Source organism: Leucoraja erinacea, chromosome 10 (assembly GCF_028641065.1).
Source record: "Leucoraja erinacea ecotype New England chromosome 10, Leri_hhj_1, whole genome shotgun sequence".
NCBI classification, from domain to species: Eukaryota; Metazoa; Chordata; class Chondrichthyes; order Rajiformes; family Rajidae; genus Leucoraja; species Leucoraja erinaceus.
The window spans coordinates 12,909,822-13,153,614 of NC_073386.1; the positions used below are offsets into that span (position 1 = coordinate 12,909,822).

At 42.9% G+C, this 243,793-nt stretch overlaps 6 protein-coding genes and 2 long non-coding RNA genes across 8 annotated transcripts; 5 read left to right on the plus strand and 3 right to left on the minus strand.

Moving 5' to 3' along the window:
• The first annotated feature begins 8,797 nt into the window (after positions 1 to 8,797).
• On the plus strand, positions 8,798 to 44,154 carry zgc:163022 (putative ferric-chelate reductase 1). Its single transcript, XM_055641493.1, has 16 exons — positions 8,798 to 8,923; positions 21,727 to 21,925; positions 23,579 to 23,727; positions 24,940 to 25,028; positions 25,867 to 26,074; positions 26,620 to 26,805; positions 27,356 to 27,457; positions 28,764 to 28,905; positions 30,998 to 31,108; positions 32,914 to 33,029; positions 36,055 to 36,141; positions 37,731 to 37,828; positions 40,251 to 40,309; positions 42,563 to 42,700; positions 42,816 to 42,835; positions 43,191 to 44,154. The coding sequence occupies exons 2-16, from the start codon at positions 21,727 to 21,729 to the stop codon at positions 43,278 to 43,280; spliced, it is 1,794 nt and encodes a 597-aa protein (XP_055497468.1). The 5' UTR covers positions 8,798 to 8,923; the 3' UTR covers positions 43,281 to 44,154.
• Positions 44,155 to 57,853: 13,699 nt separating this feature from the next.
• Positions 57,854 to 106,140, plus strand: cfap57 (cilia and flagella associated protein 57). The gene is made up of 22 exons (XM_055641492.1): positions 57,854 to 59,158; positions 61,299 to 61,612; positions 63,455 to 63,696; positions 65,938 to 66,106; positions 68,932 to 69,084; positions 69,359 to 69,498; positions 70,295 to 70,460; positions 72,365 to 72,478; positions 74,035 to 74,247; positions 76,895 to 77,068; positions 78,716 to 78,877; positions 81,707 to 81,862; positions 83,176 to 83,269; positions 85,121 to 85,311; positions 85,462 to 85,635; positions 86,017 to 86,175; positions 88,017 to 88,160; positions 89,932 to 90,048; positions 92,290 to 92,424; positions 96,454 to 96,597; positions 100,897 to 101,032; positions 105,353 to 106,140. The coding sequence occupies exons 1-22, from the start codon at positions 59,002 to 59,004 to the stop codon at positions 105,517 to 105,519; spliced, it is 3,621 nt and encodes a 1,206-aa protein (XP_055497467.1). The 5' UTR covers positions 57,854 to 59,001; the 3' UTR covers positions 105,520 to 106,140.
• On the minus strand, positions 84,316 to 110,065 carry LOC129700795 (uncharacterized). Its single transcript, XR_008724104.1, has 2 exons — positions 109,940 to 110,065; positions 84,316 to 84,881 (listed from the first exon to the last, which is right to left on the minus strand). It is a non-coding gene; the product is annotated as an uncharacterized LOC129700795 (long non-coding RNA).
• On the plus strand, positions 109,004 to 113,667 carry LOC129700794 (transmembrane protein 125-like). Its single transcript, XM_055641494.1, has 2 exons — positions 109,004 to 110,919; positions 111,038 to 113,667. The coding sequence occupies exon 2, from the start codon at positions 111,230 to 111,232 to the stop codon at positions 111,890 to 111,892; it is 663 nt and encodes a 220-aa protein (XP_055497469.1). The 5' UTR covers positions 109,004 to 110,919; positions 111,038 to 111,229; the 3' UTR covers positions 111,893 to 113,667.
• An 18,259-nt stretch (positions 113,668 to 131,926) lies between these two features.
• Positions 131,927 to 134,638, plus strand: LOC129700796 (transmembrane protein 125). The gene has a single exon (XM_055641495.1). It carries the CDS (start codon positions 133,546 to 133,548, stop codon positions 134,206 to 134,208), a length of 663 nt encoding a protein of 220 aa, XP_055497470.1. The 5' UTR covers positions 131,927 to 133,545; the 3' UTR covers positions 134,209 to 134,638.
• Positions 134,639 to 144,924: 10,286 nt separating this feature from the next.
• Positions 144,925 to 188,086, minus strand: LOC129700797 (AP-1 complex subunit mu-1-like). Its single transcript, XM_055641497.1, has 12 exons — positions 187,930 to 188,086; positions 175,438 to 175,594; positions 170,681 to 170,748; positions 169,018 to 169,148; positions 163,274 to 163,421; positions 159,306 to 159,432; positions 155,926 to 156,068; positions 154,539 to 154,610; positions 152,186 to 152,344; positions 149,905 to 150,030; positions 148,368 to 148,443; positions 144,925 to 145,532 (listed from the first exon to the last, which is right to left on the minus strand). The coding sequence occupies exons 1-12, from the start codon at positions 187,969 to 187,971 to the stop codon at positions 145,510 to 145,512; spliced, it is 1,272 nt and encodes a 423-aa protein (XP_055497472.1). The 5' UTR covers positions 187,972 to 188,086; the 3' UTR covers positions 144,925 to 145,509.
• Positions 188,087 to 202,481: 14,395 nt separating this feature from the next.
• c10h1orf210 (chromosome 10 C1orf210 homolog) lies at positions 202,482 to 222,213 on the minus strand. Its single transcript, XM_055641498.1, has 3 exons — positions 221,835 to 222,213; positions 209,326 to 209,468; positions 202,482 to 203,026 (listed from the first exon to the last, which is right to left on the minus strand). Exons 2-3 carry the CDS (start codon positions 209,354 to 209,356, stop codon positions 202,680 to 202,682), a joined length of 378 nt encoding a protein of 125 aa, XP_055497473.1. The 5' UTR covers positions 209,357 to 209,468; positions 221,835 to 222,213; the 3' UTR covers positions 202,482 to 202,679.
• LOC129700799 (uncharacterized) lies at positions 222,214 to 240,195 on the plus strand. Its single transcript, XR_008724105.1, has 3 exons — positions 222,214 to 222,344; positions 225,352 to 227,727; positions 238,951 to 240,195. It is a non-coding gene; the product is annotated as an uncharacterized LOC129700799 (long non-coding RNA).
• Positions 240,196 to 243,793: the final 3,598 nt, after the last annotated feature.

The window sequence follows — 243,793 nt, forward strand, 5'->3', positions numbered from 1 at the left end:
ATTTCATGAACACATCTCGCATCAGTGCTTATTTATTATGGAAAGCTTGTAACCAGAAACATTAATCTTCTAGCCCTGTGCTTCATTGGCCTTCTTTTGGTCATAGCTAAATTATATTTACATGTTCTTCTGGCTGTGCTGTGGATATTTTGCATTTATGTGTACACCATTAGGTACAGCCAGACTCAATTTTGTCTGTTTTTTTATTATTCGTTCTGCCTTCCAAACTTTCACATTGCTTTTCGGACTTCTATTGTTCCATGTTGCTTTTGTCCCGTAAGAATCCGTGCTCAGCTTCCCACCTCTATTTCACGGTGGATTACATTATTTCCAGCAGGACTAGCAAGCATATTTGCAGCGGTAGTAGTCCAAGCCATTTTAAGATGCAGCCTACCTGGTCTGTATTGGCTGCACCTTTCCCAGAACAGGTCCTAACATCGCAAGAATTTAAAGCCTAACTACTGTGCAGTCTTTCTGTTTCTGTGCTGACTGTATGTGACACAAGAATCCATTTGGTTCCTACCTTTTTAATGTAGTTCCTATCTGCTTAAAAATGTGCCCACTAAACTTTGTCTCTCCACCTTATCCTTTCTTTATCAAGATCATTGTCGCTGACATGGATCGCAGGATCTGTCTGTTAGCTCGAGCCCCTACAGAGTTAAGGACATGTATTTCACAGGTCTGAGGTACCCTGTCTCACCTCTATCCATAAGTTTAACTCGGGAGGGATTTAAAAAAAAAGTACCAGAACGTCATCTTTGGCCCACAAAAATATTAAATACAAACACCAAATTTCAGAAAGAGATCAAGCCCTTCAATCCCCTCTCTCACCAAAACGGCAGGTTGCAGATACAGGACTCTGGCGACGTGGATCACATTCTACTTAAGTAGAAGTGTATAATACAAATATATTTCAAATTCACTTTTGACATGAGACTAAATTTGCAAAATAGGGTATTAATTAATTCCCAAGGTGACAAATCTTTCAAGATGAGCTGTATTTCTGGTTTGCATGATTTGTGCTAAAAAATTGACGAACTACTAAGCGGCACAGTGGCACACTGCCTCACAGCACCAGGGACCCGGGATTCAACCCTGACTATGGGTGCTATCTGTACGGAGTTTATATATTCTCCGTGCCTGTGTGGGCTTTCTCCAGGTGCACAGTTTTCTCCCACATTCCAAAGGTGGGTAGGTTTGTAGGTTAATTGGCTTTGGTAAAATTGTAAATTGTCCCTAGAGTGTAGGATAGTGTTAGTGTACGGGGTGATCACTGGTCGGCGTGGACTCAGTGGGCTGAAGGGCCTGTTTCCACTCTGTATCTCTAAAATCTACTATTAATTTTGTCAGTGAACTAGCATAGCACGCAAGTTGTTCGAAATCATTAATGTTCATTGTGTTATGAACTTCACTGTGGGGAAGAATTACCCTGTTATAATTCTTCATGCTATTAAATGGGTATATAAATCTAATTGTTGTAGAACCAGTCAGAGTTGCTTGTGTATTGGTTCTTTCAGCTAAGTGATGGAAAATTAAATTGGGAAAGTCAAAACTAATGGTTCCCAACACAAACTCTGTTCCCTCGCAACTGATTCTGATCCTTAGTACCTGTTTGAAACATAATCATACTTCAATGGCTTAGAGGCACGTTCAACTTGATCTGAGCATTAGACCACAGATTCCAGATATCACTAAGGCATTTTATTTCTGCCTCCGAAACATGATCTGCCTCCTCCCCTCAGCTTGTTTGTTGATAAAGTCTTCAATAACTACTATAATCAACAAAATTAGATGAGCAACAGCAGTAAGTTGTGGAGTTGTGGGAGAAGCCAGGTGAATGGGGTTGAGAGGAAAAGATAGATCAGCCATGATTGAATGGCGTAGTAGACTTGATGGGCCAAATGGCCTAATGCTGCTGAGAACTTAAGGTGGCCCTCAACTCCACCTTTGTTTTGAGATTTAACTATTTCAACAAACCACCTGCCTGTTTCCATCCTGCCACCTCCATATACTTACCACCATCCAAGTCTCCATTGCCCCTGTCTGACTTACAACAAGTCCTGTTCCATCCATCACTACCATGCTTATTGACTTGTCTTGTGACACATTGAAATATATCAATGTTCTCTTCCTGGTTTTCAAAATTCAGCTAATGCTTCAGCAAATGATTTTTTAAAATAAATTAACAGAAACAAAAAATCTGCAAACAACACTCAGCAGGTCAGGCAGCATCCACAGAAATAGGCTTCCATCTGGAATGCACGCAAAGTCCGGCACCCTATCCAACTCATGAACCAATAATCGGCCATGAGGAGGGGTGGTGGTGTCGACGGTAAGTGAAGGTCCGAAAGTTGCACAGCTGGCCGGGCTGCCGACCGACGGGGCTATGGGTGAGGCGGGGCCGGATGCGGCCCTCCGACCCGACAGTCCCCTCCATCTGAGTAGCAGCAGTCAAATATGGGACAAGGGCGGTCCCGTATGGAACAAACCAATTTAGCCCAATATGCGAGATGTCCCGGCTAATACGGGACAGATGGCAACCGTAGTTGTGGAGGCCAAGATATTGTGTATTTTTAAAGCGGAGATGGATACATTCTTGATTAGTAGGGGTGTCAAATGTTATGGGAAGAAGGCAGGAGAATGGGGTTGAGAAGGAAAAATAGCTCAGCCATAATTAAATGGAAGTGCAGAGTTGATGGGCCAAATCGCCTAATTCTACTCCCATGTCTTATGGTAGGAGGAGGAGGCATAAATCAATCTCGGTGCCTCTTTACGTCTGTTTCCCTCTTAAATTGTTTTACTTGTAACTAAACATTTGTTAATCGGTGTTAACATCTCACAGGATATTTTTGTAGCAAACCAAGTTTGGTTTATGTTAATGTTTTATCTCACTAAAGGAGTTACATTTACACAAATGTTATTGTTTTTAGTATAAGGAAGTTAACTACAAATTAAATATTTGACTGTGAACGCCAATTACAACATATTTAGCTTCAGTGCACCGATGAGGCTTACATATATTTCAGCTCAAAGTGAATGCATTGATGTATTCACTGAAGCTTTTGAAAGAATTGGGCATATTTAACATCAGGAAAGTTAAAGTTCTCTTTCAATGAGGCTCACTGTACAACACCATCCTCTGAAAAATGAACTCCACAATAAGATCCTAGGAAAGATGGACCATTTCCCATATGTTGGGAACCACCAGCATAGTCCACCACCAGCATAATCAAGGACGACTCGTACCTCGGCTGCTCCCATCGGGCAAAAGGCATAGAAATGTGAAAACGCACACCTCCAGATTCAGGGACAATTTCTTCCCAGCTGTTATCAGGCAACTGAACCAACAACTAGCGAGCAGTCTTGAACTATTATACAATACTTGGTTTTATACAGCGCTAATTTTAATGCTGGAAAAAGAAAACGAATCAAGATAAACAAGAGAATCAGATAAAAGAATCAAGATTTTTTTTTTAAATCAACATTTCCAATCAACGCTAATTTTGGTATTACTCAATCTTCCTCTGCCAGCATTTAAAACGGACACACTCCAAACTGCATTGAAAACATGTTGCTCAGTTTCTGCTTTGTCATTATGAGAAAGCATGTCAGTAATTTAGGTGTCAATCACATTTACCTTTCACGGTTGAATGATTGCAAATGCAATTGAATGAGGTAATTTTTTCCTTTCTCCAGTTTAGTTGAGCGGAACTTCAGTATATAAACTTTCATGAAAGTGCGGTGATCCTTTAATTGTCTGTAGTTACGCATTATTCAATCCAGTTTTATAATAATTTTACGGTTCTGATTAAATTAATTCAATAATTTCTAATTACGCAACCAATTTGACAGATTGAGAGGAAAAAATATTTATTTTATCAAGATGCAAGAACATTTAACAATAAATGGTATTCTAGGGACAAAATATTGCAGATGATGAAAATTTGGGATAAAATCGGAACACCTTGTGACTCATCAGCAAATAATGAGCATCTGCCTGCAATTGTATTTCATTCTTCCCATAACCTTAGATATTCAGGCAGCATCCATGATGATAAATTTGAATCTGCACCAAATTATGTCATTATTGGAAATCGTCACATCAACACACAAAATAGCAAAAAAGAATCCAATAGACGTAAAAATTCAGCTGACAATGGACCAGCCAGGCGTGGACTTTATTCAACTAAATCGACTAATATACTGCATTATCATGTGAGTAGCAAAACTGGAAATGCTGGATTAACTCGAATTGCAAGTAACGAGACGTTGGTACATATTAAAAAGACACAAGCTTTGTGAGAAACTCAGCAGGTCAAACAACATTTTTTGGAAATATGGATTGGTGATGTATTGAGTAGGACATTTTCTCAGTCTGACTGTAGTGGGGGGGGGGAGAAAATTGAAAGAGAGGAGGGGCAGGCCAGCACCTGGCGAGTGATAGGTGGATACATGCGAGGGCTATTTTAGATAGGCATGTGTTTCCTCAAAGGCCAAAGATGAAAAGACAAAAGGCATGTGATAAGGATAGTAGAGATGCAAATTGTGGCAATGGAGGAGGCACAGGACATAAAGATCAGTATGGGGATGGGTAGGGGAGTAAGAGTGGTTAGCAACTGGGAGATTCAGTTGGCCTTGGCAGTCCGAGTGCAAGTGTTCAATAAAATGGTCACCGAGTCTCGCTGAGGTAAGGAGGCCACTTCAGGAACATCAAATGCAGTAGACGAGGTTAGAGGAGGTGCACGTGAACTTCTGTCTCACCTGGAAGGCTTGCTGGAGTCCCTGGACAGATGTGAGGGAGGAGGTCATCGAGTCATAGAGCATGGAAACAAGCCCTTTGGCCCAACTTGCCCACACCGGCCAACATGTCCCAGTCATACTAATCGCACCTGCCTGTGTTTGGCCCGTATCCCTCTAAACCTGTCCTATCCATATACGTCTTATTGTTTCTTAAACGTTGCAATGGTCCCTGCCTCATCTATCACCTCTGGCACCTCGTTCTGCACACCCACCACCCTTTGTGTGAATAAAGTACCCCTCAGATTCCTATTCTTTTCCCTTTCTCCTTAAACCTATGTCCTCTGATTCTCGTTTCCCATACTCTGGGCAAGAGATTGTACGTCTGCCCAATCTATCCCTCTCATGATTTCATACACCTTGAGAAGGTCACCCCGCATCCTCCTGCGCTCCATGGAATAGAGTTCCAGCCTTCTCAACCTCTCCCTATAGCTCAGACCCTTGGGTCCTGGCAACATCCTCGTAAATCTTCTCTGTACCCTTTCCAGGTATAGGAACAGGTGTTACATCTCATGTATTTGCAGCGGAAAGTACATGGAGAGAGGGTGGTGTGGGTGGGAAGGGATGAGTGAACTAAGGAGTTGCGGAGGGAGCAGTCTCTGTGGTAGGTGGAAAGGAGTGGGGATAGGATGATGTGAATGGTGGCAGGAACACGTTAAAGTAGTAGAAATGTCGGAGAATGGTGTGTTGGATTTGGAGGCTGCTGGGGTTTAAGGTAAAGACCAGGGGAACTCTGTCCTAGTTCTGTCAGGAGAGAGGGGGAGCAAGAGCAGAACCACGGGACACAAGAGATGCGGGCAAGGGATCCATCTATGACAACAGGAGGGGAAGCACATTTACTAAAGAAAGAGGACATCCTAAATGTCCTAGAATAGAAAGTCTCATCAAAAAGATTGATGTTGCATCGGCAGTTGGAAATAAAAAAAGGTCTAGAGAGGGTTGAAGGCTGGCAGGAGGAGTCATAAGGAAGAAGAATGCTGGAGACAGGAGATTGGGTGGGTGGTCACTGGGAGATAAGGACTGCTTACCAGCGAAAAGGGAATGGAGGATGAGGAGACGGAAGAGCTCAACGTCCTGACGGGCTCAGAACTCATTGAGGGGCGGGGTACAAAGGTAAGGCCTCCTTTGAGAACTGACCATTCAAAGTTGTAGAGGAGAAAGTTAGGGCCTGGCGGAAACCCAACAGGGGTAAGGGCTAGTGTCAGACTTGGGCTCTGAGGAGGGAAAAGTGGTGTGGCCGCGGGGTGGCAGTGTGGAGCCGGGTGTGAGGGGGTGGTGTAGTGGAGGGGGTGTGAGGGGATGGTGTAGGAGAGGAGGGGGTATGGGGATGGTGTAGTTGAGGAGGGAGTGTGAGTGGATGGTGTAGTGGAGGGGGTGGTGTAGGGGAGCAGAGTGTGAGTGGATGGTGTAGGGAAAGGGAGTGTGAGGGGATGGTGTAGGAGTGGAGGGGGGGGGTATGGGGATGGTGTAGGGGAGGAGGGTGTGAGGGGATGGTGTAGAAGAGGGGTGGTGGTGTAGGAGAGGAGGGAGTGTGAGGATGATGGTGTAGAGTGGATGGGGGTATGGGGATGGTGTGGGGGAGGAGGGGATGGTGTAGGGAAAGGGAGTGTGAGAGGGGTGGGTGTAGGAGTGGGGGGGGGTATGGGGATGGTGTAGGGGAGGGGGGTGTGAGGGGATGGGGGTGGTGTAGAGGGGGGTGGTGGTGTAGGAGAGGAGGGAGTGTGAGGGGATGGTGTAGGAGTGGATGGGGGTATGGGGATGGTGTGGGGGGGAGGAGGGGGATGGTGTAGGGGTGAAGTGTGAGGGAGTGTGAGGGGATGGTGTAGGAGTGGGGGGGGGGTATGGGGTTGGTGTAGGGGAGGGGGTGTGTGTGGAGAGGGGGGAGAAGAGGATGGTGGGAGGTGGATGGGGGGGGGGGATGGTGTGGGGGGAGGGGATGGTGTAGAGGGGGGGTGTGGGGGTTGGTGTAGAGGGGGAGGGGTGGTGGTGTAGGAGAGGGGGGAGTGGGGATGGTGTAGGAGAGGGGAGAGTGCGAAGGGATGGTGTAGGGGGATAGAGGAAGGAGCATGGTTGGCCTCGGGGAAGGACGGCAGGACCCAGTGATATATTGAGGTCCCCTGTGGCAGGAACGAGGGGAGCAATAGGACCCAGTGGAGTCGGGCAGTTTAGTGAAGCGGTTTGAAGCAGCAGCGTGGAGACCTGCGGCCTGGAGCCCAGTTGAGGCTCCGCCCCCCCCGGCCTGCTGGCGGCCGCAGGGGGAGAGAGAAGGAGAAGTAGGGAGAGAGGAAGAGAAGAATGAGGGAGGGAGGAAGGAGGGAGAGATGGAGGGAGGGAAGGAGGGAGAGAGGAGAAGGGAGAGAGGAAGGAGGGAGGGAGGGAGGAGGGAGGGAGGGAGGGAGGAGAAGAAGGAGGGAGGGAGGGAGAAGGAGGGAGAGAAGAATGAGGGAGAAGGAGGGAGAGAGGGAGAGAAGAATGAGGGAGGGAGGGAAGAATGAGGGAGGGAGGGAGAAGTAGGGAGAGAGGGAGAGGGAGAGAAGAATGAGGGAGGGAGGAAGAAAGGGAGTGGGAGTGCGAATGGGGGAGCGGGATGAGGAGGCGAGAATCGGCTGAGTCTGCGGCCCGGGCCCGGGCTTGAGGAGGCCGAGATGGTCGGTGGGCCTCGGAGTTGTAGTTGGAGGGAGAGCGGGCCAGGCCTCAACTGTGGAGGGGGGACCCAAGACTCCATGTCCCCCACAGATGCTGCCTGACCTGCTGAGTTCCTCCAGCACTTCGTGTCTTGCCCCAGTTCCCTGCATCTTGCGATCAAGAGTGTTTTATTGTCATGTATGTCCCAGGTGGAAGAATCTTACCTTGCAGCAGCACAACACAACATGTAAACATACTCTCTGTCCTGTGAAATGAAATGCCTTTATTTGTCGTTGTAAGCACTGCATACAACGAAATTGTTGTTGTCACTATCATTACCTTTTCCAACTTGGAGTAGATGGGACACAAAGTGCTGGGGTAACTCAGTGGGACAAGAAGCATCTGTGGGACAACATGGGTAGGCGAGATTTAGGATCTAAGAGACCCTCAATCAGTCTGGAGAAGATATGCTATAGGAAGGAACTGCAGATGCTGCTTTATACCAAAGTGCTGGAGTGATCCAGTAGGCCAGGCAGCATCTCTTCTGCAAAGATAGACATAAAGTGTTGGAGTAACTCAGAGGGTCAGACAACATCTCTGGAGAAAAAGGTTGGGAGAGGTTTTGGGTCAGAGACACCTGTCCTTTTTCTCCAGAGATTTCCGTTCCTTCATCCAGCAATTCTTACATCTGCGGCATCTCCTCTGCAGACTGATTGAGGGGCCAGACCCTAATCACCGTTCATCCCTTTGCCCCAGAGATGCTGTTGTTCCTTCATCCCACAGTTCCTTCATGTAGGCAGCATCTATTCTTTAGCCTGATTGAGGGCTCAGATCCTAATCATTGCCTATCCTTTTTTTTTCTCCAGAGATTTACTGTTCCTTCATACGTCTGTTCCTACATCTGCGGTTCCTTCCTGCAACATCTCTTCTTCAGATTGATTGGGGGCATAGATCCTAAACGTCACCAATCCATGTTCTCCAGAGATGCTGCCTGACCCACTGAATTACTCCAGCACTTTGTTTCCATCTCTAAAAGAGATGCTGCCTGACCTGCTGAGTTACTCCAGCACTCTGACCTTTTTTGTTTTGCAAGGCTGCATCTGCAGTTCCTCTTTTTCATCCTAGAATAGATGGGATTAGTCACCTTCAACTCGGGAACACGACCCTATCTCTCTCCACTGATTCCTGTTTTGATATGGATTTAGCAACAGGACGAGCAATGGTTTGCCTAGGTGGGGAATTTGCGCCAACCCACTTGTAACTGCTCAACTGATTTTGCCGCGGTGCAGTGGATGCAGGATTAAGTGTATCCATTATCGTTCAGACAAATCACATTCCACTTTTTTTTACGCCGATTGGTAGACAGATCAGACCACATCCGAGATGCACTAACAATAATATTTATCGTAAACATCCCTTTGGGCTGTAGTGGGTGGAGCCAGCGTTACATAAATCAGACACACCTGGCTGGCTCCGACACTGCTCTTGTCTCCTTGATCAGGTAAGGACTGTATTGGAGAGGCACTGAATGAAAACGTTTAACGGAATGAAACCAACTGGGTTTAGTGTAGTTTAGTGTCTGAAGAAGGGTTTCGGCCCGAAACGTTGCCTATTTCCTTCGCTCCATAGATGCTGCTGCACCCGCTGAGTTTCTCCAGCTTTTTTGTGTACCTTGGGTTTAGTGTAGGTCCTGTCCACTGAACCGCTTCTCTCTGTTTTTTTCTCTCTCGCTCAAGGTCAATACTTTGCTAATGTTAATATTGTTGGCGATATTTTTAACGCGAGTTGATTGTCTCGGAATGGTTCACTGACCTACACGAACCTTTCACTGATACACGGTTCGTATTGTTTACACCGAGAGGGCTGGTTGCTGATTGCCAGTGGGAATTGAGGGCTGCAGACGCTTGCGGGATATCTTCAGTTTATTTTAGAGATGCGAGCTGTGTCGAGGGATTGCTGAACCCTCCTGGTTGTCTTTCACAGAGGAAGACTTGTGTTCCGGTTACTCGCGTGAAAACATCAACAGCTACACCGCCTCCACTCTGCGAGGAAGTGTGTGTACTTTGTGGTGTCTTTCCATTGCTCCCTCTATCGACTGGGTGCTGTGTGAGTGGGAACTTGTAGAAAGAGATGGGTGTGGGACAGGGGAGAGAAACTTGTGACTAGGTGGATGAAATAGGATAGGAAAAGGGTAAAATTGAAGGAGAATAAAATTGAAGGGAGGGAAGTTTGAGGAAAGGAAATCAGAATGAACGAGTGAAATGTGGGATTTTAGAACTAATTCAGGGTGGAATTTTGGAAAAACAAGGCGGGGTTGCACTGGGATAGGTCGCATCTGCTCCCAGGATGAGGTGTTCCACACCAGGGCATCGGAAATGTCCTCATTCTTCAGGGAACGGGGGTTCCCCTCCCCTACTATAGATGAGGCTCTCACCAGGGTTTCTTCAATACCCTGCAACACTGCTCTCTCTCCTCATCTCCCCCACTCAGAACAAGGGCAGGGTCCCCCTAGTCCTCACCTTCCACCCCACTAGCCGTCACATACAACAAATAGTTCTCCTTCATTTTCACCACCTCCAATGTGACCCCACCACTCACCACATCTTCGCATCTCCCCCTCCCCCCGTCTGCTTTCCGCAAAGACCGCTCCCTCCGTAACCTCCTGATCAATTCTTCCCTTCCCACCCGCATCACCTCCTCCCCGGCACTTTCCCTTGCAACTGCAGGAGATGCTACACTTGTCGCTTTACCTTCCCCCTCGACTCCATTCAAGGATCAAGGACCCAAGCAGTCGTTCCAGGTGCGACATAGGTTCACCTGCACATCCTCCAACCTCATCTATTGCATTCGCCGCTCTAGATGTCAGCTGATCTATATCGGTGAGACCAAAGGTAGGCTTGGTGATCGTTTCGCCGAACACCTCCGCTCGGTCCGCATTAACCAACCTGATTTCCCTGTGGCTCAGCACTTCAACTCCCCCCTCCCATTCCGAATCCGACCTTTCAGTCCTGGGCCTCCTCCATGGCCAGAGTGAGAACCACCGGAAATTGGAGGAGCAGCACCTCGTGTTCCGCTTGGGCAGTCTGCACCCCAGCGGCTTGAACATTGACTTCTCCAATTTCCGTTAGGCCTTGCTATCCCCCGCTCTCCATCCCCATCCCCAGCTCTCCCTCAGCCCTCTGGCTCCTCCTTCCTTTCTTCTTACCGCCCCACCCTGCATCAGTCTGAAGAAGGGTTTCGGCCCGAAACATTGCCTATTTCCTTTGCTACATAAATTCTGCCCCCCTAGCTGAGTTTCTCCAGCACTTTTGTCCCCCATCCCCTCTTCCCCCCCCCCCCCCCCCCCCCACGCCTTCCATCGTACAGAACATTTGACAACAAAACTTTTAAATGTGTTTTAATTTCAAGCGCCTTTTGTTTTTGTTGGTAGTTGAAAAAACGGACAAGAAATAATCATAACATTTCCTGATTTTGCAAAGTCATACAAATTATGTTTTGCTTGTGGGAAAAAAATCTGAGTATTTTGAAAGTATGTGTTCTCCTTTTGATGTATATTTCATTTTGATTTGAATTTAGAATCATCAAACCATGACTTTAATAAAGGGGGTATATGTTTGTACTTTTTAAAAATAAGACTTTCGAGACATCTAAAATGCATTAGAATGCACTCTCTTGCCCAGAGTAGGTGAATCGAGGACCAGAGGACAGATTTAAGGTGAAGGGGACAAGATTTCAGAGGAATCTGAGGGGTAAAGTTTCCCCCACAAAGGGTGGTGGGTGTATGGAACAAGCTGAGGCAGGGACTATCCCAACATTTAAGAAAGAGTTAAACTGATACATGGATAGGACAGGTTTGGAGGGATATGGACCAAAAGCTGGCAGTGTGGCTGGGACATGTTGGCGGGTGTGGGCAAGTTGAGCTGAAGGGCCTGTTTTCATGCTGTATCACTCTATAACTACATTATACCTCCACCCCATATGAATGCTTCAAAATCAAGTGGCTGAGTTTTATTGCCATATACTCAAGCATGAGCAAGTTACATAGAAAATAGGTGCAGGTATAGGACATTGGCCCTTCGAGTCAGCACCGCCATTCAATATGATCATTGCTAATCATCTAAAATCAGTACCCCTTTCCTGTTTTTTCCCCATATCCCTTGCTTTTGCAAGCCCCAAGTGCTAAATGTAACTCTCTCTTGAAAACATCCAGTGAATCGGCCTCCACTTCCTTCTGTGGCAGAGAATTCCATAAATTCACAACTCTCTGGGTGAAGAAAGTTTGTCCTCATCTCAGTCCTGAATGGCCTATCCCTTATTCTTAAACTGTGGGCCCTGTTTCTGGACTCCCCCAACATCAGGAACATTTTTCCTGCAGTTACCGTAAGAATGAAAATCTAGCAGGCAAGCAGGATGCTTTCTCCAACCACCCCCATTTGAAGGCCACTATCTTCCACGGCTTCTACCCAGTGCTTGGTACCTGCTTCCAACAGCCACTGGTTGTCCTCCAGGATGCACTGAGCCGCAGCCTGGTCCATGCCGGTCACCAAGGCAATTTCGGCACAGAAACTCTCACAGCAGCAGCTCAACGCTTCCTCCTCGCCTTCTACCTGAGGCCCAGCCACCTCCAACGGCCCGTGAGTCTTGCACTGGCTGCACCATGGCAGGAGCTGCAGGAAACGGCTCGCCAACCCCGCATACACTCGCCAGCTCTGGCTCCCTGTCTGCATCTGCCGCTGCTTCTGTTTCCATCCGTCCCTCCTCCCCGGCTCTCCAACACCCGTGACAAGGTTGCTCATCTCCTCCTCCCCCCCCCCTCCTCCCCTCCCCCCTCCCCCCCCTCCTCCCCTCCCCCTCCCTCCCCCTCCCCCCCCCCCCCCCCCCCCCCCCCTCCCCCCCCCCCCCCCCCCCCCCCCCCCCCCCCCCCCCCCCCATATACCCCCCATATACCGGCCAAACTCTTCTGTCTTTGGCTTCCTTATTCCACACACTCCTGTTTACTAGCACCTCAAGCCCAAGCACTCACTTGGAAGGGTTTAACATTTTCTAAGGTAAATAGCAATTTTATTTTCCAACCTGGGATTGTGGTGTGATCAAGTAGTGCATTGACAATTTTGAGGCCTTCGTATTTGTCTGCAGGTAATGAACCAGGCGACCGTCTGGCTCCTGATCCAGCGCGCTGACCACGTAATAGTACTTGGTGTCATCTGCTGTGATGCGCCGAATATGGAACTGGGCCTCTGCCTGCTGGAACCACACTTGGGGCTGCGATGTCCAGAACATGGGTAGCTTAAGCGAGACGGCATACTGCTGGGTCGGATTGACGGCAAAAGCCGTGTTGCAGGGGTTGAGCATTGGCTGCTTCCATCGTCGGGGTCACCATTATAGCGAGCCGTGCGTTGTGAATCAAAGTGATCTTTATTGAGGTAATACAGAGAACAGCACACGCGCGACTAGGGAGGGTTTTTCCAGGACTCTCTATATATGCCAGGGCATACCCACTAACCATGTGATGACTCCTTCCCGCCAAACAGTCGCCTTACCTTGACAGCCCAAGTGCCGTGGGTTCACTCAGTAAGTGGCCTAGCCACTATGTGACACCACAAGGCATCCTTTAAATTAATTTTGTAAGAAATAATTTTATAGCAACTATTTTCAGGCAACCTTTGAAATATATCTTGGGAGCAACAACTAAAATAAAATTATAAGCCAATATTACTGTTTTATGATTTTGGATGGAAGCTTTGTAAAACATTGAAATCATAATTCATTATATCATTTGAGTGGAATACTCCTGCCAATTGCTTGCAATTCAAATTTTAAACGACGACTGATAAGGCCACATGATTTCTTGAAAGTTTTAAAATGACATTTAAAGTGGAGTTTAAATTTTTTTTAAATGATGTAAGACTCGGATCAAAGATGCTGTGTGGGAGTTCTCCCATTATGTGCATTCTTGTGAATTTTGAAAACTCCTATTTAGTAGCTGCACCTTTTGCCCTTTTGATCTCGCATGATAATAAGCAGTTACGCAAATTTGTGCTGACGGTTTTCCCCCAGCCAGAATTGCCATTTCCAATCCCATGCACAAGGTAGTCTCACTGGCTCCTGACATCGCAGGGAGCAGTAATGTGACTGGGATTTTAATGGAGACATGTAGCCTAAACTTATTTGACAGCTGGCAAAACTGGTAGTGGGGCTTTGACATATGTGAAGTTGTAATTTCTAACATTGAAACTTCTTGTTTTAAAAAAAAAAAAAGAAATAAATTTAAACACTAAATTGATTGCTAATCTTTTTAATTAGCTTCAAATAAGTAGAAGTTACTGCCGTTTCCTTTGCCATATGTTATTTGTATTGCTATACGAATGCTAAACGTTATTCCTTTACGTATCTATACACTGGGAGTGGTTTGATTGTAATCATGTATTGTCTTTCAGCTAAATGGTTAGTGCGCAACAAAAGCTTTTCACTGTACCTCGGTAACCTTGCAATAAACTAAACTGAACCATACAATCCCCATTGAATGACACAAAGTGCTGGATCAGGGGGTCAGGCAGCATCTCCAAAGAACATGGATAGGTGATGTTTTGTCTCCTAGCCGTATGCTCTAGAGATGGTGACAGACCCGTTCTTACTCCAGCAATTCGTCTTTTTTGTTAACCAGTATCTGCAGTTCCTTGTATCCCCATTGAAGTCAGTGGGTCTCCGATCCTTCAGGTCTGACCTAGCATAATTATTAGATGTTTGCGCCCATGCATTAGCCTGATGTGGATTCTCAAGTTAATTTGTAAGTCAAATTGGTAGTAAGGAAGGCAAATGCAATGCTATCATCAATTTCAAGAGGGCTAGAATACAAAAACAAGGATGTAATGCTGAGGCTCAATAAGGTGCTGTTCAGGCTGCATTTGGTGTATTGTGAGCAATTTTGAGCACCATATCTGAGGAAGGAAGTGCTGACACTAGAGGGGGTCCAGAGGAGGTTTGCAAGAATGTACCCAGGAATGTGTAGGTTAACATACGATGAGCGTTTGACGTCACTGGGCCTTTAATCGTTGGAGTTTAGAAGGATGAGGGGGACCTCTTTGAAACGTACCAAATAGTGAAAGGCTTGGATAGAGTGGATGTGGAGAGGATGTTTCTACTAATGGGAGAGTCTAGGACCAGAGGTCATATTCTCAGAATTAAAGGATGTTCCTTTAGGAAGATCAGGAGGAATTTCTTTAGTCAGAGGGTGGTGAATCTGTGGAATTCTTTATCACTGAAGGCTGTGGAGGCCAAGTCATTGGATATTTTTAAGGCAGAAATAGATAAATTCTTGATTAGTAGATCAAGGGTTATGGGGAGAAGGCAGGAATGAGGTTAGGAGGAAGAGATAGATCAGCCACGATTGAACAGTTTAAGGATAAGGGGGAAATCTTTTAGGACTGAGATGAGAAAATCATTTTTTACACAGAGAGTGGTGAATCTGTGGAATTCTCTGCCACAGAAGGTAGTTGAGGCCAGTTCATTGGCTATATTTAAGAGGGAGTTAGATGTGGCCCTTGTGGCTAAAGGGATCAGGGGGTATGGATAGAAGGCAGGTACAGGATACCGAGTTGGATGATCAGCCATGATCATATTGAATGGAGGTGCAGGCTCAAAGACCGAATGGCCTACTCCTGCACCTATTTTCTATGTTTCTATGAATAGCGGAGTAGACTTGATGGGCGGAATGGTCTAATTCTGCTCCTATCGCTTATGATGTGACATCTGGGGCAGAGCAGGCAGCTTGTTACTTGTGCATCTGGAAGATGTCTTGCACCACACATTTCATAATGGGTCCGTGACAACTTGGGGCTTGCCTCAATTGCAACAGCTAAACCTCAGTTCTGATCGGAACTGCCTGGAATGGGCGACACAATTTGCGTCAGAGTAAGACAGAGTTTTTATATAGCATTTGTTACTTTTATTAGCTTGATTATAAAACAAAAGCCTCATTTGGAAATCATTTGTGCCAAGTGATATCAGTTTTTAAATCTCTGGATTACTTTGACAATTTTTTTAAGTTCTGACTTTCTGTAGGCACGTGGCAGATGGCAATACCAACTAAACTAGCTTTAGTTTTGCTGATAATCATTGTAGCACTAGGTGTGGGTGGGTGATGTACATCATTTCTGGTAGCTGTATCTTAGTCACGATACACTAATTATATGGAAATCTAGTATGTCATTAATTATGTGCACAGTAGCTGTTTGTAGTACAGAAAGTCATCATTTAGTTCACTATATTCTCTGCTAACTCTTAAATCTGGTTATACTGGTATTTCTTGGTCCTGAGTACCAAGCAGCTTTTACTGTTTGTGCTCCTTTCTTAATCTTGTGACTAACATTCTTTATCCAGTGGAAGCACACAATACTTTTGCTGTTCAACGGATGATGTGGTAGAGATCAATGAAAATAATAGCAGGGCTCATAACATTGGGTGAGAGTTGGGAGTGAGGAATTGCGAGAGACCAAACCCGAGGAAGTGTAGCTACAGAGGGGGTTGGGGAGGGTGTGGGAGGGGAGTGCCCCCTCCTAATGGTACGAAGCTTTTGCATTTTTCAGCTTGAAATTATGCAATCTGGTGCATACTGTAGCGAGTATTTTAACTTGCACTTGAATGCTATATTTATGCTTTAAATTGGATTAGCTATGAATAAGATTAGGCTAAATTACATTCCACAGTAGAGCCAGGCTCTGATCAACAGGTGCAGCACATGAATGATCTTAGTATATTCATGTATGGAAATCAGATTATAATCAAACACTTGGCCCATGTTGACCAACCTGGGTCTCACTGCACACCTGGTACTACAGCTGACCCTAACTCCAGTTGCATACCTTCTCTCATTCCTGACCCTGAGTCCAGCCTTACACCTGCCCCCCTATTCTAGCCTGATCATCGCTGTTTACCTGCTTAGGTTCCCAGTGCTGAACACTCCCATTGTCCTAGCTTTGACTGCACACCTGGTACTATTCCAGACCTTGACTCTGGATGCACACTTGGCCTTGCTCCTAGCCCCTCTGCACTGACAATATATCTGGCCCACACATAAAGCCTCTTATCCGACCCCCTGGACTTAATTTATTACGTTCAAGTCCACAGGTGCTTATCTAATGTGGTAATCTTTTATAGGACACTTCACAGACCAAATTTTGTATACCAAAATTTGCTACATAATTTGTCTTCCTTGTTATCTAACATGCTAGTTACTTTATCAAAGAAGTCATCAATTGGTTGAACACAATTTATCATCCATAAAATTATACTCTCACAGTTGTATAAGTATTCTGTTACCATTTCCTTTATTTTCCAAACAAACTGTCCTGAAGTCATTTTCACCCACAATATGACAATAGTGCTACCTTCCCAATATTTAACTGAAGGAAATACTGGGTTATCGGGGCTGTATGTCGTGACAGACAGCCTGATACCTTGCATGTCATTTTAATATTACACTTATCCCATCCCCTCTGGATATTCTGGATTAATAAATTAATGTTTTGTCAACTAATTACAAATCGGGCTAATTATAAATCTATAACATTACCCAACTCCGGAACACGAAGCGCTGAGCATTGGGATCCAAACATCACGGACAACTGGCCTCAGTTCCCAGCTCACATCTGGCTTTGCTCTCCGTCTGAAAGTGGAGGGGAGGGGCTCAGTGGTCACTGATCACTGGCCTTGGGGGTACCCGGCGAGGCAGTGGAGCGACGGAGGTGTGGGAGGGGTTGCTTTTTGAAATTTGATGTATTAAAATCATGTTTTAGTGCATTGTAGAAGTATGATTTCAATGTTTTTTGTTTAAAGTATTTTTAAGAGGTAACTTTTTAAGGGATAACTTTTTCCACACAAAGGGTGGTGGGTGTATGGAACAAGCTGCCGGAGGAGGTAGTTGAGGCAGGGACTATCCCAACATTTAAGAAAGAGTTAGACTGATACATGGATAGGACGGGTTTGGAGGGATATGGACCAAAAGCAGGTAGTGTAGCTGGGCGTGTGGCAAGTTGCACCGAAGGGCCTGTGTTCATGCTGTATCATTCTATGACTACATTATACCTCCACCATGCATGACTGCTTCAAAATCAAGTGGTCTAGTTTTACTGCCATATACTCAAGCATAGAAACATAGAAAATAGGTGCAAGAATAGGCCATTCGGCTCTTCGAGCCAGCACTGCTATTCAATATGATCATGGCTGTTCATCTAAAATCAGTACATCTTTCCTGTTTTTTCCCCCATATCGCTTGATTTCGCTAGCCCCAGGAGCTAAATGTATCTCTCTTGAAAACATCCAGTGAATTGGCCTCCACTGCCTTCTGTGGCAGAGAATTCCACAGATTCACAACTCTCTGCGTGAAGAAAGTTTGTCCTCATCTCAGTCCTAACTGGCCTACCCTTTATTCTTAAACTGTGACCCCTGGTTCTGAACTCCCCCAACATCAGGAACATTTTTCCTGCAGTTACAGTAAATGACAATCTAGCAGGCAAGCAGGATGCTTTCTCCAACCACCCCCATTTGAAGGCCACTATCTTCCACCGTTTCTACCCAGTGCTTGGTACCTACTTGCCAGCCCCGGATCCCCGTCTGCATCTGTCCCCGCCGCTGCTTCTGATTTCATCCCTCCCTCAGCCTCTGCTCTCCATCACCCGCGGCCCATGCAGTGGATATGAGTTTCAAAATTTTTGTTGATCACAGAATTTCTCCCGACAGAGCGTGAGAAATTTGTGATCAGCATGAGTATTTGGCGAAATGCGTGATTCTCACGCTCAATGCGTCGGAGTTGGCAGCCTTGATAATAAGTCTTTCTTCTTTCATATGAAGAAAGACTGGATAGACTTGGATTGTACTTGCTAGACGTTAGAAGATTGAGGGGGGATCTTATAGAAACGTACAAAATTCTTAAGGCGGACAGGCTAGATGCAGGAAGATTGGTCCCGATGTTGGGGAAGTCCAGAACAAGGGGTCGCAGTTTAAGGATAAGGAGGAAGTCTTTTAGGACCGAGATGAGAAAAACTTTTTTCACACAGAGAATGGTGAATCTGTGGAATTCTCTGCCACAGAAGGTAGTTGAGGTCAGTTCATTGGCTATATTTAAGAGGGAGTTAGGTGTGGCCCTTGTGGCTAAAGGGATCAGGGGGTATGGAGAGAAGGCAGGTACTGGATAGCGAGTTGGATGATCAGCCATGATCATATTGAATGGCCTACTCCTGCACCTATTTTCTGTTTCTATAATGACTCAACCAAAATTGTGTCGCTTTTAGTTGCTGTGTCACTTGTGTTTGCCTCATCAGTAAAAACATTGCGTAATGCACTGTCGCCAGCCTCTGTGTGGTGTCAGTTCCTTGTCTGGTGCTTTCTGAAGGAAGCGGTGGTTTCGCAAAACTTGTGGAGATTGTTGTGTGTGACTTCAGACTGGCAGGAATGGGTGACTTCAGACTGGCAGTCTGAAGAAGGGTATTGACCCGAAACATCACCCATTCCTTATCTCCAGAGATGTTGCCTGTCCCGCATTTTGTGGCTATCTCCAGTTTAAACCAGCATCTGCAGTTCCTTCCTGAACAACCTCCCCTGGTTGTTGCATTGGATAAGGTGTAAGCCATTTAATAACCTGGCTGGAGGTTATTGAAAACCTGGTTGCATTGATAACAGACCAGAAGCGAACAGCGTGGTTCTGTTGTGCCTGGATGTGACGGATGAATTTGCAACCACTCGTGCCCCTTCTTTGTTTCCATTTGTGCCAGGTCTTTGAACAGTTGCTGAGTAGTTAATCTGCTCCAACAATACCTGTTTGCTATGTAAAAGTAAATCCACCCGCAGCTTCTCATGTTGAAGTGTCACAAAGCACTTTTGTAACATTATTTTTGAAGGCACTGTTCGTTCACTTATTTATCTTTCTATCCCCAAACATAGAAGCATTGAAAATGGGTGCAGGAGTAGGCCATTTGTCCCTTAGAGCCAGCACCGCCGTTCAATATGATCATGGCTGATCATCCACAATCAGTACCCTGTTCATGCTTTCTCCACATATCCCTTGATTCCGTTAGCCCTAAAACCTAAATCCAACTCTCTTGAAAATATTCAGTGAATTGGCCTCCACTGCCTTCTGTGGCAGAGAATTCCATAGAATCACAACTCTGGGTGAAAATGATTTTCCTCGTCTCAGTCTTAAATGGCTTGCACCTTATTTTTAAACTGTGACCCCTGGTTCTGGACTCCTCCAACATGGGGAACATTTTTCCAGTATCTAGCCTGACCAATCCCTTAAGAATTTTATATGATTTTGTAAAGATGCCCTCTCATCCTTCTAAATTCCAGTGAATACAAGCCCAGTCGATCCATTCTTTCAACATGTGTCAGTCCTGCCATCCTGGGAATTAACCTGGTGAACCTACACTACACTCCCTCAATAGCAAGAATGTCCTTTCTCAAATTAGGAGACCAAAACTGCACACAATACTCCAGGTGTGCTCTCACCAGGGCCCTGTACAACTACAGTAGGACCTCCTTTCTGCTGGACTCAAATCCTCTCACTAAGAAGGCCAACATGTCATTTGCTTTCTTCACTGCCTGCTGTGCCTGCATGCTTACATTCTGGGTTGACTGAATTATTTCAAATGTATTATTTACAAGAAGTAATGTTGTATTATTGATATTTGGTGGCTCACCCCAACTCTCCAGCCCAAAGGTTTCTCGATCCTCCACGTGGACTTGACACCGAGTTGGATGATCATCAAGAAAAGGTCTGCTTCTTGATACACCCAAAGTGGGTTTCCTGAGGCATTTCTGCTCGCCTGACTTGGAGCATTTGTGGTGACTGACCATTCTATCTACTGATAAAGTTCTCTGCCGTCAGATTTACCACAGTTTGCATCGCACCATGGGCAGACGTCAGGTTAGCACCGGAGGATTTGAGCATCATGATCCACAAGCATGCAACAGTGAACCCTGATACCTTCCTATCATCGTGGGGGGGGGGGGGGGGAGGGGCCAACCAGGCTAGCTGATGTCTCTGTCTCGCTACAATCAACATCTCATCTCAACCACTGAGCACCCAACAAGCTCAACCGCTGCTCTACTACCATCAGAGACTCCTACTGCTCTATTCCTTGCCTACACTTTGGAAAGTATGACCATTTGTCTGTTCTTCCTGCCTACAGATGGACATGAGCCTGGCATCAGTGAAGAGGATTACAAAGGGTAGAGAGTGTCAGTTACTGCCTTGTAAAATTTATGTTGTGTGCATTGTCTAAGTCTGGGCCATAGATGCTGTTACAGGCAAGGTTCATTGTACCGTCATCTCATTATTCCTGTACAAATGACAATAAAGTTGACTTGACTGCTCAACCTCCGATCCTGCCGTGGTAGGACTCGTGACATTTTTCTCATGATTGATGCAATGAATGTCTGAAATGTCATGCTCATCTTGTACTTGGCTTATTTCTTGTCCTTCACCTTTATCTGGTGACCTTCTAAACTCTATGCAATTCATTCAATTCATTTGGACTGATGTTGCTTTTATTCTACACATTCAGATTCAGATTCAGATTCAGATTCAATTTTAATTGTCATTGTCAGTGTACAGTACAGAGACAACGAAATGCATTTAGCATCTCCCTTGAAGAGCGACATAGGAAACGATTTGAATAAAAAAATAATAAGTGTCCGGAGGGGGTGGTGATTGGCAGTCACCGAGGTACGTTGTTGAGTAGAGTGACAGCCGCCGGAAAGAAGCTGTTCCTCGACCTGCTGGTTCGGCAACGGAGAGACCTGTAGCGCCTCCCGGATGGTAGGAGGGTAAACAGTCCATGGTTGGGGTGAGAGCAGTCCTTGGCGATGCTGAGCGCCCTCCGCAGACAGCGCTTGCTTTGGACAGACTCAATGGAGGGGAGCGTGGAACCGGTGATGCGTTGGGCAATTTTCACCACCCTCTGCAATGCCTTCCGGCCGGAGACAGAGCAGTTGCCATATCATACTGTGATGCAGTTGGTAAGGATGCTCTCGATGGTGCAGCGGTTTCTTGCACATCTTGCACATCTGGTTCCTCTTCACCCTTGTTACTCTCCATTTGGTTTCTTCTCTATCTCATTGTGGTCAACAAGATATTCCCCCAGTTCCCCCAGTACTCTGGCCTAGATTTCTCCTGTGACAAATTAGTAAACATAATACCATTTAGTTAGCCAGAATTTTAGATCTCAGGATTCAGAAAATGACTTGTGTCTGGGCATGTATGTTTGGCATTTGGGAACAGTCTAACTATTTTTTATTTTTGTTTAACAGATGAAGGGCCAGACTTGTTTTCTGGTGGCTTTCTTTACAGCCACCTTCCTGGTGGATGTTTTGGGATATTCGACTGGGGGAGTTAGCGAGGTGTGTGAATCTATGCTTCCTAACCATGGGGCCGGTCCACAATCATCTGTTGTTCCATATAGAATCACTACAAATACCTCCACCTTTACGCCAGGGGATATAATCCAAGGTACGCTTTTAGTGAAGTTCTCAAACTGCTGCTGAAACTTGTGTAATACGTAACATTAAATTGTAAATTTGATCAGTTTTTGTTATAAATCAACATTTTTTTTGTTTCATCAGCACAAATAATTTGCCGTTTTTTTTTTTTGTCTCATTACCCCTCTGCCCCTCAAACATTCCTTTTCTCCAGAGATGCTGCTTGACCCAGCTTTTTATCTATCATAGGTGTTAGTGAATGTTGTCTGGTTTGTTCATCGAGATCAATGACTGTACTTCCTCAGGAGACTGAGGAAACTCAGCATGCCTCTGATGACTCTTGCTAAATTCTACAGATACATTGTAGAAAGCATACTGTTGGATTGCATGTTTTTTTGTGAACAGCTCTGCCCAAAAACGCAAGAAATTGCAGAGAGTTGATTATGTTGTTCAGTCCATCATTGCATACCAGTCTCCCCACCATTGCCTCCATCTGCACTTCATGTTGCCTCAGGAACGCAACAACTTACTTAAGGACCTTTTCCAACTTGGTCGTTCCTCCTCCTCTCTGCTCCCGCCAGGCAAAAGATATGGAAGCTTGAAAGTGGATACTGCCTGACTTGGGAAAGGCTTCTTCCCCTCTGTTATAAGACTTCTGAATGTTCATTCTGTAAACTAGGGTACTGTCCCGAATCTCCAATCTACTTCATGTGGTCATTGGACTTTTCTCTGGAACTGTTATACCACGATGCTGAGAACTGTATCTTTCTCTTCATTCTACCTTTTGTGCTTGTGCATGGCTTGATTGCATTTAAGTGTTGTATTATCTGACTTGATTGGGTAGCGCATGCACAAAAGCTTTCACTGTACCTTGGTATACGTGACAACAGTAAACCTAAACTAAATGTTTGTTCAGTGAAACCTGTAATTTGGCAATGCCTTGCATTATCGATCCCATTTTCAAAAAGCTAACTGCAGATGCCAGAGATTCTAAAATGAAAAACCATGCCCTCTCCAGCTTATCACAGTCCTTTGGTCACTTTCCTTTCTCTACATGTTATAACTTGTTTGCTTTCTTAGAGCTGAACAATTATTTTGCTGAAACATTAATTATTTCCCTCTCTACTTACACAGTTTGATCTCAGTGCCATCAGCACTGTTTATGTTCTGTATTAACGCGAGTTGAAGTAGTCTTTTTTTACCCAATGTGTATGGTTGGCACAAAACTGATCAGGGATGAGCTGTGGAATAACTCAATCTCAAAGAGAGGAGTGGGGGGGGGGCGGCGGGGGGGGGAGAAGAGAGAGAGAGAGATTCTCCATGACAATCAAATTGCTTTTCTGGGTTTCTTCTATTTGCCTGCACTTGGCGCATGTCCCACTTAACTCTTCCTGTCCCTATATCTATCCAAATGTCTTTTAAAAGTGGTATTTGTACCGCTTCTACAACTTCCTCGGGTGGTTAATTGCAGATGTGGACTCTCGTCTGAATGGAAAAAATCTTGCTCCTGAATTCCCTCCTGAATCTCTCTCCTCACTTTAGGCCTGTGCCCTCTAATTTTATAATCTAGTCCATAGAGGTTTATGGCTTTGTGGCCTTTCTTATTGAAATCTAGTACCCATCTGAAATAATTGGAGCATATAACTGCAAATAATTAATACTGCATTCTGCCTATTTGCTTAAGTGACACTGGATGGCATTTCGGGTGGATCCTTCAAAGGATTTTTGCTGGAAGCTCGTACTCAGTCTTCCACAATACCACGTGGCACTTTCAAGGCAACAGATTCTCGCGTTCAACTCCTGACCTGTAATGTTGGTGGGAATCCCTACGAGGTAAGTCATTACACCTGATGATATTCTGAAACTTTTACCATTAGTAATTAAGTGTGATTTTTATCTTTTGTTACAATTCTGTGTACAGGAGGCACATTGCCTCGCTAAAGCATAAAAACTCGTTGCTTCCAGTTACTGTAATGGAAGATATTCAAGTCGTGCGTTGTCTTATTCAACTGTTGAAATAATTAACTGAAGATTGTTGAATTTGAATCTAATACTTTTGTTTGTCATTGTGCCGGCTCTTATTTGCAGTGTTTACTGACCCCACTTTTCCCCTGGTAGTGTCACAGCATGAAATGTAGACGGGGCTTTTAGCAATGCTTTCAATTAATATTAATTTTCCATTTGGCACTGACCTCTGGGTGGTGGAGAAAATGGGCTGTAAGGAAAAACAATGGGTGACTCTTACCCATAGGTTTTAATACCTGCCCTTGCCTCTTTTCATTATTTTGTTACAAAGCAAACAACGGAGCCCTTTGGCTCACCAAGTCCATTAAAATCTAGGTATAAAAGTCCCATTTACAGGCACTTGGTTTGTAGCCTATTATGGCCTTAGTAATTCAAGCATTTGTCCAAGTACTTAAATGTTATTCGAGTACCTCACTCCACCACCCATTCAGTGCCTTCCATTTTCCAATTGCTCTCCACTTTTTAAGCTCCTTGGCCGTTATCATGAACATAGTTTGAGATAATTCGACTGTGGGACGATTCTACTATGCATGGAGTCTGGATGTGAACAAGGTCTTAAATTAATATTTTACATGTGGATTTTTCAATGAACAGGGCATTGTAGTTAGAATAGCGGAGGAGGGGGAGACCTGTTAGTTGTACAAAATTAAAAGCCGTATGTGGTAAGACACTTTTCCCCAATGACAGGAATCTCTTTTGCTGTATCACAGTCGTAGGTTTGAATCCAGTTGCTAAAGGCCGGTTTATATTTTGGAGAAAAATTACGCACTTGTATTACCTTGTAATATTGATCTAGAATTCAGCCTTAAAGATCCCATACCGATGTTTTCAATTTGACAAAAAATGTGAGAAATTGATTTTTGACTTTCAATACACATCGAAAACTTCACATCTTGATTTCTGTAATCATCAAATGTCATTTCATCATCTAAAAGACATAAATGACAAAACTGAAAATCTTAGTTCATCTCTAACCTTTTATTGGCATTAATAATTCCTGCAAAAACCTTTTTTCCAAAGGACTCTGCCGTAAGTCACACGTCAAGCAATGACAAAGCAGAGATTATCGTCAACTGGATTGCACCAGATGTGGGCAACATTGAATTCAGGTAGTTTTATTTTATTATCTATTTTCTTTTGTTTCCTCCTAAATCTCTTTTCCCAAAACAAACTTGGAGAACTGTATTCTGTTTCCCAGCTTGCAACACTGATCCACTGTTCTTCCCATTTCTGCATTTTTCCTAGTTACAGACCAACTGAGGATTTGAGTTTTGTGGAGGTTTATTGTTTAGTTGAGAGATAAATGGTGGAAACCAGTAAGAGTCCGCATTAACCAATGAACACCCATACGCTAGTTCTAGGTTATCCCAGTTTTGCATCCTACACATCAGGGCAATTTACAGAAGCCAATTAATCTACATACCTCCACATCTTTGAAATGGGGGAGGAAATTGGAAACCCTCAGGGAGTACGTACAATTGATCAAATCGGGGTCTCTGGCACTGTAGGCAGCAGCTCTGCCACTGTGCCGCCCCTGGTTCAGATGTTTTTCCCCAGCATGGTTTAGATGCATACCATGACCATCCTTGTACTAACCATCTCTACATGAAGGGTGTCTCTTTAGTCAACAAAAACAGATCTCGGTGGTCCATGACATAGTGGCACGGTGGTAGAGCTGCTGCCTTACAGGGCCAGAGATCCGTCTTCAAGAGCTGATCTGTTGATGGTCATGCATCAGACTGCCGACTGCATCCTTTGACAATGTTGGCCCCATGTGAGCCCAGGCATTGTTCATTGTTATCTTACCCCCCTCCCCCCCTCCTCTCCTCCTCCCCATAAGAGCAGAAATCTTGACTGCATCGATAATTATTCTAGTGGTGGGAATTTCTTTTAGCCTATTTAAATGTAGTTGTATTAACTTAACCATTTTTAATTGTCCATGTACAGAGCTACTTTTGTGCAAACATTTACAAGATTATGGACAGGAGTGACATCCCAGAACATCCAAAGATCTGGCACCACTGTGGCTCCGCAGATTACCACTGTGGCTCCGCAGATTACCACTGTGGTTCCGCAGATTACCACTGCCTCATCCACTTCCTCTCGGAGTCGGGCAAGCAGCTCAATGCCTGCTGCCGGATCAAATGTGGATGCAGTAAGTCGTGGCGATTTTGCTCCTCTGTAGGTTGACCTTCTCGGTGTACATTGGTGAAATGAGTAAAATACACAACCAAGTGGCTAAAGAAGTATTTGTTCCATGCTGATATCGATTCTTTCATGTCCATTCATGTGCCTTTTCCAAATGCACCTTCACATATTAGCAGCATAAGTCAAAATTATTTAAGCTAAATCCTTTTTATTAAAATTAAACTTTTATTTATAATAGTCTCTTAAGCTATCAGTGCTTTGTGTTGGGGAAAGTATTTGAAGAATTTCTTGTAAATTTTTTTTAAAAACACTTCTCGCACTTTTGCGTATAACTGATTGTTGCTTGTTAATGGGGCAAATTCTACGTTGTGAACCCCTAAACCTTCCAAGAGATTGCAAAACTGTCCTCCGCACTGCTCGTGAATCTTAAACATAAAAATTGGAGTCTAAATGCTAGTGCACTGTGAGGAGCTAGTTGTGGGTTAGTGAGTGGAAAATGACGTATAAAGCTATTGTAACTATCGGATATTAATCACTTTTGTTTGGTTCCAGTTCTCGAGAGATGAATGTGGGAGTACTAAATTTTGCTTCATTAACCCTGAGCAATGCAATCCAGCTTCGGATCAAAGCTGTTTCTTCATGTCCTCCACTCAACTAAATAACCAAGGATTGCTTTTTGAAATAAGTGGAATGGCAAGCGGTTACATCGCCATTGGTTTCTCTGATGACCAAACAATGGTAAGCAATCCTGGAAGATGTATTGGAAAAACTAGTAACTTTGGGGAAAATTAGCCTGATGTTACTTATGGTTGTTTGAAGTGGTTCCTGTCAATATACATTGCCAGACACTTCGTAGCTAACTTACTGCATAGGTAATTTCCAGTGGCTATTCCATATAGGGAAAAATGTTGACATGGAAAGGACATTTTTAGTGGGATCTAAATCTATGACTAGCGGAGTGTCCATCTGCTAATGGTCAAATGCAGAATAGCCCGTTTTCTGCATTTACCAATAGAAGAAGTGAAAAGTTGGATTTTTTTTTTAATGATAATTTTACGTGGGCAGGTAAGGTAACAACGTTTGTTTTAACTTCATCTTTAACCCAATAGCATATGGCACTGGTTTCAACATGAATGTCTTATTTGTGTGATGTTGAATTGCTATTTTCAACCCGTTCAAAATTCCCAATGATTATATTGGATCTGTTGGACCTGAATTGGGATGACTAACAACAAAATATTAAGAACATCGTAAGCTATCAATTACTATAACACCATTTTGTTACTAGGGCAATGATGATATATACATTTGTGGCATGGATGACAGTGGAAGTATACAAGTTCGTCGTGCCTATTCCACGGGGAGATCACGTCCTCAAAGTCGGGAGCTGGTAATAATTTTTACTTTGTACATGAATGGGCCGTATGTAAATAACCACTGTTAAATTACAATGTGGCGTTGTGAAAGAGCACTTTTGTTCACTGGTGAAGATTCTGTAGGTTTGATCTCTCTTCCATGAATATGCTCTCTCTAAACTTGTACCATGCTATACAATAATCTGCATTCATGTGCAGGATGGGGTGTAAATTCTAATAGATTGAACTTTCGGCTGAATGGCCTGTTTCTGTGCTGTTTGATTCTGACCCTTTTGAAGGCACATTGGAACCTATCCCCCACCACAGCTGCCAGTGTGGCTGTTTTTTAACCGTTGTCCTCGCACAAATCTTAATTTTCCTCTCTTTTGGTCCATAACCTTGAGTCCTGCCCCTTTCATCCAAAGGGAGCAGCCTCTCATTCTGACCCCTCTCCCCTCAAGCCGTCGTCAAAGCAAACTGTCATTGCACGCCAATCTACCCTTGCAATTGTAGACAGTCATCTCGGGAAAATTGGGAACAGAGGGTAGTGATAATGGGAGGAAATCCACAGTTATGGACCCACCAACCCTTGGCATGAGACCATGGCCTAGTTTGTGAATGGGAGTAACAGCCGAGTGACCTTCAGAAGCTATTTGAAGCATAAATATTGACGTGTGCCGTATTATTTTCAGGCCAAAAGAAGCAAGAAATTCTGGGAAATATTGGAGGTTTCTGCAAGGCCCAGAAATGCTTTTCTGGTCTGACGTACGAATCTTGCCAGGAAGCAGACGGATGATGAAACAGGGCATCAAGTAGATCCAGCAGAACAGGCAATGATGGGGAAAGGCAGTGGATTGATGTCACTTGTGCTGAGCAATTGGCTCAATCTAAAAAAGGGCACCAGGTGATGGAGTAACTCAGTGGGTCAGGCAACATCTCTGGAGAACATGGATAGGTGATGTTCTTCAGACGGTTCATTTTGAGCAGACATGGAAAGGAAGTGGCAGTAGATGTTTAAACCTGGCAGGATTAAAACATCATTACAACCATGTAAGCTAACCATAAGTATATTTACAACTGGGGGCATTGAATGGAAAGGGTATTGGTGAGACTTTGGAGGAAGGGTAAACTGAGGTGGATGGGAAAGAGTTAGCAAGCAGTGGAACATTTCTTGCCCCCCTTTCAAAATACTTATTTTCCTCTTGCCTGCCCAATTATGATATGCACTCACATCAGCATATCTGCTTGAGATTAACCCGATTATGGTCAAGGGTGGATCATCTAAAGCATAGAGACATTATTTGTTCCATGCTGACTATAACATGCTAATTTATTTTACAGGGTCAAGTGAATAATATAACTGTGGCGAATACCAATGGAATTATTCAATGCTCATTTGTCACAAGAAACAATATTTCAACAGCCCAAAGAGCTGCCAACAACATGCACTACTTATTTTTTGCTTTTGGGTCTTCAAATGGCGGTAAGTGCTGTGCTGAGATCTGCAATATACTCAGTATGTAATACTGAGCAAATAACTTTTGGGAATAAATATTGACCAAGACATACTTGCATTTGTCTGAAAGAGCAGTTTTGGCCTCTGTCGAACAACTCATTTAAGGCGACACCTCTGACTGTGTAGCTCTTCATGGTATAACAGGACGGCATATTGGCGCAGTGGTAGAGTGACTGCCTTGCAGCACCAGAGACCTGCGTTCTATGCCGACTATTGTAGGTCCACACAGATGGCAGTCTGTAGTCACATGGGAAGGATAAATGAGGTTTGGAAGCATGAATCCTGATCAAATTTTGTTGAAATTGTGCACATCTGAGGAAAGGCCTGGTCAAGATGGGCAAGAAGACTTTTAGTGAGTGAGCTGGTCCAGAACATTTCACCAATGACGATTAATGGGAGAAGATTGTGGTTCATCCCGATTGAAATGGGAGAAGTTAGGAAAAGGAATGAAATTGAACCAAGACTGGACTGAAGAAAATGGATTACTTCAGCTTAATACCCTAAATGGCAGAGAAATGTTGTATGGGATTATAAATAGACAATAGGTACAGGAGCAGGCCATATGGCCCTTCTAGCCAGCACCGCCATTCAATAAGATCATGGTTGATCATCCCCAATCAGTACCCCGTTCCTGCCTTCTCCCTATATCCCCTGACTGCTATTTTTAAGAGCTCTATGTAGCTCTCTTGAAAGCATCCAGAGAACCTGCCTCCACCGCCCTCTGAGGCGGAGAATTCCACAGACTCGCCACTCTCCGTGAGAAAAAGTGTTTCCTTGTCTCTGTTCTAAATGGCTTACTCCTTATTGTTAAACTGTGGCCCCTGGTTCTGCTCTCCCAACATCAGGAACGTGTTTCCTGCCTCTAGTGTGTCCAAGCCCTTAACAATCTTATGTTTCAATGAGATTCCCTCTCATCCTTCTAAACTCCAGAGTGTACAAGCCCAGCTACTCCATTCTCTCAGCGTATGACAGTCCCGCTATCCCGGGAATTAACCTTGTAAACTTATGCTCCACTCCCTCAATAACAAGAATGTCCTTCCTCAAAATAGGAATTTGGAATATCATTGTCACACATGCTTAGTTGTGGTGGAAAACTGTTTTTATGCTATCCAGACAAATCATACCACACCTGAGTACAAACCATTCATCGCTACAATAGGTAGTGCAAAAAAGACTAGTTAGCACGCAACAAAAGTTTGGTACCTTGGTACACCTGACAATAAATCAAACTAAACTGAAACTGTGCAGAATACAGTTACAGCTATGGAGAAAGTGTAGCTTAAAGCAAATGCAAAGATTGCAACGAGGCAAATTGGGAATATGTCCTGGGTTTATGAGATATATATTCAACCATCTGAGAACAGCAGCAAAGAGGAAATGCTTTCAAGTTTTTGTATCTTTGGGAGAGGGGAGAAGAGAGAATCGCCAGGGTGCGAGTCATCCTTGATTATGTTGGTTGCTGAAGGCAGCAAGGTAGTTGGCAGTGCAAAGTATGTTATTGATCTTGACCTTATGCACGTCCCACTTAGGTGATTTTTTTTTTTTTGGCGACTAGGCTGTCGCCACATGGTCACTGGGGTGTCGCCTACATAGTCTCCTCACTTGCCCAAAGAATCGTAGCGTTTTTCTGGTCGCTGCTGGATTTTGAAATGTTCAAAACTTTTTGGTGACCGTGGGCTTGTTGTAGCTTGACTTCTCCTGACGGAGGTGCTGTCGTAGGTTGTCGCCGGTGCTGACTTCGGTGAATTCCATTGGCGACTACCTACATCAACCGGTGACAGGTACCGGAGATTGAATTGTCTTACCATGTCGCAGCTTGTTGCGGGTGGACGTAGGCGGTCGTAGGTGGGCCTCCTACGGTTGTCCGTTGCTTGACGTCGACTAGGTGGTAGGGTTGTTGTAGACATTGTCATGGAGGGGTCCAGTCACCGTTTTTTTCGGCGACCTGCTACGACTATGACAGTCGCCGAAAAAAAAATCGCCTCAGTGGGACAGGCCCATTACAATTTTTATGTATTGTCTGTTTCTACCCTGCATTTAACCCCTTTTCATATTTCAGGGCTAATAAACCGGCATGAAAGAACATTTATTTCCTCGGAGAAAGTAAATGTTGGAGATGTACAGTCGACCTCTGGGAGCAGTGGCAGGCCTATCCTCATCAAGACCCATGGTAAGGGATGTAATAGCTAATTAATTTCGTCACCTTTTGACAGTTCCTCGGTGACCATGAAACTTCCAGGATTGTTAGAATGATCAATCTAATCCGTCAGTGAAAGCAATCTGTAATCCTTGCCCATTCGGAACCAGTGAAAATAAGTTGGGGGACAGTAAATCACCCATTGCAAATGGGCAGCACAGTGGAGCAGCAGTAGAGTTGTTGCCTTGCAGTGTCAGAGACCCGGGTTCGGTCCTGACTGCGGGTGCTGTCTGTACGGAGTTTGTACATTCTCCCTGTGACCATGGAGGTTTTCTCCAGGTGCTCCTGTTTCCTCCCACACTCCAAAGACGTACAGGGTTGTGGATTAATTGGCGTAATTGTAAACTGTCCTAGTGTGCAGGATAATGCGAGTGTACGGGATCATTAGACGCCGAGGACTCGGTGGGCTGAAGGGCCTGTTTCCGCACGGTATCTCTAAACTAAACAAACTATTCCCAGGAGTCAAAGTCGATGATAATGTGGGGATCTTATTGAAATATATAAGATTATTAAGGGTTTGGACATGCTAGAGGCAGGAAACGTGTTCCCGATGTTGAGGGAGTCTAGAACCAGGGGCCACAGTTTAAGAATAATGGGCAAGCCGTTTGGAATGAAGATGAGGAAAAACCTTTTCACACAGAGTTGTGAATCAGTTGAATTCTCTGTCTCGGTAGGCATTGGAGGCCAATTCCCTGGATGCTTTCAAGAGAGAGTTAGATAGAGCTCTTAGAGATAGCAGATATGGGGTGAAGGCAGGAACGGGCTACTGAATGTGGATGATCAGCCTTGATAGATAGCCTTTTATTGTCATTTAGACTGAAGTCTGAACGAAATTGCAGCAGTCATACATATAATACAATACAATAAAACAACAATAAACACATATTAACATCCACCACAGTGAGTCCACCCAGCATCTCCTCACTGATGGAGGCAAAAGTCTTAGGTCGCAGCCTCTTCCCTCCTCTTCTCCCTCTGCGCTGGGGCCGAACCCCGGACTCAGGCCACCGCCGCCAGAACACCGTCCCAGCCACCCTCACGTGAGTACTGTGCCGTCTTCAGCCTCGGGCTGGGCCGCCCCGACTTGGGCGCCGAACCTCCCCCGGACCGGGCCGCCCCGACTTGGGCGCCGAACCTCCCTCGGGCTGCCAGCGCCGCACCTTCCCGAGCTCGGCCGCTCCGACGGGAGCCTCGTTCCACCCTCGGGCTGGCCGCCCTCACGGGAGCGTCCCAGCCTCTTCCAGCCCTGAGCCGGACCACCCTCACGGGAGCGAGCTCAGAGCGAGTCCTGGCGGGCTCTGCCTCCGGAGCCTCGAGGTTGTCAGCTCCATTAGGCCTCAGCGCAGACGGAGGCAGAGAAGGGGAATACGACAAAAAGGTCGTATTCCCCCGCAGGGAGAGACTGCAAACCCCGTTTCAACCCCCCCCCCCCCAAAACACAAGCTAAAACCAAAAAACTAGACTAAACAAACAAAATAAACAACATAAAAAACACAAAGACAACGGGACCGCCGGTAAGCCGCTGCAGCCAGAGCCGCGCCGCCACTCCGAGAGTCACAGTGAATGGTGGTGCTGGCTCGAAGGGCCGAATGGCCTACTCCTGCACCTATTGTCTTTTGTCAGCAGGACCGGCAACATCTCTTTAGAAAATGGATAGGTAATGTTTTGGGTCAGAACCCTTCTTCAGATTGAAAATCCCCATTTTGGTAATGGGATATAATAGCATCAAATGGTGTACAACTATAATAAAGCCCTTCCAATTTTTTTAATACTTTAAGGTGCACTGATGTTAATCGCGTGGATGACAACTGGGAGCATTGGCATGCTGATTGCTCAGTATTTTAAATGTATTGGAGGTGAAAGCAAATTTTTGGGCAAAGCCTGGTGGTTTCAGGTAAGATTAGTATTTCTATTCTGAAATCCAGAATCTATATTTTGCTGGGTTATATTATCCATTTCATTATTGCTCATTTGCAAAACATGTTCAAATGTTTTTTAATTACTTTGACCAGATATTTCTGGGAGGTATTTTTGTCACTTGATGGTTGGGAAAATTTGTTTCTGAAGTTAATAAAGTAATGCAAAATGCTGTTGATTCAGAACGGTAAATAAAAATATAAAATGCTGGAAATACTCAGCAGGTTAAACCAGCTCTGGGGAAATCCAATCAAAGGATGTACAGTAAGATTAAATGCCTGGGCTGCACATAGCTCGGAATGAAACAACATGTAAATATGATTTTTTGCAAGAAGTTAAATTTAGAACAAGGATGTGCATTGTACCTTTTCTAGGTAAAATGCACATCCTTGTTCTAAATTTAGAAACAGGCCCTTCAGCACATCGAATCTATGCCGACCAATGATCCCCACACAATAACACAACCCTACATGCACCAAGGACAATTTACACTTTAACCAAGCCAATTAACCTACAAAGCTGTAATTATTTGGCGTGTGGGAGGAGACCGAAGATCTCTGTGAAAACTCAGTCACGGGGAGAATGTACAAACAGCACCCGTAGCCAGGATTGAACCAAGGTCTCCGGCACTGTTAGGCAGCAACTCTATTGCTGCACCACCTTATGAAGAGGATCTGCTCCATAACCCAAATGGGGCCTGATTTTTATCTTATAGAAAATCTGATTTTTTTTCGTTCAGATCTACTTTTTGAGATGCTAAATATTTGGATGGACTTGAGTTCTTTGGTCTACCTGAACCATAAAGCGAAACTGAACATTTAGGCAGTTAGACGAATACATAAAAAATGAAACCGCAAGTTTGGTGCGACACCTGGCACTAATAGAGAAGCTGTTTACAGTAACCGAGTGTGTTATTTTTATTGGAAAATATTTCCACTGCATTGGGAACAGCCTTCCTGATCAATCTGCACTGCTGTGCATTGGGAAATACAGGTACACAACCTTTTATCCGAAGATCCAAATAACGAAAACCTCCGAATAGCGACATTTTTTCAGTCCTTGAAAAAAGGTCCTTGAAAACGTTCACGGAGGGCGGCCCGCAGAGGTGACAGCGGAACCTCCGGTCGGTCCTCGAAGAAAGGGGAACTAAATCCCCATTCATAAAAGAGAAGGTGAGGGTATATTGCGCGGGAGGGTTAATAATTGACAATATGTTGCTGTCTGCCTGCTGAGTTAAAAAGTTCCCACGGTAGACTCACGATACACAGTGTTTCGTGAGTCTTGCGTGGGAACTTTTTAACTCGGCGTGCAGGCAGCAGCAGATTGTCGCTCCCTTCAGTTTCACCCCACCTACACCCCTCTGCTTCCCGGCCATGTATGTGACACCTTCCCTCCCCTCTCCAGCTCCCCACCCATTGCACCGGCGTGGGGCTTTGCACTGTCTTCACGTCGGCAATGCCAGTCACCGGAGACGTCAGGACCAACGGGACACTGACCCCCAGGCCCACTGCAAGCACGGAGATCCCAGAGACCCACAGCCAGCAGCAGCCCAGCCCCGTTCCAACTCCAGAGGAAAACTGCAAACTAGCGGGAGACATCGGGACCACCAGAAGCCGCTCCCTGATGGGCCGCTACGGCGACAAGTGGCAGTTCGCCCACAGCCCGAGCTGTGCCCCCTCATCGGGACACCGACCCCCAGGCCCACTGCAAGCACGGAGATCCCAGATCAGCAACTCCAGCCTAGCCCCGCTCCAACTCCAGAGGGGCAGAAACTGATGGTGCGCAAGGTGCGTCTTGTTCTTGGGGTCGCGCAGCTCGGGCTGTGGGCGAACTGCCACTTGTCGCTGCAGCGGCCCATCGGGGAGCGGATTCCTCTGGAGTTGGGGGTGGGGGAGGGGGGTATTGTGCTGTTTGATCGCCCCCTGCTATCCCAGGGACAGGGAGACAGGACGTTCACCGAGGGCGGCCTGCAGAGGTGACAGCGGAACCTCCGGTCGGTCCTCGACGAAAGGGGAACTAAATCCCCATTCGTAAAAGAGAAGGTGAGGGTACATTGCGTGGGAGAGTAGGAATCCCAAGACAAAGTTGAGTGAGCGTTCACCGAGGGTGGCCCGCAGAGGTGGCAGCGGAACCTCGGGTCGGTCCTGGAAGAAAAGGGAACTAAATCACCTTCATAAAAGAGAAGTGGAGGGTATATTGCGCGGGAGGGTATATAGCCTACCTGGAAGAAACCAGACATTTTTTCCAGGATGTCGTCTGCACACCAAAGCTCACGTTTGGCTCCTCTGCTGCACACGGATATAAGAGTGTGAAAATGTCGCCTTAGTCCGCCTTAGGGCATGTAGCCCCGCTAGGGTGACATGAGTGCGGGAGGTGATTCAATGCTGCGGTCACATTTACAAATTCAGGAATTCATTCAACACACTGCATTTCATACAGACATTTATTCTGCAAGAAAAAACTACATTGAAGACTCAAACTCGCGACCGAGGAACTGCCGGGATCAAGGCGCAAACTCGCGACCTTGCGGATATGAGCCGGGCACTCTACCACCGAGCCAGCCATTAAAATCTGCGCTAAAAAAATTCCATTCCGAAGACCGACAAATTCCAAATTACGAAAAGTGTCTGGTCCCAAGGCTGTCGGATAAAAGGTTGTGCACCTGTACCTATTTAATAAACTCAATGTAAAAATTTGCATTTGCATTTTTTTTTGCATTTTATGAGGAGTGTTATAAAACCCAAACATATGGAAATAACATCCTGTTACAGCATTCAGCATAATATCTCTAGCAGTGCCACGTGTAAGAGTTAGTAAAAATTGACTTTTGTTGCCAATGAGAGGTCAACAACTTGGGGTTAACTCTTGCCTTTATGCAACTGCTGTCTGATGTATTTTGCCAATGTTTTATTAATTCTGTCCTCTTGTATGCTGTTGTGTGATTTGTATTATTGGCATAGTTTTTATGTAAAATTAATTAATGGTTGTCTTTGTTTAATTAGTTGCATTTTCCTCTGATGACGCTGACTGTTGCATTGACAATAATTGGCTTTGTGCTGGTATTCGTCCAAGTGAAAGGTTGGAGTTATGTAAGTTGTTTTTAAATGAGTTAAATTGTTTTGAGTTATTGAATCATTTTAAAGCATATCCTTTTGGATAATATTTTGGCACAAATCAAATGTTCCATCAGAATGACATTTTTTCATATTAACTCTTTCAACATGCACGCTTCCTCAATCACAATTTCTTTTATTTATTGTGACTGATTTGTTGATATTGAATGTCTGCCTTGTTATAACAACTAGATGACTTGAATTGACCATCTGTGCATCTTGGTGGTTCAGTCCTCCTACTTGTGATTACCATTACATAACAAGCAGCACCAGTGCCACGGGTTCAATCCGGACAATGGGTGCTGTTTGTACACTCTTCCTGTGGCCACGTGAGTTTTCTCTGGGGGGCTCCGGCTTCCTCCCACACTCAAGACGCACAGGTTTGTAGGTAAATTGGCTTGGTATAAATGTAATCTGTCCCTAGTGTGATTTTGTGGGATAGTGTTAATGCACAGGGATTGCTGACCGGTTCGGACGCGGTGGGCCGAAGGTTCTGTTTCTGCACTACCACTAAACTAAGATACAGTGCATAGACAGACCCTTCAGCCCATTGAGTCCTTGTCAACTAGTAATCGCTCCATACACAAACACTATCCTATAGGCTAGGGACAATTTATAATTTTATCAAAGCCAATTAACCAACAAACCTGTAAGTCTTTGGAGTGTGGGAGGAAAACGGAGCACATCGGAGAAAACCCACGCGGTCACAGGGGGACATACAGACAGCATCCGTAGTCAGGATTGAACAAGAGTCCCTGGCGCTGTAAAGGCAACAACTCTACCACTGAGCCACCCCAGGGAACCAGAATCCTGGAGATGATGTTTCAAGTCAAAGGCACGCATCCCCTGAAGAGCCCATGAACCACAATGTTAATTCTGTTTCTCTTTTAATTAAAGCTGCCTGAAGCACTAAGTTTTCATGGCATTTTGGCATTTCCAAGATTGTAGATTTTCTTCAATTCTAGGTTCTGAGGAGTTGGTTCACTGACTTGTCCTTTCAATGCTTGCCTTTAATTATTTTTTGGGATGTGGGCGTCACTAGAGACATTATTGTCCACAAAGGTGGTAGAGAGCCACTACCTTGATTCACTACATCTCCTATACTAATGGTGTTTTGGGGGAGCTGGGGGCGGTTTCCCAGGATGTTGACCCCGCAACCAGGGTGTGTGTCTAGCTCTGGTAATTCATTTCTGACTGGAAATGTGGTTCTGAGTTGAAAAGGCCTGGTTATTTTAGGACCCATTTTTCTGGGAATCCCCTGGGATTGATATCTGGAATGGTCTATAAAAGGCCAACACCAAGGTTAACCTGTGACCAGTGTTGGAGTACCTGAAGTTTGAGGCTGGGTAGTAAATGGATAATGAACCAGTTGCATGCCAAAAGGAGGGAAAGGATTGAGGATAGATCAGCAACTGATATTTCTAGCAAAATTATTTCCATTTTGGCTTGCTGGTGGAAAATACTTAATGTGTTTTCATTAATTAGATCAATTCACTTTCGATTATAAATTCTGCTATTTTTGCATTTGTGAAATGCTGCATTTTTATGCTTTTTTTCTTTTATAGAGTGCAGGGGCGCACCCCGTGTTGGGATGTATTGTAATGATACTTGCACTAATCCAACCTTTTGTTGCCATCTTTCGTCCTTCTCCAGATCACAAGAGGTAGGTTCTACAGCATTTTATAAGCTCTTGAAGACGGGCAATTTTTGGTGGATTGATTCCTGGGTTTGTTCTGTCAGTAAACATTCTTTAGCTATCAGTTAACTATTTAAACAAAGGCCAGGCAATTTAATTCTGGTAATCATAATGTAAGTAAGTTTTATTGGCAAAGTATTCACATACAAGGAATTTGCCTTGGTGCTCCGCACACAAGTAACAACATGACATATAGTGACGGTTACGAATGACTCAGAAAACACTAAACATTAATAATAATAAAACATTAATGATAAAACACCATTGATCAAGCATGTGAACCAACAAAATACCAGATCAAAGGGAGGCTACAGATTTTTGGCTGTTGAGTAGAGCTACAACTCGTGGATAAAAAGCTGTTTTTATGTCTGGCTGTGGCAGCTTTGACAGTCTGGAGTCGCCTTCCAGAGGGAAGTGATTCAAAGAGTTTAGTTTTGTTTACAAATTTAGAATTAGTTTGTCTAAGGAGATGTGCATTTCCATCATTTTGACAGGAAGCATTCCATAAATTCACACGTTATCGGAGTAGAATTAGGCCATTTGGCCCATCAAGTCCATTCTGCCATTAACCATGGCTGATCTCTGCCCCCTAATCCCATTTTCCTGCCTTCTTCCCATAACCATTGACACCAGTTCTAATCAAGAATTTGTCTATCTCTGCCTTAAAAATATCCACCGCCTCCACAGCCTTCTGTGGCACAGATTAACTACCCTCTGACTAAAGACGTTCCAACTCTCTTCCTTTCTGAAAGAATGCCCTTCAATTCTCAGGTTATAAGTGATCGGAGCAGAATTAGGTCATTCGGCCCATCAAGTCTATGCCAACATTCAATCATGGCTCATCTATCTCTCCCTCCTAACCCCATTCTCCTGCCGTCCCCATAACCCCTGATACCCCATTTAATGTTGTTGATGCACAAGGCATTGCACGATTATTAACCATGTCATCAACTTGCTGGATTTCAGGAAGGTGTGAGCAATATTCTGTGGTATATTTAACTATTTTTAGTTGCAGTTTCAATATTTGTCCTCCATTTAGAAATGTAAATGTTTTTTTTTTTGTGTTTTGATATTTAGCAGACCCTTGAGTTCAGGCAGGTTGAGTATTCCTGAATGAATTAATAGGTTTATTGGCCAAGTATTCACATACAAGGAATTTGCCTTGGTGCTCCAACCGCAAATGATAACTTCCTGCGACTGAGATCACATACAAAGGTGTTTATGTTGTGGTTAGAAGAAATGTATTCCCCAGAATTATTTCTGAGCTGATTAATCCAATTACTTTGTCAACAGTGCTCATTCAAATATGCATTGGTCAAAGTGTAATTGAAATCTAAAATTAATTCTTTGAAAATTCAAAATTTCTCCTGCTGGCTTTTCTATAATTTTTATTTGTGCTAGCTTTTGAATTTTTCCTGGAAGCAACTTCAGTCACATAGTGCAAAGGTTTGATTCCATACTTATGTGGATAGTTCTGCTATAACCCAAGTTTGCACAGTACAAATTGAATATGATGTGAGTGATGTATTGGGCGACACTATTTGTATTGCCTGGATCTAGTTGGTTATAATATGATTTTGATCAGGAACAAGAGAACCATTTAAAGGTTGTGTTGGAAATTGGCTCAGAGAAATAGCAGTCCTCGGGGTCACTGGGGAAGAATATCCATATTGCTTCACCGCAGTAAATGATTGAGTGGAAGATACAACATGGAAATGGGCCTTTTGGCTCACTGAGTTCATACTGACTGTTGATCACCCATTCACACCAATTCTGTTATCCCACATTCTCATCCACTCCAAACACACTAGGGGCAATTTACAGAGTTCAATTAACCTACAAAGCACACGTCTTTGGAGTGTGGGACGAAACCGGAGCACCTGGAGGAAACCCACAAGGTCACAGGAAGAACGGGTGAACTCCACACGGACAGCACTGGAGGTCAAGATCAAACCAGTCTCTGGCACTGAAGGCAGCAGCTGTACCTCTGTACCGCACCTCAGTGATCGCATGCTATTTTCTCTTACGAACACGGCAGCTACATTAACCATGGGTGGCCATTGCAATCGATTGCTTCCATTCACACTTGTGCAATATTACTGTATCAAACAATGTTATTAGTATTTTTAGTGTGCAGTAACTTACAACTAGTAACAAAACCTCTTTTAATTTTGAAAATCCTGCAGGGAAATAACTTTGCCCTTGCAAGTCTATAATTCAGCATTGGATTCCTTAATAAATAAGCATGGAGACAAGACTCTCAGTGCACTGAGGGCACGTTAACCAGTAATCACCAATTGAACATAAAGATGCAACTCTTTTACACACTTTTTATCCAAGTGTATTTATCATGATAAAAATATGATTAATGTTTTTGTTATTTTCACAGGCGGTGGATATTCAAATATTTTCATGCTATACTGGCTAATGTGATCAAGCCTCTTGCAGGTACATTTCTGTTTAACATGCAAAATATCAGTAGTCAAACTTTAAGGATTGAAATGAGAATCTGCAAGTGTTATCTTCATTCACTCAGACTTTCAGTTTTATCATATTTTTGCATGCTTTCATCATATGTAGACCATGGACAAGGATGTGGAGGATGGTGATATCATTGTGGGTATACTAATATGCTAGTTTTGAGATCAATAGGTGGTGATGTTGGGCTTCTTGAAGAACATTAAGGCAGATAAATGATAGGATCTATCCCAGGTTATTGAGGCAAGGGTGCAAATTGGTGGTGCTTTGACAAAGATCCACAGCGTCTAGCCAGTGGCGAGGCCCCTGAGGATCCATAAATAAGACTCGTGTCTTACAAGCTTGGTTGAGTTTTTTGAGGAAGTGATGAAGGTCATTGAAGGTAGGGCAATGGATGTTGCCTAAATGGACTGAAGTAAGCTATGTCAAGGTCCCTCACGGTAGTCTGATCTAGATCAAGATGCAGGGGATCTATGGTGACTTGGTAGTTTGACTTCTGTACTGGCTTAGCCGTAGAAAATAGTGTAGTGGTGGCAGGGTGTCATGCTAACTGGAGATTTGTGAATGGAGAAATGGCCGATGGAGTTAATCTGAGCATGTGTCAGGTGTTACACTTTGGGAGATCAATGTGTGGGGAATGTATACAGGAGCCTTAACAGCATTGCTGTACAGGGATATGGGGTCCAAATATAGCTCCCTGAAAATAGCAATACAAGTAGAAAGTAGAAGTGGGAAAGTGCATTTTTTACGCTTGCCCTCATTGTTCAGGTCATTGAGTATGAGTGTCCTACTCCCTTTTCCATGTAAGTAGCAGATAGATGGGTTCAAGTCAAGTCAAGTCACATTTATTTATATAGCACATTTAAAAAACAACTCTCGTTGGCCAAAGTGCTTTACATTTGTTATAAGAATAGCACAACAAAGCAAACTACATACATATATACATGTACATAACTTCCTCAAACTCGACAGCGAAGACAGAATTCCTCCTCATAGGCTCCAAAGCCACACTCGACAAAATCAATAACCCCACTCTCACCATCGACGGCACCACTGTCTCCCCATCTCCCCAGGCCCGCAACCTTGGCATCAGCTCCACTGACACCAACCGACTCCAACTGGTCCAGAACGCAGCCGCCCGACTCATCACCCACACCAAATCCTGGCATCATATCACTCCAGTCCTCAAACAACTTCACTGGCTTCCCATCTCCCACTGGATCACCTACAAAATCCTGATCCTCACCTACAAAGCCCTCCACCATCTGCCCCCCCCCCCCCCCCCCCATATCTCACTGACCTCCTCTCCCCCTACCAACCCTCACGGTCCCTCAGATCCACATCAGCTGGTCTCCTCTCCATCCACAAGTCCAACCTCCGCAGTTTTAGGGACAGAGCCTTCTCCAGGGCAGCTCCCAGGCTCTGGAACTCCCTCCCCCAACTGATCCACAATTCCGTGTCCCTCACCATCTTCGTCCCGCCTCAAGACCCATCTCTTCACCTCTGCCTATCCTTAGCCCCACGTCCCCCTCCCTTTTCATCTGTGCATTAATTGCCTCATATTGTGTTTTGAATTGAATTCTGTCTTTACTTTGTGTACTAGTCATGTCTCTACTATTTATTTCATTCCCCTTACATGTTTTTCCTCTACCTGCTAAATTTTTATAAGGTGTCCTTGAGACTCTTGAAAGGCGCCCATAAATAAAATTTATTATTATACATGTAGCCCTCACTCAGAGGACGTCAGGAAAGGCTTGGGAGTATAGATAAGTATTTAGTCTTGACTTAAAAAGAGTCGATGGAGGGGGCAATTCTGATGGGAAAGGGGATGCTGTTCCACAGTCTAGGGGCTGCAACCGCAAAGGCGCGGTCGCCCCTGAGCTTATGCCTAGACTGTGGGATATTCAGCAACCCCAAGTTGGCCCCAAGTTAGTATTTTCATTAGCAGGAGCCCATTATTCCACATGCATGGCTGAGACCATCTATTTAATATAAGAAAGGAATAAAACCCCGTTAATTGGCTACAATAATTTTGTCGGAAGATGTGGGGGGTGGATCGCTTGGATAAGTGGCAATGTGAATTTGATTTCTGCTGGTGTTTTATCAGTGAATGGTGATAAAATTTGTTCTGTTAATGTTTAATTCCAAACATCGGAGTTCACTGAAATTTTAGCAACGGCTTATTGGGTAAAACACAACATCCTTGTTTTATTTCTCTTCCAGTGGCAGCACTATTCCTCGGCCTTCTACTAATAAATGTGGCACCTGATAAATGGCCAGTAAAGGTCTTGGGTGGATTTGTCGGATGGGACTTGCTTGCCCATATTGTGCTTATCCTGCTTTCCATTTTTTGGAGAAAAGGTAAGGAATAGTTCAGGATTTATTTTTTTCCCCTCAAAGTATTACATCTAATAATTGAATGCAGGGAAAACATGGTGCAAACTAACTGGATTTTTTATTTTATTTTTTGCTATAGATTGCACCACAGAGAAACCGGTAATTTCTTTCAACTACTTCCTGCCTATGTATTGTATTTCATTAAGAATTAAAAATTCCTTCCCATCTAGAAGCGCTGACGCCACTTGGTCAACGTGAGAAGGTTTGCTAAAGTGAGATTGGCAGACTGCAATGATGGAGCTATGAATGTGGGGTTTTCCTAGTTGCATGAGTATATAGAATACCATCTGAGCAAATGAGTGGTTGGAAACCTTTAAAATTTAACATTGATACAGTAGAGTTGTTGGACCGTGATTCCTGAGAATGCCCACCGATATCATTTATAGAAAAATTAAATAAATGCTAACTGTCTGATTCCAGAAACATTGACTGTTTTTATTTTTCTCATCTGCAGATGTTCCCCTTCTTTATCGTATTCGGTGTGTACTTGTGTGGAAATTTGGCATTTCTGATAGCTATCTTAGTGGGGATTGGGCAAACATAAAATATCCATTTGCAGTGGAGAAGGTGATGGATCAATCAGTTCGGCATCAACATATCACATGAAATAAGGGCTTCAACATGAATTATCTCCCTGCAAAAACTTTATTTTTAAAGCTGATGGTTGTTCGTACAAAGGATTGTTTATGGCTGCAGATAATTAGTCTACCAAGATTCTACAGTTTGTTGATGAATTCTTACCTTTGAAGATGAAGAAAATATTTAATTATGGGTTTCCAGTAAATCACCCATGTTTTTTGTATATTCTGTGTGTTGCATATAAGCAATTATTACATCTATTTGCATTTATGTCATGTTTCTACAAGATGGTAGTGATTCCATGGGAGGAACCTGGTGTAAGTGTTCCTGAAGCAAGTTCCAACAACATGACCAGCAGAAATTAGTAAGGGGAGGGGGGGGGGAAACAACGTAATATCACGGCCCCTGATGAGTTGGTTAGTAAGTTCACTGTCTAATGAAGCTAAAACAATGTAAATTACTTAATCTAAATATTTATTGGGTTTTTAAGCACCAATTTTCCATCACGGTGGAGAGTGAAGCTCCTTAAACCAACTTGGCCTTGTTTGTGAAGCTACTTTTAACATGAGCAAAGCCTCCTAGTCTTTAGTCGAGCAATCACTCTTTCTTGGGAGGATGAGTTACAATGGAATAATTGAGTAACAGTTCATTGGTACTTTTGCATTCAATATTAATAACTGATTATTATAAATAATGTTTACTCAGGAACATTTAACTGGATTGTGTATCTTTTGCACCAAAATGTTATTAACAGACTGCCTGAAATAACTGAAATCAAACATTATATTGGATTATCTTGTTATTTTCACTGTTTATAACTAAAAGTTTTCATATTATTATGATTATTTCGAAGTATGATTATTTTTGATATTCTCTTTACTGCTGGGTGTCCTTGTTCAGTGAATGTAATTTTAGTTTAAAAAAATTCTGGAAATCTAGATGGGGTGAGTCTAAAGAGGATTAGAGTAGAGGCTACAAGAAATGAACATATTTGAGAATGCAGATTGCAAAGGCACGATTGAATAATCTAAGGAAGGATGCTTCAGCAAAACACGAGGAAGATATAAATGACTTGGACATAAATGTAAATGGGTTAGTAAGTTTACAGATGACACCAGGATTGCTGGGGTTGTGGACTGTGAGGAAGTCTAAGTGTACATTGGGCTGGCTACAGGTAGAGGTTGGACTGACTTGGATTGTTCCGCCAGGAATACCGGAGGTTGAGGGGAGACCTAATAGAAATATATAAAGTCGTAAGGAACAGGAGTAGAATTAGGCCATTCGGCCCATTAACTCTACTCCGCCATTCATAGCTGATCTATCTCTCCCTCCTAACCCCCTTTTCCTGCCTTCTCCCCATAACCTCTGACACCTGCACTAATCAAGAATCTATCTCTTCCTTTAAAAATATCCACTGACTTAATTTCCACAGCCTTCTGCGGCAAAGAATTCCACAGATTCACCACCCTCCGACTAAAGAATTATGAGAAGCATTGATGCGGTAGACCTCGCCCTCTGACTAAAAAATTATGAGACGCATTGATAAGGTGTCAGAACCATTTTCCAAGGATAAAAAATATTAAATACTGGAGTACATCTTCTAAAGCACCCCCCTAGTCGAGTTCAGTAAAAAACACTGACTCAAGCACTGGACTCACTGGATAAATTTTATTTTTAGAATGAACAGCAAATTCCCCTAGACTATACCTAAACCACCGCGGATTCGATCCTGATCTCTGCCTGGCCAAGCCCTTCAGCCTTGTGCAAGCAGATATTGCCCAAAAGGTCACGCAGTCCCAAGCGCTCTTCCATAAGATTGATGCCGATCTAAAATCTACTAGAAGCTACTTTTTATAGGTCCATGAAATTTGAGGAGCTGAACTACATAGGGGTGGTCTCTTTACAGTCCAAGCAAACATATTAATTACATCAATACATTGACAGTTCCTGAAACCAATTACAGTCTCCCATACAATGTTTCTTGCAGAAGCCTCTGGAAGGAAGCTAACTAACTGAATATTGCAATATTTACCCTGGAACTCAAAACAATTCTGCCAGGGCTCAACACTTTGGCCAATCAACAAACAGCAGGGTAACTGGCTTGCAAAATTATTTATGTTATTTACAATTATTTTGCAGCAATCCAATCAAACTCGTAGAAACATAGAAAATAGATGCAGGAGTAGGCCATTTGGCCCATTGAGCCTGCACCGCCATTCAATATGATCATGGCTGATCATCCAATTCATACGTTTACAATACTTTGGAGGGTCTCTGCAAGAATTCATACTGACAATTGGAGAGATACTTATGCATTCCTTATCTGAAACACTGATCTGGGACTTAGACTTCCTGGCACTAGCCAGCAGCTTGTGGCTTTTTATACAGAAATACAGATTTGGCCAAAATGGCTTTGCAATGCATGAATCCTCTGCTAAAGTTTGGTTCTATTCTGGCTCCATTTTAGCCAGCATTTACAACTGCTGGGGGTGGTGGTGGAGGCAGGTACAATAGTGACATTTAAGAGACTTTTAGATTAGCACATGGACATGCGGGAAATGGAGGGATGTAGATTTACAGGCATATAATGTTGGTCTTGGCATTGTATTTGGCACAGACAATGTGGGCCAAAGAGCTTGTCCTGTGCTTAGAATATGCTCATTAGAGATTCCAGTTTGATTGAACATGAACTCAACAGAATGTATTTACAAAATAGTGATACAATAGATTAGTCGGTCTGCTAAACAAGTCTGAAGAAGGGTGCTGACTTGAAATGTCATCTATCCATATTCTCCAGAGATGCTGTCTGACCTGCTAAGTTAGTTTAGTATTGTGGGTCATGTTGTGTGGTAAATAAGATTGATGTCTTTGTGGACCAAATAAGTATTTAACTATGGTCTTTTAAAAAAAATAAATCAAATTTGTCCTATTTCAATCCACAAATGTAAGCTGCATTCAGTCCTAATGTCTCTTGATTTTGTGAAATTGGCAAAATACATTGCATTGCTATTAATGGCATTTTGTGCACACAACAATATTTTCAAACGGCCTGTGCAAGTAACCTGTGGCAGTTGTAGCCTCAGCTTGCAGTTGTCATGTTATTGCTGTGGTTGGTTCTTCCCACAGCAGCCAGAATACTGAAGCAGAAGGAAGGGAACCTGGTTCCTGTGCGATAAAGGATAATCCCCCAAGCTGAAGAAGGGTCTCGACCCAAAACATCACCCATTCCTTCTCTCCAGAGATGCTACCTGTCCCGCTGAGTTACTCTGGCTTTTTGTGTCTATCCCCAAAACAATGCAGACTGATCAAGGTGCAGTGATTGCAATATGCAACTTAAAACAGATGTGCATCAGTGAAAGTAGCACTGTTTTATTATATAAATTATATAGACAGACTATTACTGATAATTTGGAACATGTCATTAGAAGATACTGTGTACAAGACATTTATATCATAGTGAAGTGATTTAATTGACAGCTCGTGTCCAATCCTTACATGATGCGTTCCTATTATGAGTGAACAGTGAAAGTAAAAGGTTGTCCCAAAATTGACACTACTGGCTCGAATGGCAAGATGGGATACTGTTTCTTTTACTTCTGGTGCTGAGAAGGTTAAGAGATAACCACTAGCCAAGATGTATTGTGATTGAGGATTTGGGTACTGATCTGCATTTGAAATAAAAGGGCGAAGGAGACGGTGGCAACAATTGAGACCGCCTGCCAAATATAGTGCCCATTGAGATGGAAGTTGTGCAGGGCTATCCAGGTTTATAAGTGTACAATTTGAGAATATAATAAGGGTGGAGGAAATGAAAATTAAAAGAACAAAAATGCAACTAAATGACCCAATTAAAGGGAACAACACACAAGAACAGAAATTAGAGAAATAGTAATACAACTTGCAAGTCTGAAAAATAAATTTGGCAGCATCCTGAGTGAAACCACTTCTCCATCTCGAATAGATCATCTGCTTCCTTTACAAGATTGCCAAACCTGTTTCTCTCCTACTTCTGTTTTTCTTTGTTGCCAATCTTAGCAAATTATTTTGTAAAGGTAAAACGTTATTTTATTTTCGTAAAGCATGTCACCATTCCTGCTGCATCATGTCAGTCATCAATGGTTTCCTTGCATAGATTTTGGGCCATTCACTTTATTCACCCTCCTCCAATACAATAATACTTTATTCGCCAAGTATGTTTTGCAACATACGAGGAATTTAATTTGCGAAGTCAGTCGTACAAATAAAAGCAACAGAACACACAAAATAATTTTAACATAAACATGACTGATGGGGGCGCTGTTCTGGCGGCAGCCATGGCAGCAGCGCGTCAGCCTTTCAATTTTATTTTTTATTTTTAGTATGTGTTAAAGTGTGTATTTAATGGGGTTTTTTGTGTTTTGTGTGGGGGTGGTGTGGGTGGTATAAGGGGGAAACCGCTTTGGTTGCCTCCTCCATGGAGAGGCGACTTTTTCCAGGTCGCCTCCCCCGTGGCCTACCATCAAGGATCGGCGAGGTCTTTCCTGGAGACGTGCCCTCGGCATGGAGCGGGTGAGCCCTCGCTGGGGCTCGCCGGCGGGGAGTGCTCCGTTTCACTGGCCCGGGGCAGCCGGCAGCCTGAAGTCACAGCCTGAAGCCGCGGTCTGCAGAGTTCCAGCTGCTGCGGCGTCTACAGCCCGGGATCCCTCGTGGGGGACCCGGGGGAAGAAGCCGCCATTGCCGGCCCGCGGATAACTTCTACCGCGGGCCGGGCATGGACTTACCATCACCCCTGGAGGGGAGCTTCGACCGCCGGCCCTGCAGTCTACGGTGCTTCTGGCTGCGGCGGGGACTTTAAATCTCAACCGCCGGCCTGTGGCCTACACAATCTTGAAGCCGTGGTCTCCGGTGAGGAAAGACCGATCCTGGACTGGACTGGACTCTGGTCTTGTCCACGGGGGGGGGGGGGGAATGGAGGACGGCCAAAACTTTTTGTGCCTTCCACCAGTGATGAATGCTGTGGTGGATGTTTATGTTACATGTTGTGTCCTGTTTATGCATTTTATTATTTTGTTAACCCATCTTTATGCTTTGTATGGAACTGATTTTTTAATTATGTAAAGCACTTTGGGGTCAATGAAAATTGACTATAAATGTGCTATATAAATAAACTTATTATTATTATCTACCACACTGACTCCACATTCCTCAATCTCTTCCCTTTGTTCTCCTGTGGTCGGGGGCCTCGAGCCTTCTGTTGACGGGGTAATCTTAGTCCCGTAACCTCCGCATCGGTGCGATCAAGCCCCTGCATTGGGGGGAATCTCAGCTCCCCCGTGCCCACGATCGGACCCCAGGTCGGAGGTTGTCGAACCTTCTGCGTCGTTGGAGCTCCCGACTTGGTCTCTCCCGAAACTGCGAGCTCTTGATGATAAAATCCACAAGCTGCGGTTGGAGCGATCCCAGGCAAGGGATTGGCTCCGATGGTAAGTCCACGGCCCTGTGGTGGGGCTCAAAGTCAGTCCAGAGCGAGGCATCCAGCTCCACGATGTTCGGCCACAGCACGAACAGAGATACGAACTGGAAAACAATCGCATCTCTGGGAGGGTAAAAACCTATATTGAAGTGCAGAATCTATTGATGATTATTGAGGAACTCTTAATTTTCTTTTCCAAGTTCCCATTGAGAGTGGTGCACAAAACATGCTTTCCATGATTATGGGAATGTTGAACTTTAGTTCCTGCAGCCTATTCATTAACATTTGCAATGTTTTTAAAAATCAATGCACATGAGCTTAACTTGTCAGTCTCTGAATTTGAGTGCAATGCTAGCTGATTCTTCATTGCTCCCTCCCCATTACTCTCTTGTTTTCTTATATCAGTCGCAAATGTTTCTATTCTTATTTTTGTTATTTATTTGGTTCAATATTAAATTCTACATTTTTTTCTTCAATTAATTTCCTGTACTCTCACCCCAATTATACAGTTTATAAAACAGCCACAGGGCTGCAATGGTACTTGATGTTTACAGTAAACACACTTGCCTAAAAGCATTGCACAACTCGGCAAAGTTTTGGGTTACACACGACCTGCCCTTCTTCCGAGGATATGCCCTTGCCTGGATGTGTCCCTGGAGAAAGAGTGAACATGGAGAGACCCTGCTGACTAACTTGGGGGACTTCAGGGCCAAGTTTGAGTGCATCCTGGACAAGGATGGTTGTGTTTTAAGTTGAATTTTGTATATATTCTGATGGAAATATTGTGCATTTGACAAATAAAGATGAATAAAACCTTGTTTTGTTTTTATATTCCTGCCAGCAGTAGAAAATCAAAACGTTGCCAGAAAACTTTGAATTTATTCAGCAGCCTTAGGATGCATCTGACAAGTAATAAAACAGTTAGTAATTTAGGTTTCCATGCACTTTAACTATGACTAGGTAATGATCAGGTTTTTAGATGATTATGCTAGAGATTGGGACTGGCGATCCAATCCCACCAAGGGAAATGGGAGAATTTAAATTCAGTTAATTTAATAAATCTTTCAAGAATTATATCCACTGGCATGTTGGTAAAAAGTGCCTTGATTCACTAATGTTGACTCGTAAAGGAAATCTGTCTTTACATAGAAACATAGAAATTAGGTGCAGGAGTAGGCCATTCGGCCCTTCGAGCCTGCACCGCCATTCAATATGATCATGGCTGATCAACCAACTCCGTATCCCGTACCTGCCTTCTCTCCATACCCCCTGATCCCTTTAGCCACAAGGGCCACATCTAACTCCCTCTTAAATATAGCCAATGAACTGGCCTCAACTACCCTCTGTGGCAGAGAGTTCCAGAGATTCACCACTCTCTGTGTGAAAAAAGTTCTCATCTCGGTTTTAAAGGATTTCCCCCTTATCCTTAAGCTGTGACCCCTTGTCCTGGACTTCCCCAACATCGGGAACAATCTTCCTGCATCTAGCCTGTCCAACCCCTTAAGAATTTTGTAAGTTTCTATAAGAGAAAGGAAATTCTCTTATAGAATTATAGAGATTCTCTTATAGAATTATAGATTGATTACCTAGTCAATCTAATATATGACATACCTCCACGACACACTGCTCAACCTGAGGAGTACCACCAGCAACAGTGTGGTTCCACCAAAGTGCAGTACAGAATGTGACAGATCTTTTTTTCCTGTGGCTATCAAACTGTAACTCCTCCCCGTTCTGTCGTGGGATAGACTGACTCCCCTCTCTCCCCACAGTCCCCAATCTTTTCACATCCCTAATCCTTTCCAATCATCACTTTAATTTCATGTATTTTGTGTTTTATGACTGTTGACAGATCAATGTCCCTCCTGGGATAAATAAAATGGTATTGCTTCGTATATTGCCTCAGACCCACTGCAATATGGTTGGCCCTGAATTATGATAGGTTTAGTATGGATGGGTGCCTGCTGGTTAGTGTGGATATAGGACGTAGAACAGTGCAGCACAGGAACGAGCCCTGCACCCCACAATGTTGCATGATGCCGTGTTAAACTGATCTCATCTGCCTGTACATGATCCATATCTCTCTATTCCTTGGACTTCAATTTGCCTACCTAAAAATCTCCTAAACACCACTACTGTATCTGCCTCCACTACCACCCCAGATAATGTGTTCCTGGCCCCCACCATTCTGTGTAGCAAAAACCTTGACCTGCATATCCCCATTAAACGTTCCCCATCTTGCCTTTATGTTATGCCCTCTAGTGTTGGACATTTCCACCCTGAGAGAGAGGTTCTGACTGCCTACCCTATCTATGCCTCTCCTAATTTTATATACTTTTATCAAGTCTCCAGAAGGATCAGGAGGGGAAATGGGAATTAAAATTATAGGTGAGTGAAATGTCGGGGTAATGCATTCTGAATGAGTGGAGGTATTTTGTGTATGAATTACATAGTCTGCAATCCATGCCACCACAGTCTAAAACTCCAGGACATAGGTTTAAGGTGAGAGTGGAAGATTTGAAAGGGACCCAAGAGGCAACTTTCTCACTCGGAGGGCGGTGTGTAAATAGAACCAGTTGCCAAATGATGTGGGAGAGTCGAGGATAATCATGACATTCAAGACACTCAGACATGTACACAAAAAGGAATAGGAATATGTTACATGCCAGGACATGGGCCAGAAACAGGCAAGTGGGACAAGTTAGATTAGGCAATTTGGGCAGCCTAGGTGAGTTGTATAGATGGGCCTGTTCCCATATTGTGACTATATGACACCATGAGTGACAAATACAGAACAATAAACTGAAAAAATGTGACTTACTGTTTCACCTGGTGTTACGACTCCCGAATGCAGGTACTTCAGAGCCGCGTAACACAAGGCAAAAACCAGGCTCAAGTTCAAAAATAGTTTTAATTATACAATGGAACACAAAACCCAAACCTGATTTAAACAACCCAGTCAGGGATATGGATGAACTGACAAACAATTTAACAATGCTCCAGCCAGCCACGTGATGGACCGTCGAACCGGAGACTCTAAAACCTGCCTAAAGAGAAATAACATTGAAACAAAATACACAAAAACACTAAGGTCAGCCCTTATCCGTCCCAATTCAATATTTGTTACCAAGGAATGGTGAAGGTACACAAAGTTCTATGCCATGTGGCCAGGCCTCCCTCGGCCCACACCAGCAGTCTGCTCATCAGTCAGGGTCGATGAAGAAGAGAGAATCCTGGGAAGCTCAGGTATTTAAGCTTCAGATAAGTCACCCGTCACCAGCGCAGCTTGGCCAATCGGGTACAGGAGCCTTTAACCCCTTGATTCCAGACTCACAGCCACGAGGCCTGTACTCGGGAGAGAAACAGAGAAAGGTAAGTACATAGCATTCACCAGGAGGGGGAAGCGCCTAACACCTGGTAAGAATATTTGGGGTTTGATGGCGGAAAGGGAATGGAGGCCAAGATTGAATAGTGTATCTTTTATGCTTCCAAGGGAGTCTAGGTAGAGGTCAGGGTGATTGATGTGAATAGCAATGTACAGGCAACATTAAGTGACTGCATCTACACATTGCTAAAATGAAGGGAGAATATATATGTTGGGAGAATATGATATTGTCATTAAAGGTAGACACAAAATGCTGAAGTAACTCACCAGGACAGGCAGCATCTCTGGAGAGAAGGAATGGGTGATGTTTTGAGGTTGATACCCTTCAGACTGAAAGGTGGTGGGGAAAAATCTCTTGATTCTTCAAATCATTGACGTATTCCTAGCAGGCACGTGCCGTGAGTAATTACTCAGGGTAGACAGTCAGTCGGCTTTAAAAAAAAACCTTAAACGGCACATGCGCAGATTGTTCTCTCCGTAAAAATAAAAAATAAAAATAAAAACAGTGACAATTCAATTTGCCCAAGGCTTCCTAGTCTCCTTTATTCTGACTTGCTGAATGGGTGGGGTGAAGGGTGACGGCAGGTGGAGAGATGGTGGGAAATAGGGTGATTTCAAAAGTAAGGCATTAATTACTTACTTTTGATGAAATTCAGCGAGCAAACGCAATAATTCCCGATATTTTGGACCTTTAAATCTCCACTGCAAATGTCTGCTAAGCACTTCCGCTGTTTTTCCACCTTCAGTTCCCTCTTGTAATTACCTCACTTTCTATCTTTTGTTTTGCCTGAAAATTTTGGTCGCTGTGCTTCACGGTCACCCTGACTAGCACAGAAAATTTCAGCTAAAAAATCGGCCGTTATCCATGTTTTTAACGGCTGTGAAAGTGCGTGTTTCCCCATTCACGAACATGTACCGAAGTGACATATGTCCTCCAGTTAAATTTTTCGGTCACGTGAGGGGGGATCTACACTCATTTGACCTTTGGTGAAATCACCCTATACGGGAGGACAGGGAAAAGTTGAATCAGTTGTCATCTAATTGAATGATAACACTTGATCAAGGGACCAATTGGGGGGAGAGTTCCTTTCACAGCGTGTGGAGAGTCTGTGCCAGGGGTAAGGTTGCGGGGAAGGCAGGAGTGTTGAGAAGGAGGGGGTCGGGGATAATGCCAGTAACTCACTCACTCACTCACTGCTGCCGCAGCTCTCCGGGCGTGAAGCCACCGCATTGTAGCCGGGGATAGAAGCAGTTCGGGGAGCTGCGAGCGGCCGCCGGGACCCGATAGCAGAACTGGTCGCCACTTCAGCGCCTTCTGCCGGCCCGCTCACCTCTGGCAGTCCTCTCCGTCTGAACACCTCTCACCTGCCGCTCGCTCATGTCAGCCGCTTCCTGCAAATCCTTAAATTCCCACAGCCGAATAACCTCAATCGCGCTGTCAGAATTTAAGGATTTACGGAAAGCAGCTCATGAGTGAGGCCAGCAAGTGACAGGAGAGAGGTTTTTAGACGGAGAGCTGCCAGAGGTGAGCGGGGGTCGGCAGAAGGCGCTGAGGTGGCGGCCGGTTCCGCTGTCCGGCCCAGCGGCCGCTCGCAGCCACATGAGCTACTTCTCCCCCCTGCCTCAATGTGGTGGCTCCGTGCAAGGAGCGTCGCAAGTGGGTTACTGGTATGATCCCGATCCCCTCCTTCAGAACGCTCCTACCCTCCCCGCAACTTTACCCCGGGCCAGACTCCCCAAACGTTGTGAAAGGAGCTCTCCCCCCACTCCCACACCCCGGGAAATATCGTATTTAAAACCATCACCAAGAAATGTACTTACCACATCATTGGCACACAAGCTCCATTCTTCTCTCCCTGTTTCCTAAGATACACTTAAAATAATGCCAATCCATATTTGAAAACCCCGCCAAGAAACTAGCGCTGCGCATACGTAGTAGGCTGTTGCGCCTGCGCAGTGCTGCAAAGGCAGAATTTCAGCCGCCTTCAGCCCCGCTTGAAATTGACGGCTTCCAGCAGCGCTGACGGCACGTGGGCTGCACAGACCTTCAAGGGTTACAAGTGCTGCGGATGAAAGCCATGGAGAATTATGCCTACCTAAGAGATCGATCTCTTAGTTAGGCACAATTCTCCCATGCCTTTACTATTTATATTTAGTAATTACCATGTAATAATTTTAGTTAGGGTAGGCACGTGCCTGATCCCTAGGTACTGACATGAGCCACAGCTATGCCTGTCTTTTTGTTGGCTACGTCAAATACTCTGTTCCAAGCGTGCCCTGGTACCACTCCCCAACTCTTTCTCCACTTCATTGAGACTGCATTGCGGTTGTGCCTTGCACTCTTACAAAATTTAATGGTTTCAACTTCATTACCAACTTTCACCCATCAAATTCACTTGGATCATCTCTGATACAACACCAAAGTAGAACAACATCACCTCATATTACACTTGGATAGCATACAACCCAACTTGGAACTTGGAATTCTCCAAATTCAATAGACAATGTGATAGCAGATTATTATATCGTTCAAGCGATTGCTCCAATATCTCTCTTGCCACTCTGGAGAAACCATGGTATTAGGAGAATGTTATTTTGTTACGCATGTGAGCTCTCCACGTCCTTCAAGCTCAAAGCTTCTCATAAGATAAATCTTCATAGTGTGAGAAAAGGGTTAATAGGGATAGTGGCAAAAACAGGAAAGCAGACTATTATCTAAATGGTGGCCGATTGGGAAAGGGGGAGATACAGCGAGACCTGGGTGTCATGGTACACCAGTCATTGAAGGTAGGCATGCAGGTGCAGCAGGCAGTAAAGAAAGCGAATGGTATGTTAGCTTTCATTGCAAAAGGATTTGAGTATAGGAGCAGAGAGGTTCTACTGCAGTTGTACAGGGTCTTGGTGAGACCACACCTGGAGTATTGCGTAGTTTTGGTCTCCAAATCTGAGGAAGGACATTATTGCCATAGAGGGAGTGCAGAGACGGTTCACCAGACTGATTCCTGGGATGTCAGGACTGTCTTATGAAGAAAGACTGGATAGACTTGGTTTATACTCTCTAGAATTTAGAAGATTGAGAGGGGATCTTATAGAAACTTACAAAATTCTTAAGGGGTTGGACAGGCTAGATGCAGGAAGATTGTTCCCGATGTTAGGGAAGTCCAGGACAAGGGGTCACAGCTTAAGGATAAAGGGGAAATCCTTTAAAACCGAGATGAGAAGAACTTTTTTCACGCAGAGAGTGGTGAATCTCTGGAACTCTCTGCCACAGAGGGTAGTTGAGGCCAGTTCATTGGCTATATTTAAGAGAGAGTTAGATGTGGCCCTTGTGGCTAAGGGGATCAGGGGGTATTGAGAGAAGGCAGGTACGGGATACTGAGTTGGATGATCAGCCATGATCATGTTGAATGGCGGTGCAGGCTCGAAGGGCCGAATGGCCTACTCCTGCACCTAATTTCTATGTTTCTATGTTTCTATGATAGTTGATTTATACTAGAACTCTGAAAAATATAACTTAGAAAGAAATGAGCTGTCAGCAGAAGCCAGCCTGCTGGTAGAATAAAGTAACAATGTACAGGACAGAGGGTAATTCTAGATAAAGAAAGTAACAAAGATAAAACCTCCAGCAGAAGCCTTTGACGTCAGAAGATGTTCCGAGACGTTCCTGGACATTCTCGTGGGAATGTGGGCTTTATGTTATGATTGGACGAAGCTCGATGGGGAGACATGAGGTAGTGACCATAGTGAAGAAAGGTATAAAAGATAGATACAATCTCCATTTTTGTGTGCCTCTAGGGGACATCAGAGGAGAGGCACCTATTCTGCAGAATATGAAATTAATAAAAACACTTCTTTGCCTGAATGGCCTCAAGAGCATTTGTGATTTTTGAATCTCACAATAGTCTTTTGATTAATAGTTTCTTTATTGTTGAAGAAAAACAATAAGATATCCATCCAACCTTCTTCTTTGCTCATACATTTTAATCTTCGTCAAACTTCAGCTTATCACTTAGAAATGTTAGAAAACTTCTCATGGTCAAAAGCTAAACTCTCGAACATCATCCTCCGAACTAAACTAACTCCCTAACAGCTTCTGCGAAAGAAGCCCAGCAGCAAACATGCGACCGACTACGTAATAAATCCCACCCACATAATTACAGGCAGACTAAAATTTAAAGACAAATGCCATAATTAATGACATACAAAATAAAGCCAAATGGCCACTACAGACAATAGGTGCACGAGTAGGCTATTCGGCCCTTCAAGCCAGCACTGCAATTCAATGTGATCATGGCTGACCATCCCCAATCAGTACCCCATTCCTGCCTTCTCCCCATATCCCCTGACTCTCCTATCTTTAAGATCCCTATCTAGCTCTCTCTTGAAAGTATCCAGAGAACCGGCCTCCACCACCCTCTGAGGCAGAGAATTCCACAGCCTCACAACTCGCTGTGAGAGAAAGTGTTTACTCGTCTCTGTTCTAAATGGTTTACCCCTTATTCTTAAACAGTAGACCCTGGTTCTGGATTCCCCCAACATCGGGAACATGTTTCCTGCCTCTAGCGCGTCCAAACCCTTAATAATCTTATTTGTTTCAATAAGATACCCTCTCATCCTTCTAAACTCCAGAGTATACAAGCCCAGCTGCTCCATTCTCTCAGCATATGAAAGTCCCGCCTTCCCGGGAATTAACCTTGAAAACCTACACTGCACTCCCTCAATAGCAAGAATGTCCTTCCTCAAATTAGGGGACCAAAACTGCACACAATACTCCAGGTGTGGTCTCACAAGGGCCCTATACAACTGCAGAAGGACCTCTTTGCTCCTATACTCAACTCCTCTTGTTATAAAGGCGAACATGCCATTCACTTTCTTCACTGCCAGGTAACATCCCCTCTCTCCTCATCTACCCAGATCCTCACATGCACACCATTCTTTCTACTCTACCCGCTCCCCTCATCTAGTTCATTTCTATTTCTCCACCCTCTCCTCCTTCTGCTAACTACCCTCTCCAAGTCCCCTATTTCCCTACTCTCCCGTTTCCATCACGTCCAATCATTCCCACTGGTTCTACATTGCACCTCTATCTTAATTCTTTATCAGATTCCAGCATCAACAACGATTTGTATTTTCCATTTACCACCTCCAAGCCTTGGTCATTATCCTCATCCTTCTCCACCCCCCACCCCAACCCTGCATGGGATACCCCCATCTGAACCGCTCCTTACCATGATCAACTTCTCTCACTTGCCAGCTCCTGCCTCACTCCTTCCTCTCCTCTCTCTTCTATTTTTCCAGCTCTCCTCCTCAAGACTATTCCAGTCTTGAAGAAGGGTTCCGACCTGAGATGTCAGTCCCTTCCCTCCACAGATGCTGCCTGACCCGCTGAGCTCCTCCAGCACCTTGCATTTGGCTTAAGGTCTCACTCTCAGCATCTGCAGATCCTTGTATCTCCATCAGAAGCAGCATGTGAACAACAGGTGGGACCAAAATACTAGAGCTATCGGATCTTTGGGTGGGACTGTTTCCATGATCAAAAGTTTTCCTGCCACCTGATGCTCACCGGTGGAAGAGTCAGAGTCAGAGCAGAGTCAGAGCAGTGTCTGGGTGAAATGTGTCCTTGTGTTAGATTCCCACCACCATCGCCTCCTCGCACAGTATGAACTACAATTCCCAGAGTTCCGGGCGAGCTGCGGCAGGCCGTTTCCGGTGCGGCGGAGAGGGGACTTCCGGCCGGTATCCATGGTAACGGCGTTATTTACCGGAGCAAAGACGCAGTGGCAGTGCTGAAGATAGACTGAGTGTGTTAGAAGAAAAAACAGAGAGAGAGAGAGCGAGGGGGGAGACACGGGAGTGTGATCAGGAGAAATAGAGTGTGATGAGGAGAAAGAGAGTGTGAGAGAGAGGGGGAGTTCGAAAAGCGACTATTGCTGAGAGAGACACAGTCAGAGACAGAGAATTATAGTGTGTGATAGAGGTGGAGAGATACAGAAGGGAGAGAGGAGTGCGATAGACAGAATTAGATACAGTGTTGGAGGTGTAGAGAATAATAAAGCAAACGAATGAAGCCTGATTAAAAGTGTGAGAATTAGAAAGAGGGAAAGGATTTAAGAGATAAATTAGGTAACAGTGAGAGAGGAGTGGGAGAAAGTCTGATACAGGGATACATTGAAAAATAGATTGTTATAGACAAAGAAAGAGATAGGAAGAAGAAGAAAGCGATATTCAGAATTGGACTGAGAGCAACGATAAAGATTATAATTGATTGAGATAGAGACAGGGGTGTGTGATAGGATATTATAGACAGCAAGAAAGTAACAGAGGAGAAAGTGTAAAAAGGACTGGCACAGACAGGGTGTGTGTGATAGAGAGAATGCATTGAAATAGTTGTGCTGTAGAGATAAATAGAGAGCAAGTTAGAGGGACAGAGGATGTTGAGGGAGCATTGTAGTAGATGAGGGTTTTTGTGAGAGCACGCTAAATGTTAGGCATAGACGTCCTTTTAAAACAAGGCAACGTTGTTTGAGTGAGATTGTGCCTCAGAAAGAAGTGGAGATTATATTAAAGAATTTATGACAGGTAGAAGATATATGAGAGGTTATGTGAAAAAGATGTAGAGCATAATAGGGATGATAACTAGAAACGCATAGAGTATGTAACAAAAAGCAACTCAGGAAAGTGTAAGAGCAATAGATATACAGTGTATAAAGAGTAAAGACAACACAAATGTGCAGCAGAGAAAAGAAAGACAAAGTGCATTAGGGACATGTTGATATAGATTATTTGAATATTAAAAGTACAGCTGAAGAAAGCAATATTAAAAGAGAGAGATCTATCTAATTGTCCACCATGACAACGCCAATAGTTCAGGCCCATCATATCTTTGGGTTTCATGGCTCTGTTGCCAATAGTGTTTTATATTTTGATGATCAAAGCATTATTTATCCTTCTGGGAGTGGCTGTGTGCGTTACAACGTTGACCAAAAATGGCAGAAATTCGTCACAGGTAAGAGGCTTTTTTTGCACTCAGGAACATTTGGATTCTTAAGGGCAGGAGACTGGGCCCTTCCTTCAATTACACCTGCACATTTATTGCAATTCCCAATAGTTATATCAGATAACTACAAACTCATATATTGCTTATTTGTAAAATTGAGTTTAGAACAGCCCAAAGGCATTTTCATGCACAAATATAATTTATATATTGAAATATTATAGACTTTTGGAAATATTCTGTTGTTAAAAATAGTTATCAAATAACCAGATTTTCAGTGGCGCATTAGAAAAATGTGATAGGTTGAATATCATGATAGTATTCATGCCTTCTATATTCTGTTGTGCTGAAGCAAAGCAAGAATTTAATTATCCTATCTGGGACACATGACAATAAACTCTCTTGAATCTTGAATCTTGAATCTTGGTTCCAATTATGAACATTTGGATTTAGCTAACTGAAAAAAAACAAAAAACAATATTCATCCACTCCAAAAGGAAGACAGTGTTTAATGAAAAAGCCAACATGCATTTTTGCCTCACTTATCTTCAGCTAAAGATCATTTTGGTGAGTTCCAAAATTTATTCTGAACTATATTCTATTTCAAACCCTAATGTAACATCCTTCAGACATTTTTGAAGAAAGACTTTGATTTCCAATGCTGTGCACCTAGTGGGAAAAATATAGGCATTAAATTGAACAGTAGGAGTTAATCTTTGACTAAAATTACATGATATTTATCTAGAATATGTGTTTCAGCATATTGCTTCAGCCACCTTGAAACAAACTTGTCACCAGGTAGCATATTATCATGGCAAAAGTTAATAAGGTATGCCACTGGCACAAATGTCATTGAGTAAGAGCACTATTAAAGTTTGTAGCTGCCATAACCATTCAAAGGCAGTTGAAAAATTCCCTTTAATAACATGGCCAATTAAAACAAAAGACAACAAAAGGCTGGAAGACCTTAGAAAGTCAGGCAGCATCTGTAGAAAAAAGAAATAGTCAACTCAGTGTGAATTCTGACAAAGGTTCGCAGACCTGAAATGCAAACAGTTTCTCTTTCTACAGATCTAGCGTGACTTGTGGAGAAAGACCAGCATTTTTGTTTCAGATTACTAGCATTTAGTTTTATTTTGATTTTCATGGCCAATTAATTCCTGGCAAAATACTCTTCAGCTTGACATTAAAGTACATACATATTGCAAACTGGACAAAAGTATTTACATTAATCCTGCAATGACTTTGCTGAAAAGATTTGCTAAATGTTGGCAATGGGTAATATTTATTTACAAGTACTGGTGGAAATTATCTCGAAAATGACAAAAGAGCCACAATTCCTATAGGGCTTCCAAAGTAAACAAATGATTTGGGATTATTTAAAATTTTCTAAACACACACCATGACCATCTGAACTTTGATTTGCAACCATGCTCTGTGCATTTAAAACACGGGGTTAGGTGGAAGAATGTCATTTAAGGAATAAAATATTAATTTCTGTTTCTTCCTATAGTCCAAACTTTCCTTACAATTGAACTTGTCGCTCTCACAAAGTCAACCATAGCAGCTGAGATGACTCACTTGTGCATTGGAAGAAGCTTACCTCAGTATTCCTGAGCATGAAATAAAAACAGAAAGTGCTTGAAACACTCACTCAGCAGGTCATGCAGCATTCGATGATGTGACTTTGAGCTCAAATTTTGTCTGTTTCACTTTCCACGGATCCTGCCTGATCTGCTGAGTATTTCCAGCAATTTTGTTTCAATTTTAGATTTCCAGATTCTGCATTTTTGTTCTGATTTTCATCATGTGAGCTTGATCTAGATCTGTGTGGGACCACATGCATCAAATTATATTTTTCATTCTAGCTCACTACTTGTCAGGGGTTATGGGGAGAAGGCAGGAGAATGGGGTGTAGAGGGAAAGATAGATCAGCCATGATTGAATGGCAGAGTAGACTTGATGGGCTGAATGGCCTTATTCTGCTCCTATCACTTATGAACATAAACTTATGAACTACTGTACTTTCTGACTCTTAGTCCTGCATTCCTTTTCAAGAGAGAACATGTAAAATGTTATTTCTGATGTGGCCAATTCATATTATACTTCAATGTTTGAAATGTTAACCAATAATCTGTATTACATTGAACAGGTTCAGAGAAAAGCCAAGAAATACTGGCTCTTGCCTTAAGTCCCAATCGACGATATCTAGCCATTTCTGAAAAAGGAGAAAAAGCCACCGTGAGCATTTATGATATACAGCATGAACAAAGTAGAAAGAGGAAGTCACTTAGTGTGAATGATCTACAAGCCCAAGAGTTCGTCAGTATTGCCTTCTCACCAGACTCCAAATACCTGGTTGTACAGTCTGGACAACCAGATTGGACACTTATCTACTGGTTATGGAAGAAACAAAAAATCATGGGTGTCATGAAAACTACTACCAATGCAAACCCAATTTACCAGGTAATCTTTACAAATTCCAAACAGCAGCTTGTGATAACGTAGTTAAAAAATAAAAAAAAATTGAGTAGAGTGACAACTAAGTTCAAGCAAAAATGTTTCTAACTTGCAAAAATATGCATCTATTCCTGGTATCCCAATCTACCTCATTGCGGTCCTTGCACTTTTTAAAAATCTGCACTTTCTGAGTAGTGGTAACAATATAGTCTACACTCTTGCTTCCTTTCTCTTTAGCACTACGTGTTGTACTCATGTATGGGTATCATTGCATTCATGTATGGTATGACTTGTTTGGATAATGCCCAAACACTACATCTTGGCACACATGATGATAATAATAATAATAATAAACCAAACCAAATCAAATCAAACCAAATCGAACTATAAAACAATCATAGTAATGCATAATTTAGTTTCATGAAACACTGCTGAAAGTTACAAAGGAGAAAGGAAGGCTCAAAAAAGTGCAAAATATTACAATTTTCAATGTAACCTGTGACACAAAATGTTTCTGAGTACAGGTATATGACTTTTAATTTGATTTCCAACAATCTAAAGTTGTCTATATTTGTATATCCTGAAAAATGCCCCATATGAGTATTTTCTCATACAGTAACTGTAATAACTATTAATGAGACACAAGTGGTTGTATACTTTAATTTAAGTAAACCTGGGAATATTAGCCTGGGATTTCAGTGTGATTATTACAATGTCATAATTGAGACACCTGAAAACCTTTTATTTTTCCTGAGATGAATCCATCGCCCAGGCCTAGGTGAGGTGATGAGTTGCATTAGAAAATAATAGCATTAGAAAAACAGAGACCCTCTGCCACTGTGAGGCCTTATAGGACCGCGATCATAAATTATTTGCACAAGCCAGTGGTTTTATTATGATGGTACGTGTACCAGCACCTTTTCGTCTACATAATAAGCACTGCCACAGGCCAAAATGACACAAAGTGCTGGCGCAACACAGCAGGTCTGGTAGCATCTCTGGAGTACATGGATAGGTGATGTTTCAGGTCGACATCCTACCTCAGAAGAAGGGTCTCATCCTGAAACATCACCTATCCATGTCCTCCAGAGATGCTGCCAGACCTGCCGAGTTAATACTGTACTTTATGTTTAAGAAAGAACTGCATATGCTGGAAAAATCAAAGGTAGAATAAAATGCTGGAGAAACTTAGCGGGTGAGGCAGCATCTATGGAATGAAGGTGACGTTTCGGGTCAGGACCCTTCTGCAGAGATGAAGAACCCTTCTTTATGTCTTTTTGTGTATTAACCAGCATCTGCAGGTCCTTATTTCCACATACTGGCACATGCCACTCTTCTCACTAAACATTGGAGCCTCCTCATTCCACAGATGCTCTGGCTTAACGAATGTGTTCAACAATTTTCAGCTGTGTTTTCATTATTAACGTGTTTCTGAATGATCACAGTTTGTAGTGTGCCAGTCGACCTGTGATATGCAACTCACTCATAGGTGTACCTGCAACCCAATTAGTTACTTTTCACTACTGCCTGACTCAGATCCGTTGAAAATTAAGGAGGATGCAATGCAATGCTTTATTTTGTGAAGTATCTGATAATACTTCTTTCCAACTATTCCTATTCTGCCTTTTAAATTGAAAGATATTCTTCATATTTTATCTTCAAGGGTTGAATGTATTCTGACAAGAATTAGAAAGATATAGTGTGATGTGAGCCACTAATAACATCTATTATAGTTTTCACCCGTGCAAACATGAAATGTCATATAGCCTATTAATGTATCATGATGTGAAAATGTGACTGCAGAACTGTACTGTAAACACTGATTAGTAATTCTCTTTTTGGGTTTAGGTCAGTTTTAACCCTCAGGATAATGCACAGATCTGTGTGGTTGGGGATGGTGTTTTAAAACTGTTGCGATTTGCTGATGGAAATCTCAAACAAACAAATTTCCAAAAGTTAGAGTTGCAAAACTTTCTTACACATGCTTGGATGTCTGAAGATCGCATCATTGTTGGCACTGATTTGGGAAAACTTTACCTGTTTGAGTTGGCAGAACTGCGCTGGGAGTACAAAATAACATTAGACCACAGGTACAGTTGGAATGGATCACTCCCTAACCTGCTCTTACTGTTTTCTCAAAATGTATGTTCTATGTTACTGATCCTATTTAAATATTTAGAAATTCTGAGAAACTTCCAGTTCTAGCATTTAAGGAACTTAATGAAAGGAATGACATTTTTGTAGGAAATATTATTAAAAATATTAACACCTTAAATAAGTCAATGAAAATGAGAAAAATGTTTAATAATATGTAGATCCTTGAGATCATGTGCATTCTTGGGCCAAGGCTCTGCCGTTTTCAACCCTGTAATTTAAACTGGATGGTTTAACCAAGCTAACATTATCTTTGTTTCAAACATAACTTTATTTAAGATTATTTATGGTCAAATGAGTGAATGCACTGTGTATTAATATTTGCCTGCTACTAACTATAGAATATGTATCTCTCATCAAGATAATTGATAGTTTTTATTTAGTTTAGTTTAGTTTATTATCATGTTTACTGATGTACAGTAAAAAGCTTTTATTGTGTGCTAACCAGACAGCGGAAAGATAATACATGAATACAATCGGGCCATTCCACAGCATACAGATACATGATAAATGGGGAATAACGTGAATAACGTTCAGTGCAAGATAAAGTCTAGTAAAGTCCGATCAAAGAAAGTCTGAGGGTCTTCAATAATGTAGATAGTAGCTCAGGACTGCTCTCAAGTGGTTAGTACGATGGTTCAGTTGCCTGATAGGGGGAGAGAGACAGCTGGGAAGAAACTGTCCCTGAATGTGGAGGTGAGCGCTTGCACACTTCTATACCTCTTGCTCGATGGGAGAGGGGAGAAGAAGGAGTGGCCGGGGTGCGGTTCATGCTTGATTATGCCTGTGGCCTTGCCGAGGCAGCATGGGGTGCATACGGAATCAATGGAAGAGAGGTTGGTTTGTGTAATGGTCTGGGCTGCGTTCACAATTCTCTGCAATTTCTTGCCATCTTGGATGGAATTGTTCCCATACCATGCAGTAATATTGTCCAGGTGATAATGTTTAGAAATTAGGTAAATGAGAACTAATTAATAATTGTGGATGGAAATATTTTGTTCAGCCATTACTATGTTACAGTTGTACAAGTCATTGGTGAGGCTGCTTTGGAGTAATGTGTTTAATTTTGGTCACCCTGCTAAAGGTAGGATGTTGTTAAGCTGGAATGAGTGCAGGTAGGATGTTGCCAGGTCTTAAGAGTCTGAGCTATAGGGAGAGGTTGGGCAAGCTAGAAATTTACTCCTTGGAACAGAAGGATGAGGGGTGATCTTATACAGGTTTATAAGATCATGAGGGGAATAGGCAGGATGAATGCACAGAGCTTTTTGACCAGAGTAGGATCTGGATAGTGGATGTGGAGTGGATGTTTCCACTAGTGGGAGAGTCTAGGACCAGAGGTCGTGGCTTCAGAATTGAAGGACGTTCCTTTAGGATGGAGATGAGGAGGAATTTATTTAGTCAAGAGTGGTGAATCTGTGGAATTCATTGTCACAGGAGGCTGTGGAAGCCAAGTCAATGGATATTTTTAAGGCAGAGATAGATAGATTCTTGATTAGCACTTGATTAATAGGAACCTAAAGGCAACATTTTCACACAGAGGGTGATAGGTATATGGAATGAGCTGCCAGAGGAGACAGTTGAGGCAAGTACTATAATGGCATTTAAAAGACATTTGGACAGGTACATAGATAGAAAAGGTTTAGAGGGATATGACCCATGCATGCAGGTGGAACTAGTGTAGATGGGGCATCTTGATCAGCATGGGCAAGTTGGACTGAAAGGCCTGTTTCTCTGCTGTGACTCTATCATCAGATCGTGTTTTCAATGACCATCATTAGGTTTGAAAATGGTACAATTTCCATTGAGACTTAGACTCCATGGATAGAATTGACTGGTGTTTGAGGCAAATCTAATATTTGCACATGGATCATTGAATGTGAAATTATATTTGATGCTTGCAATAACTGAAGAGTAGTGTATAATTAGAAATAGTAATTAATTCAGTATAAATATAGTTTGTAGATGAGCTTGTATTAATGTTAACTGAGAACATGCCAAGCTTTTGAAATTAGCACATGTGTTTAAGGAATATTTTAAACATTTTTTTTTGTCAAATTATACATTTTCAATGCTCCATTTTTTTTCTATTGTGTTTAGATTATCCATTGATTAAGGAATTCTTTTGTAACTATTATTACATAATAAACTATGGTAATACTGTTTTTCCTGCCCCACAGACTATCTGTCTCCATCAGCCAGATGCCTCCACCTCCACCCCCTCTACCCAAGATAACATCAATAACAATATTTTCCAAAGGGTTCTTGTGCGCTGCTGGGCCTGGCGTAGTGTATATGTTTGAAAGAGCAGAGGAGAAGGATGCTTTTAAGAAAACCAGAGTGATTAGGGTGAGTTCCACAGTAAATGTGACAGTTAATGCATAACACGTGATTAAAACAACCATTAACTTCAGTACTATATGCATTTTGAGGATTTGTGAGCTGTTTATGCTAGTAGAGTCTACATTTTTGAAGATCACAAAATATCTTTGAAATGAATGAAGGGATGAATGAATGAATGAATGGATGAATGAATGAATGAATGGATGAATGGATGAATGAATGATTGAATGAATCCAGCATCTGACAGCCTGGTGTGCCAACAATAACCTCGTCCTCAACTCCAAAAAGACGAAGGAGATTATTGTTGACTTCAGGCAGACCAGAGGAGGCAGTCATACCCCCATCCATATAAACGGGACTGAGGTGGAGCGCGTCTCCAGCTATAAATTCCTCGGAGTACATATCTCGGAGGATTTGTCCTGGTCCCTCAACACCTCCAAGCTGATCAAAAAGACACAGCAGCGCCTTTACTTCCTGAGGAGGCTCAAGAAAGCCCACCTGTCCCCCCGGATCCTGACTAACTTTTACCGCTGTACCATAGAGAGTATCCTGACCACCTGCTTCACGGTATGGTACAGCAGCTGCACTGCTGCAGACAGGAAGGCACTACAACGGGTGGTGAAAACCGCGCAGCACATCATCGGTGCCCCGCTCCCTGCCATGGATGCCCTCCACTGAAAACGGTGTCTGAGACGGGCTGGGAAGATCATCAAAGACCCCTCACACCCCAACCATGGACTGTTTGTCCTCCTCCCATCAGGGAGGCGGTACAGGAGCCTCAGGTCTGAACTCGGAGTCCCGCCGATAGATTTCTCCGGCCCCTCCGTCCCCATTGTTTAATTATTCTGTATTTTTTGATTATTCTGTATCTTCTCTCTTTCTATTTTTTTTTAAAATTTCTTTATGCACAACTACTACGGACTGACGCAAAACTGCATTTCGTTGTACTCATACTTGTATTTGTGCGATGACATTAAAGTTGAATTGAATTTGAATGCATCAATGAATGACACATGCCTTTCGGCCCACCGAGTCTTTACCAACCATCAATCACCAGTTCACACCAGTTCTATGTTATCCCTGTTTCGCATCCATTCAGTACAGGCGAGAGGAAATTTACAGAGGCCAATTAATCTACAAACCTCACATCTTTGGGTTATTTGTCATATCTTGTATATCATATGACAACCAGATTTTGACCTATTTTGGTGGAATGTCTTTGTATGACCACTCATAATCACTGCAACCTCACCCACCTGGTCCACATTTACCCAGACTTGCGCACATTTACCCAGTACTGCACACTTGGCTGTCAGTTTGAACAAACCTTGAGAAGCCCAACAGCGTATAGACAGAGCAGCCTGCTTTATAGGCCTCATGCACAACCATTCCCAAACTCAACTACCCTATTGCACTGTATTAGCCATTTGTATCATCTATAGGATGCACTGCAGAAACTCACCAAGACTCCTTACACAGCATCTTCCAAACCCGCTACTCCTACCAGCCAGAAGGACAAGGGAAGCAAAAGCCTGAACAACACCACCACTTGGAAGTTGCCCTTCAAGCCACACACCATCGTGTTTTAGGAATATATCGACATTCCTTCAATGTCACTGGATCAAACTCCTGGAACACACTCACTAACGTCATTGTGGGTATATCAACACCTCAAAGAATACAGTGATTCAAGAAAGCTGTTCACCACCAACTTTTCATGGGGAATTAGGGATGAGCATTTAAAAGCCAGGTCAACTCGCAAAGCCCACATCCCTTACATGAATTAAAAAATAATCTCAGTTCTAATAATTCGATCATGCAGGGAACTATTGGTGAAGTTTGACCAGCTAAATGCAGAATGCTTTTAACTTTCTGACCAGTTGTTCAGTTAAAACCAGGCTTTTGAATATGGCTTTAGGGTACAAAGTTTATTTGCAGTTAAATTGTATTGTATTGTATTTTAATGACCACACAGCCAGGCTGGTGGAATTTGTTATCAGTACAGCTCGGTACAGGTTCCAACATTTCATCAAACATTAAACATATAGCATAGATATACATACAAACAGACGCATTACATAATACATAAGGGCCATGCTTATTCTTATTCCTCACTGTACAGAGTTTAAAATGTTAATTGCAGTGGGAATGAAACTGTTTTTAAAGCGGTTTGTTTTTGAGGCAATTGTCCTGTAGCGCCTCCCAGAGGGCAGTAGCTGAAAGGCATAGTGTGCAGGGTGAGTAGGATCAGAGATGATCTTGCGGGCTCTGTGTAATGTCCGTTTGTGGTAAAGTGATTCAAGGGATGGTAGGGGTAAGCCAATAATTTTAGATGCTCTGTTGATGATGCGCTGTAATTTCTTCCGGGAGAGTGAGTCGAGACTGCCGAACCAGACTGTTATGGATGAAGTGAGGATGCTTTCGATGATGGCTGTATAGAAGCGGAGCATGAGATGAGACCTTGCTCTGAACTTCCTGAGCTGTCGGAGATGGAAAAGTCTTTGCTGGGCTTTTCCATAGATGTGAAAACTCTAACCCACCAGATAGGGTCTACCATTCCAAATGCAATATGAGAATGGTTAAATAGACAATCCTCAATTTTGCCATGGATTAGATTGGCAAGGGGGTGACAGAACACTTGTCCCACCCCATTAGCCCAATTCAGTCTTGCATCGGCACTAGAAGATTATTTTTGTTGCATCTCTACTCATTACCCTCAGGAGAAACTTAAATGGATGTTTTCCTTTGCTTTTTATCAACATCCTATTATATATTTTTAATTAATATTTAATGATGTGAAATTACTGTTGCCCCCCATCACTTTTTTTCAGATTCCACAAGATCTGTCCAGTACAGATCCAACCCAAGCAGAACAACAGGAAATCTTAACTCTATGTCTTAGCCCCTCAGAAGAGATTCTAATTGCCAGCACCAACAAAAATCAACTGTATAGCATCACATTATCTTCTGCAGAAACAAGCAAGGTAAGCTACACTGGAATAACAAGGTTAGTTTCAAAATGAGCGCTCAACAATCAGAAATGCACAAAATTAAGTCTAAATATAACATAAACAAGATGTCAATGTTTTTTTAATTAGTTCAGAATTGAAATCTAGTGATTTAATGGTTATAAACACTTGCCCAACTATTGTATTTTGCTGCATTATTCACACCCTGCCCATTTAGAAGCTGCAGTGATGTATTTGTATTCTATTTAACAGCATATTTTAAAGTTATATTTTGTGACATTTTTAACAGGGAGAAATGGCAAAGTTTGAAATTCTAGCCCAATCCTTTCATTCCAACATAATCACGGGTCTGGATGTCTGCATTCGAAAACCGTTGTTTGTCACCAGTTCTGTAGATCGATCAATACGTTTGTGGAACTATGAGACGAAGTACGGAATTTAGTTTTAAATATGATTATTTAGGGAATAATGCTTCATAATGTTAACTGTCCTTTATTAAATAGCATGGTTATGGGTTATTTGCAGTTATATGTAAATGTACAGTTATATGTACAGTTATTATAGTTATATGTACCGAGATACAGTAAAACATTTTGCTTGCATGCTACCCATTCAAATCGTATTATACATGAGAAAAATAAAGTCATACAGAAATAAGAAAGGTGGTGCAAAGGGAAAAATACCAGAGTGCAGAATATAGTGTTCGACCATTTCAACATTACAGGTACCGAGAAAGTGCAGATAAAAAACATGGAAGGGCTGCAATGAGGTGGGTTGGGAGATCGGGATCACGGCTATCATCTCTGAAATGCCTGCTCAGTGGTCTGATAACAGTGAGGAAGAAGCTAAGTGGCACAGTGCCTTACAGCGCTTAAAGCACCAGAGACCCGGGTTTGAATTTGATACAGGTGCTTGTCTGGAAGGAGTTTGTACATTCTCTTTGTGACCTGCGTGGGTTTTACTCCTAGAACTTCAGTTTCCCCCACACTCCAAAGAAGTACATGTTTGTAGGTTAATGTGGTTGGTATAACTGTAAAAATTGCTCCTGGTGTAGGAAAGTGTTGATATGCGGGGATTGCTGGTCGATACCTGGGTTTAAATAAGTCAATGAATTTGTTTAACATACTGTTAAATTGAATAATAACATTTCTTGTTTAGGTCTCAGTGAACTCCTCACTGTTTTTTTTTAACAATTACTATTGCTGTTGGTTCTTCTTTCTTCTAGTGTTTTGGAGCTTTATAAGGAGTTCCAGGAAGAGGCGTATAGTGTTTCTTTGCACCCATCTGGCCTATATATTCTTGTTGGATTCTCTGACAAACTACGGCTTATGAACCTTCTAATTGATGATGTACGATCTTTCAGAGAATTCACTATTCGGAGTTGTCGAGAGGTCTGTATATTATTGATGATGTTGTTCGAATAAAATATATCAAATGTGAGTTCTATCAGGCAATCAGTTTCCAGGTTGCCTTAAAGGATCTATTCAGTACAACCATTGGATTGGCTGAAAGGTACCAATACAAAAAACATCCTTATGGTTTTATTGTAGGATCATTTTTGTGTGATTTGATGAACATACTGAAGTCAAAAAGGTAACAGATGATGCTTAAATCTGCAACCATTGTAATAAAGTCATAAGTGATATGAGTAGAATTAGGCCAATCAGCCCATCTAGTCTACTCCCCCATTCAATCATGGCTGATCTATCTCTTGCTCCTAATCCCATTCTCCTGCCTTATCCCCATAACCTCTGACACATGTACTAATCAAAAAAATCTATCTCTGCCTTAAAAATATCCATTGACGGTTTCCATAGCTTTCTGTGGCAACGAATTCCACAGATTCACTGCCCTCTGACTAAAGAAATTCTTCCTCATCTCTGTTCTAAAGGAACGTACTTTAATTCTGAGGCTACGACCTCTAGTCCACTAGTGGAAACATCCTCTTCACATCCCCTCTATCCAAGCCTTTCACTATTCTGTATGTTTCAATGAGGTCCCCCCTCATTCTTATAAACTCCAGCGAGTACAGGCCCAGTGCCGACAAATGCTCATCATAGGTTAACCCACTCATTCCTGGGATCATTTTTGCAAACCTCCACTGGATCATCTCCAGAGCCAGCACATCCTCAGATATGGTGCCCAACATTGCTCACAATATCCCAACTGCAGCCTTACCAGCGCCTTATAGAGCCTCAGCATTACATCCCTGTTTTTGTATACAAGCCCTCATGAAATAAATGCTAGCATTGCGTTTGCTTTCTTTACTACGATTCGACTTGCAGATTAACTTTTTGGGAATCCTGCACCAGCACTCCCAAGTCCCTTTGCACCTCTGATTTCTGAATTTTCTCCCCATTTAGAAAATAGTCTACACGTTTATTCCTGTTACCAAATTGCATGACTCCACACTTTGCTGCACTATGTTCCATCTGCCACTTCTCTGTCCACTCTCCCATCCGCAAACTTGGCCACAAAGTCTTCAATACATTCGTTCAAATCATTATATACATATCAGAGTTCTTGAAAAATGATTGATACCATAATTTTATATCTCCCTCAAAAAAAAACAATGCTAAGAACATTTCCCCTAATATCTAGAATCACAATACTCAACAACATACTGTTAGCTAATTAACAAGAAAGGTTTTAAATAGGTTCATGTATTTTTATTGACATTTTATTAAATTAAACCCCTTTATGGTGAGAACAGAAAGCATGGAGGAATTTGCTTTTGAAGCACCTTGAGTTTTCTGAATTTGTAAACAGATCTTTAATCTCGTAGTCATAGTATCAAAGAAAAGTACTGCACAAAATCAGGCCCTTACTGAAAACCTTGTCCATATTGACTGTGATGCCTATCTCTGCCAATCACATTTGCTACATTAGGCCCACATGCCTCTACTCCTTTCCTATCCAAGTACATGTCCAAAAATGATTTAAATGTTGTAATAATATGTCTCCATTTCCTCCTCTGGCAGCTCATTCCAGTCCCATCTTATAACTACAACTATCCGTTCCAGGAAAAATCCTGGTGATTCTCTTTTGCATTCTCTCTGTTGTTACCAGATCCTTCAACAATAATGTCTCCACAAAACAAATTCCTTGGAGCTTTTAAGGATGAGCAATAAACATTAGCATTTCTTGAAATGACCAGCACCTAACAAATAAATACAATTGATAACTGGAACCATTTTGTAATTTACAATCTACTGTGTTCATATTGTCATATTTACAAATACAGTGTCCCTCTACAGCTATGATAATGCATTTAACTTAATTACTTTTATTTCAGTGTTCTTTCAGCCATGGTGGACATCTTTTTGCAGTCGTGAATGGAAATGTCATCCACATTTATACCACAACCACGTTTGAAAATCAGGTTAATCTTAAAGGCCACAATGGGAAGGTGAGAATCAGGTCAATTATAAAATCAAGTGGTTTTGTTTATTTATGATTTTCTTGCATCTTATGATTTGGATCCTGCCATGGTGTCCTGTGATTTATGGACATTTTAAATCAAAAGTGGTACCATGTCTGTTAACTTTGACATTGGTAAATTAAATCCAGTATTAGTAGGTAGGGTTGAGTCCAAACGGAATTACTATTTTTTGTTGTTGCAAAAGAATATGGGTAACAGTAGATTAGTGAATAAACTACTGTGATTAAGTCCATATGATAAAAAACATTTTCTTCAGACCCTTCTTGCGCCATTCTGAAGAAGGGTTCCGACCCGAAATGTCACCTGCCTACGTTCTCCAGAGATGCTGCCTGACCTGCCGAGTTATTCTAGCACCTTGTGCCCTTGTTTGTAAACCAACATCTGCATTTTCCTGTTTCCACATGTTTAGTTTCTGTTTATTACACTCGTATAAACCATATAACCATATAACAATTACAGCACGGAAACAGGCCATCTCGACCCTTCTAGTCCGTGCCGAACACATAATCTCCCCTAGTCCCATATACCTGCGCTCAGACCATAACCCTCTATTCCCTTCCCATCCATATAACTATCCAATTTATTTTTAAATGATAAAAACGAACCTGCCTCCACCACCTTCACTGGAGACTCATTCCACACAGCTACCACTCTCTGAGTAAAGAGGTTCCCCCTCATGTTACCCCTAAACTTCAGTCCCTTAATTCTCATGTCATGTCCCCTTGTTTGAATCTTCCCTACTCTCAGTGGGAAAAGCTTTTCCACGTCAACTCTGTCTATCCCTCTCATCATTTTAAAAACCTCTATCAAGTCCCCCCTTAACCTTCTGCGCTCCAAAGAATAAAGCCCTAACTTGTTCAACCTTTCTCTGTAACTTAGTTGCTGAAACCCAGGCAACATTCTAGTAAATCTCCTCTGTACTCTCTCTATTTTGTTGACATCCTTCGTATAATTAGGCGACCAAAATTGTACACCATACTCCAGAATTGGCCTCACCAATGCCTTGTACAATTTTAACATTACATCCCAACTTCTATACTCAATGCTCTGATTTATAAAGGCCAGCACACCAAAAGCTTTCTTTACCACCCTATCTACATGAGATTCCACTTTCAGGGAACTGTGCACAGTTATTCCCAGACCCCTCTGTTCACCTGTATCCCTCTGTTCACCAGTACATATAAAGTACATTGAATTATTCTATTACATTAATAGTGCTGTCTACAGACACATTGTTGTTGTATCAATAGTACTGTGGGGGCTTGAATCCCGAGGCAAGACTTTGTTTGATAGCCATAATAATTAATTCAGGTTCACCACAGGAGGGAATTAGAGAATGCTATTCCTGTTCATTCACATCTGGCAAACTGTGCCTCTGATGTTAATTTTAAGTCTGTACATCTTGACTGTAACAGTAGAGCCTAATTTCTAGTAAAATGCAGTGGGACCTTGCATTGTGAAATAAATGATTCTGGGAGCAGTTGAGAGATTACACACTGATGCTTTTCAATTTCATCCTATAGATCCGTGCTATTGCCTGGAATATGGATGATAGTAAATTGGTTTCCTGCGGTATGGATGGTGCAGTGTATGAATGGAACACGCTGACTGGAAAGCGCGAATCTGAGTGTGTATTGAAGACTTGCAGTTACACTGGCATTTGTATCTCACCAGATGGGAAATCCATATTTGCAGTAGGATCTGATCGAACCTTGAAAGAAATTACTGACTCCCAGGTATGTGGAATGAAGTGAAAGGGAATTGCTGTCACATCTGGTGAGCGTCACATTGCTGTCACATTGCTGAGCGTCTGGTGGGCGGCGCGACTCTGGTCAGCAGCGGCCTCTGCAGTCTGTCCGCGTTTTATTATTTTCTGTCTGTGTTTTTATGTAGTTTTTGTTATTTTTTGTTGGGGTGTGTGTGTGTGGGGGGGAGGGGGGGGGAAACTTTTTAAATCTTTCCCTGCACGGGAGACCCGACTTTTTCTCGTCGGGTTTCCGTTGTCGTTGGGGCCGCAACGAGGAGCGGCCTCCAACAGGAAGAGACCGGGGACTCTGGTGCTACGACTCACCGTCACCGTCGCGGGGCTGGCCGAGTCCGGGGCGGGTGGAGCGGTGGAGGAGCGCTGCTGCTGCTGCTGCTGCTGCTGCTGCTGCTGCTGCTGCTGCTGCTGCTGCTGCTGCTGCTGCTGCTGCTGCGGCCCGACTGGAGAGTCGGAGGCTCCAACGGCAGGTCTGTGGACGGCGGCACCGGGAGCCCGCGGGTCCCTGGAGGGAGACCGCTTTTCAGGGCTCTCGCAACGGCGACTTCCCCCGCCCGAGTTGCGGGGTTGAAGAGCCCCTGGAGTGGGGCCTACATCACTGCCCCGCGCGGCTTGGAATGGCCGCGGGACTCTGCGAGCGCACGCCGGGGGCTCTAACACCAAGACCCGGTGTGCGACCTCGCACCACCCGGCGTGGCTTTAATGGCCGTGGGACAATCGCCATCGCCAGCCGGGGGCTTTGACTTTGACTCTGACATGGGGGGGGGGGGGGGGGGAGAGTGCAGTGGAGAGATAAGTTTATTTGGCCTTCCATCACAGCGATGTGATGGATGTTTATGTAAATTATGGTGTGTCTTAGGTCTATGTGTTTGTAATGTATGGCTGCAGAAACAACATTTTGTTTGGACCTCAAGGGGTCCAAATGACAATTAAATGTATCTTGTATCTTGTATCTTGTATCCTGTGGTAAATTGGCATTGAGAGGTTGCTCATCAATAAGGAAAATACAGACAATTAGGACTTGGTTTGAGGCCCAACTTCTCAGGATCATTACATAATATTTCTGAGATTAACTGAAAAAAAATCTTATTCTGGATAGTTTGATTGTTTAACCAGGAGTCAAAGCGAGTCAAGTAGAGAGATAGAGGGTGAACAGAACTCGATACGGGCTAGACAAAGAAATCTTAATCAAAGAGGAAAGCAGGAGTTGGACAGGGTTTACTGTACTGAAAGACCAGCATTTCCTTTACACTTGAGCAGCGCAAATTTACAAGAGGCCAAGGGCTTACTTAATCATGTAAAGTTTTTGGGCTGTGCATAAAATCTTACATCTGTTTTAGCCCTCATACTGGCAACCACCTCGGACTGAACCAGGCAGTTTGAAATCTGAGTATCATATCTGACACCAATATTAGCTTTAGGCCACATTTCTACACAATCACTCAATCTGCCTCTTTCTCCTTTGGTAACATTATCCCATTATGCCATCACATCCATTGTTGCTGAGATATTCAATTATACCTTCTGATCCTTTGATTTGACTATCCCAAAGCATTCATGGTTTGCCTTCTTTGTCCAGCCCCGCATCGAGTTCTGTTCACCCACTATCTCTCTGCTTGACTCACTTTGACTCCTGGTTAAACAATCAAACTATCCAGTTTCCAAATCTCTGCATCACTTTGGGCCTCTCTACGTTTGTAATTTCCTTTGGATTATCTGTTCTCCTCTGATTCTGGCTCTTAATTATTGACAGCAATGCCTTCTTCTTTATATGCCCTGAGTTATAGAAATCCCTTCTAATAACTCTGTTCTGCTCCTTAAATCCTACCTTTTTGGTAATAACGCTTGTTATTAAAAATATAAATACTAATAACATATTTTCGCTAAAAATTGAAGGTGATTCTACACTCTAAATAATCTCTTCTTCTGCAGCTAGAACTTTTTGAAACTTGCTACTAAATCATTGGACTGCTATACAAAATCAAGATGTGATACATAAAATGATCCAAACCAATACATCAATTACTTGGATAATAACATCTGTGATTTGACGAGTGAATTTTATTTTCTGCTCTGTCCTTCATGCATCTGCAATGTGTTTGAACACCTCAGATTCAACAAAGAATATTTAAAATTTGATTCTGAGAGAAAAAATCTATTAGGTTCAGGGAAAGAATATCAAGAATATTAAAAGGTTAGCATGTCAGCAAGGTCAATATATTTACTCTTCGATGTGAAGTATTGGTGAATTTAATGCCGTTTCATTTATGTATTACTCTATAAATGGATAGTTCCACAGCGTGTCAGGCAGCATCTCTGGAGAATTTGGATATGTGACGTTTCAGGTCGGGATTGGCACATGGTCTGAAGAAGAGTCCTGACCAGAAACGTCACCAATCCGTGTTTTCCAGAGATGCTGTTACTCCAGCACTTTGGGTCCAAGACTGAAACAGGGTCACTTAACACAAATTGCCAAAAAGATGGCCATGTAGTAGATTTTGGGTAGCAAAGGAGTTCAGATATTCAAAAGTGGAAGTTGAAGGCTGCACTTTAACAGATTAACATTGTTCCATTTCTGGAACTCCCTTGATCATTCTTTTTTTTTGCTCCTACCTACCCAGATAATTCGTGAAATTCCATCAAATGATGTTGCATACACCGCCATTGTTTTATCACGTTCTGGGCGAATGTTGTTTCTCGGCACTGCCCATGGAACAGTACGAAGTATGAAAGTCCCTCTGCCTGTAAAGCAGGAATGGAATGAATATCAGGCACACAATGGACCAATCACTAAGGTATAATAGATATCATTACAAAGGGTATAAGTTTTTTTTAAGATAGAGAGGATGTGTAAGTGGAATTGAAGACAAAGTTAGCTCAGTGCACTAGTCTTATTGTCATAACTGTATTTCCTACCTGAAAGAAACTACTTTAATTAATAGGCCTTTAAAATAGCTAACAGCTAACATTATTTTCACCTAAAAAGAAATCTATTTTGGTACATCTTGTAGTTTATCTGAAGAACTAGATAATCATTCCTTATTTATAATTAAATAATATTAATAGTTGAAAACTCAACTGAACAATGTAACCAAAATCTGACTGAATAAAACAATCTCAGAAATGCTCCTTTTTCCTATGATATTTGATATTCACTAAAGTTTGAAGGGAAAAGTATGTTTTCAAATATAAATTTTGAGTTAAATGTTGAGCAGGATGTTGGGTGGGATGTTGGGTGACTGGTTCTCATTTGAAGTTTGGACAACCAGCAGTGCAAAATTATATGAATTGGAAAACTCATTTGCCTACTATTTTTTCAAGGGAATCGTTCAATATGAATCAATTCCTAATATGAATAAAGGACATGCCTTTTAACTACTCATCCCTAATTGATACCAAGTTGTGAGTTTTTTTAAAGGCGCATGTGGGGGTTATATTGGAGAAGATAATGTTGTAGAACATGATTTTGTATTGAAGTTATGGTAAAAGCATATTGTTATGAGAAAAGGAATTTTATTCCAATGTTATCCAATACCAGAAGTCTATCTAGAGATTGAAATATTCTCCAATATCTGTCCTCTATAATTCTATAGCGTTGTGACTATGTAGAATAAACCAATTATAACTGTCCCATGAATAAGAATGTTAAACTTCTTATTAAGTCCTGAATAATTCTTCATGAAACAAATGCTTAATAAGAAGAGTAATTGCAAAATTAGACAATAATGTAAATGTAAGTATGACATAAAAAATGAGTTGCAGGGCATTAAAATGACGAGGTGCCATTTACAATCAGATTATATTGTCCTTTACTTGATTGGCATTTGGTGAAACTTTCAGCCGAGTTTTAGAAAAAAATGTAACTCACATTCCTCAAAATCTTTTTCTTTTATACATTTGTTGTAGGGTATCCATTTGATATATGAAGCATTTGCTTATTTTACAGCCCGTTACCTTTTCACATGTTGGATCTAAATCCATCCATCAAGATTTTTTTAAGTTTAAAAAAATATATTTTTATTAGAAGCAATGTACAGTCGTATAAACCATGGCATATAACATAATACATTTTGTGTACAACTTCTTGTTTTAAATTTAACAATAGAAAAGTAACAGAAGCAAGAAAAAAAGAGAAAAGAAAAGATTAAGGAAAGGATCCATCCATCAAGTTTTACGTGTCTGTTCATTTTTTTCTTCTTCCATTCAGTAGTATTAATTGCTTTGTCATCGACAAGGAACATAATTTCAAAGTATCCACCTCCACATGATATCAGGTTGTTGAGCACATATTGGCTGAAATATAGAAAAAACAATGACTTCTCGATGTTTTAAATATTAACATATTTTTCCTCAGTAAAGTGTGAAAAAAAAAGTATATGCTTTTCAAAGACATTGGAAAACAGTTTCTACCTAGTTATGGTAATTTTTTCGTCTCTCTACAGATGGCCATTACCTATGATGACCTGTACTTGCTGACCATTTCAGAGGATTCATGTCTTATGATCTGGAAAATTATTGATAAAGAGGGAAGGGTAGTGAAACGAGACAAAGAACTTGGCCATTCAGAAGAAATCCTGATAACAAAATCGGATTTGCAAGAAAAGGTGATATATTGACTATAAATGGTGATGAACACTCTGAATGCAAAATAATGAAGAATTTTTACAAGATATTTCCACAGTATTAAAGGACTTGAAACAGGAAAAAAAAAGTAACATAGTTCAATTGGAAAGACATGTATAGCAACCTGATCATGACCCCAACTCCTTCCCACCATGGGCAAGCCAATCCTCAAGATTTCCATCATATCCTGACTGATCTGCTTCTGACTACCAGCTCCTTAGCCCCATGGTTTTCTCAATGAAATGTCCATGTGACCTGAATCCAAAACATACCTGTTTTTCCTTCTAGGTTTTAAGCAGATGATCATATTTCAGGAAAACCATTGAGCACATTGATTATGCAGAGTCTGCTCCATGCTCTCATAGCTTCATGTTCTTCATAACCATATAACCATATAACAATTACAGCACGGAAACAGGCCATCTCGGCCCTACAAGTCCATGCCGAACAAATTTTTTCCCCTTAGTCCCACCTGCCTGCATTCGTACCATAACCCTCCATTCCCTTCTCATCCATATGCCTATCCAATTTATTTTTAAATGATACTAATGAACCTGCCTCCACCACTTCCACTGGGAGCTCATTCCACACCGCCACCACTCTCTGCGTAAAGAAGTTCCCCCTCATATTACCCCTAAACTTCTGTCCCTTAATTCTGAAGTCATGTCCTCTTGTTTGAATCTTCCCTATTCTCAAAGGGAAAAGCTTGTCCACATCAACTCTGTCTATCCCTCTCATCATTTTAAAGACCTCTATCAGGTCCCCCCTTAACCTTCTGCGCTCCAGAGAATAAAGACCTAACTTATTCAACCTATCTCTGTAACTTAGTTGTTGAAACCCAGGCAACATTCTAGTAAATCTCCTCTGTACTCTCTCTATTTTGTTGACATCCTTCCTATAATTGGGCGACCAAAATTGTACACCATTGGGCGACCATAATTCATAATTCATTTGCTGGTACAGCTGCACAATACAATCATTTGTGTGTCCTCTGGGCACAGCCAACGTAATGTGTTTCTCCGCATTGCATTAACATAGAAACATAGAAATTAGGTGCAGGAGTAGGCCATTCGGCCCTTCGAGCCTGCACCGCCATTCAATATGATAATGGCTGATCGTCCAACTCAGTATCCCGTACCTGCCTTCTCTCCATACCCCCTGATCCCCTTAGCCACAAGGGCCACATCTAACTCCCTCTTAAATATAGCCAATGAACTGGCCTCAACTGCCCTCTGTGGCAGAGAGTTCCAGAGATTCACCACCATTATGTTTAGATGTATATTTTGAAAAATGTTGACATGTTTACATCTTGCAATTCTAAGTTCATTATCCCGAGGATTGTTAAATATATCTTTTGGTTCAAATTTTGCAACTGGATTCCAGAGGCAAATGCATTATTTTTGATTTTTCATTGAAATTATTAATTAGATTGTATAATTTGGAAGACATTCAGCAGAGTGTTTTGGTCACTTCATAATATTTTCTGTTGGGTTAACCTCTATAATATAATAATAAACATACTTTCCCTCAAATTTTAATTTTTCCCAAATCACACTTTAAAAACATTCTCGATGGCTCGTCACATACAGTGCTTCATGAGATTTTTAGCCCTAAGTGTACTGCCTGCACTATTAGGAGGCGTCCAATTCATTCATATTCTTGTACTCGTTGCCCCTGCAATCTGAATTCAACACAAAATGTGTTGATAAAACATTCATGCTCCAAAATATGGCTTTTGAGAGCATGGCACCTTTGTCTCATAGACAGTGAGGGCAACAACATAAATATTGCTCTTCAACTAAAAGTGACATGTGCTCTCTGAGATAATAAAATAAATTGAATTAAGCAAATAAATAGTACAATCAACATAAGGGAGAGGCACTGTGGATAAAGTTAAAATCAAATAAATGATAAAGAATAAACATTGAAGGGAAAAGGACAGATATCTGGAACAAATACTGTAGCAACAATATGATTGTCAATGAGTGGGGAAAATAGTCAACATTTTAGAATAAATGCTTCTTATCTAGCAGGAAATAAGTATCCACATTTAATTTAACATTCCTTGCGTGCTGGCTATCGTATTTTATTTATTATGCTGATCTTTACATATTAAGTGAGTTAACTCAAATGAATTTCATTCTCATTCAGATTTCATATGCAGTGGGATTATCAATATTGTCATGAAGAAATCCACAACACTTTTGGCTCGCCTCCATTCCACCAGCATTAATTAATATAAATTCATCCAAAACTATGCTACCTATATCTAATCCCACATTCACTCCTATTCATCCAGTGTAGACTGAACTACAATGACTCCAGCACTTAAGGGTTAAAATTCTTCTCCTCAAGTTTAAATTCCTTTTTGGCCCTCACGCCACTTCTTTAATCTCACTCTCCCTGATATGCTTTGAGATTACCTTTCAACAGTTTATAGTTGTATCTTACTAGCCAAAGATTCACCAGGTTCTTGTTCAATGGAGGTTTGGTGCAGGAAGAGAAAATGTTGGGGAAAGTTTGTATTTCTAAATGGGGTTGGTGTCACTGTTAGAATTCATAATACGATTAAATTGCCATAGATGATTTTGGAGGGCATGTTTTGGGGTATTTTTAATGCAGAGATTGACAGTTCCTTAATTAGTAAGTATCAAATATTACAGGAGAAAGCAGGAGAATGGGGTTGAGAGGGAAAGATAGATCACAATGATTTAATGGCAGAGTAGACTTGATGGGCCAATTGGTCTAATCCTGCTCCTATGACATCAACATAAATTGACAGCAGAAAATGATTTAATCTGTTATAACAGAATCAGTTGGCAGTGGAGTTAAAAACTCGCGTTGAGGAACTGAAGATGGAAAATGAATACCAACTTAGACTGAAGGATATGAATTACAATGATAAAATAAAAGAATTAACGGAGAAATTTATTCAGGAAATGGAAGCTCTGAAAACGAAAAACCAGGTAAGTAACAAAAGCAGGCACTAATAATGTTGCTGGATTTCCTCAGCAGGTCAGAGAATCTTTGTAACATCAACTCTTTTTTCTTCACAGAACATTTCCAGAGATGTATATGTTAATTTTTTTTAATTTTAGTATCCACAAATGTTTTGCTTTTGTATACATAATTGTCCTGATGATGTCTCTGTAGGCTGATTCGCACTTGCCAGAAAACACTTGATCTTGCCAAACAGTGTTAAGCGTGGTTTGCATTACAATGGAAGATTGTCTGGGAACAGTAGGCTTTTCCTGGAGAGAAAATGTGTACTGAAATGTGTCTCAGTCAAAAACATCATCTATAATTAAAAACATACAGTAATACCCAAGGAACCAAAGCGATTTCACAGGTTTCAGGATTAACTATGACTCCATAATTCTATTACTCTATGACTAACATTATGAGTACGTTGTTTTGCTATAACACATGTTTTTGCAATGCAAATTGGATCTAACATGACCAATGAATTAGAGATCACTATTTGCATTGTGTGGACCGAAATATTTATAATGCAATTCTTGATCAGGAATTAGAGAACCACTTAAAAGTTGCTTTGGAAATTGACAACCAGAAAAGAAAAGCAATCATGGATTTAAACGGTATAGGATGGGAAAATACGTTTCTCCATAAGACACCATTATCTCTTACAATCACAGCTTCTACTTTGAGCACTGGTTGTCACCGTAATTGACAAGCATTTGCTTCTTTTGAAACAGGTGGAACGAAACTCTATGAAATAATATAATACACAGTAATAATACAATACACAAACTTTTAAGCTTGCAGTAATAAAAATAAACTTATAGCAATGAAAAAATATTTAATTTAGAAAATCATGCAGGAAAAATAACTTATTGTGGGTCAGAAATGTTCTTGCCTCAAACCCCCTTTGCACTGATACAATTTTCTTTATAATGCGAGGTTTCTTAGGAATGCAACCTTTGTGTTATAGTATAACTCTCCATACAATAATTTCAACACAAATTATGTTAGCTTTGACAGAGAACACCTGTTTGGATAAATATTATGTATGAATATGCAGAGATTGATGTAGAAATTGCACCTTGATTGATTAAGCACAATATTGGAAGCAGAGCAGGATACACAACAACATCTTCTATGCATATTTGGTGGAAGTGACCAAGGAGGCATTTCTACCCACTGATTCTTCAACAAAGTTCATCAGGGCAGTTACGTACTGCAAGGAGATCTGAGACATAAACTGGTACTTCATGAATTCAAACTTCAAAATAATGAACTATTTTGATTTTTTTTGTAGGTATTGAAGACTGACAAAGATAAGGTTGAGATAAAACACAAAGAGGATACATTAATGATCTTGGATAAACATACCAGAGAAATTGAGGAATTAGGTAAATTGCCTGGTGCTTTTTTTTTTTGCATGTTGTCTTTAAAGCCAAATAGACAGCTAGTTAAAAAAATAGTAAACAAATACTGTAGAATGTAATAAAACATTGACTTTTCAAGTCAACTAAATGAATTGAAGGTAGGCAAAAATGCTGGAGAAACTCTGCGGGGGAGGCAGCATCTATAGAGCGAAGGAAATAGGCAACGTTTCGGGTCGAGACCCTTCTTCAGACTGAGGGCGGGGGCAGGAAGAAGAAAGGAAGAGGCGGAGACAGTGGGCTGAGGAAAAGCTGAGAAGGGAAGGAGAAAGCAAGGACCTCCTGAAATTAGAGAAGTCAATGTTCATACCGCTGGGGTGTAAACTGTTCAAGCGAAATATGAGGTGCTGCTCCTCCAATATGCGGTGGTCCTCACTCTGGAGGAGGCCCAGGACAGAAAGGTCAGATTCGGAATGGGAGGGGGAGTTGAAGTGCTGAGCCACCGGAAGATCAGGTAGGTTAATGCGAACCGAACAGAGGTGTTGGGCGAAGCGATCGCCAAGCCTATGCTTGGTCTCACCGATGTAGAGCAGCTGACACCTGGAGCAGCGGATGCAATAGATGAGGTTGTAGGAGTTGCAGGTGAACGAACCTCTGCCGCACCTGGAAAGACTGCCTGGATCCTTGAATGAAGGGGGGAGGTAAAGTGACAAGTGTGGCATTTCCTGCGGTCGCAAGGGTTACATTAATTGAAGTATTTTTTTGGAAATTAATCCAAACTCAGTAACAGTGGCACAAAGGCAGTGTTAGAGTCGTTTCTAATTTCTCTTTTTCTACTATTAATTGTTTCTCATACAGTATATGAAGTGAACATTTCTTACCTGCCACTTGCCAGCAGAGGGCCTTCAAACCTCTCAGTTTCACCTCTCAGTCCAGGAACTCTTCCTTGGTCATCATACATTTACAAGTCACAATACAAACAACTTTTAGAAACATAGAAAAATAGGTGCAGGAGTAGGTCATTCGACCCTTCGAGCCAGCACCGTCATTCAATATGATCATTCAAAAGTTCAAAGTTCAAAGTAAACTTTATTGTCAATTCAATTATGCAACAGTAGTTGCACAGAGGATTGAAATTACGTTTCCCCATACTCCAAATGTGCAAGTAATATTAAAAACACAGACAGACAACATACCTATAAAAATAGACAATAGACATTACATTATTTAAAATATTCACAGTGTGCCAAAATGTAGCAAAAACTTTGAGGTATTTTGAAAAGGGTGCAACAATGAAAGGTGCAATATAGAAAAAGTGCAAATTTCGTACTGGAGACATTGAGCCAAAGTTATTTTCACAGTTTGTTTGTCTTTGTTTGGGTACTGTTCATGGAATTTTCTTAAGTGTGTTGAGTAGTCTGATGGCGTGAGGTAAAAAGCTGTTTTTTCATGGCATCGAAAATCAGTATCCCTACTACTCTGCTGGTAGTCAGTTCTCCAACTTATCCTTATTTATCACTGCTCTTTAAAGTTGTTCAGGCTCTCAGTAGTTTTCAAACAGTTTCAACAATATTTGTTCAGATGACTAAAGAAAACAATATAAAGGTCTCTGAAAAATAGCCAGCAGGCGCATCAGAACCTGTAAAGAGAAAGAATGAGTTAATATCTTGGTCAGAAACTCTGTCAAAACAAGTCATGCTCTGGCAATTAATAAACAGAGGTATTCATTACTATCTCCAATCAGTTGTGGTGATGATCACTCCAATAGCCCTGCCCTATTTCACCAGGTATTCTAACACGTTGCAGGCTGGAATCAGGACATCTGCTGCATACATATTTTTGAAATAAATTTACTTCCATATATATTTCCAATTTTAGAAACAATGAACAATCAGAAATTAATGTTGGAATATGAAAAATACCAGGAGCTGCAAATGAAATCGCAGCGGATGCAGGAAGATTATGAGAGGCAATTGAGTGAGATGGATGAAAGTAAGACCCAAGCATTAGAGGAGCTGACAGAGTACTATGAGACCAAACTCCAGGAGAAGTCCACACTTATCACAGAGGTAAGGCAGAAGCAAGTGAAATAGGAATTAATGTGACTCGGTAAAATTAAACATACTTTTCACAAATTACTGTTTAATACTAGTTCATGCTTTCTCTTTGTTTTATTCAGTTGACTGTGGTACTGATGGTTCCTCTTTTGATTATCTCAGTTGCAGGAAGAGAGCAGGCATCAGATTAAAGAGTCTGATGAAACAAAGAAACAAATAGAGGAGGACTGTGACCGTGAAATTCAGGACATTAAAATTAAATATGAACGGAATCTGCGAGATGAGAAGGAGGCAAATCTCCGACTGAAAGGAGAAACGGGAATCATGAGGAAAAAGGTATGAAAAGGTCATTTTATTTTTTTAAATTCTAGGCTGGGTAATTGCCTTTATAGTGCTGTAACAGTGGCTTAGACTTCCAACTTTGCAGTGGGCATACGGAGCAAGGAAATTTTGATTGGTGTTCCAAGCAAGCTATCTGAAAATGATGAGTAATTGTGTGGTTCTCAACTGATATATCATGGATCCTTGCTGCTTTATCAGTTCCCTTCTCCAGAGAGATGCAAGTCTCCTTTTAAGAACATGGAACACAGAACTTAGGACATTTTGAAAACTGTCTTGTGATAAAGACTTGATCATTTTTTCATTCCCATTAGGTGTGGAAGTCCGATGGTTTTACTCTGTCCTCTCATCGCTCTCCAACATTTCTCCTTTTCGCAGTTTACCAGTTTGCAGAAAGAAATTGAAGACCGACAGGGAGAGATTGAGAAACTGAAAACAGAACAGCAGAAGTTACATGGAGTCATCAGATCTCTGGAGAAAGACATCCAAGGATTGAAGAAAGAAATTTTAGAACGAGATGAAACGATCCAAGACAAGGTGAGTCAGCTGGGAATATGAAAAAAGGGACAAAGAACTTGCCTAGATGGGAGAGATTATTTTCTGGTTTTATTTCCCAATTTCCAGTATCTGCTTTATTTTGCTTTTTGGTTACTGTTTAATTCATTCTCATGTGGAAGAAGCTTTGCTTAACTCTCAATCAAGATTTCTATTTATATCGGCAAAATGCTGGAAACACACAATAGAACATGCAACATCTGTGAAAAGAGTTAACAGCTCAGCTTGAAGATGCTTCATCAGATTTCTGTTTGTTGCTTTCACTTTGTTCACTCCCAATAGTTTCAAATTAAAATATTTTATGTTTTCTAATATTTCCAAGTCAGCTATGAAAATGTTAACTCGGTAATGTAGTGGCATCACCCTTATCCTTTTGTGAGCCCAAGTGGTCTCCCATTCAACTACCAAACATATCTAATTAGTTTGCGGTATAATGTGGATAAATGTGAGGTTATCCATTTTGGTGGCAAAAAAAGGAAAGCAGACTATTATCTAAATGGTGGCCGACTAGGAAAAGGGGAGATGCAGCGAGACCTGGGTGTCATGGTACACCAGTCATTGAAAGTAGGCATGCAGGTGCAGCAGGCAGTGAAGAAAGCGAATGGTATGTTAGCTTTCATAGCAAAAGGATTTGAGTATAGGAGCAGTGAGGTTCTACTGCAGTTGTACAGGGTCTTGGTGAGACCACACCTGGAGTATTGCGTACAGTTTTGGTCTCCAAATCTGAGGAAGGACATTATTGCCATAGAGGGAGTGCAGAGAAGGTTCACCAGACTGATTCCTGGGATGTCAGGACTGTCTTATGAAGAAAGACTGGATAGACCTGGTTTATACTCTCTAGAATTTAGGAGATTGAGAGGGGATCTTATAGAAACTTACAAAATTCTTAAGGGGTTGGACAGGCTAGATGCAGGAAGATTGCTCCCGATGTTGGGGAAGTCCAGTACAAGGGGTCACAGCTTAAGGATAAGGGGGAAATCCTTTAAAACCGAGATGAGAAGAACTTTTTTCACACAGAGAGTGGTGAATCTCTGGAACTCTCTGCCGCAGAGGGTAGTTGAGGCCAGTTCATTGGCTATATTTAAGAGGGAGTTAGATGTGGCACTTGTGGCTAAGGGGATCAGAGGGTATGGAGAGAAGGCAGGTACGGGATACTGAGTTGGATGATCAGCCATGATCATATTGAATGGCGGTGCAGGCTCGAAGAGCCGAATGCCTACTCCTGCACCTAATTTCTATGTTTCTGAGACCAAACATGATCAGACATTTCCAACTAGCATCAAGAGACAAAACACTTATACCATTGAATATTATAACAATATTACACAGGGTGGTGGATATAACGAACAAGCAGCCAGAGGAGGTAGTTGAGGCAGGTACTATAACATTTAAACAGGTACACAGCCAGCAAAAGTTAGGGATATAGCCCAAGCACGAGCAGGCGGGACTTGTCTAGAGGGGGCAACGTGGGCAAGTTGGGCTGAATGGTCTGTTTCCATGCTGTAAGATTCTGTGACCCTGTTACATTGGGAAGAAGACAAATGTGGTATATAATGCTGCATTGTGGGAAAGATTTGAGGATCTTCAGATTTTGCAATGTCAATCATTCAATTGTATTACATCTCATTGAATATAACTGCAGCCATTTCAACATATGTCATTTACAAAAAGTATGTTTTTATTTATGGCATTTATAGCAAATATACATAGCTCTAATGCATAGACTGAAGGTTGTTACTGTCAGCATCATTCCAGTAGCGGACAGAGGACAGCAAGAAATTACAACAGCTGTAAAATGTATCTAACATTCTGATCTTCTGTAGGAAAAGCGCATCTATGATCTCAAAAAGAAGAATCAAGAACTGGAGAAATTTAAGTTTGTTCTGGATTACAAAATCAAGGAACTAAAACAGCAGATTGAGCCAAGAGAAAATGATATAAAAGAAATGAAAGAACAGATTCAGCAAGTAAGTATTAAATATTGAGCAAGACATCCTTGCATTTGTCTGAAAGAGCAGCCTGGGCCTCGGTAGAACAACTCATTGGAAAGGCAATACCTCTGACTGTGTAGCTGTCCTCAGTATAACAGGGCGCATGGTGGCGCAGCGGTAGAGTTGCTGCCTTACAGCACCACAGACCCGGGTTTGATCCTAACTACGGGTGCTGTCTGTACGGAGTTTGTACGTTCTGTGACCATGTGGGTTTTCTCCAGGTGATCTGGTTTCCTCCCACACTCCAAAGATGTGCAGGTTTGTAGGTTAATTGGCTTCTGTGAATTGCCCCTAGTGTATGGTTCATCTTGTTCCTTGTAGACTCGGTGATTCGAAAGGCCTGTTTCTGAATTGTATCTCTAAACGCAACTAATGGAAGGATTTCACGATGAAAACATTAAAAATAATAGGAGCAGGTGTCTGGCCACTTGAGCCTGCCCTACCATTTAATATGTTTGTGGCTCATCTGCCTCAGGCCTCGTCCTATTTTGTGCAAGTTGTCCATAGTGCTCAATTCCCTGATCCTTCAAAAATGTATATTCTTTGTCTTAAAAACCTGTATTGATGTAATTCTCTCTGTTAGAGAATTTTCAAGATTCACCACTCTCTGTGAGAAGTTCTCAGTTTTATATTATCAGACCAATACCATCCTCCTCCACCCCCACCCCCCTCCCCTACATATCTCCAAAGCTGAAGGGAAAGAGTTTTAGAAACCTGAGGGGCAACTTCTTCAAATAGTTGTCAGGGGGAAGTGGTTGAGACATTTACAATAATTATATTTAAATAATGTGTCGACTGGTGTATAGAAAAGAAAGGTTTAGAGGGATAGAGGTTAATGTCCCGACCTATGAAAGCAAGAATATCATGCCATTTTACCACTCTTTTGCCACTTTTATTGAGTTGTGACCAGGGACTCTAAGATCCCTCTGTACATTAATGCCAATAATTTGTCCATTTTTCTCACCGTAAAATTCTTAAAATTACAAAAGGGCAGCATGGTGGTGCAGCGGTAGAGTTGCTGCCTTACAGCGCTTGTAGCACCAGAGACCAGGGTTGGATCCCAACTATGGATGCAGTCTGTACAGAGTTTGTATGTTCTCCCTGTGACTGCGTGGGTTTTCTCCAAGATCTTCGGTTTCCTCCCACACTCCACAGACGTACAGGTTTGTAGGTTAATTGGCTTGGTATGTGTAAATTGTCCCTAATGTGTACAGGATAGTGTTAATGTGCAGGGATTGCTGGTCAGTGTGGAAGGGCCTGTTTCTGCGCTGTATCTATAAACTAAACTAAACTAAATGAGATTTGAAGTTCCCAATTCAATTACATATTTCCCTAACCCTTGGAAAATTATTGTTAAAAGATCTGGTTCAAATGCTTTCCAAACAGAAACAAAATGCAAAGATGATATTTCAGGTATCAGAAAAAACACAAAAAATATGTTAATCATCTCTTGCAGTTCACAGGCAAGAAGTCCTCTTGTGCTAAAACATAGAAAATAAAACGGTACATCATAGAAACAGGCCCTTTAGCTCATGATGTTTGTGGTAATCATGATTCCAATCTAAACTAATCCCATCTGTCTGGACAAGGTCTATATCCCTCTTTTCGTGGTCTGTTCACAGCTTCTAACAATTTCTTAATAAAATTAATGAAAGGTGACAATGAATAGAAAATAAAGCTTCTTTGAGTAAATCATCTCCCTGAGATGGTTAACCTTATCTTTTTTTTCCTTCTGGTACCTTTGTAGATGGAAACTGAGTTGGAATTGTTTCACAAACAAAATACACAACTGGAACTTAATATCGGAGAGCTCAAACAGAAATTGAAAGCAACAGAAGCAGAGATGCGTAAAGAAATGGAGAAGGTTTGAATATATTAAATCATGTATGCATGTATATATTGACATGGACAGGCACATAAGATTTGTCTTTTCAGACTCTAATACTTTTATTGCATCAATATTAACAATTGTTATGGTAAAATGAATTTTATGAATATCATGGAAATGATGCACAAATATTTTGATGTGTGGTTCTCCAACTGAATACAATAATTAATTTGGCTTCAAAAAGCATTAAACGTTCAAATTTAAATTAAACTAAACTATGTCGATGATTTTTAGAAAAATATCAACTGAAAAGATAATAAACTAAATAAAGTTTTAATTGCTCATATCAGCTATTGTTATTGAATCCATTGAAATCACTAATTTAATTCTAATTGAGCATATTTGAAGCAAAACTAGCCCCAGCAGATCTTTTACCAACAGTACCCTATATTGCTAGGATGTTTTTGCCATCTTACTTACCTTTCTCCTCTGCTCCAAGCGCAGCAAGTTTTATTCCGATTGGTGAAATATTACAAAAGTTATGAAGGTTTAAAAAATTGTGAGATCAGCAGATTGGTCTCCTCGCCTGTCAATCACCATTAAGGTAACGCCCCTTCCGGCACCCGCTGTCAATCACCGGGACGAAGAGAATAAAGCCCCGGAGGCGGGGCCCACTGGACTGAGTCCACGAGTCGTGCTGATTTAGTCCACAAGCCTTGCTGATTTAGAAACATAGAAAATAGGTGCAGGAGTAGGCCATTCGGCCCTTCGAGCCTGCACCGCCATTCAAGATGATCATGGCTGATCATCCAACTCCGTATCCTGTACCTGCCTTCTCTCCATACCCCCTGATCCCTTTAGCCACAAGGGCCACATCTAACTCCCTCTTAAATATAGCCAATTAACTGGCCTCAACTACCTTCTGTGGCAGAGAATTCCAGAGATTCACCACTCTCTGTGTGAGAGTGTTAATCCGCAAGCTGTCGGGAAAGCCTCTGTGTGGAGACAGGGAAGCCACTGTGTGGAGCCGGGACGTGCTGTGTGGTGCCGCGGCTGGTGGCCATTGAGAGGAGTCCTTGCCCCCCTCACACACACCACCCTCCACAAACCCACACCCCACTTCCCCCTCTCCTCCCCACACACTCCCTTCCCCCCACACACCCCCCTCCCCCACACACACACCACTCCCCCACTCTCATCCTCCTCCGCACACCCCTCCCCCACACCCCCCCTCCCCCTCACCCACACACCACCCCCCCTCCTCCACACCACCCCTCCCCCACACCACCCCCCCCCCCCCCGTTCCCCCACACCATGCCCCTTGCCCACACCACCTCCTCTCCCTGGTGAAATATTGTATTGGGGGATGGGTTGCGTTGGGGGACTCAGTCTAGTTAGTTCTAAAGCCCTCTTGGACATCTTGCGTCATAATAAGGTAAATATAGATGCAAGGCACATCTTTCTTTTTGAAGGCAAATGAAGGCATGGGTGATTTGTCTCTCGTCTCCATTACAAAGTGTTTTATATATTTTATAAATCCATTCCACAGTCATTTTAATGTATTAAAAATCTAATTCCTGTGGCTACAGATGTTGCAACTCGGGGGCCCCTATGTTCCTGCTGTCCACTGCACAGGGTACAAGCTGCCCAATCCATGTGTCGGGGAAGTCATCAGAGACTCATTCTGCTTTTACTCCCTTCTCTACTTTTCTCATGAACTCTCTCTCCATCCACTCCTACCCTGTTTGCATTGTGCCCATCTACATTGCAGACATTGAGTCCACAGGCAAAATTGTTTAATTGCACAGGTCGAATGCTTCTTAAAGGAGGGATAGGCACAACAGTTATAGTTCCTCAAAAAAAGAATGACTCAATTCATGTATTCTTGGTGAGTATCATAGAGTTATAGTCAGAGTGTGGAAACAGGCCCTTTGGCCCAATTTTCCAACACCAGCCAACACGTCCCAGCTACACTAGTCCCACCTGCCAGCATTTGGTCCATATCCCTCCAAATCTGCCCTATCCATGTACCTGTCCAACAGTTTCCTAAATGTTGGGATAGTCCCTGCCTCAACTCCCTCTCCTGGCACCCTTTGTGTGAAAAGACAAATTGACAGTTTATGTTATCTATAAAATATGGTCACCAAATAAGGGATAAATCCAATTTCTAAACAAAAATACTTCAATTAAATGATTTTATTATTTTGAAAATTTCTCTTTTCCCTATCTTAGAGACATTCATTCTTTTTTAATGGTTTCCCATTCTTTTTCTTTCAGGTGCATAGTGTAGAATCAGTCGTCAAACGTTTTAAGACTGATGTATACAACTGTGTGGGGTTTATTCAGGATCCAAAAAAACTGAAGGAAAGTGTGCAGCAACTGTACGAGAAATATGTACCTCAGTCGGATGTGGTAAGGCCATATGTACAATTGAAATATTTACATTGTGCAACTCAGTAAAAACTATACCTTCTTTACTCTGTAGAGCTATTGAAATTAGACACACAACTGTGTCCATTGCTAAGGCTTGCAAGGGGCACATGAAGCAACGACCAAGAAAGCACACTAATGCCTCTACCTCCTCAGAAGGCCTAGGAAGTTTGATATGTCCCCTACAACTCTTACCAACTTCTACAGATGCGCCATAGGAAGCATTTTATCAGGATACATCACAGCTTGGTTGGGAACAGCTACATCCAAGACGGCAAGAATTATGGACGCAATCCAGACTATCACACAAACCAACCTCCCTGCCATTGACTCGATGTATACCTCACACTGCCTTGGCAAGGCCAGCAGCATAATCAAGGATAAGTCACACCCTAGCCAACCTCTCTCCTCCCGCCTCCCATCGGGGAAAAGGTATAGAAATGTGAAAACACACACCTCCAAATTCAAGGACAGTTTCGTCTCAGCTGAATATCTCAGTAACCTTTCAACCACTTGCTGATCATGCATCTATCTAAAATATTCAAGGAATCCATATTTTGTATTTGATTCCTCTAGCAATTAATGCTAACACTTATTTGTTTTCCTAATTAGTTGTAGTAGCCTTTAGTGAATCAAGCAGAATCATGAGAGCCCCTGTAAGCCAGTATAGAAGTTGGGATGTGTATAGAAGTTGGGAGGTCATGTTGCAGTTGTATAAGGTGTTGGTGAGACCGCATTTAGAATATTGTGTTCAATTCTGGGCACCATGTTATAGGAAAGATATTGTCATGTTTGAAAGGGTTCAGAAAAGATTTACGAGGATGTTGCCAGGACTAGAGGGTGTAAGCTATAGGGAGAGGTTGAGTAGGCTGGGTCTATATTCCACGGAGCGCAGAGGGATGAGGGGAGATCTTATCATTGGCGGTCACTCGAAACGAGTATGACTGTCCTCTCATTGCCAGGCACGAAAGGCTTTCCTTTTCTTGGAGATGAGCTGTTCTATCTCTGTGTTGTTCTCGTCAAACCAGTCCTAGTGTTTTCTGGACTTGCACCCAAAGATGTTTTTGCAGGTATCAATGATGGTCGATTTGAGCCGGCTCCAGTGCCCTTCAATATCATCAGGATATTCCTGTTGGAGGCTTTCCCCAAGAGAAGCCTGAAATCACTGCTGGGTGGCAGTTTCCTCCAAGCTTTCAAAGTTTAGCCTTGGCCGGATCTGCTTCGTTTGAATCCTCCTCTTCCTCTTGAGTTTGATGGACATCATGTGGCGGATGAGGCGATGATCTGTCCAGCAGTCATCTGCAACGATCATGGCCCTTGTGATGGTCACGTCACGACAGTCCCTGGCTTGTACAATGACATAGTCAATGAGATGCCACTGTTTGCATCGTGGGTGTCTCCAAGATGCCTTTAGTTTGTTTTTCTGGTGAAAGAGGGTGTTCGTGATGATGAGGTCATGCTGAGCACATTTGCTGAGAAGCAAAGCTCCGTTGCAGTTCATGTTCCCAATACCTTCCTTTCATATGGTCCCCTTCCAGAGGTGTTGGTTCCGGCCGACCCTGGTGTTGAAGTCTCCTAGGAGAATAATCTTATCCTCCCTGGGGATTTTAGACAGTGTCTCATCCAAGCAGGCGTAGAAGTTCTCTTTTGCTTCCTCTTCAGAGTCTAAAGTTGGGGCATAGGCACTCATAACTGTTGCCATCTGGTTGTTGGCAAGCACTAGATGGATGGTCATGAGACGCTCACTGATTCCCACAGGAAGTTCAGAGAGGTGGCTGATGAGCTGGTTCCTGATGGCAAACCCAACACCATGGATCCTGGGCTCATCAGCAGCTTTTCCTTTCCAGAAGAAAGTGTTCTGCTCCTTCAGTTGTCCTTCGTCTTGCCTGCCGGGTTTCAGAAAGGGCAGCTATGTCAATCCAGCATCTTCTCAGTTCTCTTGCGATGATCGTGGTTCTCCTCTCTGGTCTGTTACTGGTTGCACTATCCATCAATGTGCGCATATTCCATGCTTCAAAGTTCATATTCATATTTCTGTGTTTCTGACCGCGTGTGTTGATACCTCTGAACACGGTAATCCGCGGTAAGTTTGAGGCAGGCTATTTTTAGGGCACCTTTTTTAGCCCTTTCCCCAAGTGGGGTGAGCAGAATGGATCTTAAAGATGACTGCTCAATCGTGGGTGCAAATGCCGAAGGGCTCTTCTGCCTCGTTCCAACAGTCCTGCGACTGAATCTAGCACCCACCGCCTGATGTGCCAGCTCATAACTAGGGGCTTCCAGATCTCACAATCCTGCCCTTGTCACCACTTACTGATCGCCAGAGGACTTAATCCAGGGTGTTAGGTGGATTCCCTATATGGAGGACGCCTGTGCAAAACTTTGTTAAACGTGGGGAGACTGGTGCACAGATCTGGGTCAGGATCCAGTGGCATGGAGTCCAAGATAACCGGAGACCCTTTTCTGCTGCAGCGTTCATCCGCGTTCCCAGCCGTTGTGATGCTCCACTAAAGTGTGCCAACATCCTTGATCACAATGAATGATCACAATGAATGATCACAATGAATGATCACAATGAATGGCGGTGCTGGCTCGAAGGGCCGAATGCCCTACTCCTGCACCTATTTTCTATGTTTCTATTCTCCGCCTGTTCCACCATTGAGGTCTTGGTTGGATTGCTCTTTGTCAGAGATCTCCCCCTCGACCTTACCGCATAGCTCCAGACGGCATCGTTCTCAGGAGCTCAGGACCACACAAGCTTCTCCACCACGACAAGGTGACAATCCACGGAGAAGAAAAACTGCCGTTCCCTGACCGGAGATCTTATAGAAGTATACAAAATCATGAGAGGAATAGATTGGGTCGATTCACAGAGTCTTTTGCCCAGAGAAAGGGGATCAAGGACCAGAGGACATAGGTATAAGGTGAAGGGGAAAAGATTTAATTGGAATCCGAGGGGTAACGTTTTCACACAAAGCGTGGTGGGTGTATGGAACAAGCTGCGAGAGGAGGTAGTTGAGGCTGGGACATCATTTAAGACCATAATTTAAGAATTAGTTAGACAGGTACATGGATAGGACAGGTTTGGAGGGATATGGACCAAGCGCAGGCAAGTGGGACTAGTGTAGGTGGGACATTGTTGTCCGGAGAGGGCGAGTTGGGCCGAAGGGCCTGTTTCCACACTGTATCACACACTATGACTATGACTATCCCTCAGAGTAATGCCAGCCACAGAGTGGCTGGCAATGGGAACACTCAGGCTGAAGGAGTCACGTGCTTCCTAGAAACACGATATTTTTTATCATCAGGGATTCTTCTTACAATCCACTACGATTTGCACATTGAGGAAATGGAAAGATTTCCTGTTCCTAAACTTGCCTGTGTTTTTAATGAGCATATGTTTAGCTGATGCAGCAAGCCAGCATTGCTTGTAACTCTCAGTAATGGCCCTGTCCCACTTAGGCGATTTTTTTAAGCGACTACAGGCGACTAAGTTGTTGTCACATGGTCGCCGGGGTGTCGCCTGTATGGTCGTGAGTAGTCTTGTAGGATCCAGTAAATCTCACGACTGAAAGTAAAAGACAAGCGACACCAAGCTTTGCCAAACACCTTGTCGTTCGTTTCATAACTTTAACATTGTGCACAACTGTCACATAACACCCCAACTTCTATGCTCAATCTGCGTTGAGTCCAAAGAAGGGTCTCCACCCGAAACATCATCTAGCCATGTTCTCCAGAGATGCAATCTGACCCACTGAGTTACTCCAGCATTTTGTGTCCTTTTCTACACTCAATTCTCTGACTGATGAAGGCCAGTGTGCCAAAAGTCTTCTTCACCACCCTATCAACCTGCAGTGCCACTTTCAGGAAATATGTATTTGTGCTCCTCGCTCCCACTGAACTTCAGCACAACCCAGGATATTTAACTGTAGTTATTTACTTGACAAAATCTAACTTCCAATTTAAATGGTCCACATGAATTAGTTTTTCCTCTAACTATTTTCTACTTGCCAGTTTGATATTACAGCTATTGATTCAGATATTCAGCGAGAGTTTGGACGACAAAGAAACCACCTGGAGAAAAGCATTGCAACACTTCAGAAAAAACTGGTGAAAGATGCAGAGATTCACCGCGCTGACAATGTCCGCATTATGCAGGTAATAAATTCAAGCCTGGGCAACAGACTATTGCATCTTTGTTGAAAGAAACGGTTAATACATTTGTCAGAGAATTTAACTTTTTTTTTGTTAATGTCAGATTCTTCTTTTGTTTTCATTAGGTGCATTGTATGTCATGTGAACTCCATTCATTTTCAAGACTCAGAATGTTTGAAGCTGAGCCTTGTGGTTATATTGACATTATTAATTTTCCCAAAGGAAAATTTAACATCATTATTATGAAATATTCATGAAATAAAAGCGCATAATTAGATCAGCAATCCTGGCATGAATTGCATTTGCTAATGTATGTTTGAATACATTTTAAGGATCTTCACAATAAACAGATTTTTCTCTTTTCTTATCGACGTGAGTAATCACCAGAAAACGTGCCAAGGAAAATATCATGGAAAGTGTTCTGAGCTATCATCCACTTAAATTAATTGGAAAGATTAGTTGGCATCTATTCAGAGTTTATCCTCTGGTGCATATTGCCCAGGACTACATTTAAACAAAAAAGATCTTTCAGCATCAGGCACTTTCATCTCCTGGTACTTTCCCTTGCAACCGCAGGAAATTATTTATTATTATTTTTATTATTATTATTATTATTATTATTATTATTATTACACATTATACTTATGGGCACCTTTCAAAGGACTCTCAAGAATGCCTTACAAAATTTAGTAAGCAGATTACAAAACATATAAGCGGAATGAAACAAAACAAAAAAAAACAGCAAGGACATCAACAATACACAATTCAAAGAGAGAGCAGCGGCAGCTAACCCGCCAGCGTTCACTCACTCTTCCGGCAGCCATCTTCGAAACTGAACAATCAAAACACATTTTTACATTGAACATCCACCACAGTGACTCCTACACACTCCTCACTGTGGTGGAAGGCAAAATAAAGTTCAAGTCCTTCCCCTAGCTCTTCTTCAGTCGTGGGCCTCGAGCTCCCGTTGACGGGACGATCTTGACTCCCCTAGCCAGCGTTTGGGCCCTCCGCGTCGAGGCGCTCCACTCCCGCATCGGGTTGATGTCAGCTCCCCTGCTCCGGGCATTCGTACCTCACGTCGGGCTCACCCGAGACTGAGATCCCTAGATGTTAAAGTCCGCAGTGGTCACTGAGGGAGCAATCCCAGGCAAGGGAACTGCTCCGATGTTAAGTCCACGCCCCGCGGTGGGACTCACGAAAGTCCGAGGAGGCTTCCAGATACAGGGATGGTAGGCCGCAGTGCCCGGAGAATGTGATCCAAAAAATGATCACATCTCCGGGAAGGTAGGAACTTGAAAAAAGTTTTCCCCCGATCCTCTCCCCCCCCCCCCCCCCCCCCCCCCCCCCCCCCCCCCCCCCACCACATAAAACACACCAAAGAACATTAAAACAAACTTCTAACAAACTAAAAATAGCAAAAAGAATGGAAAGACAAACAGACTGCCGATAGGGCTGCCATCTGCCCCTGTGGCCACGCCCCTAACTGCTACACTTGTCGCTTCACCTCCCCCCTTGATTCCATCCAAGGACCTAAGCAGTCTTTCTAGGAGCGGCAGAGGTTCACCTGCACCTCCTGCAACCTCATCTATTGCATCCTGATAACCAACCTGATCTCCGGGTGGCTCAGCACTTCAAGTCCCCCTCCCATTCCGAATCCGACCTTTCTGTTCTGGGCCTCCTCCATGGCCAGAGTGAATCCCACTGCAAATTGGAGGAGCAGCACCTCGTATTTCGTATTTCAAGTATGAACATTGATTTCTGCAAGTATGAACATTGATTTCTCCAATTTCAGTTAGTCCTTGCTTTCTCCCTCATTCCCCTCCCCTTCCCAGGTCTCCCACAGCCCACTGTCTCTGCCTCTTCCTTTCTTCTTCCCGCCCCCCCATCAGTCTGAAGAAGGGTCTCGACCCGAAACATCACCTATTCCTTCGCTCCATAGATGCTGCCTCACCCGCTGAGTTTCTCCAGTATTTTTGGCTACCTTTGATTTTTTCAGCAGCTGCGGTTCTTTCTTAAACATTTCAGCATCAGGCAGACATTTTACAGTAGTTCACTTGAAAGTAAGTTTTTTTAGGAACCTGGTCCATTTTGGTTTGAAGCCCAAATTGTGACATGGTCTGTCCAGTTGCCAGGGTGAAACGTGCTCTCCTTCAGACCCCTTGGTTGATTGGAAAGTAGAGGAGTGGGTGTGGCAGTTCAATCTAAGCAACATTTTTCGTGGCCATAATTTTGAGCAACCTGGAATAGGAAATGTTTCAGAACAGTAGAGACCGTGCTATGGGTGTTATACACCAAGCAGTATTTTAAATTTGAATAACTTTAGGCTCAAATTCAATAAACAACTAGCATAAAACTCCCTCCCTCATCTCAGATCATTCATCTTCTGTCTGTTTCAGACTACAATATCCAGTACGAGCCACAGTTCCCTGGCTTCAGTAATGGCTACAAAAATACATAGAAACAGAAACATAGAAAATAGGTGCAGGAGTAGGCCATTCGGCCCTTCGAGCCTGCACCGCCATTCAATATGATCATGGCTGATCATCCAACTCAGTATCCTGTACCTGCCTTCTCTCCATACCCCCTGATCACTTTAGCCACAAGGGCCACATATAACTCACTCTTAAATATAGCCAATAAACTGGCCTCAACTACCTTCTGTGGCAGATAATTCCAGAGATTCACCACTCTCTGTGAAAAATATTACAATGACTGCTCCCTTTTCCATCATTCCATCTGCAGCTGAAATCACATGTTTGTGCTTGCCCGACCAGCATATCTGACTACGTTTCCTCCTCTGGAAAGTTTCAGTCTTCTGAAAACCTGAGGCATGTACTCTGTCCTGAATCAGATCCACTTCAGTCATTATTCATGAATGCCTCAAAGTTCAAAATGTCTTCCTGCTATAAAAAAAAATAATTGCCTTGTTCTTTCTGTATCTTAACCCTACTCCGGCCATGTTTGATCCATGCTCTGGAATTATTTTCCTAAATCAATCTGCATCCCTATATTTCATTTTCAACCAGCCCTTCCCCATGTTTTAATCGTTCCTTAATATGTTGTTCTCCATCTCTGCATCCTTACTTTGTCTGATATCCCTATATGAAGCACATTGGAGTACTTAAAAGTGCTACATGAACGGTGAAAATTGTATAGCAATGTTGAAACTACAGTCTACAGGTAGATTATTTTCAGATTTTTTCGAAAAGGTAAATCATTTAATGCTAAAAAGATGGAAATAATTTTAAATGACATGATTATTTAACATTATTGCTCATCGATAATACGGCCCCAAATGACCTAATGAGGAATAATCATTGTGGGAAAGTTATACTCCCATCTTAGACTTAAACTAGCTATTGCACATCCATTGGGCTCCTTTATTATGATGTTCTAAATTTTTTAGGAGGTAATAATAGACTTCAGGAAAAACAAAACGGACATGGTACCACTGACCATCAGAGGGGACTGTGTAGAGAGGGTGGCGGATTTCCGCCTCCTGGGAATCCACATTGAGGAGGACCTGACGTGGAGCGTGAACACCACTGATCTGCTGAAAAAGGTCCAGCAGAGACTGCACTTCCTGCGGGTGCTCAGGAAGAACAACATCACTCAGAGGCTGCTGCTGTCCTTTTATCGGTGCTCCATTGAGAGCATACTAACATACTGTGTATGCGTGTGGTACACCAGCTGCACAGTGGCTCAGAGGAAAGCGCTCCAGAGGGCCATTGACAACGCCCAGAGGATTGTCGGCTGCCCTCTCCTTACCTTGGAGGACCTACACAGTTCCCGCTGCACCAAAAAAACCCAGAATATAATAAAGGACATCTCCCACCCCGGACACTCCCTGTTTGAACTGTTGCCGTCAGGCAGACGGTACAGATCCACAAGGACAAGGACAAATAGACTACAAAACAGTTTTTACCCCACTGCTATAAAAGCACTAAATGTGGCCGCCAAGGAACGCAGGGGCGATACAGACTAAGGGACTGTGGTAACGGTGAAATCGACAGAAGGATGGAGGGTTGGGTGTGTATGCGTGCTTTGTCTGTGTTTTTTATTTATTTGCTTATCTTTATTATTTTACCGTGGATGTTTCGTTAGCTTTAGAAATGTTTGAATGCTGCACTGACTGGCTGACATTTTAAATTTCGTTGTACATGGCCCATGTTACAATGACAATAAAGAAACTATTCTATTCTATTTCCTTGACTTTATAGACAAACAATATTGTAATTATTTGTACTACTCCACTTGTAGTTAGGAACTAACTAAGGCCAAGTCTTTTTGATTTCTCAGGAAAACGTTGTTTTAATTAAAGAGATAAACGATCTGCGGCAGGACCTGAAGATTGCTCGCATCAAGGTACATGATTTGGAAGTAACCCTTGGAACCCAGAAAAAGACCAAGAAACCATGTGCCGCAGACTTTAAAGGTAAAATATTGAAATCTCAATAAACTAACAGCGAAACAACAAGGGAAAAACTCGGAAGTCCAATTAATCTCCTATCTTGTATCATCATCCTAGTATATGTATTGATCACAATTATGCATACCAGGCAAATTTGACTGGAAATGGTTAAATTATATTTTGGAAATAAATCATGTGATGGAAGCAGAATTAGGCCATTCGGCTCATCGTCTGCTCCGTCATTCAATCATGGGACATCTATATCTCCCTCCTAACCCCATTCTTCTGCCTTCTCCCCATAACCCCTGACACCTGTACTAATCAAGAAATGATCTCTCTCTGCCTTAAAAATCTCCATTGACAGCCTCCACAGCCATCTCTGGCAAAGAATTTCACAGATACACCATCATCTGACTAACTACATTCCTCCTCATCTCCTTCCTAAAGGAATGCCGTTTAATCCATTGAAACTTATTAACATTTAGAATAATTTTCCAGTTATTACATATTAAATCTCTAAGGCAAAACAATATAGAAAAGAAAAATCAAAAATTATTTTCACACCCATAAGAAAAAACAGTAGTTTCATACTCATGGCCAAAAAAATTATGCAGGCTCACTTTTAAGCATGGGTAACATCCTTGACCAGAAAAGCCTAACTCTGAAGACCTTTTTATACAGTTATCATATGGGTGAATTTTCACAGTACCTTCCACTTTCACAATGTTATCTTATTAAGATTTCTATATTACTCCAATGTTAAAATGAATAATTAGAACTCCAGTAGATCACTTCCATTGCCTCCTCTAGTGACAGATCCCTGTTCTAATATCATCTACCTGTGTCATGTTTATATTAAATATATATTTTGCGTCATCTTAATTGTTCTCCATAGTTTCACCATTGTAAAACAGGACATATCAAGTCATGTGTTAAAATGCCAGGCATTCTAAAGCAACTCCAAAACAGTGGATGATAGAATAGACTAGTCAGTGAGAATGCAGGGAATCACAGATTATTAGTCTGTTATTATTAATTGTCTATCTATTATTAGGGAAGTAGTAACTATATAAACATATAACAATTACAGCACGGAAACAGGCCATCTCGGCCCTACAAGTCCGTGCCGAACACTTATTTTCCCCTAGTCCCATCTACCTGCACTCAGACCATAACCCTCCATTCCTTTCCCATCCATATACCTATCCAATTTATTTTTAAATGATAAAATCGAACCTGCCTCCACCACTTCCACTGGAAGCTCATTCCACACAGCAACCACTCTCTGAGTAAAGAAGTTCCCCCTCATGTTACCCCTAAACTTCTGTCCCTTAATTCTGAAGTCATGTCCTCTTGTTTGAATCTTCCCTACTCTCAATGGGAAAAGCTTATCCACGTCAACTCTGTCTATCCCTCTCTTCATTTTAAAGACCCCTATCAAGTCCCCCCTTAACCTTCTGCGCTCCAAAGAATAAAGACCTAACTTGTTCAACCTTTCTCTGTAACTTAGTTATAATTTATCTCTTAACTTATCTTATAATAAGTTTCTCTTTCTCTTAATTCTCTTTCTCTATTTCTCTTAACTTATAATAAGACTGGACAGAGTCATTATCAATATATGTCAGATATTTTTATATATGTCTTTTGGATTTCTTTTGTAACATCCAAAAAAGATGAGAGGAAATTAGTTGATGTGATGTGTTTCGACCAGTTGAAAGCTGTTGGTAAGGTGCTGCACAGAGGAATATTTATCAACATTAGATCATCCAGTAGAATGGGTAGTATACTGGTGTGGACTGAGGGTGGGTTACAGAAGAGAAATGGGAGTGATTGTGGGACTGGAAGGGTGTGAATACTATGATACCATAAGAATCAGTGCTACTCATCATTTCAGAATCAGAATCAAAATCATACTTTATTCGCCGAGTATGTTTTGCAACATACGAGGAATTTCATTGGCCAGGTCAGTCATACAATTAAAAGCAACAGATCACTCAAAAAACACATTTTAACATGAACATCCACCACAGTGACTCCCTACACATTCCTCACTGTAGTGGAAGGTGAAATAAAGTTAAAGTCTCTTTGTTTGTTCTTCCTCGGTCGTGGGCCTCGAGCCCCCGTTGACGGGCTGGTCTTGACTCCTGTGGCGTCCGGGCCCTCTGCGTCAAGGCGATCAAGCTCCTGCATTGGGGGGGATGTCAGCTCCCCCACGCCGGGCGATCGAACCTTGCATCGGGGCTGTTCGAACCGTCCGTGACGTTGGAGCTCCCCACTAGGCTCTCCCGAGACGGTGAGCCCTTTATGGTAAAGTCCACGGTGGTCACGGTGGGAGCAGTCCCAGGCAAGGGATCAGCTCCGATGTTAAGTCTGCGCCCATGGTGGGGCTCAAGACAGTCCGAGGAGGCTTCCATTTCCATCGATGGAAGGCCGCTGAGCCTGGAGAATGTGATCCGAAAGTTGATCACATCTCCGGGAAGGTAGGAACTTGAAAAAAGGTTTACCCCGATCCCCTCCCCTGTTCCCCCAGATAAAACAAACCGAAGAACATTAAATCAAACTTTTAACAAACGTTATTATTTTAAAAAGAGTGAAAAGACAAACAGACTGCCGGCAGGGCTGCCATCTCCCAGGCGCATCAGTGATTTGGATATTGGGACCAAGGATAATTATCTAAGTTTGTCAGTGAGGCAAAACAATGTAAGATGTAGGGCTTTGCAGAGTATCTAAGGCCCCTCCAGAGGGGTATGGATAGGCTAGGTTAATAGGCAGGTTCGTGGATATGGAATCCAGGACAAGGGGTCACAGCTTAAGGATAAGGGGGAAATCCTTTAAAACCGAGATGAGAATAACTTTTTTCACACAGAGAGTGGTGAATCTCTGGAACTCTCTGCCACAGAGGATAGTCGAGGCCAGTTCATTGGCTATATTTAAGAGGGAGTTAGATGTGGCCCTTGTGGCTAAGGGGATCAGAGGGTATGGAGAGAAGGCAGGTACGGGATACTGAGTTGGATGATCAGCCATGATCATATTGAATGGCGGTGCAGGCTCGAAGGGTCGAATGGCCTACTCCTGCACCTAATTTCTATGTTTCTATATTGTTAGAAAAAAAATAAAGGCTGAATAATTTTTAAAAGGTAAGAAATTGAAAGAGGTTTAGGTTTTAGTTTTGGAGATACAGGGGGGAAACAAGCCCTTCGGCCCACTGTGTCTGCACCGACCAGCGATCCCTGCACTTTAACACTATCCTACACAGACTAGAGCCAATTTACACATACACCAACCTGTACGTCTTTGGAGTGTGGGAGGAAACTGAATATCTCGGAGAAAACCCACTTGGTCACGGGGAGAAAATACAAACTTTGTACAGACATCACCTGTAATCGGGATCAAACCCGAGTCTCTGGCACTGCAAGTGCTGTAAGGCAGCAACCCTACAGGTGCACCACCGTGACCGTTGTTTTTCAGAGGGATATGGATGTCCTTGTTCTTGAAAAATCTGAAAGTTAGCATACTGGAACTGCACTAATTATGAAACAAATGGTGTTTGGCCTTTAGTGTGGGAGAATTTGAGTATAAAAGTAGGAAACATCTTACTGGTATCATGTAGGCTCCCAGGGTGTTAGCATTAAATATTGTGTACAAGTCTGCCACCTCCCACAGCCCGAATATACTTATAATGGCGGGAGTGTGCAAAATGTTCACAAAATTATTTTTGGGATAGGAACAGGGGATCATCCCTTGAAAAGATATTCAGCCGACTAACCCTGTACTTTTCAGAGTTTAGAAGAATGAGAAATGATCTCAAAGAAACAAAAAAAAACGTAAATGGTTTGAGAAGGTAGGTACAGAGTTGGTGTTTTTAACTGGCTGGTGAATCGAGAAGCAGGAGTAAAATGTCCTACGCAGGATGCCATTGCATTGATTTTAATCAGGGCAGTGATCTGCAGACTTTTCATAATTAAGGTCAAGAGACATGAGGATTAGTGCAGGAAATTGGCAATGAGGTGAAAAGTCAACCAGGATCTTATTGAATGATGGAACAGGCATAAGAGATTGAATGGCCAATTCCTGCTTCAGTTTCTTTTGTAATGCCTAGGCATTTTGGAAAGCGGCTCTTTGGAGTCACAGAGCATGGAAGCAGGCCATTTTGCCCATCATGTCCATGCTGACCAGCGGGGACTCAACTATGATTTATTTGTGTCATCTGATAAAATGTGTTTCATTGAGCGCCTCAGTAGAAAGGACAAATTCATGTGCTTATTTTTTTGTATTGAGAAACATTTTCTGGTCAGAATATTAGATAAAAGATCAAATGCGTCTGTTTTGCTTTATTCTCCCCAGACAATTGTTCACGAAGTGAAACAATTACACGTCTTAATTTCGACCAGGAGTCAGAACGGATCATTGAAATGCAGCGGCTAGAAATGAACAAACTTCGGGAAAAAATTCAGACATTGGAGGATCACCAACAACAGCTTGGAACAATGTTACCTGCACTTCGTGCCTGATGAACATTTGAGAAACTGGTGCAGTGTATTCTTGTGATATGTAACGCTTCATATTAAATCTACCACTTTATCTCCCCTTTTAATAGCTGTTTAAATCCTATCTCCTTCAGTGGAATTAAGTGATCACAATTAAGGATGCCTTATTAACCTTTTCATTATATATATATATATTTCATTAAGCAAAATTGATTCTGGAACAGCGAGATGTTTTACATTTGTCCAACTTGTTTTTTGAACCAAATCAGTTGTGGTCTTTTAAACATGTAGTAAAATAGTTCCATTATTTTTGATGTGAGGATAGAAACATTTAACAGAATCCTATTACTTGAACAATCACAAAAACAGCTGGGTGCAGCACAAATTATAACTCTGCAAGTTAGAGGTCAGTTGGTATCAACAAATTAAATGAATCATTGTCTTCATGTTCTCGTGCTTCTGTCTGTTTATGCTGGCAGTTTCTCATTGGATCCTGGAATTGTACACTCAATTTCTCCTTATTTTACAGCTCCTCCAGTTTTTCATTGGAAGAAACCCTTTTTGATTGCTGATACAGAATGTGGAGTAGAATATTAAGCTGTACTTTCTACCTGTTATGGCCAATAAAACAAATTCCAACCAGTACTGATAATCGCTTGTTTAAGTGCTAGTGACGCAAGATCAATTTTTCCCTTATCTTCTTTCAGCTGGGAATCTGTCCATTGTCACTATAGTGCCAGTGGGTGCCATCTCTAAATTAGATATTAAACCAAAACCGTATCTATTTTTGGGCACTTTTTTGATATTTTATCAATATATTGCCTCACGTTTATCCCTCAATCAATATAATTAAATGGATTTTACAACAGTAACAGCTTTCATTAAGATGACTATATTTACATAGGAAAGTGGGCCTGTTGGCGTCTAGTGAACCTGTGCCAGGTTCTTCTGGGTCTCAGGCAGTGTTTTTATATGTGCACGTCAGATGGTATAAAAAACATACATGAATAACTTAGATATGGATAAGAGAGGTATGATCAGGAAGTTAGCAAATAACACTATGATTGGTAGAGTTGTTGATAGTGTAGAAGTTACTGCGGGAAGATGTGTTGGTGAACTGGGCTGAATAATGCCAAATAGTGTTTAAACCAGACAAATGAGAGGAGATTCATTTTGGGATACCAATGAGGCAAAGACCTACACCATGAATGATAGGGTCTTTGGGAGAATTGAGGAACCTTGGATACAAGTCCTTAGATGACAACATAGGTAAATAACATGGATAGGAAGGCATATGGCATGCTGGCCTTCATTAGTCGGGCTATTGAATACAGAAGTAGGGAGATTAGGCTCCAACTTTACAAAATCTTGGTCAGACTTCAGATGCAGTACTGCATGCAGTTCTGCCGCCATGCTATAGGAAGGATGTGATTGTGCTGGAATAATGGCAGGGCAGTTTTTAGTTTTTAGGTTTAGTTTCAGAAATACATGGAGCAAACAGGCGCTTTGGCCCACTGAGTCTGCATGGATCAGCAATCTCCGTGCACTAGCACTATCTTACACACTAGGTATAATTTACCAAAGCCAATTAACCTAGAAATTGGACGTCTTTGGAATATGAGAGGAAACCGGAGCACCCGGAGACAACCCATGTGCTAATGGAGCTACCTGGAGCTACCTTTGCTCCATATTAATTAAGATATACGAACTCAGTGGAGATTGGAATTAATTGGGATATTTTGTACCATCAGTGCAAAATGGTTCATTGGTGGAAGGATGCCTTGAAACATACTTAATGAATTATTAACCTTTATGAATGCAACCTTTGTGTTTATCCTTTTATCTGTGCTTCGGGTAAATGATTCTGGTAAAAAACTACTTCTAGGATCTGCAATTTCATCTCACAACATCAGACTTTACCACAGTGTGGCAATCACTGGAAGTAGGCATCATGGCGGGGTGCACCATCTCCCCATTGGCCTTCACTATGGCAATGGAGCTCATTATCAGACCATCAAAATGGGTTGTGGGAGGAAAACGGATACAGCGATTGCCACTTATTCAAGCCTATATGGACGATATAACAACACTATGACAACTGTCCCCTCACCAAGAGACTTCTGGAAAAACTTAATCAAACATCACATGGGCAACGATGAAGATTAAACCCAGCAAGTGCAGAAGCATCTCCATTGTCAAAGATCAAGTCAAGAATCAAAGATTTCATATTGACGGAATACCTGTTCCAACTGTTTCAGAAATGCCGGTGAAGAGCTTGGGCCGATGGTATGATGCAAAGCTCAAGGACACCGAGCAGTTTGAACAACTCAAAAAGGATACCATCACGCACATAGCTCGCATCAACAAGACCTTGCTACCAGGCTGTGGTGCTTCCAATATGGCATACTACCAAGAATCATGTGACCTTTAACTATGTATGAAATCCCCATCAACAAAGTGGAAACGCTGGAAAGAATGTTCAGCACACATGTCAAATAGTGACTTGGACTTCCACGATGCTTAAGTACTATTGTACTGTATGGGAGTGGCAAATTGGAATTACCTGTTGTAGGTCTTGTGGAAGACTTCAACTGCACTAAAGCAAGATTGGTCATGACCCTCACTGAATCTGAAGATACTGTTATTCGAACAGCGGGCCCCCATGTGGCAACGGGAAGGGAAGTGGACCCCATCTGAAGCCTTTCAGAGTGCTGACTCTGTTCTTCATTTCCCGGATGTGGTTGGCCAAGTCCACCATGGAGAGCCAGGCTCGGGCACGTCCCAAAAACTCCTCAATGGTCCTCGATTCACCTACTCTGGGCAAGAGACTCTGTGCATCTATCCCATCAATTCCTCTCATGATTTTATACATCTCAATTAATTTTATACATCTTACCCCTCATTCTCCTGCGATCCATAATAGAGTCCCAACCTACTCAACCTCTTCCTCTAACTCAGACCCTGGCGACATCCTAATAAATCTTCTCTGTACCCTTTCCAGTTTAAAAACAACTTTCCTATAATATGGTGCCCAGAACTGAACACAATACTCTAAATGCGGCCCCACCAAAGTCTTATACAACTGCAACATGACCTCCCAACATCTATACTCAATATTCTTACTGATGAAGGTCAATGTGCCACACAGATTTTTGACCACCCTATCTACCTGCGACTTCACCTTCAAGGAACCATGTACCTGCATTCCTAGATCCCTCTGCACTACAGCACTCCCCAGAGCACCACCATTCACAGTGTAGGTCCTGCCCAAATTAGACTTCCCAAAATGCAACAACTCACGTTTGTCTGTATCAAATTGTATAAATGAATATGTATTAAATTAAAAAAAACTGCTTGGTTTAAACTCAGTCTGCCATTTCTCCATCCGTTTCTGTAGCTGAACGTTATCCCGCTGCGTGCCCCAGCAATTATTGTAAGGAAAAGAAGGATGTCCTAGGTAAGGCCTGGGCCTTCCTTGTGGGTTTTTAAATACTGTAAGAAGCAGGAATAAGAGGAGGCCTCTCAAACCTGCTTAGTCATTCAATTACATAATTGCTGATAAAATCTTGGCTTCGACTCAATTTTCCCACTCGCTTAACATACCCTTTGAGGTTCAATTGTCTGTTGATTTCTACCTTGAATATACTCAATGGCTTTTGGAAAGTTATTTTCCCATTCTAAGTCAATTACTTGGACCACCTTCATACCAAATATGAAACCAGCCTACAGAAGAAGCTCTTGAAAATGAAGGAGAAGGGTTTTTAAATCGACAAAGTTGCCAGAATATCTTAGTCAAGTTGTGGTGGCTAATGGAACATGTCACCTCCATAATCATCCCGTCCTTTCCTTACAAGGCAAAGGTAGCTCCATATTAACTAAGATATAGGAACTCAGTGGAGATCGATATTAATTGGGATATTCAAGTCCCCATCTTCTATATTCCTGCTTTAATTACAATACAAAATGGTTAATTGGTGGAAGGCTGATTTGAAACATACTTAATGAATGCAAGCCTTTGTGTTTATCCTTTTTTTATCTGTGCTTCGGGTAAGTTAATTCAAAGTTTACGTTATTTGATATTTATCAGTGGGATTTTGGTGTATTTGGTTAGCAGCAACCCAACAACATGAAGCATTCAACTTGAGTCCTCCAAAATCCCTCCTGGATTATAAAATACAATGCAGTAATGGGTAGAACCTGGTGTAATAAAATCTCAATTCGCAGTAGGTGCCGGATTACCTGCGCAAACAGCGAGCCCTTCCTTGGAAAGACTTGCGTAGTATGCATTCCACGTTAAACCTGCTCCGGACCAGAATTGGGTGGAGTTAAAATATAATCACAGTATCGCCAACAAAAAAAACAGAAGCGTGACACGAAGACTTTCCCCGAGTGTCCCATCGATAACAGTCGCGAAAACAACCGAAAGACCATTGGTCTCCCTCACCTGAGCACTGACGGAAGGCGGGTTAAAGTTGACTGGAAGCCGAGGTAACTTGAATACTCGGGTAAAAGGCACTGAACTAATTAACCTGCGTGGGACCAGGAAATGACAAATGCAATGTTTCAGAAGCCGGACCGAATCAGGGAAGTAACGCAAAAGAAAAAAAAATACCCATTGCACTGAAGGCAGGAGGAATCGGAAATAAATAATAAGGCTTAATTATTTAATATTTATACTGATTCTGCTGGAAAGGGTCAACTATATCTTGAAGTGCGTCGAACTCTGGATGGGATCCACAATACTCGGAGCAGTATAACAGGTAATACCTGTTGGAATTGAAGCCGAGCCTGGGGAAATTGTAATTCTCTTCCACACTAAGCCTGTGTGGAGTTGGGTCCTGATAGTTTAATGGAAAGTATGTGCCAATTCTCAACGAGAAAATTCATCTGAAGACTGTGCAATGTTCAAGATGTCAAGGATACAGCAAACAGGTGATTAAATACAGAAAGCCAGGAAATCTGCAGCAAGTCTAAATAGTTTGCCTGTACTTGGCTCTCTCTGACTGGTTATCCGTGGCCACATCATCTGATGCTCACTCTCTGCGTGGGAAAAGCTGAGCATTTGGAGGTTTAATGAAATGCAGATTCCGTCAAAGAAAATGGACAACGTCGTTATTGGAAGGAGCAAGAGGTAAAAAAAAAATGAAGGGTGCTTCTAAATACGGGCTGCCATAAACTAAGTCTGAAGAATGGTCTCGACCCATTCCTTCTCTCCAGAGATGCCACCTGTCCCGCTGAGTTACTCCAGTACTTTGTATCTACCTTCGATTTAAACCAGCATCTACAGTTCTTTACTCCACATACTTGGGAAACGACCTCTGACTCTGACTCCAGGAGAACTGTCACAGCGACCGAAAGTGCAGCTTTACCTGGGATCCTGGCATTTGGGATAAAGCTAACACATGTGATAACACGGAATTAATGGTAATAGCGAATTCACTTGTATGTTCATAAATTCAATATGAATTGTGTTAAGACTGTGATTTAATGTCTCTAGAGAAAATAGAAACGAAGAACTTATAAATTATGTTTCTATCCCCAGATCACATTGGCATCCAGATGAGCTTAGGGATCAGCGACTTACAAGTGTAACTTTTATGAGTCTCGGACATTAGGAATATTTGCAACAGAGCCGCCAGCTTACAAAACTCTTTGACATTTATTATTTGCCCGGTGTGTTGAAGACTTGTTTTAATTTCTTCTCGTTTTGGGTGCCGATAGACAATATCTCCAGATGTCTGAGCTAGTCGAGATCACTTCTGGCCGTTTACCAGCGAATCGCTCCAGGATCCAGCAAAGCATCTTGGAGGATCAGGTGGAACTGTGGTGGTTCCAAGATATGAAACGTGTGGTGATGTGTAACGCTGTGGTTTTGGTCTTGGCTTTAGGGTCTGGGATAGGGGGGATTGTTGTTATATCAACGGCCACCAGTAAATCTGGCGAATGGAGGCTTGCCGTAGGGATTGTCTTGTGTTTATTATGTTTAGTCATTCTCTTTAAACAACTATTGACCTCCGCGCTCCTGGATATGAACTGCGTGAGGAACATAGCCCGCATTCACAAGTTAAGGAGTGGTGGTCTACTTGATTATCTTGTTATTTTGTTCACTGGATTTGCAGTACTCACCTGCGGTTGTGTCCTGATAATTTTGGTACAGTCTGAGTTCTATCCAGCATCTAGATTTTGGAGTGATAAATTAATCGCAGGAGTGACTCTAACAGTGGCTGGCCACATTATCCTGCTCTCGTTATTGTTCTATGTATCGATTTTCGAAATCTATCCTAAAATCACAGCCAGGTTCACAGACAGAAGGGAACAAAATGTTTTTACCATTTCTGGAAGTGACGCTGTGGAGAGGCAAACGCCAATCTCCACAAGAACCACCAACCTGTCATAAAGCAAGGGATGGCTGAGATTATTGCAAGACAACGAATTGCTCTGACATTCTTCTTGTGTATGGCGTGCGCAGCCTAAAGTTGTAGCTCAACTTGTTCTATTTGATCTATTTGTTTGTGCGCGTCGGGTTGATTGCATTAGTCGAAACAGGGTGCACCAACGTGAAGGTTGCAATCTTCCACCCAGGTCTCCGCCCTGACATTGAGAACGCTGTACAAAGTAGACGTGGTTCATCTCGATTTTCTCATAAATGTCGAAATAAATGGAAAAGGACATCTGATGTAAAATACTGGGTTTTGTTAATGGGGCCGCTCAGTGGTACAACTGGAAGAGCTGGTGAGCCAAGTTCAATCCCGACCTTGGATGCTGTCTGTGGAGTTTGCACGTTCTCTGTGTAGGTTTCATCTCTGGGATGTGGGAGGAAATGGAACACCTAAAGACGTGCAGATTGATAGGTTGCCTGGCCATTGTAATTTGCCCCCCAGTATATAGGTGGGGGTGGATTTGAGGTGAGTTGGTGGGAATGTGGAAAGAATAAAATGAGATCGATGTAAATCAGTCTAAATGGGAGCTTGACATCCAGGATGGGCTCAATGGGCTGAAGGGCCTGTTCCTGTACTGTATGACTTTATGAACCTCTTTAGTCACAGGGTAATTAATCTGTGGAACATTGCAACAGGGGGCTGTGGAGGCCGCCAGTGGATGTTTTTAAGGCAGAGTTTGACAAATTCGTGATTAGAACGGGTGTCAAGGGAAGACAGGAAGATGGGATTAGGAGGCAGAGATCAGCCATGATTGAATTCAACTATAATTTATGAACTGGTGAACTTGTGACTCAATTATAATAACAAGGGATTTAACGATATGTTGTAAACTTGATTACTTCCTTATTATGTGACTTTGGATACATGCTGGTTCCAGTTGAGTTACCTCTTTAGTCCCATCTTCCCTTTCTTTATTTCCCTGTGGCCTGGTAACCGATTCTCTCTCACATACCCATGAACTCACCATTGAATCATTTGCCACTTACAGTCGTCAGGGGTATTTTGTTGCTCTTTCCCAGCACATTTTTGGAACGCAGGGGCATTGGCTGGTCACTGGGACAATGTACAAGTTCCACACGGACAGCATTTGAGGCCGGGATTGAACGCAAGCTCCTGCCACTGCAAGACAATTGTGAACTTTGTGACATAACTTTGACCAATTTCCAAACTCTGGCACTACATACATGCTGTAGGTCAAAATGTGAACACATTAAATCATGTTAAGATTTATATTAATTAAACTAAATGAAGTATAGGCAGCGTATTACAGGCTTCTGTGAATTCAGTACTATTGCTGTCATTTATATTAATTCAAAGATTTGAAATAAATGCATATAGAAACGTAAATGAAGTCAAAGTAATATAGAATTATAAATAAAATTATAATTTGATTTTTGCACAAATAAATTGGTTATCTATTCTGTTGTTTTGGTTGCTTGTCAATGGGGGAAGGTGAAAGTGATGTTGTATCATTCCGATTAGTCCGTCAATAACAACAGCTTAAAATAAAATAAGTTTGGGACTTAAAGTCCGAGTTGTCTTGTTTCTTTACGCACACTTGACTATTTAAGGATAGATGTGCACATACACACAACAGACATTTATAGAATGCAGAGCAAGAGTGTATGGACAAACACACATTGGTGTGCTTACCATGGGTGGGTAGATGTAAACAAAGAATTGTTTGGATTGAATGAACCCTCTGATATTTACAGTAATCTAAATTATGCAAATATTGACCTCTAATACTTGGTTACTGAAGTCTATTTACAATAAATGGTTTCCAAGATGTGGAATGTTTAGGGGTGGCGCAGTGTTAGAGATGCTGCCTTGCAGCGCCAGAGACCCAGGTTTGATCTTGACTAATGGGTGCTGTCTGTACGGAGTTCGTATGTTCTCCCCGTGACTGTGTGGGTTTTCTTTGGGTGCTCCGGTTTCCTCCCACACACCAAAGAAGTACAGGTTTGTAGGTTAATTAGATTATGTAGATTATAAATTGTCCCTAGTGTAGGATAGTGCTAGTGTATGGTGTATGGTGTGATCGTTGGTCAAACTAAAACTAAACTGCTTCCCAAAGGATGTTCTTCAGTCAAAAGCTGAGTCTGCAGGTCAAATAATTTTCCTTTGAGCTTCTAAACTGTTTAAGTGATGATTGATGTACATGGACTGCATATTCCATTTTTTACTAATGTATCACCTTTAAAATTTCTTTTTCCACTAAATAATTCCAAAAGGAGGGAGAGGATTTCTGAAAAAGACATTTTTCTCCATCCATTACAGTGCAGAGGATTTGTTGACTTCAAGTTAAACCAGTAACCTCCCCCAAAAAGAAACAAATCAAAAAAGCTGCAGATGCTGGAAATACAGAAGAAAAACAGAAAATACTGGAAATGGTCAGACAACATCTGTGGAAAGAGAAAAGTTCACCTTTCAGGTCAAAGGCTTTCCTATGTGTAATCACTAATGCCTGAAAATGTGTTGGCAAAAGTATATCTTTTAGATGCTATGCCGTTTAGTACACATGTTTGTGGGTTAACACAACACCTACATGGTTCCCTTTGTAAGTTGTCTGCAGAGGAGTTACTGGCATGGTAACCACTGGTAAGGTGGTCTCTCTGTGGCTACCACAGCCCAACTGTACAACATGCTGTTGTGGAAGTAAGTAAAAAATGCAAGGGACAAGGAGAAGCAACAGTTCCCGATGCGCGAGGTCTAACCCCTGGTACCTGAGAGCCCACCTCGGGGATCTATTTCAGTGCCCTGACTGAACCCTTTGTTGATTTGCTCGATGTTTATTACTGTGATATACAGGCTGATTCACCTGGCAGACATTTGCACCACAAGATGCTGGGATCTTGAGTAAAACAAAATTGCTGGAGGAACTCAGCCGGTCAGATAGCATCCGCGAAGGGAAATAGATGGATGATGTTTTGGATCGGGACCTTTCTACGGACATTGCAGCACCTTGCATTGAAGTGTATAATATAGCAAAGCAGTGAATCTTTGTGGAAACATGACACAGGTTGCTTTTTCAGTGAGCAAATGTGTGTGCTGCATGATGAGACTTATGCATCTTAAACTCATTAATTCTTGTCTCCTTGTCAATAAGGGGAGTCCAGAACCAGGGGTCACATTTAAGAATAAGGAGTAGGTAATTTAGGACTGAGATGGGGAAAAACCTTTTTACCCAGGGTGTTGTGAATCGGTGAAATTCTTTGCCACAAAAGGTAGTGGAGGCCAATTCACTGGATTCTTTCAAGAGATAGTTAGATTTAGCTCTTGGGGCTAAAGGAATCAAGGGATATGGGGGAATATTGACTGGTGGTGCTGGCCCGAAGGGCCGAATGGCCTATTCCTGCACCTATTTTTCTATGTTTCTATGTTCTATATGCTGCTTAGTTTGCTTGTTGTCATTCAGTGTCCAATCAGCAAAGGTCATAGGTTGTAATCTAATGCATCAATTTAGCAGTATAGAAGTTGGGAGGTCATGTTGCAGTTATATCAGATGTTGGTGAGGCCACGTTTAGAATATTGTGTTCAGTTCTGGGCACCTTGTTATGGGAAAGATGTTGTCAGGCTGGAAAGAGTGCAGAGAAGATTGATGAGGATATTGCCAGCAGTCAAGGGTTTGAGCTGTAGAGACGTTGAGCAGGCTGGGACTCTCTTCCTTGGAGCGCAGGAGGATGAGAGGTGATCTCATGTAGAGGTGTACAAAATCATGAGTGGAATAGATCGGGTAAAAGCACAAAGTCTGTTGCCCAGAGCAGGGGAATTTAGAACCAGAGGACATAGGTTTAAAGTGAGGGGGGGGGAGATTTAATAGAAACCTGAGGGGTAAACCTTCTACACATGGAGTGGTGGGTATATGGAACGAGCTATGTTCGGATGTAGTTGAGGCAGGTACTATTGCAACGTTTAAGAAACATTTCGACAGGTACATGGAGAGGATAGGTTTAGAGTGATATAGGCCAAATGCAGGCAGGTGGGATATGTATAACGGACATGTTGGTCAATTTGGGAAGGAAAGGGCTGAAGGGCCTGTTTCCTCACAATATGACTATGAATCTAATTTAGTTTGATAATGGTAGAAATGGCCAGAGGTGATTCATTGCCTGTGGGACTGATCCAGGCAAGTATCTAATGTGCCAAGGGATATTGTGTACCAATGTACTTGAAATAATTTCCTAGTGGGTATGAACTGACCAAGATGTGACCACCTTGGTTGTCTGACCTGTGGAAAACATTGATACATTGGCATATTAAATGTGAGCAAATGAACTCAATTTTGTGGCTTGTTTCTCTTCTATCTGTGCAACACGTCTAGTGGTTCATTAGCCACCCAATTGTGTCATTGGCCCATCTTTAAACTGAACACAGTAGATATTGCGCAAGAGGTTAGTGAGTACCAAGACAATGAAATGCATGGAGAATGGAGAACTGGGTGGCAGGTACCATGTTATAGGAGTACCATAGGTACCGTGTTAACAGTACAAGTACTGTTCTTTTACAGACACAATCAATTATATTGTGGTGTCTGTAAAATGATGGGAGTTTTATCTGATACCCAGTTCTACATTCTCCAAGCTTTTAATTGCCTTTGTAATTCATAACTACGTGCAATATTCAATGTGTTCGTTGAAGTAGATTAGTGTTATGATTGTGACTTTTAAACTGATTTGTTGTGAAAAATTGCAACAAAAAAAAAAATTATCATTCATGATATTTTATTTCCTTCAACCTCTGGCCTAGGAAGTAGATATGAACAATGGTTCTGACTACCTGGGGTTGCCGACTGTCCCGTATTAGCCAGGACATCCCATATATTGAGCTAAAATTGTTAGTCCCATACGGGACTGCCCTTGTCCCGTATTTGACTGCTACAACTCGGGTCGAGGGGACTGTCGGGTCGGAGCGCCACGTCCGGCCCCGCCTCACTCGTCCCGACGTGGTGCAGCCCATGGAGTGCAGCAGCAACGCCTCGCCCGTGGCCCCGTCAGTCGGCAGCCCGGCCTGCCGTCCGACCTTCGGACCTTCGCTTACCGTCGACACCACCACCCCTCCTTCTCATGGCCGATCATAGGTTCATGAGTTGGATGGGGTGCCGGACTTTGAGCACGATGTCGCACGGCCCGGGCCAAAACTCCTCTGCTGGCCCGCCGGCTGGGCTTGGTGTGCAGTCCAGCACCCGGGCCAATTCATCATTCACCCAGCCACGGCCGAGCCGACCAACGAATTGCTGTCAGGAATTTGTCCCTTATTTTGACCTTTTGTCCCTTATTTGGGAGTGAGAAAGTTGGCAGCCCTATGACTAACATTCATCACATGGTTGTGTTTACTGATGGGTTTGGAGCCTAGTATTCTGTCTTGCAGTCAGCACATTATTAAACCCGCCTTTGTCCAGTTCTGCAGCCATGTAAAGCTGAATAATGTAACTGCACTAGGGCCCTGAAACCAGACAGTAGGGACTGTGTTTCCGCAACTACTAATTACACATTGCTAACCAGAAATATTACATTGCTAACCAAAAATATGATCCAGTCACGAACCAAAGATGGAAGGTATACTTAGCTGAAAGGATTTATTCCAATAAAATAGCAGAACTTAAGTGGCAGGATTTGTCAGTTGCTCTGTTGCTTGGTATTTGGAGTCCTGTTTTAAATAGCAGTTCCTCCTTTAGAAGGTAATAGTTTTTTTTTAAATTTATTTTATTAGAAGTTAATACAGTACAAAACAGTACAGTGGAACCTAATTTTAGGTGCCAACTATGTCATACCGTAATCCATTCTATGTACAACTTCTAGTTTTATGTTTTGAGAAGGAAGTAAGCAAGACAAGAAAAAAAAAACAATAGAAAGGGGAAAAAGAGGAAAAATAGATGGTAGAGAATAGAAAAACGTGAAGTGTGTATATATATAAAAAAAAAAGAAAAAGTGGAAAGTAGAAATAGGAGAGAAGGCCCCTTAAAAGAGAAATTTTCAAATCTTTATTCGGAGATGCAGATCTATCCACGGCATGAACTGAAATCAGCAATCTTTACGGAACCGCTGCATCGCATGATTCCAAAAAGTCGATGAAAGGAGACCAACTCCTTAAGAATTGGTCATATTTATCTATTAGTCGGAGTCTCATTTCTTCAAGGCGTGCTATGTCCATCATATTCCTAATCCACATTTTAACAGTTGGTATGGTTGTATTTTTCCAAAATTTAAGTATCAATTTCTTTCCAATTATTAACCCATAATTAAAAAAAACGTTTTGGTCTTTATTTATATTGATATCTTCTACTATTATTCCAAATATAATCCATTCCGTTTTAGGTTCTATTCTGGACTTGAAAAGCTTTGTAAATATATCAAATATATCGCTCCAAAATTTATTCAACTTTGTACACCCTACAAATGAATGTGTTATATTAGCGTTTTGAAACAAACATTTATCGCATCTGGGAGAGACTTTTGGATAAAATTTATTCAACCTCGTTTTTGAATAATAGTCTATATAATAATTTGAATTGAATTAAATTATGTCTTGCATTAATAGAACAATTATGTGTGTTCATCAGATACTTTTCCCATCTATCCTTCGAGATCTTTATCATTAGCTCATGTTCCCAATCTTCTCTTAGTGCTTCTGTTGAGGGTAATTCTCTATTTAATATATTATTATAAAAGTATATTCGTTTTTGTGAATCAGCCTTAATATTCACTGCTTCTTCTAAAGGGTCTAAAACTATAGTTTGAAATCTATGTGTATATTTCTTCATAAAGTCACATATCTGTATATATTTAAAATATTGATTATCCTTAAGTTTAAATTTTAATTTGAAATGTTGAAATGATAACAGTTTGCCCAATTCATACATATCCCCTACTTTCCTAATCCTCAGTCTATCCCATTGTTGATATGTTTTGTCGATGAGAGCTGGCTTGAATGCGGGGTTGTTCAATAGTGGGGTTAGTACTGATTATTTAATTTCAAGGATACTTTTATTTGTTTCCAAATTCTTATTGTATTGTGAATAATTGGGTTCTTCTTATATATTATACTATTCAATTTTATCGGTGAGAGCAAGATCGTTCCTATATCGTGCGGATAGCACTCCTCTTTCTCCATTCTTATCCACTCCAACTGCTGAGTGGAACTATCCAACCAGTACATTATGCTCTTAATATGCACTGCCCAGTAGTAATACATAAAGTTAGGTAATGATAAACCCCCAACTTCTTTAGGTTTACACAAATGCTTTTGTTGAATTCTGTGTGCTCTGTAATCCCATATAAAATCAGTGATAGTAGAATCTAGTTTTTTGAAAAAGTATTTTGGAATATATATTGGGATTGCTTGAAACAAATATATTAATTGTGGTAAGAAAGTCATTTTTATAGCGTTAATTCTACCTATCAATGAGAGCGGAAGCTTTTTCCAAAATTTAATCATAACATTCAGTTTATTTAATAGTGGTATAAAATTGGCACTAAATAATGATTTGTGTCTTCTCGTAATTTGAATACCCAGATACTTGAATTTTTCTGTTGCAATTTTGAAGGGGAATTTTAGTAAGTGTCTCGAATCCTGTGGTTTTAAAGACATAATTTCGCTTTTATTCCAATTTATTCTATATCCTGAAAAAGAGCCGAATTCCTCAATTAGTGTTAAGGTGGGTATACTTGTTTGTGTATTAGTAATATATAATAGGATATCATCAGCGTATAATGAAATTTTATTCTTTGAGTCCTTAGTGTTGTATCCGTAAATATTCGGGTGATTTCTAATCCCTTCGGCCAGCGGTTCTATCATAAAGGCAAATAGCAATGGTGATGAGGCACAACCTTGCCTATTACCCCTTGATAAGTAAAATTTTGGAGATAGCATATTGTTAGTTAATATTCTTGCCGTAGGTCTATCGTAAAGTAGTTTAACCCATCTAATAAAATTCTCTCCCGTATTAAATTTTTGGAGTACCTTATATAAATATTGCCATTCTACCTGATCAAATGTCTTCTCTGCATCCAGCGTAACAACTGAAATATCTTTATTGTCCTCATTGTGAGAGTACATTATATTGAAAAGCCTTCTCAAATTATTAAATGATTGTCTTTTGGGTATAAATCACGTTTGATCCGTATTTATTAAATTCAGATTCAGATTCAGATTCAATTTTAATTGTCATTGTCGGTGTACAGTAAATAATTAATATAATTATTTATTCTTCTAGCTAGAATCTTTGCTAAAATTTTCTGATCCGTATTTAGAAGTGAAGTAGCTCTATAAGAACCCAGTTCATCTAAATCTTTATCTTTTTGTTGGTATAAGCGTTATTGTTGCTTCTGCTAGGGTTTCTGGAAGTTTATTTTCGGTATAAGCCTGCGTGTATAAATTAAATAATCTTGGTACAATTGACTCCTGAAATCTTTTATAAAATTCATTACTAAAACCATCTGGTCCTAGGGTCTTCCCATTTTTCAGTGAGTTTATTATTTGTTTTATTTCTTCACTAGTAATCCGTGCTCCTAATTGCTCTTGTTCTAAACTATCCAATTTTGGGAGATTGCAATTATCTAAAAAAATTGTAATTTTACTAACATCTGTATTTATTTTAGATGTATATAAATTATGATAAAATTGGGCAAACCTCTTATTAATATCCTTTGGCAGTGTTAGGAACTCACCCTTATCCGATTTAATTTTAGTGATAGTTTTTTCCTTTTCTTGTTGCTTCAGTTGCCTCGCAAGTAATGTATGTGGCTTATCCCCAAATTCGAAGTGTGCTTGTTTTGTAATTTGGAATAGTCTTATTACTCTTGCCGATAGTATTCTATTGATTTTATATTTCAATAAAGTTATCTTATTATGTTTATCTATGGTTGGGTCAGTTGCATTGTCCAGTTCTAGTAATTTTATTTCCTGTTCTATCCGCTGAAGTTCTCTTCTATTTTCCTTATTTTGAAAACTTTGGTAAGAGATTATGACGCCGCGAATATATGCCTTGAAGGTTTCCCATAATAGCGATACCGAAATACCCGGCGTGACATAGAAGGTAATAGTTGAAAGTGATTTACTGAATTTACTTTCAAAGTGCACAGTGCAACATGTACAATCAAATATATCACTTCCATATCGATGTGTAAACATAAAGTTGTGTGTTTTAGCTGAACTGCAGTATTAGCATGCAGTTATGACAAATAAGTAGATTAGCTTCTGTGCCAAACTATTCCACCCTGACTCACCTTTTGACTTCCCATATCACTTCCGCCATTTGCAAGGCGCACGTGCAGAATTTAAGTGAGGAACTTAATGTTGGAGGCTGTAAACTAGGCGAAGAGGAAATGGGTATTTTGTCCATTTGTTAGATATGAGAGAGAGGCATTAAAAATAACAGGAAACATAAAGGTAAAGATGACTCTGGGGAAAGACAAAGATGAAAGGTTACAAAGACATTGAGTAATGATGGCTGATTTCAGATTGACAAGTAACTATTGTGCCATGAGAATATAAAATGCTGAAGGTACTATGAATCTTTGAAACACTTTGGGTTCTCTCAGTCTGTTGTACACTACAAGCAATCTTTAATAAGCCAACTTGTTAGATAGACTCACCACTGAATGAGTGTTTTATTTTGTGGCCTTGCCTATCTAAGTCAAGTCAAATACAGGTTATGGATGCAGCACAAAATCCCCTCCTACAAACGTAATGGAACATAATCGCAACCCGTCTTTTCTGATCATCTTTCTCAACCGACCCTTCAAAGCATTGTCCGGTGATGCTAAATATAAAACAGGGGGCACCAGTGCAATATATATGTGACCTGATTATCACATAATGCACTTTGTCATTGATATAAAGGCAGGTGGCATCATGAGCAGAGTCCGTGAGAACCATAAAGTAAAGAGAGATCGAGCAAATGAGCAAAATTATGACCATTGATAATTAATGCAGGCAAATGTGAAGTCATTGATATTTGATCTAAAAAAAATGATTAAACTGAATGCTTTCTAAATGGAGAAAAACTAAAAGCAGTGGCTGTCCAAAAAAGCTTGGGGTTCACGTGCATATGTTATTAAATTGTTCAAAAGAATTTAAAAAATGCTGTTCTAGAATGTAGGCGAAACAGGTAGTGCAACTGCTATGAATAAGTTGCTCATCAAGTTCTGTTAGGTGTTCTGAACAATGACTGCGAGGACCTTCCCCTTGGCCATGACTCCGCAAATATATCGTCCTCTTGACCAGGGCCCCATGGACCCATTGGCCATGCCCTCATAGTCCCATTAACCACGATCCCACAGACACACTCAGTAACAATCCCAACATTGTCATTAAACCCGCCAATAAAAGGGAGGTGCCATTGCAATCTTTCAGTGACCTCTATTGTGCTGAGGCCAAGCACCAGCTCTCAGACACCTCCTCATACCTATCCTTTACCATTACCCTGAAGCCACCCTTTAACCTGTCCCTCCACTCTTCCAGAATTTTGTTCCAACCACCCCTTCAATCTGTATGATGAAGGGTCCCGACTCGAAAGAACATCCATGTTCTCCATGGAAGTCGCCAGGCCCACTGAGTTATTCCAGCAATTTGTGTCTTCCCCTAAGGAGGGCATGTTGCCTTCAGAAATAATAATAATAATAATAAATTTTATTTATGGGCGCCTTTCAAGAGTCTCCAGGACACCTTACAAAATTTAGCAAATAGAGTAAAAACATGTAAGCGGAATGAAATAAATAGTAAAGACATCACCAGTACACAAATTAAAGACAGAATTCAATCCAAAGACAAAAATCAAAAACACAATATGAAGAGAGAGCAGCGGCAGCTAAAGCGCGCCAGCGTACACTCTCCCTTCAGAAATGCTACAGTGCACATTTGGCAGAATGTTATCTAGACTTTGGTGCCTAGATGTTGACCCTTTGTGCATTCATTTCATGCATACAAAGCGTTGAAGTGTTTGTTCCTATTCCCTGTTGATGTCCTGACCAGCAGAACATTGGACTGGGCACTTTGTGATATGAAGCACCCCCTTGGATGATATTTGCTCATTGTAGATCCCATGTGAAGAGACCACCAATGTGTGAGGCTTGTTTCAATTAGTGAATGCCAGAACTCAGATCAACAGGTCACACCTCACATCCTTAAAACGCAACTCATACTGAGCTGAGATTCGCAGTACACAGTCAGTAGCTAACCATGTGAGAATGAAAATGGTGCTCCCTCTCGCCCAGAATCTTGCTATTTTTATATTAAAAATCGAATCTTCCTCTGGCCACCTCTCGCCACCTCCACGGGATCCCACCACTGGCCACATCTTCCCATCTCCTCCCCTTTCGGCTTTCCGCAGAGACCGCTCCCTCCGTGACTCCCTGGTCAATTCGTCCCTTCCCACCCAAACCACCCTGCTACTTTCCCTTGCAACCGAAGAAAATGCTACACTTGTTGCTTTACCTCCCCCCTTGACTCCATCCAAGGACCCAAGCAGTCTTTCAAGGCAGGCAGAGATTCACCTGCACCTCCTCCAACCTCATCTATTGCATCCGCTGCTCTGGGTGTCAGCTGCTGTACATCGGTGAGACCAAGTGTAGGCTTGGCGATCACTTCGCCCAACACCTCCGCTCGGTTCGCAATAACCAACCTGACCTCCCGGTGGCTCAGCACTTCAACTCCCCTTCCCATTCCGAATCCGACCTTTCTATCCTGGGCATCCTCCATGGCCAGAGTGAGTCCCACCACAATTAGGAGGAGTAGCACCTCATATTTCGCTTGGGGTAGTTTACACCCCAGCGGTATGAACATTGATTTCTCCAATTTCAGGTGGTCCTTGCTTTCTCCCTCCTTCCCCTCCTCTTCTCAGTTCTCCCACAGCCCACTGTCTCAGCCTCTTCCTTTCTTCTTCTCGCCCCCTCCCACCTCCACATCAGTCTGAAGAAGGGTCTCGATCTGAAACGTCACCTATTCCTTCGCTCGATGGATGCTGCCTCACCCGCTGAGTTTCTCCAGCATTTTTGTCTACGTTCGATTTTTCCAGCATCTGCAGTTCTTTCTTAAACAAATCTTCCTCTAGAATATTTGTGAAAGTCACTATTCCCTACAAAGTGTAGGCTCTGTGATTTTGGAACTAAAGGTATACAGACCTCTTGATTCATGGATCAGTAATTGGCAAAGCACTGGTTTAGTTTAGCAACAACATGGAAAGAGATGCTTCGGCCCACCGAGTCCATGCCAACCATCGATCAGCTGTTCACACTAGTTCTATTTTATCCCACTTTCTCATCCACAATTAACCTACAAACCTGCGCATATTTGGGGATGTGGGAGGAAACCAGATCACCCAGAGGAATCCCACGTGGTCTCAGGGAGACTGTGGAAACCCCACACTGACGGAATCCGGGGTCAGGATTGAACCCATATTTCTGCTGCAATGAGGCAGCAGCTCTACCAGTTGCGTTACTGTGCTGTCACTGGTAATTCATCTCCAAATCCCTCCTCCTAACCACCCTACGTTTGTGCAACCAGCCTCATTTTCATGGCAGGTTAAGGGCCTGTCCCACGAGCATGCGACTCCATGCGGCAAGCGCGACCTAAAGGGCTGGTCCCACCAGCATGCGCCTGCATGCGGCAAGCGTGGAGGTCGAGTGAGTGACAAGAAGTGCGAGCTTCACGCGTGACGTACGGCGTCGCAGCGGCTGCGGGCCGGCAGGCCTTTGCCGCGCAGAATTTTTTAACACAGTCAGTTTTTTGGAGCCCCGCGCGATGTCGGGACTAGCTCCGCACAACTCCATATAGCTCCGGAGATCGAAGTGGGACCGGCCCCGCGAGGCTGTACGGCTCAAGCGACCACGTTAGGTCGCGCTTGCCGCATGCAGGCGCATGCTGGTGGGACCGGCCCTTTAGGTCGCGCTTGCCGCATGGAGTCGCATGCTCGTGGGACAAGCCCTTAAGGTTTTTAATTCTTAAAGGTGAACAAAGCACAACATTGTTCTCTTAAAGCAGGATATTTTTAATCTGCTGTTCAATTTGTGACTCTTGAGTTAGTACATACATTATATAGTATGCGTAAAGGCCACTTTCTCGACTTGAATTAAGCTATCCCCATATCCCCCGACTCTGCTATCTTTAACAGCCCTATCTAGCTCTCTCTTGGAAGTATCCAGAGAACCGGCCTCCACCGCCCTCTGCGGCAGAGAATTCCACAGACTCGCAACTCTGTGTGTGAAAACTTTATGTAACTCTGTGTAGCTGCCCCTGAGGGAAGACAATGAAAGAGGACACATTTGGATAAAGGTCGTGGGTTGTCCGTACTAATGCTCAGAACTCAACTGGTCCTTCTCCACAAACCTGTGTGAATGAAACCACAGGCACCTGATGAATTTACAGGCAGAATCATAAACCTGAAATCAGAGGTTAGATCAGAACTCCTTCGCAAGTTGAACAGGAAGGAATGCTAAAATATGGCATTCACTTATAATAAAGATCAAGTTCTATTGCCAGCCACTCGGTGACCAAGGGAAAACGACCTGGCTGCAAGTGACTGCTGTTTACATGTTCCCCTCCTCTCTTGAGGTCTATAAGTGCCTCACGTCTGACAGTATTGAAGAGTAAAAGACCAGGGTATACATACACACACTGGCCTCTTGATAATACAGGGTACTCATAATAGGCAGCAGATTTGAAATAGAGTAAACCTTATGTTAATGTTATTCTCATACTTAACAGCAGCAAACGGTTCTCAAGCTCTTTATTACATCATCACAAATTCTGGTTTCACTCTGTAGGTTACCTGGACCCATCTTCTTTGATCTTCAGTGATCTTCAGTGATCTTCATTGATGTTTTCAAGAGAGAGTTAGATATAGCTCTTAGGGCTAACGGAATCAAGGGATATGGGGAGAAAGCACGAACAGGGATGATCAGCCATGATCAGCCATGATCATATTGGATGATCAGCCATGATCATATTGAATGGCGGTGATGGCTCGAAGGGTCAAATGACCTACTCCTTTACTTATTTTCTATGTTTCTATGTTTCACTGGTTATTGTTATGTCATTCACAACCTGGAATTTACCTATGTTGCCCAATATCTAAATATATAATAGTGTAAACAAGTTCTGCAGGAATAAGAGCCTGTGCATGTTATCTGCACGTATATGATTGCTTAATTTTAATTTTGTGCTTTCTTCCAATCACCCAAACAATGAGAGTTCTAATGGCAGGAAACAAAAGAGAAAATAATCAAAAGGTTATTTGTTCTACAGAGTACACAAACTTAGAAAGTAACACATTTCACGTAGCTCTTTAACACTTCCATGATATTTAATATCATTTACACTGTTATTGGCAGTAGATTCATACCATTCTCTAGTTGTCACTTTCATTGAGTTCAATACACTGCATCGTAAAAATGAGAAACACCTTCAGTTCATCGCTCACCCTTCATTATGTTTGTCTTATTTATATTTGGCTGGTTAGCACTTTGCCTTCTGACTCCTTCCTGATCTGAGTGTTGCTCAACAATGCTGATAGGCCACAAAGGCAGAGGGGAAAAATTGTACCAATGAGAGTTGGAATGGTAGGCTGTGCGGACACAGTCAGGGAAAAATCTTTATCTTATGATAAAGTATGATTATGATTTCGCTTATTTCTTATATTTTGCTTGGGAATCTTACAACCCAGTGGTATGAAGTATTGATGTCTCAAGTAACCCCTGCATTGCCTCTCTCTCAATCCCTCTCCCACCCGTCTCACCAGCTTCTTGTTCTCACCTAGCAAACAATTAACAATGGCCTGTTTCCTGTATCATCCTTACTTTTTTTTGCATATCTTTCATTCATTTGTTCTACATCTCTCTGCATCACCGTTTGTACCTCTCGTTTCCTGTTCCCTTTCTCCAGAGATACTGCCTGACCTGCTGAGTAAAGGTCATTAGCCTCTTTTCCCCTCTGAATGGGAAAATGAGGGTCAACTCAAGTAGAGGAAATTTGCTTCCTTCCTTGACCTTTGGTGCATACTCAATAGTCATTCGGGTGGATAAAGTGGCTCACTTTGCAGAGGCATTGGGTTTAGATTGATGAAATTCAATTAAATTAAAATTGCGTGGGCTTTTCAATGGCTGGGCAATCCACTCAGACTTAAGGTAAAGTCTTTACTTAATCTCTAGCCTTTAGAGGTACAGCATTGAAACAGGCCCTTTGGCCCACCGAGTCTGCTCCATCCAGCGATAACCCCGTGCATTAACACTATCCTACTAGTGATATTAGGATCACTTGAGACAATTTACTATTACCTGAAGCCAATTAACCTACAAACCTGTTTCCATCTTTACTATAGTTCCATTCAGTTAACAATGCCATTTGAACTCAGTATTTACTGTATGTGATATTATACAAAGACAAGAAACCAACTAACGTTAAACATTAGCTTCAGCTGCAACATCTGAATTAGGAATTTTAAGTTTAGTTTATTACTTTGCGCTAATTTAATCTCATACTCCAGTTTGAATTTGAAAAGAATCAGTTTATAGATTGTTAGACACATGGTGCTGGAGTGACTCAACAGGTCAAACAGCATCTGTGGAGGACATAGATATGTGACGTTTGGGTCAGGATCATTCTTCAGATAGACCTGACCTGAAATAGCACCAATCCATGTTCTCCAGAAGTGTCTGGACCCAATACATTACCCATTCCTTCTTTCCAGAGATGCTGCCTGTCCCGCTGAGTTACTCCAGCATCTTGTGTCTTTCTCCAGAGATGCTGCTTGACCTGCTGAGTTACTTCAGCACTTTGTGTCCTTTTATGTATTAACCAGCATCTGCAGTTCCTGGTTTCTGCAGTTAGTAGATTCATGGACAATTTTAGTTTCCTGGTACCAATGGGGTTGATTTCGTCTTTTCACTCTTTTTGTTATTTTTTAGTTTGTTAAAAGTTTTTGTTTTAATGTTCTTCGGTTTGTTTTATGTGGGGGGAGGGGGGATGGGATCAGGAGAAACTTTTTTTCAGGTTCTTACCTTCCCGGTGATGTGATTAATTTTTGGATCACATTCTCCGGGGTCTGCGGCCTTCCAACGATGGAGCTGGAAGCCTCCTCGGACTGCCGTGAGCCCCGTCGCGGGGCACGGATGTAACATCGGAGCGGATCCCTTGCCTGGGATTGCTCCCACCGTGACCACTGCGGAAGCAACATCAAGGGCTCGCAGCCTTGGGTGAGGCCAAGTCGGGAGCTTCAGTGTCGCGGAAGGTTCACCAGCCCCGACACGAGGTTCGATCGTCCAGCACGGGGGAGCTGACATCCCCCCCGATGCAGGAGCAGGTCAGCTCGACACGGAGGGCCCGAACGCCACCGACTACGGGAGTCAAGATCGTCCCGTCAACGGGGGCTCGAGGCCCACGACCGAGGAAGAACTAAGGGAAGGACTTGAATATTTCGCCTTCCATCACAGTGAGGAATGTGTAGGAGTCACTGTGATGGATGTTCATGTTAAAATGTGTTTTTGAAGTGATCCGTTACTTTTAATTGTATGACTGACCTGGCCAATGAAATTCCTCATATGTTGCAAAACATACTTGGCGAATAAAGTCTGATTCTGATTCTGATTCTGATTCCTTACATGAGCATCAATATTGATAGCTGAACACTAAGCTGTCATATTTCACTTTGCTGACTTATGAAGAGATAACATGTTAATTACTACAATATTAAAGAGTATAAGAACAGTGACCTGGGATATTCATTCGTATTTTTTAAGGAGGCTGGACAAGTTGGGAAGCTAATCTAAAAAAAGCATTTAGAATCCCTGGATTTACAGAGAGAGAGAGATAATACTACCAAGAAAGATATAAGAAGCTTTATAAATGATTAGCTCGAATTGAAAACTGGTGCTAATTCTCGCCTCTCCTTTTGAGAAGAATATAAATTCCCAGAGATGTGATTAATTTTCGGATCACATTCTCCGGGCTCTGCGGCCTTCCATCGATGGAGTTGGAAGCCGCCTCGGACTGTCGTGAATCCCACCATGGGGCATAAGAATATAGGGCAGCACGGTGACTTAGCAATTAAGTATCTGCCTTACAGCGCCCGAAATCTAGGTTCAATCCTGACTATGGGTGCTGTTTGTATGTAGTTATTATACATTCTCCCTGTGACCACATGGCTTTACCCCAGGTGCTCCAGTTTCATCCCACACTTCAAGGACGTACAGGTAGGTTAGATGGGTTCGGTAAAGATTGTAAATTTACCTAGGGTGTAAGATGGTGTGAGTGTACGGGGTGATCACAGGTCGGCGTGGACTCGGTGGGCCTGTTTCTGCGCTGTATCTCTAAACTAAACTAAACTAAACTAAACTTTGGAGAGAATGCAAGAGAGATTTATCAGGATGGTAACAGGGGTGTTGTGTTTATAGAGGCATTGGTGTAGCAGGGACCTTTCCTTAAACCAAACATAGTTAAGAGATGATTTCAAAGAGATGTTACAAATCATTAAAGCTTCTGATAAAACAAATTAAGAGGAACTGTTGCTGCTACCAGTACATGTTGGTTTAGTTTGGTTGATTATTATTGTCACATGTACCAAGATTCAAAAAATATTTGTTTTGTGTGCTATCCAGTCGGAGCATACCATACACAAGTACAATTAAACCATACACAGGAATAAGAGGTAGTGCAAAGGGATAAATAACCAGAGTGTAGAATATTGTGTATCAGTTACAGAGAGAGTGCAGATAAAAAAACTGCAAGGGCTGCATTGAGGTAGATTAGGAGATAGGAACTCCACCTTCAATCTAGGTTTGGGTTTATTATTGTCATACAGTGAAAAGCTTTGATTTTCCTGCTATCATATCAGATCAGATAATATCATACATACTGTAAATACAATCATGTCAAACCTAAGTACAATCAGTTATTGGATAGTTATATGGACGGGAAAGGTATGGAGGGCTATCGTCTGAACGCAGGTGTATGGGACTAGGGGAGAATACGTGTTCGGCATGGACTAGAAGGGTCGAGATGGCTTGTTTCCGTGCTGTAATTGTTATATGGTTATATGGTTATAAGGTAGAGCAAAGGGGAATATACAGAGTGCTGAATATAGTTCTCAGCATTGTAATGCAACAGTGTCATAGACAAAGTCCAATGTCGCCATTCGGGTAGAGGTAAATCGGACAGTAGCCTTAGCTTATGGAAGGACTGTTCAGAAGCCTGATTACACAGGGGAAGAAGCTGTTCCCGAATTTGGTAGTGCTTGCTTCAAACACCTGTACATTTTGCCCGATGGGAGCAGGGAGAAGAAGGAATGACCAGGGTGGGTATAATCTTTGATTATATTGGCTGCTTTTGCGAGGCAGTGTGAAGTGTATATGTAATCGATGGTAGCTCATGTAAGATCCTTTCAATAGAATGATAGTAGCGGAGAGAAAGCTTGTTCCTGACTCTGGTGGCACTAGCTTTCAAACTTTTGTATCTTCCGCTCACCGGGAGAGGGTGTGAACAGAAAATGTCCAGAGTAGTCCTTAATTATGTTGACTAATGTCTAATTGGAAATCAGACGTCAATAGAGTTAACAAAAGAAAGATTCCCATTCATACAATGGTTTCTAAAGTCTCGGAACATCTGAGAGAGAAAAGACCAAATAATCAGGTGGCGATTTGGGGAGACATCATGACACGAACAATGTGTAGGAAGGAACAGCAGATGCTGGTTTAAACTGGAGATAGGCACAAAAAGCTGGAGCAACTCAGCGGGACAGACAGCATCTCTGGAGCGAAGGAATGGATGACGTTTTGGGTCCAGACCCTTCTTAATTGGGGTCAAATTTTCATGTATGGTACGCATGACTCCATGTGTAGGAAAGAACTGCAGATGATGGTTTAAATCGAAGGTAGACACAAAGTGCTGGAGTAACTCAGCGGTACAGGCAGCATCTCTGGAGAGAAGGAATGGGTGACATTTCTGAAGAATGGTCTCGAACCGAAACGTCACCCATTCTTTCTCTCCAGAGATGTTGCCTGTCCCGCTGAGTTACTCCAGCATTTTGTGTCTCTAACATGAACAATGATGTTGTGATCTAGAAGGTTCTGCCTGAATGGTTGCAAGGAACAGACCCATTCGTAACTTTCAAAAGGGTACGAGATAACGGGTGCTTTAAGGGGAGTCATTTTTCTGGGCAACTTGACTTAAATCATCACTAAACACTAATGTGAGTGTGCCAAATAGTTTCCTTCGATGTTCCCTGATTGCTTGATTCAACGCACAAAACGTTAGTAGCAATCTGTTGCCTATTGAAAGCAAGAAATAAATAAGAGATTGGCATTCTATGATCAGAAAACCTCTAACAATATCGCTTACTGTACCAGCTGTGTTACACTGATCACAGCCCTGAATCATGACATCACTTGTCCAGGCATTCAGACGAGGACAATAGTCACACCCCCAGCGGGCTCCATTATTTATAATACAAGAGGACGTGTTACCTATGGAGGGATGGTACCAGCTGGCACTTAAGCTCCACAGACACACCACTTTGTAGCAACTTTCCCACCATTCCCAGCTGCACAAGGACGACAGAAAGGTTCTGTTGGTTGAACAAAGATTGCACTCACTCACCAGTGATCAGAAATAAAGTATAATGCATGAAGCAATTCAAGCTAATGGCAGCAGGAAAACAAATGATGTGTCTGTGTGTGTGTGTGGGAGAGAGAGATCCAGTCAGGGGTTGTCAAAATTCTCTTTAGATATTTTAGTATGAAAGTGCAGATAATATAAAACATGTTAACATAAAACTCTGTGCCCTTTCAGAAATTCTACCTGAGATTAAATAACAATTTGTTTAACATTGATGGTTATTCCTGCATACTCATATTTAAAATGCTAAAGCTATTTGACTCAATATCTCCTCCGCAAATTAATCATTTGTGTGGTAAATGTACAAATGTTATTGTGCTTCTTGAAATTCACCTCGGGTGGAATTAATTGGTTGACTAGTTACAGGTAAACTCCATGAGAATTGCAACTGGTTTATAAATTCACCAAGGAGTTGAGCAAAGCAGTTTGGGGGCGGTCAGCCACACACAAACAACCCTGATTCTAAAGCTATCTCAGCATAACTGGGTCATTTGAACATGAAACAAAATGCTTGTCAAAGGAACGACTGAAAAAAATAAATAGATGCTGCCAAGCTGAGCCTTGGTGGGAGTTGGGGTGGAGCCAGGCGGAGTCAGACTTCGCTCACAGGAGATTTACCTGAAAGTGAGTGGAAAACAGCGAGGACAGGCAACACCCACAAGATTCTGGAAACATCTGCCAAACTGCAGAAAGGCAAACGGACAATGTATTTACTTTATTCTCCGGGAAGGCTGCCTGGTGCAACACATCATCGTCCTCACCGGCGTGGAAACTGCACTGATTAATTACCTGCTTCAAGACGGTCTGTAAACGATCTGGAAACTGAACACCTTAGCCAGCGAGAGGGCTGGAATAGATCAGGGTGAAATCGTCGAAAGAACATCCATCCGGAGCCTGTGTGATTCCAGCGAAACCATCCTGAGCAAAGCCTAGAGACGTTGAACTATTTACAGGTTCAGCTGATAAAGCTGCAAAAACTCGTTGCAATTGCAGTATTTCATGAAGTCTATCTTGACCGAATTTGTTTTTTGGGGCTGCTTCATAACAGGTCGCATCTACATTAGATATAAACTTTGTCTTGAGAAAACCACCGTGTGAGATTGCACCGCTGGGTGAAGCACATTATTAATGAGGAGCGAATTGCTGGAGAGATTCAACATGGAGGGATAGCACTGATTTGAAGGCCAGCGTTAAGAAAAGCTGCCTCGGCCGACGACTGGGGAACTCCACAATATCTTGTCTTGTGAGATCATTTCAAGTTTCCTCAACGCCAGCCTGGGAGATGGGACATAAGCATCGTCATTGCTGGAACAAGTAAGGAAGAGAATTAGGCTCGGAGTTGTGCTTAAAGATATTGGGTGATTTCATAGGATGGGCTCGGAATTGTGGACAGTGTGAACGATTGCGTCTTATTGCACTCTCATTAAGGAGTATCCCTAGCACTCAAAGCATATACAAAGTGGAGCATGCATCTGAGACTGCCTTACCTGTGATATTAATAATCTTCCAGGTAACCTGAATGAAAAAAATACGAATGGATGATACTGAAGGCAAAACATTGAATTTTAAATATCTGCAGTAAATTGAAATGAAGAATCGGGTCTGGTGTGAAGTGGATGCTACTTTCTAACTCATGAAGTTGCTACTCTCTGATCTCATGCGCATCTCAGTTACTGAACAAGTTCTCTCCAAGTTCTAACCCTATGAATCTGGTCGATTAACATGGACGATTTCTACCAAACAACCATTCAATTTCTAAGTGTGTAGGAAGGAACTGCAGATGCTGGTTTATACCGAAGAGAGACACACAATGCTGGAGTAACTCAGCGGGCCGGGCAGCAGCTCTGGAGAGAAGGAATAGGTGACGCTTCGGGTCAAGACCCTTCTTCAGACTGAGATTCGTTTGAGATTTACTGTTTGTTATTTTTCCCGGCATCTTGTATATTTTGCAGGCTGGCTTTAATATTTATTTCCCCTTTGGTGAAGGCTGGGCAAACATCTCCAGATGCCGGAGCTATCGGAGATCACACCCGGCCGTTCCCCTGCAAACCCTCTACGGATCCAGCAGAGCATCTTGGAGGATCAGGTGGAACTGTGGTGGTTCCAAGATCTCAAACGTTCGATCCTGTGTTACTCGGTGGCGGTGGTGCTCATTCTGGGGACCGGGTTGGGGGGAATCGTGTTATTGTCCACGGCGACTAGTAAATCGAGCGAGTGGCGGCTGGGAGTCGGGACTGTTATGTGTCTCCTGGCTTTGGGCATCCTCCTAAAACAGTTACTGAGCTCCGCCATCCAGGATATGAACTGCATGAGGAACCGGACCCAGATCAACAAGCTAAGGAGTGGAGGGCTCATTGATTATTTGCTTATTTTGATTGCTGGGTCTGTCATACTTATTTGTGGCTACGTGCTGATAATCCTGGCGAATTCCGACCCTCGCCTCTCACCGAGGTCCTGGAGCGACATGTTCATCGCCGGTGTTGCCATTACATTGGCCGGCTCCATTATCCTCCTTGTCCTCTTAGTCTACAGCGTCATCTTCAAATTTTGTCCCCATATAGTACCCGGGGCTTCAGGTGGGGGAGAGCTGAGCATCTATGTAATATCTACAAGCACTGCACAGGGGAGGCAAAGGGAAGTCTCATCAAGTGCAGCCAACTTGATCTGAAATGGGCACTGACTGACTGTTCAAACAGTTGAATGACTGGACTAATGTGCCTCATTTTTATGGTGAATATTGAACAAGTAACGCCACGAATAAGCTTTTGTAACAAGACCAATTCATGCCAGTCGAGATCAATTTGTTTGAGTAATCTTGAATTTTGGTGGAGACTTGCTGGGCATTGACTACGAGAAGAGATTTGAGATTTGAGATTTGCTGATGAAACTATTTATCTGTTGATGATCACAAATGACTAGAGTCTTACAATTGTAGCTGTCACAAAATGACACTCACAAAAAAGCGCTTTGGGATGCAGAAGTTCAGAGGACTAAACAGAATTAATGTCAAACACAAACATGCTATGCCTCAGCCAAGTCACTAACAAAAGGTGCTGTGTGACTGCTAATAATAAATGCAAATAAATGTTAAATATTTAAGAGTGGAATTGTTTTCTATTCATCTCGTTACTGGTACACCTTTGTTATTTAATCTGCCTGATCCATTATCATCTCTCTTACTTAATGCCTTTTTTTTTTTAACTGTTGCAGCACTTACTGTTTGAATAAGTACATTTCCGGCTGTTTATTAGTAAAAAATATCTTCCTGGGGTGGTAATGGTTTCAATACTTTGGTAATTTGTTGTTGAGGCATTTCTATTACACATTCTTTGTTTAAAATGGATGTTCTCATTATGGAGATACAAGGGACTGACGATGCTGGTTTACAAAAAGGACAAAAGATGCTGGATTAACTCGGCGAGTCAGGCAGCATCTCTGGAGAACATGGATAGGTGATGTTTCAGGTTGTGACCCTCCTTCAGACTGATTGTTTTGCTATGATGTGGGTGTAGAAAGCTGGAATTGAGGACGGCCTGGACAAAGCATGGCGGGTGATAGGTGGATACAGGTGAGGGGCGGCAGATGGCCAGAGATTAAAAGATAAAAGGCATGACGTAAAGATAGAATAGGTGTGAAGTGTGAAGCCAGAGGAAGGGATATGTGGAGACGGAGGTGGAAGGGGCCAAATAGGTGCGGATCTGGGGGGGAGGGGGAGGTAGAAAAAGTGTATTGGTTGTAGGTTATTATTTTTACTGTTTTAATTATTTCATCATTTGGCGAGCTTGGAGCAATTACTTGACATCAAGGCGGCATGGTGACACAGCAGTAGAGTTGCTGCCTAAAGGGCCTGTCCCACGAGCATGTGACTGCATGCAGCAAGCGCGACCTAATGTGGTCGCTTGAGCCCTAGGGCCTCACGGGGCCGGTCCCACTTCGATCGCCGGAGCCGTATGGAGTTGTGCGGAGCTGGTCCCGACATCACGCGGGGCTCCGAAAAACTGACACTGTCCAAAAATTCCGCACGGCAACGGCCTGCCGGCCCGCAGCGTCTTGACGGCATACGCAGCGCCTCGACGGGCGTGCGCAGCGTCTTGATGGCGTACGCCTTCGCTTGAACTTCACTCGTAGTTCCACGCTCCACCGCCCTTTGTGTAAAATACTTCCTTTATACATTGCCATTTTTACTTTAAAGCTATGTCCTGCCCAAGGAGAAAGATTATTTCTTAATTTTCAAATACCCCTTTCCTCTATCGATCAAAGGCAGTATTATCAATGTCAGACAATGAGAGGAATAGATCGGGTAAACACACAGAGTCTCTTGCCCAGAGGAGGGGAATCGAGAACCAGGGGACATAGGTTGCCAATGAAGTGTGCATGGAAACATCACTGAATGTGTCATGCAAGTTTGCTTTTTCTTTTGCTACCTGCTGGTAGTGTCATAGTCAACCAGCAGGGAAACAGTTAACACCGTCACAAGTTATAGGAGTAGAATTAGGCCATTCAGCCCATCAAGTCTACACCTTCATTCAATCATGGCTGATCTCTGCCTCCTAATCAAATTTTCCCACCTACTGCCCATAACCCTTGACACCCATTCTAATCAAGAATTTGTCTATCGTTGCCTTAAAGTTATGCACTGACTTAGCCTCCACAGCCCTCTGTGGCAATGACTTGCAGAGATTAACTACCCTCTGACTAAAGAAATTCTTCAGCCCAATCTCTCCATGCCGACCAAGATGCCCCACCTGCCTGCATTAGGTCCCTATCCCTCTCAACTTTTCCTACCCATGTACATGAACAATGACTTTAAAATATTGTTATAGTACCTGTAATATTTTCAAGAAAAGTGAAGGTGCTTAAGGTGTTCATGTCCATCCTTCTAGGTCACTCACAATAATACATTGGAGTTTAATCTTCAGTTCCTGTGATGCCCAAAATATTCATGGAGGACTGGAAAGGCAATCACTCTGCTGCCACATTCCTATGTTATCATACATGGACATTGACCATTTAGAATCGTCTTCCTTGTTATGTGTGTCAAGCATTGATGGTGCAGACTGAATGAGTAATGGGCCTGTCCCACTTTCACGACCTAATTCACGACCTCTGCCGAGTTAGCCCTTGACGCATTCTCACTGCATGGTCGTCACAAGGTCGTGGGATGTCGTTGGTAAGTCGTAGGTAGGTCGTGATGCTAGGCGTAGGTACTCGTGGCATCAAGCTGGTCGGGGCGTTTTTTCAACATGGTGAAAAATGTCCACGAGTAAAAAAGGTGGTGAATTAGGTCGTGAAGGTGGGACAGGCCCTTTACAAGTGCAAAGGAGACCATGTGTCCATTGGAAGGAAAACATGAAAACACATTTTGTAGGATTATTTTATTTGTTTCATTTATAGAATATTTAAGAATTAAATTATAAGAATACCTGTATTATAAGAATACTTTAAGAGCAGTTGGTCTTCTACTGTAAAACATTGAAGATGACTGGAAACCTAGTGGTTTTAGAAAAATATCAGGGATCTGGTGTCCTTGAGGTGATCTGATTTAACCCCTCTCCGCACAGTTCTGGGGCTGTGCATTTGCCATCTTGGAGCCTGTGGTTTATGGCTGAAAGATTTTGGGGCCTACTTGCCACGTCATTCCCCTGGCAAAGTGTTTTTTCTCCAGAAACAAGAAGAATTAACAAAGATCATTTACACGAGGAAATAATGTGATGGACGAACATACAAAAGGTTAATGCCATTTGTGAGGAGATGCAAGTCACAAATTTATCTCGTGAGGTTGAGGAATGGCCATCTTATTCAGAAACATGGAACTGCAACTGCTGGTTTACAAACAAAGACACAAAGTGCAGGAGACACTGGGTCAGGCAGCATCTCCGGAGATCATGGATAGGTGAGGTTTCGGGTCCGAAGAAGCTTCAGTTCTTCTGAAGAAGGGTCCCGAACCAAAACATCAGCTATCGATGTTCTCCACAGATGCTGCCTGGCCTGCTGAGTTACTCCAGCACTTTGTGTCATTTCCTCTTATTCAGACACGGGCAAGAATGGGGAACTTGCTGTTGTGGCGAATTAAAATGATTCATATATTGAGAAATTGGATTTATTCTTAAGGGTAAAATATAAAAGACGTGCTATAAGGTGAAAGTAGAAAGATTTAACACAAATCGGAGGGGCGGATTTTTCACACACAGAGTGATGGTTGTAGGGAGTGAGTTGAAGCAGAAACTATACCAACATTTAAAAGACATTTGGACAGGTACACGGATAGGTAATGGATATGGGCCAAACGCGGGCAGGTGGGACTGGTGTAGATGGGGCAGCTTGGTCAGCATTGGCAAGCTGGGGCGAGGGGCCTGTTTCTGTGCTGTATGGATCTATGACACTATGAGTGGGTATGAAGGAACTGCAAGTGCTGGTTTAAACCGAAGACTGGAGTAACTCAGCGGGCCAGGCAGCATCTCTGGAGAGACGGAATGGGTGACGTTTTGGGTCGAGACCTTTCTTCAGGCTGGTTAGGGATACGGGAAACGAGAGATATAGACAATGATGTAGAGAGATAAAGAACAATGAATGAAAGATATGCCAAAAAGTAACAATGATAAAGAAAACATGCCATCGCTAGCTGACACTATGATGTAAGAAAGATAAGGGAGGAAGTTCGCATGGAGCAGGAACCCCAGCATGAAGCAGTTGGGCCGAATGGCCTGGCTTTAGGCCACCGTGCTCTATGTTGTTGCAGAGCAAGGTAGTGTAATCTGTAATATACTCACTGCCCCGTTTCTGGCTGACATTCAGGTGCAGCAATAACTGAGCTCTGCCCAAGCATGTCAACAGCTTCAATCTCCAGGGGGGCCTCTTTGTATTAATTGTTAAGAGCAGGTATCTCAGCTCCCTCTCCTACACTAGGTGCCAGAAGGCTTCCAAGTACCAGGTACTCAGCCTTTGAATTCAGCTCCCCTGCACTTCCAATGCACATTTTGTAGCTTCGATCAACCCAAAGCCCTTCAAAACCTACTTTGGAAGTGTATCACAGCTGCAGGGTGGGAAACACAGCTGCCAACTTGAACAAGAGCATCCACAAACAGCAATGCGCTAACAGTCAGATTCATCTGCTTTACAAGAAGTGGAAACAAGGAAGTGCATGGGGCTCGTTTACAAAAGAAGGCACAAAGTGCTGGACTAATGGGCCTGTCCCACTTACGCAACTTTTTCGGCGACTGTATATACCTGTCATAGGTCATTGCAGGTCGTCGAAAATTTTCACCGTGTTGAAAAACCAGTGGCAACCAGAAAGATGCTACGACTCTTTGGGGACTGAGGAGGCTACTCACAACCGTACAGGTGACACCCCCGGCGACATGTGGCGGTGTGAAGCCCGTATGGTCGTGAGTGGTCATTCCTTGTTCTGGTCGCCGCTGGACTTTCATGATGTTGAACATTTTCGGCGACCTGCAACGACCTATGACGGGTGCCGGCAGTCACCGGAAAAAGTTGCGTAAGTGGGACAGGCCCATGACTCAGCAGGTCAGGCAAACAGCCCTGGAGAACATGGATAGGTGATGCTTCAGATCAGGACCCTCTTTCAGACTGATGGCGGTGGTGAGGGTTGGGGGGGGGGGGGGGGGAGAAAGTTGGAAGAGAGGGCCAGGCCAAAGCCTGGTGAGTGATAGGTGGATACAGTTGAGGTTGTATTTTGATAGGCAGATGGTTCTGATTAAAGAAAGGGTCCCAACCCAAAATGTCACCCATCCATGTTCTCCAAAGATGCTGCCTGTTCCGCTGAGTCACTCCCGCACTTTGTGTCTTCAATCTGTTTTATAATGTTGGTTTAGAGATAAGTATCAGCCAGAACACTATATGGGTCAAAATGGCTCAAAATAGTTTCATGGAATAGAAACCTTCAATTAAGGAGTAACGATTCAATATCATTCGAAACCAGAAGCCAAAACCCCCCAATTTCTGTACCCAGTGACACGTACCATGGACACTACCCCTGTGTGAACAAATGCTTCTGTTTGCTGCTAGGAGTTGGGTATATTTCTCAGTGGGAATAACACATATACATTTTCACTGTCCTTTAAAACTTGTTTAGTTTAGTTCAGAGATACAGCGCGGGAACAGGCCCTTTGGCCCACCGAGTCCGCGCCGACCAGCGATCCCCACACACTAACACTATCCTACACACACACTAAGGACAGTTTCCATTTTTACCTAAGTAAATTAATCTACAAAGTGTACATCTTTGGCGTGTGGGGGGAATCGGAGCACCCTGAGAAAACACATGCAGGTCACAGGGAAAACTAACACACTCCATAGACAGCACCCGTAGTCAGGATCGAACCCGGGTCTCTGGTGCCGTAAGGCAGCAACTCAACCCCTGCCGTGCCACCCCAAAATGTAGTCTATTGTAAATTTCAACATGTAATGAATGCAGGAAATTCTTCTGGAAGGGTGTGGTGGAATATTGCACAAACCATGACTATATGTCTGGAGATTTCATTGCAACACTTCCAACATAGAACTATTCTAGCCCAGTGGCGCAACTGGTAGAGCCACTGCCTCACAGCGCCAGAGACCCGGGTTTGATCCCAACTACAGGTGCTGCCTGTACAGAGTTTGTACGTTCTCCCCGTGACCTGCGTGGGTTTTCTCCACAATCTTCGGTTTCCTCCCACACCCCAAAGACGCACAGGTTTGTAGGTTAATTGGTTTGGTATAAAGTTAAATTGCCCCTATTGTGTGTGGGATAGTGTTAATGTGCGGGGATCGCTGGTCGGTGCGGACTGGGTGGGCCAAAGGACTTGTTTCCCAGCTGTATCTCTAAACTAACCTAATCCACCCCGTCAAACTGGCATATTACCCTACCTCCAATCATTTTATAACTGTTAAACATGAAACAGCCAATCTTGTTCTGAGCACGGCAGACCAGATTTTGCTCATTAAGGTTACAGCACTCGGCTTTATTAACAAATGATTAGACAGCAAGTTCCAATGGGTCCACCTGCCCCCATTATGCAAAGTAGCCCTGCGTTTTCAGAGTCTTCCCTTTCCCAGTGTCTCAATCAGAGACTCACGCGTTAAAAGTCCACGTGTAGGTTCAGCCAGTAATTAGGGAAGTAAATGATACGTTGACTTTGACTGCAAGAGGATTTGGGTAGAAGGTTAGGGATGTCCCACTGTAATTACATTGTGCCCCAGTAAAATCACATCTCACGCCTCATTTCCCCACCAAAGGATAAAGTTGCAACTGATGGAGAGCAGCAACGTTTCACCAGTTTGATTCATGACCTGCCGTTACTGAGTGGGTGTATTACTGAATTGAAACCAATAAAAGGTGATCTCATTGAAATGCACAACAATCTTATAGCGCTTGACGTGTTAATTGAAAATCATTGAACGCCATGCATTAGGCAATGGATGCTCACTAAACCTACTCGGAAATATTATGGCTTAGAAACATAGAAACATAGAAATTAGGTGCAGGAGTAGGCCATTCGGCCCTTCGAGCCTGCACCGCCATTCAATATGATCATGGCTGATCATCCAACTCAGTATCCCGTACCTGCCCTCTCTCCATACCCCCTGATCCCCTTAGCCCCAAGGGTCACATCTAACTCCCTCCTTAATATAGCCAAATAACTGACCTCTACTTCCCCCTCTGGCAGAGAGTTCCAGAGAATCACCACCCTGTGTGAAAAAAAGTTCTTCTCATCTCGGTTTTTAAAGGATTTCCCCTTTATCCTTAAGACAATGGCTTGTCCATTCTGGCTCAAATCGACTATTAGCTCAACCGATGCTTCTACAAAACCTCCCTGGAACTGAAAGAGTCTTATGCCCTCAGACTGTGAAGATAACAATAACCAAAGCCGATTCAGGTATGGGCCACTAAGTCCTTAATCGCTAATATGGTCATAAGGAATAGGAATATTGGGCCATTTGGCCCATCAAGTCTACTCCTTCATTCAATCATGGCTGATCTATCTCTCCCTCCTAACCCCATTCTCCCGCCTTCCCCCCATAACCTCCGACACCTGTACTAATCAAGAATCTATCTCTGCCTTAAAAATATCCACTGACTTGGCCTCCACAGCCTTCGGTGGCAAAGAATTCCACAGATTCACAACCCTCTGACCTTTCTCCTTATCTCCTTCCTAAAAGAACGTCCTTTAATTCTGACCTCTAGTCCTAGGCTCCCCCACTAGTGGAAACATCCTCTCCACATCCACTCTATCCAAGCCTTTCACTATTCTGTATGTTTCATTGAGGTCCCCCTCATTCTTCTTAACTCCAGCGAGTACAGGCCCAATGTTGAAAAACGCTCATCAAAGGTCAACCTACTCATTCCTGGGATCAATCTTGTAAACCTCCTCCCCAGAGCTAGCACATGCTTCCTCAGATATGGTGCCCACAGTTGCTCACTCCGCTCAGCTACAAGATCCGGGCTGATGTTGTACCTCAGCGCCACCCTCCTGTATTCCCCTCATTTCCTTTGATTCTTTTGATATCTAAACATGTGTTGACGTCTGCCTTGAAGATACTCGGTGACAGAACGTCAGCACCTTCTTGGGTAGAGAACTCTAAAGATTCACTGCCTTCTGGTGAAGACATTTCTTCACATGACTGGAGACACAAGAAACTGCAGATGGTGGAATCTGGAGTGATGAGCAAGTTGCAGGAGGAAATCAGTGGGTCAGACAGCATCCGTGGTGGCAGAAGCATTTTAGCATTGCGGGTTGAGACCCTGCATCAGGACTAGTCTTCACATGATTGCTCTGAATGACTGATCACTTATACCATGGGCCCGCATTCTGGGCATCCAAAGAAACATCAAACTGCACAATTAAGATGTCAAACACAATACGAATGCATTTCATGAGATCACCTTTTATCCTTCTAAATTCAGTAGAGAACTGGCTCAGTAATGCAGAAACAATGAACTGCAAATGCTGGTCAATATACATAAGGATCCAAAGTGTCTGCCTTGAACCTTGAACTTGATGCAGCAGGTCAAGCAGCATCTCTGGAGAACATGGATTGGTGGCGTTTAACATTGAGATCCTTCTTCATACTGACATTTTGAGTTGAGACTCTTCTTCAGACTGGAGAAGAGTCTTGAACCAAAACATCACCTATCCATGTATTCCAGAGATGCTGCCAGAGCTGCTTAGTTTCTCCAGCACTTTGCATACCTACTGGCTAACTAATGCCAAGCCAAGAATAAAGCTGTTGAATCTCCACCTCTCTCTCTCAGTAGCAAGGTGATCTCCTTTGGTTGGGAGACGAGACATTAGATGTGGACACAAAGTGCTGGAGTAAGTGTCAGGCAGCATCCCTGGAGACAAAGCAAGAATTTCATTGTCCTATCAGGGACACATGACAATAAACTCATTTGAACTTGAACTTGAGAACATGGATGGGTGACGATTCTGGTGGGGACCTTCTTCAGAATTTAGATGTAATGAGAATGAAGCATCCATACCATTAATCCCAAATCGTCTTGCAATGAAGGTCATTTGCCTTCCTAATTACTGTCTAAACCTGCATGTTAACTTTTACTGTGTGCCCAAGGACACCAGATCCCTGTAAACATGAACACAACTTCAATCTCTCACTATTTAACAGTATTCTGCCTTTCTATTTTCTGTACCTGATATCACCTTGAATATATTTTTCTAGTTGCTACATGCTAATTCAGAATGTGCACTGCTGTTGTGGATCCTTCAAATAATTTATTTAAGGAGTCACATTTATACCCCCTGGTCTAGAACCCTGTCAGAGGAGACTGAACCAAAGAAGCACCGTAATGTACATCAGAGCAAAATACAACTGGAAATCCATGGTCAAGGCGAAGTAAACAGCAGCGACGAAATTCAACCTCACTTCTCAACACTAATCTGGGAAAGCAGAAGGAAAACAAAATACAACACAAAATCTTTTCACCGGGTTGAGGTAAAGAATGGATCAACTCAATAATCAGGAGTTGTTGGCAGAATTCAATTCCAATCTAAATATGTGATTATAAGTAGTCTATCATCCTCTGCTGTGTGTGAGAGCCTTATCTAAAATCTGGGTTTATACTCCATCCTATAACAATAGATGTCCTATTGGTTGCCTGGGGCTAGCGCAAACTGGAGGAACAGCACCTCATATTTCGCCTGGGCTGCTTATACCCCAGCGGTATGAACATTGACTTCTCTAACTTCAAGTAGCCTTTGCTTTCCCTCCCTCTGCATCCCTCCCCCCTTCCTAGTTCTCCGACCAGTCTCTCCGTCTCAGACTTCATTTTATCTCTGTTTGCTTTGTTGTTACCTTCTCCCAACTAACAATGATCTATTCTACATTTTCCTTGGTCTCCATTCCCTTTGTCCTGTTTTCACACCTTACTTTTCCTTATCTATACACTTCCTTATCTATGTAATGCGCACTCCCCTGACATCAGTCGGAAGAAGGGTCTCGACCCGAAACGTCGCCCATTCCTTCTCTCCAGAGATGCTGCCGGTCCTGCTGAGTTAGTCCAGCATTTTGTGTCTATCTTCGATTTAAACCAGCATCTGCAGTTCCTTCCTACACATATTTCTGGCTGCTGCTCATGGACGTTGGTAAAGATTTGGGTGGCGGAATTGTCACTAACATACAAACTACAGCCTTCAATGACAATAGACTTTGGCTGTTGACTTTTGGCCTTGACCCCAAATGACAACTACCCCTTTGTCACCACAGATGCGGCTTGGGCTGCTGGGTTTCCCCAGCAGTTTGTGTTTTGCTCCTTCCTTCTGGCTTCAGTGGGTCAATAAGGCAGTTTTGTGTCTAATGAGATGTTCGATTTAAAACCAGGAATCTGCAGCCTTCGATGCAACCCTTCCAGGCCAGCTTCAGAACTACTTCAGCCAACTATAATAGAACGATGGCTTTGCACTAAAAACTGCTGGGTGCTTTGGGAAACCTAGCAGGCAGCTCATACACAATATCATGCAATGGGGAGGAAGGGTCCCAAGTCCCTCTCATATCAGGTTATCATGCCCTTCAGAGAACTAGAACAATGTAATCAGCCTCTACTCTACACTCCACTTATCGCAATGTGTAGAAGGTTCCTTGGTTACTGGGCACCCAGGCATTACTGCAATAGTAACTCCAGTTGATGTTGTTCAAACTCCAAGTTCCAGATTTTCTCCCATGATATTTTCTCCAACCATTAAACCTGACTGTGAAAACTGGCACTTATCAAAGTTATGCTGTTAGACCTACAAAACAGAAGGCAGCCATACATCCCATCTTCCTAGTGATAGCTCACTGCTAAAGCAATCAGAAACTATTTGCATTGTCTTATTAGACAACTAGGTTTTTTTTTTTTTGCCAAAATCCAGTAGTGATCACTGTAACCAGATTTTTATTCCAGATTTATTTAATTACTTGAAGTTAAATTCCCCGGTTGCCATGGTGGAATTTGAACCAGCGTCTCCAGAACCAATGGTCCAGCCCACCTGTTCTAGTTCGGGAAAGTGCCCATTATTCTACCTGATCCAGGAAAAGGAAACAGAATCCTTCATTGCCCCTCCAGGGCGCTTCTCACGCCAATGTTAACATTCTTCCCTTTGTGTTAGTGTGTTGATAATGTTTGAACGTGTCAGAACATTTGAAGTATGTCAGAAAGCTGAACAGAGATCAGCAATTACCCAGGACATGGCCTTCAGCCGACCGTATCCAGAGAGCAGCTAAACCAGGAAGGAACAGAAATGAAGGTAGAAACCTAACACTCATTCAGAGGCTACAAAGAAATGCTACGTCAGTAGGAGTCACATTTTCCTATCTGGTTGGTCGGAGCTCTGTTCGAACACTATCCGCTATGTAACACCCATAATCCGTGATCCTGAAGTCTTGTGGATTGGGATTTTGGTCATTTTCCCCTTCTTTACTGATCACAAATCGTGTCCTTCCAACTCAGGAATTCCACTGGATCGCAGCGTCCCTATTAATTGGTGCGCAGTTGATAATCTGTAAAACAACACCGAGATACTAAACGACAGGAACAAGTTAAACTACGTCACAATGAAATGGTTAATTAAAGCAAACTCAAACCATTCTCTTCTAGATATGTGTACTTACATAAAAACCTAAATGTTTTATCAACATCTCCCCTTCAGATCAATCAATTGGGTTGTTATTACTCTCACCATTTCCTCTTCATTTTCAGCTGCATATTTTTCTTTTTACGCTATCTAGGTACAAATTTGTTTCAAGTTTGAGCGGATATGATCTCTCTCTGTAATCTAATGCTTCCTACTTACTCGCAGAGTTGCTAAGTAACCAGCACTCAGGTTGTTTAACCATACACACATTCATCAGAGTGTTTAGTTTGATCTTGGTCAGAGCCATGCATGTGTACAAGGGTAGTCTCTGATGTGTTTTACACTAAAAATTGGCAGCTTCCAAAATTGCTTCCATTTGGATAGTTCATTACTATCATAATTGTCCCACTGGTATATGGCCATTAAAAAAGGATTGTGTGATTGTACATTTTAAGTTTGGAAAAAAATATACAGGGAAATGCCAGTTCTCCAGCATTGTCCTGGAGCCTCTACAAATGTGGTGATAAATTTGATGGATTCTGCTAAATATAATCCGGGAAAATCATCATTCAGCCATGAAAAAAGGACGTAAGCTAAATCTGAGCAAGGGAATAGTAATAATGCTTATTGATTCTAAGAATCATATTATTTAATGGCATAGAATACAACTTTTGGTCTTCTGCGTTTTGCAAAGAATGGATCGACAGGGCTTATATTCACTGGAATTTAGAAGGATGAGAGGTTATCTTATAGAAACATATAAAATTCTTAAGGGATTGTGCAGTCTAGATGCAGGAAAAACAATTCAGATGTTGGGGGAGCCCAGAACCGGGGGTGACGGAGGAACTGAAGGAAATCCACATTGGGCAGGAAATGGTGTTGGATAGACTGATGGGACTGAAGGCTGATAAATCCCCAGGGCCCGATGGTCTGCATCCCAGGGTACTTAAGGAAGTGGCTCTAGCAATCGTGGATGCATTGGTGACCATTTTCCAATGTTCTATAGATTCAGGATCAGTTCCTGTGGATTGGAGGGTAGCTAATGTTATCCTACTTTTCAAGAAAGGCGGGAGACAGAAAACAGGGAATTATAGACCAGTTAGCCTGACATCGGTGGTGGGGAAGATGCTGGAGTCAATTATAAAAGATGAAATTGTCGCACATTTGGATAGCAGTAACAGGATCGGTCCGAGTCAGCATGGATTTACGAAGGGGAAATCATGCTTGACTAAAGTTCTGGAATTTATTGAGGATGTAACTAGGAAAATTGACAAGAGAGAGCTAGTGTGCCTGGACTTTCAGAAAGCATTTGATAAGGTCCCACATAGGAGATTAGTGGACAAAATTAGGGGTAGAGTGCTGACATGGATAGAAAATTGGTTGGCAGAAAAGTAATCAAGAGTAGAGATAATGGGTCCCTTTCAGAATGGCAGGCAGTGACTGGTGGGGTACCGCAAGGCTCAGTGCTGGGACCAGCAGTGACTAGTGGGTTACCGCAAGGCTCGGTGCTGGGACCGCAGCTATTTACAATATACATCAATGATTTAGATGAAGGGATTCAAAGTAACATTAGCAAATTTGCAGGTGACACAAAGCTGGGTGGCAGTGTGAACTGTGAGGAGGATGCTATGAGGATGCAGGGTGACTTGGACAGGTTGGGGGAGTGGGCAGATGCATGGCAGATGCAGTTTAATGTGGATAAATGTGAGGTTTTCCACTTTGGTAGCAAAAACATCTAAATGGTGTCAAGTTGGGAAAAGGGGAAGTATAACGGGATCTGGGGGTCCTTATTCATCAGTCAATCAAAGTAAGCATGCAGGTACAGCAGACAGTGAAGAAAGCAAATGGCACGTTGGCCTTCATAACAAGAGGAGTTGAGCATAAGAGCAAGGAGATCCTTCTGCAGTTGTACAGGGCCCTAGTGAGACAACACTTGAAGTATTGTGTGCAGTTTTGGTCTCCAAATTTGAGGAAGGACATTCTTGCTATTGAGGGAGTGCAGCGTAGGTTCACATGGTTAATTCCCGGGATGGCGGAACTGTCATATGCTGAGAGAACGGAGCGTCTGGGCTTCTATGCTCTGTATAGCTGGGCTTCTATACTGAGAGGGGTTCTTATTGAAACATATGATTAATAAGGGTTTGGACATGCTAGAGGCAGGAAACATGTTCCCGATGTTGGGGGAGTCCAGAACCAGGAACCACAGTTTAAGAATAAGGGGTAAGCCATTTAGAACGGAGATGAGGAAACACTTTTTCTCACAGAAAGTTGTGGGTCTGTGGAATTCTCTGCCTCAGAGAGCGGTGGGAGCCGGTTCTCAAGATACTTTCAAGAGAGAGCTAGATAAGGCTCTGAAAGATAGCGGAGTCAGGGGATATGGGGAGAAGGCAGGAATGGGATACTGATTGTGGATGATCAGCCATGATCACATTGAATGGCGGTGATGGCTCAAAGGGCCAAATGGCTTACTCCTGCACCTATTGTCTATTGTCTATATAAAAATAAGGGGTAGGCTTTTTCACCCAGAGAGTTGTGAATCTGTGGAATTCTCTGCCACAGGAGGCAGTGGAGGCCAATTCACTGGATGTATCCAAGAGAGAGTTAGATATAGTTTTAGGGCTAACGGAATCAAGGGATTATGGGGAGAATGCAGGAACGAAATCAATGACCAGCATGAACATTTTGAATGGCGGTGCTGGCTCAAAGGCCGAATGGACCACTCCTTCACCTATTTTCAATGTTTTTATGCTATTTTGCTTACCTCCACTCTGAGTAATGTAACGGACCCAGGGTAGAGCTTGATAACCACTCTTCTCAATGATTTTCAGATAGCGCACCTAGTGAAAACAAACACTCACGGGTGACGTGATTTCCCAAACATCGTCCAAACATATAATTTTAAACATACAAAGTACAGGAGGAACTCAGCGGGTCAGGCAGCTCAGCGTCTGAAGAAGGGTCCCGACCTGAAACGTCACCTAGCCAAGTTCTCCAGAGATGCTGCCTGATCCGCTGAGTTACTCCAACACTTTGTCTTTAACTCAAGGTTCCAGCATCTGCAGTTTGTTGCGTCTCTGACCAAAAATGTAAATTGTGCAATTGCTGAATTCATTGCCCCCATCATGAAAAAACAATCCGAACATTTGTTTTTGTTGGTACACAAAAAAGCTGGAGAAACTCAGCGGGTGCAGCAGCATCTATGGAGCGAAGGAAATAGGCAACGTTTCGGGCAGAAACCATTCTAACACTTGTTTTTGTTATTTCAGTCAAACAATAAAAGCTCAAGTTCCTTCTCATAAAGCCAAGAAGGTTTGCCTGGGATGGAGATGATGTGTACCGTGAAGAACGAGGACACAGTTGCAAGTAGGGACTGTGAACATAGTTTCTTGTAGTAAGTCAGTACAGCATTGGGGAAGGCCAGTCCTATCTTGTCAGCGTTAGTGTTCAAGTAAGTAAAAAAAATTGACATCCATTAACTGATTTCTGATTTCATGAAATCATTGCATCGAGGAAGGCGGTCAATTGGCCCATTGAGTCCTTGTTTTCCAAGTGAAAACTAATCGCGCCATCTCCCAGATCTCATGTACCACGTGCCAGTCCTACTGCCTCATGACATTATTTACAGTACCAGCACTGAATGGCTCCTGACACAGGGATTAGTCTGATGCCCTGTTTGGTTGGGAAGGAGCAAGCCCATTTACTTTGGTAAAATTCCCCAATATTACAAGTAGGGGTAGCAGAGAGGTAGATAAACATGTCTGGTAGTCGCGAAAATGTGGTGGCTATTATTTTTTTTTAAAGTTATGTTTCCTGTCTGGCACCTGTCTGGCAAGTGATTTCACTTGCCCAACGGTCAAGAGTTTGGCAGGGTGGGAGGAGGCAATGGGCATGTTGATTGGAAAAGGTACAGAAATAGAACTCAGTAATGGAGTCGGTCGGATCACAAGGAAGGCTGAACTCAGCCAGAGTAAACTTCCCCTATTACGAAACTAATACAGAACATTCAAATTAACTTGGGAAAGCACCTGGAAGGCCAAATTGTGTGCCTTCCACCACAGTGATGAATGCTGTGGTGGATGTTTATGTTAAATTTTTATTGTGTTTTTGTGTGTGTTCTTTATAATTGTACCGCTGCTGACATATTCATTTCACTTGCACTTATGTGCAATGTGACAAATAAATCGTATTGTATTGTATTGTTGGAAGCAAGAAAAATATAATGCGATTCCTCCTTTAATGAAATATATCCAGTTCAGTTTAGTTTATTGTCACCTGTAGCGAGGTACAGTGAAACTGACCTGAATTCCGGAGACAGTAAAATATGGAATTTCAAAATTGATGGTGATGGGTGGCCTTCCCTCCTGCTCCTCACCCTCGACACTTGGGAGACCAAAGTGAGCCCGCATCAAGTATTCCTTACCACCCTGAAAAGAACGGAAACAGGCAATGTCACAATAGGGCGGAACAGTGGCGCAGCGGTAGGATTACTGCATCACAGCGCCAGAGACCCGGATTCGATCCTGACTTCGGGTGCCGTCTATGCGGAGATTGCTCGTCCTCCCTGTGGTGGTCGGCAAGGGTTTTCTCTGGGCGCTCTGATTTCCTCTCACTTGTGGGTTTGTAGGTTAATTAACTTTTATGTTGCTCCTCGTGTGTATGACATAGAAACATAGAAACATAGAAATTAGGTGCAGGAGTAGGCCATTAGGTCCTTCGAGCCTGCACCGCCATTCAATATGATCATGGCTGATCATCCAACTCAGTATCCCGTACCAGCCTTCTCTCCATACCCCCTGATCCCCTTAGCCACAAGGGCCACATCTAACTCCCTCTTAAATATAGCCAATGAACTGGCCTCAACTACCCTCTGTGGCAGAGAGTTCCAGAGATTCACGACTCTCTGTGTGAAAAAAATTATTCTCATCTCGGTTTTAAAGGATTTCCCCCTTATCCTTAAGCTGTGACCCCTTGTCCTGGACTTCACCAACATCGGGAACAATCTTCCTGCATCTAGCCTGTCCAACCCCTTAAGAATTTTGTAAGTTTCTATAAGATCCCCTCTCAATCTCCTAAATTCTAGAGAGTATAAATCAAGTCTATCCAGTCTTTCTTCATAAGACAGTCCTGACATCCCAGGAGTCAGTCTGGTGAACCTTCTCTGCACTCCCTCTATGGCAATAATGTCCTTCCTCAGATTTGGAGACCAAAACTGTATGCAATACTCCAGGTGTGGTCTCACCAAGACCCTGTACAACTGCAGTAGAACCTCCCTGCTCCTATACTCAAATCCTTTTGCAATGAAAGCTAACATACCATTCGCTTTCTTCATTGCCTGCTGCACCTGCATGCCTACTTTCAATGACTGGTGTACCATGACACCCAGGTCTCGCTGCATCTCCCCCTTTCCCAATCGGCCACCATTTAGATAATAGTCTGCTTTCCCGTTTTTGCCACCAAAATGGATAATAGAACTAGTGTGCAGATGATTGATGGTCGCCATGGATTGAGTGGGCAGAAGGGCCTGTTTCCACGCAGTACAGCTAAAGTAAACTGAACACAACTAAATTAAAAGCAGGAATAGGTCCAATGGTTTAATAAAGCAAACCTGCAAAATTGGAGAACATAGCACTGCTGCCAAATTTGGAATACATATTCAACTTGATCATTAGACCTATTGAAAGCACTACTGGAGTGGAAGTTCTTCAGCACAAACACCTAGACTGACACTCCGATGCAGTGGTGAGGCACCCGTGCATAGTTGGTGGTGTTTCTTGGACGAGACATTAAGCTGAAGCCACAACTGACCCCGGAGGCGGCACAGTGACACAGCTGGTAGAGCTGCTGCCTCACTGCACCAGAGACCTTGGTTTAATCCTGACCTCAGGTGTTGGCTGTGTAGAGTTTGCACCTTCTCACTGAGACCATGTGGGTTTCCTCCAGATTCACTGGTTTCCACCCACATCCCAAAGACATGTAGGGTAATCGGCATCTCATTGTGCAGTCCTGAACTGCTATCTACCTCATTGGTGATCCTCGGACTATCCTTGATCGGACTTTGCTGGCTTTACCTTGCATTAAATGTTATTCCCTTAGCATGTATCTATACACTGTAAATGGCTCGATTGTAATCATGTATTGTTTGTATTGTGGATTCTAGATGCAAATTGACAGCCACATTGCATTTAATACTATAGGGACTGGCCTTCAGATATACGTACTTCATTGGATATAAGATGGTTTGGAACATCCCAGGATAGACATAAAATTAAACACTGAAATTATGTTTTAAATTAAATAACTATTTTCCAACTGCAGAATCGATAATTCAAATAATTCAGAAAATGACATTTCATGAATAATGAAAGTAAATTAGCCAAGTTGTAGTCACTGAATAGTCTATCCAAAGAATTTCACCAAATCTAATGCATGCATGGACTGCCTAACCTAATGCATGAGAGGCTTTTATTGCATTACTTATCCCAGTCTAACCTCAGCAGTGGGCAAGGGTTGGACACCCCTACAGTTCTGGTCTGCTGCACCATTGTGCTGCCATTATTTTGAATCATCCACGTTACTCACAGGGAAAGACTTGATTGACCAGATAACAACATTCTTCTCTGGCAGCCACTTCGCAGTGCCGGTGCTAGTCTTGAATTTTGGTGAGTCTGCGTCACTGGGAACTGGCACAAAAATCTCGACGTTGTTCGCTGTAGAACGGTGCTTAAACTGACTCTTGGCCTGAATTTGAATAAGTGTAGGAGTTAGAGTTATGAAAATTAAGGTAACAAGCAAACAAGCAGAAATAATGGATATGTGGCAAGAACACAGTCAACAAAAATGTGGAGGATTAATAAGAATCTTCACATTTAAAATGTACCCAGATACACACACACACACACACACACACACACACACACAAACACACACACACACACACAACACACACACACACACACACACACACACACACACACAGTCACAATGCGCGCACACATACACACCCAGACACACACACAGGCCCGCACACACACACACACACACACCCAGACAGTCACAACGCGTGCATGCACATGTGCACACACACACAGAACAAAATGAACAATAATTTAAATAAAAAGATTTACCTTAAATATATTACACCATTTTTGAACATGCACAGTAAATTGATATATTTAACTTGAGAATCACAGGTATTGCTGCTTCAGCTTTGGTATAAACTCAATAACATTTGGTATATTGAAATTATAAAGCCCGATATACGGATATACTTTGGATATAAGTAAACACCCTCCATTCCCGACTTAGATCCATTTGCATAAATGCTATTCCTAAATGCTAACTTGCTCAATAGGCTATCTTATTTTCTTCTTGGGAAATAGTCACAATTCAAGAAATATGCCCAACAGCCAAGATACTGTGTGTTCCATCACAGCCTGGTATTTTTCTCCTGTTCACCATCGATTTAATTACAGTGGACCAACAAGAATACTGGGTGTTACTCTTTGACCTTCAGGTCTGCTACATTCCATCTCTTACTCAATTATTTTATTTCCCTGTGCACAAGCATATTTGCATTGGCTTCTCACCCTCTCTTGATGTGAAATACAGACTGTAGTCCTGACTATTCCTATAAACATGCTAGTGTTTAGCATACAGGAAAATAGTTAAGGCCAATATTCTTTTAAGTTTCCTAAGAAGGGATACCATAACTATATTCCTATGGTAGGTAGACAAAAATGCTGGAGAAACTCAGCGGGTGAGGCAGCATCTATGGAGCGAAGGAATTGTGACATTCCGGGTCGAGACCCTTCAGTCTAAAGAAGAGCCTTGACCCGAAACATCACCCATTCCTTCGCTCCATAGATGCTGCCTCACCCGCTGAGTTTCTCCAGCATTTTTGTCTTCCTTCGATTGTTCCAGCATCTGCAGTTCCTTCTTAAACAATATATTCCTATGGTACTATTTTTCTTCACAAATAGAATTACATTGATGGCATAAAGCATACAGGGTGAGAATAGGATTGGACTACATGGTCAGTGTTGTAGAAAGTGGGATGTTGATTTGGTGAACTAAATAACAGGTTTGGGAAGAGTGGGATATTTATCAACACAGTTCTCCATATTGGTAGCATTAAGTCTAGTAAGACAACATTTTACGAATGGGCATATCAGTAAGGAAGACCTATCCATTTTCTCCAGAGATGTTGCCTGTCCCACTGACAAAAGACAATAGACAATAGGTGCAGGAGTAGGCCATTCAGTCCTTCGAGCCAGCACCGCCATTCACTGTGATCATTGCTGATCATCCACATTCAATACCCCGTTCCTGCCTTCTCACCATATCCCCTGACTCCGCTATCTTTAAGAGCACAATCTAACTCTCTCTTGAAAGCATCCAGAGAATTGGCCTCCACTGCCTTCTGAGGCAGTGAATTCCACAGATTCACAGCTCTCTGGGTGAAAAAGGTTTTCCTCATCTCCATCCTAAATGGCCTCGCACTTATTGTTAAACTGTGGCACCTGCTTCTGGACTCCCAGTGCCTCAGAAGGTGACTCGGGCAAGCAATTGAATGGCCAAATAGGATTGAGAGGAAGGACAACCTCCTTTTAGTGCTGGTTCTTGTTTTGCATTTGTGTTCTTAAATCACACTCGGTTCTCTTTGCTGGGATTTGTGGAGCCACCGTAACAGTTTGGCTATTTCTATTAGGAACTAAGGGATGAAACCCTGGGATTGGAATGGGATAGTGGAAGGGGAGAAAGCTAGGAATAGAGACAAAGGCACAAACTTCGTACCAAAACAAAATTAATGGGACCCACATCCTCATAGGGAGATATGGCCCTTCAGATGTGACCACCAAGAACCAGCTCTACGGAGAAACTTAATAATGCTCCGATAACAACATTATAATCTTAGTTGTGGTTCCACTCTTACCTTTACCATAATCTCTACCCGACTGTGTGAGTGTTTCTCAATTGCTGACTCTATCCAAATCAAGGGTTTTACCTGCAAAACAAGTCATTGCAACAATACCTATGCGTGTGGCAATTTATAATGATAACTACAAAGTTCACTAATAACAATGAATGAGAAAACGGAGAAATATACAAAACATATTTCCATTCTGAAAGTACAGATATCTCAATGGGAGCTTCAATTTCAATAGCTGGCCAGTGCCACTGCCAAAGCAGTGTGTAGATATATGCATGTATTATCTTGCCAATGCTTTGCCCATTATCTCCTACTTTGCCAGGTTGAGTTGCAGCCTTACAGCGCCAGAGACTCGGGTTCGATGCTGCCTGTACAGGATTTATACATTCTCCTCATGACCTGTGTGGGTTTTCTCTAAGATCTCCGGTTTCCTCCCACATTCCAAAGACATACTGGTTTGTAGGTTAATTGAATGGACGTTAATTAATTAATTAATTAATTGATTAATTGGTTTGGTGTTATTGTAAATTATCCCTAGTGTTTGTAGGATTGCATTAGTGTGTGGGGATGTTTCCATGGTGTATTTATAAACTAAACTTATGGATTTGCCTATTTCCTAACGTTGCCTATTTCCTTCGCTCCAGAGATGCTGCCGCACCTGCTGAGTTTCTCCAGCATTTTTGTCTACCTTATGGATTTATCATGTAGATGAGCGTACATTTGGCATTACTACTTCTGAACATGTAAAATACTCAAGTGCTACATAAATACTTCAGTCTCATCTTGCTCTGGACAGTCTGCTGGCCTCAAGGATGGCTATTTCCCATGTGGGTTCTATAGACCCTACACAGGACAGGTAGTAGGTGCTTCATGTGGTGGTTAGGTGTGTTGGCTGGAACGTTTTGTGCTCATTCAGGCATTTTTAATCAGGTTATACACTAAGATACCCAAGGTTATCAGTGTGATCTTGGATGTTCCTTCTCCAGTTTAAGTGGTCAAAGTCCAGGGATTCTATAAGACAGTGCGGATGCTGTAGTTTTTCAGGAAATCTAGGTATTTTCTGCCCTGAAGGCACTCGGAGTTCAATATATCTATTATACAAATTTGGAGTCTATTGTATGCTATGGTGAATGAATTGACAACAGCTTGGAACTCAGCCTCTGCATGTACATATTCATCAGCTGCGTATAGACACAAAATGTCAGAGTAACTCCGCGAGACGGGCAGCTTCTCTGGAGAAAAGGAACAGGTGACATTTTGGGTCGAGACCCTTCTTCAGACTGAGAGTTGCGAGCTGTGTGCTGTATTCTTAATGACAGAGGTAAATTCTGAATATGTTTCGTGCCCGACTGTACATTTACCCTGGAGCTACTCTGGGCATGTTACGCACCTGAGTATAAAGCCGGTAGGACATGAGTTCAAACTCTCCGTCAGGAGGGATGAAGGATATAGTCCGATCGTTTTCAAAGCGGGATAGGCGGACACACTGATGAAACTTTACATCCTCCAGTTCCACGGATTTACTCTTGTCCCCTAATGTGAATAAAAAAGAAGCATGCTGTTAGTTGGAGACGCTGAGCTAAAGCCTTTGTGAAACAAAGTAATTGAGGAGCCAAAATTCCTGCTAGTGAAATGGGGAATGGTCACTGTTGCAGCTTCATGCTGAACAAAGCTCCTTCTTCATAATGATCCCACATTAGATCAGTGTCTGAGAGAAACTGAGCTGAATTATTTTGTTCCTAGAGCACGTGCAGTCTTCAATCAGCATTTTATGTTAATGTTCATACGTCGTAAGAGCAGAATTTGGCCACTCGGCCCATCAAGTCTACTACGACATTCAATCATGGCTGATCTACCTCTCCCTCCTAACCCCATTCTCCTGCCTTCTCTCCATATCTCTGACATCGATCTTAACCTTAAAAATATCCATTGATTTGGCCTCCATGGTCGTCTGTGGCAATGAATTCCACAGATTCCTCCCCTCATTTCCTTCCTAGAGAAACATCCTTTAATTCTGCGGCTACCACCTCTAGTCTTAGACTTTCCCACTAGTGGAAACATCCTCTCCACATCTACTCTATCCAAGCCTTTCACTAATTGGTAAATTCAATGAGGCTCTCCCCTCATCCTTCTATACTCCAGCGAGTGGAGGTCCAGTGGGGTCAAATGCTCATCAAGTGTTATGTTGAGCCATGATGTTGATCCCAAGTGGTATAAAGTAATCCAAAAACAAAATTGCCAACATGACAAATTGCAGTGGTGGGCGATAAAGCTGTAGAGCTTGCTCCATCACTTACTCAGATCATGATTAGTCTGATTTGGTCTCAACCTTCCTTTCCTTCCTGTTTCCCATGGATGTTGGTTTCTTTTCAAGTCAAAAAACAATCTACCTCAGCCTTGCCTTACATAGTCCACACCCACAACTCCTGAGGTAGGCAGAGAATGCCTCTCAAAGGTTCTCATCCTTTGTGAGAGAATGGCTAGAAATCGGCTTAATTAGGGCTGGAAAAGAATCATCTCCATCCACTCCTGATTTCACGAGAAGTAAATACTCAGTACATAATTCCAGGTGAAATTGTACTAAGTATCGTAGAGCATAAAGCAGTACCACAATGGAAGAGGCCATTCAGCCCATGATGTCTGTGTTGGCCATGATGCCAATTTAAACAATTCAAATTTGCATGCACATGACCTCCATCCTCCCCATTCCCAGCCTGTTCATGTGCCTGTCTAAAATTATTGTTGTTTCCATGTTCACCATTTCCCTTGGCAATGTTTTCCAGCTCAGACCAATTTCTGTGTAAAATTCTTCCTTTATAAGTCTGCTTTCAACTTTTCCCCTCTTATCAGTATGTCCTCCAGTATTTAATAACCATATAACCATATAACAATTACAGCACGGAAACAGGCCATCTCGGCCCTACAAGTCCATGCCGAACAACGAATGTTTCCAACCTACGGAAAAGACAATGTCCAGCTATCCTGTCTGTGCCTCTCATAAGTTTACATACTTCTATCAGGCCACCCCTCAGCATCGGAAACACCAGAGCAAATAATCCAAGCTTGTGTAACCTCTCCTCATTGATAATACTCTTTGATCAAGACAACATCCTGGGCGAACATCTCCTACAACCTCTCCAAAGCCTTCGCATCTTTTCTGAAACGTGGTGACAAAAAGTGCACACGTCACTCCAAATATGACCTAACATAAAAGCTTTCTAAAGCTGCAACAGGACTTGTCAACGTTTAGGCTCAATGCCTCGACCTCTAAAGGCAAGTCACTTTGTTACCATCCTATCTACCTGTGTTGACTGATTGTGAAATTGGACTGGATACTGGCAGATGCAATTCACATCTGTGCGTCTGAACTTTTCCCACAAAATTCTCAGCAGGTTAGGCAGCATCCATGGGGAGGGAAAAAGTGCTGACGTTTTAGGTTGAAAACATTTCATCAGAACTGTAAAGGTTAGAAATCAGTATATATTTCTAGATTTTTTTTTTCCTTTTTTTCCTTTTCGAGGATCTGCATTTTTTTCTTTGCTTTTTGGTTATGCATTCCCAAGCTCAGTTATTCTTTAACTGTTGACATGGTGATGGATTGCTTAAGCCAAACATACAATAAGTGGAAAACAATTGGGAAATGGTGAAATTGGCCATTTTGGGAGGTAAAATAAGGGAAGCTTTTGAATGAATGATGAATGAATGATGAATGAATGAATGTATGAATGAATGAATGAATGAATGAATGAATGAATGAATGAATGAATGAATGGATGGATGAATGAATGAATGAATGAATGAATGAATGAATGATTACATGAATGAATGTACAAGTTTATTGGCCAAGTATTCACAAAGAAGGAATTTTCCTTGGTTCTCTGCCCGCAAGTGACAACAACATACAGTGACAGTTAGGAATAACAGTTAGAAATAAGCTTTTCCACAGAATAAAGAAAGATTACTGAGAGATCTGGGTACATGATTCATTCATGGCATGTTGATGCAGAGAGTAATTTGGAAAGCTAACAGGATGTTATAATGTATTACGAGGGTAACCGATTACTAAAATAGGGAGGTTATGCTTCAGACATTAGTGGGATGGCAGGCTGGCACAGTGGTGGAGTTGCTGTCTTACAGCACCAGAGACCCGGGTTCCATCCTGACTATGGGTGTTGCCTGTACGGAGTTTGTACGTTTACCCAGAGTGCTCGGATTTCCTCCCACACTCCAAAGACGTACAGGTTTGTAGGACCATTAGCTTCGGAGAAAGTTATAAACCATCCCTATTGTGTAAGCTAGTGATGGTGTTCGAGGATCACTGGTCAGTGGGCCAAAGGACCTATTTCCGCTCTGTATCCCTAAACTAAACTAGTAAGATTTCATCTGGAGTACTCTGTACAATAAAGATCCCTTGTTTAAAATTGAAAGTAGCTCAGAGAAGGATTACCAGATTAATGATTGGATGGGACTGTGTTTAAGAGTGAGAAGACATTTGAAACATATAAAGTCCTGAGAGATTTTAGCAGGATGAATATTGAGAGGATATTGTTGTGTGGAAGAATCAAGGACAAGGCATCCTTTGCAAAAAATAAGGGAATGGTCACTTAGAATGGAAATGAGGCAAAATTATTTCTCATGGTCTTTGGAATTCTTCTTCAAAGAGCAATGAGAGTCTTTTAATACTTTAAAGTAGGTGCAGTTAGATACTTGATGAGTAAGTGGACCGTTGCTGTTCCTATTGCATTTGCTTGTGTGTCCATATCTACTTACTTCCAGAGATCTCAAACAGAACCTTATCATTGAGTCCGAGTCGTAGTTCTGGCATTCCTGAGAGTACAACCTTCAGCTTTACATTTCCAACAATCTCACTTTTCAGGACGTTGCCATTTGCACTCACCTGGAGAAACAGGAAACATTGAAGCAAGCAGCACTCAGCATGCCGAAAATCAGTAGCACTTCATGCCAATAGACACACACACACATGCATGCACGCACATATGTGACCACATACACATGCAGACGCATAGGATTATACACACGTGCACAAATACACTTACACCCACTCATTCATACACAAAAGCTGTATTTTAGCTGCAATGCACACAAATAAGCACATACATGTAAATAAGCATGCATGCACACACAACAAAACGCATATAACCCACATATGCATTTGCACACAAATTTACATTCAAGAATACACACATATTCATACACCACACACACCCAGGTGCACGCATGCAAGAACATGCATGCAGCTGAATGTGTGTATGTGTGTGTCTGTGTGCACGCGCATTCCTGAGTGTAAATTTTGTGTGACTACACATATTTGGTTAAACGCATGTCCTTTGTAGGTGCATGTTAATTGTGTTGTTTGGAGGAAGGGAACATTTTTTACCTCTTCAACTTTTTAAATGTAGTTATGCATGTACAGTTTATATAGCTCTTGAGTCATTAACAGATGCCCATATGCTTGGTCAACCAGCAAGAATTCATAACAAATCACAAAACTGCTGGACGAACTCAGGTGCATGCATCCAAGAACAAGCATATATCCTGAATCCACCCCTTCCCCTAACACACACAGCCAGACACGATGTGGTTAGCTACACATTTCTACTCTCTATTAAAGCTGTGTCCGCGTGAATCTCTTCTGTATTTTTCCCCAATATATTTCCTATGGAATGAAGGCCAAAACCACACACTCTCCTCCTAATCATTGTGTCCTTCCCAAGACTTTGCATGATTTACCACCACATGCTCATTTGTATGTATATGACTCTCGTTCACCAAACTCACTGACTTATTAGATTTTTGGGCCCCTTGTGCATTTGAGTTAAGATTACAATTATTTGGTTTAAATCACAGGGCTAGGCTCTGGTTCAAACACGAGTCAACTCTAACAGTAGTCGGCTTGCATTGACACACAGGGGAAATGTTGCTACAATTATTCAGGAGAAACTATTTAATATCAGCAGCATCTTTAATGCAGTGTTGGTAAAAGCTAGAATGGATGACCTGAAAGTTCATAAGTTATAGGAGCAGAATTAGGCCATTCGGCCCATCAAGTCTACTCCTCCATACAACCATGGCTGATGTATTTCTACCTCTAAGGCCCATTCTCCTGTCTTCTCCCCCAAAACCCCTGACATATGTACTAATCAAGAATCTATCAATCTCTGTCTTAAAAATATCCTTGACTTGGCCTCCACAACCATCTGTGGCAAAGAATTCATGGATCCACTACCCTCCGACTAAAGAAATTCCTTCTCATCTCCTTTCTAAAGGGACGTCCTTTTATTCTGAGGGTGTGGCCTCTGGCCCTAATGGAAAGGTCCTCTCCTCATCCACTCTATCCAGGCCGGATATCCACTATACAGAAAGCATGATGGAAGTAGACTTAAAGGTATATTTTAAACCAGAATTTGATAAATACTGAAAGAGGAATTAAGTGCAGGCTGTGAGGGTACAACTTGGGATATGAGGTTAAGGATAGATTTACGAAGGAGCTAGCAGGACCACAATGGTCTGAATGGCCTCCAGTTTGTATCATTTTATATCTGTAGTGAGGCACTCATATCATTTATAACAGAACATTTACTGGTTAACCGTTGCCATTGAACCTGACAACGTGTTTATAATGTTTATAATGCCTCAATTATTTTATCCTGGTTTCCGTCTGTTCTTTAAGTGGGTTGTGCAGAGGAAGGGGGAATTCTTAAGCTCTTCAATGTCATTTCAATTTAAACGTTGTTATGCATGTACAGTTTATATAGCACTCGAGTCATTAACACATGCACATATGCTTGGTCAACCAGCAAGAATTCATAACAAAACACAAAATACAAGAGGAACTAAGCATGCCAGGTAGCATTTTGGGTCGGAACAGATGGCAGGTGTTTCGGGGTTAGGACTATAGAAACATAGAAAATAGGTGCAGGAGTAGGCCATTCGGCCCTTCGAGCCAGCACTGCCATTCAATATGATGGCTGATCATCCAAAATCAGTACCCCAGTTTCTGCTTTCCCCCATATTCCTTGATTCTGTTAGCCCCAAGAGCTAAATCTAACTCTTTCTTGAATACATCCAGTGAATTGGCCTCCACTGACTTCTAGTGCAGAGAATTCTACAGATTTACAACTCTCTGGAAAACATTTTTCCTCATCTCAGTCCTAAAGGGCCCACCCCTTATTCTTAAACTGTGACCCCTGGTTTTGTTTAGTTTTTAGTTTAGAGATACAGCGTGGAAACAGGCCCTTCGGCCTACCATGTCTGTGCTGACCAGTGATCCCCGCAGATCTCGAAACCGAAGATCTCGGAGAAAACTTTTTGAGTATAGAGTATAGGAGCAGGGAGGTTCTACTGCAATTGTACAGGGTCTTGGTGAGACCACACCTGGAGTATTGCATACAGTTTTGGTCTCCAATGCTGAGGAAAAACAGTCTTGCCATAGAGGGAGTACAGAGAAGGTTCACCAGACTGATTCCTGGGATGTCTGGACTTTCATATGAAGAAAGACTGGATAGACTCGGCTTGTACTCGCTAGAATTTAGAAGATTGAGGGGGGATCTTATAGAAACGTGCAAAATTCTTAAGAGGTTGGACAGGCTAGATGCGGGAAGATTGTTCCCGATGTTGGGGAAGTCCAGAACAAGGGGTCACAGTTTAAGGATAAGGGGGAAATCTTTTAGGAACTCTCTGCCACAGAAGGTAGTTGAGGCCAGTTCATTGGCTATATTTAAGAGGGAGTTAGATGTGGCCCTTGTGACTAAAGGGAGAGAAGGCAGGTACAGGATACTGAGTTGGATGATCAGCCATGATCATATCGAAAGGCCGAATGGCCTACTCCTGCATCTATTTTCTATGTTTCTATGTAAAACTCACGCAGGTCACGCGGAGAATGTACAAACTCCGTACAGACAGTACCCGAAGTCGGGATTGAACCCGGGTCTCCGGCGCTGCATGCGTGTGAGGCAGCAGCTCTACCGCTGCGCCACCATGCCGCCCTTAATTCTAGACACCCCCATCTTTCGTGCATCTAGCCTGTTCAATCCCATAAGAATTTTATATGTTTCTTTAAGACCCTCCTTCAAAAGTCCGAAGATGTATCCCGACCCTAAATGTCATCTGTCCATTCCATAGAACTTTGAATGTAGAACTGTACAGCACAAGAACAGGCCATTCAGCCCATAATATCAATGCTGAATATGATGCCAAGACCATCACCTGTCTACCTGCACTTAACCCATTCCCTCCATAAATGCTGCCTGACCTACTGAGTTCCTCTAGTACTTTGTGTTTAGCTCAGGATTCTAGCATCTGCAGTCTCTTGTAGCTCTTGTAGTTAGATAGAGCTCTCAAAGATAGTGGAGTCAAGGGATATGGGGAGAAGGCAGGGACAGGGTACTGATTGGGGATGATCAGCCATGATCACAGTGAATGCTGCTGCTCAAAGGGCCGAATGGCCTACTCCTGCACCCATTGTCTATTGTCTCAACAAAAATTCGTAAACTAACTCAAACTGTGGCAACACCATTCAAGACCAAAAATGAAATGGACATCATGGAGAAAAGATAGAACATAAATAATAACTCCCAGATAAAGAGGCTGTTTACTGCAGCATTTCTACCAGGCTGCTTTAATGCAGGTCTCTCTCTCGTTCTAAATGCTAGAAGTGCAATGTTTAAATTAAATAATGGGTTTGACAGGATGTCACGGTTGTAGTCGCAGCTGCTCACCATTAAGTTGACAGATTCGATCAGATCAATGAACACCTCATTTTTTCTGTATTTAATACCCTCTGATCTCCAGGACACAGCGTTAGTAAGGGTAGCAGGGGGGCGTGGTGCTCCGATTTCCAGCTTGTGCCCCTGTTGAATGATGTACCTGAAAGTCGAGCGTTCGAAATAACAAGAAGGCATTAAATGTGCAATGGAATTCACTTCAAGTACGATCAGGAGACATTTTTGCCACAGGAATTAATGTAATGTTCCTGAGGCATAGCAACGCATCTCACCATATAACATGGTGTCACTTGAGTTAAGTGGTGTAGCATTAGTGGTACGGCAACAGTAGTTAATAGAGTCAACAGTGTCATCTGTCCCAAACAGAACAATGACATTCTTACTTGCAGCAGCACAACAGAATATGTAAATATAGCACACTTTGAACAATATACAGTAATAAATAAAGAAACCAAACAGTAATAGTGCAAAAAGACAAAACTAATGCCCCCAAGAATATGTAGTTCTGAGCTTATTTGGAGGTTGTAGTGTCTAATATAGACACAAAATGCTGGAGTAACTCAACGGGACAGGCAGCATCCCTGGAGAGAAGGAATGGGTGACGTTTCTGGTCGAAACCAGCATCTGCAGTTCCTTCCTACACATTGTAGTGTCTAATAGCCTGATGGTTGTAGGGAAGAAGCTGCTCCTGAACCTGGGCATGACCGTTTTCAGGCTCCTATTTGTTCTTGCCAATGGCAGGAGTGAAATGAGTGTGTGGCCAGTGTGATGTGGGTCTGTGATGATGCTGGCTGCCTTTTTGAGGCAGACTACAAGCTAAAAATACTGAAATGTAGAGACACAAGAGACAGCAGATGTTGGTATCTTTAGCAAAGACTATTGCCCTCCTCAGATATTGCCTGATACAATGAGTTCCTCCAGAATACTAAAATGTGAAAATAATCAAATGAAAAATTAACTTTCTTCCTTCCTCCACAAACATATTGAGTATTTTGAGCTTTTTCAATTTTTTTATTTGGAACATTTGTGTTATTTTACTTTCTAACTAGTAACCCACTATGTATATTTAAATACTTTCCTGCTTGGTTTGTGTCCTTCAGTACTTACATTAGATTATTTTTAATAAAGGCTGTTGGCTTTGACTCATTGGGTAGCCTTGTGTGGAAATTTGCTTGTTATTCTAACATAACCATTTAGAGTCATGGAGTGATACAGTGTGGAAACAGGCCCTTCGGCCCAACTTGCCCACACCCGCCAACATGTCCCAGCTACACTAGTCCTACCTGCCTGCGCTTGGTCCATTTCCCTCCAAATCTCTCCTATCCATGTACCTGTTTCTTAAAAGTTAGGATAGTCCCAGCCTCAACTACCTCCTCCGGCAGCTTGTTCCATACACCCACCATCCTTTGTGTGAAAAAGTTACCCCTCACATTCCTAAATCTTTTCCCCCTTCACTTTGAACCTATGTTCTCTGGTCCTCGATTCCCCTACTCTGGGCAAGAGACTCTATGCATCTGTGCATTTAATACAAAACATTTTGAAGATTACATTTTGCCTTCCTCCCTTCTTTTAATAGTCGGGGAGGATGAGAAATAGTCTATTGAACGTCCACAGGTGTACAGTAGAGCACATACTGATTGCTTGCATCACAACCTGGTTCGGCAACGTAAATAACGAATACCAAATTGTTTGTGTATGGAATTATTTATGAGAAAATACTTCTTTTGTTATCAATAGAGTCCATCAGTATTTTTGGCAGACTTATTCTCAATTTCAAACTTCCGTTCCGAATCGGGACATTCTCAAATGAGTGATGGCATTACTTTCATCAATCTCTGTTACGTGAATATTAAAAACTGAAGAATGGACCATTAGTCATTCAAATGGTTGTTTGATCGCTGAGGTGGGGAAACCAGGAAGCAATTCATCATTATCACTGGACAGTTCTATTTAGTAGCATTTACTGAGGACTGAATGTAATGTGGGCAACCAGGATTTAGTACTCAGTGAGAGGTGGTTGAATAGAACTGTGGTTCACTGCAGGCTATGGACATTAGTGAACGTTTGTAAGTGGGGCTCATGTTCCTCAAATTCTTCACCAGAACCATGTCAAATTAGCTTTACATTTTTAACCCAACAGGAATAAAAAGGCAGGGAAATTAATGATACATTTTACTAATCGTTAATTTTAGCATTCATTTTCCTCTCTTGGTAAATATATTCTATCGTCTTCTAAAAGTATGGATTGCAATATTCCAGCCCTGGTACAAGTTAGTACCATGGCAGAAAAATGACAGTGGAGACCTCTGCTGGTCACATAACATCAAATCTCTATGGAGACACAAGGAACTGCCGATGCTGTAATTTTGAGCAAACCACAAAGTGCTGGAGTGACTCAGTGAGTCAAGCAGCATCTGTGCATGGGCATGGACATTTTGGATTGGGACACTTCCTCAGACTCAGAGACTCCGATCTCTATGTTTTTCTAGTTTCACTTTGTTCCACTTGTGTGTATCAATCTGCCTGGATGGCATTTTATACATCCTCCATAAAAAGATACAGGGGTTTGTAGGAGGGTTTTTATTTTACACAAAGTAGTTATGATCTAAAATGGTTGACGGCTGTTTGAGGAGAGATTAAGTCAACTAGGTTTGATTTCGCTGAAGCTGAGCAGAATGATAGAGGACTAAATGAAAAGTACAGAATTTAGTTTAGAGATACGGTGCGGAAACAGGCCCTTTGGTCCACCGAGTCGGCATCGACCAGCCAACTCCACAAACTGACACTATCCTACACACACTGGGGACAATTTTACCAAGTCAATTCGCCTTCAAACCTGTACGTCTTTGGAGTGTGGGACCATGGGAGTTTGAACGTTCTCCATGACCACGTGGGTTTTCTCCAGGTGCTCTGGTTTCCTACCACACTCCAAAGTTGTACAGGTTTGTAGGTTAATTGGCTTTGGTAAAAAAAATGTAAATTGTCCCTAATCGCAACTTTTTCACATGGAGATTTGTGAGTCTGTGGAATTCTCTGCCTCAGCGGGTGGTGGAGGCCGGTTCTCTTGATATTTTCAAGAGAGAGCTAGGTAGGGCTCTTAAAGATAGGGGTGTCACGGGATATGGTGAGAAGGCAGGAACGGGGTACTGATTGGGGATGATCAGCCATGATCACATTGAATGGCGGTGCAGGCTCAAAGGGCCGAATAGCCTACTCCTGCACCAATGTCTATTGTGTAGGATTGTGCTATTGTACTTGGCGAATGCTGGTCGGCATGGACTTGGTGGACCGAAGGGCCTGTTTCTGTGCTGTATCTCAAAAGTATCTAAAGTAAAAATATGATAGTAAAGTAAAATACCTTTTTTCTAATGGATTTGTTGAATGAACTGGCTCCTGCTGTACAATAACTATCCTGTTTCCAGCCCGTTATGTAACAGCCAAGACTGTAATGAATGTCTGTTTGTTACCTCCTTCCCGTTCAGGGAAATCAGCCAAGATCCATTTGTGCTGAGACATTGCGTGGTTGGTCAAAGGACCAATGGAATCATATGGAGGGTGAGGGTTGGGAAGATATTTGTCACAAAGGACCAATGCAAAGCAAAAGGACAAAGTGTACTGCAAAACTATGTAGTACTGAGCAGAACTCTTAATTAGTATACTGGACTGAGGTGAAATCATTGGGCTGTTCCCAAATTAAATCACGAGGGTTATTCTGAAGGGGTCACAGTTTAAGGATAAGAGGGCAGTCTTTTAGGACCGAGATGAGAAAATCATTTTTTAAACAGAGAGTGGTGAATCTGTGGAATTCTCTGCCGTAGAAGGTAGTTGAGGCCAGTTCATTGGCTAGATTTAAGAGGGAGTTAGATGTGGCCCTTGTGGCTAAAGGGATCAGGGGGTATGGAGAGAAGGCAGGTACAGGATACTGAGTTGGATGATCAGCCATGATCATATTGAATGGCCGTGCAGGCTCGAAGGTCCGAATGGCCTACTCCTGCACCTATTTTCTATGTTTCTATGAATGTTCTGGCATCATCTTTAGGAAAGAATATTGTGGCCAAGCGTCTGTCTGACACGAGATGGTCGTCACCTTTTGATGCTGTTCATGCTCTGTATGGGTGTTTGGAGAAAATTAAACATGCATTGGATTCTGTGTCAGCTGACACTGAACAGGAAGTGAACACCAGGCGAGAGGCTGAAGGATTGAGCGAGAAAATGGAGAACCTGGAAACGATCGTTCTCACATTTCATTGGAATGACATTCTTGAAAGAGTGAACAAAAGAAGTGAGGTCCTGCAGTCAGAGGATGTGAACAAACTTGTTGCCACGAATCCTTTAGAGTCTCCGAAAACCTATCTTCAGGAAATTAGGGACAAATTCAGTGAATATGAATTGAAAGGCAGGAGTAGGCGTCCAGATTCAGATTATAGTGAAAAAACGGGAACGAAAGCGAAGTGTGCATCTTACTAGATAATTACTAGATCAAAATAATTTCGGATAGCTTGAAATCTGTGTTTCATAATGTTGAAATTCCACTCAGAGTGTTCATGTGCAAGATAGTGGCCAACTGTACAGGGGAACGTTCATTTTCAAGACTGAAACTTATAAAGAAAATCAGCTTTGCAGCACAATGGGGTGGCAGCGTTTGAACTGGCTTTAATTTTATTGACCATTTGCATTTTTATCCCTGCGAGTGGTTGTGTAGGTAGGGGCCCCAGTGCACTGCTTTGCCCAGGGGGCTATAATGCTGTTAAGAAGGCCCTGTGTCCTTGTTCATCTTGATGATGAAGCCTATGAGTGTGTGAGGTACTGTCAAGAGTAACCAAAGCAAGTAAGTGCAATGTATAGATGGTACAGAGTGAAGAGAACCAATGTTCAGCGGTGGTGGCAGTCACGTGGCCTTCTTTTGTCCCGGATGGAGCCGAGCAGTTTGAGTGTATGTCGGAGCTGCTTTCATGTGGACAGGTGGGGAGTATTCCATCACACCCATGGCTTGTACGAGATGTTGTAGATGGTGGAATGGCCTTGGGAAGTCAAGAATACACACCAGATATTCAGCCTCAGACCTGATCTTGTATCCACACTATTAGTATGGTTGGGTCCAGCTATGTTCCATCGAGTAGAGATCCCAGGATGTTACTGATAGGGATCTTGATTTGGTTTAGTTTAGAGATAGAGCACAGAAACAGGCCCTTTGGCCCACCGAGTCCGCGCCGACCAGTGATCCCCCACATTAACATTACATTACACACTAGGGACATTACACTTATATACACACTAACCTGGACAATGTACACACTTATATCAAGCTAAGAGAACCTGCACGCAGGTACGTCTTTGGCGTACAAATTCTGAAACCTATGGTCGGTAAAACCAGGTCTCTGGCGTCACTGTAAGGCAGCAAACAATCTGCACCACCTGTGAGTGATGCTATAATGAATGTGAAACCAGGAGGCAATCCACTCCTGTGAGGATAAACCAGGAGGTACACTCCTGGGGATACACTGGTACTCTGGTCTCAGACTCTGCCAGTTACTTTGCACTATGAGAACAAAAATCATAATTAGTCATAAATATTACCCAATTAACAAATTGGATCTCATGATGTGGTATTGTGAGTGCTATTCCATGCACTGGAAAAGAAGCTGGTAAATCTGCTAGCACTGGGGGAAAACATTCAAAATGCAGAGGAGCAAATTAATACATTTGGGTTAAAACAAATTCCACAGGTCTATACTTACTCTTGTAGTATCTTACTATCTGTCGTCTGTGGGAATCCAAAATCCATCACCTCATCCAAAAGTTCGTAAACGATAACAAAGTTATCTCGGATGCTCTCCTCTTCGACCTCTTTAAAATATTCTGAGAAAACCTGAGGGCAACACAAATTGAAAGCAGATAGACGGAAGATATTCAAATGGTGAGAGAGTAAAAAGTGACGGGACAGATCAGCTACCTGTGGTTCAGTAAACAGATATATCTTATCTCCGGGGGGGGGGGGGGGGGGGGGGGGGGGGGGGAAGGACAGGCAGGTGGAAATGGGCTAGTGGGGCTTGTGCAGATGCGATAGAAAGCAGAGGGTTGGAAGGTGGTGCAACTAGTCAGTCAGTCATAAGGTCATTAGCGATAGGAATATAATTAGGCCATTCAGCCCATCAAGTCTACTCTGCCATTCAATCATGGCTGATCTATCTCTCCCTCCTAACCCCATTCTCTTGCCTTCTCCCCATAACCACTGTCACCCGTACTAATCAACAGTCACAACTGTTCTTGTCAATGTGGAGCGGTGCAGGGAGATAAGGGTCATGCATGGAGTGGAAGAGAAGTGGGGAAATTGGGGTATAGTTTGAGTTGAGAGATACAGAGCAGAAGCAGGCCCTTCTGCACATCGAGTCCACGCTGACCAGCAATCCCCGTACACTAGCACTATCCTACACACTAGTGACAATTTTTACCGAGGCCAATTAACCTACAATCCGGTACATCTCTGGAGTGTGGGAGGAAACCGGAGCACCCGGAGATAACCCACTCAGTCACAGGAAGAATGTGCAAACTCCAGACAGACAGCGACAGTTAGTCAGGATCGAACCCGGGCTCTCTGGCACTGTAAGGCAGCAACTCTACCATTGTGCCCTGGGTTGAGGATGTCACTGTTTGGCAGAGGTGGTTTCAACCAAGCAGGAATGAATCATCCACCCATTTTCTATCACGTTTGACTTACCTTTTCATTAAAACCTGAAACCACACACACTCCAGCGCACAGCAGGTTCCAGAGGCTTTGACCATTGAGAATATACGAGTGCCTTAAGGGCCTGTCCCACTTTCACGACCTAATTCATGACCTCTGCCGAGTTTGCCCTTGACTCATACTCGCAGCATGGTCGTCACGAAGTTGTAGGTAGGTCATAGGTAGGTCATGATGTTAGTCTAGGTACTCATGGCATCAAGTAGGTCTGAGCGTTTTTCTAGCCTGATGAAAAATGTCCAGGAGCAAAAAAGGTCGTGAATTAGGTCGTATAGTGGGACAGGCCGTTTTGTATCCCAGTCTGATGTGAGAGGTTTAGTGAACTGGCCTAATCATGGTTTATGAGGGGAGAATAACAAGGTGATAAGTTGTGTTGTTAACTCTAAATCATGCATTTTGTCTCGGACTGTCTACTGGATGGAGCTTTGCTCTTCCAGTATTTCTCCTATTTTGAAGCTTATCGGCAATACTTTAGCCCAGTTTGTCAGTAAACAAACCAAGCCACATTTTAACCCTTGTGCCTCAATACGAAAATGAGAATACATTTTTCCATTCAGTGTAGCATAATATTTAAATTCAAGACAGGAAAAATCCAAGTGCTGGCAACAGGGCTAATAATGCAAAAAAAAAAACATGAGGATTGATTGAATAGCACTCACCTGAATAATTTTATATAGAAAAGCAAAAACCAGAGCTGCGTTTGCATTCTTCTTTGTCATTGCTACCACTTGGTGTTCAAGGTTAAAGAAGTTAAATTGTTGAGCAGCAGGTTAAACAGCAAAGCAGGCATATTACAGCAGTAAAGTCTGATCTGCCAATCTATTAGCCCCAGACCATATGGAAAGTTCTAAATGTAATTTTGTCACGACAATGATCATAATCAGGGATTAATTTGCTTCACTTCAGTTCACAGTTGTAAATTTATGCACACATTATGAGTTACATATTTCAGTTTAGAACGGAAAATGAAAATTATTAATGATTTTGTGGGATAAATATTTGTCACTTTTTGTAAAGTTCTATCATCTTCTGTTCATAAGTTTGTAAGTCATAGGAGCAGAATTAGGCTATTCGGCCCATCGATAGTTGATCCATCTTTCCCTCTCAATCCTATTTCCTGCCTTCCCGCCATAACCTTTGACACTCTTATGGGCCTGTCCCACCTAGGCGATTTTTAAGCGGACTGCCGGAGAATGTCAAGTTGCTCGAAGTCGCCTGAAAAACTGAGAACTGGAACGGCGACTTTCCCCGCTTGCCCTGTAAAAAATTCCCACGGTGCAAAGCCAAGGTGATACAGACACACACCGCGATGAACAGGAAGGTTGGTGCTGTAAAAAGACGGCTAAAGCATAATGTAGGGTAAGTTCTTTAAAATAGGGGGGAGGGGAGAGCGGAGGGAGAGGGAGTGGAGACAACTTTTAAGAAGCCAGATATACACGGCTGTGAAGCTCAACGGAGATTTAACACTACCGGTCAGTTTCCTTGGTTCTGAAAACTACTGCTTACCTTTTTTTTCCTAATGAGCCAATTAAATTCACCAGTCAGCACCGACTGCAACCTCCAAGAACCTTCGACCTCCTAGCAACCCACTAGGACCTCCCGGCGACCCACTAGGACCTCCCGGCGACCCACCTACGGCACGAGAAATCTCGCTACTCTCCATGGCGGCTTCGTTCTAGTCGCCACTAATTTCTCAACATTTTGTCAACATAATGAGGCCACGGTAAGTTCCCAGAATGCGGGAACTCCTCACGACCACCAAGGCGACTCCCCGGCAACCACTCACGAACATGTGGCGACTGCATAGTCTCCTGCAGTCGCCTAAAAAGTCGCCTAAGTGGGACAGGCCCATTACTAAGCAAGAATCTAGCAATCTCCATTTTAAAAATACCCAATACCTCCGCAGCCATGTGTGTCAATGAATTCCACATATTCAACACCCTCTGGCGAAATAAATTCCTCCTCAACTCCTTTCTAAAGGTATGTCCTGTTAAAATAGCAACCATAGCAAATTATCAAACAATTCGACAACGCATCATCAGCTGATATTTTCCATTGTCAAACTCGAATGACAGGATTTTACAAACCATTTTTTAAAATTTGAAGAACTTTATTTTAAATTGGCGTTAATCTTCACACAAAGATGCTTCATTTAAAGAGACATCAACAGCGAAACCCCTCTGCCAACAGTGGAGGTGCAGTTGGCACAGTGGTAGAGTTGCTGCCTTCCAGTGCCAGAGACCCGGGTTCCGGGTTAAGGAAGTGGCTCTAGAAATCGTGGACTCATTGGTGATCATTTACCAATGTTCTATAGATTCAGGCTCGGTTCCTGTGGATTGGAGGGTAGCTAATGTTATCCCACTCTTTAAGAAAGGCGGCAGAGAGAAAACAGGGAATTATAGAGCAGTTAGCCTGACATCAGTGGTGGGATAGATGCTTGAATCAATTATAAAAGATGAGATAGCCACACATTTGGATAGCAGTAACAGGATTGGTCCGAGTCAGTATGGATTTACAAAGGGGAAATCATGCTTGACTAATCTTCTGGAATTTTTTGAGGATGTAACCAGGATAATGGACAAGAGAGAGAGCCAGTGGATGTAGTATACCTGGACTTTCAAAAAGCATTTGATAAGGTCCCACATAGGAGAATAGTGGGCAAAATTAGAGCACATGGTATTGGGAGTAGGGTACTGACATGGATAGAAAATTGGTTAGCAGACAGGAAACAAAGGGTAGGAATTAACGGGTCCCTTTCAGAATGGCAGGCAGTGACTAGTGGGGTACCGCAAGGATCGGTGCTGTGACCGCAGCTATTTACAATATATATAAATGATTTGGATGAAGATGATTAAAAGTAACATTAGCAAATTTGCAGATGACACAAAGCTGGGTGGCAGTGTGAACTGTGAGGAGGATGCTATGAGGATGCAGGGTGACTTGGACAAGTTTGGTGAGTTGGCAGATGCAGTTTAATGTGGATAAATGTGAGGTTATCCACTTTGGTGGCAAAAACAGGAAGGCAGATTATTATCTAAATCGTGTCAATTTGGGAAAAGGGGAAGTACAACGGGATCTGGGGTCCTTGTTCATCAGTCACTGAAAATAAGGATGCAGGTACAGCAGGTAGTGAAGAAACGAATAGCATGTTGGCCTTCATAACACGAGGAGTTGAAGTTAGGAGCAAAGAGGTCCTCCTGCAGTTGTACAGGGCCCTAGTGAGACCACACCTGGAGTATTGTGTACACTTTTGGTCTCCAAACTTGAGGATGGACATTCTTGCTATTGAGAGAGTACAGCGTAGGTTTACAAGGTTAATTCCTGGAATGGCAAGACTGACATATGTTGATAGATTGGAGAAGCTGGGCTTGTATACTCTGGAATTTAGAAGGATGAGAGGATATCTTATTGAAACATATAAGATTATTAAGGGTTTGGACAGACGAGAGGCAGGAAACATATGTTGGGGGAGTCCAGAATCAGGGGCCATAGTTTAAGAATAAGTGGTAAGCCATTTAGAATAAAGATGAGGAAAAACTTTTTCACACAGAGACTTGTGAGTCTGTGGAATTCTCTGCCTCAGAGGGCGATCAAAGCTGGTTCTCTAGATGCTTTCAAAAGAGAGTTAGATAGAACTCTTTGGTATAACGTAGTTAATGGATATGGAGAGAAGGCAGGAATGATTGTGGATGATCAACCATGATCACATTGAATGGTGGTGCTTGCTCGAAGGACCAAATGGCCTTTTCCTGCACCGAATGGCCTACATCCTGACCACGGGTGCGATCTGTAAGAAGTTTCTACGTTCTCCCTGTGACCACATGAGTTTTTCCAGGGTGCTCCGGTTTCCTCCCACACTCCAAGGACATACACGTTTGTAGGTTAATTGGCTTCAGTAAAAATTGTAAATTTCCCCTCGTGTGTGGGATAATGCTTGCGTACAGGGATCACTAGCCGGCACTGACTCGGCCTGTTCCCGCACCGTATCTCTAAACTAGACTAAACTAAAAAATACCATGGTTGTTATTCCAAGTCTTCACTGCCTTGAAATTAAAAGTGCATTATCCCCAATGGATACAGATGAATTATTTATTCTCTTCACAGATATAAGCAGAAGGCAATCTGACTATGCATCTGTCTCTACAGTGATCATTTGCCTTGTCCTTCCACTTTTAATTCCAATGCCATGATCCTTTCTGGACAGACATAGACCCCACATATTTTTCCAGAGGAAAAAATCCAGTAGCAAGCATATTACTAAAAAAACTAAAAACACCACAGCCCCTTTAGCTAATCTTGATGGTGGTGAGAAGATATTACAAGTTATGTTCTCTCCGGCCAGGGCTCCAATACAAATTCTCACTGAACCCACAGGCTGGCAGAAGTAATTTGGACCAAGTGGCAACATTCTGTATTGTAAGTTACTACACACCAGTGGTATCACATAGTCACAAATAATAGATACCAATCTCCTTCAATGAAAGGATAAAGCAAGTATTCCCCTTAAAAAAAAGGACCCAAAGTGCTAGAGGAACTCAGTGGGTCAAGCAACGTCTCTGGAGAACATGGATAGATGACGTTCATTAATTCTAGGAACAGAATCAGGCCATTCGGCCCATCGTCTCTCCTGCCATTCACTCATGGTTGATCCATCTTTCCCTCTCAAACCCCATTCTCCTTCCTGCCCCCCTAACAGTCTTAAAGCCCTGTCCCACGGTACGAGTTCATTCCAAGAGCTCTCCCGAGTTTGCCCTGATTCGAACTCGGAGATTTACGGTAATGGCCACTCATCAGTACTCGGGGCTCTCGTGGACATTTTTCAACATGTTGAAAAATCTTCACGAGTCTTCCTGTGCTTACCTGCCATTAGCGAGTCTTCCCGGGTACCTGCCGTTGGCGTTAGCGTTACGAACCGCTAAGAGACGTCCTTGAGCTCCGACGTACCCGCTACGTTCATTCTCCGTGCTTACCACGAGTTTGATTTTTTTTAAACTCGGGAGAGCTCTTGGAATGAACTCGTACCGTGGGACAGGGCTATTAGTAATCAGAAATTAGTCAATCTTCATTTTAAAAGCATCCATTGTCTTGGCCTCCACAAGCGTCTGTGGCATTGAATTCCACAGATTCACCACCCTCTGACTAAATAAATTCTTCCTCATCTCCTTTTTAAAGGTATGTCTTTTTATTATCCGGTCAGGACCCTTCTTCAGACTGACGACGGGGCCTGACTCAAAATGTCACCCATCGGTCTTCTCCAGAAATGCTGGCTAACCTGCTAAGTTAATCCAGCACTTTGTGTTCTTTTTTAATAAACCCGCATCTGCAGTTCCTTGTTTCTGCATATCCCCCTTAAACATTGCTCCAGATCGACCATTAAACAGATTGCCCCAGCACGGGAGCCCCACTTTAAGGATACAGTACAAGTTATTGTGTCTTATCCAGAGGAAATGAGCACGTCCATGAATGAGGAATGGAGATCCAGAGCCCTCGTCTTCTTTCTGCGTCAACATCGGTAGGAAGTAGTCAATTTCATTCATGTCCACGTCACCCTTGTAGTTCCTGCATATTAGAACCTGACAAAAGAATGCATATTCTAATGAATGTAAGAACTGTTTATGAGATGGGTGGCACGGTAGAGTTGCTGCCTTATGCCCCTGTCCCACTTTGGAAACCTGAACGGAAACCTCTGGAGACTTTGCGCCCCGCCCAAGGTTTCCGTGCGGTTCCCGGAGGTTTTTGTCAGTCTCCCTACCTGCTTCCACTACCTGCAACCTCCGGCAACCACCGGGAACCGTACAGAAACCTTGGGTGGGGCGCAAAGTCTCCAGAGGTTTCCGTTCAGGTTTCCTAAGTGGGACAGGGGCATTACAGCGCTTGCAGGGCTGGAGACCCGGATTCGAGGTGCTGTCCGTACGGAATTTGTACGTTCTCCCTGTGACCTGCGTGGGCTTTCTCCGAGAGCTTCGGTTTCCTCCCACACTCCAAAGGCGTACAGGTTTTGTCGGTTAATTGGCTTGGGTTTGTATACTTGGTGTAAATTGTCCCTAGTGTGTGTAGGCTTGTGTTAATGTGCGGGGATTGCTCGTCAGCATGGACTCGGTGGGCCGAAGGGTCTGTCTCCGTGCTGTATCTCTAAACTAAACTAAATAAAACATCGCAGCTGGAGACCTTGCTTCACAATCTCAAACATTTACAGCAAGTAATTATTAATTATGAGAACCCATTCCCATAACAGAGGATGAATAGCAATGTCAAATCAAGTCAGGAGTGCCAGGACCGTCACTAGTTTTACAGTATTTCCATCAAGTTCGTCAGGGACTGCTGGTAGTCATCAATTATTTTGCATCAAGCGCAGGTCACATTTCATTAATATGGAACAAAATAAGCTTGAATAATTATTCAGGTCATGTACAAATCCACAGGCCAAAACAGTTTAATTGCTGATTTGGATGGGGTGATAGCTAATGAATTCACCAACCTTAACACAACTTGGAGTCGGTCAGTTAGAGGAGAGATTAGAAAAAATATTCCATTACAATAAAGAGCTTGTCTTTGGGGGATATGCACATTTTCTGGTGGGGGGGGGGGGGGAGGAGGGGGGGGGGATTTGGAGAAGAGAAACAGGGATATCTCCAAATTAAGGATGTTCCCACCCATGCATATGCGTATTTAAAGTGCTCCTCCAAAATCAGTCAAAGTTGAATGTTGAACCGTGCCTTTCCTGTCTTATTCTGAAGAATAAAGGCTGCTCGCCGGGAGGATGCACCATCTCTGGCAAGCTGAGGAGGTCAAGGACCGTATCAATGTGAAAGGAAAGGCACACAGTGCTGTAAAGTTTAGTAGCAGGCCCAAGGATTGAGGAACATTTAGAAGCCATTAAATGAGCCCAAAAATATGCATGCAAATAAACAAGCTAATAATATAAATGGTATAAATAGTATTGGCCCCTGAGAGGTTGAGACTAGAGAATTAACAATGGGGGGAAAAAAAGAGAAGGCAGGAATTATATACAATTAAGATGGACACAAAATGCTGGAGTAACTCAGCAGGTCAGGCAGCATCTCTGGAGGAAAAAAATACAGAAAAGGACATCAGACTGAAGAAAGGTTCCCACCCAACCTCACCTATTCCTTTTCTCCGAAGGGGGGAGAGGGGGGGTTGGAATATGTAAAGAATCTCTATCATGAGAAGAAAATACAAGGCAAACTAATGGGGCTAATGTCCCTGGACCTGATGGTCTTCAGAGTTATGAATTCATTGGTTATAATCTGCCAACATTTCTTAAATTCTGGAGAGGTAGCAGAGGACTGGAAAACAGCAAATATATCATAGAAACATAGAAACATAGAAATTAGGTGCCAGAGTAGGCCATTCGGCCCTTCGAGCCTGCACTGCCATTCAATATGATCATGGCTGATCATCCAACTCAGTATCCCGTACCTGCCTTCTCTCCATACCCCCTGATCCCCTTAGCCACAAGGGCCACATCTAACTCATATCACCATTGTTCAAGAAAGGAGAGAGACACACAGCAAAACAAGTCAAGTCAAGTTTATTCGTCACATACACATACGAGATGGGCAGTGAATTGAAAAGTGGCAATGCTCGCGGACTTTGTGCAAAAAACATTTTATATATTAAATATTGTGGGCGGAAGGAAAAAGGGGAAAAACCCTCCAGCAATTAAAAAAGAAACAGTAGAGTGGTACAGTAAAGTTAGTCGCTGGTGAGATAGGAGTTTACAGTCCTAATGGCCTCTGGGAAGAAACTTCTTCTCAACCTCTCCGTTCTCACTGCATGGCAACGGAGGCGTTTGCCTGACCATAGCAGCTGGAACAGTCCGTTGCAGGGGTGGAAGGGGTCTCCCATGATCTTATTGGCTCTGGAGTTGCACTTGCTGATGTATATTGTATTGTATTGTATTGTATTCAATTTATTGTCATTGTCTCAATTTGAGACAACAAAATGAATTTTCCTTACAGGCAGTATCATTAAAAAAAATCACAAAGAAATTATAAAAATAAATAATAAATAAATAATAAAACATATTAAAAATAAAATTGAAATTGAATTAAAATTTAAAAAAAGCACAAATACAGAAGTCCACGACACAACATAACATAAATGGCACCCAGGTGAGGACGGCACCATAGTCCAGCCAGCCTCCCCTCCGTGTTCATCCGTGGACGGGGCCTTCCAAGCACCCGCAGTCACCGCCCCGGGTGGCCCGATGTTCAGGCCCTAACGCCGGGCTGGTGGAACGTCGACGCCGAACCCCGACGGTGAGCAGCCTCCTCCTCAGCGGCCCGGACCTTCTGATCAGCCGCCTCCCGCTGCCGGAGTCTGCAGCTCCTGAGTCCACAGGTCGAGCCGGGCAGAGTCACAGGACCCCGCGTTGATTAGTCAGCGCCGCCCGCGTTGGGAGCTCTGCAAACCGCAGCTCCGTGATGTTGGTGCAGCAGGTCCAGCACTCCGGGCTCCAAACGGCGACCCCCGGTAAGGCATCACCAGCCCCGCGATGTTCCAGCGCTGTCCCGCCGCTGCTGGAGCTCCGGTCGATCCCGGCAGGAAAGGCCGCGCCAATCCAGGTAGGTAGGCCGCTGTGGGGGGGGGGCGAGGACGCGACTCGAATAATAGTCGCGTCCTCACCAGGAAGCGGCTGAAGGACGGTATCCCCCGCACCGTGCCCTCTTCCCCCACATAAAAACACCAAAAAAACACAAAAAAACACACTTTTACATAACTAAATAAACAAAAAAACAAAAAGATACCGGGCTGTAGGTGGAGGCTGCTGGCACCAGCGCCACCGGAAGTGCAGAGGAGAGAGTGAAGTTCCCATAGTGCGTTCGGCCGAACGCACTACTCTCTGCAGAGCCTTCTTGTCCTGGGCAGAGCAATTCCCAAACCAGATTGTGATATTTCCGGACAATATGCTTTCCACAGCCGCTGAGTGTGCCTTGCATCTCTCATTGAGAAAATGCCAGAATCCACTAACGAGGAGGATATTTAGAAAACATGGCAATTCAGCAGAGACAGCAAGATTTTATGAAAGGGAACTTGTATTTGACAAATTTGCAAGAGGATCTAGAAAGTGAGAGAATAATGGGGGAATCAGTAGCATTAATGTATTTGATTTTACAAAGGGCAAAATTTAACATACCATTACATGTTACTGCACAAAATAAGGATGTATAGTTATGTGTAATATATTGATATAGTGAACTGGTCACCAAGTGGGATAAGTGGGACAATTTCAGTTTGATCACTGCTGAAACTATGTGTAATCTACACGGATGGTTTGGATAAGGGACTGAGAGTAGCTAAATTCCCTGACAACAGGAAAATAGATGATTGCATAACAACCTGCAAAGGGATGTAACTAGGTTAAGCGTGTGTGTATGCAGTTATTTGGATGAAGTGCAGTGTAGTAAAATGTGGTGTTATCTACTTTGCAAGGAAGAATGCAGGTGCAAATTATTATTTAAATGGAGGGTGACGAGCAAGTTGTTGTGGTACAAATGGATGTGGGCGGCCTAATTTGTGAAATATATATAATTAACGCGAATGCCCAGGAACGAAGGAGGCTGCAGAAGGAAATGGACTTTGCCTGGTCCATCACGTCTCAACCATGGCGGAGATCTACAGGAAGTGTTGCCTCAAAATGGCAGCAAATATCATCAAAGACCCACACCACCCTGGCCACGCTGTCATCCACCTACTACCACTGGGCAGATGGTACAGGAGACTGAGAACACTGACCTCCGGGTTCAAGAAGATGTTCTCTCCATCAACCATCAAGTTCTTGAACCACACTGCACGACCCTTCCCACAACCTTCTTCAACAACGATCTACACTGGTTGCACTATGTTGGTTTGTACCACTAGGGTCGGGTTATCTAGCCATAGAGTCATAGAGTGATACACCGGCCAACTCCCAACTTGCCCACACTGGCCAACATGTCCCAGCTATTTTAGTCCCACCTGCCCACGTTTGGTCCATATCCCTCCAAACCTGTCCTACCCATGTACCAGCCTGTTTCTTAAACATTGGGATAGCCAATGCCTCAACTACCTCCTCTGGCAGCTTGTTCCATGCACACCACCCTTTGTGCGAAAAGGTTACCCGTCAGATTCCCTATAACATCTTTTCCTCCTTAAACTAATGTTCTCTGGTCCTCAATTCACCTACTCTGGGCAAGAGACTCAGCGCATCTACTCAATGTATTCCTCTCATGATTTTATACACCTCAATAAGATCACCCCTCATCCTCCGTGCTCCAAGGAATAGAGACTCAGCCTGCTCAACCTCTCCCTCGAGCTCAGACTCTCTAGACCTGGCAACATCCTCGTAAATCTTCTCTGTACCCTTTCCAGCTTGACGACATTTCTTCTATAATATGGTGCCCAGAACTGAACACAACACTGTAAATGAGGCATCACCAACCTCTTATACAACTGCAACATGACCTCCCAACTTCAATACTCAATACTCTGACTGATTGCCAATGTGCCAAAAGCCTTTTTGACCACCTGATCTACCTGCGACTCGACTTTCAAGGAACCATGCACCTGCACCTTGTCGAATGCTTTGCTAAAGTCCATAAAAACAACATCTACAGCACTGCCCTCATCGACCTTTTTGGTCACATCTTCAAAATCTAAATCGGATTTGAGAGACACGACCTTCTTCGTACAAACACATACTGACTATCCCTAATCAGCCCTTATCCATATAAATGTCCATATATCCTATCCAGTAACTTTCCAACTACAGATGTTGAGCTCACTGGCCTATAGTTCCCAGCATTTTCCCTGCAGCCCTTCTTGAATAGAGCCACAATATTTGCGACCCTCCAGTCTTCTCTGGTATTACTGATCATTTGTTGTATTATTGGTTATTGTATATTTCTTTGTTATGCTGGTGCATGAATGGGCCTGTTGAACTGTAGAACGTAAGAATGTTATTGTTTAGTTCCTGTTGCAAATGGCTATTCAACACCCGTGACTCGTGGCTTTCTTCAACGTGACATAATCTAGGAACAATTAATCTCCAACTCCCAGATGGTTAACGCAGATAAAAGACAGTACACCTTCAGGTGTTTACTCTTGGGACACTTCATCATGTTCCCTTTTGACTTCATATTTGTAAAAAAAAAACACTTTAAAAATTGTGTTTGATAATGTTCCTGTAAATTGCCTTGGGCCTTGTTTACTATGTATGGAGATTATTATTCGCATACACAGGCCTTCAGTTAGTGCCTAAGGGCAGCACAGAGGCACAGCTGGAAGAGCTGCTGCCACACAGCGCCAGAGACACGTGTACGATTCTGACTACGGGTGCTGTCTGTGCGGAATTTGAACGTTCTCCCTGCGACCACGTGGGTTTTCTCCGGTTTCCTCCCACATTCCACAAGACGTGCGGGTTTCTAGGATAATTGGCTTCTGTAAATTGTCCTTAGCGTGTAGGATAGATCTAGTATACGGCCATTGCTGATTGGCGTGGATGGGCTGAAGGGCCTGTTCCACACTGTATCTCTCAAACTAAACTAAACTAAATCGTAGGATAATTGGCTTCTGTCAATTGCCCTGAATGTGTAGGATGCGAAAGTGGGGTAACATGGAACTAGTGCGCGGGCGATTGTGGACGGTGTGGAATCAGGATGCCAAGGTGCCTGTTTCTACACTATATCTCTATATCTATATCTGTATCCAATGCAGTCTCAGATTTTGCTGTTAATATCACTTTATCATCATGCAACCGTTTAATAGGAGGAACACAATCTGGAGCGTTTATCAAAGAACCCGTATTCAAAAGGTTGATGAGATTAGTCAGTCGGAGCCGTCACTGAAGCACCCAAAGAAAACAAGAGCTTGTGTTTCTGTCAAAGACTAAAGGTGTGTCAAATAATTAAATGCATGGTGTAATTAATGCTGCAATAGAGCAGACAAGTCAGTCAATCCGTATTAAACCAAATAGTACATGGCAAGAAACGACACAAAGTGCTTGAGTAACTCAGCGGGCCAGGCAGCATCTCTAGAAAGCATGGACAGGTGATGTTTCAAGTTGGGACCCTTTTTCAGATTGGGCTGAATAATCAGGAAATCTGAATGGGATCATTGATGGAAGCATATTGGGTAGTCAGGAGAACTGTCCTGCTCCTCTTCATATAACACAGAAACATAGAAAATAGGTGCAGGAGTAGACCATTCGGCCCTTCGAGCCTGCACCACCATTCAATATGATCATGGCTGATCATCCAACTCGGTATCCTGTACCTGCCTTCTCTCCATAGCCCCTGATCCCTTTAGCCATGAGGGCCACATCTAACTCCCTCTTAAATATAGCCAATGAACTGGCCTCAACTACATTCTGTGGCAGAGAATTCCATAGATTCACCACTCTCTGTGTAAAAAATGTTTTTTTCATCTCAGTCCTAAAAGATTCCCCTTTATCCTTAAACTGTGACCCCTTGTTCTGGTGTCAGCTTAGCTTAGAGTGACAGCTTAGAGTGACTTATATCTATATGGAAGTTCAACATAACATCCAAAAACTTTTTCAGCATTGACACTGTGGGCTAAAAGGCCTGTTCTTGAGCTGTACTGATCTATGTTCCAACACTTTCTGATGAACCTCTGATAAACCCTCAGAACAGAGCTGAAGTCTCATCAGGCATCACACTCCCAAGTGCTGGAGAAAGTCTTCAAACCCTTGGCCCTCTGATAATGCTACGCTGACACCAAAACATCAAAGACGAGTTGGGCGCTATTTGTTCTGACGTTTATCCCACTGTGGCATCCGTGTACACAGAGAAGCAACAAAAAAATCTCTGAAAAACAAATGGTTAATGGCAAGGGATCTCAATCAGACAAAAAAAACTTGTGATCTAAACACTCAGCAATTCTCTCCAGCTTAGATCTAGTGCTTTTAGTATTTTCATTACTATCTGCTGTAAATATCATATTAAATAGGCTTAACATTTTTAATACTGTGCTTTTCAGTATTTTAAAAGCCTAAACAATGCTAAGTCTTTATTAGTGGGGGCCAGATATTTTAATTTACCGAATTGAAATTTATTCACAAATTGACTTTTCCTGGAGCTTGAATGCACAGAGGCTGTTCATTCAGCTAAAAAATAAAATGATGGTGCTTACATGTTAAATCTCCACAGGGATTCCTTAGGGCAGTGTCCTAGATCTAACCTTCAGCTGCAACAATGATCTTCCATCCATCAAAAGGTTATGAAATACTATGTTTCCTGATATTGCATCTTCACCACAAGAATTGTAGGGGTTTAGAAAGGTGGCTCGACATCAAGTTCCCAAGGACAATCAAGAATGTACATTAAATGTTGGTCATTCCATCTTAACCTACACCCCATTACCAAGTTAAACAAATGCTCTGCAAACCTCTCCTCCTTTTACCCTCATATCATATCAATCAATCAATCAATCAGTTTTATTCGTTTCTCATAAAGTGCAAGTGAAATGAATTTGCCAGCAGCGGTACAATGATAAAGAACACACAAAAACACACTAAAAATTGAACACAAACATCCACCACAGCATTTGGCCAGTCCTCCTCCATTTCCCCCCCGTGGTCGGAACCTCAACCTTCCGCAGCAGCCACTGCGGGCGTCCAGATGTACAGACAGGTAAAATTCCAGGTAAGTCCAGAATCGGCTCTTCCCCACCGGAGACATAAAGCCTCCTGTAAACATGGCAATGGTATGTATCTATAATGCTGGCACTCCATAATCATGTTCATTATGTCATAGGAACGGAATTAGACTATTCGGCCCATCGAGTCTACTCCGTCATTCAATCATGGCTGCTCTTTCTTTCCATTAACCCCATTCTCCTGCCTTCTCCCTTTACCTATCAAGAAGCAGCCAATCTCCGCTTTAGGTAGGTGACGAGGAAAAATATAGTTAAGACCAAAGTTGGACCTTTGAAGTCCGAGAAAGGTGGATTTATTATGGGAAAGAAGGAAATGGCAGATGAGTTGAACAGGTACTTTGGATCCGTCTTCACTAAGGAGGACACAAACAATCTTCCTGATGAACTAGTGGCCAGAGGATCTAGGGTGACGGAGGAACTGAAGGAAATTCACATTAGACAGGAAATGGTGTTGGGTAGACTTATGGGACCGAAGGCAGATAAATCCCCAGGGCCTGATGGTCTGCATCCCATGGTACTTAAATAAGTGGCTCTAGAAATTGTAGATGCATTGGTGATCATTTTCAAATGTTCTATAGATTCAGGATCAGTTCCTGTGGATTGGAGGGGAGCTAATGGTATCCCACTTTTTAAGAAAGGCGGGAGAGAGAAAACAGGGAATTATAGACCAGTTAGCCTGACATCGGTGGTGGGGAAGATGCTGGACTGGAGCTAGTTTCCATGCAAATCCAACATTTAAGCATGTAGATAATGTTTGGAACCAAACGTTATGGTTGTTGGGGTGGTTGAGGAACAGTTTGGATGTCCACGAGAAAGAGCAAAGTAAAGGTGCAAAATAATAAGGGCAACTAGTCTGACAGGAAGGAATAAAGCGCATACTAATATCCTTCCAACCAGTCATACAGGAAATGGTAAAAGGACAGAATTGAAAGCACCTCATCTGAATACAAGCAGATTCTCTATAAGGGTAGATTAATATGCGGTACAAATAGAAATAACCATGTATGATCTAAGGACCATCACAGTCACAGAGGTCTAGGTTGGGATTTAAATATTGTTTCATACATAACTTTAATAAGTGGTGGCCAAAAGAGAAAAGTTAAAGGTGTAGCCCTGATTGAAAAGGAATAAAGGCAGTAACCAAGTATTCCAATCAGTCTGAAGATAGGATCCTGACCAGAAATATCACCTATCCATGTCCTCCAGAGATGCTGCCGGACTCACTGAGTTACTGTTCTGAGCAGGTTTCCAGCATCTGCAGTTCCTTCCATATCTGACGAGTGTTACAATCAGTTTGGATGGAGCTGATGAATGGCAAGAAGGTAGGCATGGCCTACAAAGTTCATAGTAGGTATAAATCAGGAAACTGGATGTACATATAATCAGGATAACACAAAATGATGGAGCATTTCTCTCTGCGTATGGACCAAATGCAGTAAAATTGTGAAGGATAAATCCATGGAATGTACAAGATAGTATTGAGATTCCTCTCATTCCAGAGCATTCCCTCTCTCTCTCTCTCTATCCCTCCCCCACCCAAGTTGCACTAGTTCTACCCGGGCCAGCTGCCTGCCCCTTTTCCGGGGTTACGTCCGTGCCCGGGTGGGATTAGAAAGGGAATACGCCCTGTCTGTGGGCACCCTGAGGGAGTTCCGGGACCGCTGGGCTCCGCAGGGTGTTGAATGTATCCTCAATAAGGATTGTATCATAATTGTATAATAGTTTATTATGGATATATGTTTGTATTGTATTTATGGAGGTGGGTTCTGGCTTGTTTTATTGTAGTGTAAATATTATTTTTTAATAATTGAATAAATTTTTTGATTAAAAAAAAAGAAAAAAAAAGAAAAAAAAAAAGTTGCACTAGTTTTTCATTTTCACCCTACAAACAGCTAACAATGGCCTGTTTCCTTTATCATCGTTACTTTATTGCAAATCTTTCATTCATTTGTTCTACATCTCTCTACATCACCGTCTATATCTCTTGTTTCCCTTATCCCTAACCAGTCTGAAGAAGGGTCTCAACCCGAAATATCACCCATTCCTTCTCTCCAGAGATGCTACCTGTCTCGCTGAGTTACTCCAGCTTTTTGTGTCTATCTTCGGTTTAAACCAGCATCTGCAGTTCCTTCATACACATACATAGTTCTGAGATTAATATTTTGTGGAACCATCAATGGAACAGATATTTTTACATCCCTCCTCCCGCCTCCCTTAAGGCAAGAGGTACAGAAGTGTGAAAACTCATACCTTTAGATTCAGGGACAGTTTCTTCCCAACTGTTATCAGGAAACTGAACCAACTAGAAAGTGGTCCTGACCTACCATCTACCTCATTGGAGACCCTCAGACTATCTTTACTTGGACTTTATCTTGCTCTAAACGTTACTCCCTTTATCATGTATCTGTACACTGCAAACGGCTTGATGGTAATCATGTACAGTCTTTCCGCTGACTGGCTAGCACACAATAAAAAGCTGTTCACTGTACCTCGGTACACATGACAATAATAAAGTCAACTAAACTAGTATTATTCAATGAGAAATTGTTAATTAATAATCTGGTGATTAAGGGCTTTCAGGGAAGAGTACACACACATGATGAGATTTTATATAAAGATTGAAAGTGACTATCTCATGAGTCTCAAATGTAAATAAAGGAAAGTGTAAACGTGAAGGCAGATGGGGAAAAGTAAATGGTGATGGTAAACATGCCACATGTCACAGCTGTGGTTGTTCAGAGAAATACAAAGGTCTGTGCACCTATATTGCTAAGGCATGACAGCAGGTGTAAAAGAAGTTTAAAAGGCTAATGCAATTATGAGCCTTTATCTCAAGGGAGTTGGAACCTCCATAACTAGTGCAATACACGTTCCATCCTCCACCTTATTACACCCACTGAGCTCTTGGCACAGTTAGGACTGCTGGAAGAGAAAGTGTGTGGAAATTACATGCTGGGTGTATGGGACGAGCTGCCAGAGGACGTAGTTGAGGCAGGGCCAATGCCAATGTTTAAGAAACAATCAGACAGGGTACATGGATAGGACAGGTTTAGAGAGACATGGGCCAAACGAAGGCAGGTGGGACGATTGTAGATGGGGCATATTGGCCACTGTGGCCAAGTTGGGCAAAGGGCCTGTTTCCACGATGTATGGCTCTATGACTATGCTGGAAGAGGTTCAGAGGGAATTGGGCCAAACACAGCAGGTGGGACTAGTGTAGATGGGACATGTTGATCAGTGTGGGTACGTTGGGGCAAAGTGCCTGTTTCCACTCTGTATGACACTATGACTGCCCTTCCTGCCTAGTTCCCAATGGCAGACTCGTGCGGGGTGGGGAGTAGAGAAATTAGCAAAAGGCAAATCGCACGAAAGAGGCAGCACTAGGTGGGTGTGATCCATAATTAATACGGGTGTCAGGGGAGAAAACAGGAGAATGGGGTTAAAAGGGAAAGATAGATCAGCCATGACTGAATGGCGGAGTCTGCTCCTATCACTTAAGAATTTATGAACATCACCACCACCATCACCCCTCTCTCCCTCCCTCCCTCCCCAGAACAGCCCAACTTCCTCAACTCTGGAATTCCTTCCATCTAGAAAGTGGCAGATGAATCGGGAAGTGTAAAGAGGTTTGTTTTTAGCCTGCAGTGGGATTACAGGATAACAATGTGAAGAGTGTTAACGCCGCCGCCACCACTGGGAATATAGCCGCAGGATTCACCTTTGCCATCAGCAACCCCAACATGGGGTAAATGCTGGAATTGACGAGTTTGAAACGCGTGTGGCTTGTTTATTTGCGCTCCCGCTGGATAGCAGTAAGCCTTCAGGGACTAAATAGTCGGTCGGACATCAATGGGTGAGCGGTGAAGGAGGAGTCAGAAGGAGCTGAAAAAACAGCCATGATGAAAACTAATCTCTTATTAGCCTTGTGCTGTATTCCAGCCCCCAACTTTTCTGCTCAATTTTGCAGCGAACAGGACAGTTCGCCCTCTGTGGACTCCTCACCCAAAGACATGCCCCATCAGTGAGAGTTTGCAGACGCCGACTGCAAAAATAAAAGCCCAACTTCACCGCTCTTCCAGCAGAAAGCTGTTTCCCCGCGTTAAAATTGAGAAACTCAGGAGAAGCTGCCGCTGGCTCACCTGCGCTCCGCAGGTACTGGAGCCGCTGCCACCCAGCCACCCACCTCCTCCCCATCGCTGCCCAGCGATCCGAGCGGCAGCCGAGGCCTTACCTTCCCCTTCAGATCCAGCAGGAACACGGCCGAGGCTGACATATTCTCGCACCGCAGCTCAGAAGCCAAGTTCCTCCGCTGGCGACTGGAGTAGTCTCACTTGTTTCCGCATCCTCCGCGTCATGGGCAAGGACACCAGCGGCTCTGTAACTCCATGGGACCGGCGGGTTTCAAGTTGTGGCATCTGATCCGTGTTTGTAGACCTCACACAGAAACAAGGACAGGGACACCAACATTCACCGCAAGCCGGGTCGGTCATTCCCTTCCACCCAGAGATGCTGCCTGGCTGCCCCCCGGAGTTACTCCAGCATGTTGTGTCTTATCTTCAAATGTAAACCAGCATCTGCAGTTCCTTTCTACAGAGGTCAAGTTTTTTACTGTGAATATCTGTGGAATTCTCTGCGACTAGAAGGCAGTGGAGGTCAATTCACTGGATGTTTTCAAGAGAGAGTTAGATTTAGCTCTAAGGGCTAACTGAATCAAAGGACATGGGGAGAAAGCAGGAACGGGGTACTGATTTTAGAAGATCAGCCATGATCATATTGAATGGTGGTGCTGGCTCGAAGGGCCGAATGGCCTACTCCTGCACCTATTTTCCTTTGTGCCAGTCTGTAGAAGGGTTTCGGCCAGAAACATTGCCTTTTTTCTTCGCTCCTTAGATGCTGCTGCGCCCACTGAGTTTCTCCAACACTTTTGTCTACCTTCGATTTTCCAGCATCTGCAGTTCCTTCTTAAACATTTCTATGTTTTATTGTTAGGCGCAGGAAGCAACTGGAGATGCTGCTTTCCACCAGACACAAAATGCTATTGTAACTGTTGTTGCATGCACAAGTCAAGTGTAGAATCTTGCTTGCGGCAGCATTCACGGCAAAACGCACATAAACATAAACTAAACATACAATTACATATAAGTTCTGAAAGACAGTAAAATGGAAAAAAAAGTCAGAGCAAAGAAAATTAGTGTAAATCACATTTCGAAAAAGAGTTAGTCTATAGTGGTGCAGGAAGTGATCTGAAGTTCTCAATGGAAATATAAAGCCAACGGTTTTACACTCATACCTATAGTTTAATAAACTCTACAAACCCTCCACACACCTCATTGCTCATCCTCACCTACCCCAATCTATTCTCTGCACCCTTTTCCTTTCCTGACTGGACTTTCCCCTCCCCTCTTTACTTTGATCCTTTCAATGCTCTCTCTCTACCCTCTTTTTTTCCCATCCTCTTACCAACCCCCTCTCTCACTTTTCCCTTTTGCATTTTCCCTTCAGACCCTCTGCCCACTGCACACCGCTCACCCTCTGCTCTTTTTCCGACCTTCCATGTCGCTCCAGCTTTGATCTCACTGACCCTCCCTTGTTGCCTCCCCTCCCCATTCTCCTGACCATATCCTTCCAGTTCTGGAAAGCACAATGGTTTAACAACTGGAAATGCTGCCTCACAGTACCAGCGATCTGTATACAATCCTGACCTCTGGTTTTGTCTGTGTGGAGGAGTCTGCACGGTCTTACTGTGAGTTTGCTCTGCCTTCATGCTTCATGCTTCTTTGCTTCATGCTCCTTCCCACATGCGAAAGATGTGCAGATTGATAGATCAATTAGCCCCTGAGCAGCATGGTGGCGCAGCGGCAGAGTTCCTACCTCACAGCGCCAGAGACCCAGGTTCGATCCAGACTATGTGTGCTGTCTGTACGGAGTTTGTACGTTCTCCATGTGACCTGGTTGGGTTTTCTCCGGGTGCTCTGGTTTCCTCCCACACTCCAAAGAAGTACAGGTTTGTTGGTTAATTGGCTTTGGTAAAGATTGTAAATTATCCCAAGTGTGTGTAGGATAGTAGTAGTGCATGAGGATCGCTGGTTGGTGTGGACTCGGTGGGCCTAAGGGCCTGTCTATGCACAAAATTCAACTAAATCAAACTAATCCACGTGCATGACTTTGTCCCAGCAAAGGTGTTTGAACATTCAGAGCATGTCTTGTCTCTTACCGTGTGCTCTCATTGTAAATACAACATTCAATGGAACCATTTGCCAGACTCTAAATATTGAAGTAAACAATGTCAATGTAGCTGTTGGAATTGTATTAAATAATCTACTATTGTTTTTATTCTTAAGAGTATAAAAACTTGATGTACTTTGAGATTGGAGTGATGCTACTGAGAGTGTCTCCAAGAGAATGTTTACTTGTTGTGATGAATAAAATCCTTTTATATCCATTATCTTAAATCTCCAGTGGATTAGTCATCGTTACAGCAAATCCCTTCCTTCACGGCCTCCCCTCAACTCCCTCAGACCCAACTTCACTCTTTGAATTTCCACCTTTATTTCTGTCCCCCCGCCTTTCCACCCCTACCCTCAATCTCCATCCCCTTCTGTCAATCCATCCTCCTCTTCTCTCACTGATCTTCCTCCCCTTTCCACAATCCTTCCTCCACTTTTCCTCACTGATTTTGCTTCCCTTCCCTCACTGCCCCTTTGACCTCCTTTACTCTCCTTCCTCCATCATTCCTTCCCTCTCCTGACACCCTCCCACTCTCATGGTCCTTCCTCTCCTTCATTTGTTGTCTTTCCTCTAGTTTCATCCTGCAAACCTTTTTCACCTCTCCTCTCCTTCCCTCCCCCGTTTCACTTCCCCTCTCCTATGCCCTATCCTCTCATAACCCTGTTGTGGAGAATGATAACGGGCCCACGCTCAATTTGAAGAAGTCTAGAAAGTTACCCTAGAATAGTCGAAGCATTTTTCCCACATGCAACATAATTAAAACTGGAGATAGAAACAAAGAGCTGGAGTAACTCAGTGGGACAGGCAGCATCTCTGGAGAGAAGGAATGGGTGCTTTTGTATCTATCTTCGGTTTAAACCAGCATCTGCAGTTCCTTCCTATCTATCTATCTTCTATATTACTAAAAGTCTGTTCTTGACTGGTTTTGGCCATCTGTACTGTGATTTCTGAGAGAACGCCGCCACCTACGGCTGTCATTTTTGGCCACCTTGCTCAGAGCCCCCCTCCGCCACATGTGTGCCGAGGATTTTTCCCGTCGATTAAAAATTACAGAGATATTAATGTTTTTACAAAATTCCCCATTCTCTCTGCTGCCCCGCTGGCGGCAGAGGGGAGGGACTATAAAACCAGGAAGTGGCGTGCCTCACTCACTCTTCAAGATGGAGGAAGGCAGAGGATCACGTTTCTCTGAGCTGTGAATAACACTGAACACATGTCTACTCAAATGTAAGTGCCCTTAGTGGTTCTAAAATGCTTGCAGAATGTGTCTTATCGGTTCTAAAGCTTGCAAAAAAAGTGTCTATTGGGTTCTAAAGCTTGCAAAAAAAGTCTATTGCTTCTAAAGCTTGCAAAAATGTCTATTGGTTCAAAAGCTTGCAAAAAAGTGTGTATTGGTTCTAAAGCTTGCAAAAAAAATGTCTATTGGTTCTAAAGCTTGCAAAAAAATGTGTCTATTGGTTCTAAAGCTTGCAAAATGTGTCTCTATTGGTTCTAAAGCTTGCAAAAAAATGTCTATTGGTTCTAAAGCTTGCAAAAAAATGTATATTGGTTCTAAAGCTTGCAAAAATGTCTATTGGTTCTAAAGCTTGCAAAAAAAGTCTATTGGTTCTAAAGCTTGCTAAAAAAAAATGTCTATTGGTTCTAAAGCTTGCAAAAAATGGTTCTCTATTGGTTCTAAAGCTTGCAAAAAATGTGTCTATTGGTTCTAAAACTTGCAAAAAAAAAATGTCTATTGGTTCTAAAGCTTGCAAAAAAAGTGTCTCTATTGGTTCTGGGTGTGTCTTGAAATTGAAAGGCACTACTTACTGCAAATGGTGGCATGAAGTTGAAAGGCACTACTTCCTGCAAATGATGGCTTGGGTGTGGCTTGAAGTTGAAAGGCACTACTTACTGCAAATGATGGCTTGGGTGTGGCTTGAAGTTGAAAGGCACTACTTACTGCAAATGGGGGGGCGTGGGTGCATAGGCCTGAAGTTGAAAGGCACTACTTACTGCAAATTGTGGCTTGAAATTGAAAGGCACTACTTACTGCAAATGGTGGCACAAAGTTGAAAGCACTACTTACTGCAAATGGTGGCTTGGGAGCTTTGGTTTGAAGTTGAAAGGCACTATTACTGCAAATGGTGGCTTGGTTGCTTTAGCTTGAAGTTGAAAGGCACTATTACTGCAAATGGCTTGGTTGCTTTGGCTTGAAGTTGAAAGGCACTACTTACTGCAAATGGTGGCTTGGGTATGGCTTGAAGTTGAAAGACACCACTTACTGCAAATGGGTGGCATGAAGTTGAAAGGCACTACTTACTGCAAATGGTGACTTGGTTGCTTTGGCTTGAAATTGAAAGGCACTACTTACTGCAAATGGTGGCTTGGGAGCTTTGAAGTTGAAAGGCACTACTTCCTGCAAATGATGGCTTGGGTGTGGGCTTGAAGTTGAAATACACCACTTACTGCAAATGGTGGCATGAAGTTGAAAGGCACTACTTACTGCAAATGGGGGCTTGGGTGCTTTGGCTTGAAGTTAAAAGGCACTACTGTAAATGCACTTACTTCCTGTTTGCACTGTATATTGATTTTAGATAAAATGCTACCACATACGGCTGTGATTTTTGGCCATCTTACTCAGTCCCCCTCTGCTGAGCACGTGCAGAGAATTCTTCCCATCAATGAAAAATAAGTGTTATTAGTTTAAAATTTGTTTTTGAGAATCTCTCTCCTGTCAATCACTCCATGAAAGCCACACCTTTTCCGGTGGGGGGGGGAGGGGTTATAAAACCCGGAAATGTGGGTGTGGCTCAGTCTCTGCAAGATGGAGGAGGGAGAGGTCACGACTCGCTGTCTTTAGTGGCTTTGCACCCTACTTCAAATGGTATGAAACTGCACTTGAATTTGGTGGCCTTGCACCCTGCTAGAAGTGGTAAGAAACTGCACTTGAATTTGGTGGCCTTATACCCTGCTTAAAATAGAATTTCAAGGATTAGCCGTGCGTCAACTACCAGCCCACCAGCCGTGGGTGAGTTGCCAGCACAACAGACTTGATTGACTGAGACGCCAGCCCAAGAATCCATTTGGCGCACAATTTGCATACTAGCCCTCTGGAAACCAGTCCCTTCAGCCCATAACACCCATACTAGCGCTCCAGAAAGCCCCCCCCCCCCCCTCCCAAACTGGTCACCAATATTAGAATTAGTGGAGAGGTGGAATATTGTGTTGGATGACCAACCCTCCTGTGTGATGCTGGGACCCAACGGGTCCCACTTTGTCTAGTACATAATTAAAACAGTATTAACTTTTTGCCAAATTGCTGCATTACAAAAACAAATCAACTGTGCAGTGTGTTGGTGTGACTAGACCAAGTACATATTATTATTTACTAAATATTAAATACTCCTGTGAGAAACAATACAGATCCTTATATGATGGTTTTAAGTGTAAAATATATTTGTGTGTTTATATTTCCTAAATAAAATCACCTTAATTTAGTATGTTGACCCTGTATCGCCTCTCTATAATATGTACCTTGCTGTGTAAAAAAAAAAGAGACATCACACTTCTGGCATGTAGTGATCTTGTACCATGTTATAACAATAATAGGACTAGATGTTCCAGTCTGAATTACAGCTAAAGTATATTACTGTGCTGAGGTGTACTGGGAAAAATCAGCATACATGGACCATTTAGCAAATTACCTAAACACCATTATACGTAAATGGGGAGAGAATCCAGAAATTGGAGGTGCAAGGGGACTTGGGAGTGCTGGTGCTGGATTCCCAAAAGGTTAACCTGCAAGTCGAATCAGTAGTAAAGCAAGCAAACTCAATGCTAGCATTTATTTCAAGATGGTTTGCATACAAAAACAAGGGATGTAATGCTGAGGTTCTATAAGGCAGGGTAAGGCCACATTTGGAATATTGTGAGCAATTTAGGGCACCATATGTGAGGAAGGATGTGCTGGCTATGGAGCGGGTCCAGAGGAGGTTTGAGGGTCTGTCCATTTAGGCAATTTTTTTTAGGCGACTACAGGGGACTAGGCTGTCGCCAGCTGTCGCCTGTATAGTCTCCTCAGTCGCCCAAAGAATCGTAACGTTTTTCTGGTTGCCGCTGGATTTTGAAATGTTCAAAACTTTTTGGCAGCAGCCAGCGACAGTTGGCTTGACGCCAATGAGCGTAGCTTGACTTCCCTGACGTAGGTGCTGTTGTAGGTTGTCACCAGGTGACGTAGGTTGTCTCCGGTGCTGACATTGGTGAATTACATTGGCGACTACCTACGTCAACCGGTGACAGGCACCAGCAACTAAATTGTCTTAAGTTGTCGCCGACAGGGTCATACCTTGTCGTAACTTGTCACAGGTGGACGCAGGTTGTCGTAGGTGTGGTCGTACGTGGACGTCCTAACGGGTCGCCGGTTGTCGGTAGCTTGACGTCGACTAGGTGGTAGATTGTTGCAGACATTCTCGTTGACATTGTCGTAGGGGGGTCCAGTCACTGGTTTTTCGGCGACAGACTACTACTATGACAGTTGCCGGCAGTCGCCGAAAAAATTGCCTAAGTGGGACAGCCCCATCAAGAATGAACCCAGGAAAGAGTAAGTTAACCTATGATGGGCATTTGTCGGCACTGGGCTTGTACTCACTGGAGTTTAGAAGAATGAAGGGAGACCTCATTGAAACATACAGAATAGTGAACGGCTTGGATAGAGTGGATGTGGAGAGTCTAGGACCAGAGGTCATAGCCTCAGAATTAAAGGACGCTCTTTTAGGAAAGAGATGAGGACATTTCTTTAGTCAGAGGGTGGGGAATCTGAGGAATTCTTTGCCACAAAAGGCTGTTGAGGCCAAGTCAGTGGATATTTTTAAGGCAGAAATAGATATATTTTTGATTAGTACAGGCGTCAGAGGTTATGAGGAGAAGGCAGGAGAATGGAGTTAGGAGGGACAGATACAACAGATAGAACTTGATGGGCCGAATGGCCTAATTCTGCTCCTATCACTTATGACCTTACACCAGTGAAATCCCACACTATGTAAAAAGTACAGTAATTGGACATTACAATCCCACAATCTAGGCAGTAGCAGGACGACACCAGAGGGATATTATTATTAATGAGATCTTATAAAGTTACAGGGCCACAGCAGCGAGATATTGGATTACTGTGAATGTATTCTCTGCCAGGCTTCAGCATGGTGAATTGAAGTCCTGCCAAGATTACATCAGGAAGGTTTAAGACAATTTGAAGTGTTTTTGAGTAAGGGGGGACTTGATAGAGGTTTTTAAAATGATGAGATGGATAGACAGAGTTGACGTGGAAAAGCTTTTCCCACTGAGAGTAGGGAAGATTCAAACAAGGGGACATGACTTGAGAATTAAGGGACTGAAGTTTAGGGGTAACATGAGGGGGAACTTCTTTACTCAGAGAGTGGTGGCTGTGTGGAATGAGTTTCCAGTGAAGGTGGTGGAGGCAGGTTCGTTTTTATCATTTAAAAATAAATTGGATAGTTATATGGACGGGAAGGGAATGGAAGGTTATGGTCTGAGTGCAGGTATATGGGACTAGGGGAGAATACGTGTTCGGCATGGACTAGAAGGGTCGAGATGGCCTGTTTCCGTGCTGTAATTGTTATATTGTTATATTGTTATAAAGGTATCTTTAACTGAAAAGAATGGAAATGTTTCTGCTCTTAGAACTTGCTACCTGTAGAAATAGTCACCATGCTTCTTAAAATATATGAAAGAACCGCCAATGTAATTTAGTTTTTGTTTAGTTTAGTTTAGAGATAGAGCGCAGTAACAGGCCCTTCGGCCCACCGAGTCCGCACCAACCAGCGATCCCCAGACATTAACACTATCCTACACTGGGGACAAATTAAATTTATACCAAGCCAAATAACCTACAAGCCTGTACGTCTTTGGAGTGTGGGAGGATCCGAAGATCTTGGAGAAAACCCGCGCAGTTCACTGAATAAAGTGATGAATTCTCTGCCTCACTCCCACTCTAATCTTCACAGTTCTACCATAGCCCCACGAAAAATCAAGGAACAGTAAGATGCTTTCATGAGACTTGCTTTGAGGTGAATAATTTCAGATTCCAAACTCATCAGTGTCAGATGGTAGCCCCTTTTTTTTATAAGAGATACAGTGTGGAAACAGGCCCTTCAACCCACCAAGTCCATGCCGACCAACGATCACACATACACTCGTTTTAAATTTTCCTAGTTTTGCATCCCACACACTAGGGACAATTTACAGGAACTAATTATCCTACAAGCCTGAGGTACACAAAAATGCTGGAGAAACTCAGCGGGTGCAGCAGCATCTATGGAGCGAAGGAAATAGGCAACGTTTCGGGCCGAAACGTTGCCTATTTCCTTCGTTGTATAAATGCTGCTGCACCCGCTGAGTTTCTCCAGCATTTTTGTGTACCTTCGATTTTCCAGCATCTGCTGTTCCTTCTTAAACATCCTACAAACCTGTATGTGTTTGGAATATAAGAGGAAACCGGAGCACCCGAAGAAAACCCACACGGCCAAAGGGAGAATGTACAAACTCCGTACAAACGACACCCATAGGCAAGATGGAACCCGGGTCTCTGGTGCAGTAAGATGGCAACTCGCCCGGTGTGTCACCTCCATATTTTGTTTCTTGTTTGTCCTCACCCCATCCTCTTTTGTCTAGCGTTATTATTTCTCTTGCCATTTTAGTTTCTCCTGCTTTCTATCTATTTATCTACCAGTACATAGAAACATAGAAAATAGGTGCAGGAGTAGGCCATTCGGCCCTTCGAGCCTGCACCGCCATTCAATATGATCATGGTTGATCATCCAACTCAGTATCCCATACCTGCCTTCTCTCCATACCCCCTGATCCCTTTAGCTGCAAGGGCCACATCTAGCTCCCTCTTAAATATAGCCAATGAACTGGCCTCAACTACCTTCTGTGGCAGAGAGTTCCAGAGATCTACCACTGCGTGAAAAATGTTTTTCTCATCTCGGTCCTAAAGGATTTCCCCTTTATCCTTAAACTGTGACCCCTTGTTCTGGACTTCCCCAACATCGGGAACAATCTTCCTGCATCTAGCTTGTCCAACCCCTTAAGAATTTTGTAAGTTTTTATAAGATCCCCCCTCAATCTGTTAAATTCTACGAGTACAAGCCAAGTATATCCAGTCTTTCTTCATATAAAAGTCCTGACATCCAAGGAATCAGCCTGATGAACCTTCTCTGTACTCCCCCTATGGCAAGAATGTCTTTTCTCAGATTTGGAGACCAAAACTGAACGCAATAATCCAGGTGTTGCCTCACCAAGACCCTGTACAACTGCAGTAGAACCTCCCTGCTCCTATACTCAAATCCTTTTGCTATGAATGCCAACATGCCATTTGCTTTCTTCACTGCCTGCTGCACCTGCATGCCTGCTTTCAATGACTGGTGTACCATGACACCCAGGTCTCGTTGCATCTCCCCTTTTCCTAATCGGCCACCTAATACAAACCATCACTAACATCTATCTGCCTCACAATCTTCCCCTTATTTCTCTGCTTGTTTGAAAGCTGTTTTGTCTCTAACCCTTGTTCGTATTGACAAAGGATTGTGGACTCAAATGACAGCTCTCATTATCTCTGCCTGAACTACTAACTATTCACAGCACCCACTTTCATTACAGTCACAAGGTTCTGCTCAGGTAAATAATGCTCACAGTGGACGTCATACGCCTGTTGCTAATCTGACTGAGTGGATGATTAGTCTCAGTGCAGCCTACACTCTCTCAATGTTATACTGCAATGGAAAAGCAGACTCAAGGTAGTAAAATCTATGTCACACATCAAGATGATCAACTGCTGCATTGTTGAACTTATGCCACCAGAGTGGATGAATCGATCATTACCTGGTAGCTTGGATTCCTCGATCAATGGTTTTACATATTCTGTCTAAGCTTGTTTTAGAAGCGTCTTAACACAGTATTAGAGTCTTAACGACAATAGAAGATTTACTACTTATTGCACTGCCTTTTGGGGGAGAGTAGATAAACTGAACGCAAGGGCTCCAGGGCTGTACTCTCAAAACATTTTTGAAATACTACTATTATCCCATTCATTAATTCCACACTTAGCTATTGTGTCAGAAGGAACTGCAGATGCTGGTTTACACCAAAGATAGACACAAAATGTTGGAGAAACTCAATGGGTCAGCAGCATCTCCGCAGAAAATGAATAGGTGACATGAATAGGTCATTAGAAACGGGAATAGTCCCCGAGGATTGGCGTACTGCGCATGTTGTTCCATTGTTTAAAAAGGGTTCTAAGAGTAAACCTAGCAATTATAGACCTGTTAGTTTGACTTCAGTGGTGGGCAAATTAATTGAATGGAAATTAATGGAAAAGATACTTAGAGATAATATATATAAGCATCTGGATAAACAGGGTCTGATTAGGAACAGTCAACATGGATTTGTGCCTGGAAGGTCATGTTTGACTAATCTTCTTGAATTTTTTGAAGAGGTTACTAGGGAAATTGACGAGGGTAAAGCAGTGGATGTTGTCTATATGGGCTTTAGTAAGGCCTTTGACAAGGTTCCTCATGGAAGGTTGGTTAAGAAGATTCAACTATTGGTATAAATGCAGGAATAGCAAGATGGATTCAACAGTGGCTGAATGGGAGAAGCCAGAGGGTAATGGTGGATGGCTGTTTATCGGGTCGGAGGCAGGTGACTAGTGGGGTGCCTCAGGGATCTGTGTTGGGTCCTTTGTTGTTTGTCATGTACATCAATGATCTGGATGAAGGTGTGGTAAATTGGATTAGTAAGTATGCAGATGATACCAAGATAGGGGGTGTTGTGGATAATGAAGAGGATTTCCAAAGTCTACAGTGATTTTTAGGCCATTTGGAAAAATGGGCTGAAAGATGGCAGATGGAGTTTAATGCTGATAAATGTGAGGTGCTACACCTTGGCAGGACAAATCAAAATAGGACGTACATGGTAAATGGTAGGGAATTGAAGAATACATTTGAACAGAGGGATCTGGGAATAACCGTGCATAGTTCCTTGAAGGTGGAATCTCATATAGATAGGGTGGTAAAGAAAGCTTTTGGTATGCTAGCCTTTATAAATCAGAGCATTGAGTATAGAAGCTGGGATGTAATGTTAAAATTGTACAAGGCATTGGTGAGACCAAATCTGGAGTATGGTGTACAATTTTGGTCGCCCAATTATAGGAAGGATGTCAACAAAATAGAGAGTACGGAGGAGATTTACTAGATGTTGCCTGGGTTTCAACAACTAAGTTACAGAGATAGGTTGAATAAGTTAGGTCCTTATTCTCTGGAGCGCAGAAGGTTAAGTGGGAACTTGATAGAGGTCTTTAAAATGATGAGAGGGATAGACAGAGTTGATGTGGACAAGCTTTTCCCTTTGAGAAGAGGAAAGATTCAAACAAGAGGACATGACTTCAGTATTAAGGGACAGAAGCTTAGGGGTAACATGAGGGGGAACTTCTTTACTCAGAGAGTGGTAGCGGTGTGGAATGAGCTTCCAGTGGAAGTGGTGGAGGCAGGTTCGTTGGTATCATTTAAAAATAAATTGGATAGGCATATGGATGAGAAGGGAATGGAGGGTTATGGTATGAGTGCAGGCAGGTGGGACTAAGGGAAAAAAAGTTGTTCGGCACGGACTTGTATGGCCAATATGGCCTGTTTCCGTGCTGTAATTGTTACATGGTTATATGGTTATTTAAGGTCGAAAGGCTTCTTCAGACTCCAAGTGAAGAAGGGTCTCGACCTGAAACATCACCTATCCCTTTTCTCCAGAGATGAAACAGTCACAGCCTGACCCACTGAGTTACTCCAGCATTTTGTGCTTTCCTCACTAGCTAGTTCACAAGTTCACAAGTTCTAGGAGTAGAATTAGGCCATTTGGCCCATCCAAGTCATTCCACCATTCAATCGTGGCTGATCGCTGTCTCCTAATCCCATTTTCCTGCCTTCTCCCCATAACTCTTGACATCCGTTCTGATCAAGAATTTGTCTATCTCTGCGTTAAAAATATCCACTGAGATAGCCCCACAGTTTAAATACCCTTTAACTAAAGAAGTTCCTCCTCATCTCCTTTCTAAAAGAGCGCCCTTTAAATGTGAGGAATTGTTGGCCAACTGAAATGTGCATTTCATCAAGTTTTGGGCACCTATTAAAGGTTAATACCTTAACATCTTATTAAAGTAAAATTGATATTATTTCTTCTGCATTGGCTGTAAAGCTTTTTGGGTGTCCAGAAGAAGAATTAGACTTTTATCTCATCCTCAAGTAGCCGCAAACATCTTTCACTTTCTCTATGAAGCAAAGTACTTATTGAACAAAGGCGGCAAAGTAGCGCTGTGGTAGAGTTGCTGCCTTGCAGCGTTTTCAGTGCCGGAGACCAAGGTTTAATCCCAACTATGGGTGCTTGTCTGTACAGAGATTGTATGTTCTCCCCGTCACCATGTAGGTTTTCTCAGGGATCTCCAGTTTCCTCCCACACTCCAAAAACATATTGGTTTGTGGGTTAACTGGTTTGGTATATGTGTAAATTGTCCTTAGTGTTTGTAGGATAATGTTAATGTGCGTGGATCGCTGGTCAGTGCAGACACGGTGGGCCGAAGGGGCTGTTTTCGTGCTGTATCTCTAAACTAATTTAAACAATGATGCAATTTCCTTAAATTTGGTTAAAAAGACAAATGTAGTGCATGCAAGGAATAGGAATTTCATTGTCCTATTTGGGACACATGACAATAAACTCTCTTGACTCTTGACTTGATTCTTGGTTTAAGAGTGTGGAATCAAAAAGGGCCTTTGGGGAATATAAAGTAAGGAGGAAAGGACTCAAGCAGGCAATTACAAGACCCAAACGGGCCACAAAGTGGCTTCATAGAGTCAAATTAAAAAAAAATCCCAAGGCTTTTTATACCTCCATTAAAAACAAGAGGGTAACTCGGCAGAAGGTAGAACCGCTCAAGGATAACGGAGGGAATTTGAGCTTGGAATCAGGGGATGTGGGTGAGGTATTAATCGAGTTCTCATTATCTGTTTTCACCAAGGAGAAAAACATGGAGGACAGTGAGATCAGTGTGGAGAATACTAATATTCAGACAGCGCTCCCCCGCTTTCCCTAGCCCCCGCCTTTGCGGAGTGTGTGTGCGGAATGTGTGTGCGGAGTGTGTGTGCGGAGTGTGTGTGTGTGTGTGTGAGTGTGTGTGTGCGAGTGTGTGTGTGTTCCACTCTGACACTTGCCATTCCAGTTCCCGGTTTTTCAGCGAGTGCCGCGAACTTGACAGTCGCCGGCAGTCCGCTAAAAAATTGCCCAAGTGGGACAGGCCCTTAAAGAGGAGGAGGTGTTGTGGCTCTTGAAGAGCATTATGGTGGAAGAATCCCCAGTGCCTGATGAGATGTATCCCAGGTTGTTGTGAAAAACAAGAGAGGAGATTGCAGGAGCCTTGGTTAAGGTATTTGCATATTCTCTGGGCACAGGCAAGGATAGAACTGCAGATGCTGGTTTAAATCGAAGTTAGACACAAAATGCTGGAGTAAGTCAGCGGGACAGGCAGCATCTCTTGAAAGGAATGGATAACGTTTTGGGTCGAGACCCTTCTTCAGACTGAGGAATATATATATACGAGGAATATATATATATATATATATTTGTGAGCGAGAGCGAGCACACGCACGACTTGCACATAAAGGTAGATTGGGTTGGTTAGTAAGTTTGCAGATGACACCAAAATTGCTGGTGTCGCTGACTGTGGGGAAGGCTGTCAATGTTTACAGTGGGATATTGATCAGCTGCAGAAATGGGCAGAGAAATTGTACATGGAGTTTAATCTGAGCAAGTGTGAGGCGTTGCACTTTGGGAGGAAAAATGCAAAGGAAAAATATCCAATTAATGGCATGACCCTTAACAGCATTGTTCAGTTTAGTTTAGTTTAGTCCGAGTCCACGCTGACCAGTGACACCCTGGTCCACCCCCCCCCCCCCCCCCCCCCGTTAGACTATCCCACACTAAGGAAGTTATAATTTGAACTGAAGCTAATTAACCTACAACCCTGTGGGAAGAAACTGGATCTATTCCATGCCTTCACCTTTCCACTAGCACCAGTGCTCATACACGGACAATTGGAAAGATATACAAGGCTTCGAGATGCTTGTTTCAGTTTTCAGAGCAGAAAGCAGGAGAAGATGATATTCAACCTCCTTTGGAACTTTATTGAAACAGTAGAATGTATTGAGCAAAGAAAGAACATTGGCATGAAACTCAGAGGAAGCGTTAAGACTGCATAGAGTTTGAGGCACGTTTGGACTTTGCTTCAATTAACATTTATCCAATCTTCATTTAGCCTTCTCTGTAGAACAGGAGAGCTCACCACAACAGCAAATATGAAACGTGGGGACTGGAGGGAGATCTCGTGGACTTACTCCTAATCTGGAGAAGTGCTTATTGTTGCATGAAGTGAGTGTCAGGTGGGAAGGAAAGAACAACACAAATATTAACGATGACCTCTCTTTCTGCCTCACAGATAATAATGAATCTAGTGTCGATAGCTGCAATTCCTGTATTTATTTCCCTTCTATGACAGCTGCACCTCTACCATGCAAAATGGAAAGAGACCTCAGCAAATCCAACAACTGAGCAATAAACCTTGACCATCACACACAACACAGTGGGCAAGAGCTCAGTTTGGTGCATAATGTGAATAATGGAATGTTTTAGAAAATTCGAGATGATGGGTTCGGTTTGTTGTTAAATGGCAACGTGCATCTCCTCCTCCTCGGGCTTCGTTTCCACCTGAATGTAATTGTCTTCAATGTATCCGTCATCTTCGTCCAAGCCCTCGGGTGGATACATTGCATGGTTTCTAATCTCCTTCATATGGCCATCATGTGCCATGCTCACACTAATGGTGTCATTGTCTTGGTAGCCCAAGTCTGGCTCTGGCAGCAGGTGGTGGCTGTAGCTGGTAAAGTACTTGTGGAAGAGTTTGAATTTCGCACAAATGACGGTCAATGCGGAGAGGATGATAGCAGCTACCAGAACACCAACAAGATAGTGCCATGTCTTGCTGCCATCTGCTGGAGGCACTAATGTAGCTGAAGATTTCAATAAACACAGTGTTAGTTAAATACTGAAATCGAAACACATCAATTAATTGATCAATATCACTTCATTTACATGTGTACACCACATGAAGATATATTTATTGTAAATACTATAGTATGGTAAAATTTCTGTTATACAAATGGCGGCACAGTGGCGCAGCGGTAGAGTTGCTGCCTTACAGTGCTAGAGACCTGGGTTCGATCCTGACTACGTGCGCTGTCTGTACAGAGTTTGTGCGTTTTCCCTGTGACCTTGTGGGTTTTCTCCAGGTGCACCGGTTTCCTCCCACATTTCAAAGGCATACTGGTTACTAGGCTAATTACCTTCAGTAAAATGGTAAATTGTCCCTAGTGTGTAGTATAGTGTTTAGGAAGATTCTGGTTTACGCCAAAGGTAGACACAAAATGCTAGAATAACTCAGCGGGACAGGCAGCATCTCTGGAAAGAAGGAATGGGTGAAGTTTCGGGTCGAGACCCTTCTTCACTCAGATCTGAAGTTCAGATTTAGGTCTGAAGAAGGGCCACGACCCAAAATGTCACCCATTGCTTCTCTCCAGAGATGTTGCCTGTTCCGCTGAGTTGCTCCAGCATTTTGTGTGTATCTGTAGTAGTGTGTTAGTGTACGGGGTGATCGCTGGTCAGCACGGACTCGGTAGGCCAAAGGGCCCGTTTCCTCGCTGTTTTTCTAAAGTCTAAAGTCTATTAGTTTGAGTTCTTGCAACAGCGACAGAATAAGAATAGGAAGCATTGCAGAAGTTTGGCACAATCTTTCCAAGACACTGAAATGAAGAGTTTCTCACCAAGTAAAACATTGCAAGTGGACATGAACACTGAAGTTTGCTGTATATCATCATGCCTTGTACTGTTCAAAGATATTTTCTGAGCAGTTTTTTAACTACAAATTGAGACAGCATGAAGTTACGTTTCGCCTTTTATTAAGTTTATCATTTGGATTCTCTGTGTAGGGAACAACTATTTACAAATAAAGTCTGTGTAGAGTGTTTAAAATGTTATTCCCTCACTTATTGAAATATTGTAAATTCATGGCTGATTAAGTATTTTCACCACTCATTATAAAAGATTTTTCTGAATATATTTAATTGCATATAAAAATATTTTTCCGTGAGACTGAAACCTGGGTTTGACTTTGGTAGTGTGCACAGTGTGTATTTATGGGGAGAGGTAACATTTATTCCATTTTTTCCTGCACAGAAATTCTCAACATTAAACTTGGGGTTCTTTATTGGTTTGATTCATAGGGTCAATGAGCAATAGAGGTTAAGGAAACTATGGCATACAAATCAATAATTTTGAGAGAAAGATTGATAAGTAAGATTGCGAGATGGCCAATATTACTCCAAGCCAGAGAAGAAATAATGAACCATTTCTTGCCTGATCAAAGAAAAGCAGAACAAGATAGGGTGATGTTTTGTGTTGCACAAAATCTCTAAGTGCTCAAATTTCTCTCTTTTTAAAAAATTTTTTTTTAGATATATACAAAACAGTGCACTACTCAAATTTCTTAAATATCTTAAGTGAGTCCAATGCACATATGGCTGAAAATGGATTTGTAACCCAATTTATTTTCTGTGAAGATACTCTGCTGGCTTTACCTTGCACTAACCATTATTCCCTTAACATGTATCTATACACTGTAAATGGATCGATTGTAATCATGTGTTGTCTTTCTGCTGACTGGTTAGCACGCGACAAAGGCTTTTCACTTTACCTCGGTATACGTGAAAATTTACTAAACTGAACTGATGAATCATGCAGTAGCTGGATATTTTCAAGACTCTTATTTTGCCTTAGTAATAAATCCCTTTTTCATTTCTTCATCTCTGGAGAGCATGAATAGTTTTCTTTAGATAAGTTCAGTTTACTTTAGTCTAGCCCAGTTTAGTTTATTGTCATGTGTACTGAGGTACAGTGAAAAACTTTTGTTGCATGCGAATCAGTCAGCGGAAAGACAATACATGGTTTACAATCGAGCCGTCCACAGTGTACAGATACACGATGAAGGGCATAATGTGTGGTGCAAGATAAAGTCTAATTAAAGATAGTCTGAGGGTCTCCAATGAGGTGGATAGTATAGGAGAAGGACCAGTTTGCAGAAGGGTCTGGATCTGAAACATCACCTATCCATGCTCTCCAGAGATGCTGCCCACTGAGTATTCCAGCACGGTGTCCAGAATGGATAAGCTGCCCATTATAGAGTCCAAAGGTACACAAAATTGCTGGAGAAACTCAGCGGGTGCAGCAGCATCTATGGAACAAAGGAAATAGGCTTTTAGGGAGGAGATTATAGAGTCCATCCTGTTTTTACAGCCATTGACATTGACATCAGTTGTTGCTGCTGAAAGGTGAGAGGTGGCAACCCAAATTTCAGCCTCATTGAATTGAACTGAATTGCCCCGATTGCCCCATTGAACTGAAGTGCACATGACAAGCACAAAAGTAGAAAACTTGTCAACCCATTGCGGAGTGGGATATGTCAAATCTGGATCACCAGTGGAATCAGTTTGAAGTTATTGAATTGCATTCTTCTCTAATCTCACCCATCTCGCATGATGGTGCAGCGGTAGAGTTGCTGCTTTACAGCGCTTGCAGCACCGGAGACCCGGGTTCGATCCCGACTACGTGTGCTGTCTGTACGGAGTTTGTACGTCCTCCCCGTGACTTTGTGGGTTTTCTCCGAGATCTTCGGTTTCCCCCCACACTACAAAAACATACAGGTGTGTAGGCAAATTGGTGTGGTAAATGTTAAAAAATGTCCCTTGTGTGTGTCTGCTTCTTGCATGTGGCATGCACAGCCTAAAGTTGTAGGACAACTTTTTCTGTTTGATCTTATTTGATTGTGCATGCCAGGTTGATGGCATTTGTTGAAACAAGGCGGACCACGTGAAGGTTGCAATCTCCCACCCCCCTAGTGTGTGTGCAGGATAGTGTTAATGTGTGGGGATCGCTGATCGCTGTGGGTACGGTTGGCCGAAGGGCCTGTTTCCGCGCTGTATCTCTAAACTAAACTAAACTAAACTAAACACTTAGCCACATTGTCCCATGGGTCAGAATGTATTTTTAGGCAATGTTATTCAAGCTAACAATGATTGCTTTCAGGTTAACAGACATACACCAGTCCTCGAAGATGCATGTACGTAACACCCTCATGATCTCTGCTGCTACATCTAATGTGTTATTCCACCAAATTATTCACACTCCACGCCTTCAAAGCTTGTGGTTCCAATCTGACTTTTGCTGTCGCAACCACGTCAATGGATCATTGAGGTCTCATGAAAGTATCATGTAACTGTGTACAACTTCACAAAATGTACACAAGGCTACCTTTTTCTTTGATTTCCCCCCACTCTCCAAAAACTAATTTCACTTGCACTTTATGTGCAATGTGACGAATAAAACCGTATTGTATTGTATTGTATTGAGTAAATAAGATTAAACACAGAGGGCAAATTCAATGTGAGCTGAGACAGGGTGTAAACAAAACAACCTTCAAAAGGAACTCAAAATTTGAAAAGCAATTCAGTCAGGAGAGGGAACCAGTGCTTTGAAATGTAAAGGAAATAAACAGGAACTCTTATCAAAAACAAAGTTTGATATTCTCATAAGAAAATAGGAATCAGAAGAGGCAAAATAATTACAACAAACGTATTATAAACATCTATTGTACCCATTTACGGTTGTTCTAAAGTAAAGGAATTAACATGCACAGGAACTTCACTGTGCATTTTCTTTGGGCAGTAAATGTGCTTCCTTAGACTTGGCCATTTATTTAGTTCAACTCTCAGGAAAGTTTTTAATGCTGTGTTATACATTATATATAAATTAGTGAACAGGCTAGGAATACCAGTGAGTTGGCATGAAGTTAATAACACCTGAAAAAATTCAAAAATAACATTTCTGGAACAATAATAATAGATAGAGTTTTTATTTTTATTTTTAGAGATGCAGCCTTGAAACCTATAGGCAACTAGGTCCACACTGAACACTGATCACCCATTCACAGTAGTTCTATATTATCCCACTTTCTCATCAGCCCACGACACAATAGAAATGAAATGAAATGATTCAATTTATTGTCATTGTCAGTGTACAGTACAGAGACAACGAAATGCATTTTTAGCATCTCCCTTGAAAGGGAGACACAGGGCGTCGCGGTGTGCCCGCGCCTGCCGCCGTAATTACGCCGTAATTACATTCCATTACAGGCAAAGGTGGGTGAAGTGTCTTGCCCAAGGACACAACGACAGTATGCACTCCAAGCGGGATTTGAACCGGCTACCTTCCGGTCGCCAGCCGAACTCTTAGCCCATTGTGCTATCTGTCGCCTGGGACAGGGACAATTTACAGAGGCCAATTAACCTACAAACCCACACATCTTTGGGATATTCCGGCATTCCGCGCAGCGGCGACCCGACCCCGGAGCTGTGGCAGCGTTCCGGCGGCGGACCTGACTTCGGAGGTTCGACCGCGGGCCCAGTGGACGACATCATTGGGAGCTCGCAGGTTACAGGTTGGTGACCTGTTTTTCCGGAGCTCCCGCAACAACAGCTTCGTCCACTGGACTGGAGGGCGGCAGCTTCGACCACCCCGGGCCACGGAGTCTGAATCGGCCCGTTATTTCGCGGAGCTCAGATTCAGCCTCTGGACTTACTTACCATCACCCGGCGGGGACACAACATCCAAAGCCTGGATCGCCTCGGCGCAGAGGGAGAACAAGGAGGGAAGAGACAAAGACTTTAAGACTTTTGCCTTCCATCACAGTGAGGAGGTGCCTGGTGAACTCACTGTGGTGATTGTTAAATTTGTGTTTATTGTGTGTTTTTGTCATTTTTATTATATGTATGACTGCAAGGCACGAAATTTTGTTCAGACCCAAAGGTCTGAATGGCAATAAAGGATACTTTACTTTAATATGGAAGAACCAGGAGAATCGAGAGGAAATCCACGAGGTCCCAAGAAAAATGTGCAAACTTCACACAGACAGCGCCCGAGGTCAGGATCAAACCCTGGAACGATCAGTGCTAGAGCAGCCGTGTGAGGAAGAGAGTTTTAGCAGGCTAGGAGCAAACACAAGTTGACATGAGGTGAAAATAGCCAGTCCGGTTTAGTTTTGTTTCGTTTAGAGATACATCATGGAAACAGGCCCTTTGGCCCATTGAGTCCATGGCAACCATTGATCACCCATACACACAATCATTTCTACACACTAGGGGCATTTTACAGATGCCAATTAACCCACAAACCTGCATCTTTTTGGAATGTGTGAGGGAACTGGAGCACCCATGGAAAACCCATTTCTATTTATTTTTAATGCACACTGAATGGACACTGGTTGAGCAACGTTTCATTGTTTCCTCTGGGTATGTGATTACTAACAGGAAATGACAATAAAGATATACAATACAATACAACTGGAGCACCCTGTGAGGCAGCAGCTCTACCGCCACACCACTGAGCCTCCATGAAGGTTAGAGATGATATCAATCTGTGGACTGTACTGTACACTGACAATGACAATTAAAATTGAATCTGAATCTGTAAGTTTGACTTTAGTTTAGTTTAGAGATACAGCACAGAAACAGGCACTTCAGCCCACCGAGTCCTCACCGCCCAGCTTTCCCCGCACATAGAAACATAGAAAATAGGTGCAGGAGTATGCCATTCGGCCCTTCGAGCCTGCACCGCCATTCAATATGATCATGGCTGATCATCCAACTCATCCAACGACATTAACATTAGGGACAATTTTTTACATTGATACCAAGCCAATTTACCTACAAACCTGAACGTCTTTGGAGTGTGGGAGAAAACCAAAGATCTCTGAGGAAACCCATGCAGGTCACGGGGAGAACGTGCAAACTCCATACCGACAAGCACCGTAGCCAGGATTGAATCCGGGTCCCTGGCGCTGTAAGCGCTGTAAGGCAGCAACTATACCGCTGTGCCACCGTGCCGCTTAAAGCCAAATATTTCATCAAGATTACAAACAACTCCAGGCCGAAAGGGAAATAGATGGAAGTTGTATTGTTACCAAGCAGGAACATTTTCAGTGGGTTGGTTTTCATCCTTTTGCTGTTGATACAATGGCCAATCCATAGCTATTGCTTGACACAATCCACAGCCCCTGGTCCCCACCTGCCTGCTGTGAACTGGATGGGATGAATTGCCAATGCCCCTCTAGCAGAGTTCTTTGATTGCCCAAATACAACCCGTGACATCAAGCAAGTAATTTTGAGAATCTGCACAATTTAATGCCAAGGCTTTTACTTACTCTGATTACTGGAGAGCGTTGTTACCTCCATTAGATTAACTTTGGGTTGAAATCTTACATGTATCTCAAAACTGGACGCAGGAGAGAGGTCTATATTCAGCAAATCTTTTCCCTGAAGCTGCAGTGTAAGTCTTCCAAATGATCTGAAGAGAAAATGGAGAACATTTCACAATGCCTTCTAAATAATCAGGAGCACACAGACTTCAAATTGTTATTAGTACACTTTTCTAGCCACTGGCATTCAAACTACAAGGATGAGATTGAAGAAGCAACAGAAACGCCACGCGGTCACAGGGAGAATGTACAAACTCCGTGCAGACAGCACTCGTAGTCAGGATCGAACCCGGGTCACTGGCGCAGTAAGACAACAGCTCTACCGCTGTGTCACCGTGCGCCTTAAAACCATATAAATCAAATTGTTTGTTCTTTCATAATATGATGGGAAGTTGCTGGGTGCAAATTAGTTAGATTGCAACAGTGACTAAATTGTAAAAATATTTCAACGAAAGTTTCCAATTATATGTAAGGTATATTAATCTAGGAAATTACAGTATGTTAACAATCTAATGAAGCCTCCACCTATTTTGTTAGAGTGTTGAGTAGGGAAGGGCATTTATTTCAGTGAATAAGATATGTATAAATCCAGTCTGTATTGTAATGTGACACAGCACAAGCCCACAAACTCCATACAGACGGTACCCGTAGTCAGGATCGAACCTGGGTCTCTGGCGCAGTAAGGCAGCACCTCTAAGGGCCGGCATCCAGATAATCTGATTGAGCGGCTTAGGGTGAGATGGCGGCAGTTCACTGGCGAGAACTTTTAACTTGTTTCTCAAACGAAACGTGCTGTAGAGTTTTCTACATTCACCCCAGTAGCAAAACTGTTTCTTGTCTCTTCAAAAAGATACCCGCCTGGAAACAAAATCTTGCAGCACTACTTGCTTCTGAAACAAAGGAATCGAACAAAGTGGACCATGACAACCATTTCTGGGTGACGACATCCATCGGGAAATTTGCCCAAATACAAGGCAGCACGGTGGCACAGCAGTAGAGTTGCTGCCTAACAGCGCTTGCTGCGTCGTAGACCCGAGTTCAATCCCGACTACAGGTGCTGCCTGTACAGAGTTTTACATTCTCCCCTTGACCTGCATGGGTTTTTTCAGAGATCTTCGGTTTCCTCCCACACTTCAAAGTTGTACAGGTTTGAGGGTTAATTGGCTTGGTGTATGTGTAAATTGTCCCTAATGTGTAAGATAGTGTTGGTGTGTGGGGATCGCCAGTCGACGGGGACTCGGTGGGCCAAAGGGCCTGTTTCCGCGCTGTATCTCTAAACTAAACCAAACTGTTCCCAATGTGCCTTAGGAAGTGTTATGGTCCATGCAATGTTCCTCTTGGGGTGTTGTGGGAAAAGTTAATGTCTGGTATCATTCCCTGAATAACTATGTTTTCATTGCACAGCCTGGATAGGTAGCTCACTGAAATAAGTCCCATATTTATTTTTTTCCACCGCCAATCCAGGAATAGTTCCATCATCACACCAACCCCACCACTGTTCTCATCCCCGACAGTTCAATAGTGTCCTGATGGATCTGAAAATCCACTTAGCCCTTTCATAAAAACACTCAGGGTCTCACTCTCTGATACCCCCATGGATGTGCATACCATAACCATCAATACACCCCACCACCACATGCAACTGACTCCCAGGTCCTCCCTGTAGACCCTCCAGTGGCCTGCTCTCTCTACCCCTGCCCCCCCCCCCACTGCGCTCCTCCCACCCCACCTCCCCCCCACCTCCCTCCCACCTCTCCCCCCCCCCCCCAGTACTTCTCCGCATCCTCCACACCCACTCCCCAATTTCCAATTTCCTAGCTCATTTTCCAATCTCACTCCCTTGCACTCTCAACATGGGTATATAAAATTACTGGGACATCACATTTGATAGTGCAACACTCCCTCTGCTGGGGACTCAAGCATCAGCCTCTATTTAGTACAGGAAGGAACTGCAGGTGCTGGTTTAACCCGAAGATAGACACAAAACGCTGGAGTAACTCAGAAATGGGACGTTTCGGGTCGAGACCTTTCTTCAAGCTGGCCTCTATTTAGTGTTTAAGGCTGCCGGCAGCACTGATTCCATTGCTTTCTGACTCTACGGCAGCAACCATTATTTTGTGTAAGCAAATGATTGTTTAGATTATAGACTTTAGAGATAGAGCTCAGAAACAAGCCCTTTGGCTCATTGAGTCCATGCCAACCAGTGGTCACCCAGCATACTAACACTATCCTGCACACTAGGGACAATTTTACAATCTATCAAAGCCAATTAACCTGCAATCCTGTACATCTTTGGAGTGTGGATGGAAACCGGAGCACCCGGAGACAACTCACAAGGTCACAGGGAGAATGTACAAACTCCACACAGACAGCACCCGCAGTCAGGTTCGAACCCAGTTCAAGATCCCAGTTCCTTGTGTCTCTTTTAAGCTGCCGTTGTTTGGAATCAAGATTGGTAAATTTACGAGGCCTTTGTGGGCCATAAGATGGAGCGGATCGGTCTTGCAGATATTCAGATTGAATATCCTGAGCATCGTTAGGTTCACAACAATCTCTTGATTCAGAGGCAGGATGTAATAATTTGAAAGTGAGGGCAATGAGCTTTCCCAATGCCTACAATCTCCTGCCACTCTCGGAATCAGATGGATTAATTGAGTTTTATAAATCCAAAATGGTTAACATGGCCGGTAGTTTTTTTTCCCCATTGCAATTTTGGTAAGATTGCCATTCTTAGAGCAATTCACAACTTCATTAATATCCTCAACTTCACTAAGAAGCATTTAATGTGCCTGTAAATTTGTAGCGAGCAAAAATGTCACTGTTCCTTTAGACTTTATGGGTACAGCAACGGAAACAGGTACTTCGGCCCATAGAATCCGCGCCGCGCAACGATCCTACACTAACGTACACTAACCCACACGATAGAGACCATTTACCATTTTACCAAAGCCAGTTAACCTACAAACCTGTAGGTCTTTGGAATGTGCGAAGCAACCAGAGCCGCTAGGGAAACCCCACGTGGCCACGGGGAGAACAAACAAACGCAGGCTCGAACCTGGGTCTAGCGCTGTATGGCAGCAGCTCTACCATTTTTCACTGTGCCGCCCTTGTTCGTATCGAGTGCATATGACAAATAAACACTCTTGACTTGACTTGATTGATTTGGTGTCAATTACATGGAGCAGAAATAAACAAGTCTACTGTACTAGAGTACTTGGATAAAGTTGCAGGGCAGCACAGTGGTGCAATGGTGGAGTTGCTGCCTTACAGTGCCAAAGACCTGCATTCGATTATGACAACAGAGTTTGTAATGTTCTCCCCTTGACTATGTAGATTTTATAACCATATAACCATATAACAATTACAGCACGGAAACAGGCCATCTCGGCCCTACAAGTCCGTGCCGAACAACTTTTTTTCCCTTAGTCCCACCTGCCTGCACTCATACCATAACCCTCCATTCCCTTCTCATCCATATGCCTATCCAATTTATTTTTAAATGATACCAATGAACCTGCCTCCACCACTTCCACTGGAAGCTCATTCCACACCGCTACCACTCTCTGAGTAAAGAAGTTCCCCCTCATATTACCCCTAAACTTCTGTCCCTTAATTCTGAAGTCATGTCCTCTTGTTTGAATCTTCCCTATTCTCAAAGGGAAAAGCTTGTCCACATCAACTCTGTCTATCCCTCTCATCATTTTAAAGACCTCTATCAAGTCCCCCCCTTAACCTTCTGCGCTCCAGAGAATAAAGGCCTAACTTATTCAACCTATCTCTGTAACTTAGTTGTTGAAACCCAGGCAACATTCTAGTAAATCTCCTCTGTACTCTGTCTATTTTCTCCGGTTTCCCCCCACACTTCAAAGACATGCAAGTTTGTAGGTTAATTGGCCTCGGTAAATTGTCCCTAGTGTGTAGGGTAGAACTACTGTATGGATGATCATTGGTTGGTGTGGGCTCGGTGGGCCCTGTATCTCTAAACAAAACAAAATGGCAATGTCACAAATGAAATTAATATTCCCAACGTCAACAAGAAACATTTAGTGTGCTCGTAAACCTTGTAGCAAGTAAAAATGTCACTGTTCCTATTCAGATCGAGTACATAAACACTCTTGAGTTGAAGGTACTCAAAAAAGCTGGAGAAACTAGCTGCTGCACCTGCTGAATTTCTCCAGCTTTTTTGTGTACCTTCAATTTTCCAGCATCTGCAGTTCCTTCTTAAACACTCTTGAGCTGACTTGGTTGATTTGATGTCCAATACATGGGGCAGATATAACAAGCCCTATAGTACATAAATAAAGGTGCAGTCCTTGTTGGAGAATTAAGTAAATATGTCACTTGAAATTTCGTAATGATAGATACCTATTAACAGCTGTTACTAAAGTTACGACATGAAATCTATTCAGTACGATGATTACGACATTAAGAAAACTGTGGCTTTGAAAGTTCCTGGTCTCATTCTGCGACCTTATTGAAGTGCTTATCAACTCCTTCATCCCAGTAGGAGAATCGTGGTTAAGACAGCTTCAATCCATTATATAAAAATGGTTACCCATGGCAATATGAGTGTGTTTCTTGGATATCTGTTAGTTTGAAACTATTGTTAAATTACCAAACCACATGGCTGCTAATACATTGAAATTGAGTAGACTACCTTTGATGATGTATATGTCGGCAGGGTGAATGGGGAGGGAATGGAAGTGGCGGTGTAATAACAATCACCAAGATATTTTAGCCATAACCTAGCCCTATTGAACCCTCTAGCCCCTCTAGCATAAAAGTAACAATAAAAGAGCGGGCAGCACGGAGGTACAATGGTAGAGTTGCTGCCTTACAACTGGGTTCGATCCTGACTACGGGTGCTGTCCGTACGGACTTTGTACGTTCCCCCCAGGTAACCTGCGTGAGTTTTCTCCGAGATCTTTGGGTTTCCTCCCACACTCCAAAGACGTACAGGTTTGCAGGTTAATTGGCTTGGTATAAATGTAAAAACAAGCCTGTGTCACAAATTCCTGAGCTTGACGCCCATCAGGGAATGTTGCCAACTGGCCCGCTCTAGACTGCAGGAGTGCGTGCTGAGGACACACTGAAGCTTGGTGCAGCCAACGCCAAGGCTCTGTGGGGGAGGACCACAGTCCAGGGTCATTCCGCTGTTGGACACTGGGGGGCAGGGTGTGGCGGAGACACCCCTCAACCAAGAGATGGGATTTTACTCAGGGGGACAAATGAGAGGGAAAGGTGCTGGGTATAATAATATTTCACTGAACTACCAAATATGATGCTAATGAAATTATATATAGCCTCTGAGAAAGTCAGAAGCATTTTTGCACAGTTTTGTTTTGTATATATTTTTTATTCAGAATAAAGTTTATTTAGATTTTTTTTTACTCTCCTTTATCCATCATTTGACAAGCTTCACCGCACCCTTACTACCCTTTTCCAGCTTTCTCCTTCCTACTCAATCAGTCACAAGTTAGGTCTTAAAGTTGTCGGGGGTCAGAGCCAGAACCTACAGTGACTAACTAGTAAACAAATGATTGAGGCACAAAGTTTCTCAGGGAGGGGAGGGCAGGAGGAATGCAACCATTGTTCTGCAAAAATTTCAACATCTATCAGGCGGGGACTGCCGCAAGCAGCTCCAGAGTATTAACCATTCAATGTCTGTTAGTTACTTAGTCGGAAGAAGGGTCTCGACCCGCAAAGTCACCCATTCCCTCTCTTCAGGGATGCTGCCTGTCCCGCTGAGTTACTCCAGCATTTTGTGTCTATCTCCTGTTAGTTCCATGATGAGAAGAACTTTTTTCACACAGAGAGTGGTGAATCTCTAGAACTCTCTGCCACAGAGGGTAATTGAGGCCAGTTCATTGGCTATATTTAAGAGGGAGTTAGATGTGGCCCTTGAGGCTGAGGGGATCAGGGGGTATGGAGAGAAGGCAGGTAAGGGATACTGAGTTGGATGATCAGCCATGATCATATTGAATGGCGGTGCAGGCTCGAAGGGCCGAATGGCCTACTCCTGCACCTAATTTCTATGTTTCTATGACACACTTGTGGCATTATAGACTCGTAGAGTCATAGAGTGATACAGTGTGGAAACAGGCCCTCCGGCCCCACTTGCCCACACCGGCCATCATGTCCCAGCGACACTAATCCCACCTGCCCACATTTGGTCCATATCCCTCCAAACCCCTCCTATCCATGTATCCTTGTAACATTCTTTGATCTCAGGTTAAGATCACTGTGGGCCATAACCTCTATGCATCGGCATCCTTCTAGGGTGCAGCTTTTCGGGCGGCACGGTGGTGCAACGGTAGTGTTGCTGCCCTATGACACCAGAAACCCGGGTTCGATCCTGACTACAGGTGTTATCTACACAGAGTTTGTACAGTCTCCCTGTCACCGGGTGCTCTGGTTTCTTCCCACATTCCAAAGACGTGCAGGTTTGTAGGTTAATTGGCTTCCGTGAATTGTAGGATGGAACTAGTGTTCACTGGTGATCGCTGGTTGGCATGCACTCAGCGGGCCGAAGAGCCTGTTTCCATGCTGCATCTCCAAACTAAGAGATGAATCATCGTTGACATCTCCCTATCTACCATGCTGTGCTCTAGCATCACCGGGACACAGTGGTCCTTGAGTGGAACATCAATTCACAAGGAAAAGCAAAAAGAGAATCCTTCTTCCTACAACATAGAACATGGAACAATGAAGCACAGGAACAGGCCCTTTGGCCCACAATGTGATGCCACGGCCAGCTCTTATCTTCCTGCACATCATCCATATCCCTCCATTCCCAGCATATACATGTGACAATCCAAAATTATCTGAATGCCTCTACTGTATCTACCTCTACCTCCACCCCTGCAATGCATTCCAGCTACTTGTCACCCTGGGAGTAAAACAAGACTTGCCCCCCACACATCTCCTTCATTTATAATTACTTGGAAAATATAGTGCTACTGACTATCTTGGCCACTTTGATCCCAGCAGAATTGAAAGCAGTTCCACTCCTTCCATAAGCAATTTGTTTGAAAATGGAGGCTATGGATTATCCAGGCCCATGGTCTTCTACTACCAACTATCTTGATTCACTAAAGTTTAAACCAATAACAGAAATTTATAGACACAAAGTGCTGGAGTAACTCAGCGGGCCAGGCAGCATCTCTGGAGAACATGGAGAGGTGACGTTTCAGGTCAGGACCCTTCTTCAGAACGGTCCATCCATGTTAAACAATGGATCTATCACCTTGTGAACACAACCAAACACAATTTTCTGTAGAATAGACAGGAAAGAAATTTGAACTCTTGAATTCCCAATCCAAACTTTTCCATCTTCCTGAGATAGACACAAAATGCCGGAGTAACTCGGGACAGGCAGCATCTCTGGATAGAAGGATTGTGTGATGTTTCAGGTCGAGACCCTTCTGCAGACTGAGAGTCAGGGGGAGAGGGAAACGAGAGATATGGAAGGATGAAAACGAGAGATCAAAGAGGACAAAGTTCAAGGAAAATGTAGAATAGATCATGAGTAATAGATCAAAGTAAAATTCAATCAGGAGGACAGTCAAACTAGACAGAGAACTGGGATGGAGAGAGAGAGGGAAAACCAAGGGTTACTTGAAGTTAGAGAAGTTTATATCTCTCTCCATCCCTCCCCCATTCCTTCTATACAGAGATGCTGCCTGTCCTGCTGAGTTACTCTGGCAATTCGTGTTTATCTTCAGTGTAAACCAGCATCTGCATTCCTTCCTACACTTCTCCACCTTCCTAACCCTTTCCCTTCTTAAGAGGTTGACCACAACATTTCTGTGGACTGCCTTGGGTTACTGATAGATGTTTACACTGATACAGATTTGTAATTGCTATTGTGGCTCATCGACAAGTTCTTTCCCCAGTAGAAAGGTAGTGCTCTTACTGCGGCTGGTAATCACCTTGCGGCTGAAGGGCATTTTTGGGCCCAGTGAGGCTTAGGAACGTAGCCACCCACAGTCACTTACCCTATTTGGCAGTGAGACATTGAAAAGACCAGTGGCAGAGTTGGATAGGAAATCTAAAATAAAAACAGGAGATGCTGGAAATATTCAGCAGATTGAGACCTATCTCTGGGAATGTTTGAAGACGAGAACCTTCTATCAGAAGCCCTGCTTCTCTTCCCGCTAACGTGGTCTGACCTGATGAATATTCCGGTATTTCTTGTTTTTTTTATGTAGGATTTCCAGCATCTGCTGTTTTTTTTGGGGGAATTTTGACGAATGAATTGGCAAGGAAACCTGTTCTCCAGAGACACCACCACGGATGACAAGATGGTTCTCCTGTCTGATGGTTCTCCGGTTCTCCAGAGGCTGAAGAAGGTTCCGGCTCAAAACATGGTTCATAATATGGAGGACCACAGTCTAGGGTACTTCCGCTGCTGGACATGGGGGGGGGGGGGGGGGGGGGGGGTGGGGGGGGGGGGGGGGGGGGGGGGGGGGGGGGGGGGGGGGGGGGGGGGGGGGGGGGGGGGGGGGGGGGGGGGGGGGGGGGGGGGGGGGGGGGGGGGGGGGGCAGGGTGTGGTCGGGAATCTCCTCAAAATAAGAGAAGGGATTCCACGCCAGTGGACCACATGAGTGGCAAGGATGGGGGGTAAAATTGTGATTTGGGGAAACTGTATTGTATGTATGTATAGCCTCCGAGAATGTCAGATGGAGTTTTGTGAGGATCATGATTTGTATGTATCTATTTCTAGAATAAAGTCCATTTTTTTAATTAAAAAAAACCCAAAACAAAACGTAAACAGCTGGAGTAACTGAACAAGTCAGGCAGCATCGCAGGAGAGCATGGAAGGGTGACATCCTGACCCAAAACGTTGTTTGCCCATTCCCTCCACAGTAGCTGCCTGACCCTTTGGGTTCTTCCAGCACTTTCCTCTACCTCTGTACTCTTATGATCGTGCCTGTAGCAGAGGAACTGCTGGAAACTGAAGTCCACACGGATCCCTGGGGTAGATAAGGAGTCCTTTGAGCTTCTAATCCAACCTTGTAAGCTAACATGGCACCTGTCAGTGACTTTACTTTAGACTTAGACGTACAGTGTGGAAGCAGGCCCTTCGGCCCACCGAGTCTGCTCTGACCCCAAATCACTCCGTACACTAGGTCCATCCTACACTGCAGATAATTTGCAATTTACAGCCGTCAATTGACCTACAAACCTCAACCTGTACGCACCCGGAGAAAACCCACGCAGTCACAGGGAGAAGGTACAAACTCCGTACAGACTGCGCCCGTAGTCGGGATCGAACCTGGGTCTCCGGCCTATAAGGCATCAACTCTACTGTTGCGCCACCTAGTGGAGCCTTCGTTATGTTAAATGCTGCTGCAATATTCACAGAACTGAGCACAGCCACCAAGTTAGACATAATCGCTCCAAATTCTGCTTGTAATCCTAGCACCCGCTGGAATCAGGCCCTTTCCTGCCCTCAACCAGAGTGTACAAACCTGTTTTAATAAAACCAGGAAATTCTGGTTGGTGAGGTAAACATTGGTGAAGAAGGAATTTCAAGTTAACGACTTTCCGTCTTGTCAGCTTGTTTAGTAGATTCATTATTTCCTGGTCCATGCTTATCAGCCTTCTTGGGGGACCAGACTCATAAAGTTGGCATCCGAGTCCTCCATTCCTGACAGGCTGGCACCTACAGCACACAAATGCCCACCCCCAGCTGCTAAATCTTTGTGCGTGTGTTTCACCATGTGAAAATCATTCCTATCTCCTAATCCTAAAGATCTCATTGCGTTAGGTATGGAAGATTGTTTATATAATGTAAAATATTTGGGGTGGTGAGAATTGCAACAACAGAGTTACAGCATAGGGTGGTGACGGGTGATGCATAGAAACATAGAAAATAGGTGCATGAGTAGGCCATTCGAGCCATTCAATATGATCATGGCTGATCATCCACAATCAGTACCTCATTCCTGCTTTTCCCCATATCCCTTGATTCCATTGGCCCCAAGAGCGATATCTAAGTCTCTTGAATATATATTATAGGGGGATGATCGGAAGATGGGGAGATTGGAGATTGTGAGAATCCCAGCTGGAAATGGTGCCAGACTGCTTGGGGGGCACAGTGGTGCAGCTGATTGAACAGCTGCCTCACAGAGCCAGAGACCCCGGTTCGATCCTGAACTCGGGTGTTGTCTGTGTGCAGTTTGCACGTTCTTCCTGCGACTGCATGGATTTCTTCCGGGTGCTCCGGTTTCCTCTCACGTCCCAGCGATGTTCGGGTTTGTGGGTTAAATGACCTCTGCAAATTGTCCTCAGTGTGTGGGGAGTGGATGCGAAAGTGGGATAGCATAGAAACACTGTGAACGAGTGATTGATGGTTGGCATGCACTTGATGGGCTGAAGGGCATGTGTCCCTGCTGTATCTCTAAACTAAATTAAACTAAACTGCTGACAATCACTGCATCGGTGTTAACAGTGGTTTTAAAAAGAAAATCCAATGAAATGTAGCAATATTACCTCAATTATGCTCATGACGTGATTCTTTCAGTTCTGAAGTCTAAATTAGGACAGGGCCCTGCTGGAAATAACTTCCTCTACAGCAAGTGGCACAAGCTGTTGCGTTCCACCCCAGGGGTTTTAGAAACTAACTGGAAGAACAGGACCTGCACCTCTCCTGAACCGGAGCCAAAATACCTGTGGCTGGAAACCCCCGACATATCCCCTACACCTTCTCTAGTCTGGCTGGACTTACAAACGTCCTCCTGTGTGGTATGTGTCCCCTGGTAGGTATGAGCCATCGAACTCCAGATTAATGTGCACCTTCGCAACCGTGAAATACTGATGCAGATACAGATATAAACTTGGAAACAGGCCTTTAGGCCCACCGAGTCCATGCTGACCATCAATTACCTGTGCACTTGTTCTATGGAATCCACCTGCACATCCTACACACTAGGGGCAATTTACAGAAGCCAATTAACCTGGAAGTCTTCGGATTGTGAGAGGAAACTGGAGCACCCAGAGAGAACCCCACATGGTCACAGGGAGAACGCGCAAACTCCAAACAGAGAGCGGGCATAATCAGGATTGAACCCGGGTCTCTGGTGCCGTGAGGCAGCAGCTCTACCGTTGTGCCACTGTGCCACCCGTTACTTGGCCATGGCCTGCTTCACATTACCTGTTGCAGGCTTTCGTGACTTCACAGGTATTTGGTTTGTCGAGAGGCTGCACTACCCCAAAGGTCAATCTTATTTCCGAGTGTTCATTTAAAGTTTCCAAATATTTCCAGGTATAATTTATATATGGATGTAATCCTTGCAATTGTGATGGTTATGGCCAGCTGCAGATAGCTCCAGGATCACCCCACTAAATATCTCTCCTTCTCTTACCTCATTAAATTAAAAAATCAGCTTAGTTTAGAGATGCAGCTCTGAAATGGGCCATTTGACCCACTGAGTCCACGCCGACCAGCGATCCCCATACATTAGCACTATCCCACACAGTAGGGACAATTAACCTGTACATCGTTGGAATGTGGGAGGAAACTGGAGACCCAGAGGAAACCCACACAGGTCATGGGGAGAACGTACAAAATCCATACAGACAGCACCCGTAGTCAGGATTGAACCCGGGTCTCTGGTGCAGTAATTATGCACTCATTAGGTCCTTTTGTGGTTCAGTACTTTTGTTTAATACCACTGCTGTGAAGCACCATAGGATATTCTATTACATTAAACACATGCAAATTATAATTCCAGTATTGCTACTCAATTACAGGGTGATGCAGCACTACAAGGAAGAATGTGAGCAAAAGCCTAATCTCAGCTCTCCAACTGATATTTACTGTAACCACACACAATAATAAAAGTGTGCAACTTGTGTAGACTTTGCCCTCCACAACCTGAAGAACCTTTTTTACTCAGAATGGGGTTGGTACATGGAACACGCTGCCAGAGGAGGTGTTGTTGTAGGTACCATAAAAAGCATTTCAAAAAGAGTGCATTGAAAGGAAGGGTTTAGAGGGATATGGGCCAAACAAGGGCAAATGTGACTAGTGTAGCTGGGGCACCTTGGTCAGCATAAACGAGTTGGGCCAAATGGCCTTTTCTTGCGCTGCAATGGCTCTAATGACGCGTGACATGTTCTTGTATTTTAGTTATCCCCGTTCAAAAGGTTCATCCATTTTAAAGAGTTCCACATTCTACCCCTGAGCTTTAGTCTATTTAATGGCATTTTTTCCGTATGATCCTACATGGTTTCACCACGCGGTTATTCACGCTGCTATTCACGCTGCTACTGAGCAACCTGAACATCAAGCCATTGGGTCTATTATTAAAGAGGAAATACGTCTTCCTCTGCACAGACTGCCAACACAGTTGCTCAGCAGGCGGAACGCCACAAAGTCTCCCGTGTGTCCGTGCTGGATATTCTAAAATGCCCTGTTAATGAAGTCAACAGAAGAGGGATCGCTTACCTGAGGAATTCAGCTTAAACAATAAACTTCTTTCTTGCTGTTGTTTTTGTCTCTCTGTAGGCGGGAGTGTCAGTGATGTAGGTAGGTGTGCCACAGGGCAAAGGCTGCAGCTTTCTGTAATCTTCCCGAAACTGTTTGCCGTGGTAGATCTCCACAAGTTGAATGTTGGCTAATCTTTAACCAAGCATTCGAACCGAACTTTGTTTCTGCCTTTCCAGTGGCAGTGAACTACAAGTAGTAATTACGCAATGTGTAATCGCACTCACCAGCAGGTTTGAGAAGCTCTCCACCTGATAGCTGAGAATGTTGCAGGAAACAATGCTTATATTAAAATGTGAGCGGCGTGTGAGTTTTGGTTGTGTGTGTGTGTCTGCAGTGTGACAAGTTCTGACCTTCTCTGCCTTGCCAACAACACTTCCTGTAAGTCTACCCATTCCAGCACGGCACAGCTTCAAGGCACAACACTAAACATCGAGGAGAAACAGTTGACGTTCACCAGGTAATTGTTGGGTAAGTATGGGTGGATACTACATCGCTTCAGAGGAATGTTACTGCGGGACATTTCTCACTTATTATCCGCAGTAAAGCAGCGAAATACTGCAAATGCAAAATTAACCCTGAAGGTGTCACAGAATCAAGAGTCAATTGTGTTTAGTTTTCACTTATTCATCATCGTTGAAAACATCACTTATGATTCAGGGAAATTAAATCATAAGCTTCTTGTTGCAGCTTTAGGTGCAAAAAAATAATGATATACGTACAATGTTATCAGTTACTTTAAAGAAATTAGACCATGATAGTGCAAAAAGCTAATCACGTAGGGCAAACAGAGTAGTGCAAAGTCTATTTAAGAAATAACAGCAGATGTAGGAAAAATCGAAGGTAGACAAAAATGCTGGAGAAACTCAGCAAGTGAGGCAGCATCTATGTGACTGTGTATGTGACAAAGTCTGGTCATTCAGTGTGAATATAGAGTTGTGCAGCAGAATAGTTTAAGAACCTTGTTGGGTGGCACAGTGGCGCAGCAGTAGAGTTGCAGCCTCACAGCGCCAGAGATCCGGGTTCGATCCTGACTATGGGTGCTGTCGGTATGAAGTTTGTACGTTCGACCTGTGGCCACATGGGTTTTCTCTGGGTGCTCCAGTTTCCTGCCACACTCCAAAGACGTATAGGTTCATTAAATTTGTAACTTGTCCTTAATGCGTAGGATGGTGCTAGTGTATGGGGTGATCGCTGGCCAGCACGGACCCGGTGGGCTGAAGGGTCTGTTTCCTTGCTGTATCTCGAAAGTCTAAAGGAAGCTGTTCTTGAACCTGGAGGTACTACTCCTGAGGATTATACCTTCTCACTGATGGTAGCAGTGAGAAGTGAATGTGGCCAGGCCGGTGTGGGTCTGTGATGATAGTAGCTGCCTTTTTAGACAATAGACAATAGACAATAGGTGCAGGAGTAGGCCATTTGGCCCTTCGAGCCAGCACCACCATTCAATGTGATCATGGCTGATCATCCCCAATCAGTACCCCGTTCCTGCTTTCTCCCCATATCCCCTGACTCTGCTATCTTCAAGAGCCCTATCTAGCTCTCTCTTGAAAGCATCCAGAGAACCGGCCTCCACCGCCCTCTGTGGCAGAGAGCAGCATCTCTTGAGCTGCACCTCTTGAGACACCATCTCCTGAAAATGATGGTGGGGAGATCTGTACATGGGATAGACCGGCCGTGAGTGGCCATTGGATGATTAAGGTAAACAATTTTTCATTAGTTCATAAGGCATAGGAGCAGAAGTAGGCCATTCAGCCCATCGAGTCTACTCTGCCATTCAGTCATGGCTGATCTATCTTTCCCTCTCAACCTCATTCTTCTCCCGTAACCCTATTGTTTTATTTATGGTTATTGTTAATACTGCAAACAACAATTCCACGCTCATTCCTAGTGCCAGTCCAACAAAGCATTTAATTTGATGTCACTCAGGACTTTAAGGCCTGTGCTCTCCATATAAGTGCTTCCTCCTCTCTTCCTTGTGGAGAGGAATTTGAAGCAAGAGAGCCAGTTATGCTCATATTCACGGCTGCCACTGGGCATTGTCCCCATCACCCTACCTCTACATCTGTAACCATAATATACGCTACAATCCATAATCAGGAAAACTGATTACATAATCTGGGTTAAAGAGACAATGCAGTACATTTGAAATTTTTATTTTTTGTCTGATATGTTAAATTAAGGACCCATCTGAGATTAGAGTTTAGAGATACTGTGTGGAAACAGGCCCTTTGGCCCACCGAGTCCATGCCAACCACTGACCACTGATTACCGTACACTAGGTCTGTGTTATCCCACTTTCGCTTTCTGCACACTGGATGATTGAAATGTATAAAATCATGAGAGGAATAGATCGGGTAGATGTCCCTTGCCCAGAGTAAGTGAATCGAGGATCAGAGGACATAGGTTTACGGTGAAGGGGAAGAGATATAACAGGAATCTGAGGGGTAACTTTTTCACCCAAAGGGTGGTGGGTGTATGGAACAAACTGCCAGAGGAGATAGTTGGGGCAGGGACTATCCCAACATTTTAGAAACAGTCAGACACGTACATGGATAGTAGACACAAAAGCTGGAGAAACTCAGCGGGTGAGGCAGCATCTATGGAGAGAAGGAATGGAGTCTGAAGAAGGGTCTCAACCCAAAACGTCGCCTTTTCCTTCTCTCCATAGATGCTGCCTCACCCGCTGAATTTCTCCAGCTTTTGGGTCTACCTTTGATTTTATCCAGCAACTGCAGTTCTTTCTCACACAGGTAAATGGATAGGACAGGTTTGGAGTGATATGGACAAACCTTGGGCAGGTGGGACTAGTGTAGCTGGGACATGTTGGCCACTGTGGGCAGGTTGGGCCGAAGAGTCTGTTTCCACACTGTATCACTCTATGACTCTATGACTTTATGACTAGGGGCAATTTACAGAAGCCCACGTCTTTGGAATGTGGGAGTAAAACCCACACGGCCACAGGGAGAACATGCAAACTCCGCACAAACATCACCCTTAATCAGGATTGAACCTGGGTCTCTGGAACTGTGAGGCTGCAGCTAAACCGTTGGTAAGTGTTAAAGACTTCATGACAATATCCGAAGAGCACAGAGGTCTGGTCAACCTTCTTCCATCTTCGACGGCCACCAATGGCCTCTGCCCCATGGTAATCCGTTTGACATGGAAATTATTTTGTTATGTTCGGGTTTTATGAAGAGTAGTTCTAAATTATCCGATCAACACTTTTGAAAGATATTCCACTCGTGACGTGGATGGGTCAGACAGCTGGTAAAATGTTGTGATGGAGTTAACATCGATCCAGCCACAGGTGGCAGAAGAGATGATTTTTTAAAAAGCCTTGTGATCCTTGCACAGATCAGACGGAACAGCGAGGATTGGGTGGGTGGTGTATTTCACATCTGTGTATTGATTTTAAAAAGCTATTAGCGGCAAACCTGGAGCTATGGGTTAACTAATAAATGTATTACCATTTCAGAATGAACAATGATTTATCATGGTGGACCAAAGGAGAACACTTACCTTACACTTTCCGGAAGATTTGAAAACTAACTATGGAACAATAGATTAATTTCTTCTATAGCAAATTAATAAAAATACAAATCCTCAATAGAAGATATTTAGCATCTGGCCTCAAAGGGTGATAGAGGCCTTTCATAGAAATTAAAGAAACACACAGCACAGAAGCAGATCCACGTTCAGGTTAAGCAGAGGTTCACTTGCACCTCCTCCAACCTCATCTACTGTTCAAGATGTGATCTCTTATACATCGGTGAGACCAAACATAGACTAGGCATTCGTTTCGCTGAACACTTTTTCTGAGTCCACCTAGACCTACCTGATCCCCTGGTTGCTAAACAGTTTAATTCCCCTTCCCATTCCCACGCTGACTATTCTGTTCTAGGCCTCCTCCATTGTCAGTGTGAGGCCAAATGCAAATTGGAGGAACAGCATCTCATATTTCGCTTGGGCAGTGGTATGGATATTGATTTGTCCAACTTCAAGTAGCCCCTACATTCCCTCTCTCTCCATCCCTCCCCCACCCAAGTCGCACCAGCTTCTCGTTCTCACCCAATTGTTTCCTTCATTGTTACTTTTTTTGCATATCTTTCATTCATTTGTTCTATATTGCTCTACAACAGCGACTATATCTCTCCTTTTCCTTTTCCGTGACTTTCAGTCTGAAGAAGGGTCTCGACCCGAAATGTCACCCATTCCTTCTCTCCAGAGATCCCGCTGAGTTACTCCAGCATTTTGTGTCTATCTTTGGTTTAAACCAGCATCTGCAGTTCCTTCACCCACATTCTTCATGCTGACCTAATGCCTATCAATGTTAAACCTATATGCCTGCATTAGGCCCATATTCATCTCAACCTTTCCTGTACCCTTCATATGTCTGTTGAATGCTGCAATTGTATCTGCTTTCACCACCTTCTCTTCAGCTTGTTCCAGACTTGCTAATTCAAGCATCTCCATACTCTTCATAGCATTGCCACACTCTTCCTGTGGTGTGGTGATCAGGCTACACAGAGTATTGTAGATGTGGCTTAGCCATGTTGTATCCAAAACAAAAAGCAAAAACAAAACCGTTATACAAGGAAAACTGAGCAGGTCAGGCAGCATATGTGGAGGGAGAAACGTTCATCTCTGCTCTGCGACAAGGCCAACAACCTGAAACATTAACTGACTCTTTCGCCACACATGCTGCCCGACCTACTGAGTATTTTCAAAATGTTCTTTTTTTTCTTGTTTTATACAATAATGGCCCAATTTCGTTGAAGTGTTATTTCCCACCTGGGACAATAAAAATAGGATTTTAAATGCCGTCCCAATCATCTTAGTTTTATCTTTCCTGCCACCTTAAGGGATCGGCAGTCATGCACTCCAAGGTCTCCCTGCTACTCGACACTTAGTGTCCTCATGTCCACAATTTGCATTTTTTCATGTGCAATCTCTCCCACAATCTCACCTCTCATCCACTCAGAATTACCAAAGGCCATTCCTAACTTGATTTCAGCCTTGCCCCCATTTAACCTCTCGAACCCATTCATAAACCTCCCAGTAATTCTCTACTATCAATCTCTCGGCATGGTGGTGCAGCAGTGGAGTTGTTGTCTTACAGCACCAGAGAACAGGGTTCGATCCTGACTCCGGGTACTGATTGTATGGAGTTTGTACATTCTCCCCATGACCTATGTGGGGGTTCTCCGGGATCTCCGGTTTTCTGCCACATTCCAAAGATGTGCGGGTTTGTAGGCTAATTGGCATTGGTAAAATTGGAAATGTTCCCTAGAATGTGTACGATATTGTTAGTGTGCGGGCATCACTGGCCGGCATGCACTCAGTAGGCCGAAGGACCCGTTTCCATGTTGTATCTCTAAACTCAACTCACAAGAGAGGTTTTATTTTGTCTTCTCAAAATGAAATGGAAATCCAAACACTTGGAATCTTTAAACTTGAATCACTGAATCCCCTCAGCCAGGCCTAACATTTGGGCTTCAGGTCTGAGATTGTTTTCTGGGCAATAAAGTCAATTTCCGCAATCTAATCAAGCCAGGGCTGATTTACAGGGTTGGGAGGAAGCTCGATATGAGCTCAAAAACAATATTCAACGTCCTGCTGACTGGAATGATTATCGACCTCTGAACTTTGCTGTCAACACAGTCATGTGACCTGGCAGGCTAGAGTGGGAAAAGATAATGATATGAAATAGTTCTCCGGCCAGACAACGTTTCCTGTCATAAAATGCATTAAACTGGAAAGCAAAGCAATTTTTTTCCTTACTCTAATATCTCCTCCTTGTTACAGGAATTCCTGTTATGGAACCCAGCCCTTCAGTGCTACTTGGCACAAGGTTAGTAAGCAGCTCTATAAGCAGCATGAGACAACAAGACAGTGATTAACTCACTCACTCCTGTTACACCTAGGTCAGTAATCAGTTCCAAGCGTCCAAAATGGCGCCCAACACCGGCGACTATTTGCCTGCTAGCCACTAGAAGCAGATCTACAATCTCACATTACAATTGCTCCACACTGTAAATCTGTATCTATCCACTGTATATCCCGTATTGTCTTTCTGCTCCTTTAGCAGGGAATTCCACAGGTTAGTAACCATCGCCATCAGTGCTGTGAGGGATTAGACAAAGAAAGGAGTAGGGTCTGATGTAAAATGGTGGGGAATCTATTGAGCAATCTTTCTCCTGAACGACTAATATCACAGTTCTGGATCCTAATCACAAAGCAGGCATTAACTTAACAATAGACAATAGACAATAGGTGCTGGAGTAGGCCGTTCGGCCCTTTGAGCCAGCGCCGGCACTCAATATGATCATGGCTGGTCATCCACAATCAGTACCCCGTTCCTGCCTTCTCGCCATATCCCCTGACTCCGCTATCTTGAAGAGCTCCATCTAACTCTCTCTTGAAAGCATCCAGAGAATTGGCCTCCACTGCCTTCTGAGGCAGAGAATTCCACAGATTCACAACCATCTGTGTGAAAAAGTTATTCCTCATCTCCGTTCTCAATGGCTTACCCCTGAGGTATGGATTCTCCCGAAGGACTTCTTCAACCCTGAAGAAACCCTGAGATATTAAGGCTACACATTTCTTAACCAAGGCCATTGAGGGAAGTACAAGGACATATTCTGAAAGCTCAGCCTTGTAGTTGATGGCAGGAACACGTCAGGGTTCTGAGGTGTCATGTTCATAAGTTCATGAGTTATAGGAGCAGAATTAGACTGTTTGGATCATCAAGTCTACTCAGCCATTCAACCATGGCTGATCTATCTTTCCCACTCAACCCCATTCTCCTGCCTTCTCCCCAAAACTCTTGACACCCGTACTAATCAAGAAACTGTCTATCTCCACCTTAAAAATATCCAGTGACTTGGCCTCCACAGCCGTCTGTGGCAATAAATCCCACAGATTCATCATCCTCTGACTACAGAAATTCCTCCTCATTTTCTTTCTAAAGGTTCATCCTTTTATTCTGAGGCTATGGGCTCTGGTCTCTACTCTGTCAAAAAATCCAGCACCCAGTGGCCAGAGATTTCTCTCGGGGAAATGGGTAATTTGTTTGCTCACTGTAAACTGCGGGCATTTCAGCAAATGGTTGTACTCGACTCTTATTCATGTACCCCCAATGAAGTTGAAGCAACTGGACGTGCAGAAAGGCAAGTGTTACTTTAAGGCTTATGGGAAACTAAAGTTGAATATTCCCCAGCTCTCTCACCGCTCAATTTTCTCCCCCTCTTCCTCATCAGTAACATTTTTTAAAAAGTCCGCAAAACCAATCTTTTCGTAAATGATACCAGTCTTTGCTCTGTTTTGCCTTCTATTTTTGATACTCTGCACTGCTTTAGGGCATTTATCATGTGATGTACACTGTTGTTCAATGTGGTGTCATTACTGTGAATCTGGACACCAAATGCCATTCACATTCAGTCAGTGTTAGACACTACTGTTCAGCTGTAATTGAAGTGTGAATTCAAAGGGCAAAATTCTCATGTTTGGATAAACTGTTGGTCATGAAACTGAATTTCCTTTGATCTAATCAAATCGGTTTTCACAGTGAAAGCGCATTTGGGCTGCTGTTGGAGGAAGTTCTCTTTTCCAAGATTCGTTCCAGGCCCTTTTATCTTGTCCCCTTCTCTGGGAGCGTAGGGAGCAGTGGGCAGAGCACACTCGTTTCCTCACAGTGAAAGTTATGCTTTCATGAAAGACATTTAAACAATCACGCTGATATCTCAAGGATCTGGCTGCTTCCTCGTGGAAGAGAGAGACTTGTCAACTGTGCAGTGGTTTGCTGCTGCCAGTTAGCTACTGATTGAAGAGGTGACATTGCTTTTAGTTGGCGTTCAAAGCTCAGATGTGGGGTTGGAAGGTTATATTCATATGCCATTTCCCAGTTGCATTGTGAAAAACGTCCCATTACCTTTGTTCCCATCTGTTGTCTGGCTGAAATCTTTGAATCTTTGGGGAAATTCTTTTAATCGCACCCTTCTTGATTAAACCTGTGCCATAATTTCAGTCAATTAGTCAATCTTTCAATATTTCTTACATAGAGTCATACAGCATTGAAAAAGGCCCCATTTAGTTCAATTTAGTTCAGTTTAGAAACATAGAAATTAGGTGCAGGAGTAGGCCATTCGGCCCTTCGAGCCTGCACCGCAAGTTTATTGTCACGTGTACTGAGGTACAGTGAAAAGCTTCTGTTGCATGCTAACCAGTCAATGGAAAGACAATACCTGGTTACAATCGAGCCATGTGCAGATACATGATAAGGGAATAATGTTTAGTGCAAGGTAAAGCCAGTAAAGTCCGATCAAAGATAGTCCGAGGGACACCAATGGGGTAGATAATAGATCTGTAGTAGTAGTAGATAGTATCTACACTAGTCCCACCTGCCTGATTTTGGTCATTATCCCTCTAAACCTACCCTATCCATATACCTGCCAAAATGTTTCTTAAATGTTGCGATAGTACCTGCCTCAACTACCTCTCCGGCACCTCATTCCATACACCCACCATCCTTTGTGTAAAAAGGTTAACCCTCAGGTTCCTATTAAATCATCCCACCCTCACACTAAACCTATGTCCTCTGGTTCTTGATTCCCTTACTCTGAGCGAAATAATCTGTACATTTACCTAATCTATTTCTCTCACAATTGTGTACACCTCTTTAAGATCACTCCTCATCCTCCTGCGCTACAAGGAATAAACCTCCAGCCAGCTCAACCTTGACGACAGGTTGTAGCTCAGTCCCGACATTGTCCACTTAAGCTCCTCTCTTCGTATTCCATTTCTTGAATGACTCTTTCTCACCATATCATTTGCCACCCCCTTTAAGACCCAACTTCCATTTTCCTTAAGCGATTTATGACATGAATTTTAATGTTAAGTTATAGTGTTAATCAAAGTTGTTGCTATTGAAAACAACTAGCAATTTGAACTCTGACATAAATAAGTACAAGAGTTTGGGGAATTTGCACTGAAACTGCTTGCAAAATTTGTAGTTAGTTATTATTGGTGGACAACTGAAATGTTATCAGCAAGAGTTATTTTTGCAAATGTAGCACTGAACTCCGCACAGCAATAAAATTGTAACAACTCTTCAATGTTCAGTTATCATTCCACCAAGACCAGGTTGTGACAGGACTCATTGTAGCCATGGTTAGAATAGGAATAAAAGTCCTGGTTTCTTGAGAATTATTGCTCTTGACATTGAGATAGAATTTGACTTGTTTAAGTTCCTTGGTGTCACACTCAGTTTTTCTAAAATAGAATGTGTTACCAAGGAACTTATACCAAATTAATGACATTAATTAACTCCTGTATATCGGCAAGACCAAGCGCGAGCTCGGCGATCGTTTCGCTGAACACCTCCACTCAGTGTGCCTAAATCTATCTGATCTCCCGGTTGCTCAACACTTTAATTCCTCCTCCCATTCCCTCACTGACCTTTCTGTTCTGGGCCTCCTCCATTGTCAGAGTGAGGCCCAATGGAAGCTGGAGGAACAGCACCTCATATTTTGCTTGGGCAGCTTACACCCCAGCGGTATGAACATTGACTTCTCTAACTTCAAGTAACCCTTGCTTTCCCTCTCTCTCCATCCCCTCCCCCTCCCAGTTCTCCCACCAGTCTTACTGTCTCCAACTACATTTTATCTCTGTTCCGCCCACTCCCCTGACATCAATCTGAAGAAGGGTCTCGACCCTAAACATCACCCATTTCTTCTCTCCTGAGATGGTGCCTGTCCCGCTGAGTTACTCCAGCATTTTGTGTCTATCTTCCAAATTAATGGCAATTGGGTTCAAGGAGAACACTTTCTATTGGCTGGAACAAACTACAGTAGGTTCACAAGAACATTATTATTGTTAACGGATGTCAAACATTTCAGCCTTTGGGACAACCCGACCATAGACCCTGATCCTCAGCCCAACTACTTTCAGTGGCTTCATCAAAAATCCTCCCGCCAACATAAGGATCAAAATCGGATGATTGCTGATCATCACACAATATTTAGTCCCACTTAAAGCTCCTTAAATGAATGGAGAAATAGCAGATGGAGTCAATCCAAGCAAGTGCGAGGTGTTGCACTCTGTGAGGTCTAATGTGAGGGTAAAACATATAGTTAATGGCATGGTCCTCAATAGCATTGATGTACAGAAGGACCGTGGGGTCCAAGTCCACAACTCCCTGAAAGTGGTAACACAATGAGTTAGAGTGGTAAAGAAAGCATATGGTATGCTTGCCTTCATAGGTTGGGGCATTAAGTATGTGAGCCAGCATGGCATGGTGCAGCTCTATGGGACTTTGGTTAGGCCACATTTGGAATCGTGCATGCATTCTGGTCGCCCCATTACAGGAAGGATATGGAAGCTTTGGAGAGGGGGCAGAGGAGATTTACCAGAATGTTGCCTGGACCATGGGACATTAGCTATAGGGGAAAGGTTGGACAGATTTGGATTGTTTTCACTGGAACACTGAAGGTTGCAGGGAGACCTAATAAAAAGTATGTAAAATTATGAGAGGCACAGATAGTCAAGATGGAAAAAAATCAAATACCAGTGGGCAGGTGGGAGGCAAAGTGTAAATGAGATGTGCGGGGCAGCTTTATTTACACAGAGGATGGTGAGTGCCTGGAACATGCTGCTGGGGTTGGTAGTTGAGGCAGACACAATAGAAACTTTTAAGAGGCTTTTGGATAGGCATATGGATATACAGGGAGTGGAGGGATATGGATTATGCGGAGGTAGATAAGAGATGGTCAGCACATGGACATTGTGGGCTGAAGGGCCTGTCCTTGTGTTGTGCTATTATATTTTCTATGACAAATCAGTCCATATAGTATCCAATAAAACTTGTACAAATTACAGTCTTAAGCTGAAAATTACCACGTAATATTCACACCACAAAATTACCTGTCTCCTGCATGTGAATGCATAGTCATCCATCATTGAAAGTTAATCGCATTATCATTACTGAATCTCTATCGTCAAGGGTGTTTAATTGTCCTATATACCAACAATGAACAAGGAAAATCTTACTAGCAGTAGCTTAATCAACGTATAAAAATAATATTCATAGATAACATATAATAAATTAAAAATTGATAAATCACTAACACCAGTACTAGTGCAAAAAAAAATTGACTTCCTTAGTGCAATCAAAAATAGCCCATAGCTCTTGTGTAGCGTTCAAGAGCCTGATGGTTGTTGGGAAGAAGCTATTTTTGAACGTATTGCTCACCTTCTTCCGGATGGTAGGAGTGAAATGAGGGTGTGGGTTTAAAAAAAAAAAATGTTTTAATACATTTTTATTAGAGGCATCTGCATATCATAATCCAAACCAGTACAGACTTTGTTTAATGGTTACATATTAAATATCCAGGTTTCCAGGGACCCAGTTACCAAAATGGCTGGGATCCTCCTTTATCGGTTACCTATTAACATTGCCTCTAATTATTTATTTATATTTATAGATAGAAAAAAAGAAAGAAAGAAAGAAAGAAATTAGAAAAATAGGATAAACTATCAATAATACAACTTGGGAGATAGGTCCGTAGGTCAGAGAACACAACTATTCATCTAGTCCTGGGTTCAGGCTTCAGTCCAGCCTCCGTGCCAGTCCGATCTACCCCTTCAAGTAATCTATAAATGGAGACCATATTCTAATGAATAATTCTGTGTTGTCAATTAAGACATATCTAATTTTTTCCAAATGTAAGGTCTCCGACATCTCCATAATCCACATCTTGATTGTGAGGGTTGTTGGGTTTTTCCAAAATTTTAATATCAATTTTTTCCCAATTATTATACTGTAATCAAGGAAATTTCTTTGGTAGGGGTGGTGTGGGTTTTGACAATGCTGGCAGCCTTTTCGAGGCAGCACCTCCTGCAGATCCCTTCGATGGTGGGGAGGTCTGTACTTGTGATGGACCGTTAGCAACATCCGGGGGTTAACCACAGTGCCAAATAAAAGTGACAACATGAATACACGGGGCCACAAGAACAATTAAACACTGGATATGCTGCGGCGTGATCGCTTGATTTCCGCAACCTTTCCAAAATACACAAGATAAGTGTGATTGAATACTCTCCACTTAACTGGACTCTGTCAACACTGGCAAAGCCTGAAGTAAGTTGATAAGAGTGTGGGAAAGATAATCAGGATTAATGATTTGCGCCCCATTCTCCACTTCAACCATTCAATCCACCTACGATCTGAGCCACGTAGCAAAGCTTCTTCAATGATCTCTCAAACCTACCTGAGAGAATGATGAAGACAGCAGGCATAAGTAACACCACCATATGACCAGTTCCTCTCCATGTCGCTCACCCTATAGACTTGGACATTTATCATTATTTCTTCATTGTCACTGGGTTAAGTCATGGAACTCCCTAACTGGTAGAACTCTTGGAACGGCAGCATAGTGGCGCAGCGGTAGAGTTGCTGCCTTAAAGGGCCAGAGACCCACGTTCGATCCTGACCACAGATGCTGTCTGTACATTTTCCTCCGTGACCATATGGGTTTTCCCTGGGTGTTCGGGTTTCCTTCCACGTTCAAAAGACGTACTGATTTGTAAGTTAATTTGCTTTAAATTAAATTAAGTAAATTGTCCCTAGTGTGTAGGATAGAGTGAGCATAAGGGGATCTGGACTTGGTGGGCTGAAGAGCCTGTTTCCAAGCTGTACCTCTAAACTAAACTAAACTAAAGGTGGCTCACCACTACAATGCAAGGGACAATTCATCATTGATGGGCCTGAATCATGGATTCCCTAAAGAGCATCACTCTGGGAGTGTCTTCGCCTGAGGACAACAGTGGGTCTAGAACAGATGATAGTTCAACACCACTTTCTCAAGACCAGTCAGAGATGAGCAATAAATGTTGGCGTGCCATCAATACTCATAACCCGTAAATGAATAAACCATATGAAGACTACATTGTCAGCTTTTAGGGAAGGTGAGAAAATTATGGTCCAACCAGTTAATCCAGCTGGTTGAGTTAAATTAAGTTAATCCAGTTCAGTCAGAGGGCGGTGAATCTGTGGAATGTATTGCCACAGATGACCGTGGAGGCGAGGTCAATGGATATTTTTAAGGCGGAGATTGACAGATTTAGCAGGAGTGTCAGCGGTTATGGGGCGAAGGCAGGAGAATGGGATTGAGGGAGAAAGATGGATCAGCCACGATTGAATTGCGGAGTAGACTTGATGGGCCAAATGTCTCCTAGAACTTATGGACCTAAAGATCCCATAAATGTTAGTATGAACCCATTGTGAGGTAGTCTGGGACATGAAGGGATTATATAAATGCCAGTTTCATTTTTAACTGATGTTAGTTTGAAATTTATGGCAACAGGGGCAATGCCCAGAGTGAAGTTTGATCCTATCTCTTATTTCTTCTGTCCTTGATGTGACTTTAACAGTCTCCAGGAAACTTGTACATGGCTTGGACCAGTTTAAACGTGGTATAAATGTAAATTGTCCCTCGTGTGTGTGTGTAGGATAGTTTTAGTGTGCGGGGATCATTGGTCGGTGGGGACTCGGTGGGCCGAAGGGCCTGTTTCCGCGTTGTGTCTCTAAACTAAACTAAAATGTAATAGGAAGATGAAGGGGATCTTTGAGGATGGTACGTATATGAAATGAACCACCAGAGGAAGTTGTTGAGGCAGGTGAAATAGCATTATTTAAAGACATTTTAACAGTACGTAGATTAGAAAGGTTTAGAGGGATATGGGTCAAACAGGTAAATGGAATTAGCTTATTCACCTAATTAGCTTGGACAAGTTAGGCCAAAGGGCTTGCTTCCATGCTGTAAGACTCTATGATAATAATCCATTTGAGCAAGGCCATTTATTTCCTTACCAATGCAAATTATAGCTCGAGAATGTAACCTTCAGCTGCCAATGAATTAACATTTTGGAATCAGGAGCATTTTGTACATTGTACATGGCTGAGCAGCTTTGTACATTGTCATTTAACGGAACACACTGTGGACAATGGTAGAATTGGTAGGCCAGCTACTGAGCTCACTGCGGACTGCTCGAATGCCCGCAAGATATGTTAAGACTAATAGGCCCGTCCCACTTAGGCGATTTTTTTCAGCGAATGCGGGCGACTGTCACAGTCATAGCAGGTCACCGAAAAAGTGGCGACTGGACCCCCCCTACGACAATGTCTACGACAACCTACCACCTCGTCGAAGTCAAACTACGGCAAGCTACCAACAACCAGCGACCCAAACATCGCGACTTAGGACGTCCACCTACGACCACGCCTATGACAACCTACGACCACACAGGTGACAGCATACAACAACCAAAGTCAACCTATGTCCACCTACGACAAGCTACGACAAGCAACGACCCTGTCGGCGACAACTGAAGACAACTGAAGACATTTCAGTCGTCGGTACCTGTCGCTGGTTGATGTAGGTAGTCACCAATGGAATTCACCAAAGTCAGCTACGACAAGCAACGACCCTGTTGGCAACAACCAACGTCAACTGGCAACAACCAACATCATCCTGGCAACAACCTATGACAGCACCTACGACAGGCTACGTCAAGCCAACAGTCGCCGAAAAGTTTTGAACATTTCAAAATCCAGCAGCAATCAGAAAAACGTTACGACTTTAGCAGACTACTCACAACCATATAGGGGTCACCTCGCGACCATATGAAAACAGCCTAGTCGCCTGTAGTTGCCGAAAAAAATCGCCTAAGTGGGACAGGGACATAACAGTGAAACGTTGCCTTCTCCAGTACTTAGCTATTGAAATGCTCACTCTTCAGGTGTCTCAGTAGTGATATTGGTGATATCTGGCAGCAACCCTTTACTGGAGGCATCAATCGCTCTGCAGGAGTCTGATGAAGGGTCTCAACCCGAAACGTCACCTATTCCTTTTCTCCAGAGTTGCTGCCTGACCCGCTGAATTACTCCAGCATTTTGTGTCTATCTTTGGTGTAAATCCAGCATCTGCAGTTCCTTCTTCCACATTCACCAGAGTTGATGTCATTCAGCCCATCAAGTCTACTCCACCATACAATCATGGCTAATCTATCCTTCCCACTCTAACCCATCCCCTGCATTCTCCCCATTACCCCTGACACCCGTGCTAATCAAGAATGTATAAATCTCTGCTTTAAAAATATCCACTGACTTGGCCTCCACAGCCTTCTGTGGCAATGAGTTCCATAGATTCACCATCCTCTGACTAAAGAAATCCCTCCTCATCACCTTTCCAAAGATATGATATTCTTTGGATAAAACCTCCAGCCGTGCCTGTACAGTGCAGGTCAAGTTCACATTGATCCTCACTTTCCCTGTGTTGGGATCTTTGCAAAGAACCACACAGATCACACAGAGCTGGATGGATTTAAGAGAGAGTTAGATAGAAGTCTAGGGGCTAGTGGAGTCAACGGATATGGGGAGAATGCAGGCACGGGTTATTGATAGGGGACGATCAGCCATGATCACAATGAATGGCGGTGCTGTCTCGAAGGGCCGAATGGCCTCCTCCTGCACCTATTTTCTATGTTTCTATCACTGCCGAATTTGCTTCTTACTGAAGCCACCCAGGCGTAGGATTCACGAAGAAATGCTTTCATCCACTTTAATTTTAATGAGCAATTGGTGACATTGTGGGTGCCGGGATTTTCCAGAGTTCCAGCTATTTTCTACCTTCACGTATCCATTTGGGTTCCCCATAATTACGTAAAACCATAGTAACATAGAAAATAGCTGCATGAGTAGGCCATTCCGTCTGAGCACTGACATTCAATATGATCATGACTGATCATCCAAAATCGTTCCTGCTTTATCCCCATATCCCTTGATTCCTTTAACCCTAAGAGTTAAATCTAACTCTCTCTTGAAAACATCTAGTAAATTGGCCTCTACTGCCTTCTGCGGCAGAGAATTCCACAGATTCAAAACTCTGGGTGAAAACGTTTTTCCTCATCTCAGTCCTAAATGGCCTACCCCTCACCTTTAAACTGTGATCCCTTGTTCTTGACTCCCCCAACATCAGGAACATTTTTCCAGCATCTAGCCTGTCCCACCCTTTAAGAATTTTATATGTTTTATAAGATTCCCTCTCATCCTAAATTCTAGTGAATACAATCCCAGTCGACCCATTCTTTCATCTTAAGTCCCGGCATCCCGGGAATTAACCTCGTGAAACTACGCTGCACTCCATCAATAGCAAGAATGTCTTTCCTCAAATTAGGAGTCCAAAACTGCACGCAATACTCCGGGTGCAGTCTCACCAGTGCACTGTACATCTACAGTAGGACTTCCTTGCTCCTAAACTCAAGTCCTCTCGCAATGAAGTCCAACATGCTATTAGCTTTCTTCTCTGCCTGCTTACCCAGCACTTTCCTTCATACAAACTGTTTACTTTTAAGGAAGGGAAATTGTTTGTGTGAAGGAAAGATCTGTTTTCCACTCAAAAGTATACCAGCATCCGTAGTTACTTATGTCTCAGTATTTTCTGCAGTGTGGGTACTGCATTGTTGCTTGTTGTATATGGTGCAAACTAGCTAATCAACGACAACAAGTGCTGCCGGGGGTAGTGTGACAAGGAGACCTGGAATCTAAGGAACATGAGGTGCAATCTGAAAAATCTCAGCAGGAACCAGGATGACAAGAAGAGTTACCAAGGGGAAGATCCAGCAGATAGTGAAACTAGGCTTGCTCTTCCTCTCCCCACATCATCTTCCTCCTCCATGGTTGTCGAGTATGTATGTCTTGCTTTGCAATGGTCATGAGGTGAATGTCAAGAGGTGACATCAGAACAAATTGGCGCAGAGCACACTGTTGGAAGGCAAGAGAGCCTGGTCCCATCTCAGGTCATTACTTTGTTGGCTGGGAATTGATTGCATATTTGCATGCTGCACTGCCACACAAAAAATGGGTGAAATCCAATCTCCAGGAATTAGTTTTCTGAATGTTAGATGAAGATTTACTATTCACTCACAGTTTAGCTTAGTTTAGTTTTGTTTAGAGATACAGCGATGTAAGTCTGCAGAAGTGTTTTGACCTGAAATGTCACCTATTCCTTTTCTGCAGAAATGCTGCCTGAGTAACTCCAGCATTTGGTGTCCATCTTCAGTGGAAACAGGCCGCGAGTCCGCGCCAACCATCGATCACCCGTTCACTAGTTCTATCCTGCACACCAGGGACAATTTACAGAAGCCAATTAACCAACACACACGCATGACTTTGAAATGTGGAAGGAAACTGGGGCACCCAGAGAAGACCCACGAGGTCATAGGGAGAACGTTGAAACTCTGTACAGACAGCACCCATGGTCAGGATCGAACCTGGGTCTCTGGTGCTGTAAGGCAGCAACTCTACCATAACGCCACTGTACCACCGCAAGGTGTGGATGCTGCTCGCAATTAATGCCCACCATTTATTGTTTCCCCCTGATTGTCTTGAGTTGAGGAGGTTCTTGAATTTGGGTCTGTGGTTGTGTGAGAAGGAACTGCAGATGCTGATTTAAACCGAAGACAAACACAAAAGTCTGTGGTTTCATGGGCCAGACAGCAGAAGGACAGCAGATTTATTTCCGTGAAAGACATTTATGAACTGAATTGGGTTTAGAGACAATCTGATATTTCATGTTTATGGGTGGTAAGATCAGCTTTTTTGTTGAAATTCCAGATTTATTTGATGGTTTTAATTTTTCATTCCCCGGCTGTATTGGTAGACTGTGAACTCATATCTTTTGATCAATGCTCCAGAATTCTTCCTGTTAGTCTGTAACATAACCATTACATTACTGTGGGTTGTAACAGCTGTCAAAAACCATTTGGGAAATGAGGAGCCAAAGCATTAATTGATTTGCTTTAATTAACTATTACAATGAATTTCCATTTAATGGCTTAATTATAGTTAGCAAAAAATTGTCCTATAACATTTAAGAATGTATAATTTTTATGGATGTTAATTGTATTACATTATTGTGAATAGCTTTGGGAATACTCTGTAATGACAATAGCTAATTGTAGACCCATAGGGAGAGGATTCTAAGCGAGTGAAAACTGTTGTATAACTAAGAGTCCATAATGTACTCACCTTAATAATGTTAAGACCATTAATCTTTGTAGATAAGATCAAACAACCTATTGCACATTCTCATTAATGCCTCCATCCTGTGTGTTATAATTTTCCCTTCTCTTTACTTGCTGTTAGAGTAAGAAAAGCCACTGGTGTGAATATTGACAGGTAGCTTTGACAATAATGCATTTAGTCTGCCTGTATTATTAAAATCAGTCCTTCTGCAAATTGAGGGATTAGTGTCAGATTCCACATCATAGCCTGATATATGCAGAGTTATTTAAGAAAACTGAATCTACTGAATTATGATCACTTACTATCTTATCTTCAGTGTCAGGACAATGAGGCAAATGCTACTTTTTAAGTTTTCTACCATGTTAAATTCATCATGCATTACACCAAACTATGCTGATAAGGGAATAGAATGAAATTGGTACAGCTTCGGATGTTTATCAGTCCAGCAAGTCTATGCCAGCCACAGGTAAACCAATCCTGTCTATTAGATTCCCTTGCCTTTTCTCCACAGCAGTCTCAGTCATTCTCTCTCAATTCCTTTTTGAAAGTGCTGATTGCTCCCATGATGAGTTATGGGCCTGTCCCACTTACATGACTTTTTCGGCGACTGCCGGCACCCATCCATCATAGGTTGTTGTAGGTCGGCGAAAATTTTCAACATGTTGAACATTCAGCGGCGACTAGAAAGACACTACGACTCTTTGGGTGACAGAGGAGACTACTCACGACCATACAGGCGACACCCTGGTGACATGACGCGGGGTGAAGCCTGTATGGTCGTGAGTAGTCAGTCACCCAAAGAGTCACACCTTGTTCTGGTCGCCGCTGGATTGTCAACATATTGAAAATTTTCGGCGACCTGCAACAACCTATGACGGGTGCCGGCAGGTGCCGAAAAGGTTGCGTAAGTGGAACAGGCCCATTAAAGATAAATCTCTGAATAAACTAGAAGATTTTCCTCAAATCCATTTTACAGCATTTGGCTAACATTTGAAACCTGTGTCCTCTAATAGTTGAACCATCTGCTCTCCCTGGGGATAGCTCTTCTCTGTTTGACTAAATTAGTCATGAACTTGAACATCTTTCTCCTTTATTTTGTTCTGTAATGAACAACACATGGATTCTCCTACACCATGCCAAACACGGCCACTGTATCCAAAGCGTCATTATGTTTTATATGTCACAGGTACAGTAACATTTATTTTGATATGCAGTTCAGTACAAGTATCACTATACATATGCACTTCGATACATCTTAGATAAGCATCACAGATACAGGACAAGTGTACAGCAGTAGTGCACTGAGACAGTGTACAGAGTAACCAATTTGGTGCCATTTTCAAGTCCATGTTGTTGTAAGTGCAGGGTTCTTAGCCTGACCATGAAGGCCCGTTGTCCTGGTGGCGTAGCAGGGTCGGCCTAGCCGTTTGTATCCACCACCGCAGCTCCACTGCTGTAGGCCGGGTCCAGTCCATGTGCCTCTTGGAGCGGTGCCCGGCCCAGCCGAGCCCCAGGTTATTGCAGGGCCTCCAGCGGCCCACGCCACCTTCGAGGCACTGCACTCCCTCCCACAGCTGGTCTGCTTAAGTAATCAGCAATAGTTGCACTGCCATACGTTGAATAGCTCTCACTTTTAAATGCACATCATCCATTTGATCCAAAATTTGGTCTGCTGCTTGGTTAGTGAGGAAGAAATCATATTTTATTTCCCTCTACACTTTGAACCTTAAATGAAGGGCACTGTCAGCAGGGGAATATCATCACACTTTAAGAGTTAAGACATACTGCTTAGTCCAGGGAGCTTTTAGAATACTTGAGATTGAATAGTTAGAAGAGTTATCAGGAGAATACTAAACTAAACATTCTTAGGTAACTAAGAGTATTAGTTATTGTGTAAGTGTAGTATTTGCAGACATAACCGTGAAATAGCCAAGCCAATGTGATGTCTCATGACCCAATTGTTGACCCGTTCTTTAATTTCCCATCAAAAGCAGAAGAAACCAGTCTAACAAAATACCAACTATCTTCAAAGGACAGCTGTCATGCTGTTTCTTCACACCAGAGAATAATTCCAAGCGTTTTAATTGGGTTCCACTGTGAGATCATTCACTGCACACATGAGTTAATGTTTTAAAAATTGCTTCAAGCAATGAGGATATTTGCTAAAACCTTATAATAACTGATTGCAGGGAACGTAAATGATCCTGAGCACCACTGCTCCCTGTTAAACACTACACATTTTGGTGCCCAACTCAGTATTTCTTTTCAAGTATATTCCTGGGGAGGTCCTGTATGGTCATTATTCCAATACCTGTCAATACATGAAGAACAATATGCAGTAAAATGGCTTGAGAATTGTGAACTTACTGCATGTTTGTCACTTTGTTTGGAGTCTTTTCTATTTTGTTCAGCCTGGTCTCAAATAACATGAGAAAGAAGAAACCATTGATTCACTGAAATGCGTTACTAAATAAGATAGCATGTGTGGAGCCAATCTTCATAACATTCCGGTCACACATAACCAAAGCAGATCACTAATTATTCCATGGTGCTAGCTCACTGCCTTAGTCAAGGGAAGAGAAAGCTCCACAGTACTTATTAATTATTATAAAAGTACCTCACTAAACCTATGTTAGATAACTCGAAAAATACCAAAGTAACTCAGTGAGTCAGGCAGCATCTCTGGTGATAAAGAATAAGTGACGTTTTTCGAGTTGGATCCCTTCTTCAGACTGAACCACTGTGAAACTTATACCCTAACATTTCAAACATATACTGTAACATTATTAAAATCTTTTGGAAAAGGTGCAACATTTTCATCAACTCATTGAAATTCTTGGCCATGGTCATTCAAAATGGAGAGCGATGGTCACTGAGAAACTGGAGTCTCTACAAGAAAAGCACGCAGGAGGCGATGCAGAAAGAGTAGAAGAGATGTACACTACCTCCACCTATCCATCCACCTGCCTTGTTAGGTATCACCTATCCCATCTGCAGTAGATCTGACTTTGGCCTCATTGACCACCTCAAAGCTCACCAAACTCGAAAGGAAGCAAGTTATCTTCAACCCTGAGGAATTGCCATAGAAGATCTAGTTAGCCCATTTTGTTTGTGTTCCAGGATTGAAGCACAATATTAATATTGTAGCATAATATTGAACACTTAATGTTTAGTTTAGTTTAGAGATACAGCACGGAAACAGGCCCTTTGGCCTACCGAGTCCGTGCCGACCAGTGATCCCCGCACACTAACACTATCCTAGTAAACCATTGATGAGGTGTTTGTACAGTAATCAACCAGAACCAGAACCTATATACATGCAGGACAATTTACAATTTTACCGAAGATAGTTGACCTACAAACCTGTACGTCTTTGGAGTGAAGAACCCCAAGCTCCCGGGGAAAACCCCAAGCTGGTCACAGGAAAATGTACAAACTCTTTATAGACAAGTACTAATAGTCAGGATCGAACCCGGGTCTCAGTCGCTGTAAGCGGTGAAGGCAGCAACCGTACTGCTGCACCATCATGCCGCCCCACTGTGATTGTGATGAATGTGATCGAGTCATTGTAGTCACACTGTGCTTAATGGGCCTTTGAAAAGCAGACATTTCTGGGTGTAACTAGGCCACACAGGATCACAAATGGTTAGACAATAGACAGCAGGAGTAGGCCATTCGGCCCTTCGAACCAGCACCGCCATTCAATGTGACCATGGCTGATTATCCCCAATCAGTACCCCATTCCTGCCTTTTCCCCATATCCACTGACTGCTATTTTTAAGAGCCCTATCTAGCTCTCTCTTGAAAGCATCCAGAGACCCTGCCTCCACCACCC

What these genes read in the sequence shown, in the direction of transcription:
- zgc:163022 (XM_055641493.1), top strand. Translation starts at nt 21,727, where the DNA reads ATGAAGGGCCAGACTTGTTTTCTGGTGGCTTTCTTTACAGCCACCTTC. An exon ending in TTGGTGGGAATCCCTACGAG is followed by an intron (nt 23,728 to 24,939) that starts GTAAGTCATTAC and finishes TTTTTTCCAAAG; the next exon opens with GACTCTGCCGTAAGTCACAC. An exon ending in ATTGCACCACAGAGAAACCG is followed by an intron (nt 42,836 to 43,190) that starts GTAATTTCTTTC and finishes TCTCATCTGCAG; the next exon opens with ATGTTCCCCTTCTTTATCGT.
- cfap57 (XM_055641492.1), top strand. Translation starts at nt 59,002, where the DNA reads ATGACAACGCCAATAGTTCAGGCCCATCATATCTTTGGGTTTCATGGC. An exon ending in CTATTCGGAGTTGTCGAGAG is followed by an intron (nt 70,461 to 72,364) that starts GTCTGTATATTA and finishes CTTTTATTTCAG; the next exon opens with TGTTCTTTCAGCCATGGTGG. An exon ending in CTCTGAAAACGAAAAACCAG is followed by an intron (nt 81,863 to 83,175) that starts GTAAGTAACAAA and finishes TTTTTTTTGTAG; the next exon opens with GTATTGAAGACTGACAAAGA.
- LOC129700794 (XM_055641494.1), top strand. Translation starts at nt 111,230, where the DNA reads ATGTCTGAGCTAGTCGAGATCACTTCTGGCCGTTTACCAGCGAATCGC.
- LOC129700796 (XM_055641495.1), top strand. Translation starts at nt 133,546, where the DNA reads ATGCCGGAGCTATCGGAGATCACACCCGGCCGTTCCCCTGCAAACCCT.
- LOC129700797 (XM_055641497.1), bottom strand. Translation starts at nt 187,971, where the DNA reads ATGTCAGCCTCGGCCGTGTTCCTGCTGGATCTGAAGGGGAAG. An exon ending in TGCTGGATCTGAAGGGGAAG is followed by an intron (nt 175,595 to 187,929) that starts GTAAGGCCTCGG and finishes TTCTTTTGTCAG; the next exon opens with GTTCTAATATGCAGGAACTA. An exon ending in GGTCAATCAAGTCTTTCCCT is followed by an intron (nt 150,031 to 152,185) that starts GTGAGTAACGTG and finishes CGTTCTTTTCAG; the next exon opens with GGTGGTAAGGAATACTTGAT.
- c10h1orf210 (XM_055641498.1), bottom strand. Translation starts at nt 209,356, where the DNA reads ATGGAGGTAACAACGCTCTCCAGTAATCAGA. An exon ending in AACGCTCTCCAGTAATCAGA is followed by an intron (nt 203,027 to 209,325) that starts GTAAGTAAAAGC and finishes TGAAATCTTCAG; the next exon opens with CTACATTAGTGCCTCCAGCA.